Raw genomic sequence first — 276403 nt, forward strand, 5'->3', positions numbered from 1 at the left:
ATCATGTCCTGGATTCAAAGTTCTGATTTCTCCCCCTTCCAAGTATATTTTGGGTGCTTGGCAACATGCCTACATTTATAGCCATTTTTAGGGCCCTGCAGCAGTGGTGGGTTCCGGATCCCATTCCAACCGGTACAGCAGGTGCTGTACGCACCGTGCGCGGAAGTGCCAAAGACTTAAAAGACCGGTGAGCTCAGGGGGGGAGGAGGCTCTGAAACACCGTATCGGAACGGTATTCAGTGCTCTGGGCAGGCTCCGGTACGCCTGTACCGGGGCGTACTGCCTGCAACCCACCACTGCCCTGCAGTCACAATTGCAATTTACAATGGTTTTGCTGCAAACCAGCTTTTACTTCCAATCTCGGGCAAAACTTCAGCAATAATTTTGCTTAATGACCGTTGCAAAAAAGGTTGTAAAATTTGATTGGTTGTATAGTGACCTGCTTTATGACCATTACAACCTTTGACAGAAAATTTGGCTTAATTATGGTCATGTTGGAAGAAATTTCCCCGGTTCATTTCCAGCTGAGACATACCACAGTTGTTGAGAAGAAATGGATGCCGAAGCCAGCTGTCAGAAAGTGAATTTCTTTTAATGTAGGAAGGTAAGAAGCAAAAAGTAACACAGCTGGAGCATTCCTGGCTTGTAAGCAGCTTGGAAATGTGAATCTGAGCCTTTTATGCTTAATTCCCCTTTGAAACTCCTGCAGCTTGATGGGTTTTGATGGGTTTCTGATTGCCCAGGGTTTTGTTTTCTGTTTTACTGGGTTAATCTTGGTCCCAGGTCTTTTGTTTTTCCTGTTCTTGGGGTTTAAATGCTGTCAAAAGGAAGTTTCGGTTTACCTTGGAGAGCTTATTTTTTGCCTGATTCCCCTTATCTTAATGGCTCTACTTAAGTGGTCAGCCTTTGTTACTTTAGTAAAAGCCTTTAGCAGGCTGCTCAGTTTTCCTTTCAGCTGGTGCTTCTTGGTTTTTTTAAAGGGGGAAGAGCTGGCTTGAGTCTCTGGGCATTATCTGAGGTTTCTGGTGATGTGAGATTTCTCCTTTTGGGGTGTACTTCCCACAGTCACATATTGAGGACTACCTATATATACTGTAGTAGGTGCCCATCACAAAGAATGACTTTGGGCAGCATATAAAAGATTACACACGGATCTTACAGAATAACAGAGTTGGAAGGGAAGGGTTGGAAGGGAAGGGTTGGAAGGGAACTTGTAGGTTATCTAGTCCAGCCCCCTGCTCCGGCAGGAGATCCTTTGCCCCATTTTACAATCTTTCTTGTCCCAGTTGTTAAATGAAGCTGTTAAGTTGGTAACACAGTTAAGTAAACCTAGCTTCCCCATTGATTTCAGAAGGATACAAAGGGTGATCACCTGACCTCAGATCACTACAACCATCATAAATATGAGTCAGTTGCAAAGCATCCGAATTTTGATCATGTGACCACAATATCCTGCAATGGTATCTGAAAAATGGTCCTGTGTCACTTTTTTTTCAGCGCTGATGTAACTTCAGTCATTAAACAAATTGTTGTAAACCAAGGTCTACCTGTTCTTGGAACAAAAATCAAGATCCAGTTCCAAGCTAGGAATAAAATGAAGGCTGATTGGAAAGAAAGATTCTGTTTACTGATGAACTGGGGCAGCTGACCAAATGGAGTTGAGAGAGAGTGGGTTTTTATACCTTGTTGATTCCTATGGGGTCACATAGGAGTCATGGCTGGCTCAAAGGCAAAAGGGGAAATGTAAATCCTAGGTGTTTGTCTAAGTTAATCTTGTCTTGTCTAACCTTTGGCTTGCCTAATTGTGTTGCTTATCTGGAGTCTCCTGTCTGACCTAGTCTTTCTGAATGGACTACCAAACCTGCATTTCTAAAAGCTGGCCACCTCAGTTTCTGCTTGGGGCAGGGAAACGGGGGTTGATTTTTCTGCATTTCTCCTCAAGGGGAAATATTCTATCCTGCCTTTTTAATATTCCCCAAAATATTTCATTCTGTAGGAAGGGTGGGTGGGTGCTGAGTTAAACACGAGATAAATAATGAATATTTGGTGAGTCACTATTTAACCAATACCCACTGGAAATGAACTTGCTAGCTGTAAAAAAGTAGCATTTCTGTTTTCTTAATGTCTGTCAAATCATCTAAGATCGCCGACTGCCGTTAAGTTTAATGAGGTAAACCAATTGGCTGGCTTGATCGTATTTAGTTTGCTGCCATTCAGCATGGCTACCACACTCTGAAGTAGTACACAAGGCTATAGACAACTGATTTCGGAATTACTTAGACAACTGGATTTGAAGACCTAAAGCTAATGTCCAAAATATATTTTATTGTCCTTATTACTATAATTACAGTACGCGCCTCCATTCAGCTTCAACAGGCTGAGGAAGAACAGCCAAAAGCTGAGCTTCTTACCGCCCCTTTGAGCATGCTAGCATAGGCATTGGCTAGCAGTTTAGCCAATTATCTTTAAGGAACTGAGGAAGCGACCAATAGGAAATAGAAGGAGCTAAGGCGCGCGCGGGAGCAAATTCGAACGGCGGCAGTCAGTGTCTGAAGTCGATCGGAGTCTTTTCACGGCGGGATATATTTTTTCTCTCCCCTGGCCGCTCTCTCCTGACTGAGGTAATGTACGGAGGGACGATCAAGAGATCGGCTTTTTAGGTATCGGGGAAAGGGAGACGGGGATCGGAACAAACGAAACGGGCAGGGAAGAGAAATGCTGAGAATGACTTCGGAGTATGTGCTTCCTTGTCGATGTGTTTCCATGCGGCTTGCAAGGCGATCGGGGGCTGCAAAAAATCCGGATGATCGCTGGGTGGGAACAAAGAACCGCTCTGCCATTTTGTGGCCGTCCGGATTTTTTTCGCAGCCCTGAAAAATCTCCTTGGAAAAAGTGAGACGAGATCTCGGGAGTTCTCAAGCCCGGTCAGAAACCAGATCGCGGATTTCGTAAAATTTCCTTGCCTTTTCCCTCGTCGCTTTGATTTTGCTTCCTAGAAAAAGTCAGGAAAGGAAATTTCGGTCAAATTTCTCAGTAAGCCAACCTCTCTGCCTTAAAAAAAATGAGGCTGTGAGGTGGGGGGGAGGAGAGAAATGTAGACTGGACAGAGGCATAGGAAAAGTGGTGAATGATCTCTTAGGAAAGTCCTAAATTAGGCCCTAAGCACCTCTCAACTGCAATCTTATTTTCTATTATTAATTCTGCAGCGTGAGATGAATATACACTCAACTCTGATTTTGTTTACTATATAAGTAGTAGGTATGGTGAGTGGGTAGTACCCTGGAAAAAATTAAGATTTTCCAAGGGTTTTCATGAGAATTTTGATTTCTTGGTCCTTCTCACCCAGCAATAGCTTTAGATGTTTTGGATTCCTGCTGCCCCTCTGTCCTCAGCCACAGCTATGACAGCTGGGAAATATAGAGTATTGTTGTCCAAGGTTCAAAATACTTATGGAGTAGTGCCTTCTTACTGGTTCTCGAAACTTACAGACAGATGTCATATTCAAACCTATCTTGAATGTTTAAAGTCAGTGCTCTGCCAAAAAGCTACAGTTGAACATATATTGAATGTCTATAATGTTTGAAGTTTTTTCTTAGGAATCAGATTATTGGTTTATTTAATGATACTGACGTCTCCCTAGACATTTTTCACCATTTGTAGCAATGCCAGAGATTAAAGCTGAAATCTTATGCTTGCAGAGCAGGTGTTTACCACTGAAATTTGTTTTGGCATGCCTATATTTAACCAAGTATATTGAAACCGCTATTAGAAGTGATGAATACACCAAATTAACTGCTACTCTGTAGGTGAAGGCAGTATAAATTGGCATAAGAAAAAGGCAAGCAAGGACAAATGAGAGAATCAGACTCTTGTGCCAGCTTTGTTAATTTTAAATCTCCTAATGAAAAACTGCACTTTCTAAAACATACATTTGTAATTTACAGGCTCTTTACTCAGATTATGGCAGCTGTTACTCCAAGAAAAAGAAAACGCTGTTATAATAGGTGAGTTTTAAAATCCAGTTATAAGAATGCTGTATTTTTACTTATTTTATTTATATCTACTATAATCAATCCTCATCGATTAACACAATATAAATGAAAATAATTTAAAATATCCACAAGAGGCCTAAAAACTAAATAATAAAACAACTCAAAGATAAAATAATTCAAAAATAGAAGCAGACATAACTGAATCTGTTTGTATGCCTTCTGGAACACTTCGGTTTTTCATCTTCCTGAATGCCCACCTGAACAGGAGAAACTAGAAGTTTCCAGAGAAACCCTTGAACTTCTTGTTACTACTGGAAGTATTTTAAATAAACTTTATATATATGTATGTTGATTTATTTTGGAAAGCTACAAATCAGAATTGTATATGAAGTCATCTTCTGTTAAGTACATAAAGCACATTCAACTGTGATAGATTCTTCCTCATATTTAATATTTTAATGTCCAAATTAAGACAAACATTGAGGTAAATTTACACTTCCTGTTTAAAGGAACAATGCTCATACCCAGTGAAGTTTTTAATTCAAATTCAGTTTTAAAAAAAGATTACATTCAATAGAAGTTTTATTTTAATGTCATAGATTCTAAACTTTTTAAGTAACAAGTATTATTTTTAAGCTATAATACAGTATGGTTGCTGAATTAGTTCTGAGATAGGTAAAGAGTAAATGTTTTATTTTTGTAGTTTACAGCTAGTAAATGAGACTCCAGCGAAAAGGTTGAGGATGGAATTCACTGAAGAAGCATCTCCAACAAAAAAACCTCCTAGTTTGCTCGAAAGGTCAACCAGCTTGGAGAACCTTAGTACTTCACCATTGCAGAGAGCAGATGCACCAAAAGTAAAATCAAATGCCTTCCCACACAGAACATCTCCAGTGTCGGGCACTACATATAATTCCACTGTGCCAATCAATTCCTTTTACAGTAAAGTAAATACATTTCAAAGTATATTGGAAAGAAAACAAGCAAAAGAATGTCATATAAATTCCAGAAATGATTATGCAAATTTACCTATTGCTAACAAGACAGAAGTGATACAGGCCAAGATTCAACCTCTTAAAACTTCCAAACGCTCAGCTGTTTCCAAGCAAGCCAAGACCTCATCAAGAAGTACCAAAAAAGCTAAAATACAAATGGCTGTACCTAAGCCTAAGGGGAAGGAGAATAAAAAGGTAGAAAAGAAAATTGAAGGTCCTTCTAAAGTTCTAACCATGAAGTTCAAACCTATGTTAAAACTCCAGATAGGGGCAGCATTTTTTGCCACTGGAAAGAGGGGGAACGGTGACTCTAAGAAGGTGTTTTCTCCACGAAGGTCCCTCCAATTTATTAACAATACCACAGAAAGCAAGAAGCAGGACAATCTTCTCACAAATACCAACATGCGCTTATCTTCTGAAAGCAAAGCAGCTAAAACTGGCAGGGAAGAAAATCAAGCGGACGTATCCCCAAAAGAAAATATTGATATTGTGGATAAGAAGGCCCTGGCATGTAATAAAAATCATATTAAGGACCCTTTGGGCGACGTGAAATCATTGCCAAATCCTAGACTTCTTCAAATTCCTCACTCTGGTTCTTTGGAGTCCCCAGTTCAGAAAGAAACTGATGTTGGGAAAGAGGTATGCATAATTTATGAATATTAGTAATTTGTCTAGTAAGTTTGATTGAAAACAGATTAAATTCCTTAATTCGGTGACTGATTTATAGACCTGCATGTTCTGTCAAATTAGCATAAAGATAGGGTTTGTCTCTTGAAGACCCTTGAAGGTTATAATGTGGATAAACACTGATTTATTTGGAAAGACCTCATAATTTGTAGTTTTAACAAATATCTCATTTTATTAAGAATTTCAGAGTTTTGAAAGATCCCACAGTCCTGCCCAATCTCAGCCCTATCTTTATGCTAATTTGACAGACCATGCAGGACTACAAATCAAAATATTTCATATCTTTATTTTTAACACTATGTGCTTTTAATTTAAGATGCAGCTAAACTCGGTTAACAAAATCAGGAATAATAAAATACAAAAACTATATTACATCTGACTGAAAAACATTCATTTATCTAAGCTATGGAAAATTAATCAGAATATTAAAGTTGAATAGATATCAGTTAGGTTAAACCTGGTATCATCATATGTAAGGTATAGCAAGTTTAGAAATCCTGTGTTCTCTGTGTACAGAATCTATTTTGAGGACATATAAAATATTTCTAAGGACCTTTAAACTGATAATTCACCCTAAAGATATTTTCAAAAGTAATTATCTCACTAAGCCTCGGTGGTGCAGTGGTTAGGGTGCAGTACTGCAGGCTACTTCTGCTGGCTGCCTGCAATTTGGCAGTTCAAATCTCACCAGGCTCAAGGTTGACTCAGCTTTCCATCCTTCTGAAGTGGGTAAAATGAGGAGCCAAATTGTTGAAGGCAATAGGCTGACTCTGTAAACCGCTTAGAGAGGGCTGTAAAACGGTATATAAATCTAAGTGCTATTGCTTGACCTGGACAAGAGCAATATCTAAAACAATGGCTTCACTCATGTTCCTTTCAGCTCTTACATATTGTATCCATCACTATTAAGAATATTTGAACTTGCCCTCTTGTTAAATGAGTTAATTGTTATTTTTTGTTACTAAACAATATTAGCTGGCTTCTCAGAGAAGCTGGAATAAACAGAAGACTGATTACTCTGTAAAATTAGCAGATAGAGATTTTTATTCAGCAACATCCCATTCATGATCAAGCCATGAATTCTTTTCTATTGGAAGCCATGAATACAATTTTAAAAGATGAACTTTTCAAACACACATGACTTTACTTCCTTTCAGCTACCTGACTTTCATGGCTGATTGTTAGATTTTATCAAGATAATAGGAGATTAGGAAAATACTACTTGCCTTAGGTAGGTTTGTCAAGTCCTTTTAAGCATTAAGTAAGTAAGGAAATAATCTTTCTCTGAACATTCTTTGTTCCTCCCTCATAGGAAAAGCCATTAATCAAGCTGGCCACTTTAATCTATTAATTAGTCATAACCTCTAGGTAACCATAATATGGATGTACTTACTTCATGTTTTTCTTTATTAACAATGGATTTTCATTATTAGGATATAAATTTGCACCTATCTATACTCTTATGTTTCTATGGGACTGCTTTATTCTGTGGGATATTATATCTTGTACAATAATAAAAATTTGTCAGGAAGATCTCACACCTGTTGAACTTGAACCGAGATGCTGCTTTCCAGTTGTGAAAAAAATGCAAGAGATGTCTTTATATTATTAAAACTCAGGCTAAGTATCACCAAAGCATATGTCTGAACATATGCAAGTATTTCCCCAGCTCTTGTAACCTCTCTTTGCATCCTCTGATTGACATTTATAAAAAAAAATACATCACTTTAAAGAAAGAAGTAAGCAAGATGAGATCTTCCTGTTCTCATTACATATATACAGTTTATACTTGTGATATGAAAGAAATAGACTAAATCTTGAGACAATGGGAATAATCTGTTATTCGAGTGCTTGTCCCATTATTGAACCCACTCACCACTTACACTATCAGTGATTACCAATTAATCTCTTCCCTTTCTCTATCCAAGAAAGATTTTTAAAAATCTTATTTTCCTGATATTTTATTCCAGAAGTGATCATTTGGTTTTGAGTTATTTTAATTTGCTAAATTCCCCAATAAGCATATAAAAATGGCCATTAATTGTGCAGCAAAGGAGACAGAACAACAAGTATTCCAAATCAGTTGGGTAATTTTCTCTCTCCCGTTTATTTCAAAAGTTGTAAGATATTTTTCATAAATCCAAGCAGCAAAAGCTGCCCAGCTCTGCCCCATAAGATAATCCCCTCCCCCACCCGCCGTTTCTCTTCATCAACCAGAAATCCTTTACAGTATTCCAAAATTAAGCTGTATCTTATAGTAAGTTTTATTCATTTTATTTTATTGTACACTGTCCAGAGTTCCTCTTTGCAGGAGATGGGCAGTTGATAAGTAGACAAATAAGTAAAAAACAAGTTCAATGCTCATCCTGTTTCTCTTGTACAGATGTGTAAAGGGTATATTTTTAGCCATAATCCTATTTTCCTTTGTTGTGCCAAAACATTGTATTGCTACATTTGTATTATTTTTCTGATTTCCTTGCCAAATTCTATCGATGCTTCATTGATGAATCGGTTCTTGAACTACTTGCTTTTCCACTATTCTTTGTACCTACTTTTTGTTTTTCTCCCATTGAATTGAATGGTGTTATATCTTCAGTAAATTAATTCTTTAAAATTTCTGTGTAGCTGCTAATTATAATTATTGAATAAAACATGATCATTTAATGGCCTTTTTGACATTTGCCTCATTAATAATTTAATACATTGTACTGTTTATTAATTATAGTTTAATTTTATACTTCCAGAACATATATTTTCATAATCTGTCGGGCTCAAGGTCCCAATAGAATTGGCACCAAGGGAAGACTTCAATTTGTATAAAAACATTTTGTTTTTTTACAGGTTTTGGAGGAAAACTCAAAGAAACCATCTGACAGTACAAACAAATATAAGGTTACCTCTTCCAGTAAGTTATTTATAGGTGATTATAATCTCATTGTTTACCAGTTGGCTTCCAGATGAATTTCATGGTGCCATTGCCACCTTTAGGGTCTGAAACATATATGAGAGATCATATTCTCCCAATCTGATCAGACAGAAGAAAGCTCTTTCCAGGTCTTGTATATTATCTGGTGTGACCTTGGGAATGGGTACTTTTAGCCATTGCCTTCAGACCTTGATATCTCTTTGGCATGAAGACCTGGTTTCCATCACTCCTAAATTTCAGGAGGGTAGTTGATATCTACGTGCTCCATCTACTGCAGGAGAAGAGCTTGTTATAAGTGATAGTTGAAATCTAACAGGCTTATGACTTGGTGGTCAAGCTATCTTGATCCTCAAAAATAGCTTAAGTTCTTCCGTTTGAGATCTGGAGCGCAGTGTTATGAATAATGCAAATGGGTGGATATAAATTTTATTTTATAATAAAATAAATTATTTTTTTCCCAAATATCATTTTTGGCAGACAATGTCCATTCTTTGTTCAGAACATTTTCCAGCAACAAAAAAAGGTATGTCAGTTCTGTAATATTCTCAGTAATTATATAATGTAGATGAAGAATTTCCTATGGAGGTAAGTCCTTTCAGCAAATGTTTAAAGTTATGACAACGCTGAACAAGTGGTACTTATGTGGTCTTTGAAATTTTGGCTGTTGCAGCATTCCCACAATCACATGACTGGCCCACACTTAGAATGGTTGCAATGTCTTGCAGTAACATGATCGCCATTTGTGACTTTCCTTGCCAGCTTCCCATAAGCAAAGTCCATGGGAAAGCTGGCAGGAAAGCTTCCAAGCCTTGCTGTTGTTTTCTCCTGAGGATCCAGTTATGGAATATGAGATCCCACTTGCAGCAGGTTGCCCTCCTGCATTCTATAGCGCACACCTGCCTGGTCATACTTATACCACACTACAGTATCTTCCCACATTATGTAGCAGCCCCTGCCCTTTGCAGCCTTGCTTGGGCTACATACAGTAGCAGCCACTTGCCTGCCACCAGCTTGCTTGCAAGCCACTTGGGATATGTAACTTCCTGCTGACTTCCCCATTGACTTTGCTTATGGGAAGCCAGCAGGAAATGATCCTTGTTAAATGACCTTAAATACTCACTTGACAATGGCAATGGGGACTGGCAGGATTGCCATCACCAAGTGATGCCATCATGTGACAAGGCACTTACGAACACATTAACAATGAAAATTACCATTAAGTAAGGACTACTTGTATATGAACTGAAGATATTGCCCTAGTATTCAGGTTCACAGTCATTGAATTGAGCAAGTAATCAATCTGTTATTTTCCTGTTACTTTTCCTGTTACATTTGGATATTGATTCTTATTATCCTAGTCAGCATTGGCCAATATCCAGGGGTGAGAATTGTAGTCTAAAATAGTGCAAGGTCTAGTGGGACTGATTTCTTAAATGTAAATGTCCATGTTGCAACATTCAAAATTAACATGGCTTCTGCTGGGAGAAAATGTGTTTACTTCTTGTCCTTATAGCCCTAATATTAGTCTTAAGAAATGAAACATCTATATATTTATGAATCTATTGGTAAGAAGCAAATACTATATCTTTGTTTCAGCCTACAGACTCTTCCAGATGAACAACATGTAGAATTGAGTCCAGTAAGGCAGAATTCTCCCTCCAAACTAAAAATCAGCAAGAAGACAAAAGTACTGGCCAAAGGCTTGAAGGATCAAATGATCATTGTGAGTAGAGTCCTTGCAGCCACAATGTTCACAGACGTGCCACATTTTGTTTCTGAATGTGCATATGAAAGTGCTCAATGCTCTCTCCTAATGTCCTAGAATGGACAGTATGACATGTTAATCCACTCTGTGCCTTTACAGGATGCTGGTCAAAAACATATTGGTGCCACCATCTGCAAATCATGTGGCATGGTTTATTCAGTTGCCAACCCAGAGGATGAAGCACATCATGTCCAGTATCATCAAAGATTTATGGAGGGAATAAAATACACAGTAAGACAGAATTTAGATATACCCTAGAGTCTGTTCTTTTTTAAAAATTTATTCTTAGCTAAATTTATTCATCTAAATCTGTTTTCCATATTCCTTTTGCCCTTTTTTGGTAGAGCTGGAAGAACGAGAAAATAGTTGCAGAATTCTGGGATGGAAAAATTATCTTGATTCTACAAAATGATCCAAAATATGTCATCAAAAAGGTGCCGTGCTAGAGTTTTTCTAACCTTGTTCCTATTTTTTTTTTTTTTTTTGGTCTCAAAGTGATTTATCAGTTTCAGGCTTGTTCCATAATTCTTACATTTTGAGGGGGAAACATATGCATACAGTACTCCCAAATGTTAAATAACTTTCAGCCCAAGTTATTACAAAAATTACAAAAGGAAATATTCCAATTTTCTAATAATTTCTGGAATTATCTTTTATTACTAAATATGTTGCATGGTCTGAATTTTTGAAAAGTGATAAATAAAAGAGCTTGTATTCAGTTTTTAGGAGCAATGTTCCATCCACCTATTTTTGGTGTTAACAAAATATCCAGTGCTTACTGCTTCCCAAAAATCTTGGTGGGCCAAATAGAATTCCAGCAAAAAATGCACTTTTTCTCCTGTGTGCTGCTTGGAGAGTCCAAGCATGGGTTAATTCTGTCTGACTGCCCTGGACTGAATTGAAGATCTTTAGCCATGCCTCTTGCACCGGCACCTCAGATTTTCAATTCAGTCTAAGCCCATGGACGTGTTTCAACGTGGCTCCTATTAATAACCTTGATTGGACTCTCCAAACTAGTTCTTTCGCACCTTTAATATTTTGATCGGTGAGCTTTAAAAAGAACCTTTTCTCTGTCAGTTGCATCGATATGCGAGCCAACGTGTCCTGGGCTTCGCTCGGGCGCGTGCGGCTGTCAGGTAGCTAAGGACAATGGGGAGGGGGTCAGAGTGCCGACGCCTCCCTCGGTTTTGGTGTCTTTGGGGTGCAGTGGCAGTGGTTTAGGGCCCAGCCGCTCGCGTTCTCACCCATCGCATCGGAACCGTGTTCGGAAGCCCTCTGATGAGTTGTCCTTGTTGCAGCGGCCATTTTCCAGCCAACCTAAAGGCGGTGGCCATTTTAAGTTCAGGTTTCCCACCTTTTCAGCATGGTGGCCATTTTGTGGCCATTAATTGCATCGCGTCGGTCAGAGTCGGATACAAATTGCCACTTATATTGTTGCAGTCCGACTGTCCCTGCTTTAGCAGAGAGTTGCGGGGGTCTCTCCATCCGGCAGTCCGGCGGGTTTCCTTCCCCACTACTAGTGAGGCTTGTTCCTCAGAGCGGCAGCAGCAGTTTTGACCACTCCCGGCCATATTTCTGCTTTGCCATCTGGGAAGCGCTGGGAGCAGTTGAGCTCGCGCCTCGTGAATTTGGCCCAACAGCGCACCCTCTCTCCACGCTCCTTCCTCTAGACTGTTTGCAGCTTGGTCTCCAGGTGGTGAGTGCAACGCATCTGCCTAGTCAAGGATCCTCCACAGCTCCTACCATGGCAGAAAGAATCCCCGACGAGGCAGACCATCCAGTTCCCTCAACAAGTAGGGGGGGTCGTTAGACAGGCCAGCAAGGCAGCCTCTGAGGCCCTTAGCAGATACCATCAGGCTGAGGGAAGGAAACAGGCCAGTGCCCAGGACAAGGTGGCCATTAGGCGCCAAAAGGCGCTTGAAAAGCAGTTTGAAAAGGCTCAACGTACAACCACATCAACTGCTGGGCTTCCTATTGGGGATTCACCCCAGGTGCCACCCCCTATTGCCACTGAACAGTCCATTGCAGACAGTGAGGATGAGGAACAACAATTTTCCTCTGATGTTTCCATAGCATCTGCAGGATCCCCCAGGCCTTCGTTGGCAGATAATGCTGACCTATTCCAGGGTTGGCTTGAGGCAGAGGAAGATCTCCCACCAGTATTGCCCCTGGCTCCTCAGTTGCCCTTACCCCAGACCGCTAAAAGAGCTCGCCCGGTAGAGGATCAAGGCCCGGCTTGTCTGCAGAAATGCAAGAGGTGATAACTAAGGCCATTTCCCAGGGCATTGCAGAAGGGCTCAAGCAAAAGTCCAAGCGGGCCCGCAAGACTACCTCCTCTGCTACTCAGTCCTGGGATACCACCCATAGGGCATCTTCCCCGCACTCTTTGCTGGATAGCGAAGATTCTGCCGTAGACGAGGATGCTCTGCCTGAGCAGGAATTCTCTGGGGATGAGGGGTTGGTTCCTGACAAACCTGCCTTTACTGGTTTATTTCACCAAACTTCCTTCAAGACTATCATTAAGAAGGCCAAGATGGCTATCCGCTTAGGGGCTTCTGTACCTGAGCAAGCCACCTCTGAAACAGTCAAGCACAGGGAGGGTCTCTTTGACGAGCCCGTGGTTACTCAGGAAATAGTTCCAGTCCCCAAATTATTTCTGAATGTTGTACAGGGCCAATGGGCCCAGCCTGGCACCCTGGCCTCGCCTAGCAATAGTGACAGGAAACTATACATGGTAGACGCTGCCTTGGAGGACCTTCTAAAACTACCTCAGGTGGATCCATCGGTGGAAGCTCTCACTTCCTCTTCCATCCTGCCACCCAACCTTCTAGAAGGCCTGAAAGCGGAGGACAAGAGGTCAGAAAAAGCATGTCAGGCAGTGGCTTGGGCCATTAAGACGGCCACCTTGTCTAGGGCGTCCTTTCTGTGGCTCCACCGCCTTGCCGCCAAGCTCCCTGCTAGTGACCCTAAGATGAGGCAAGAACTTAACAAACTTATGGCGGCGGCTGAATACACAGCCGATGACACCCTTAACTCCGCTAAATTTGCATCAAGGGCCTTAGCTTCCATTGTGACTATTATGGTTACGTCACTGGAACGCCGATATGAGGTCCAAATGGAAATTGGCCTCAGCTCCCTTTAAGGGGACAAAACTCTTTGGTGAGGCCTTGGACCCGGTTCTCGTTGAGAATAAAGATAAAAAGGTCATGCCCTCTGTTTCCAAAAAGGCGGAGCACAAAGGCTCCAGATACTTTAGGAAACAGTCCTTTCATTCCTCTGAGGCCTCTACCAGTTCCAGACAGTTCAACTGTCCATATGCGCAGGGTCCCGATCGGTCCCAGGACCGCCAGTCATTTCATGATAGGGGCCGCGGTCCCTAATGGAGCAGGAGATTCGGCACCTTCGGGAGATACAGGCCATAGAATTAGTGCCAGCGGGACACGAAGGGTCAGGTTTCTACTCTATCCTGTTCCTGGTCCCAAAGAACTCAGGAGGGTGGAGGGGGATATTAGATCTAAAGAAGTTAAATTACCATCTGGCGTACAAATGCTTCAAGATGCAATCCCTCCAGTCAATTCTGGGTTGCATCAGGCCGGGAGATCTGCTAGCTTCAATAGATCTCCGGGAGGCATACCTCCACATCCCAATCCGAAAGGCCCATCGCAAGTTCTTGAGGCTTTATTACGCAGGCAAGCACTATCAGTACAGGGCACTGCCGTTCGGTCTGTCATCGGCCCCCGGGACATTTACAAAGATTCTGGCAGCGGTAGTTGCGTCCCTGAGATCTGGGCGACTTCAGGCGTACTTAGACAACATTCTCATTCAATCGTCGTCCTCCCAGCAAGCAGTCTGGGACCTCCGGTTGACAATGAGGGTTCTGCAAGATCACGGCTTCTCCGTCAATCTGGACAAGAGTCACCTCACTCCCACTACCAGGTTGCAACATCTCGGCGCAATAATAGACACTGTCAGTTGCCAGGTCGCCTTGTCCCAGGAGTGAATCTCCAGCATCAGGAAACTGGTACTCCAGCTGCAGACTTCATGGTCAGCGTCCATTGTTCAGTTATTGACACTCGGCAAAATGATTTCTTGCCTGTCAATAGTGCCGTGGGCGAGGTTTCACTCCAGACAACTGCAGTGGTGTCTTCTGCTCCACCAAAGGGCCAAGGAAAGCAACTCCCCCATGCCGATTCCAGTTCCACTCAATGTCCAGCAGTCCCTCCAGTGGTGGCTCTCTCCAGCGCTGACCAAGGGCAGTCTCTTCCGCAAACCGGATTGCCTCATCATCACGACGGATGCCAGCCTATTTGGATGGGGGGCCCATCTCGGCAATCAGATCGCACAAGGCAGGGTGTCCGTCAGCGATCTCAAGCACAGCATAAACTGGCTGGAGCTAAAAGCGGGAAGGCTAGCTCTTCTACATTTCCAGGTGACAGTCCAAGGTCACCATGTAATGTTGCTCATGGACAATGTGGCCACCAAGGCACACATAAACCGCCAAGGGGGCACGTGCTCCAAGTTGTTGATGGCGGAAGCGGAACGTCTGGGGAAGTCAGCAGAGAAACATTTGTCATCCCTCTGAGCGGAACACATCTCCAGGGTAAACAATGTCCAGGCAGATTGGCTGAGCAAAGCCACGATCGACCACTCAGAGTGGCGCCTACATCTGGACCTCTTCCGCAAGATCACACAGAGGTTCGGTCTCCCGTCCGTTGACCTCTTTGTCACTCCGGAGAAGTCCCATCTTCCCCGCTTCTTCTACAGGTTCCGGTCCCCAGGGGCAGAAGGAGTCAACGCCCTTCTTTGCCACTGGCCTCCGGGCCTGCTCTATGCATTCCCGCCACTCCCACTCCTTCCCAGCGTGGTCCGCAAGATTCTGGAGGAACAGGCGGAGGTGATCCTAGTGGTTCCATTCTGGCACAGGCGGACTTGGTTCACCGACCTGGTGAGTCTCTCCATTGCCAAACCAGGGAGGATTCCTCCGGAGGAGGTCTCTCTCAACCAGGGGGCTCTATCACACCCGGAGCCCCAGTGGTTGCCACTAGCCGTCTGGCACTTGAGAGCGACCTCCTAGAAAGAGACAGACTTTCCACTAAGGTCATTCAAACTATTCAAGCCTCTCGGCGACCATTGACTACCAAGATCTACGACGCCACATGGGCTGCTTTCGCCAGGTGGTGTACTACAACGACCATTGATCCCACTTCAGCCACCATCCCGCAGATTTTGGACTTTTTGCAGGAGGAGTTGGACCAAGGCCTAGCGGCGAACACGCTCCGACAACAGGTGGCAGCGCTGTCTACGGTCCTGGTCCACAACAACCACTTCTCGTCACCCGAGGGTTCACAGTTTTCTCAAAGGGGCCACCAATTTACGACCTCCTATTGTCCACTGTTATCCCTCTTGGGAGTTGAACGTAGTCCTGAGGGCACTGATCGGTGCTCTGTTCGAGCCCCTTCGATCCTGTGACCTGAAACACCTGACTTTCAAAACAGTTTTTCTGACCGCCATCACCTCGGCGTGAAGGATCTCGGAACTGGCGGCCCTGTCTGTCAGGGAGGACCTTTGTATCATACATCCCAACAGGGTCTTATTATGCCTAGATCCCTCATTCATCCCTAAGGTCAACACCTGGTTCCATCAGAGCCAAGAAGTCATCCTTCCAGACTTTTGCCCGCATCCAAGACACCCTAGTGAACACAGATGGCGCAAGCTAGATGTGCCAGGACAATCCATAAGTACATCAAGCGCACGCCATCGTTCCGATGGTCTGAATCACTCTTTGTATCATTTCAACCTGCCACTATGGGGTGCAAGGTCACCTCTGCTAACATTGGCCAATGGTTGCGTGCCTGCATCGCCATTGCCTACCAGCTCCAATCGACACAGGTGCCGCGTCACATCACTCCCCATTCTTATAAGGAGCACTGCATCTACAGGAGCCTAGGTGATTCAAGCACCCATTGACGTGATCTGCGGGGCGGCAACGTGGGCATTGCCATCCCAATTTGTGTGGAACTATAAGTTGGATAAGTTCGCGTTGGCGGACGCAGCGTTTGGGAGACAAGTTCTTCAGGACATTCATTCGGCTGGAGAGACCGTTAACACAAGCGATCTCAGCCCTAGTGACGTTTAGCTTGGGTATGTCCCATGCTTGGACTCTCCAAGCAGCGCACAGGAGAAGTAGTGTTGGCTTACCTGAACGGTCTTCTCTGTGCGCTGCGGGAGAGTCCAACCCCGCCCTGAGGTCTCTCCCAGCATTTATTGCCTTTGGCTTTCCTCAGTCGACATCTTTTCCTTACGGTGATGTTTCGTGACTTGTGACTAACCATTGACACGATCTTGTAACATACTTATGGAATCACCTTTGAACAGACTATCTGTCCACGCCTTCATCGAAAATCTGAGGTGCCGGTGCAGGAGGCGTGGCTAAAGATCTTCAATTCAGTACAGGGCAGTCAGACAGAATTAACCCGTGCTTGGACTCTCCCGCAGCACACGGAGAAGACCGTTCAGGTAAGCCAACGCTACTTATAATTCTATAACTAATTGTTGCTAGAAATGTTGCCTGTTGACACCAATCTGATGAGCTAACTAAATTACTATGGGTTTCTTTTTTTATATAGGCTGATGACATACGCAAACTTGTAGATAAGGAACTTGGTTTTAAACATGTGGTACAGACAGATCCATCACAGACTAAAACATACTTGTTTGTATCCAATGAAAAAAAGATAGTTGGCTGCTTAATTGCTGAGCCAGTCAAACAGGTAAGCAATTTTACTGTTGAATGAAAAATCTATGGTTGAAAGAAATACATTTGTTCTGAAACCAGGTGGGCAAGCCCAGAATTGTTCATATAGTGTTGACCAAGTTCAGTGGTTTGAATCAGATCCTTTTAACTTTTTTTTATTTAAAACATAACTTAAACCTCATTTAAAATAAAATTTTACAACATGAAATAATAACAATAAGGTGTTAATTATTTCAAATAAGAAACAGTATGCCTTGAATATTTAAGCTTGATTTGTAAAGTGTTTATAAATACAATACACACACACACACACACACACACAATGGAAAGTTAAGGTGATGTATCTACAGTGGCTTTTATAATGTTATGAACAGTAATGATGTATTAAAACATTTGATACTGTTTTCAAGAAATTGAGTATAAGACGCACCTTTTTTCCTCAAAAAAGAGGCTGAAAATCTGGGTGCCTCTTATACACTGAATACATCATTTTTTCCTCCCAAAGCCCCACCCCCTTCAACAAAATGGCCGTGCATACCCTTATGGAGGCTTTCAGAGAGCTCCTGGGGGTGGGGAGGACACAAATGAGCAAAAAATGGGTGGTTTTTTGCCCCCAGCAGCACTATAAGCCTCCATAAGGCTATGCATGCAGTTTTTTTGACAAAAAACGGGCCATTTTTTGCTGCTCCCCCTCCCCCAAACACTCTGCAAGTCCCTGTCCCCCCCAGGCTATTCATGCCTTTTTCCTTTTTGGGGGGGAAAAAAAACCCCAGGCCCGTTTTTGGGAGGTTTGCAGAGTGCAAACACTTTTTTTTTCCTTTTTGGAAAGCTCTTTCATTGATGAGAATTACATTGATCAAGTGCTATGCCAGCAGAAACAAAGTCTTAGGTGCTGCAGATTGTCAGCTATTTCCTTCTCCAGCACATGAATAAATATACCTGGAAACATCTACCTATCTACCTACTCTTTTTCTCTACCTACCTACCTATGGTATTTCTCTCCCTCCATCTACCTACGTACTTATCTAGTCTCTCTCCCTACCTATCTACTGTATTTCTCTCCCTCTCTATTTCTCTCGCTCTCTATCCCTTTATATCTACCTACCTACACTCTCTCTCCCTACCTACCTACTGTATTTCTCTCTTTCTCTTCCTCTCTATCCCTCTATCTACCTACCTAATTTTTTTAAAAAATTGCCTCCTCCAAATCTTTGTGCGTCTTATGCTCCAGTGCATCTTATACTCCGAAAAATACGGTACCAAACATCTGGTAGAGGATGTCTTATTGGGCAAAGTTTTACTGCTTTTAATTTTCGGAATCTAACAATTAGTTCAGGAAGAAATAAAAGACCAACAGAATAGCAGTTAGAAGGGAACCTGGAGGGCTTCTAGTCCAATCCCCTATTAAAGCAGGAAACTCAGTAACATTTCAGACAAATGGTTGTCCAATCTCTTCTTAAAAACCTCCAGTGTTAGGGCACCCACAACTTCTGGAGGCAAGTTCATCTACTGATTAATTGTTCTGTCAGAAAATTTCTCCTTAGTTCTAGGTTGATTCTCTCCTTGATTAGTTTCCATCTATTGCTACTTGTTCTGCCTTCAGATGCTTTGGAAAATAATCATCTCCTTAAGTCCAAAATAATGTTTCTTCTTTCTTTAAGAGATGGCTGCAGTTTTTACAGCAATGTTGCAGCTACTTCTGGGTTGCCCCCATTTCTCTGGGAAATCAGGAGACCTGGGCACCTGATAGAAGGGAATTTGCTGTGATAAACATCTTTGAGTTTTACCTCCTGAATAATAATGGGCAAATAAATCTTTGCAATTTTAGTCCTTCCTTATCCAAGAGTTCTTTGGTAGAGAGGTAGGATTATCTTTCTAGGACAAATGCTCCTTATAGTAACTATCTTGTTGAAGGGGAGGTACATTATATTGCCAAAAGTATTAGCTCACCCATCCACATAATCAGACTCAGTTGTGAGCGAATACTTTTGGCAATATAGTGTAGCATGTACTGATGTACTCTGTTGACCTTAGTAAGAAAGGATGGCATGTTTTTGCAAGAATACAAGATGTCTTATTTTGGATCCTTGCATTACCCTCTGTTCCATACGTAATAGAAAGAAAAAAGTGGTTGCTTAGTATCAAATCCACACCTTGGCCTGAGATTTGGAGGCAACTTATTCTGGGGTGAGCTGCTGCCTCATTGGCAATCACTTCAGCTTCCCTGCAATTTCTGAAGACTGTTTCCCTCTCCCGTCTTGCAAGGAGCATGAAAATCCTAATCCAAATAGTGAGCCTTTTTTTCAATGGATTACTTCCTTTGTCAAACGTGTCATGTGACATCATGATTTTTATCCTCTTTGCTAAAACGGGGGTGGGCGTGACCAGCACGTGACAAATCCGGTCTGCGGACTACAAGTTTGACACCCCTACTTTTAAAAGTCTGCAAGGCACTGGGACATCTCGATGTGCCAGCAAAATCCTCCGCCTGAGCTTCCTTCTCAGGAGCCTTTCACAAAATGATATGTGGACTCAACGTCAAGCAGTGTGTTGGACACCATTGATGAAACAATCAAGAAGCAGGGAATTATCGAAGTTCATGATAGTTCATTTTTACCTAAAATTGTGGCGTTCAGCAGGGTGTGAAGATGTTGTAAAGATAATTTTTGGAAGCTGTGTGTACTGGTGGGTCAATTCGTAAAGAGTTAGGATACTTGAGTAGATGCAGCCCAACATGCGCTGTATCAAATTTGGGAGGCAAATATTTATTTTAAAGCCTGGTAAACCATCCTTTAATATCTATTAGCAGGGACGTGCGGGCAGGGGAGGCAGAGCCTCACCGCTCTCATCATTAAAAGAAAAAAAAAAGGGAAAAGGCACAAGTGGTCCGATTCTCTGCCTTCCTGAGTCAACATGAAGGGGACCGCGGAGCACGCTCCGCTGGCTCGCACTCCACGGTCCCCTTCATGTTGACTCAGGAAGGTGGGGAATGGGACCACATGTGCACACGTCCCATTCCCCGTTCCCGAGTCAACATGAAGGGGACCGCAGAGCGCGAGCTGCGGGATCACGGAGTGGGCTCCGCGGTCCCCTTCATATTGACATAGGAAGGCGGGGAATGGGACGTGTGCAGGAGCGCGCTCTGCGGTCCCACGGCTCAACATGAAGGGGACCGCGGCTCGCGCTCCCCGGTCCCCTTCATGTTGACTAAGGAAGGCGGGGAATGGTACCACGTGTGCAGGAGGCTGAGGCTGCCTCAGCCTCCTGCACACGTGGTACCATTCCCCGCCTTCCTTATGACGTCACCAGCTTCACCAGCCATAAACCTCACCGCACGTCACTGTCTATTAGGTACTGTTTAAATAGATAACCCTTCTTTTGTGCAGGCTTTCCGAGTGCTTTCAGAGCCTGTAACAGAGGAATCCTCTACTAAAAACAGCCTAGAGCATCAGCGTGCCTGGTGTTGCTCAACAAAGCCAGAGAAGGTCTACTGCGGGATTAGCCGAATCTGGGTGTTCAGCCTGATGCGGAGAAAGCACATTGCCAGCCGTTTGGTGGATGCGATGAGGTAAGGAAGTAGTGCTGGGTCCAGTCTGAAGTTTTTGTAACCCAAAAAATAGATACAGTCCTCGAATTGAGCCCAAAATTTCTGTTGCCAAGTGGGACATTTGTTAGGTGAATTTTGTCCCGTTTTATGACATGTCTTGCCCCACTTGTACAGTGAATCACTGCAGTTGTTAAGTGAATCTGGCTTCCCCATTAATTTTGCTTGTCAGAAGGTTGCAAAAGGTCACTGCAACTGTCATAAATATGAACCAGTTGCCATCCAAATTCTGATCACATGACTAGTCATAAAGTGTGAAAAATGATCATGTCACTTTTTCCAGTGCCGTTGTAACTTTGAAAGGTCAGTAAATGAACTGTTGTAACTCGAAGATAACTTTTATTTCTTTTATGAATGTTGTAATACCATTTCACCGAAAATAAGACATTCCCAGATAATAAGCCCAATTGGGCTTTTGAGCGCATGCACTAAAATAAACCCTCCCCGAAAATATTGTAACACAGCAGCAGCTTTGGGGTGACCACCTTCACCACCTCCTGCACCTCAGAAATAATAAGATAAACCTCCCCGAAAATAAGGCCAAGTGCTTATTTGGGGGGTGAAAAGAAAATAAGACCGTGTCTTATTTTCTTTTGAAACACGGTAATTAATTTAAACTTTTATTAAATAAAAATAGTAAACCTAGATAACTACAAAAGGACAATTATATTCTTAATTTGCTTTGATGCGTTTATTTTTTCTTCCAGGCAAACATTTTTATTTGGCTGTTACCTAAGCATCAATGAAATCGCCTTTTCAGATCCAACACCAGATGGAAAGTTATTTGCAGCAAAATATTGCAAAGTACCCAACTTCCTTGTTTATAATTTCATTAGTTAAGATTAATTTATACAACTACAAAGTAGAGTTAATGAACCCATCTCTTTCAGCAAGAGCTATTATATATAAAATGTGGTCAGTGCTGTTATTGCATTGCTTTCTGCTTTAAGGTGTTAATGTAAATTCGAGTTAGTATTTGATATGTACATTGTTTTTAAAAAGTTAATTCTGAAAATCAAATTCTGAAATTTATTGTAACATTTAGAAGGGATGAAAAAAGAATGACGACTTTAGATCTTTATTGGTACAACCTTCGGTATATTCTAGCAAACATACTCAATTTCTTGCAGACTGATGACTGTTTTAGTAAAAAAAAATATCTGTGCTGAAACTGAATAAGCAGAGGTGGAAAATGTGTGTTAAGCTACATGTTCCCAAGCTAATTTCCAGCACTTTTTACCAATGATTATACCACCTATGGCTGTTTAGCAACATCTGGAAGGTTATAATTTTTATGGAGGAAATAAAAGAGGAGGAGGTAATGTAACGCTGCTATGAACTAATATTTTAAAATTATTTTGCACCTGTTCATGGAAGCACATTGCTGAAACTAGCTTTGAAAGTGTTGGAGGCGACTGCAGGGTAGAACTGCAATTCTTGCACTAAACATTGTTGAACCAAGTTTGTTCAAATAAATATTTTTCTCTATTAATCATTCTTTGGTATCTATCTGCAATAGTGAATGTCTGTTTACAAAATTTATATACTGTCCCAATCAATCATCGCTGGCTAAGCATAAAAAGTGGACCTGCTAGTTCCACTTTTGAGTCCTTTATGATCAAATGTGATCTTCATACACATTTGATCATAAAATAACCTGTCTGCTAGCACACAGAAAAGAAATGAAAGAATCGTGGAATCCAAATTTTAACACAGCCTCTTACTTGTAAAAGTAAAATCCTCCCATAAATAGCTGTCCCTTAGTTTATGGCATAATTTATTTGATCCACATAAGCAGCCTGGTTCTATGGGTACTCACGATAACGTTTTATGAGAAATGTCACACTTCAAACTATCATTTCAAATAATTACACATACAGCCCTTCTTTCAAAGCACTGCTCATTAACCAGAGTTTTTGATCTGACATCATTGCAATTCTTTATTAGGCCTTTTCTAGAAAAACTGGGAAGCAAGTTAAAATGAACTGTTTATTAACTGATGCTGTCTGTGTAGAGACAATGCAATTCCCATTAAACCAAGGAAACCTGAGTTCCGGTATATAGCAAATGTTCTTGCAAAGCTACATTTCAGATATAAACATTTCTGAATCTCTGCTGTTACTGCAAAAGGCAACGCCTTCCACTACTCCAAGAATTTATCTCTACCTTAATTTCTCAGGAATTCCAATAAAGTGGTTTTGCCCTTCACACAGAATTTGGATTTATATAAGGAATGACTCAACAATGTATTACGGTATTGTGTGGTTTGCACATGAAAAGAAATGTGTCCTAGGTGCTTTGGTTCATATATAAGAATGAAATGAAGTTTGGTTCTGAATACAGACCAAAACACTGTTCTAGGCATAGGTGACCTGGTGTGGGACGTAAAAAGAGAAAAAATAAGAGCATTGGCAGCTAGGAAAAATCAGGAAAAAGGGAATGAAAGGCACTAGGAGTATATTGTTAGGAGCAGGATACCAGCACTATCTTACTTGCCCTGTGAAATCACTCCTGATTCTTCTGAATTTTGTTTGAGACCTAGATTAGCCAAAGCATTCCAAGTTTTGTTCTGCTGTGCCAGTGAATCTGATGCAATCCAAATAATTGGATTGCAGCCCCTGAAATGCCATGAGAAATGTAGATTAGGCACTCAACAGACCAAAAATACTGCAAATGTTTGGGATCACTTTAAAAAGTTTTCAGTAACCTTGGACAATAGGCAACATCACTCAAAACGCTTATTGTTGAACATTTGGGGGGGGGGGGGACCATTTGACCTTTACATCATGTGTAGCCATTCCCTGAATGAAATGCAAATTCTCATGTTATGAATACTAGGTCTGAGTAACATTCGGTTGATATAACTTACCTAGAACACAACAGAAGTTGGAGGACTTGGTCACTTCCAACCAAATCATTTATATTAATACTGAAATAGTCATCCACATCTACAAGTTCTCACATCAGCTTATCAACAAGAAAAACTAAAGGTACTGTTTGAAATAATTTATCTGACCTAAACAAACATAATCTGGCAATTTTAAATAGTTTAAAAGGGCCACTTAAATACATTTGAACTAGAAACTAAGCATTGAATATTCACACGTAATAACCCTAACTAAAAATTCTGGAAGAGAACAGAGACGTTGCCATATGGTGCAGGAGTCAATGTGGGTTGGCTAATGTATGAACTCTTCCGACTCCAAAACATCCAAAATTTGTGCTGCTGCAGGACGGTTTCTTGGATCTTCCATAGTACACAAGGAGAAAAGCTCAACAGCTCTTTGATATGAAGAGTCCAGCTCTTCCATATTGAGTGGTGGCCGAGTTCCAAGCACTGCATAGTAGGCATCATCATCAAAGTCAGCTTCATCGAAAGAAGCATCTAGAATTACAGGAGAAATGGGTCAAAAGCCATTTTCAAGAAACCATCACAAATTGCTAAGAAAAAATAATTATATTCAACATTCAAACTGTTGCCCAGAAACAGTACTGACCAGGGTTTGAGTCTTCTCTTGATCAGAGCGCTCACCTAAATTAAATTTATATAGTTTCCCATTTCATTAAAGGCAACTCTGGGCAGCACACAATAGATAAAAAAAAACAGTGAATACAAATATATGAAAATGTAATATTCTACCAATTCCAAATTCAGTCAAAGTGGAGGGAAAATTTAAAAATGGCCCCCTCAACAATGGAGCCATCTTGCCAAGTTTCCAGTTCTGTGGAAGCCCCACACCTAATCACATAACCAAGTCTGGAGGGGCTTACAGAATTTCAAAAGGCTCTCCTAGTTATGATAGCCACCTGCTCTCATTAATCTTACAGGATTATTGTGCAAGTAAAATGAAATTCAGATGGATAATTTTGAGCTTTTATTTTTTTAAAAAAAGGAATAAATGCCAATCTGCTGGTTTTAATAGGAATCTTTCCAGGCATTAAGAACAAGGTCCTCTTAAAGATGCTTTCACTTATTAAAGTAGTTGTCATGGACACGGAATTGGGTATTTTCCCATGTTCCTTCCAATTACATTCAGTTTCTAAGAGAACTTTCCTTTTTAGTCAAGTCCCAAAGGTGCTTTTCAAATGGCAACTGGACTTTCTTAGGGTTTTTGAAAATTTCTCATCCAAGAAGTTTCTTTAGTTCTGACTGAATGATGGGGAATAAAAGAATTTGTATTCTTTGCAGGCGTCTGGTCATTATCACTCTGAAGATGGTAGTTAGCTGGGATTAAGGCCACTTGAGGATTTATCTATACCCTCAGGGTCACCTGAATCAGTGCAAATGAATGTGGAACCATCTTGGGACTGCTGAAAGGACTCTTGTTGTAGACAGGAGATGAGTGGTGTCTGTATTCCCCCTCCCCTCTTGAGAAGGCTGTGTTAATAATCCGTAGATGGCCTGTGGCTGTTCAATTTTAACATAACAGTCGATGGCCTGTTTGACCCCTCTTTTAAGCCAGTAGTCTTCTCTGCCCAGAATGTGGACTTTACTGTCTTCAAAAAAGTAACCTTTGTGCTTTCAAATGCAGATGGAGTGCTGATTCTTGTCCCAATGGGACAAGCCATCCATCTGCATTTGAAAGCCCAAAGATCACTTTTTTGAAGACAGCAAAGTCCACATCCTGGACAGAGAGGACCACTGATTTGAAAAGAGGTAAACTGCTGAATCTTGTCCCAATGGGACAAGCAGGCCATCTGCATTTCAAGAGCGATAACAACCTGATTGCAAAAAATATAAATCCTTCTACTCCCCACCACCAGTCAGAGCTGAAGAAGCTTCTCGGATGAGAAGCGAAATGTCTTAAAATTGCCTCTTGGAAAAGGGACAACCACTTCCTGGATGTCTGAGAATCTCTATAGACATTTACACGTTTATCTTTTTATTTTTTTTTTGCTATTATTCTTGATTGTCAAGTTGACAGAAAGGCAGGCTATAAATTGCAGTAAATGAAACTTAAAATATTTTGGAAGACTACAGTATCATTCCACATTTCCTTATATTTTTTTTAAAAAGTCCAATGCTGGATTAAATTTCTAACATATTTGGCCTAAGTCCAATGCCTGAAATCACCCCAAGATCAGATAAGATTTGGTTCAGCAGCTAACGACAGTAAATTCACTGATTGAGGAATTTGTAAGATGCAGATAGCTCTGCTGTCCCATTTCGTTTGCCCCTGAAAGTCGAATTGACCATGTTTATATGGATGTAAAAAGAAGGTTCTTCAACACATTCTGCATCTCACCCATATCTTATTTTAGCCCACCTATTCCAATGATGTCATCACTATGTTAATGCAGACCCGAGACTAAAATAAAAAATAAAATTAAGTTACCCCACCATCCCACCAGCCAAATCAAAAATATTTAGACGCACCATCGTCATCGTCTCCAAGCAGATTCACGTGTGGTATGGAAAGTGTCATCATCTCCCACAAAGTCAGCCCAAATGAAAATATGTCAACTTTGTCAGTGATAATACCATTTTTTTCTAGAGCTTCTTTGGGTTTCCAGGGCTCAGTGCCAATGTACTCAGCTTCTGGATCACTCACTGGACAAAAACAAATTATAGTTACAAACCAAGCGCCAACTTCAGGGTTTAGTGAAATTCTCTCAAGAAGCAAAGGATAAACAGCTGTATAAAGCCAAGGAAAAGAAAGTCAAGAGCAGTTAGTGTCATAGTAACCATTATGAACAGAATTTGAATCCTTTCATTTCTAAAATTCCTTAAAAGCAAGCAACAAGGGCTGCTTGGTAAAATTTTGTTAGCCACAATTGTGACGAGCAAGAGTTTCAATGTATTTATCTAACTAATTTATAAAACTGCCATTGCACAAGAAAGTGATTGGGGGAAATTCTGTAGCATGTACAACTAATCCCAGTACTGTACAGGTTCTCAGATCCATCCAGAATACTTCCAAAGGAATCTTGTATAGCCACATCCTATTGCATTCCTTTTCCACATGACAAGTAAATTAGAACACTAGAATTTCTCTCCCTGCTTCCTATAAAGATCTATGTGCCCCAGCAGTTGGAAGCAGCCAAGAGAAAAGAGATTTTGGCACTGGGAAACAAGAGAAATATTACAATCCCAGTTCCTCAATTTACATAGAACATTTATCTCACATTCCTGTCCTGACAGAACTACGTTCTTTTGAGTCCATTTTTTGCTTTTCTAGTTTAAGAAGTTGAGAAATCTCAGACAATCAATATTCAAAAATATTTCCATATTTCAAACATAATCTCAAGTATTTTGCTTTCCCTTCAGGTATAAGAAAATATGCATGAAATGGGCATAGCATCTCTGGTTTATTTCCAAATGAGGCTGGCCAAATTGTTTATTGTCCATTGTAAAATAGACTACAAAGGCAGCTCTGACTCTAACAACAGATTCCTTTAAGGATTCAGCAGTGGGGCAGGGTTGACTGATGACCACCAGAACAAATTTCTCAATATAGTATACAGAAATAAGAACTGAAGTTGATTTTCAGTGAAAGAAAATAAAGGGACACTAAATATTCAACATACCGGTCATATTTTCATCTAGAGGCAAGGAGACACCCACATCGCAAATCTTTATTGATTCAAAGTCACCTTTAATGACAACATTAGAAGATTTTATGTCACCATGAAGCAATTTCTTATCATTGTGAAGGTACTGAAAATCAAAAGAGAAGGATTTTACTTACAAAGGGTATTGTGAGCTTTACTGTTTTTGTTTTGGCCAGCCCTTGAAAGTTCACACTGAAGTGTCGTATTCAATTTATTCAGCCTACCTTCAAGCCTCTTGCCATGTGCAATGCAACTTTGAGAATGGTGGCAGCTGGAAAAGGTTTCTTGTGTTTTTCATTTCTTTCTTCAATCAAGTCATTCAAGGACTTCTCCCCACCATATTCCATAGCAAGACACATAGTTCCATCCTTGGCTTCAGCAAACGCACGAAACCCTTCAAAACACATACTTAGCATTTGTCAGTGTCCCCAGGGGCAACCTACCATTTATTATATTATTCCCAGGTTAATTCAAAGTTTAAACTGGGCCAGGACACTTTTTATAATTCTCGAAATATTTTTCACTCTAAGTATTTATTTTTAAATAATGCTGAAAGAGCTTCAAGAAAGCTCCCATGGTACCTAAGAAAGACTAATCAGTAGGGCTAGTTGAAGGATCCAATCTGGATTGAACACCGGGACCACTGATTTAGTCTTCCAAGTTTTTGGACTCATGCTGGAACTTCTCTCTGCTGGAACATGTGTTTTGGGCTATTCTATGAGTAGTATTTATGTGGTGCTTGGTTGGGTGTAGCTTCCGAAATCTGAAAGCTTGGAAGACTAAACCCCTAATCCCGATGACTGGCCCAGATAGATCCTGCAACATTATCCTGGGACATGTGTATTTGCCTTCATTTGTAGTAGGACTTGCCATATACATCAGTACAGTTTGCTTATGTCTACTTGAGGACATGTCTCTATATTTAGCCAGATGGAACCATGGAAACATCAACTAAAAAGGCTGCCAAATATGAATAAGTATCTTCCTCTTTCCCCACTTAATCTTACCCACAATGTTTGGGTGCTGAAGGTTTTGTAGAATACTAGCTTCTTCATTCAGTCTCTTTTGATAAATACTTTGCTGTCTGGAATTACATTTGGTATTTATTTTTTTCACAGCCCAGGGAGAGCAAGAGATCCCTCTGGGAGACCTAGACAAAAAGGATTTCAGTTAAAAATGTGGGTCTAGATAAAGTCTAGATAAATTGCTAAGACTACTATATATGACATACCAATACCATTATTTTTGCATCATTTCTCCATCACTACCAAAGCCAATTCTATTATCTGGTTCAATAACAATCAATAATTAATGTATATCTCTGTGTCATAATATCAAAACTCCTCTTAATGAGCTATTTCAGAATAACACAGCGTGTAACAAATAACTAGCAGAAAGCAGGAATAACTCAGATTATCATATCATTTATTTATTTATTAGCGCTTATAGACCGCCCCCTCTCCCAAAAGAGGTGCAGAGCAGACATAAAACAATCTGACGCTTCAAATAAATAAATCCAGATTTACTGTGCTTGTAACAATCAATTAGTAGGGTCAGAGTTAAATCACTCATTTTTTCCAACTTTACTAAGTGACATGAGGTGGTGTTTTAGAAATCCCAATATGTTGGAATATATCAAGATAACATACCGTTTCATAAGATAAACATTGACACCAGTTCCATATCCCAGTTTTCGCATGAAGGGAGAGGCTGGAATAGATAGTGTAGATGAAGGATTTTGTCCTATATTGTAAAAAAAGAAACATGCTGCTTATGGTATAGAACATACATTTTTGTTGTAATTCCAAGAATGGTTTTTCTAATTCAGTAACCAAGACCAGACTTTATCAAATGTTTCTTGCACAATCTGATGAAAACTCTTTGAAGTTTTTGATATGTTGAGATGTCATAGTGCTTTTCTCTCTCTCTTTAGGGATGTGCTGAAGGATCTGTCTTTGTTTTTTAAAATAAACCTATTTCAATTTCAACCATCTATCAGGCAATTTGGAGTCAGCATTATCTCTTCACATTCACTCTCATGGAAGCAGAGCGATTCATAAAATGGTGGCCATGGAAACATGGTCATATACATTAAAAAGTCCCAAATATGAAAGCATTTATACTAATCTTTTGTCTGCTACATTTGAATAAAAAGCATATAAGCGCATTTAGAGAAAATTTACCCATTTATTCCCTCTCCAAATCCATCACACTCATCTTTTAGAATTCATTGCATTCTCTTCTGCCAACAGCAATATGCGTTACTGGTGGGAACTAAGTTACTGCTTTTTTTGCAGACATTTTGTGCCATTAATTTCCTCCCCAGTACAAATCAATCTGAGCACTTCACTTATGCCAGGGGTGTCCAAACTTGGGAACTTTAAGACTTGTGGACTTCAACTCCCAGAATTCCCCAGCCAGCCAGGCTGGCTGGGGAATTCTGGAAGTTGAAGTCCACAAGTCTTAAAGTTCCCAAGTTTGGACACCCCTGACTTATGCAAAGGGGAATATTGTGTGCCAAGAGCTATGTTTACCTTTAAGTCATGTACTGCCATATATTTTGTGTTTCCATCACAAAAGCCTTGCTCTGAATCTAAAATATTTTCCCCAATGTTTTCCCAAACGTTTGAGCGCTTTTAACTATGAATTGATCAATTTTTTAAAAAAGTTAAATTAAACAATGGCTCTCAAGTTTCCCCCCTATCTTCACTAAGAGCAGCCTCACCGGATTTCCTCCTTGTTCCTTCTAGTTTACTGGGAGTCTTGAAAGCAGCTTCGGCAGCCATGGCTATGGATGTTTCTGCAGGAAAAAGTGGCGACAACTTTGCAAATGCAATTTATTTATTTATATTTATTTATTTATTTATTTATTTATTTATTTATTTATTTATTTATTTATTTATTTATTTATTTATTTATTATTTATTTATTTATTTATTTATTATTTGTGCTTCTAGACCGCCCCCTCTCCCAGAAGGGACTCGGGGCGGTGTACAGTCCGTAACAAAATACAACAAATATTTAAAGAATTGGAAGCCCGCTCAATGCACAAATGCGGATTAAAGCTCTGTCCCTCGCCGGCTGAAGTTTGCTTAGGGAGCCCAGAGGTAAAATTAGTTCTATATTAACAGTAAGAAACAGTATAAAACAGATCAAATAACTTAATAACTAGGGTTCTGCAGATTGGGGAAAACAGCGGTTAGGTAAGATGCTCCCCCTTCTTAGACCGTTAAGAGTCTTCCCGAGAGAGGAAGCATCCAATTTCATGGCAGGGCTGGCAGGGTAAGAGACAGATTTTTTTTTAAAAAAAAATCTCCGCGCCATCGTTAACGAGAAGACACTCACCAACACAACACAGTCTCAACCACTGCGGCAGTTTCCGCCACCGTTTGAATCTCTGCTGGCGCTTGCGTAAACAGAACGTTAAGCGGGGGCGGGGCAAAGCGGAACGGACCAATTGGAGGTTCGGGACACGCAGCGGACGAATTCGAGGAGTGGCTAGATTCGCAGAGGTCTTCTTGCTGGGCCACTTTAAGACTTGTGGACTCCCAGAATTCTCCAATCAGCAGAGCTGGGAGTTTGAAGTCCACAAGTCTTAAAGTGGCCACGTTTGGGGACCCCACTGGGCTAGAGATTCTCATGGGCAGCCGGCGCGTTCTCAGAGAAGGCGAATCAGCAGCTGAACGAGAAGCGGGATTTCAGCAGCAGATGGAGTGGACTGATGGGCCAAAAGATTACTGTCCTAGGTTTTTTATTATTATCCTGGGACAGTTACGGGTTGCTAACGGAGACGGATCAAGAAAGCACCAGGAATAGGAAAACAAACCTCATATGATTTCGGGCTCGTTTGCTCACTACAACCGAGCTAAATTGAGTCGCTTTATCGGTGAGAAGGGCGGCATATAAAATAATAAATGGCAGTGTCAATTCGAAAAGGCTAGGGGAAGAAAGACTGGGGTTAATATTTGCATGAAGTCCTCTCCCAATGCCAAGGTCATTAGCTGGAATGGGAAGTTTAAACAAATACGAAAGAAGGGGGCATCAAACACTTCATAATGTCAAAACCACATCCATGAAATCCTCGTGGTGATGGAGAGTCAATGTCATGTATAGCTGTATTGTATGTCCACTGTTGCGGTGGCTAAGACGCTGAGCTTGTCGATCAGAAGTGGTTTGAATCCCTAGCGCCACGTAACGGAGTGAGCTCCCGTTACTTGTCCCAGCTTCTACCAACCTAGCAGTTCGAAAGCACGTAAAAATGCAAGTAGAAAAATAGGAACCACCTTTGGTGGAAAGGGAACAGTGTTCTGTGCTGGCCACATGACCATGGAGACATCTTCAGACAGCACTGGTTCTTCGGCTTTGAAACGGAGATGAGCACCCCCACTAGAGTCAGGAATGACTAGCACATATGTGCGAAGGGATCCTTTACCTTTTACCTTATGTCTACTGTAATGAATGATTTACATTCTTAGTGGGTGGTTTGAATTAGCAAATCATTCCATAGCTCCGGTTAAAGCTGGCAGTCAAAATGTTGGAAAGCATACTATCATAAGTGCATTAATTCTGACCACCTGAAGTAGTAATAGGTTGAATCTGATGTTGTTGAGGTCAGTCTTGCATTTCAACCCCACTGCTTTCAAAGAAGATCATGTACTAACTTTATAAAAAAGGATATAGAAAATAAAATAACAGGGTTGAAAAGGACATTGGCGGTTTCCAGTTCAAACTCCTGCTCAGGCAGGAGACCTATTATACTATTTTGGTCAAACAGCTACCAGCTTCTTGAAAATCTCTAGTGTTGGAGCACCATAACTGTTGCTGCTTTTTAAAAAATTTTTATCTATGTTGTCTGATGTAGCACCTTGGTCCTGGGGAAACGTGGTTTCGTTTCACTGTGTACTGTACTGTATATTGTTGAAATGACAATAAAACTTGACTTGACTTCTGGAAGCAAGTCATTCTACTGATTAATTGTTCTCATTGCCAGAAAATTTCTTCTTAATTCTAGATTGGATTGCTCTTTAATAATTTTTGACATATTATTTCTTGTCCTCCTCTTATGTGCTTTGGAGAATAGGTGACCCCCTCTTCTCTTTGACAGCCCCTCAAGTATTGGAAAACTGCTATCATGTCACCCCAGATACTTCTCTTTTGTTAAGACTAGACATACCTAGTTCCCACAACTATTCATTGTATGGTTTAGCATCCAGATCCCTTATCATCTTTGTTGCTCTTCATTCTTTTTACAGTTTCAACATCTTTTTTGCACCATGGTGACCAGAACTGGACACAGTATTCCAAGTGTGGTCTTACCAGTGCAGCATAAAGCGTGCTATCACTTCACCGATTTTGACACTATTCCTCTATTGATGCAGCCTAGGACTGCGTTGATTTTTTTGGCAGTTGCAGCACAGCGCTGGCTCATATTTTAGTGATTGTCCTTTAGGACACCTAAATCCCTCTCTGTCACTACCATTGAGGCAGCTACTATCTATTCTATACCTGTGCATTTTACTGGGAATGCCCATTTTAAGTGGGAAGAAAGACTCTGGAAATAATGGAGACTGCTTGGAAAGATGGTTTAATGTCGTGGAGCTCCTGGATGAAAAGGGAGGGGGTGTTGAGAATCCCTGGGTTTTATGCCCTCTGTTGGGCCCCATCTTAAGAGTTTCCTGTTCCTGTGTAAGAAATGTATCCTATTGGCTATCAGACTCCCAGGGGGCAGGGGTCTTAGCTACCTTTGTAGGCTGTGTGCTCAGTTTGGTTGAAACTTGGTGTGTGGCAATGAAATGCCTCTGCCCCTTCAGGGAAGATCTTTGTTATGTAGAATAGACTGGCTAGCTCAGGTCTTAATGGCCCATTGACAAAGGTGGGGGGGAGGGGTGAGTTTCTGCCCATGTTTCTACTTTTAATATTTCCTAAAATATTTCATTTTTCTAGGAGAGGGGTGGGTGCTAACTTCCTTCAAGGTCCAGTGTTCAAATCTGTGAAGATGCTTCTGTATCTTGAGCCTATCTTGTGTTGACTATTCCCGCCAGCTTGGCATTGTCTGCAAATTTGATAAGTTCTTCTATCCTTCCACCCCCTCCCCAAATCATTTATTAAGATGTTGGAAGAGTACTGGATCAGTAGAAGCAGCAGAATTAGATTGTTAGGCATTTTCTCTAGCAACGCAAAGATGTTCATTTCTACCCCCAATATTTAGCCCCACCATCTATGAAATGTTGGTCTCAGGTAACAGGATGTACACTGAGTCAACTGATACAACAGCGCATTTTATGAAGTCAACTTGTGCAGTTAACAGTTCATTATAAAATTGTCTTTTCAATAAAAGTTAACTGTAGTGTACATTTCCGCCTCCTGTTAGGATCACGCACACACAAACTCCCACAAACACCATGCAGATACTATCATTTTAATTATAGGAAGTAAAGGATTCCCATTAAAAAACCCTGAAGTGGGTTGAATTACTGTACTGTAGAGCAAAACGCAAAAATTGAGTCCCATGCTCTTATTAGCCTATCAACAAATCCGCCTACAGTAGTGTTCGGTCGATCAATTAGATGTTGTAGGCTAGGGCTGGACAGAACAGGTGGGAAAGACTGAGGCTATCAGGAACTGAACCAGGAAACGGGGGGGGGGTAGAAAAAGAGTCAGGAATGTATTCAGTTGCAAATGAATTCGAGTAATAAAGACAACACTTTGAAGGGGCCTTCCAAACCTATGATATAAGCCGCCCAATAAATACAATTTTCAGATCCCAGCTGTACACCGAAAGCAAGCGGCTTTTCAAAAAGAAGCGCAGAAGGCTGGAAGGGGAATGAATGACCCCTGCCTGAAACTGAGGCAGCGCCACAACCAATCCCAGCTCCTCGGCTTCATCCAAGATGGCGACGCGCCAGAGGGTGGGGAGAGAGGGGGAGAGTGCGGGGGGGGGAGGGAAGAGTTATTCGGTGACGTCACGGATGGGCTGATCTGGAGCTGACACGCGGGAGGAGGAGCAGCCAAGTACGGAAACCGGCGAGGGGTTGGTAGCGGAGTGGGGAGGGGAGTTCCTCCTCTTCTCCTGTTATTCTCGAAGCCGGGCGGGACGAGCGTACAGTGCGTCTCTATGCAGGCGGCGCTCCTGCTCCCTGTGTAGCCTCGCGTGGGAAAGGTAGGCGAGACGGACGGGGCCCCTTTTCTGCATAGCGGATCCATCTGATGTCGCTGTTAACCATGGCCGATTATGACTACGTGAGCGCCGAGCAGCTCGCCGGCTTCGATAAGTACAAGGTGAGATGATGTGGGCTTCCTGGGGCTTTTCCGAAGGGAGGGAAAGAGCTTGCTGGGGTTGCGGGGAAAGGAGACGCCCTGGGCTGCTGGAAGGCGACGGGAGGCATCCCTCAAGGGAGACAACGCGGTGCTTGGACAGCTCAGCCGCCGCGCAGCAGCTTCTTCTACATGCGGGAAGCAGCCGTGCCCAGTCGGTACTTCTCGTTCCTCGACTCGCCGGATGAATTAGCCTACAATTCCCATCGCCGCTAACCCGAATGGTGGGATGAGTGAGGCTGATGGGAATTATAGTCCACCTTGGACCAAGGGACGCTGTTTGCAATAAAGGAGGCCTCTTTCTGGCCGAAAATTTGGGTGGGTGGGGGTCTGATGGCACAAGACGCTATTTGGGGTGTCTCCACCTTCCCATCTCCGTGGATCATTTCAGAGCCGTGACTCAGAGTTAGTAAAGATGCATCTGTGGCATGCATGTATTTAATTTTTTTTATTCTATGTTTTGCCCATTGCTATGCTTGCCAAGGAGCTGTTTTTGAGGCTTTAAGCTTGTGAATAATCCCTTTGCACACACATGTGTTTCACTACGTGGCTATGTAATATTTTCTCCACTATCTTGGAAATTATAAGAATGGAATATGGGCATGACAAAGAATTCTATAATTTCTATGACTCTATGATATCCCTGAATTATGAAAACTCAGTCATCTTCCTAGGATATAGGGACAAAAGGGAGTTAGGATCCAGTAGCTGCCAAGTAATCTCTGCTTCTTGCAACTTCCCAAGATAAACTATGACAGTGGGAATACCTTAACTCTATTGATGACTTTGCTGATTGCTTTTTAGCCATGGCTTGTAGAGTTCAATCACAAAGCTAAGTCTTTTTAATAGATTGTCTTTGACTACTGCCACACAGAGACACAGCAGAAAAATACCAAGTGATTCATTGAGCCTGCCCTTTGAGTTTGTTTTTGTTTTAATTTATTCATTTCTAATTTTTTTTTGTCAGATGATGGATATGTATTTATCACATTTGAGACTTTTAGTGTTGCCTTGCCCTCACTTCTGACAATTGTTATGCCTCCTTTAAGGCACAGAAAAGGATATATACGCACATGTATATTTTCTTTATACAAACCAATCAGGCTGCATAACAAAGTTGAAGTGTTTCAAACACTGCCAGTTAATACTTAAAGTTGGGCATAAAATGTTGGATTAGGAGTGAGAATATCCAGATTCAATCATGGAAAATCAATTTAGGGATTTGGCCAATTGAAATTCCCATGTGTGAGTAGCCTGAAAAGAGCTATACAAAGCATTATAAGAGTAAGAAAATCATCTCAACATTTATTGCTCTTGATATTAATTTACAGTTAAGAGTAAAATGAATGAAAGCCACAAAGTGACAAGAACATTCTTTCATCTACCTGCTGACTCCTTCATTCTTCCTTAAACATATAGGGTAATTGGTTTTGGCCACTATAATGTGTACAAGAAAATGTATACAGCAATTATCCACGTTGTTTCTTTGCAGAGGAGTCTTTTTTCTTTGGTTGTTCATTTTCTTTACGTCTATGGATGAAGAGCTGCACTTCTTTTTACTTTTGCAGATTTTGAGGTTTCCTCAACATATAAAATCCTTTCTTTTCCTTCTCTATAAAGGAACTTCTGCCTACAAACTTAATTGCCCACCTTCCTCAAATTGTATTGAAGGGAAAGATTTGGGAAATTGCTGCTGTGTGTGTCTTATCATCATTCTGTAACTTGCTGGGTTTTCTACTTGGACTGCTAGCCCTCTTAACTACCAGTTGTTTACAGAATAATAAGAGTTGGAAAGAACCTGTAAGGTCATCTAGTCCAACCCTCTGCTCAAGCAGGAGACCCTATACCATTTTTGACAGCTGTCCAGTCTCTTCTTGAAAGCTTCTAGTGATGAAGCACCCATAACTTCTGAAGGCAAGCTGTTCCATTGGTTGATTGTTCTCACTGTCAGAAAATTTTTCCTTATTTCTAAATTGAAGCTCTCTCCTTGATCAGTTTTCATTCATTGTTCCTTGTCTGGCCAGTGGTTGCTTTGGAAAATAGATGTTTAATAACTATTAAGTTTATAAATTTAATAACCATTGAAGTTATGACAGCACCAGAAAAATTACTTACAAATTAGCTTCAGAGTTACCACTACTGCCCACAAACATCACATAATTGCATTTTGGCAGCTTGACAGCTGGCTTTCATTTATGACTGGTTGTAGCATCCCACAGTCACATGACCACAATTTGTGACTTTTGCAGGTTTCTGGCAAAAAATGGGCCATTCAGGAGAATGGATTTGCTCAATGACAGGTGATTCAGTTAATGAGCACATGATTTGTTTAATGACCATGGTGGCTCATTTTATGACTATTCTAAAATGGTTGTGAAATCAAGTCAAATCACCAGGACTGGATGGATTACACCCCAGGGTTCTGAAGGAACTGGCAGGCGAGATCTCAGAACCACTGAACTCTATCTTTCAAAGATCCTGGAGCACCGGGGAACTGCCAGAGGAGTGGGAAAGAGCTGAGGTAGTTCCCATCTTCAAAAAAGGAAGTCAAGTTACATGGTGACTCATTTAATGATTGCAATGACTTCTGATGGAAATCACAGGCTCAATTGCTGTCATTAAATAAGGACTACTTATACTACTGCTCCCTAAAATTCCTGTGGAATATCAGATTTTTTCATTTTAATCTAAACCTTAATCCTGAAGGAGTATGCGGAACAACCCTTTTGCATTAGAATTCTTCTCTTTGGACCATATTTAACCTTTTCTTTATCTTGAATCAGGCATCCTACTGCATGTAAAGTTTAATTACTTTATATGTACATTGTATTGGAACTTTCATTTGTTTAATGTGAGTTTACTAAATAAGCCTTATTGGCAGGGGCAGCACAGCATGATAATTATAAACTGTAATTTAATGACACTGTCTGGGTTCACATTCAAAATACACTGCTAAAACCAGCTAAATGCATGAATTAGTTTGTAAAGCATCGTAATTGATTATTAGAAAGAGTAGAGCTGTGTGTAAGATTTCAAGAAAAACTCCCTTAAAGATTTAATACTGTGTTTCCGTGAAAACAAGCCCTCCATGATTTTCATGCCTGCCCCTAATATAAGCCCTATCCAAAAGCCCTAGTTAAGCCCTGCCCACTGTGTAGTTCTACGAGGTGCGCAGGTGTAAAAATCAAACTAGGATGGGGGTGGGCGGTTGGAAGTGCCCCATGCGCCTGCTTAACTTAGGACTGCCGCAGCCAGGCCTCCCACGCCTTGATACCTGTTGCGCCACTGCCCAACTTCTGCAGCCACTTGTGATACCGCGAGGCACATTGCACTGGTGTAGCCGCTCACGCGTGCAATGGCACAACACCATGTAGCATCATGCCGTGAGCAGATGTACTAGCACGACAAGCTTCACGGTGTCCTGCCGCAAGCAGCTCCAATGGTGCGGCATGCCTCGCAGTGTCCTTCCGAGAGCGGCTCCACTGGCACGACAAGACCCAAGCTCCAGTGTCCAAGCAGCAGCAGGGCCAAAAGGCAGGGAGGGTGGAGGCTGGAGCCTGACCTTGGCCATTGTGGCTGCAGGGACACTGGAGCTTGGGTCTTGTCATGCTGGTTGGACAGAGGGTGGGGCTGGTGGTAGCAGTGCTTCCACTCCGTCTGCCCCCGCACTCACAGTCTCCTGCAAGTCAAAAAATTGAGATGTCCACAAAAATAAGCCTGAGTGCTTATTTCAGCCCTCCCCACCAAATAAGACCACGTCTTATTTTTAGGGAAACAGTACTTCAAGGAGAAATTCAAAAATTTACCCCAAATTTTTAGGGCAAGGGTCCCCAACAAGTGAGCCATGAGCTGTTTGCAATCAAGCTGTAGGAATGGCTTGTCCCCGCTCATGGTTCCCATGGTAGAGTTGCAGGAACCTAAAACGACTAAGAGATGCCTAGATCACCCCTGGCAAAAGACGAAGAACAAAGAGTATGGAACACAAGCTAGAGACACTATTGGAGTCTACTTTTAGGGCAGTAAGAGAACGAAACATAACTATTTCTACACCCTTATTGCGTCTGTGGGTCTGTGGACAATCACCCAGTAGCCCTATTTCAGAGGACCTGGTCAGAGTTTAGGGTTGCTATGAGGAATATCCTGCACATCCAGCAGACAATCCAGTCCAGCAGGTTGGGCATGCTGCAGGGTCTGTCAACCAAGGAATGTCAGATGGCAGGGACCAGGCCATTTCCTTTATCTCCTCTTTTGAACATCCTTCCTTTAGAGATTAGAGTGGCGCTTTTAAAACCTTTTAAAACCTAGCTATGCCAGGGCATCTGTTTTTATATATATATATAAAATGTGTTTTCGTAGATTTTCACGAGTGTAGGTATGCTGGTTTTGTTGTACACACATATATATGTGTGTACAACATATGTGTGTGTGTGTGTGTGTGTGTGTTGTATTTGTGCTGATAAATAAATAAAGGGAGACTAGTATAGATCTATTTCAAGCTATTTAGCTCTCATCATCTATATAAATATAAAAAGGCAACATTAAAAATAAAAATATGGTTTTCTGCCTGGATGGTCCTCTGTAATGAGCCGAAGGACAGAAAGGGGGAGTACTGAGCTCCCTCCCATATTTGGGCATACCAGGGGTTGTAACACAAATACATATACATACATACATACATACATACATACATACATACATACATACATATATTATTTTAATTGCCTTTAGATAAAACACAAGCATCTCTTCATTCACAGTTTAGCAAGTTGTGTGATTCAAGTGGAACAAGTGGAGGGGGGAGGGGGGAGGAGAAGGTTGTGTCTCAGTTCTTTCATTGAATAAGCCAGAAAGCCTGATTTGCTGAATAAGCATTGGACAATATGCTTAGCTATGAATAAGCATTATTGTAATCTTCCACACAACTATAGTATGGCTTACATGATGGATACCTGCAGTCGAAAAGCCTGCTGAAATACGTTTGAAACTTCTTTAATTTTAAATGTTAAATATAAAGAATTTAATCATACCAACTTAAATTTGTTTTGCTGTCAAGTTGGATTTGTTTCCTTATTTTTATGTTTTGTGAAATAGAAAAAGAAACGAAAGTACATGAGTAATGTGTTACAGTAAATAGAAATGAGAAGACTTAAAATTTGAGTAAAAATAGGTTGCGAACAAAAGAGGCATTCCTTTCCAGTTTTTACTGAATTTGGAAGGAAGCCTTCTAATAATTTAACTACCGGTATGCTTATTTTATAGTCTTGGATCTCAAAACAAATGCCATGTTTTGTTTTAATCATAGGAATAGTAATATGAATGCTTAAATGTACTAATGTACTCTATTGGGCAAAACTTTGATCTACATGATAAAACTGAGTAGATGATATGGAGCCTGATATTCTTGAGTAAATTGTGAAATTGCTAATATATCCAGTGATTCTGAAAAGGGTACCTTTCAAGCCAAATGCTGAAAAAACTATGGTCAAATTTTTGAATTGTCTACAATATGTCATACAAATAAGTGACATACACACTATATACTCACTATTCTCAAGAATCAGCAAGAAGTGTTTTATCTAAATCATTCTCCAGGAGTATGTTTCCAGGAGTGGCAATAACACTGCTTAGCCTTACCGCATTTCCTGCTTATTAAAGAAGATTCTTGAAATCAGCCACAGGTTTGAAAATCTTTGAATGACTTTCTGCCCATTTCCAGGAATAATTGAAACCGCTTGGAAAGATTGGATGAGTTCATTCAGGAGGAAAAAATGGGATATGCCAAAATTGGATCTTTTGGTACATAAAGCTTGCATATTTGTGTACTTTGATACACAAAGCCCAACAACTTTCTTAGTTCACTGTATCTTCCTTACTCTGCATAATTGTTTGTCTGTATACTGACATACATTCAAATTTTAAGTTATGACTTTGTAATTGATTGAACAGTAGTCAAGAAAAGATATATTGTCAACAAATGATTGTAAATTGAGGACTCCCTGTAAAGAAAACTACTTTGAAGTAACTTGGTATATTTTTCTTGGGATACCTCTAAGTCAAACTATTAGGACTTCTGCTTCAGTGATCTTTTGCTAGCAACTTCAAACAGGAGTCTTTTGTAGCCTTATAATGCAAAGGAATGAAGTTGAGCCCTTTCTTTAAGCTGATTTCCTTTACAGCCTGAACCAGACAAATAGCTAAAATCCGCTTTGGAGTTATTTTTTGAAAAATATGTGATGTTTAAAAATAAAAACTGTAAAATAGCAGGAGGATGTTAAGAAAATTAATGTACAGAATCAAAGCGGTTGAAACAACAGAGTCCATCATCCAACCAAACATACAACAGTCAGCTCTGTATCTTTGGTCTAGGAAGTTGGCATGTACCATGCATATTTTAGTTGGATGAAGTGATAGGTTATAGGTAAGGTCTTCCCCTCTCAACTATTGGCCTGACGCAATATACTGTATATATAATCAAAGTCTCTGGACCACTTGTCTTTGTCTTTATTCTTTAACTAGCCTCATCTCTATGCATAATCATGAAAACAAAACAAAATTCAATATCCAATTTCCAGGTGTACATTCATTCAATTCAGTGGGTAAATTGTTGGGAATTTGCCAATCTTGCTTTTAGTAGGAAAAAAATGTGGAAAATGGTTATTGGAGGAGGTTGCTCAATAGTATGTTATCTAGGAAATTCTAAGAATGTGGACTATAGATTAGAGAATATCTCCCAGTTGTTTATATCTTTTAAGTAAGAAGTCCAAAAAATGCCAGCAACAGTATGGGATTTTCTTAGGTGACATGGGGTTTATACATACTGAATTTATTTCTGGCTTCTAAAAAATGCTAAATTATTTAGCCTTCTGATTGTTTTTTGAGGTGGTTAATATTGAAGTTATGTTGTATTTGGGTAGCTCCATCAATGTATATTGCACTCTGCATTAGTATTACAAGCAGTTTGTCATGAGACAATGTTTGCAATATTGCTGTGTTTAAAGTCAATCAGTGTATTTTTTTTAGTTAGATGTGGATGACAGCTACAAATCTCCATTACTTCATGATCAGTTCATTATTAAATTGAGATTAATTTGTTTTGATTTTAAATATTTTCTGATTAAGATTCACCCCAATAGCATCTTAAATAGCATATGAGGAGTACAGAGATTAATGAAAAATGGACGCAGAGTTGACGCCTTCTTAAACTTATTTTAAGAAGGCGTCAACTCTGTCCATTTTTCATTTTTGCCCCATGGCAAACTCATAAATAAATAAATGAATGAATAAAATCACCATTTGCCATTTGCACAGCTTGAGCCATAATTTAGCTACCCAGGAAAATTGAAAGGAGGAGAATATACTGTACTTCTGAGAATATACATCATGTATATCATTTCATGTGTTTTTCACTATCTGTGCACTATTTTGAATATTAGTTATAGGTATTGAGAACAATATAGGCACTGCGAGGGATTGGACATTTGATTTGGTGTTTGAGAAAGTGCATTGAATAGCTTCATTTACTAGGGGAATGCTGGAATGTCTAGAGATTGGACGGAGCATAGTATTTCCAATAAGTGTGAAGTCCCAAGAAAGACTTTTCACCCATGGAATCATGTTTTTTTGGAATCAAAAGAAGTCCCATCTCCTCTAGCATCTATAGATAGTTCCTGGCTTACAATCATTTGTTTAGTTACAATGGCATTGAAAAAAGTGACGTATGACCATTTAACAACTGTTTAAGCTTTTTAAGCACTTAACAACTGTGGTAAGAAAGGTCACAAAATGGGACAAAACTCATTTAACGTCTCACTTAGCAATATAATTTTGGGGTTCAAATGTGGTCATAAATCGAGCACTACCTGTATACATAATACATTTTGGGAATATGTAGCTTGGAACATTCAATCCTCAAATCATGGTTTTAAAAGACAGGTTTATTTTTATACTAATTTTCAGATGATGAATTTATAACATACAGTAATGTATCTTCTATGAAAAATGAAATGTAAATTGATTCAGTAGTAAATCAGAATATCCCAAACAGGAACATTACTCAATATGGTTTCAATACAGTCAGTCACAGTTTCACATCTCTGATTTGGGATTTGCAAAAAAATTAAAATGTTTTTGTCAAGGAGCTACTACTGCTTGGATCTGCACTGATCCTTTTTTTGTAGGAAATCTATATCTCACTGAATTAGATTGTTAGCTTCTCTGCAGAGATTCCTCTGTAAAGATTGCATTTATTCAATGCACAGTTGGCTCTTTGCAGAATGCAGGGAAGTGCAGAGCTGTGAATGGCAGTTTCTGGATTTTGCCATTTGGCAGCAAGCTTTTTTCCCCCCTTGCTGACAGGTTAGTAGGTTAAATTGATATACTGCAGATTAAAGAAAAATGCAGGGCTTTGCTCAGCCTGTTCTACTTGCATGCGCCGCCTCCTCTTTTCTCCTTTGGAAAGAAGTCATAAAATCTGTGCTGGGAGGATCTCTACATTTCTGAGTGCTGCTCTCATAGCTTCTAATCCTAGCTTCAAACCATACTATTTCTTCCGGTATTTATGAATGAATTGAAGTCATATTTGATGACCAGGAGCCAAATGTATTAAAATCAGCCAAATGAAAGGGAAAATGTTGCTATGCTGTTTCATGCCATTCAGAGTTCCTTCCAATGTTACAAGTGTGATGTGAGAACACATTTCTCAGTGATGGTCATAGTTCTTACTTCTGGAATTTTAGTAGGCTTGCTCAGAATTATATAATAGACACAAGAGCTATTGTATTGGCAAAAAGATCAGGTTTGAGAGTTTCAGATCTAGCTCAGGCAACATGAAAAAAGAACAGGAGCTTGCTCAAGGAATGAATCAATGTATCTCCTGCAAATAGGCAGGGGATGTAATAGAATTATTGCTTATGGAGGTGTGGGCTTTTGTTTTTGCCTTGCTTTCATTTTCTGATTAATTAAAATAGATATTAATGGTTTTCCTCTGTTGTTGCTTCAAGAATAGATCATTGATCAAGGTGACATGTATGCTATTGTTTGGAGTGACAGTTGAATACAAAAGCAGATTTATATTTCTGTGTCACTTTAAGAAAGTATTAGTTTTTATATTTTATATTTGTCTACCTGATTGGTCAAACAAATTGATATTGCTTGCAGTAAATTCACTTATTGTTCATAAGGATATGTCTTTCCCCATTCCAGTAAAAAGTCTCAGTGGGATTGATTAGTATTTGTTTGTGTGTATTTACACACACAAACATACAAGCACACACATGTATGTGTGTGTATTTATATTATACAATTAATCAGTGGAACAGCTTGCCTCCAGAAGTTGTGACTGCCCCAATACTGGAAGTCTTTAAGAAGATGTTGGATAGCCATTTGTCTGAACCGGTATAAGGCAGCAATGGCGAACCTTTTTTGGCTCGTGTGCCATAAGTGGGGGGAGCGCAGGGGGGTTGTATGCAGGCGTGCCGCACCCATAATGTAATGCCGACCCCCCCCCAGTGCGCATGCGCGCATTACAGGCACGCCCACCCATTTTTGCATGCTTTTTTCGCCCTCCCCAGGCCCCAGAGGCTTTATAGGAGCATGGGGAGGGCGAAAACAGCCTCCCCCGCCCCCCGGGAAGTCACTTCCGGTTTGCTCGGAGGGTTGCTTTAAGCACCCCAAAGGCTTCAGGGACCGTCAAGAGGCTTCCCTGAAGCCTCCGAAGCAGTCAAAACGAACCTCCGTGCAAACAGGAAGTGCGTCCCCAAACTTCCGGTTTGCCCATAGTGCCGTTTTTTTGCGCTCCGGAGGCTTCAGGGAATGAATGGCCTTTAGGAGGCTTATAGAGTGCTCCTGGGGGCAGGGAGGCAAAAATGAGCAAAAAAGTCCCATTTTTTGTCAAAAGAAAGGGCATGCATAGCCTTTAGGAGGCTTATTGAGTGCTCCTGCGGGCTAGTGGGGGCAAAAACAAGTGAAAAACGGTTCATTTTTCACTTGTTTTTGCCCTCTCCAGCCCCCAGGAGCACTCTGAAAGCCTCCTAAAGGCTATGCACAGTCATTTTTGCAAAGGGGGTGGGGTTTTGGGAGGCAAAAATGCTGTATTCAATGTATAAGACGCATCCAGATTTTCACCCTCTTTTTTGAGGGGAAAAGGTGCGACTTATAAAAAATATGGTATGTTGTTATTAAAATGAACACTTAAATAAGTATTATGCATAACAAAAACATTGATTATTGGGAAATAATACTTGTCTTGATTTAGCATTTCTTGGCTTGTCATACCTATATCTAGATAATTTCTTCCCTATTAAAAGAGGTGACGCTACATTTCAAAGAAGTAGGTTTGTGTCCTGCTCCTCTCTCGACTAGAATTGCAAATGTTGCTGCTGTAGAGATTTAAAGACAGAGCCAGCATTTTGAAATAGGGCAGACACTATTGAAAGCATATATTAAATATTACACTACTAACTTTATTATAAATTACCTCCTGCTAAGTGAATCTTGAAACATGTCAGCTGACTCTCTTCTCCTTTTTCCTTGTTGGAACAGGACTTGCGGGTCATTATGGTTAAGCAGTGTTTGATCAATTTGCCCGATATGTCTCTTGCTACCGTAATATTTTTTTTCTGTGCAATTAATATGTCTGCCATAATGCCCAAGGTATATACTCCCAAGATACACTCCCTATGCTTGCATTTCCATTTATAATATTTACATCCGTGTGATGTAAGCCACTGCCCGTATTACAGAAAGAAGTTGAATTGCCCAAGGGAATTTTAGAAGAGGCAAGCCTGAGTCCAGGGTTTCCTAGCCTATGCATTAGCTAAAGTGCTTAGTAAGCTACTTTTCTTTCTTTTCTTAATTTATTAATTCTACAGAGATAAAGCAGCCTGTTAAACAGGAGTGTAAAGCAAACAACTGTCAATGTATATTATAAAATAAATACTTAAACAAACTAATTTTCAAGATGACTTCATAAATCAAAACAGTGCTACTTTTAAGACTTTGAATTCATCCAACTTTAGTTTGCTTACCTTTGGGGACGGGGGAAACTAGTCAGGTTTTTATCTGCTTACTACTTGAAAGGAAAATCACCAGGGAATCCTAACATTTAAGTTGGACTATACGGTCAAAATAAGGGATGCAGTGGCTCAGTGGCTAAGACACTGAGCTTGTCGATCAGAAAGGTCGACAGTTTGATGGTTCGAATCCCTAGCGCCACATAATGGAGTGAGCTCCTGTTATTTGTCCCAGCTTCTGCCAACCTAGCAGTTCGAAAGCATGTAAAAATGCAAGTAGAAAAATAGGAACCACTTTGGTGGGAAGGTAACAGGATTCTGTGTGCCTTCAGCATTTGGTCATGCTGGCCACATGACCACGGATACATCTTCGGACAGCACTGGCTCTTCAGCTGTGAAACTGAGATGAGCACTACCCACCAAAGTCGGGAACAACTAGCACATATGTGCAAGGGGAATCTTTACCTTTATGCAGTCAAAAAATCCTTGCTCAAGGCACTAACAGATCACTTCTCTCTTGTTACTAAGAAAGCTACATAAAGACCTAGGCATGACGGAGTCTTCATCTTTACACTCCTGAAATATGAAATAAATAAGTTCTTTTTTTACAACATCTTTTTCTGAATTAAGAATATATATGCAGTTAGTTCTCACGACGACAGTTGGTATCAGAATTTCTGTTGCTAATGTAGGAAGCCCCCCTCCAACACTAAGAAGGCTGTTACGTGAGTCGTGGCTAATTTTATTATCCTTTGCCACATTAAGTGAATCATGCAATCATTAAGTGAATCCGGCTTCCTTCATTGACTTTACTTATTTGAAGCCAGCTGGGAAGATTGCAAACCAAATAGCAATAGCACTTAGACGTGATACATCACTTCATAGTGCTTTTGTCAGCGTTCCAAATATCATGCAGAATTAAATCAGAATTCAAGGCACAGCTATCCTTAAAGTTCCAATTTAATAAGACAGACACGTTGGCATTGTGCTATGAAATCCCAAATCTGATTTGCTTCCTGGGATTCCACCCAGTTTAAAGTTCATGATCTATCCCCACACCCATAAATCTATCACATGGTCCAATCTTCTTCTTCCACGCTGGCATCTACACCCCTCTGCTTCCGGTCAGGTGTCAAGGTGCAGAGACAAAAGATAACCTTGGCTTCTAGAAAGGAATGACAACAACACATTCCACAATTCTACTCCTTTCTATTCCCCCTCCCAACTACTACACTAATGAAACAGCATAGGAGAATAATAGAAAGTGTGGCAGGCAAAGATCCTAAAAGGAACATAACTACAGGCCTGACAACTTTACAGCCCTCTGGTTTACAGAGTTAACATATTGCCCCCAACAATCTGGCTCCTCATTTTACTGACCTCGGAAGGCTGGAAGGCTGAGTCAACCTTGAGCCAGTCAGAATCAAACTGCTAGCAGTCAGCAGAATTACCCTGCAATACTGCATTCTAACCACTGGGCCACCACGGCTCTTCATGACTGTGGGATATTGCAACTGTCGTAAATACATGCCAGTTGCCAAGTGCCTGAATTTTAATTATATGACCAAGGAGACGCTGTAAGTGCGAGTGACCCAGCGCCATTGTAACAATCATTAAACAAATGGTTTTAAGTCAAGGACTACCTGTATTCCATAGACTGTACTTATACGTTCAATATATGTAATATACAATTATCTTGAAAAAAAATCATGCTGCTATTAGATATGAGCCAGAGGTTTTTTTTAATGTTGGAGTCATAACAGTGGTAATTTATTAGGTACAACACCTGTGTTGGGTTGTTGTTTTTTTTGGCTTGATGACCTTTGAGATTACTTTAATAATGATGTCAAATTTCCAGGATTTTATGATCATTTTATTTTATTTGAGTATTGAAAATTTGAAAGGGTCACATTAAAAGCTAATGATCTACAGCAGTGTTTCTCAAACTTGGCGACTTTAAGTCCTGTGGACTTCAACTCCCAGAATCCCCCAGCCAGCATAGCTGGCTGGGGAATTCTGGGAGTTGAAGTCCACAGGACTTAAAGTCGCCAAGTTTGAGAAACACTGATCTACAGTATCTTAAAGATATTGCTGTATAAATCTATCTTTTTGTACAATAGGTCCACAGTGTTTGCTTTGTAATTTGCATTCAGATAACCTGAGCCCTCCAGTGACATAGAACCAAAGGTGGGCTTCAAAAATTTTAGCAAGGGTTTCTCTGCCCGGTTGCTGGGTGGGCGTTGCCTAGTCGGCCTCCTGCACCACAATGGGGGGACATTTTTGCCCTTCCTGGGTTCCGGAGGGTGAAAACAGCCTCCCCAGGCTCCGGAGCCCTCTGGAGGCTGGAAATGGTACCAGAACGTCTGGTAGGCCCATTTTTTGCCCCCCCTGAGCCTCCATACGCACCCTGCACTTATCTGTATCCAAAACGGGCTGCGTGGGGACTCCTGGGAGGGGTGGGCGGGGCCAGCCAGAAGTGGGATTTGGGGGTTCTCCGAACTGCACAGAATCTTACTTAGAGGTTCTCCCGAACCCCTGCGAACCCCCAGCAGCCCACCTCTGCACAGAACTGGTTATTGTTCAATAAGCAGGATGAACATAAGCCCCGTCATCTGCTGTCAGCCTTACTAGATAGACCACACAGAAACAAGATCAGATAAGTTCCTTTATGTAAAAATATAGTGGTAACACCTTGGAAGTCTGAAACTAGATTCTCTTGCCCTCTCCTTTACAGCCTAAGAAGCTAGGGAGGGTCCCTTCTGAGCCTCTCCTTCTACTCTCTGTCCAGCTGCAGTCGATAATATGCTGTTTCTTATATGACTGTTTCCTAGGCAGCATCGATTTACCCATCTCACAAGGGCTTTCCTCACATTCCATTACGCTCGCTATATATTTGGGGGAGGGAGAGAATTGTTACACAAGACTATTTTTCAAGTATTCCTCCCATGGGATTAAATTAGCATTCAATCTTCTTTATGGTGTGTAGATTATAGTCCACTGTAAATAGTCTTGAATATCTATATTCTAGGCTCAATTTGATTTTCTTCCTCTCTTTTGGCAGTAGAATTTCCTTGAGTAATTTGATTCCCCCTCATGGTTCAGAACTAACTAAACAATTGACAAAGAGAACAGTGCAGCTTGAATTGGGGCTGCCAGGATACCTCAGGAAAGTAACCCGATCACTTATTTGAATTGGTAACTTTCCATTTAAGTAGTCTTTACTACTCATGGGAGCTGTACAGGTTTTTAAGTGAACCAGAACATTTGCAGTTGTGCATTTGTTAAGACATCAAATATTTTGTGCTATGTATGCTTTTTCTCAAAGCCAAGAGTTCTGTGAGCCATAGACATTTGAAATTAAAATCTTTTTAGTTAGTATTGAATAGTGCTGATCACTGAACTACTACAGGAAGAATCCCTTCCGTCTGGTTGGGTTGGTGGCTGCTAATTTTATTTTCCAGAGCAGATTGCAGTAGTAGTCTAGGTTACATACCTCCTTACCTAGCTTGAATATCTGGATGTGATTACATTTACAGGATTTGATCCGATGTTCACGATCATATATTCAGCATGACAGAATTCTTTCTGCTTAGCTCAAACAATTAGGCTGCACTCTCTTGCATCTAAAGAGAGGAATAATGAGATCTAAATAATCTGTTAAATATTCCACACCATTAACTGGAATCATTGTCCCTGAATGTCTTGGATGTTCTGTTTTGAAAGTAATGCGATTGAACAGGCCAAGTGAATGGAATGGCGATAAGTCTCAAACGTTTCTGGAGATGATGCTAATGGCATAGCAAAAAAAATATCCATTTAAAAGATGTTATTTTTAGATGGCCAAAATTACACTCTGGCTAGCAATATGCATCTCTTGCTTGGCTCTGGATTGCAAAACAACAATGTCCGAAAGGCAAAAAAGTGGAATCCCATTCAAAAGAGAGTAATCATTCGTGGTTTTGGAGAAAATTATATTGATAAACCTTCTTTCCCCAAGTGGTTACCGCAAGTAGTTTCACCAGTAAAACTACTGGGGAGTTGGAGACTACTTAGACAAAATTAGCATCAGATTTGGAGGTTTCTATTGGGCAAAAATGGCGTTAGAACACATAGTGTAGTTCTAATAAAACTGTTGTTAACATTCTAAAAATATAATCTGAAAACTGGAGCTAGTATCTGAACACAGCTTCAGAATGTATTCCGCAAGATTACTATTTTGACAGTAATCAACTTTCTTCCATAGACGTTTTTTTGCATTACTATAGAAATATAGTACAGGTAGTCCTTGACTTGTAGCTGGTGGGTTAACAACGGTTCTGATATATGAAGACCCCCCCCCCCCGCCTCCGGTAGTCTCATGGGTGCTTGATAACTGGCCACATTTGCAGGATCCTGCCGGTCACATGACTGCAGTTTACTTTTGTTGTTGTTATAAGCTGCCATATTTGGTTTTGCTTAACGATGCCATGTTTACTTTATGACTACTGCATTTCCTTAAGGGCTGCTGTAAAAAAACGGGTCAGTCATGTGGCTGCTTCAACTTAAGATCGTCAGGACATATGATGGAAATTCTGAGCTCTACTACGGACATAAATTTAGGATTACTTGTATATATGAAGGATCAGGTTCGGAGAAAATCTCTGGCTGCTTAGAGTTGACACCAACATGATGGCATATAATCAGTCCATCAAGAGAACATGTGACAATTTGCTGTGCTTTTTCTCCTACCTGCCTTTCCTTAGATTACAGAGCCCAGACTCCTTTAGTGCCTTTTAATGTGAAAGAAATCAATCAACAAATCACTGGGACTCCCTTGTCATTGGTGCCTCTGTAGCAAGGGAAGTGTGCAGGTAGTCCTCAATTTACGACCACAATTGAGCCCAAAATTTCTGTTGTTAAGTGAGACATTTGTTAAGTGAGTTTTAGCCCATTTTATGACCTTTCTTTCCACAGTTATTAAGAGAATCACTGCAGCTGATGAGTTACCGTGTTTCCCCGAAAATACGACAGGGTCTTATTTTCTTTTTACTTACAAAATATGGCTTGGGCCTTATTATGGGGGGAGGGTTTATTGTTTTGGAGTTGCCGGGCGGCTGCTCTCTTGCAAGCGGGTTCCCATAGAGCCGGGCACAGCCTCATGGGCGAATGGCTGTGTTGTGCTGTCGCAGCAGCGCAACACAACAGCCATGAAGCAACCACGCTCACGAGCAACTGCCCAGCAAACCCCCTTTGCAGCCGGGCACAGCGCCATTCACTGACCTAGGTGTATCGCCAAGCCGTGTGAGCGCCTGTTCAGTCTCTGGACCAATCAAGCTTTGGCAATATCCCACCAGTGACCCCTCCCTCAATTCTACTTCAAACGAACATTCAGGTAAGGAGCAACGTTCTTTCTCTACTCACAGAATTCAAGTTATATTGAGATGCAGGTTAAATTCTTCAGGTCCTATCATGCCTCTATGGTGAAATAACATAATGTTACCATTTTTGTCTCATTTGCCAGAGAACAACAGTGCAGTTTTCTTCAAAAAGGAGCAGCATATTTTGCCAAGCCATAATTAAATATAATTTATTATGCAGCTGACTTGTCAGGGAAAGTTATGGAGCATTCCATCATCTTACCTCTCTCTATGCCTGATTCTACTATGTTGGACTGACACTGAGAATTTGCCCATTAATAAGGCTGGATTGTTCCAACATTGAAATTGATAACTCTCTATACAAGGTTCAACAGTGAGCAAATGGGGCTTATAGACATCATAAACATTATCAGAATTCTAAAAGATCCCCAGCTTTTCCTCAATAGTACCGTGCTTCTCCAAAAATAAGACAGGGTCTTATTTCCTTTTGACACCCGAAATAAGCCCTTGGCCTTATTTTCGGGGAGGACTTATTATGTTTGAGGTGCAGGAGGAGACGAGCGTGGTCACCTCATGGCTGCTGCTGTGTTGCAATATTTCAGGGGAGGGCTTATTTTCAGGGGAGGGCTTATTTTAGCGCATGCGCTCAAAAGCACGTATTATCCGTGGAGGTCTTATTTTCTGGGAAACAGGTATGTGGTGTGCCATTCATATTCAGGGGCTCATAATTGGCATTACAATATATTGTTCTTTATCTTACCTATCAGGGTGGGGTGGTAAAAGACAGTAATCATTTACTATTGCCTTCCCAACCACAGTTTGCAAATGTGTCTTTACTGTTGTCTCTATTGTGATCATGTGCCATCAGCATCCTCTTATACTGTGGCTGCCTAATTTGAGTGCCCACTTGCTTAGTTGGGTGACTCCAGTAGGAGTATAAAGTCTTGGCATAAACTGCCAGATTGCTTCATTCATCCCTTCCAGGAACATACCACCACCCACTATCACTCTGAAATAACATAGCAGAATTATGTGTGTATGCGTATGTGTGTTAAGCTCCATTGTCTACCATCCAGAAAGTGCTTTATGCAAACTCACAACCCAAATGTATTGAACTCATAGATAGTCCCTTGAACCTAATCCTCCTCATTTGTCTGGAAGTAATCCTCATTCATCAGAGAGACAAGCAAATCAAACCAAACAGAATGGTAATTTGGAAGTTTGATTGACAATTTGGAGTGGTTTTAATGTGGGTTAATTATATGGATGCTTAGCCAGATTTAAAATTTTGCTGTAGGACAAGCAGTTACATTAACATTAGCAGGCAGTCACATCTGTTCCCTTTAATACCACTTTATAATGCCTTGGTAAGGCCCCACTTGGAATACTCCATTCAGTTTTGGGCACCACGATGTAGAAAAGATGTAGAAAAGACTCTAGAAAGAGTGCAGAGAAGAGCAACAAAGATGATTAGGGGACTGGAGACCTATGAAGAATGGTTGCAGGAACTGGGTATGTCTAGTTTAATAGAAAGAAGGACTAGGGGAGACATGATAGCAGTGTTCCAATATGTCAGGGGTTGCCACAAAGAAGAGGGAGTCAAACTATTCTCCAAGGCACCTGAGGGTAGAACAAGAAGCAGTGGGTGGAAACTAATCAAGGAGAGAAGCAACTTAGAACTGAGGAGAAATTTCCTGACAGTTAGAACAATTAATCAGTGGAACAGCTTGCCTCCAGAGGTTGTGAATGCCCCAACACTGGAAGTCTTTAAGAAGTTGGATAGCCATCTGTCTGAAACGGTATAGGGTTTCCTGCCTAGGCAGGGGGTTGGACTAGAAGACCTCCAAGGTCCCTTCCAACTCTGCTATTGTATTGTATTGTAATTGTGAAATAATACAATATTCAATACTGAGAAAGACCAACCTAATTATGATCTATAACATGGCCTTTCTCACTATTAATCAATCGGAATAGATTACTGCTGGTACTCAATCTTCCCTGTCGTTGATCTTGTGGAATTGACACAGCCGACATATTACTAGAGGTGTTCTTTCTCCCTCACTCTGAGGTTGTGAAATTAAAAGGTATTTATAAGTAGTTGTGTTCTGAGCTGTACAATGCCGCTATCAAGTTTTATGAAACCTAGCCCTGAAGTGTAGTTGTCAGGTATAAAGAGCATTACGGAATGCCTCTCCAGAAATGATTGTCAGAGAGAATAATGTAGAGCAGGGGTGTCAAACTCAATTTCATTGAGGGCCACATCAGGGCTATGGTTGACCCTGGAGAGGGGGGAGGGCAGGTGTGGCCAACTGGCTGGGCATGGCCAGCTTGATGCCACTTACTGGGCGTGGCTAAGTGGGTGGGCGTGGGCCACCTTGATGCCACTCCCCAAACTGCTAGCATGTTACCTCTTTGCATTGGGTAGACAGGGCCAAAGCCACGCGGGGCAACCCCTTACATTTTCCAGGACGGCCTTGTGAGCCCGATCCGGCCTTGTGTTTGACACCCCTGATGTAGAGGTTTCTGACTTCCATGGAACAACGTGTTGCTTGATTCTGGAGAATTGTGAGATGATACGAATGCAGATGTCCTACTTGTAAGCTTCCAGGAAGAACTTTCTAAAGCTTTCAGCTGATCCTCTTTATTCTCTTGGCTTCCTTTATAGTACAGTGCTGTGGACAACAACCCTATTTCCCTGTATGTCATGCATCCATTTTGGAACACTGTAGTTAAGGTGAGTAAACCTCTTGTCCGCCCTTTTTGAGTGTGCTTTCTATGCTACACTTGGGCTACGTTTAACTCTCTGCAAGTAGAACAAAAATTATGACCCATTTGACATTGATATGACCCCTTCCCTTTTCTCTGTGGCTAATCCAGGAGATTCCCTTCTTCAGAAAACTTGATCATGTACGTGCAAGTCACCTTATGGACTGAATTTTATTTTCTGCTGCTGTAGAACAATAAGGGGGGAAAATGGGTGTCAAATGGATAGTTATTTTCTTCTTGTTTATTTTCTTCTTGTTTATGTATCCTTGATGAAAATTACTGTGTCCATTAATATGAACTTCTGTCTGTGTTTTTACTTGCTTTCTCCTAGATTTTCCCTAAGTGGCTGGCCCCAAATTTGATAACATTTTGTGGTTTCTTGCTACTTGTTTTCAACTTCTTTCTCATGGCATACTTTGACCCTGATTTTTATGCTTCTGGTAAGATTTTGATGTTTCATTCAATTTTTAAATTGTATGTGCTTTTATAATCACAAGAATGATGAAAAATATATTCTTACTATTGATATCTGTTTGATTTTGGCCTTGCTTGATATTCAGACTCCCTCAGTAATACTTAGCTATGGTCAGGCCACACAGATTTACTCAACAAACCATGTGTAAAATAATCTGGTTTAACTTTATGTATGTACTGAGCCCTTATGTTGTTAGAATAGTGCCCATTTAGTCTCGCTAGGGTGCTCTGTTCAATTGCTTGATTTACTTTTTACAGGCTTCTAAAAATATGTATGTTGTCCTTCAAAACAAGTAAATATCTAGCTGCTTGTGGAACACTAAAATCACAATAGTGTGTAGAGATTTTATTAATCTCGAGAGGTGGAGGAAGCGGAGACTTAGGGGTTTTTTAGTTAACTGTTTTTTAAAAACTTTTAGGGGTAGGGGTTCAGGGATTGGGGGGTGGGTGGGTCAGGTCAGGAGCGATGAGAGAGCCAGGTCTTCAGGTGTGGTCGCGAGCAGAAGGAGCGGAAGGGAGGAGGAGGGGGAGGATATCGTTCCTCTACAGGGCTCACTGATTTCAACGGTCGTAGGGAGGGGCAGATACGAGGACAGATTAAGAACTCATAGTCGGTTGGGAGACCGTGGGTGCTGGTTACACCCGGTCGCTCGTACCAACCCCCGCGTTCTAGGTGGTCAGGAGCTGCAGACCCAGGGCCTGAGGCTGTTGCTATGCAATGCGAGGTCCGTCGTTAATAAGGCCCCCCTCATCTACAATCTAATTTTGGAGGGGGAGCCGGACATCGCAGGAATAACGGAGACCTGGCTGGGCCACGAGGGAAGTTTACCCCTCGTGGAAATGTGCCCACCAGGCTACCTAGCATTTCACCAGCCCCAGGCCCAGGGAAGGGGTGGTGGGGTAGCAGCGATTATCCGGGAGGATTTAGAGCCAAGGGAGTCCACTGTGCCACAGACATCCGGGTGTGAATCCCTTGTTGTGAAATGGGGCCCTGGGGGACAGTTGGGCCTGCTGATAGTATACCTAGCTCCTCGCTATACATCAGCGGCCCTGCCCGAACTCCTCGAGCTGATCGCATCGGTGGCAGTTGAGACCCCCAAACTCTTAGTGATGGGGGATTTTAACCTGCCATCGGTGGGAGAAGCATCCGAGGGGGTTCGGGAGTTCATGGCTTCCATGACAGCCATGGACCTGACTCAATTGATTCAGGGCCCGACACACGAGGGAGGACACACCCTGGACCTTGTTTTTGTCTCTGGCCAGTGGTTGAGTGATCTGGGAGGAGGGGACTTAACCATCACTCCCCTGTCATGGTCAGATCACTCACTCCTCCGACTCGACTTCCCTGGTGCTAGCCCCCGCTGCGGGGAGGCGGAACCTGAAAACACTAGATGGTTCCGCCCCAGGCGCCTGATGGAACCAGATAGGTTCCAGACGGAGCTTGGGCCACCTCCTGCAACCCTGACCCGCCCCCGGGTAGAGGACCTGGTGGTCGCGTGGAATAATGCAACTACCGGGGCCTTGAACCGGGTGGCGCCTTTGCGGCCTCTCTGGCGGCAACGATCCACCCTGGCCCCTTGGTTTACCAAGGAGCTAAGGGTGATGAAACGCCGCAAGAGATGCCTAGAGAGTCGTTGGAGATCCTCCCGTTCCGAATTTGACCGGACACAGGTACGAGCCCATTTAAGGACGTACCTTGTGGCATTGAGAGCGGCCAAACATCAATATTGTGCCGCTCTCATTGCATCCGCAGAGAACCGCCCTGCCGCCCTGTTTCTGGTGTCCCGCTCCCTCTTGTTTCAGAGGCCGCGGGAGGCCCCTTTACAGCGTAGGGCAGAGGAGTTTGGGAAATACCTGCAGGATAAAATCGCTCAAATCCGGAAGGATTGGGTCCCTGTCAGTGGTCCTATGGAGACGTCCGTGGCGAGTCTTGAGACATCGATCTGGGAGGAGTTTGACTTGGTTGCCATCGAGGATTTGGACAGAATGCGTGGACGACTGCGACCCACCACATGTTTATTGGACCCGTGCCCCTCCTGGCTTGTACTGGCATCCTGGGAGGTTACACGTGACTGGCTCCTGGGCCTAGTGAACGCTTCGCTGAGTGAGGGGTCTCTCCCGGCCTCTTTGAAAGAGGCGGTGGTGAGACCCTTTCTCAAGAAGCCTTCCCTGGACCCTATGGAGCTGGCCAATTATCGTCCTGTCTCCAACCTTCCCTTCTTGGCGAAGGTTGTAGAGAGTGTGGTGGCTTATCAGTTTCCACGACATCTGGAGGAAGATGATTATCTAGATCCGCGCCAGTCCGGCTTCCGTCCCGGGCACAGCACGGAGACGGCCTTGGTCGCGTTGGTAGATGATCTCTGGAGGGCCAGAGATAGGGGTTGTTCCTCTATCCTGGTCCTATTAGACCTCTCGGCGGCTTTTGATACCATCGACCATGGTATCCTGTTGCGCCGACTGGAGGGGCTGGGGGTCCGGGGCACCATTTTGCGGTGGTTCGGCTCCTACCTTTCCGGTTGGACGCAACGTGTGTTGGCAGGAGAGCAGAGGTCGACCCTAAGCCCCCTTACGTGTGGGGTGCCACAGGGGTCGGTCCTCTCGCCACTCCTGTTCAATACATATATGAAGCCGTTGGGTGAGATCATCCGTGGTTTTGGGGTGGGATATCATCTGTACGCTGATGATACTCAGCTGTACATTTCCACCCCGAACCACCCCAACGAGGCCGTCGAAGTGATGTCCCGGTGTGTGGAAGCCGTACGGGTCTGGATGGATGACAACCGACTCAAACTCAACCCCTCCAAGACGGAGTGGCTGTGGGTACCGGCTCCCCGGTTCAGCCAATTAATTCCATCCTTGGCCATCGGGGGCGTTCAACTTGCTCCCGTGGAGCGGGCGCGCAATTTGGGCGTCCTCCTGGATGCCCGGCTGTCCATGGATGACCATGTGACAGCCGTGGCAAGGGGGGCGTTCCACCTGGTTCGCCTGGTGCGCCAATTGCGCCCCCTACTGGACCGGGACACCTTACGCACAGTCACTCATGCGCTGGTGACGTCTCGCCTGGACTACTGTAACGCTCTCTACATGGGGCTTCCCTTGAAATGCACCCGGAGGCTACAGTTGGTCCAGAACGCAGCCGCGCGGGTAATTATGGGGAGTACTAGGTACTCCCATGTGACACCTTTCCTGCGCCAGCTGCACTGGCTTACTGTGGTCTATCGGGTGCGTTTCAAGGTTTTGATAACTATCTTTAAAGCGCTCCATGGCTCAGGACCTAGTTACTTGCGGGATCGTATTCTGCCCCATACATCCCTGCGACCAATTCGCTCGCACAGAGAGGGACTCCTCCAGGTGCCGTCCACCAGACAGTGTCGAGGGGCGGCGCTTAGGAGTAGAGCCTTCTCTGTGGTGGGCCCAGCCCTGTGGAATGACCTCCCTCCGGATATTAGGACTACGTCTGACCTCCGCTCCTTCCAAGTTAAGCTCAAGACCCACCTATTCCAAGTAGCTGGCCTGGCTCAACCATGATATCGCTCCTGACGGGTTTTTATTAGTGTGATTTAATTGAACTTATTTATTGGGGTTTTTAAATATTGTGATTTTTTGTTTTTTATCTATCAGCCTACCTCCTCCTTGTATACGTCTTATATACGTCTTTGTTATATGTATGTCCTGTCCAGATATGTATTTTGTATGTTTTATTGTACGCCGCCCCGAGTCCTTCGGGAGAGGGTGCGGCTAAGAAATAAATATTCTATTCTATTCTATTCTAAATGAAAACTGAAATATGATAAATCACAATTAAAATGCATTACAAATATAAAACAGTAAGAGCAAACACATCAATTGATTAAAATACCTGAGAGAATGAAAATATAGGTACAGGTAATACTTGACCTATGAACAGTTGCTTAGCAGCAGTTCAAAATTCTGACATACTTTGGGGGGCTTACAACCCAGATTCTATATTCTGACAGTCTCTCTCCCTCTCCCTCCCTCTCTCTCTCTCTCTCACACACACACACACATCCACACACACCGAGGTCACATGATTGCACTTTGGATGTTTGCCAATTGGGCTGCACATACAGCCATTTGCATTGTCCTGCTGACTATATTTTATAACAGCTTTGACGAATACCAGAATATTATAGGAATTTTCTAATATCCTGTGCAATTTGACTCCTGGTGTTTGCTTGGGAGTCCCTGCAGTTTTCTTAGCAAGGTTTTTTTAGAAGTGGCTTGCCATTGCCTCTTTCCTATGGCTAAGAGGAAGTGACTGGCCCAAAGTCACACAGTTAGCTTTGTGCTTAAGGCAGGACTAAAATTCTCTCTCTCTCTCTTTCTCTCTCTCTCTCTCTTTTTCTCTCTCCTCCCCATTCCCTATCCCCCTCCCTCCCTTTCCCTCTCAAAATATTGCCAGTTTTGGGGAAAACCTCACTGACTACAAATCATTGGTTCACTTAACAACTGTGGATGGTCACTAACCATTATTGCCCTGGGAGAATATCCTCTTTCAAGAGGATCTTAAACGAAGATTGAAAATTACAGGAAGAAATATTCCTTCACATATTATGATGCCAAACCATGAAGGACTTTACAGGTTGTCCTTGGTCCTCACTTAATTACTATAATTTTGTGTTGGTTGTTGAGCGAAGCAGTTAAGCAAGATGTCATGTGACTCCCCCTATGACTACTTTGCTCGGTAATCACAATCCTGGCACTCCTGGTTGTGGTTGTTAAGCGAACAGAGTCCCAAGTAAGGGATGCAGGGTGCCTGTTTGGGAACTTGGGAGCCTCCATTCAGAAGCTGAAAATCCCCTCTGCCAAAATTCAAACAGAATTTACAGCTTCTGAATGAAGAGACACTTGCATGCTGCTGCACAGGGCCTCCCAGGCCCTTCCCTACCTACCTGAGTCATTTAACACACCTTATCTTATCTATCTATCTGCTGAAGAGCTGAAAATCCTGCTTGCATTTTGGCTCCCTCTCATCTCTAGGGACTGGCTGAAAGAGCTGCTTGCTGGCTCGCTTCCATTCACGGAAGAGAACTCCTCCCCCGAGTCGGGAAGCAGAGCTTAAATCATCAGGATATGAGTTTCATTTATCTACCCCGCTGAAGGATTTAAGCTCCCCTTCACATGGGAAAGGGAACGCTTTTGACAGGATGCAGGAATAGCTTCAGAATCTGAACTCCATTCCTTAACTCCACTAAAGGAGCTCAGCTCCCTTTGGCAGGCAGCTCTTTCAAGGAAATCCAGCAGAGAAGGTTGCAAATGATGATCACAGGGTGCTTGGCAGCCAGTTGTAAGTGCAGTCTGGTTGTCAGTCACCCAGATTGCAATCACATGACTGCAAGGGTGTTTTGTAACAGCTGGAAGTCCAAGGCCATCATCACAATAAACATTTGTTAAACAGTTGGTTGATAAGCCAATTACCTGTTTATTATCTGATAATGCAGGTGCTTTAACCTGGGTCCACAAATTATTTTATTTTATTTATAAACTGCCCTTCTCACTGTTTGAGGTGACTCTGGGCAGCTGGGAAATGGTTGAGGTTGCATAAATCTGAAGAGTAATATTAATTTATTTATTGAATCTGGCAGCTAATAACACTTATCATCATACAAACCAAACTTACAGTACAACAAACATTCATAATAAAATAATATGTAGAGCACAATTTACTCATGGCTTGACACTCAGTGAAATGTCCATAAATCACCCAAACTCCTTCCAAAATATGAAGCTATTCTCCATAGTGAGTGGGAGGAGTATCCAGAATGGGTTGACCTTGTCCTCTCATTGATTGGACTGAGTCAGATAAGCTCTTTGGGACACACCCTGGTCACCAGGTACCACCCAGTTATTGACTCAGTCCACTCAATGGGCGGTTGACCATTCTGGATCTCCAGCAACCTGGAAATAAATAGAAAGAAAAGAATTGGGTCCGCGAATTTTGCCTCCCTGTACCGCATTACAGCCGCCTCCTTCCTGGAAGGACTGCCACAAGCCCTCTGGGGCAGCACGCAGCCCAGGCCACTGAAAGACTGGAGTCACTCAGTGAGGATCTTTGCCGGGCAAGCAGGAAAACTAGGGCACAAGCCTCCTGGAGGCAAGCCCTGCCACAGAGGCTCTACAAGCGCAGGAGTGCTCCGCTGTTCCCCTCAGGGGTCAAGCGGCGAACCGCTGCTTATCCAAGCGATGCAGAGCCCACGCGCCGCCTCCACATGGCCAGAAGACTGCGGAGAAGCCGGAAGGGAGTCCCCGGCCACAGTGGCATCGGAAGGAGGCAGGAGGCAAGGAAGCCATCGGTAAGGGCGCGCGGCAGCTCCTTGGAGCACAAGCCGCTTGGAAAAAACTTTTAAAAGTCGCGCCCTTTGTTTCTAGCCGCGCGGCGCCATTTTGAAGCCGGGAGGATCCACGTGATCCAAGATGGCGGTGCCCAGCAGCTCCGAGGAAGGAAGAATCCAGGCAGCTGCAACTACGGCCAGCAGCCCCACCGGAGGGGCAGAGGAGCATCCACCCAGGTCAGTGACCATCCCAGAGACTGCACGCGGGGGGGGGGTGAGGCTAAGGCCAAAAGGAAGCACCTCTCCCCCAGGGCAGAGGCAGAGTGGGGGGGGTGTCACAAGCCTTCCAAGCCCTCTTCTAAGTATGAGAAGCGAAGGCATAAGACCTTGGAGCATCTCTGCAAGAAGGCAAGCAGTCATAACAGTACCCTAGGCCCGGGCACAGAGGGGAAGACTCCAGGGACTCCCCCACCCAGTGGAGCCACAAAGGAGAACCCAGCCATGCAAGCGAGTATCCCTATAGACACCTCAGGCCTTTGTGGCTCTGCTCAGGGGTGGCAATTCCCCCCCTCAGCAGTGGGGGCAGCCCTGCCCACTGGACTACCACACTCGGGCGTTCCCCCTGCGCAGAGGGGCATGGGCTCTAGCCAGCTGCCCCCCACAGGGGTATCCAATTTTCAAGACCTGATGATGTAGGCCTTCCAGCACTGCATGGCAGCGGCATTCCAATAGCCACAGCCACAGGGAGCTCCCCCCTCAGGGCTCCTGAATACCTGGAAGTCCAGAAAGCGGATCTTCCCAGTTCCCCAGCCTCATGCCAAGAGGACAGTGACCTGGAAAGCGAGGAGCGTGAGATTAGAGAGGACAAACTGTCTGAAGACGAAGGCATGCCTCCTCCTAAACCGACATTTACTGGGTTATTCCAGCCCTCCTTGTACAAATCACTGCTCTTCAAGGCCAAGACAGCCGCCAAGCTAGGCAACAGAGCAGCAGAAGTGCCGCCTCAACGCCAGGGTTTCTCAGCAAAGACCATCTTCGACGTGCAGGCCATCGAGGCTGACATGGTGCCTACTCCCAGGGCCTTTCTCGACCTGGTCAAGCGCCAATGGGCATCTCCCACCATGGGACCCACGCCCACATCCACGGACCGGTTTTCTTCAACGTGGATCAGGAGATGGCTCAAGTGCTATCGCAACCATCCATCGATGCCCCAGTCATGGCTCTGCATATGCCTACCAACATGCCTGGGGAGCCAGAGGATGCTCTGAAGCTGAAGGACAGGAAGGCGGACCTCACCTTGCAGAGGAGTCATCAAGCGGCTGCTTGGGCAGTGAAAGCAGCCACCACAGCCTCCTTCTTCAATCGGTCCTCCTTGCTGTGGCTGCAGGAGCTACAGCAACACACCCCCATAACTGATGTCAGATCGCACCAGGACATCAACAAACTGGTGGCAGCCATCCAATTTTCATCGGACACCATCCTAGCCGCAGCCAGGTTTGCTTCCAGGGCGATCGCTTCGTCGGTAGCTTCCCACAGGCTGCTGTGGCTACGACATTGGCAGGCGGACATACACCACAAGTGGTGCCTGGCATCGGCTCCCTTCACAGGGGACTCTCTCTTTGGACCAGCTCTGGAGCCCTACCTGATCGAGAACAAGGACAAGAGGAAGGTCCTGCCCACTGCTCCGAAGAGGAGCAGCTTCAGGACGGCTCCGTACCCCAGAAGCTCCTATTCCCGGGGTCAAGACTCTGGGTCCTCCTTTTGGGGTCAGGATTCCTTCAGGGGGTCAGATGCAAGGTACTCAGGGGCCAGGCAGTACCAGGGAGGATTCTCTGCCAGGCAGAGATACCCAGAGAGGCAGACAGCAGAAGCGGCCCTTTCGAGGGGGCAGAGGAGGAGGCAGAGGGCACTCCTTCTGCAAAAACTAGATCTAGACCCAGCTCACCCCCCCCCCCAATTGGGGGGCGCTTGGCGTACTTTGCCGACCGCTGGGACCTCTCCTCCTCTGATAAGTGGGTTCAGAACACCATCAGGTATGGCCTTTCGCTCAAGTTCCTTTCCAACCCCCCGAGTTTCTTCCGAATCTGCCCGGTCTCAAAGAACCCGACCCGGAGGTTGCTGATGCAGGAGACCATCCAACACCTTTTGGATATCAGGGCGATCCAACCAGTGCCACTAGATCAGCAGGGTCAGGGGCACTACCAGACACGGGGGGCAGAGGGGATGGATGCTCTCCAAAGCCCCTGGCCCAGGGGTCTTCTTTATGCCTTCCCGCCATTACCCCTGATTCCCAGGATCATACAAAAAATCATTCGGGAGGGGGCGGAAGTTGTCCTGTTGGCCCCTCACTGGCCCCGGAGGCCGTGGTTCGCAGATCTCCAGTCACTTTCAGTGGACAGGCCCTGGAGAATCCCCCAGGAGAGGATATCCCTTAGGCAGGGGTCGCTGGTGCACCCAGACCCTCAATGGCTCCAGTTGACCACTTGGCGCTTGAGTGGAGTATCCTGAGGAAAGACATCTTCTCCTCCAAGGTTATACAGACCATCCAGGCCGCCCGCAGACCCTCCACGGAGCACATTTACGGCGCTACATGGCGTGTCTTCTCCACATGGTGCAACTCCCAGGGGCACGATCCAATCCAGGTCACGGTTCCAGAAGTTCTGGACTTTCTCCAGGCGGGCCTGGCCAGGGGGTTAGCTCCCAACACAATTAGGAGACAGGTTTCAGCTATCTCATCAGTTCTCCTCTGCGGCAGGAACCAGAGCTTGACTCACCACCCCATGGTCAGGTGATTCCTCAAGGGGGCTTCCAACCTTAAACCGCCCACGGTACACAGGTACCCTTCCTGGGACTTGCACAAGATATTGGACGCTCTGACAGGCACTCCATTTGAACCTTTACGAACAGTTTCACTTAAGTTTTTGACTCTTAAGGTGGCCTTCCTAGTGGCCATCACCTCCGCCAGGCGGATATCCAAGCTGCAAGCGCTGTCCACCAGGGAGGATCTCTGCGTGTTCCACCAAGACAGAGTGGTGCTACGGTTGGACCCATCCTTCATCCCCAAGGTGTGTTCCTGCTTCCATCGCTCGTAGGAGCTGATCATGCCCAACTTCTGTCCAGATCCTTCTCACCCGTTAGAGAAGAAGTGGCACACTCTGGACGTAAGGAGGGCTCTGAGGATCTACCTCAGAAGAACCAGGCCAAACAGGAAATCCGAAGCCCTGTTTGTCTCCTTCCAGCTGGGGTCTCTGGGAAACAAGGTGACTTCCACCACTATAGGCAGGTGGTTGCGAACCTGTATTGCTACTGCCTACCAATCAAAGGGCCTGCCGACACTGAGCCATATCACAGCTCATTCCATTTAAAGCGTGGCCACTTCTATGGCCTGGGCCACGCAGGCCTCATTGGCTGAAATCTGCAGGGCAGCCACATGGGCTTCCCCCTCACCCTTCGTGAGGAACTATAAGTTGGACTCTTTTGCCTCGGCAGAAGCATCATTCGGCCACAGGGTGTTACAGGCTGTTCACAGGCCGGGGGCCACGCCTCACCAGGCATGAGTTTGGGGGCATGTTTGCCTCAGTGGTCACCCTCCCTAGGGACGTTTAGGCTTTGGTATGTCCCATTCTGGATACTCCTCCCCCTCACTATGGCGAAAGGACGTTGGTACTTACCTGATACGCCTCTTCTCATAGTGGGGGAGGAGTATCCAGTCCCTCCCTGACACGGTTATGTAACTAAGTGTTATGTTTGGTTGTTAAACAGTTGTGTTGAAGGTTAAATCAATAAAGGCTTAAAACTGGTATAAGAGTCTGGAGTGAATGGCGCAACGAGTCAGATAGAGTTCTTCGCCAATAACTGAGTGGTACTTGGTAACCAGGGTGTGTCCCAAAGAGCTGATCTGACTCAGTCCAATCAACGAGAGGACAAGGTCAACCCATTCTGGATACTCCTCCCCCACTATGAGAAGAGGCGTATCAGGTAAGTACCAACGACCTATCTAACAACCTTCCAAAATATGAGGCTAATCTAATCTCCATGGGAAGGCTGTTCCAAAATTTTGGGGCTGTCTTCCCAAGAGCTAGTGCTTCCTATATTTGGCCTCCATCATCTCACCAAAATGAGGGACTACCCACAGCTTCTCTTGAGAGGAATGATTCAGATAGATTGAATAGGATTGGGGAAGGCAGTTATGGCTGAGAGTAGACATGAATTTGGGTTTCCCTCATTCTGGATCAACCTTAACAGCTACACTCTCTTTCATAACAACCTAAAACCCTGATTGCGAACCTATGGCACACATGCCAGAGGTGGCATGCAGAGCCCTCTCTGTGGGCCTGCGCACCATCGCCAGCTGCTCTTCGCAGGCACCAGAGGGCTGGAAAATGACCTGAAAACGGCCCGAAAACCGGCCAAAAACAGACCGTTTTCCTGGCCATTCTTCAGCCGTTTTTGGGCTGGTTTTCAGGCCATTTTACGGGCTGTTTTCTGGCTGCTTCCCAGCCATTTTCCAGCAAAAAACAGTCCTGAAAATGCCCAAAAAACAGGCATGTGTGCGCCGGCCCGCTACTCTTCAAGTTTTTGGTGCTCCGGCGTGCGTGAAGACCAGCTGGCCGGCACGCATGCGCATGCTGAAATATGAAGGCCGGCTGGCAGACGTGCACATGCGTGTCAGCCAGCTGATCTTTGGGTTTGCGGCGCTCCAACGTGCGCACGCATGCACACACATTCCGGTTTGGCCACTCGGTGCTGAAAAGGTTCGCCATAACTGACCTAAACCATATTAAGAAATCTAAGTTTTTTGTTTCATCAATCCACGGATTTAGGGCAATTTACAATAGAACAACAATAAGAGAAAAAAGCATTAAAGAAGTAAAAGTTGAAACCATATTAAGAAAACACCTTTTGTGATTCATGCCATAAAAACCAATAAACTCAAATTGAGATACCAATAGTACAGAATTGTTTAACTTACAGAACACTGGATTTTTACTAGATTATACCAATGAACACCCCCCCTCTTTTTTTTAAACTAATAATGTTAGAAATAATTTCAGATGTTGCACTGAATCAAAAGTCATCAGTGTCAAGAACTGCTCTATAATGAAAATGAAAAAAGGATGGAAATGGATGCAGAAAGTTATGTACAGCGTTGCAAAAGTGCACAAGTCTAATTTTCCTCCATTATCCCAGAAGTCCAAAGAAATGAAATGATTAGAGCAGGGCTTGTGGGCGGCGGGCTGGATGCATCTTGTCCAGGCTCTGCCCCCACCCGGTTTAGTGAAGGGGGGGAAGTCCCAAAAAGTCCCCACGACGATGCACAGGGTTTGACAGCCCTAAGGTAGAGGTTCACCAAATACTCCTTTTTATAAGATGGGGCATTCTTCATCACCAGCTATAGAGATAATACCTACCAATTAGAAGTTTCCAAAGCAGATTAGGGAAATGAAGTTCTAATTAGCTACCAAATAGGATACAGTAGGTGTCTTTTGCTTCCAGCTCTTAAATACCAGTTTCTAGTTAATCCTCAGGTTTATTTGATAGACTGCTCAGAAAGTTGGCTGTCAAGGAGAATGGGATACTGATTTAAATAAACTTCCATTGTGCAATCTTGCTTTGAAGACGTTAGAATAAACCAAAATTATATGATTATAGACTACTCTGTACGCAGAGGGACTGAAAATCAGATTGAAGAGGTTTGACTCATAGAAGAGAGCATGAATGGCTGGTTGGAAACTGATTAGGAGCAGTCCATGTTGCAACTTCTTGCTGGAACTCTTTTTTGTCTTATTTAATTGAAATGCTTAATTGGATTTACTACTTGTAGGCTTAGCCACAATCCATTTACTATCCAAGAGTAACATTTAAGTTTTAATTAGGGTTAATCGGCAACATGCCCTAAGTCTGACTCAGTGGAGTATGTTGTTTGATCTCTTTTCCTCTACAACAGGGCTGTCAAATTTAGAGAGTCAAGGCGGCATCACATAACGTATCGGGACCTTTTTCTTCTTCGCTAAACCAGGCGGGGGTGTGACCAGTGCATCACGCATTTGGCCTGTGGGCCAGGAGTTTGACAGCACTGCTCTATAAGGAGGATTATCCTTAGTGAAGTTCTGCAAAGATGCCTCAGTGGTTCTTGTCATCGTATTTTTCAGTGTGTAAGACACATTTCCTCCCCCTTAAGAGAGGGTGAAAATTTGGGTGCGTCTTATATACTGAATGTAGCCCTCACTCCCCCCCCCCTTCAGCCTCTGCGTGTTGTGTTTTAGACCTGTTCCAGGATGTAAGGATTGCCACAGACCATCATCCCCTCCTGGCTTGCATTTTTGGCCTCTGTACCTCCTGTTTTCAGCATCTGAACGCTCCATTTGAGACCCGTTCAAGGCTGTGGCGATCGCTAGAGCACATCGCCACCGATCACCGCCTCCATGCACTCACAAACAGCGAACCTGTTGCTAAAGTTCACCTCTGGGAATAGCTGATTGGTATTCCAGGAGGCTGATCCACCAGCCAATCAGCTGCTCGTGCTGAATAAGCCTAATGTGCTGAAGCTGACCAGGCTGTTTGCTAAGGATGCTAGCCAGATGAATACCAAGGGATGATAGTAGGCAGAGGCAGAATTTTTTCCCCTTATTTTGCTCCCCAAAACCTAAGGTGCGTCTTATACTCCGGAGCATCTTATACTCCGGAGCATCTTATACTCAGAAAAATACAGTATTTTGAAATTGATAATTTTAGTTTTCCCTCACTGTATGTGGGTGAGACATGAAAATAGACATGTTTTAAGATGTTGCTGAAGTTCACCTCTGGGAACAGCTGATTGGGGGTATTCCAGGGGGCTGGTCCACCAGCCAATCCGCTGCTCGTGCTGAATAAGGCTAATGTGCTGAAGCTGACCAGGCTGTTTGCTAAGGATGCTAGCCAGATGAATACCAAGGGATGCTGGTAGGCAGAGGCAGATTTTTTTTTTCTTATTTTGCTCCCCAAAACCTAAGGTGCGTCTTATACTCCGGAGCATCTTATACTCAGAAAAAATATGGTATTTTGAAATTGATAATTTTGGCTTTCCCTCACTGTATGTGGGTAAGACATGTAAATAGACATGTTTTAAGATGTCCATCTCAACAAATAGTATATAGCAGCTGCCCTCTGTGTGTTCGTTTGCAAAAATGATCCTGAGGGCAGACAATTCTCCTCTTGTTTATTTCTTTCACTGCTGTTTGCTGCCCAGCTAATCACCAATATGATAAAAGTTTTTATAATGGTGCTGCTTCCTGGGTGTATTTTTCCTAACTGGAAGGACAAATTCTGTTTAGATTGAGAGCGGAATGTGTATTTTTCTCTCCCTAAAGACATTTTTTTTCTTAAAAAAAAACATGGCCTCACAGATTTTTGACCCAAATGGAATTTAAAATTTATGCAGAGCTAGTTAATAAAGTTTTAATATTATACATAAGCCTGAATGAAATTTGGCAGAAATACAGGTAATGGAAATCAGCTACTGTATGTGAAAGTACAAAGTAAGGTTTTAAATTCTTGCCAAGAGTACATGAGGCTTCATTAATACAGAAACTCTTTGTTTTATTTTGCATTTCACTGGTCACGTTTCCCTCAAGGTTCTGAGTTGGTTAGCAAATAAATTGATTAAATAAAACAAGTCAAGCTAAATTTCCAATCACTACAATGGACATTTTGATGATGTTTGTTGGCAATAAGAGGGGAAATGATTGGCATTGCTTTCTTTTCCTGTGTTTATATTTTTGAACTTTACTATCTAGGCCATGAACCTGGTAAAAAGAATCACCCTATTAACTTATTCAACATCAGTTGCATGTTTTGCTTCTCACTGATATACAATCTATTACCTCAAATTATGTCAAAGTTGTGTTATAACAGGTAATTATATTAGTTATAGTAGAAGTAGCTGTGGTGGTTAGAATGCAGTATTGCAGGCTAATTCTGCCCACTGCCAAGAGTTCAATCGTGACCAGCTCAAGATTGACTCAGCCTTCCATCTTTACGAGGTCAGTAAAATGAGGACCTAGATTTTGGGGGGCAATATGTTGACATTTGTAAACCGCTTAGAGATATATATAAAGCACTATGGAATGGTATGTGCATATACACATGTACATATACACATACATACATACATACATACATACATACATACATACATAAATGCTATTATCTTTGGTCCTTTGTTTTCAATTTTTTCCCGAGAATCAACACTTTCTGAACAAGTGTGTCTCACTTAACAGTGGATATAATTCGATGGAAATGCAGGCTTTGTATTTGTTAGTACTGAAATTCACACCTGTGAGAAAAAGAAAAATTAGAACCATGATACTTTATAGTAGCTGAAATGCTGTTTCGTTTCTTTTAAGTATTGAGAAGGGTTATAACCTTCAGAGCAATAGTATATAACTTGAGTTCTTTGGATTGAATGCAGCCTCCCTTCCCCAAGGTTTGCATGCAGAAATTCACAGAATGTACCATACACCCAAAGTTTAATAACTACATTTAATTAAATGGAAATGAAAATGAAATCTCATTCTTCTTCTGGCCACACCCACGCCTTTCTGAAAGGAAGCTTTGCCTGTCTTTCACACGACAAGGGTTGCCTTATTTATTAATATAAAATGCAGTATAGGATTTTCCAGATGATTTTGATTCCATTTCCCCCGTAGCCCTGTGCCAAAAGGGTGAGGAATTGTCTGGTTTGCAGGCCAAGCATCAGGAGAGTGTGGGAAGGATACGTTTTCTCAAGAAGTTTTGATTTGGCAGAGGCTGGGGACATAAATCATTAAGCCTCACCCACCAGGAAATTTGTATGTCCCATTCTAATACCCCGTTTCCCCGAAAATAAGACCTCCCCAGATAATAAACCCATAATAAATAAGCTTTTGAGTGCATGCGCTAAAATAACCCCTCCCCTGAAAATATTGCAACACAGCAGCAACCATGAGGTGACCACACTTGCCGCCTCCTGCACCTCAAAAATAATAAGTCCTCCCCGAAAATAATATCAAGCGCTTATTTCAGGGTCAACAGAAAATAAGACCTTGTCTTATTTTCAGGGGAACACGGTACTTATATCTCTCTTCAGATCAACTGATCTTGCTGCTGCTGTTTTATCTGCATATTATTTCAACTTGTAATTGTAGTTTGAATTTATTGTAAGCTGCCCAGAGTCAAAAGTAGTGGGTGGTGTAGAAATGTGCTGAACAAATAAATAAATCACTATTTTACACTATAATTATGGCAATAAAAGTGGCATTTCACAATTGAGTGGTATCTGCTAAGAATTCAATGGATTTTTTAAAAACCTCTGATTCTAATTTACAGCACTAGTATTTCCTGGTAGTTTCTCACCCAAGCTTTTTTGAGGTCAGGCAAGACCAATCAACTGCTAACCAGCTGCTGTGACTTATTATTGTCCCGAAACGTTAGAAGAGTTCCAGGTTGGATGAGCCTGTAATAGGATGAGCCTGACCTTAATTGCTAAAATGTACTCTTGTTTGAAAGATGTTTTCCTGGAGAAAATAATGACTCAGAATTACTGTCTTTCCTGCAGCACCAGACCAAAAGCACGTTCCAAACAAAGTGTGGGTCATAGTGGGTCTCCTCAATTTTGCGGCTTATACGCTAGGTAAGATCTGTTCATTTCCTGCGCACTGTATTTATACAATTAGCAACATATTAAATGAGCATTAATGTTATTGAGACCAAATTCCATGATAAGCTGCCTCTTATTACACTTACAAGTCTAGTGCAAAATACACGTGCAATCAGATTTGTACCTTATGCCCCTTAACACCAATGCTTGTGGCTGAAATAGGAGAGGATGTTTTTCCCAAAGGGACAGAGAAGCTGATCCGTTCTCTGTTGCACATTCATATTTCTGAAATAGCGGTTGCTTCTCCATTTCAGTTGTATCGGGGGCAAGAAAGGAAAGCCTGAAAGATGCAGGCGCAAAGCCACAAGCAATTTGTTTTAGTTTTCTTCTGGAAGCAACATATTCTGATCCGCTTTTACACAAGGAAATTAGGGTATCTACTACTAGTAAATTGCAAGTAGAGCGTGCATAGGAAAAAAATGTAGCAAGAATACTTAAAGATGAATGCAGTGATACAAGGCCTTAGGGGTCCTGCAAAAGAGCAATTATGGATCTGTAGCAATTTTAGGAAAATAGTAGGATTTACAGCAAAGAAAGGGGGATGTTTTAGGGGTTCTATTAACCACAATTGAAACCAAATCTTTTCTTCTGCCTCATAAAACCTCCTGCACTTTTCAGTTGTTTTTAACAACAATGGCAGAAGTAAACGGACCTTGGTTTATGAATTGTCGAAGCCTCACCGAGCTTAGTTCCTGAATATTTTTGCTTTGATTTCTTTCCTTAATGTATTTTTCTTCTCATTTTAATCCCAGCCATTCGAATCAGTTAACCTTCTCTTTCTGTGATATCTCTCTCTTCAGATGGTGTGGATGGGAAACAGGCACGTCGCACCCAATCCAGCTCCCCACTTGGGGAACTCTTTGACCATGGCCTGGACAGCTGGGCTTGCATGTTCTTTGTGGTGACCGTATACTCCACTTTTGGCCGAGGGTCCAATGGTGTCAGCGTTTTTATCCTCTACCTGCTCCTTTGGATGGTTCTGTTCTCATTCATCCTTTCCCATTGGGAGAAGTATAATACAGGGATTCTCTTCTTGCCTTGGGGCTACGATATCAGCCAGGTGGTAAGTCAACCAGCCTTTTGCCACACTCATTTCCAATGGTTGCCTTAAGAGAGGGCAGAGATCTGGCTTATTTTGATTCTCTGGGGTTTAGTTTACTTGATTGTCATTGCACGTGGTACAACAAAATTAAACGCCATCTTCAGTGTACATTATAACTATACAAAAAAAAACTTACAAACACACATCCTTCACATTCTATATCTTTGATGGCGAACCTATGGCACGTGTGCCACAGCTGGCACGCAGAGCCCTCTCTGTGGGCCCGCAGGCTGTCACCAGCTGCTCTTCTGGTTTCCAGCACGCACTTGCACACCAGCTAGCTGGTCTTTGCACTTTCCAGAGCACTGGAAAACGGCCTGAAACAGTCCGAAAATGTTTTAGGCTGTTTTGGGGCCATTTTCAGGCCACTTTCCAGCCAAAAACACCCTGAAAGCAGCTTGAAAACGTCCCACAAAACAGTCTGAAAAAAAGCCCCACAAAACAGCCACGAACAGACATGCATGCACCGGCCAGCTGGTCTTCAGTTTTCGCACATGCACATGCGTTCCGGTTTGTGCGCTCAGTGCTGAAAAGGTTCGCCACCACTGTTCTGTATAATTAAAATTGAAAACCCGATATTGTATTAATATTGTGCTATACCATAGAATTCAGTATGGTTACTGCCCTGGAAGAGAAGCTGTTTTTCAGCCTATTTGTCCCTGTTTTGACATTAACACTCTGCTGTGCTGTCCTATCTGCCACTGTGCAATTGGCAAACCTTACACAGATGCAGTAAATTAAAATACTCTCTATGGTGCAGCGGTAGAAGGTCAACAGAAGTTTTGCATTCAGCTGTTGTTTCCTGAGATGTCTCAGGTAGTATCATCTCTGCTGGGCCCTTTTGACCAGTGCTGCAATATGAGATTTGTTTCCCTGGCATATTATTACCACTTTCAGCTAAAATCCCTGCTTATTTTATGTGAGATTTCTTTAGAAATAAGATTTAACCCTGGAGTTTTCAAACCTTTTGGTGCCGTGACCCTCTGAAACAATGCATGAAATTATGTGACACCACAACCCCCCCTCCCCTAATGATTTCACTCAGATTAGAGTTGGGTGAGAAATAAATGCACCACTTTGCGTAATGAAAATTAATTAATTGTGTTTGTATGTGCATAGAATCAACAACAGAGCCCTACAGCTTTATAAAGTAAAATTATATTGGAAATAATCATATTTAAACATTAGTTTAAATGCAAAGTAGAAGCTTGTCCAGTTTTACATAATTCCTGAAATATGGATTTTTATTTTTGAGACAGTCATTCTAATTGTTTGTTCTATATATTTTGGAATGATATTTATTTCCTGAGAGGGCTATGACCTACAGTTTAAGAGCCCTAACTTAATCTAACTACTTGGAGAAAAAAAAGATGAAGAAAATAACACTTTTAACTAGCTTCTAAATTAAGTCCTTAACAAAGCAAGAAGAAGATGCATTTTAAAAATACTTTTAAGGGACAGATGTTTTGGATGAGGCCTTAGCTTTGTACACAAGAGAAAGTGAGTGGAGAGTATGTCTCCTCTAAAGTGATGCCTCTTGTGACATATAATTCTAAGAATCAAAGCATGTGCTTCTCTTCATCTGCATGTTTCAGAGACAAGCACAGCAACATAGTGAATGAAATTGAGTGCATTCATTGGCAGGAGTGAATGTCATAGACCTTGGCAAAAGTAGCTTTGTTTGTTTGAGAAACAGCTACCATTATAGTTGTTTTGGTTGGTGTTAGTTGTCCACTCCTCTCCGAATGCTGGTGGGCAGGCACTTTCCTTCCGCTCTTCTGGGATGCTCCATTGAACATTTTCTGAACAATCACCACGTTGGAACCTTAAAAGAGCCCTTTGCCCTCTTACGTTTGCTGCCTGGAGGTTTTATTGACTTGGACTTAAATACTTGCATGGCTGAGCAGAGGGGACCTTGATTTTTTTTCTTTCCACACTTTCCTTATTCTCCATATACAGTCTCACTTATAAATTTAGGAAATTACATCTGAAACACATTAACAAAAATCCGTAACCTCATAACTGTAAATGGAGAACAATGGATGAAACGTTTTTGCCTGTCGTCCTTTCCGTATGTGATTTCAGGATTCAGCTAAATTGGTCTATGGTGTATATGTCTTTCATGATATTGAACTTAATACATTCATGCTGTTAGCTTATACCAATATTGGTGAACCTTTTCGGCACCAAGTGCCGAAACGAAAGCTCATGCACGTGGTGGAGCACTGGAAACCGGACGATCAGCTCCCGGTGTGCATATTTCCCTTTTAGCAATGGTAAGAAAAGTTAGCTCTGCTCTTTGCACTAATTACTAATACTTGGACATGCAGTTGCAGCAGGCACAGGGTAGGAAGAAAAGACTGTTTTGGAATATTTACACCAATATGTCAGGGTTCCTACGCATGCCCTATTTAACGCATGAGCCTCGAGCCAAATTTCAAAAGAAATCCAGTTATTTATTAGGCTCAACATGTCAGCACTGCCCCAAGTGATTTACAATTTAACTCTGACCCTGTTTCTCCCCTCCTCCCAGAGTGTATCATGAATCACATTGTCCAACAAGGCACTTTTGCGGGCTGTAAAAACCCTGCCTTTCAGCCTGGCTTGGTAATTTGAGATCTGACCTTGAGGAAGGTATGCGTAGAATGTGCTTCTGAACTGCTCCATAAGTTCTCCCTCCTTCCTGCCCATGGCAACTTGAGAGCAGACCATCATTGCTTTGCCAGTTGGCACAACATTGATGTTACATGATATATTTTTTTAAATCTCTAGACAGTTTTGTCAATTGGAAATGCTGGATGGATGATGATTATAAAGATCTGTAATTCTGCCTTCTTTTCCAGACTATTTCATTAGTATACATCGTGACAGCCATCATAGGAGTGGAGGCCTGGTACAGCCCTTTCCTGTTTCATTTTTTATATAAAGACCTGTTCGTTGTCATGATTATTGGTAAGAAGGTGCTTGTAGAAACCTGTATCTTTACAGCTGCTTTATACCAAAACCTAGCATGCCTTTACCAAGAAAATGTTTGTTGTTTATGCTGAATTTCCTTACGGGATGGGGGATGGGAGGAGGTCACACTGAGAAGTTATTTGTTCCAGAATATTTTCATACCAGATGACATTTCTGTTGAAAGCCTAAAACTGTCACCAGGTTTCAGTCTGTCTGCATTGTAGCAAATGAGTTGTATATAGCAAGATAATCAAGTGCATGTAAAAGTAAAGCATTAGAATTGATCATGAAATATCAAAATGGAAGATAGTTTCTGCCTTTTAGGATCAACTATCCTAAAGGTGAAGGAATGAGCGCTCAAAAAATGTGCTGCAGAATAGCACTTGGTTCAGCAGCCATGAAGGCCTTGCAAAAGATATACCTACAAAAGATAAGAATTGTGTAAAGAGTGGTACTTCCTATGACACTCCATGAAAGTGAAACTCTGAAAAAGTAGGATAAGAAGGTGTTGAGACTTTTGAACAGTGTTGGAGAACAGTGTTGCCGCTTTATAATGCCTTGGTGAGGCCACACTTGGAATACTGCATTCAGTTCTGGTCGCCACGATGTAAAAAAGAAAGAGTGCAGAGAAGAGCAACAAAGATGATTAGGGGACTTGAGACTAAAACATATGAGGAACGGTTGCAGGAACTGGGTATGACACCCAGGAGCAGAGCCTTCTCTGTGATGGGCCCAGCCCTATGGAATGACCTCCCCCGTGACATCAGGATGATTTCCGATCTCCGCTCCTTCCGTGTACAGCTGAAGACCCACCTCTTTCAATTATCCGGCCTGGCTCAATCGCAATCGTAATTTTCCCATTCCTCCAAACTGTTTTTTAAATTGTTCTTAAATATTAATTTTATTGGGTTTTTACAATTGGGGTATTTTAAAGCAGATTTTTAACTGTCTATTGATGTAATTTGCTTCCTCCTCCGTGTATGTATGTGTGTTGTGTGTGTATGTACGTTTGGTGTTGTTATATATGTTTCATGTTATATGCTCCATTGTACGCCGCCCCGAGTCCTACTTGGAAAGGGAGCGGCTAATAAATCTAAATTTATTATTATTATTATTATTATGTCTAGTTTAATAGAAAGAAGGACTAGGGGAGACATGATAGCATTGTTCCAATATCTCAGGGGTTGCCACAAAGAAGAGGGAGTCAAACCATTCTCCAAGGCACCTGAGGGTAGAACAAGAAGCAATGGGTGGAAACTAATCAAGGAAAGAAGCAACTTAGAACTGAGGAGAAATTTCCTGACAGTTAGAACAATTAATCAGTGGAACAGCTTGCCTCCAGAAGTTGTAAATGCCCCAACACTGGAAGTCTTTAAGAAGATGTTAGATAGCCATTTGCCTGAAACGGTATAGGGTTTCCTGCCTAGGCAGGGGGTTGGACTAGAAGGCCTCCAAGGTCCCTTCCAACTCTACTATTGCATTGTATTGTATTGTAAGACTCCTGAAAATATTCTGAGAAAATAAACCAGGGAATCATCGAACGAATCAACCCAGAGTTCTTCACTGAGGGCATAAATGACCAGGCTTAAATTATCTAGCTTCAGACACATAAATGTTCTCTGGAGAAGGTTCTATAGCTGGGAAGGGTGAAAGGAAAGAGAAGTCAGGTAACATTATGGTAGTCAGATACATGTGTTGGTATGGTTTTGTTGCTTTGTTGTAAGCTCATAGTGAAATGGGCAGCAAATAAATAAATAAAATAAGAGGATGATCAGCAACAAGGTGAATATACTCAGTCACAGAGGCTATGAATGCACTTTTGGAAAATCGAATTAGAAAGAGATCATCATGGAGAAAACCTATCCATAGTGGTCACTAGGAATCAACACTGACTTCTTGGAACATAACAAAAAGAATTGTCTAAACGCTGACTTTAGGGGAAGTATTTGGAAAATGAACGTGAATAAACTGGAATAAATATGACATATTCGCCACATTCTTAAGAATATATTCTCTGAACCAACATACATCTAAACTAAGGTATTTCCTATTGACCAACTCAATAATTCCGGAAATTTTGAGGCAAGAGAGGAATACAGTTTTTGTTTCAAGTTTTGGTCTCCGCTATTTTTCCCCCCCCATTTTCTTCTGGGCACCAGAATACATACATTAAAGCTTGCACAAATCTATAACCCAATCTATCATATTCCTTGGAGCCCTCTTCTGGCAGACAGCCAAATCGCACCATAGAGCACAAAGTGCACAGAACTTTAGTTAATTATTCCAGTTGTTTCTGAAGTGGTTACTTTCTAGCTAGGGGCTGCTTGGTCGTTCACCTTTATCCCAAAGGTAGTTGTGCTTTTCTAAAAGCTTTCAAAATACCCGCCTGCCTTGGATTTCAAGTTACAGAATTGCAGTTGAAATGTTGCCCCTCACTTCCATCCCGATTTCCCAGTAGTCCATCATGGTAATTTATCATGTAACCTTTAAGGTGCTTTAATTCCTTTAACATCAGCAAAAATATAGATCTCTTTCAACATATTTCACATACTTCAAAACAATATGATCTACCGTATTTTTCAGACTATAAGATGCACCTTTCCCCCCCAAAAAAGAGGGTGAAAATCTGGGTGCGTCTTATACACTGAATACAGCATTTTTTTGCCTCCCGAAACCCCGCCCCCTTTGCAAAAATGGCAGTGCATAGCCTTTAGGAGGCTTCCAGAGTGCTCCTGGGGGCTGGGGAGGGCAGAAATGAGTAAAAAACGGGCAGAAATGAGCAAAAAATGGGCCATTTTTTGCTTGTTTCCCCCCTCCAAGCCCCCAGGAGCACTCTACAAGCCTCCTAAAGGCTAGGCATGCCCTTTTTGGACAAAAAATGGGCCTATTTTCGCGAAAAACAGGCTGTTTTTGAGGTGGTTTGCAGAGTGCAAAACCTTTTTTAATTTGCCTCTTCAAAATCTTGGTGCGTCTTATATTCCGGTGCGTCTTATACTCAGAAAAATATGGTACATGTCTGTGCAGATACATTACATGTCAGTGTGATCTATGTGCCTAGTTTAATTCTAAAATAAATTAAATGAACAAATATCAAAACTATAGAGATTAATTTTCTTGGCAACAATACAGAAGTGGTTTCTGCTTCCTTGTTCTAGAATCCAAATCTATAGATTTGATACCTTCGTTGTTATTGTTGACAATAACCTGAATAACATCAGATTATTGTCTTAAGGTGAGATAAATAGTCCCAAATGCTGCTGCCTGCTAAGATATGAAAATACATGAAAACATATGCAAAATAGTAAAAATATTAAGCCAGGTGTATGAAAAATTATTTTCTTGATCCTCAATTTACAATTAGATACAGATTTCTCCTTGTGTATTATAAAGGTAGTCCTAAAAGCTACTCCTTCTCTCATCGAGTTTTTATAATTCTTTGCCATGTTACATGAGCTAACATAAGACTATTGGATGTTTATTACATCTATTTTATTGCTGTTCCCATTCAGAATCTAAAAATTATATACCATTGTGGATCAGTATGGATTGAATTTCTTTGATGCAGTTTTGGAGGTCTTGGGAAGGGAAGGGAATGGCTTACAGGCTCCAAGTTGCTAATTCCTTGCCTGCTTTTGAAAACTAGCAAACAATCATGTTAATATGTTTGTAAATATTAGGCCTGAGTCTATTAATTGTTGATGCAAATCTGAATTATGTTCCTTTTTAAAAATTTTCTCAAGAGAAAGCATATACAATTATTTGTGATATCTATTGGTTTTTATTTATCCAGTTCAAACATTACATGGAGCATAGGATTTGCTTGATTATGATTTAACAGTGTAAATGCTGCTTTGATCTATAACAGTATGCACGGTTCCCAAAACAGAGAGACAATAATCAGGATAAGATTTGGTTGGGTCTCCTGCTTTTATCTGAAGGAGAAAGACAGATTTGTTGGAAAAGTAAATTGGTTCTTTCTTTTCCTTTTTAGGCTGTGCGCTTACTGTGACCATTCCCATGAGCTTGAACAATTACTACAAGTAAGTGTTTGCATTGTCACGGATAGCATCTGCACATTGCAGAAATAGTGTTGAAAAAGCAAAGTATATTGGGCAAACATCCGCTCTCCCTTGGCTTTTCAAGTTCAGATGGGGCCATGGAGATACCAGACACTCCCTTTCTGGCTGCAGTGCCAGGCTCCCAACTCCCATTTAAATGTTGACTCTCCCCTCTGCCAAATGACCTTGCTTTGGCCCATTCATTCACCAAGCCCTTGTTTGCTACCTTCTGTCCTTCAGAGCCTATGCCAAAGGCACCCTCAAGCACCACTCCTTCTATGAAGCCATGCTGCCTTTCCTCTCGCCAGTCCTTCTTTTCATTTTGTGCACCATTTGGATCTTCCAGTCACCAACAGATATCCTGGAGACCCAGCCGCGCCTCTTCTATTTCATGGTTGGGACGGCCTTCGCAAATATCTCTGTAAGTTTCATCCTTTCTGCTTCAAAGTCAGGCTTCCAAAAGGCTTAGAGGTCAGGAAGTTGCTTTGATTGTTAGTCTATTTGTCTGCCAAACCAGACATCCTTTCAGTCTCGGTCTTTCCTCCCCCTCTCATACACACACGCACCCCTCCCACAATTTCTACAGTAGCTGACATGACTGCGTACACTGCTGGTGATTACAATCCAACACCACTTAACAAGAGAGGAAGCAGGGGGCTGAATAAGCAATAGCACTTAAACTTATATACCGCTTCACAGTGCTTTACAGTCCTCTCTAAGCGGTTTACAGAGTCAGCATATTGTCCCCAGCAATCTGGGTCCTCATTTTACTGACCTCGGAAGGGTGGAAGGGTGAGTCCACCTTGAGCCTGGTGAGATTCGAAATGCCAAATTGCAGGCAGCCGGCAGTCAGCAGAAGTAGCCTGCAGTACTGCATTCTAACCACTGCGCCACCATAACTCTAGGTAGAAATAACCATAATGGGCGGGCAGTTTCCATTGATCTGAGAGCTGTATGTCGTTTACTGCAAGACATTGAGGTTGTTCTGCAGAATTAGGCAGAGCCAAGACCACGTTTTTGGATAGGGATTGAAATGGGTGCCTTAAAAATTAAAAATATCCAAATAGTTGGTGCTTCCCGGTCTGGAGACTTTTAAAGGAATGCTAAGAAACCACCTATAAACCTTGAGATGTACTTCTTGCACACTGATCTAAAAAGATAATGCCCCAAAGACCACAACAGGTTCTGTATTTTATCAGGATAGAGATTATAAAGATTAATGAATTTACAGTGAAGGAAAGCAGATTCTGGTCAAATACTATTAAAAACTGCTTTTAACAGTTAACTACTCTTATCAGCAAGAGTGATGGAATCCAGTATTTAGAAAGCCAGTGGAAAGTGTTGAAGCACAGTCTAGCTCAGAATCTTTCAAACCGGACAACTTTTAAGGTGTGTGGCCTTCAACTCCCCAATTTCCCCTATATAGCCATCAGTGGAGGCAGGGCATGAGTCTGGATGTGAGAGCCTAAAAATGGCCTCTTCCAGATGCCTGATTCTCTTATGTTCCAGAGCAGCGTTTCTCAACCATAGCAACTTTAAGATATGTGAACTTCAACTCCTAGAATTCCTCCAGCCAGTATGGTGGGAAAGATAAAGGGCATGTAAGGAAGCCAAAACCAAACAGTACAGAACCCAGGGTAATTGGAAGTCTCTTTAGCAAGTTACGGATTTTGTTGTGTGCAAAGAGAGCACATTTCACGTTAGAAGGAATCGGGGTATTTGTAACTCCTTATATTTAGATAGCCGTCAAAATGGTGGACAATGCTAAATGGAATTGGCCAAAATGGTCAATCAAGACCGTGTAAATATTCTCAGCATCCTTTACATTTGCCAAATGATGTACTACTGGAGCAGTGGATTACTCTAAGAGGGACACGGGTCGCCTGAAACAGCCAGCCCCATTGCCTGCCTTTCAGGGGCATTCAGATTGTAATTCTCAACTAGCCTAGATTGGGAGGAAAACCAAAGTCAAATTTCCTTCTTCTCCCCTTAACTCCCTTTTGATGTTTTGCCCTTTCTTCCAGTGTCAATTGATCGTCAGTCAAATGAGCAGCACTCGATGTCAGCCAGTGAACTGGCTGCTTCTTCCACTTGCGCTTGTTATCCTTGTAGTGATGTCAGACTTGGTACCAGAACAGGAAACGAATCTCCTCTATTTAATCACCATTGTCATCACGTTGGCACACATTCATTATGGAGTCAATGTGGTAAGCCATTCCGAAGGGTTTGGGGCTCCCTGCATTGTCCATTCAGTGTTGCTCTACTTTCCATGTATGGCAACAGGTGATAGAGATAACTTTGGAAAACATACCAATTGTTGACTTATCTTTCCCACTGAGGTCCCTTCAGTTGTCTCTTTGGTTGATCTATAGGCAATCCTGTACAGGTAGTCCTCAACTTATGACAACAGTTGAGGCCCAAATTTCTACTGTTAAGCAAGACAGTTGAGTAAATTTTAACCCACTTTTTAATCTTTCTTGCCACCGTTGTTAAGTGAATCACTGCAATTGTTAAGTTAGTAACAGTTGTTAAGTGACTCTGGCTTTCCAATGGACTTTGCTTGTCAGAAGGTCACAGGATGTGATCACATGACCTTGGGACATTGTAACCGTCATAAACACATGCTGGTTGCCAATCATTTGAATGTTGACTGACAAAGCAGATGCTGCAAGTGTCATGTGAAAAATGGCCATAAGTAACTTTTTCCAGTGCTACTGTAACTTCAAACAGTCACTAAACAAATAGTTGTAAATCAAGGATTACCTGTACTTTTCACAATTTGTTTTTTGCTATAGAGCAGCCATGGGGAACCTTTTTTGGCTCGCGTGCCACAAGTGGGGGGAGCGCAGGGGGGTTGTGTGCGGGCGTGCCACACCCATAATGCAATGCACGACCCCTCCAGTGCGCATGCGTGCACTACAGGCGCGACCCCCTATTTTTACATGCTTTTTTCGCCCTCCCCAGGCTCCAGATGCTTTATAGGAGCCTGGGAAGGGCAAAAAGAGCCCCGCCGCCCCCCGGAGGCCCTCCAGTGGCTACAGGGACTATCCGGAGGCTTCCCTGAAGGCTCCGGAATGCTTTAAACGACCCTCCGAGCAAACCGGAAGTGACTTCCGGTTTGCTCGGAGGGTCGTTTTGAGCACTCCGAAGGCTTCAGGGACCGTCCGGAGGCTTCCCTGACACCTTCGGAGCACGCAAAACGACCCTCCGAGCAAACCGGAAGTGACTTCCGGTTTGCTCGGAGGGTCATTTTAAGCCTTCCGAATGGTCCCTGAAGCCTCCGGGGGGGCGGGGAAGGCTCTTTTCGCCCTCCCCAGGCTCCTATAAAGCCTCTGTAGCCTGGGGAGGGCAAAAAATGGCTTTAAAAAGGGTGAACTCAGCTGGCCAGTGCGCGCATGCGCGCTGGCCAGCTAACAGGGTACCGCCTCGCGTGCCCTGACAAATGGCTCCGCGTGCCACCTGTGGCATGCGTGCTATAGGTTCGCCACCACTGCTATAGAGAATGGGGTTGGTGTAAGCCAGTATTGGTAACAGGCTAAATGTATTAAAGTTGCCTCAAATGTAAGATCAAAATCTGTTTTTAAAGTAACAGATTTGTGACCAGAGCTTGAATAGGAGTTCCCATTGAGTAATACAAGTTGAATAAATACAAGATTTTCATTCATTCCTGAAAGGAAAAGCCACACTTTCAACTATTTTCTATGCAGTAGTGATGAACGTCCAGGCTAATAGGCTACAGCTTAACTGATCGGCCAGAAGTTCATTACCTTTGGATTGATGCTGGCTGTGAAAACCTGCATGGATATATTTTCTATAGCATATCTCTTGTTGTAATACAATAGTAGAACCAAAGCAATCTCAAACTATTGGGTGATTCTGAGACTTTTGAATGAGTACTGAAGGACTTAAGTCTTGGGAACTAGCCATGTGGGTCCACACGCTAAGGTTTGTGCCCTTTCTTAGACACCAAAGGGGATTTAAGCTGTGGTGCTTCAGGGATTGGCAGGGAATCCGAAACTTTCAATTAGTAGTTAAAAAAGAACCTCAATAGGAGCTTGATATGTTGTCCTTGCTTAGAGATCAATGCTCTAGCCACGTTGAACATCCCACTGCAGCATATCCTTTAGACCTGTTAAAAGTAAGATCACCTGTTTACCTCAAATACTCTTCCCAGTTCTGGTTTGCCTTGAAATAATGCCAATAGGAAATGGATTACCTGGAGGATTGCTACCGTGTTTCCCCGAAAAATAAGACATGGTCTTATTTTCTTTTGACCCCCTAAATAAGCGCTTGGCCTTATGTTCAGGGAGGTCTTATTATTTTTGAGGTGCAGGAGGCCCCTTAACTTTGGCCCGTGGATCAGCTGATCCAGAGAGGGCCGGAAGTTCTGTCTCTGTTTCTGGCATACTCTTACCAGCTCTAGTGTCGCTGGCCCTGCCGCTCTTTTTGCGGCCTCCACTAAGAAGAGGGGTGGGGTAGCTAGGGTTTGTGGGAGCAGCCTCTGCGAGGCCATTCCACATGGATGGCAGGTGCATATGGGGCACATGGGGCATGTTCCCCCATTCCTCTCCCCAGGAAATGGCGGGGACTGGCTGCACATGCATTTAAATATTTTCGGGGAGGGCTTATTTTCAGGGGAGGGCTTATTTTAGCGTATGTACTCAAAAGCCCGATTGGGCTTATTATCTGGGGAGGTCTTATTTTCGGGGAAACAGGGTAGACTGACATAAAGCCATGTACATGTATACATTCCAACTAGACTGTGTTCTTTCTCTATGTCATGTGTAGGTGTGCTGGTCTTGTTGTATTCGGGTCTTTTCCCGTGTAAGATTGAGATTGTCTTGGCAACGTTTCAGTGAGGTTTCACTCACCATCTTCAGGCTGGGTTTTGGGCTTAAAGTGTGATTGGAGCTGCCATCTTTCTATAAATCTTGGTGGGGGTGTGTGGAGTGCTGGCTTTGTTTCAGTAAGTGGAATGATTGGCTGAGGGGTTGTATCATGATTGGTAGATTGGTGCTGATTGGTGCTGATTGGTGCTGGCTGTGTGTACATTGTTGTTTCGTGTTGCAACGGCCTGGGTGGTGGGTGGGGCTCGTTTGTTGATGGGCTGGTTTCCAGATGTTTGGTAGGCGGGAGGTATCGTCACATTTATTCGTGTTGTGGGGGTGTTTCTCTGTTTCGATAGCTTCCATGATTATTCTCTTGTTGAAATGTTCTGTTTTGGAGATTAACCTGGTTCCTTCAAAATTAATTTCATGTCCTGTAGCTTTAAGGTGCTGGAAAAGGGTGGAAGTTTTTTCTTTTTTTCTTAATGCGTTCTTGTGTTCTGTGATGCATGCATTTATTCTCCCATTCTTTTGTCCTATGTATGTTGCAGGGCAGATTTTGCATGTTATTTCGTAGACTCCTTGGTTTTCTAGCTGGATTTTGTTTTTGGGGTTTCTTAAGATGTTGGTTATTTTTTGGTCAGTGTTGAAGGCTGTCTTGATATTGTGTTTGTGGAGAATTTTGCTGATGTTATCTGTGGTGCCTTTGATGTAAGGGAGGAGGGCGATGCCATTGTCTTGTTCTGTGTCTTGGTTTTTGGGGGGAGTCTCCCTTTGGATTAGGTTGGTAATTGTTTTTCTTTGGAATCCGTTGGAGATTAATACGTTTGTGAGAGTGTGTAATTCAGTTTTCAGGTGGTCTTTGTCGGCTAGGCGTTTGGTTTTGGAGATGAGAGTCTTGGCTACAGAGTTGATCTGTGCAGGGTGGTGATGGGATTGTCCGTTTAAGTAGCGCTACTTAAAAGGCCATCATTTGTTTTTGTAGATTTTCACGGGTGTAGGTATGCTGGTCTTGTTGTATTCGGGTCTTTTCCCTTGTAAGATTGAGATTGTCTTGGCAACGAAATTGTCTTGGCAACGAAATGTCATGTCCTTGGCAAGGACATGAAATTAATTTTGAAGGAACCAGGTTAATCTCCAAAACAGAACACTTCAACAAGAGAATAATTATGGAAGCTATCGAAATAGAGAAACACCCCCACAACATGAATAAACGTGACGATATCTCCCGCCTACCAAACATCTGGAAACCAGCCATAGTCAACAAACGAGCCCCACCCACCACCCAGGCCGTTACAACACGAAACAACAATGTACAGACAGCCAGCACCAATCAACACCAATCTACCAATCATGATACAACCACACAACCAATCACTCCACTTACTGAAACAAAACCAGCACTCCATACCCCTCCATCAAGATTTATAGAAAGACGGCAGCTCCGATCACACTTTAAGCCCAAAACCCAGCCTGAAGATGGCGAGTGAGACCACACACACACACACACACACACACACAGACACACGCATATGGGCATATGCATAATTTATTTATTTTTATTTTTTTGTTATGTTTATGTAGTGTATATTGGAGGTGATGACCCCTTGACAGCTGTATGCAACAAAATTTCATTTTAATGTATGCTCATTGGTGTACTTTCAAAGTGACAATAAAGTTATTCTAAGTTCTGCTCCAGACAAAAAATGTGAATGCATAGAAAGGGGTTGGGGAGTTTCTGCATGCCCAGCCTTGTTTTCAGGTTTAACTTCATTTGCTCTCTTCTCTTTCCATTTAGGTGAGGCAGCTTAGTAAACACTTCAACATCCGAACCTTTTCTTTACAAAAGCCCAGCTCTGATTGACTAGGCATGGTAAAGGTATCATCAGAGGAAAACGTCAACCTGCGGTCTTCAGAGGCACTGTAAATTTGGTAGCCTGTGTAAATATACTTCAACCATCACCATGGAACTAGATTTAACCTGCTTTGGATGCTTTGGGGGCAAAGAACATGTAGGATCCAGAAACCAGAGAGGGCTGTTGTTCACGTCTCTTCCCCTGCTGCTTCATGCCACCTTCCAGAAATGTGCAGACAGTAAAACTACATGATCAGGAGAGGACCTCATGGAATCTTCAAAGAAAGATCATCAGGCACAAAGGCATGGACGGTGGCTTCAGAACTCTAAGATTGCCACAGAACTGTCATCATGGCTATGCTGAGAACGAGGGGCCCAGAAATCGACCCTTGGGAACTAAATTACATTTTTGCAAACTCTCCCACATCCTAAAATCAGAGATCCAGTTATACGAGAGGGGCTTAAAAAAGAAAGAAAGAAAGAATTGATTCTTCTAAAGAGCTCGGAGGTCACAACTTCATTAAGCCATGAGTAGTCAGTTACATTTTCCCAAATGCCTTTTTTCATCCTCTCCCTCCAAATTGCGGCTCATGCCTTGCGAAGAGAGAGTGGGGCCACAGCAAATGCTGTTACTTCAAGCATTGGGGAAGACTGAGTAACAGACATTCTCCCTTCTTGTTTATCATAGGAGAAAGTAGAGATTGTGATAAACAACATTACCATCTTATGGGTTAAGGTAGGCTTGCATCAGAATTGTTTATTAGGTGTGGAACATACTCTTTCCGAGTGATACTGCTTTTCTTGGGTGCAATTAATTGAAAAGAAGAAGTGCGAGTGATTTTGATCCCCATGTTCGGTTTTAGAAATGGTTTGTTTCTGTTTATTATCTGGTTGGGAATCTGTTGAACAATTGAGTGATGGTGAAGACCCAGCACTGATTTTTCTCTTCTGTTTGTACTTTATTTGAAGAAGATTTTGTTGTTGTTGTTTATGGATGTGTGCTTAAATGAAGAGTGCAGCCTAAACCCTTTTTTTTTTTTAAGGAAAGGTTGCACCCGGAAGAAAGTGAGCACAGAATTTTGTTTCCCTATGTAATTAATGGCAGAGGCAACTTTATGAATGGTTTGATAAGGAGGTCCACTTGTTTCATTTTCTTTTTGTGGATGGCACATTCCATTCTGTAGAAAACACTGAGTTGTGAAATTATTATTTATCTTTTCTTTTGTAAACATGAAGCATTATGTCAAAAAAAACAAAATGTACGCAGTGTAAAATCCTAGAACTAATTCTTGCCTTCATTCCTACCCCTTCTTTTCTGTAAATAGTTTTATTTTTCTGATTCTCAAGTCTTACCCCAAATGCTATGTCTGGTATGGCAATGAACGAGGAAAGCCCCTAGCAGGAAAAAGAAATTTCTAGGCATGGAGGGCAAACAATTCTGACTTTTGTTTTGTTTCCTTATATTCCATTGCTATGAAGCAAAACTGGAAATGGGGGTAGGGAGGCTTTTTATTCGTATCAAAGCATTGCACATGGAGTAAAACTTGGGTGTAAAGAAGAATTGAACTTGCTTGAATATTTGATGTTGCAATAGTTAGAATAAAATAAATCAGTTGTGAATCATAAGCGACAGTAAGAAACAGGACATGTAGTTATAATCTCTTGGAACCATTTTCTGTTTTTAAGAAGGTGGTCAGTTCATAGAAGGATCTGCCTTTACAGTTAAGTAATGAATCATTGTAGGAACATTTGGTCTTCGGTCTCTCTCTTTGGGATAATAGTGTTTGTCTTGGAAATAAAGGGGTTGTCAGATCAATGGTATAGTTTTGCACAGGCTACTGTGGCATAAGAATCCTTTAGACAGAAAGTGAGGCTATCCACAGGAGCCAATATTCTTGGGAAGCAGGGTTCCTTACATGTATGCAGGCTTAATGTAAGCTAGCAAATGATCCCATTAGATTCTGCCTAGAAGCATGCATATTATATAGGAACATCTACACTTGTGATGATCAAGAATAGTGCCACTGCAGCTTCCAGCTAACATTTGCTTTTGCATGAGCTTGCTGGCATGTTATATGAGGCCGATTTGCCTGTCTGTCTTCACTGGAAAAAAATGTGATTCTTCTTTCCTACCTATCAGGGCTTCTCAATAAGGAATTTGGTGCCTTAAATGACTCTCCTCAAGTTGAGGGAAAAGTCAGCTGTCTTTAAAAAAAACATTCTTTAAGTGTTGTCCAAGTTAAAGGAGTAGCACCTTTAAACAGGAAAATAGGTTTGTGGGTTTTTCTTTATTTTATTATTGATTTAAAACTGTTTGCAAGTTCGGTGAAAGTCAAATGCACCATTGGTGGGGTTTTAAACACCCTGTTTGGGTTCATCTCTACTGTTCTGAAAATAAAGGTACTGAGTATTGAAGTGGCGGACATTTTGTCACTTCAAGAGGTGGGTGTAACCACTGGCTTCAAATTCTCCTTGAACCTAACCTCATCTTGCTTTCTAGATTACCTCAGTGAATGGAAGATGGCATAGAATGGGATGGGGGGCAGCTGTAACCAGTTCTTCAATAGCGTGCCACTCCCTTACATCCTTTTTTTTTTGCCATTTTAAATAATTATTCCATTTTATGTTCCAAAAACAGATGTTTGTTCTGCCTTGGTTGACTGATGTCTAGGTATCTGTGCTTTGGCCCTTGAAGCAAACCTTCATACAGAGGATGATTCCTGGGCAAAGCAACTCTAAGGACCTGATGCCACGTAGCTCTTTTCCAGACCCTCCACAGTCCAGCAAGATTCAGCTTCCTCTAGCAAAGCTGAATCCAAAACGTGGGTTGCATAGAGAAGCAGATATTGTAAGGACTGGGCCCAGAAACCGTTTGTATAGCCCTCATATATTAGAATACAGCAGTTCAGAACTAGGCATGAACAACAAGAAAACCTGTGGAATGCTAACTAGCTAGAACCCTGATGATTTGTGGTTGGTGTAAGTCCAATAAAAATTATGCATTGGGGCTATGTTCATTTTGACTAGCAGTAGTAAATCATTCAGGGATTTAAATCTTATATAGATTGTTGACTGTTCTCCTCCATGATTTTCAGGAAAGAGTATGTTGGCTAAAAATATTTCATAAAGACTAGCATCTACACACAGATTCAATGAAGAATGAGGCCAGAGTGTCCCCCATCCCACCCCTCCCTGTGCCATTGTTGCTTGAAATGTAATCCTAAAATGTACAGCTTAATAGCGATGGTATTCCAGATCTCCCCAATCAATACCCTTTGAACTTGTTTCTCAGTTCAAAAGAGAGCCAGAATAGGTAGGAATCCATTCTCCACATTTAAGTTGACTCTGGAATACAGGCAAGGTAAGTGCCCTTTTCAGAGTAGGTTCTGTCTGGAAGCAAGAATCAACATAAATATTGGACCAATTGGTTTTTGATTAACTCTGTGATTAACCTTTGGTGTTTTTAGAAAGCCACTGGCTGTCAAGTAAAAATATGAAATCTTTCTTTGTAAGATACCATACCTGGGGAAGAAGAGCAGAACGTGGAAGAGAGAGCTTTACTTTCTCCCGCTTTTTTTCTCCAGAAGGGGAAAATGATAACTGGGTCTCTTTTGGGGAAGAGGGTGTGTGCCTTGGTCTTCATAGGTGCTGACTGCCAGGAACCGTTTCCTACCCTTCTTGGGCAAGGCAACTTCTGGCTTGTATTCTTTGAAGCATTCGGTCCAGCAGATTCTGGGCAGCACAAGTTGTGTCAAAGCAAAACTGACTGTACAGATTACTATTGTTGTTAGTGGGGGAAAAAAATACTTTCGATAAGAAACTATATAATGTCATTGTGGGTTGCTCTGCAGTCTGTCACCCTTCATCAAGATTCATGTCTGTCTTAATGTATTGTGGGAGATTGACAGCCTGGCAATGGATTTGAATTCTGATCCATTAAATGCTATTATTACTGATAAATATTTATTGTATTTAAAAAAAACTTCAAAAAGCCTATTATGACATAAAACTTCAATAAATTTTTCCAAGCTTTTTAATATCTCATCTTCATGGGTGCTTGTTTCATTCCGGAAATGAAAGTATTGGAGGGCTGTCATGTATCAAATCTTGAGTTGTGTCTGTTAAAAACAAGTACTAAACACAAGAGTGTCATAACAGAGTCTTCCTGGGCCAGGGCGGACGTAACATACAGATCTAAGAAGTACGATTGCTCTCTCTTTTGTGTTGGCATTAAATGTGCATGATTTTATTTACAAAATATTGGTCTTAAAAACAAAAATCTATCTGCCAATCAATATTTGTATTCAGAGTATCCTAGAAATAAAAGAACACATATCAATGTAACAAATAGCTGTTGTGGCCCGCCAGATTCGGACAGTGAGGAGGTTGGAGAGGAACGTGGGTCAGTCCTGGAATCTGGAGAAGGCTCTGATGAGGGCTCTGTGTTGGAGTCAGAGGGGGGGGGGCAGGGCTGTCTGACAGTTATCAGCTGCCTTCGGAGTCAGAGATCAGTGAAGCAGACAAACAGCTGGAGCCTGTTCCCAGTGTGTGCATGTGTAGAGTTGCCAGGCAAAGGGAACAGCTAAGGAACAAGAGTCAAATTGGGAGTAAGGCCATGGTGGATGGTGAATAACCCCCCCCCCCCAGGGAATAAAAGAGGAGTGAAAGAGGAGTGGAGTTTGCAGGAGACAATTAGTTCGCTTACCATATTTTTCGGAATATAAGATGCACCGGAGTATAAGACACACCAAAGTTTTGAAGACACAAATTTTAAAATAAAGTAGGTAGGTAGGTAGAGGGATAGAGAGGGAGAGAAAGAGAGAGAAATACAGTAGATAGGTAGGGAGAGAAAGAGAGTAGGTAGGTTGGTAGGTAGAGGGATAGAGAGAAATAAGAGGGAGAGAGCGTGTGTCGGTAGGTAGGTAGGGAGAGGGATAGAGAGAAATAGAGATAGAGAGAAATACAGTAGATAGGTAGGGGGAGAGAGAGTAGGTAGGTTGGTAGGTAGAGGGATAGAGAGAAAAATACAGTAGATGAGAGAGAGAGAGAGTGGGTAGGTAGATAAAGGGAGAGAGAAATACAGTAGGTAGGTAGGGAGAGTGTGTAGGTAGGTAGAGGGATAGAGAGAGAAATAGAGTGATAGAGAAATACAGTAGGTAGGTAGGGAGAGAGAGTGTGTGTAGGTAGGTAGGTTGGTAGAGGGATAGAGAAATAGAGAGAGAAATACAGTAGATAGGTAGGTAGGTGTTTCTGCTGGCACAACACTTGATCAATGTAATTCTCATCAATCAGTTAAAAAGCTTTCCAAAAAGAAGGGGGGGGAGTTATTGAACTCTGCAAACCTCACGAAAATGGGCCCATTTTTTCCCCAAAAAAGGCATGAATAGCCTGGGGGGGGGGGGGGCTTGCAGAGTGCTTCCGGGGAGGTGGGAAGGCTAAAAAAGAGCAAAAAAGGCCAGTTTTTCACGAAAACGGGCCCGTTTTTGTCAAATAAATTGCATGCATAGCCTTATGGAGGCTTATATAGAGTGCTGCTGGTGGCTGGGGGGCAAAAAAAGGCCTGTTTTTTACTCATTTCTGTCCTCCCCAGCCCCCAGGAACTCTCCGAAAGCCTCTATAAGGATATGCACGGCCATTTTGGTGAAGTGGGCAGGGCTTTGGGAGACAAAAAATGCTGTATTCTGTGTATAAGATGCACCCAGATTTTCAGCCTCTTTTTTGAGGAAAAAAGGTGCGTCTTACCACTCCGAAAGATACGGTAATCAGTTTGGGACTCTCCAAGTCTCCTTGTTAAGTTTTGAAGCAGCTCTCCTTGCCAAGTTTTGAAGCAGCTCTCCAAGACAGATAAGGTCCATGACTGTAAGTTCACCCTTGAAAGACTTTGCTGGATGTGAATAAGAGGAATTCACAGTAACATAATAAAAAGGGGTTTTTTATCGGGACAAGGAGTCTGATTCGTTGTTTGGGGAACCCTAGGTCAGAAAAGCGAGAGTATTAAAATGTGTGGAAGTTAAAAATAAATGCTGATGCAATACTTTTTCTCCTAATTGGGAAACTCCAGGTTCTTTCCAAAGGTTGTCAGGTGGAAGAGAGGGATTTGGCTTTCGGGAGGCAAGAAACAGAAAGGAATTTCACAGAATCATAGAATCATGTGACTGAAAAGACCTTGGAGATCTTCTAGTCCAGTGATGGCGAACCTATGGCATGTGTGTCACAGGTGGCACGAACCATTTGTCAGGGCACGCGAGGCACTGCCCTGTCAGCATGTGCGTGCTGGCCAGCTGAGTTCACCCTTTTTTAAAGCCATTTTTCGCCCTCCCCAGGCTCCAGAGCCTTTATAGGAGCTTGGGGAGGGCGAAAAGAGCCTCCCCCGCCCCCCCGGAGGTCTTCCGAAGGCTTCATGAGCTTCCCTGACGCCTTCAGAGCGCAAAAAACCAGGCCTACGGGCAAACCAGAAGTTCGGGAATGGACTTCCGGTTTGTTCAGAGGGTCGTTTTAACTGCTCCAGAGGCTTTGGGGAAGCGTCCTGAAGGTCCCTGAAGCCTCCAGAGGGCTTCCGGGGGGGTGGGGGAGGCTGTTTTCACCCTCCCCAGGCTCCTATAAAGCCTCTGGAGCCTGGGGAGGGCAAAAAAAGCATGCAAAAAATGGGGGGGGGGAGCGAGAATCTAGTCCAACCCTCTATTCAAGGCAGGGGTTCTTATATCATCCCAAACAAATGGTTGTCCAATTTATTTGGAGCAGAGAATTTGAACTTGGAGCAGGGAAAAACAATGCCTATCCTGGCAACGATATAAATATTAGTCTGAAAAGAGACAAGGATTAAATATGACGCAAAATACAAATGCTATGGTTGCCTGAATCCAGAGCATTACCATCGTTTGATAAATAGGAAGCCTGGTTCTCTGCAGATGTTTTGGACTTCAGTTTCCATCAGGCCTAGACATGGAACAATCAAGGCATTGGGGAGTTGCCCAAAATATCTAGCAGGCACCAGGTTGTCTGTCTCTGATATTAGATGATGTGAATAGGTTTGTTCTTAAGATGACTGGAAGGGTCATGCTCCAAGGATTTAATTCCCCAATTCATTGATGTAGAATAGCCCAGTGTGGAAGTGCATTTTCAACAGCTCTCAGCAGGTCTTTCCATTTGGGGAAATAATAACAGAAAGGCCTCCTTTTCCAAGTCCATACTTTTCCACAAAAGAACTTGCACTGGACATGAAGAATTGAGTTCCAGTCCCAAATGGCTGGCTTTCATTCTCCAATTCAATGACCCAAAAATGCAACTGGAGGCGCAGCTGACACCAATAACCAATTCTAGAGGATGCTTCAAGATGGCTGCTTTCCAGACAGTTGTGGTTTTAACCTGCTAGATTTCCTGGGTTATTCTGTGTGAGAGAAGGAGAGGTAGAAATGAACAATTAAAGGAGACCAATGCCAGACAGTGGCAACAACTGAAAACAATCTCATAACTGTTTATCTCTGTGTCAAATTCAAGGCCCCCGGACCAGATCCAGCCCACGGGATGCATAGTTTTGGCCAGTGGGGCTGCCCTGGGAACAGCAAAAGACCGGCCTGTGGTGCCTCTGCCAGAGAAAATGGAGATTGGAAGGACCCCACGCAGCTCTCCCAAGCTCACTGGCAAAGCATTGCAAGAGGCCATTACAGCTGAAAATGGAACTCGGGGGCCCATTTTCACTGACAGAGCGCTTGAGCCACACCAGGCATCCCCAACATGAGTGACAAAGAGCTGGCCACACCCATCCTGGCCACGCTGGCCCCCCGAGGTCAAACACAAGCCTGATGCGGCCCTCAAATCGAGTTTGACACCTCTGGTATATCTGAACACATGCTGTTTGCATATGATGATGTAATAAAGCAGCCAAGTTGCTGAAATGGGAATTGGGTTATCCTTGGTTTGACTCTTAACATAGACTCATGCAATGCAATTAAATCTAAGTTTTAGTTAACAAAATGCCTCTGTTTGCCTCCAAATCATGTGATGGCCTGGCTCATAAAACATATCAACACAATAGAGCATTTGTGCAGTAGTTGAATTAAGAATGCAAGTTTTGCTTTGTCAGCTGATGAAAAAGTTGCTGATCCAGCAGCATGAAAAAAAAAAATGAGTTCCCAACCTTGATTACATGGGCCTCATCCTCACTGCAAAACACATTTCTCCAGTTCCATTGCTCCTCTTGGTTGATTATTTAGTGTTTTCAAGATGAAGAAAGCTGTAATTCCGTTGTCGAAACTCTGTTTTGCATGAAGAAAGTCCACGGTTTTATCTTCAATCTTTCCAGGTAGAGGGAAAGACTAGTTGGGAACCTGCTACCAGTTAATATAGACAATACAGATAGTCCTCGGCTTACGGCCACAATTGAGCCCAAAATTTCTGGCGTTAGGTGAGGATTTGTTGAGTTTTGCCCCATTTTATGACATTTCTTGCCAGGGTTAAGTGAACCACTATAGTTGATAAGTTAGTAATCTGGTTGTTAAATGAATTGGCTTCCCCATTGACTTTGCTTACCAGAAGGTTGCAAAAGTTAAGCACATGACCCAAGGATGCTACAACAGCCATAAGTATGAACCAGTTGCCAAGCATCTGAATTTTGATCACATGATCATGGGGATGCTGCAACGGTCATAACTGTGAAAAACAGTCATAAGTCCCTCTTTTCAGTGCTGTGGTAACTTTGAACAGTCACTAAATGAACTGCTGTAAGTCTACAACTACCTGTATGGTGTTAGGTGGCAAGATGAGCAACTTTGCAGAACAGTTGAGACCGCCAAAAATGTTAATGTATTCTTGGAGTTGTTGATTGTATTCCTGACACACACATTTAGGAATGAAGCACCCATGCAAGAAGAATGGGCGAGTGTGTTGTGCATGCTCTATAGCACGGGTGTCAAACTCAAGACCTGCGGCCTGGATGCGGCCTGCGGGGTGCTTAGATCTGGCCCACGGGGCCACCCTAGAAACAGTGAAGGATCATGCCTCTGCCAGCAAAAACGGAGGGCTGCGCACAGCCCTCCTGGGCTCCATTTTCACAGCCCTCTGCAGGATGTTGAGCTGACAATGCCCACCCTGGCCATGCCCATTCAGCCCCCTGAGGGCCCTGATGCGGCCCTCAATGAAATCGAGTTTGACACGCCTGTGTCTATAGAGCAATTACAAATCCTGCCTCTCACCTTCTTTTCTCCCCAAATTCTGATTCTACCCAGGGCCACTACAGCATTTTCTGTAGATAGCTTTAAGCAGATACCATCACTCACCATCTGAAATGTCCAGCAAATCTTCCATTTCTTGCTGGATGCGCAGGAGGAGAATTTCCTGCAATAGCTCCTCCCGCAGGCTCTTTGGCGCGATGCCCATGCGCTCCAGGGTTTCCTCGGAGAGGCGCAAGAGAGCCTTGCCAGAGATGGCATGGCTATTGGCTGCCTCCAGCAGTGGGCTGCCTGGAGTTCCCAAGGTTTTTCCTCTTAGCCAGGCACACACTTCGGCTGCCGTCCACTGTGCCACCGGCCGCCTTGCTTCCTCCTCCTTTGAACCCTGTAAGGAGCCAAGCTGCTATTTTCATTGATTTATTTTACCTTTTGCGCATCACATCAACTCTCAACAGTATACACTGAATGCTCAACTTACAACCAGTGGTGGGTTCCTGCCGAACCGGTAGTGGTTTGGTGGCCTGGGTCACTGGAACTGACAGTGACCCAGGCCTGCCATGCCCCTGAACTGGTTCTCCCTTGTTTTTTGCTTCTGCGCATGCGCAGAGCAATTTTTATTGCACTGCGCATGTACGCAGCGTGCATTAAGCGTGCATGCACGTGTAGCGCTCATCAAGTGTGCATACAGCTCACATCAAGCGTGCATGCGCATGGTGCAGCCATGAGCAAACCGGCAGTAGCGATTGCCAGAACCCACCCATGCATTATTGATAATGATATAAATAATCTGTTACCAGAACATAGTAACTTTGACTAGGTTACTTCTGCCCCCAAACCTTTGGCTAACACCACCCAGAATCACTGAGAAAATATGAGAAAGAAAGAAAGAAATAACTGAATGATGTCATTAAGATGTCTGAAAATGTTGTTTCAGCAAACATTCTCAAGCTGAATACTCTCCTTTGGGGAGTATCACAAGTCAGAACTGGTTGAACAATCATATCTTGATCCAAGTAATTGGAGCACTAAGTGTATTGGAGCACTCAACCACTCAGAGCAGAGGTCTTCAAAGCTGGCTGGCGAATTCTGGGAGTTGAAGTCCACAAGTCTTAAAGTTGCCAAGCTTGGGGACCCCTGGCTTAGTGGTAATATAGAGAGAGGGAGCAGGGAGAAGATGGCATCCAAGCTCACATTTCCCATCCCTACTGTTACTTTCTAAAATGCATTCTTCAGGTCAAGAGAGGAAAACCTTATTGCTCTGGACTCCAATCTCCTAAACTAGTTTGGCTAGTTGCCAAGGTTGATAGCATCAAAGCTGCTCCTGGGAGATCAAAGGAATTCCCACTATCTTTAAACCAAAGTCCTCTATCAGGTTGTTCTCATGTCATAACCGGTTGCAAAGCAAAGCTTGCAATCAATCTAAACTTATTTAATACGGCCTAAGTGTTCAACCACTATCGCCTTCCACCAGTTTTGCTCAAAAAAGGACAAATTTGTGACCAAAGCCATTGTTAAGAAATCTTCTAGATTCAGCAGATTTCACAGTAGTGTGAAATCCTGGACGATAAAGAATACAATCAATATAATGTAAAGTCTAAACCAGTGATGGCAAAACTTTTTCTTATTGCATGCCAAAATTGTGTGTGCACACGCTATCATGCATATGCGCACATGTGCATGCGTGCCCACACCAATTGAATCCTCCCCACCCATATGCGTATGCGCGCATGGCCCCTCCCCAGGCTCCGGAGGCTTTCCTGAAGGCTGGGGAGGGCAAAAACGGCCACAACAAGCCAACTGGGAGTTCGGGAACGAACTTCCAGTTGGCATGTTGAACTTGTTTTTTGCCCTCCCTAGCCTCCGGAGGCTTTATTGAAACCTGGGGAAGGCGAAAATGGCCTCGTCCGGCCCTCCGGAAGGCTGAAAATCAACTGCCGGCCCGCACATGTGCACCGGAACTGTCTTCTGGCATGCCAGCAAATATGGATCCGCGCACCACCTGTGGCACATGTGCCATAGGTTCACCATCACGGGTCTAAACTAACAGAAGTCTCTGGCCAACAGCAGCATATGCCATTCAGTTGTAATATTTCCACAGGTTTTCTTTCTGCCCCTCAAGGGAGAATGGAGTTACAAAAATTATTATTCATTATGAACTAGTAGAAATTATGGAAGAGCTTAGAAGGATTCCATGGTTTAGTAACACAGCATCTGTTCTGTGTATAGAGTGGACCAGATTCAATATGTGTCATTTTCCGACAGAGATATTCAATTGATAAAGAGGGTGGTGAAGATCCTTTTCCATCTGAGTCAATGCAATACAATGCCAGGTGGTTTAGTTTTGCCTGACATGAAGCAGCCTCTTTTCCATAATTGATCTGCGGGCACCTCCATTACTGCTTATTCTGATTAAGGACTTTTGCAGCGCTTTGGATTCATTTTCCGAATGGTGCCTCAGAACATCCAGCAGCAGTTGGTTTGTTGCAAGCAGTGCTATGTTCACACATTCCTGCATTCTTAAAAGCATGTTTTAGAGATTGACTGCAAAGCACTCTACAGCGCCGTACTATGCACAATTTAAGATGGTCTTAGAACTGGATTAATGGATAAGCGCATTTTGGCAAGAATAAATACAATGTAAATGGTTTGCCATTTTTTTGCTCTAGAACAGGGGTGTCAAACACGATTTCATTGAGGGCCGCATCAGGGTTGTGTTTGACTGTGGAGGGGGTGGTGGCTAGGGGGCATCGCCAGCTCAATGTCACTCATGTAGAGGGGCGCCTGTGGCGACCCAAGCGCTCTGCCAGCGAAAACAGACTCCCTAGCTCCATTTTCGGCCACAACGGCCTCCTGCAGCCCTCTGCCAGCAAAAACGGAGGAATCTGGGAGGGACGTGAGCTCCGTTTTTGTCAGCAGAGGCACCGTAGGATGGTTCACTGTTTCCATGGCGACCCCACGGGCCAGATCTAAGCACCCTGTTGGGCGGATCCAGCTTGCAGGCTTTGAGTTCGACACCCCTGCTCAAGAACATAAAAGTGCCAGAATCTGCACTCCGCATAAGGATGAAACATTTATGGCAGATTGCTGGAGCCAGAGGAAGGAAAGGAGCCAAAGTCCAAAGTGCTTAGTTAATATCCAGGAAGGGGGACTGGCTCACCTTCTCTAAGCTTGCAGGCTCTGCTTGTGATTCCTCCATGCCGTTCAAGTCTCCCAATCCCTTCTTAGCATTGCTCTCCATCGGGATCATGAGCTGAAGGAAGCGAGTACACAAGGCCCTAAAGCAGGTGGGCAATATACTGTTGACAAAGCAGAAAAATAATTTTAAGGAAAGGATCCTGGAGTCCTCTGATACACATTACAAGTAGTTTTGGGTTTGGCTCATTGTGCAAAAGGCTGCCAGCCGGTGAGTTAATATAAAGGTTTGTCATCAACAGAGCTCAAAAGTCACTCTTCTTTCCAAAAACCGGAATCCCATAACCAACCCTCCCTTCTGTAAAACAAGATCAACAATCCAACGTAACATATTGACATTAAAATGGGAGAGGTTTAGGACCAGGTTCTGCAGGGTTAAAGCCTCCTCCTGTCTTACACCTTATTCAGCAAGGGCTACGTTCCTCCCTGCCCTTTTGCGTGTTTTACCTCATGTCATGTCAGGTAACATAAGGCCCTGGGGGACCTTTGCACAGGTTCGTTTTGTGCACTATTCGCACCCTTTCCTCAATAAGGAGACCCTTCAGACAATCACTCATGCCCTGGTCACCTCATACCTGGATGATTGCAATGTGTTGTACATGAAGGTGTCCTTGAAGACTATCTAGAAGCTACACCTGGCTTGGAATGCAACAGGTGCAGGCAGTAACAGGCACCTCTCGGTGTGCATATGTATTACCACTATTGTGTAAGCTAAACTGGCTGTCAGTCGGTTTCTGAGAGCCAGTTAAGGTGCTGATTATTGCCTATAAAGCTTGTTATGGCATAAGGCCTGGATATCTGGGAGGCTGCTTATTTCCAATAGTTTCTGCCCAAGCAGTATCTTCCAATAGAGTGGAAGTTTTCCTCTTGTTGTTGTTAGTTGCGAAGTTGTGTCTGACCCATCGTGACCAGAGGAGGGTTCCTACCGGTTCGGACCAGTTTGGCTGAGTAGGTAGTAACTCGGCCTGCCATGCCCCCAAACCGTTTCTATCGGTGGTGCCATAGGCGCCGCCATCTTGTTTTTTGCTTCTGCGCATGTGCAGAAGCTATTTTTTCATATGGTGTAAGCACATAGCGTGCATCAAATGCGCATAGCTGCATCAAATATGTAGTGTGTGCATCAAATGTGCATAGTGTGCATCAAGCGCACGAGCATCAAGTGCACGAGCATCATGTTTCTGAACAACCCGGCAGTAGCAGCAGCTGGAACCCACCTCTGATCGCGACCCCATGGACAACGTTCCTCCAGGCCTTCCTGTCCTCTACCATCCTCTGGAGTCCATTTAATCTCAGACCTACTGCTTCAGTGACTCCATCCAGCCACCTCATTCTCTGTCGTCCCCTTCTTCTTTTGCCCTCAATCTTTCCCAGCATTAGGCTCTTCTCCAGTGAGTCCAGTGAGTTTCCCTCTATTAAACATTATCTTCTCATGGGACCAAGGAAGCACACCTTCTCTGTTGTGGCCTCCAATCTGTGGGACAGCATCCCCTCCAGAGATAAAAATGGTACGTCGCTCCTAGGATTCTGAAAAGCTTTGAAAACCTGGCTTTGATCTCAGGCCTACGACTGATGTTTACGATTTGTTTAAGATGCCATTTTTTGTTTGTCTTTGCTGTTCATAGATAGTTTAGTTTGGGCTGTCTCTGAAATTCAACATTTTTAGTTGTCTTTATGTTTCCCCTAGTTTTGTACACTGCCCAGAGTTCACTGGAATTGGGTGGATAATAAATTGAAATAAATAAACAACATAATTCACACTTGATTTCTGTCTGGTACTTGGAGAAATCTTAGCCATTTTGATAAACATGTACTTCTGAGATTTGTTTGACTAGGAAGGCATTGCGTAGCCTAGCTACACAATGAAAAATATACACAAACTACACAATGAAAAATATACACAAAGCTACACAATGAAAAATATGCCCACTGGACTAGGAAGGCATTGCGTAGCCTAGCTACACAATGAAAAATATACACAAACTACACAATGAAAAATATACACAAAGCTACACAATGAAAAATATGCCCACTGGACTCACACGAAACCAAATCCTCACCTTCCAAAAGGGCACCTTTTTATATAACGTTCACCTTTCTTCAACATCTTGCCTAATTGCTTTGGCAACATCTTACAAAAACTTCCCAGAGAAACTCCTTCAACCAGCCTACCCTATAAGAAAGATGCACCGAAGGCAGAAAGACTGATATAATCATGAGAATCTGTGGTTACTTGCTTGCACACAGCTGGACTGACTGGCTGCTAAATTTCTTTCAAAGTGTGAGATTTAGAGAAATGGAAGCAAAATGACTCAACAGAAAACTTTAGGAATCTCACCATCTGTCAGATGTTCCTTACAAAGTCCTACACACCCACACCCACACAAGCACACCCACACAAAAATATGGGGTAGCCTATTCCCCCAATCTAGTCCTTTCTGATAAATGGGCCACAAACTCCAACATCCCCAACTAGCTTAGTGAATAACCAAGAGCAGCGATGGCGAACCTTTTTTGGCTCGCGTGCCATAAGTGGGGGGAGCTCAGGGGGGGTCGTGTGCAGGCGTGCCACACCCATAATGCAATGCGCGACTCCCCCAGTGCGCATGCGCGCACTACAGGCGTGAACCCCCCCATTTTTGCATGCTTTTTTTCGCTCTCCCCCGGCTCAAGAGGCTTTATAGGAGCATGGGGAGGGCGAAAACAGCCTCCCCCGCCCGCCCGGAAGCCTTCTGGAGGCTTCAGGGACCTTCAGGAGGCTTCCCTGAAGCCTCCGAAGCAGTCAATACGACCCTCCGAGCAAACAGGAAGTCCGGTTTGCTCGGAGGATCGTTTTAAGCACTTCATAGGCTTCAGGTACCTTCAGGAGGCTTCCCTGAAGCCTCCGGAGCAGTCAAAACAACCCTCCGAATGAACAGGAAGTCCATTTCCGAACTTCCGGTTTGCCCATAGGGCAGGTTTTTTGCGCTCCGGAGCCTTCAGGGAAGCTCATGAAGCCTCCGGAGGACCTCCGGGGGACGGGGGAGGCTCTTTTCGCCCTCCCCAGGCTCCTATAAAGCCTCTGGAGCTTGGGGAGGGTGAAAAATGTCTTTAAAAAAGGGTGAACTCAGCGCCTTGCGTGCCCTGACAAATGGCTCCGTGTGCCACCTGTGGCACGTGTGCCATAGGTTCGCCATCACTGACCTAGAGCAATGTTTTTGAAACTTGGCCACTTTAAGATGCGTGGATTTCAACTCCCAGAATTCTTCCTCCTTTCAAGTCCAACTTGTATATTTGTAACAAACACATGATTAAGCCCTGCAAGCCTTTGATGACCTTCTTCCAAAGGAAATAACAAAGTGAAGTCCAGAGAAAGAAGTAAACTCTAGCTAAATATTGCACTTCTGAAATGTCACAGCTAGTTTTGTTTTAGTTTTGTTCTCTTTTGCTTTGATAGCCGGCCAGGATTATTTACCCTTTAGCAATCAAGGTATTGCCTTGTGATATCTTCTACTGCTAAAACATCCCACTTACAGAATGTCAACCCTCGTGAGATGAAACAATCATGCCCAAAGTGATCGTGGACAATTTGGGATAAATATTCATGAGAATCTGTCTGCACCGGAAGTACCTGCCACTCCAGATTGATGCAAGGCCCTCCACGCATCAACACCCAATATACAGCAAATTGCACTCCTGACCCTATTTCCAAAAATTCGGTTTTGCGGCAAAAAGCAAACCCCTTAAACATGACAGTTACAAATTCACTTCCAGGCTGTGGACAGATGGAGAGAACACCATTTCAAGCCCTCCCTGTAGTTCAGAGTTGATAAGGAGCATAAACGCCTGCACGTTCAAGGAGAGAGATGCACTTACCAAAGTTGTGGAAGTGGAATTAAATATTCCTAGGCTCACCGATGTCGTGGGCCCATGCCAGGAATTGAATCTTGTCCACTGGGAAGATCTAGAATGGCCTTGACGACACTCACAGTTTTTGTCCCTCAGCTTCAGCCTGGCTCTGTGGTAGAGTAGTTCCTCGCCTTTGTGCTAATCTCCAAACATACCTGGAGATTTTTCTCAGCTCCTTCCCCTCCCCTTCCCCAGTCTCCTCCTTTTCTGATTTCAAATCCAGGCAGGAGAGCCCTTGTATTTCCTGACTTGCAGCCACACAACCAAACAGGCACGTTCATGTCCAGGTGTCTGCAGGAGCCATCTGGAAAAAAAATTCCCTCCTCTTTGCCTTAGGAATCTAATCTGAAGCACTCTCTTTTCACTCATGTGCAACCTGACATGCATATATACACCCATCCATGTTTGCTTTAACTTCAAGGCAATTTACAATTTGATTGATCCTGCTTCCTGTTTCACGCCAAGAATGGTTCCTATCTATGTGGATCCTGTTTGCAAAACATACTAAACCAGAAGTAGTTATGCCTTGGAGACACCCACGTTCGGGACCATAGATTAAGTTTGTATATCGGGGTAGACCACACATCCAAACCATAACGCTGTGTGATGTCTCAACCTGCCCTAGGGTGAATCAATGGTTCACCTTCTGCTTTGGGATTTGTGTATCTGTCATTGTAAAACGAGATCTGAAGGGAAAAATGAATCTCAATCTTCTTCCCTTCCCCCTCCATCCCCTGGGGGAATGGGGAAGGAGAGTGCAGCTGAACCTCTTCTACGCAACATAAGCATATTAACACCATCTGTCCTACTCAGCAGATTTGCAGGGGAAGAAAGAGACTAAGCAAACCTCATTAAGCCTTATTTATCCCCTTTTGCAGGAGGGCTCGCTTCTCAGATTTACTCCCATGACTGGGCTTTGGAGGTGGCTTGGTACAAAAACAGCCAATTCCATTGGCACAAACATTCTAGAGCCATGATGGCGAACCTATGGCATTTGTGGCACAGGTGGCACGCAGAACCCTCTCCGTGGGCACGCACGCCATCGCCAGCTGGTCTTCGGGCTTGTGGCTTGCACATGCGGGCCGGCCAGCTGATCTTTACAAGCGCTGGAGCACCAGAAAATGGGCAAGAACCAGGCTGTTTTTCAGGCTGTTTTGTGGGCCATTTTTTGGGCTGGGCTGCTTTCAAGAGATTTTCAGGCTGTTTTTCGGGCCAAAAAACAGCCTGAAAAACAGGCAAAAAACAGACATCTGTGTGCCGGTCAGCTGTTCGGGTTTCCGGTGCTGAAGCACACGCATATACATGTGTGTTCCGATTTGGGCATTTGGTGCCAAAAGGTTTGCCATCACTGTCCTAGAGGAAATCAAATTTGGCTGAACAGCAGTTTATGATGTGAACTACAAGTGGTCCTCGACTTACAATGATTTATTTAGTGACTGTTCAAAGTTACAATGGCCCTGAGAAAAAGGGACTTATGACCGGTTTTCTTACACTTATGCCTGTGGTCAAAATCCAAACACTTGGCAACTGGCATGTATTTATGACAGTTGCACTGTCCCAGGGCTGTGTGACCATCTGCAACCTTTCCAACCAGCTTCTGACAAGCAAAGTCAATGGGGGAAGCCAGATTTGCTTCATAAACCAACAATTCGCTTAACAACTGCAGCAAGAAAGGTCCTTAAATGGGGCAAAACTTACCTAACAACTGTCTTGCTTAGCAATGGAAATTTTGGGCTCAATTGTGGTCATAAGTCTACGACTACCTTTATCTTATAGTGGAACAATCTATTTTGAAGGATGGTAGGGTTTTATCCCTGAAAGTATTCACCAAATTTCCTCACTACTAATTTATATTCTTTTATACCAGCTGAACTCCAGGTTTCTTTCTCACCCTTAGGTAAAGGTAAAGGTTCCCCTTGCAAATATGTGCTAGTCATTCCCGACTCTAGGGGGCGGTGCTCATCTCAGTTTCAAAGCCGAAGAGCCAGTGCTATCTGAAGACATCTCTGTGGTCATATGGTCGGCATGACTAAATGCCAAAGGCGCACAGAACACTGTTCCCTTCCCACCAAAGTGGTCCCTATTTTTCTACTTGCATTTTTACGTGCTTTCGAACTGCTAGATTGGCAGAAGCTGGGACAAGTAACGGGAGCTCACTCCGTTACAGGGCACTAAGGATTTGAACCGCCGAACTGCCGACCTTTCTGATCGACAAGCTCAGTGTCTTAGCCACTGAGCCACCACGTCCCATATTCTCACCCTTACATTTTGCAATTCTTTGATAAGAGCCAGGCACCAAATCCTTGGTAAAGGATATAAAATAAATAGAGTTGCTAAGGCTTTTTATGCTTTTCTCAGGGAGGGTATAGAAGTCTTGCTGCCATGCCAGATTGCCTACTCCCTAATTTTTTAATTTTGGGGGTTAATGTTAATCCCTGGATATTTTAATTAATCCTACTTATTGAGCAGACGTACTTATGCAATGGCTGTGGCTGAGTGAGCTTCAAAAGTGGAGTTTTTGAAATACGTTATAAAGTAATAAAGGCAGGATAAAAATCTAATAATTTTTTTTTAAAAAATTGCTGGCTGGGAAGAATCAAATGCAAATACTTCTACACTATGGACACCAGGAGTCGCTGCAGATGCCTTTTAGATGAGGGAACTCTACAGAAACATTTATGCAGTTTATCTATATCTGGAAGGGTACAGATCAGGCAATTAAAAGCCTCTTCGTATCATGTTGCTAAAACAACTCTACAGGCCCTATGCCCGTTATGGCGAACCTATGGCATGAATGCCGGAAGTGGCACGCAGAGCCATCTTTCTGGGCATGCCAGCCGTTGCCCATTGCTCTTTTAGGTTACAGTGCCCACATGCACGCTGGCAGCTGGTCTTCCCAAAGACCATGTGATCACGCGTGCCAGGGAACTGTTCTTCCAGCGCTCTCATGTGCACATCTCCACTTTCAGCACTCGGTGCTGAAAAGTTTCGACAACACTGCACTATGCCAGCTATTCAAACCTAGCTGAGCTAAATCGTCCACTTGGAAGATATCTCAGCGCTTCCCTGTTCTTATAAATTTTCCATCCCATGTAATCAGCATGTATAAACCCATAGTTTGAATCTCCTAAGCCAGTGTTCCCAACCTTAGCAACTTCATATGAAGATATGTGGACTTCAACTCCCAGAATTCTCCAATCAGCTATATTGGGAGATGAAGTCCACTAGCTTACCCCTTGTTTTCTTTGCCATTTCAGGGAAGGCTACCGTATTTTTCAAAGTATAAGATGCACCTTTTCCCCATCTAAAAGAGCATGGAAATGTTGGTGCATCTTATACATCCATTTTTGGCCTCCTAAATCCCTACCCCCACATCCCATTTTTGCAAAAAACGGGCTGTTTTTCACAAAAACTGAGACTTTTTTGCCTTCCCTCAGCCCCAACAGCATTTTGCAGGCTTCAGCAGGGCTGGGGGAAGGCAAAAACGCTGTTTTTGCCTTGCCTCAGCCCTGCTGAAGCATACCGAGTGCTGCTAGGGGCTGAGGGAAGGCAAAATCTTTTTTTTCTTACTTACCTCTTCGAAATCTTGGTGCGTCTTATACACTGGTGCGTCTTATAGTCCGAAAAATACGGTATAGGCTTCTTTTTCTCATAACTGCTGGTGCAGAGTGAAAGGAAGTTTCTGATGTTCACTGAGTCCCATGTGGAAAGCAAACTTTGGAACTTAGTAGGGAATTTCCTTTCCATTTCTCGTTCCTGACTCTATAGGCTTCTGAACAGGTGAGAAACCAGTCCTTCCTCTTCTTGTTATCCTTGCATCTCAGTTTTGTGTTCACAGAGCAAGCATGATACTTCGGATTTGGGGCACAGCAATCGAGATCGGCAGTCTGCACAGATTAGCAAGCCCTGATACTAGTATGGGCACTTCTAGTTTGGTTAGCTGGGATTCCAAATAATCACCGGCAAAAGCATTGGGAAAGCCAGTTGACAACTGAGATGCCACAACTTTCATCAGAGGTGGGTTGCTCCTGGTTCAGGAGAACCAATAGTGGTAATTGTATGTGGGTCGCTGAACCGGTAGTGACAGCTGGCTGGCCACGCCCCTGAACCGGCTCGCTCCTATGTTTGCCCTGCCTGGCCTTCGCCATGTACATCCACAAAACTGCCTCCTCCTGCCTACACACAGGTAAGCATTTTTGCTAACCTAGCCCCCCATCCCCACCAGCCAGCATTTCCTGAAGCCACCGGCACTGCAACCCCTCTTCCCTTGGAGCTCCAAGCGGTGGGCGGGGCGGTAAGGTCTCAACAATTTTTCCCCTGGCGGTAAAAAATGCTGAGAGGGATTTCTTGCGGGTGTGTAGGGACTTTGACTTATGACATGTTGGGCCCTTCTCTCAAGCTCAGCCTGGTCATCTCCTACAATAATTTCTTTTTTTAGGACTATTGGAACAAGACATTCAAGACTAGGAGTGAGATGTGTGTGTGTGTGTGGAAGAGCATATTTAATCCTTCCTAAATCTGTGTAACACTGCTTTAATCAGACATTCTGACATGCAACAGTACTTTCATACATCATGCTAAGCCACTGACCTCATTTTCATCCAGCATGGTATAATTCCATCTAATACTTAACTCTGGATATTGGGTTGAAGCTGACCACAGTACTGGTTTTACAGGGACAGGTTACATATATGATAAAATGCAGGTCAGTTTGATTTTCCAGCACCACAGCTACTAACATTTTCCACGCACACACCCCATACTTCCCTGAATGAAGTCTGATAGCTTTTGAAATTGGGAATGGAGGCTGGGTGGGAAGAATTGGTATTAAAATGAAACCTCTTCAAACATTTGAATTGAACAAGATGGTTAAGCAGGCTTGAGCTGTCATTAAAGCAGCAGAAGGGAAAAGCACCAGAAAGCAGATAGCTGAGAAAGTCCAGCTTTTCTGTATCCTAAAACTGGGACAATCTGATAAAAAACAACAACAGTGACACATGTGTTCCAGTCTTCTTTCTCATTTATTAAGGCTGATGTCAGATAAATACTGTTTAGAACATTTAGATTATTTTCCCTTAACAAGAGGTTTTCCTTTTAAAGAAACCTCAAAGCCTTGTTGTCCACTTGAAAACTTAAGAACGATGCTCTTTGCATAGCAAATTTTGCTTTATCGCTCATTACCAGACAACTTTACAGAACGCAGCGTGCCAACTTACAATATTATTCTCATGGTAGGAAAAAGTAGTTAGCTATTGATAAGTGGCAGGAAACCTACATCAACGTAAATATCCAGATAAAACATATGTGGCTTTCTCCATTTACTGTGAAATAATTTTTTTGAAGGCACTAGAAAATATTAACAAAAGCCACCGAGAGTCCTTTGTAGGAAAGTCCAGAGATATATTTTGGAGCATTATTACTACATTCGTTGTCTTGCAGATAACAGGCAAATCCCCTCGTGCCAATTTTCATCTCCTTACTGCGGATAATTCTCAATAACCATTGCATGGCCCTGCAGCAAGAGAAGAAGTGAAATTACTCAACAAGAGAGAAACAAAATTCCCATCCCAAGAAAGAAGAAAGAAAAATGAACATTGGAAAAATAGGATTGCAAAAGGAAACCTTGTCAAGCACAGGGCAACTATGGCTATGCGACATTGAGTGTAGAACCAATTTGTTCTGATGGTTAAAGGACTAGGTTAGAAACCAGGAGACAGTGAATTCTAGTCTTGCCTTAGGCATAAAACCCAGCTGGGTGACTCTCTCTCAGCCCAATACACTGAGTTATTTGTTGTGGGCAAAATAGGAGAAAGGAGTATAGGTAGTCCCCGACTTACAATGATTCATTTAGGGACCGTTCAGCACTGAAAGAAAAAGTGACTTATGTCCAGTTTTCATACTTACGGCCATTGAAGCCATCCCATGGTCATGTGATCAAAATTCGGACATTTGGCAACTGGCATTTCTTAATGACAGTTGCACTGTTCCAGGTCATATGATCACCATTTGTAACTTTTCCAACTGGTTTCTGACAAGCAAAGTCACTTGGGAGGGGGTGGTGGAAGAGCCAGATTCGTTTCACGACCGCATGATTCATTTAACAACTGCAGTGATTCACTTAACAATTGGTAAAAAAAGGTTGTAAAATGGAGCAAAACTCAGGTAACAATTGACTTGCTCAGCAACAGAAGTTTAGGGCTCAATCATGATTGTAAGTTCAGGACAGACCTGTATTAGGTATATTTGCCGCCTTGAGTTATTTATAAAAACAGTAAAGGTGGAATATAAATAAATAAGTAAAAATATAAACAAACAAACAAACATGGGTTGCTCATCGTAGGGTTCCTACCTGTCCTCCGGCAGCACATGCTGCCACTAAGGCATATTGTCCCCCTTCCTTCTTCAACCTGTGGGCAGCTGTGATTACTAAACGGCAGCCGGTAGCACCAAAAGGATGTCCTAAGGACAGGGATCCACCCCAGTTATTAAATTTGTCCAGAGGAGGAGATCCAACCTGTAAGTAGGAAAGCAGTAAATGAGACTTAGGCTCTGAAATATATCATCCAATTTCACCTATGAAAGGAAGAACGTTACAAAACGTAAGCTTGAAAGACCATCAGAGTAGGTAACATATCAACTCAGCTGATGTTTGCCAGATGACTGCTTCAGCCACTGAAACATATTGGAGAAGGAGTAAGCCTGCTCACATGTGGCAAACACTGGACTTCAGGAAGGACAACTATAAACAGGATGTCTCTAAACTTCCACCATGCCCTCTATGAAGTTTCTGGGAGAGGTTAGCCTTACCTTTGACTTTCTGCCCATGTAGTTCTGGGCAAACCAATCTGAATCCATGGCTTTGAGATTTGCTAAAATTTGTCCCTATAATGCAAAGGAAGGGAAAGAGAAGATTCCATTGCAGCAATAATATAGTCAAAATACACATAATCTCCACAATAGAAACATTTATTGTAACTCCAGGAGAATTAACACAAATCAACTAGCTGATAGGGTACTTGAGGTTTTACACATTTCCAAATTAGTATTGCCAAACTTTAATTACAACTGCTGTTTAAAAGTGTTATGTACTTTACTGGTTTCATTCTCACGACCATGTAGAATACCACACTGCAAAAGTAAGCAATCTTGTGACCCATAAGACATTTCCAAAATAGGTGACAATGGACTATGGGGCAAAACAACTGAAATAAACAAAATCACCTATCAAAGTTGTAATAAATGATAAATATGCCAATTTCCAGAGTGGACTCTGTCAACAGATGTCAACAAGGATATTCAATGGATTTGTAGTGTAGCAATTTGAACCCAATGGGAAATGCTACAAGCCCGAATCACTAAGTGAAGACTTCTTGTTAAAACTATCCAGAGTAATTGGACGACAGTATGAATTTACTGGCTTGGCCTGGCCTGTGTGTAAATATCAGAGTGTGACGACCTTGCCCCAAATTTATTTTTAAAAAGTAGACAAAGAAATAGAGGAATCGAGACAGACTTGATGCAATTAACATGCATATAAGAACTGGAGCTTCTATATATGTTGTTTCTTGAGTACTGGAATTAAGAACACGGCCCTACAGTATCCTCACGTCTTTTATTTTATTGTTCTTTCATTCAATTTGAATGAAAAATCTCTTAATGATCTGAATTATGATTTCAGTGATGCTGAAAACTCTAAAGCGTGAGGATTGGGGGGGGGGTATTTAATGTTAGTGTATGCATTGCTTTAACAGGAGTGATTCAAAATTTTGTTGCCTATATAGGCTTTTTTATGCTTAAGATTCTTTCGAAATCTAAATATGGGGCAAATTAACCAATCTGGCTTTCATTTTGGGCGACAGTGGTCCCTGCATGAAGATCTCAGAAGTGATGCCCCTAACTATAAATGGGCCATTGTCTGGTGAAGTCTGAACTGATGAAACATAATTCCATTCTACAGATGGGGGTGAGCAGAAAGAGGCAGCCTGGTTGCCTCTCATGCCTTCATTATATTCACGCCATAAGCTTTACATGGATTAAGCCTGAAGAACCATCTGTCTTGTTGCTAACATTTATAGGAGAGACGTTTCTAAGGATGCTTCCATTCACAGAACTTTGTATGTTAGATGAAAAGCCTTTTCCTGTGTTGTGGAATAGTCTCCCGTAAGATCAGATCCCACACTTATAACTTTTTTAAAAGCTGAAAAGATATTTCTTTTAATTCAGTCTTTTTAGCTGCTTGGAGTAGTGTATTATGCATTTAAGTGACTTTTTAAAACTATTTTTACTTAAATTGTTGAATAGCCACCTTAATTGCAGAAAGGGAGCATTTCAGTTCCCTCTATAACTAATAACTAATCAACCCAAGATTGAAAACTATAATTACTGGTGAAGTAAACAATATAATGAAATGTTTGAACAAAGCTATCTGTGTTGCACATGACTTTAGAAATACTTACTGCAAACGCTTCATGAAATTCAAACACGTCAATGTCTGCCACTGTTAGGCCAGCTTTTTCCAAAACTTTGGGAGTAGCATATGTTGGCCTAAGAGACAAAGAAGCCAAGAGTTGCATTCAGATTCTTCTTCTGGATAGGGGAAAACCTACTGGCTGAGAAAGGCTGCAGCTGCTCAGAAGAACACACCTGCCTGTATCACCATGGTAAGAACACATCCTTTCTTTTTATTTGGCAGAAATAAACAAAACACCTCTCTCTTCCAACTAGCTTGAAGAATTTTCATCCTCCCCTTCTCTGATCTAAAAACTGAATAGAATAAAAACACAATACTTCTATAGTAACTAACGTTTTCTCTCTTGCTGGTGATATAAAAAGCTGTGCAGCGAAGATATGGAAACAGAATGCTTGCTATAAATTCGATATGCTAAAGAGATGAGTGAAAAGCATAAGGACCTACATAAACAAAACAATTTCAGAATTCAGGAGGATTTTACACTATTTCTTACAAGCTGTGGAGACTTGAATTCATGGCTCAGCCATTCAAGTATCAGTTACAAAATGTAAGAATCCAAACTGAGCATGGGTGTTGGTATGTCTGGCCAGTATCCAGCAGCTCAGTATTTATCTACTCCAGGACAGTCAATTCTTTTGACAGGGAAGCATACCCCCTATGCTAAGGTTAGGGGAGAATATGTGGGAGAAGGTAGGCGAGGATTGAGTTCAGCTAGAGAATCTTAGCTGAATGGAACTGATCACAGAAATATGCTGCTACAACTGTCAAATGTCAAGTGATAGATACACTGTGGAAGAGGAGGCACACACACCCTCCCCCATGAAATATTAATGCAGTTGCCAGTCTTGCCAAGAGAAGCTGCCAGTAAATTTTATGTGACAAAAAGAGGGAAATAATTATATTCAAAGGGAATAATACTGTTATGTAATTAGTTGGGAGTCAGGAGTCATATACATATTTGTAGCAAAGGTAGATGTCTAGTGATGTCCAATTTTAGGTGCTCATCTCTGTTTTGGAGCTGAGGAAGCAAGCGTTGTCCAAAGACACTTCCATAGTCATGTGGCCAGTATGACTACACAAGGAGGCACATAAATACTGTCACCTTCCCATCAAAGTGGGATATTTATTTACTCGCATATGCGTGCTTTCAAACTGCTACGTGGGCAGGAGCTGGGACAAGTAACGGGAGCACGGCACTCAGATCTCAAACCCAGGATGACAAATTACCGGCTGAAAGCCCAGCATCTTAAAAGCTGGGCCACCCCACCCCCCACCCCCATTTTTTCAGTACTAAAATAACTCAAATGTTCAGTCAATTTCAGCTCTATGTATTTTTTTAGAATGTGATGCCTAACACACTGCTTTAAGGATCAAATGTGAGCCTCCATCTGAAAAATGCCGCACCTCCCTGCAACAGCTGGGACAGTTGCCTAGGACTAAGAAAGAAGGAATAAAAGTTTTTATAAATAAAATGATTTGGAAAATTGACACATTTCCATTTTCATGGTAAAAGGATTCTAAATTTACAACTTACCCAAGCAGAAGCTGATCTTTTGGGTCTTGGGATACATATACAAAATCCCTAAATTGTATTAAAAAAGAGAGAGAGAGGAGAGATTGGTTACATAGTTATATAGTTAAGAAAATGCCCATGGTCTTATGACTGATGGTGAGAGAAGGGAGGGGAGAGCTTCCATTCACCTGAGGTAGGCCTTTGGTTTGTATCCCATTGCCAAAGCCTTTTCTTCAGACATCAAGAGCATTGCTGATGCTCCATCAGTCTGTGGAAACAATATAAAAATGCCATCAGAATCCAAAAGAAGAATTAAGGTTCACCTCTCTGTCTCTTAATTCAGTTCGCACATTACTGCAGTTATTTAAAAAAAAAAAACTCTCAAAACTGAGCCTAATGCAAAATAAGCCCCCCCCCCCCCCCCCAAAAAAAAGGCAAACCTGAATTTTAAAACTGGTAGCCATGAAAAAGTCTGGAATTAAGATAACCGAAAGGAAAAGAACCAGTTGGGCCCAAGTAAAGCCACGGTGGTGCTGTGGTTAGAGTGCCGTACTGCAGGCTACTTCTGCTGACTGCTGGCTGCCTGCAATTTGGCAGTTCAAATCTCACCAGGCTCAAGGTGGACTCTGCCTTCTATCCTTCCAAGGTCAGTAAAATGAGGAGCCAGATTGGGGGCAACATGCTGACTCTGTAAACCACTTAGAGAGGACTATAAAGCACTGACATATACTGCAGTATATAAGTCTAAGTGCTACTGCTATTGCTAAAGAGTGAGAAGAAAATATAATGGTGAGGGAGGGGAGGAAGGGAGAGGGGAGGAGTTTTGGGGCGCAAAATTTAAAGACCCAAATAATTTAAAAGGTGTTGAACATCCCATATAATGATTGGGTAACAACTGTGGAGTCTTTGATCAGGTCAAGTAAGGAAACATTTGCGAACAGCCAAGATCAGAGAGCACCAAGGACTCCACAGCTCAACTGTGAGCTACATATATTGTCTGGTATTGTATAACGACGTTACACTGGTTTGGAAAATGAGCCATGTGACACTATTTTGGATTTTAGGAAAACAATCTTATTCCTCCCAACATTACTAGGATCATAAATCACCATCAAACCCTGGATAAGTAACAGATACTCATATGCAAGTTTTAGAAGCAACCATAAGCTCTAAAAACAGCCAAAGGTCCTTCGTGAACCAGATTTAAATCAATTTCGCGGTTCATTCTGATTAAAAGCAAATGCCAATCTAAGGTTCCAGCATCTGTGATTATGTTGTATAAGGAGGAAGCTTCAGAATGTATTTTTCAAAGGAAAATGTACAAAGGTGTTACCAGGAAAGAGGAGTTGGCAGCTGTTACAGTCCCATATGGCTTGACAAAAGCAGCTTTCAGTCGACCCATCTGCTCCAATGAAGATGGCCGGATGCCGTTATCCTTCACTACAGTGTCCTTCCCTGAAAGAGTCAAACATGTGAAGAGGCTTAAGGTTCAAGGCATCTGCTGTGTTGAACGTCTACCTGTGAAATTCAACCACCTTCATTTCTGCAATTCATGACTGGGGCCTCTGCTGCTCAGACTCTTAAACACACACAGGTTTTTTCCCACATTCCCTTCCAATGGACCATTTTTTCTCATGTTATTTACTTTCTCTTCTCCTTCTACCTTCAAGATTTCCTAAGATCATTTCTTACTTTGCCTCTCTCTAGGAAACCTTTCCCAACTAGATAGGTCTTCACACATACTAGATTTTAACATCCATAATCCTTAAACAGCACAGCCTCTGGCTGGGATTTGTGGCAATTTAAGTCTAACGCTTGAATGCAGATAGATTGGAGAAAGCTCCCTTTAGATCACTTGGAAATATCACAACCAGAGACTCTTAAGAATACAGCAGCTCATCCAGTGGTAAGATTTATGGTCAAAGTCATGCACCTAGCTGAGGACTTTGTGTCAGCCAATTATAGCTGGTGGTGGCATCATTAATATCAATTCCTGTAGTATATTACATTATGGGTATAATCCATAATCATTTTGCAGGATGACAACCTGTCTTAGGAAAACGAATTTGCATTATTATAAAAAACAGAAAAAGAAGACTAGTTGTACCATGTTACAATCTAACACTAGGAAGGACTTTGGCCAAATACTCTTGAGAACATGAAAGAGTTCTGGATATTTGAGGCCCATCTGACCGACTGACTTACTACTACCATTTTAATGGGAGGCATTCAGTCAATATTTTGATCAGAGATAATGGATGCTTGTTTTTTAAATTTGTTATTAAATCTGATGAAGCTTACATATCTTAACAAACATTTGCTATTATCTAAACACAAAACGCACTTTGCTACTTCTAAATACGTACTTTTAAGGAGAATACTTAAAATTATCCCAAATAAAATAAGGTATCAGCAAGTTTTCACTTTCCTTGTTTGCTATATGGATGTGGCTGAACATATGCAAGAATTAGGCACAGGTAAGGCATATGTTTCGATCTTAACTCATCCACTGAAGAAATCTATGAACTAGGAAGAACGGAAGAATAAGACAGAAGGAGAGAAAAAACTAGTATCTGTAAAAACACGTTTTTGTCTCCTCTCTCTTATCATTAAGAGCTCTCTTTCTTTATTCAGCATCTAATCCCAAAGCCATACCAAGAGAAAAATATTTCCACATCCCTCTGGTGTGTGGAACCATTTCCACAGATTCCTCTCAACAGGCATTTTACCTGGCACTTTGAATGCTACCACATCTGTGAGAAGGGATTCATCTTGTGCTTTCTTGGCTAGAGTGTGTGAGCGGAGAGCAAATTCATCTTGCTCCAAACGTGATATAGCAAATGCAGCTGCCAGGCGATCTGCTGAATGACCCATGGTCTCACTGGTGGAAAATTCTGCCACTGCAGGGAGCTATAATTATTGAAAAAATATCATGTGAAGATTAGTTTCCCTCAACTCAGTGCAGACAGCTCCATAATCTAACAGCTGAAAGTAAATCTACAGGATTTAGCAGTGTAAAATATGTACTGTAACACTGGTGTGCAGTGGCTCACCTTTTGCCATCTCTTGTTTAATCTAGTCCTCCTAAGCTGCTTTACCTACAAACTTGGTCATGACTTTTTCCTCCCTCAACCTACTTTTTCTTTCAGCAAAGGAATCAGCCTCATTTTGCTCTATTATGTAATGAGTTTCTCAAGCCTTAGAAAAAGAATGACAGCTTGCAAAGAATGAAAAGAACATCTGCACATTTTTTCTTTACTAGGTAGCCAACTCTCCAGTAAGTTAGCGAATGTTCAGCAAAAGATCAATAAAGTTAGAAATAAATTAAATGCTAAACTAAATATAGCAAGTCTCCATGTTTTTTGTAACAAATCTCTTTCACTTTCCAATAAATCTGGTTAAAGAAGCCTATACAAGGATCTTGGGGAAGATTCGTGAACAACTGCTAAGGGCTTGATATAATACATCTTTTCTAACATGCAGGTATTATTCTACTCTCAGAATTCTCATACTGGCTGACATGATATTGACTACTTGAACCCTTGACAACTTCTTGGAAGCCGTACGGGTCTGGATGGATGACAACCGACTCAAACTCAACCCCTCCAAGACGGAGTGGCTGTGGCTTCCGCCCCCCCCGGTTCAACCAGTTGCTTCCATCTCTGGCCATCGGGGGCGAGCAACTGGCCCCCATGGAACGGGCGCGCAATTTGGGCGGCCTCCTGGATGCCCGGCTGTCCATGGATGACCATGTAACAGCCGTGGCAAGGGGGGCGTTCCACCAGGTCCGCCTGGTGCGTCAATTGCGCCCCTTATTGGACCGGGATGCCTTGCGCACAGTCACCCATGCGCTGGTGACGTCTCGCCTGGACTACTGCAATGCTCTCTACATGGGGCTTCCCTTGAGATGCACTCGGAGACTACAGTTGGTCCAGAATGCGGCCGCGCGGGTGATTATGGGGAGGACTAGGCACTCCCATGTAACACCTCTCCTGCGCGAGCTGCACTGGCTTCCTGTGGTCTATCGGGTGCGTTTCAAGGTTTTGATTACGATCTTTAAAGCGCTCCATGGCTCAGGACCTAGTTACTTGCGGGATCGCATCCTGCCCCATACATCCCTACGACCAATCCGCTCACACAGAGAGGGACTTCTCCGGGTGCCGTCCGCTAAACAGTGTCGGGGGGCGACACCCAGGAGCAGGGCCTTCTCTGTGATGGGCCCAGCCCTGTGGAATGACCTCCCCCTTGACATCAGGATTACTTCCGATCTCCGCTCCTTCCGTGTAAAGCTCAAGACCCACCTCTTTCAATTATCTGGCCTGGCTCAACCGTAGTTTATCCTATTCCTCCTGACAGTCCTTTTTAAATTGTATTATTATTAGGTATTTTTAATGGCTAATTTTTTATTATTATTAATGTGATGTATATTTAATTATTACCTCCTCCTTGTATGTATATGTATGTATGTGTGTGTATCTGTATGTTTATATGTATGTATGTATATTTTTATTGTACGCCGCCCCGAGTCCCTTGCGGAGAGGGAGCGGCTAACAAATTAAATTATTATTATTATTATTATTCTTTTATAATTGCTTTCTAGACCAAAGTTAATGGAAGTTGAAGATGTAGCACCTAGGGAACAGACAGAGTCAGCAACCATTTTTGGCTACAATGTGTCTCTAGCTCATTATTCTATTTATCCTTGCTCATTTTCTGAATTGGTATCTTAGGCAGGCAGTGAAATGAAATCTATTTACTGCTTTACCTCAGGGGCAAAGTAATCAGGACGGATTCTGGAGATCAGAGATAACTTCTGGCCCAATCCTTTTGCTCTTGAAAATCCAAGCAAAGTCTTCCTCATCTTCCGACTATGTCTGATAGGAACATCGGACATCAATTCAACACCACCAGCAACTACCACATCCATCTGGCCACTTGCGATGAGGCTATATGCTATAAAAATCAGAAGGCACATACATGACCGTTTCTATATGACTGATCAGTTTCCTGACTGAAAAAAATCCCTTCAATTACTTTTTTATGTTCTTCAGAATTGGCCATTTCTCACCCTTGTACTTCATGCATATCATGGAACTTTTCAAGCAGATGATGAGGGACAATTAATACAGTCAAAGAGATAAGGATTCAATAGATAACAATTCTTTCCTAAAGTATTTTTTTAAAGTCACTTTAAAAGCTCAACTTTACAAATCCAATTGGCTTTCCACTTTATATGACTCTAGATATACATTTACATTTTTAAATCTTGGTGTCTTCATGTGCTCTGTTTATTTGCATACTATCTTTTGCCTATCTACCAAATTTAAATATTTATCCAGTTTATAAAGGGGCTGGGTAAAATCTGTTATACATCTTATTAGAATTAGGCATGTGAAAATTAAAACACAAATCAAGAATGAAATTCTCTGAAGCAATTTACATTATTTTATTCTGGACTGTAACCTCCATGTTCTTAGCATTTTAAAAGTAGAAATAGATTTATTTTTCAAGAGATAGCCTCTGTTGAATAAAACAGATGACAATCAGCTGCCACGTGGCAGATTACTGAGGACATTTCAGGCTTCATTCTTTATTCTTTGCCCTCCTGATAAAATTTGGTGCAAAACTCCAGGAATTTGTAACCAAAACTAATACTTTATTTTTTACTGTAAAACCAAGCAGATCACTTGCTAATATACCATAAAATATCCAAACACCTTCCAGAGGGTAAATTCTACTTTTCTTTCATCTCTGAGTTAGAATATTTATCTATTTATTATTAAACTTCGATGCCACCCATCTTGCCGAGACAAATCTGGACAGCCTAGAGTCATACAATTAAAATACCACATAAAACATTAAAACGATAAATAAGAACCAAACATTTAAAACTCAGATAAAACTCAATTAACCAAGTATACATGGGGAGGAGGTGGGGTCTGACTAATATATTAATCACCTCCAAGTTGCCCCTTTCCCATTGGGGTCCCAGGCCAGTTGGCAGAGCCTGGTTCTCAAGCTTTTTCAGAAGGCCAGAAAGGTGGGTACAGATATCACTGGAGGCTGGGGGGGGGGGGAGCACTAGATGTTCCAGAGGGCGGGCATCAGGGCAGAAAAGGCTCTTCTCCTGGATCCCGCCAGCTGAAATTCTCTGACTGACAGGGTCCATGTGCCTCTTTTGCTGGCATGGATGGGGCAGGCTAATCCCATCAGCATGAGCAGGTTCCTCAGATAATCTGGATCTATGCCACGAAGGACTTTTTAGGTGATAACCAACACCTTAAATTGGACCTGGAAGCAAACTGGCAACCAGTGCAGCTCGCAGAACAGTGAACAGTGATGTAACATGGGCTGCCCTAGGGGCCACAATAACTGCTCATCCAACTGGTTCTACACCACCCGAAACTTCCCGAGACTCGTGAAGGGTGGCCAAATGTAGAGCATGTTGCAACAGTCCAATATTAAGAGGCAATAAATTCTACTGGAGAAATACATTTTCCTGCATGTTCACAGCCTATTTATATATGGTCCTTACTTAAACAAGTAAGGATAACATACCAGTTGTCATTGCCTGGTTGGAAGATATGCAAGCCATGGTGACAGTGTGAGCAGGAGTTTTGTCAGAGAAGCCAGCTCCCAAAGCAGCCTACATAAAAGTCAGAAAGCAAATCAGAATATTGAGAGATGTCTAATTTCTACAATTCTTACAATACAATACATTGCAGTCCAGAATTCCAGCGTAGCAGGTTTTGTAAGAAACTTGCAGAGAAACTCAGGTCAAGAGATTTTATCTTATTGGTGTAGTCAATGACTGGATAAAGATAGCAATAGCACTTAGACTTATATGCTGCTTTATAGCTTTCTTTAAGTGGTTTACCAGGTCAGCATATTGCCCCCAAAAATCTGGGTCCTCATTTTACTGACCTCGGAAGGATGGAAGGCTGAGTCAAACTTGAGCCCATCAGGATTGAACTCCTGGCTGTGGGCAGAAAATGCAGAGCAAGACTGCATTCTAACTACTGCACTACGAGGGCGCTAGTAGAAGCCTTTTGCTCGTCAAACTTTTTATAGTCAACAACTAATTCAATAAGGTTTGTTTCTGTTCAACCAATATTAAATAAACATTTTTTGTTTGATCAGTATTAAAGAGCATTTTAAAAGGATATAACCAGGGCCCCTGCTTGTCAATTATAATCACTCTTTGCATTGCAATTTTCAGTTTATTGAAAACAGAATGGTTCGTTCACATCTCACACTAAGTCATAATTTGTGATTTTGCCTTAGCCTCTTTGGCAAACCCAGCTAATTTACTCAAACCAGGGTTAAACCCAAAATGGCATATAAAACGTGTGAATCCAAATCACCAAATGTAACAAACAAGCTCAGCCTACAGCAACCACAGGTTAAGAAATTCATTTATTTGCAACAGCCATGTAGTCAATTCCACAAATCAGAGTCAAAAGTTCTTGGCTAGCTGTCTGCCTCTGCTTACAAATATATGCATAAAATTGCTCGGGAGGCTTTGGGCCTAACTGCAAAGGCACCATATCTAAGAGACACTTTACACATTTTAACTAGCATGGTAGTAATCCTAGAGTTGCCAGGAAAAGTACTGAAAACTAGCCTTCCAATGAGATCACTGGGACTTGCAAGCAGTGAATATTTTCCTATTTATATATTTCTGCCTCAATAACACCAGGGAAAAGGCTGTCCCAGGTCGTCACCTAATTGTACAGTGGCCAGAATGCCAAGGTAATTTTTATCTGGAAAATGTAACCTGAATCTTATTTTTTCCACACATGAGATAAAGTTCTCTCAGAGACATTGTACTTATTCTGGGAACTATGAAGAGAGAATGCATCACAAATGCCTCTCTGCTCTCAGTTAAACGGTGAGGGGGGGGGGGTGCTGCTGAATGGAAAATATGGCAAGGCATAGCAAAGACAGATAGCTCAGTCGAGGGAGCAAAAGCTTCGTCCCAGGCCCGCCTCTGCTTAAGACGCTCTTAGGAAGCAGGACTTCAAATGGCCAGGATCAGTATGAAAACTTGAAAAACAGGGAATAGACGAATATTCAGAGGTAGAATGTTCTAGAAAGACTAATGCAATGCTCCAATTTAATCAATCTTGGTTTCTATGATTCAGCAGTAAGACGTCTAAATAAGGTATCCTTGGTTACACAATATCACACAACATTGCTTCACTGACACAAAGCCAACTGGGGTAAAGTTCAGCATGAACGTTAAAATGAAGGTACTTGCTCAGGCGGAGAATCAGACAAGCCAAAACTGGTGACAGGTGACGCAACACAGAGGGGAAATGAAAGCAGTAACCTGTTACTATGATGTCTAACTGCTAAAAATGGCCACTTTGGGGCTCTTAATATTAAAACGTCATTCAGCTGCCTGCTTAGTTTTTGAAAAGCAAACATGAATACTCTTGCAGTTGTCAGAAATGGGAGATGATTGACATGCTTAAGGTTTATGAGCAGAACAAATAATAAATAAAGGCTTGCCAACAAGTTAAAGGGCAAGTCCAGCATTCAAAGCCACGAAAGCCGGCAGCAAAACTAGGTAAAATCAAACTGTAGAAAAAAGGTTGATATCTGTGAGTGTGCATACATAAGAAATTACTTAATCCTAAAGAATTGGACTTCGTCCTTTTCAGGTAGCGAGTTAATAATCAACAAACCTTACACTCTCAACTTCACTTCATTTGGGCTCTCAGTGGTTTTTTGCACATAGGAGCTGCAGACAAGCAAATGTGCTTTCAGTAATTATTTGGGGGGGGGGGGCTGGGAGTGCCTTTGAATTAATATTGACTCCTGACTAATCCTTACAATTTTCTTGGCCAGATTTTTGGGGAACTGATTTGCTATTGTCTTCTTCCTAGAGCTAGGTATGATTGGCCCAAAGCATAAAATGATATATCTTCATGAGCATTGCCAAGTCTATGTTTGTAATTACAATGACGAAGTAATACTTTGCAATTCAAAGCTGAGTATGCCTTGAAAACAATATTTTACTTCTGTAAGCTGACCAGAATTGCCATCAGTGAGTTTGGGCAGCCATGTAAATTTTCTTAATAAATATTTAAAAAGTGCTTCAGACTTGCCCAACTCTGTCCTTTAAATTGGCCTGTCATTTTCATGCTTCTAAATACCAAAAACAAACAAACAAGCACAGCTCTGCCTGCCTGCCTTAAGGGTTACATTGACTGTAATAAGTGGATTTCTTACAGGAGTCACCTCCTTTTTTTAGGTGACTAGGAAGATCAGCAGCAGGAAAGCACTGGAAAAAATAGGATGAGAGTCCTATAGGAAAATGGCAAAGGTGGGGAAATGATAGGTGGTCCATGGTAAGTGGGACAGCAAGAAGTTTGGTGGCAGCAGTTAGAAAGTACCATGTATTAGGCTTCTAGCATAGAAAGTGACAGAAGGCAGAGGGGGCTCTGGTCTGGGGCAGATGGTGAGAGAAACTGGCAGATACAGCATCAAGCCTTGCAGGTTTTAAAAAACAGGAAGCAGAAAGAGACATTCCTTCATGTGCATCAAGTCTATAAAATGACAGGCAGGCTTTTTAATGCATGCCCAAAACGTGGAAGTATGTTTTAATGTTTAGAATGACTTGATACTTAGAAAGTAAATCAGATATAAAATTCCATTTGGAAACCATTTATAGGCTACAATTTTAAACATGGAAATGCACCACATTCAAAATTATGATTTCAGAGGTTATATTCTAACTTAATATATAATCTATCATTTTTACTGGTTGATATATTTTTTATAGTTTTCTGTAGTTTTTCTATCTTTTTTAAATTTTTGAGTGTTAGCCAAAGACTTAAAACCAAATCTAATCATAGATGTTTTGATTAGAAAATGGATATGAAATGTTTTATTGTGTTATAAGTTTTAAATAAGGCATTACAGCATATTTGTGATATATGTTACACTTTATTCAGCCTTCTTTTATTGTTTATATTTATCTATATCATCTATTTTTACAATCTTTTAAACACATACTCATGTTTTTTTCTAATTTAACAAACTGCAGTTTAACAGATACCCATTTCCCCAAATGGCACCATTCAATGAAAATTCTATTGCAGGATCCAATCTGGGTCAGTCACTGAGACAAGAGCTTTAGTTTTCCAAGCTTTCTTGGGCTCCAGCATGAGTCTGAAAGAAGACTAAGCCTCTGGCTCGGGTGACAACCCAGTTTGGATCCTGCAACATTATCCTAGGACAGGCATATTTGCCTTCATTCGCAAAGGTTTTATTGTATTTCAAGATTGCAGAAAGAGGTACATCTCCATTTTTAAGTCATAGAAGCCAGATTCCATTCATCTCTATTCATATCCCCCCAACCAAAGGTGGGATTCACTTACTGTTACTACTGGTTCGCCCAGCACCGTAAATGTGAGCGTGTATGCGTGCATGCATGCATGCACCATCACGCACCATCCGTGCGGCATCACAAAACACAGCAATATAAGACGGGATTGCTCCCGGGCGGATGGGCAGGCCCACCCGCAGGTCACCACTACCGGTTCACCCAAACCGGTCCTAACCGGCTGAATACCACCTCTGCCCCTATCCCATGTCTTGTGATTTTTCTATTGTTTAACATACCTCTCTGGCGACATTACTTGTTTTCACTTCTTGGATAACAGTGCCTAACATAATATACTCAATAGCTTCCTTAGGCACATCAGTCCGATACAGCAGGCCTCTGAGGGAACAAATCAGAGAAAGAGGGCACTTCAATGTCAAATCAAGAGTGTTTTTATAAATCATAACAGAGATGACAAGAGGGGATTGAATACATGCCTTAAGACAGTGCTTCTCAATTATTTTCTGTCATGCCTCCCTAGGAAGAAGAAAACATTTCGCGCCCCCCGCGCGACTGTAAATAGTATCATTTGTCTATAAAATTGTTATAAGTACACCTCTGCATAACACTGTATCCTTATTAACGTATAAGAGAATAAAAAAAGAAAGAAATGTGGATCAATTTACAACAAAGAATAGCTTTATTAACTGTAGCAGAAAAGATTTAAAGGAGCACAGCTAGAACATATACATACATATATTTATATATAGAGTATCACAGAAGTGAGTACACCCCTTAACATTTTGTAAATATTTAAGTATACTTAAATATTTACAAAATGTTAAGGGGTGTACTCACTTCTGTGATAACACTGAAGAAATGACACTTGTATGTGCATGTATACACACACAAACACACACATATATATCCTGCACGCAGTGATTTCTAGAAACAACACCTGCTGTCTCAGTGGGAAAGACCCACGCATCCCAGATGTGAAGACTGTCCAAGTGGTCCTTAAGATGACCGCCGACTTAGGGAGGGAGGGAGCCACAGAGGCGGGGCTCAAAGGGAAGGAGAGCGGGATAAAACACCGGAGCACTCTAAGCTTTGGAAACTCTCGCCTTTCCTTACCACGGAGCCTTGGAAACTCTCCAAACAGAGACGCATCCGGTCGGAAGAAGGAGAAAGAGAAGGGGCGGCTGAGGGAAGAGAGACGCGGGCGGGCTCAGCGATCCTGACGGACAATCCCTGCCGCCAGGGCGGAATAAAAGGGGGCAGAGGAGACGCACCAGAGCGCCCGCTCCGATCCTGACCCGGCTTCGAGCCCCCATTACGGAGCCTCGCGCCCCCCCTGGGGGGCGCGCCCCACAATTTGAGAAGCACTGCCTTAAGAGGACAGAATGAAGCAATTTGATTATTCAGTCTGAAGAAAAGAAGGTTATAGTTTGGCAAGATTCTGTCCATTAAGCAGACATTTTAATCACTTCTGGTTTTCAACCTTCTAAATGCCGCGACCCTTTAATACAGTTCTTCATGTTGTGGTGACCCCCAACCATCAAATTGGTGTCTTGGTTCCTAAGACCATCGAAAATATATGTTTTCCGATGGTCTTAGGCGACCCCTGTGAGAAGGTCATTCGACCCCCCTATGGGGTCCCGATCCACAGGTTGAGAACCGCTGATCTATAGTATGAGAGTCACTCTGATGTTGTGGTTAAGGCAGGCTAGAAACGAAGAGATTGCACATGAAGCCAGTTGGATGACCTTGGGCCAGTCATTCCCTCACACCCTAGGAAGAAGGCAATGGTAAACTACTTCTAAAAAACCTTACCAAGAAAACTGCAGGGACATAGCCAGGCAGTCTCTGAGAATCAGATAGCAAATTGGCTCTCCAAACATTTCCAAAACTCCTGACCCAAATTTTGTTATATGCTAATGGAAGTAATCTGCTGAATCTAGATAGTCAACAGAAATCGCGACAGGATTCTTGTTATTGCTCTTTTGTGTGTAAGTGATTAAATTATCTTGGGTACTATTTAATTCTGGAAATTATCAAAGAACAGGCAGATTTCAAAATACTCTTCCCTCATTAAATGCTTCCCAGATTGAGCCAAGAGGTTATCTTGGAAATAGATAGAGTCATACTTTGCTACAGCCTGTGCAGCTCATAGTCCACCTTGCTTTGTATTTAAGCAAAGTATAAACATAGCCCTTGAATTAAAATATGATTCTACATGGCATTACAACTATAAATCCTATGTTTTATTACTGGGAAAAGAGTCATTTTCATTCTATGAGCTAAGTCACAAGGTGATTTCTAGGGCAATGCTTTAGATCTGATTGGGGGAAAATGGTTCAGAATGCAAGAAAAGGTGAATGCAGTAAATTCCTGCAATTCATTGGAGAAGCTACCTCTATTCTAAGGACTTGGTGGCAGTTTCAGTTCATTCAACTTTAATGAATCCAGGGAGAAGCTGTATTCCTGCTCTTGGGAAAAGTACTTCTTCCCAATTGAATCCAAAGTATTGCAAAACCCCAAAACATTTAGGACATTTCTATCTCAGATTCTTCTTTAAATTCACATGCAAGTGTTTTACTTAAGATAAAGACAAATCTAAAGAAAAACATAGAAAAGAAAAAAAAGGTGCAAGGTAAGAAAAAACCCCAAAAGGTATACAATATAGTGAACTCTGAACTTATCTTTAACAGATAATTACAATCTTATAGTTTTCTTTCCCTTATAATCTTCTTCCTCTTTTTCAAACAAATCCCTTTAGCCCTTCATATTATTTTTCTTCTTTCAGCAAAAGCTCCATATAAGATAACAGACCACCTGGAGACTGGGAATTCTAGTCCCACCTTAAGCACAAAAGCAGCTGGATAACTTTAGACCAGTCACTCACTCAGCCCAACCCACTTCACAGGGCTGTTGTGAGGAAAAGAGGAAGTACTGTTAGACATGCTCGCTACCTTGACTTATTTATAAAAACAATAAAGGTGGGATATAAAAAAAGATGAAAGAATTCAAAGTACATTAGGAAGACAACAGGGTGAATTATTCTCATCTATATTTATTGGGAGTAAGAATGGCAACATTCTACTGATTGCAAAAGAAGAGTAGTTTGATAAAACAAGAAAGAAGAAAAGACACTTCAGGCACAAAAAACAAAGGAGAACAACATCCCTAAACAACTCTCTGTGAACTAAATCACAACCAAACTGCCCCACTTCTATTTATTTACTACTTACGTCAGTGCTGCCCTGGCCAAGTCATGTGGCATTAAATCCGCATACCTGAAGATTAGAAGAGAAAGAAAAAAATACCTCCTCATTAATTCCTGAACAATATACTTTTGTTTTACTAACTGCACTTTAAGCTGAAAAAGAAATTACACTATCTTTAAATTTGGCCGTTTCTCTGTTAACGTTATTTATATCTCTTCTTCCCCAAAGTGCCCAAGAGATTTTATAAATTATTTTTATAAAAGGAAGATTTAATACTCACGAGGTCCCAGACTGCAAAAATGGAATGCGAACACCATCCACCACTACAATATTCTTCATCCCATTTTTACCTAAGGTTTTCTTACTTTTGGGCTGAACTGCAGTAATAATAATAATAATAATAATAATAATAATAATAATAATAATAATAATAATAATAATAATAATAATAATAATAATAATAATAATAATAATAATTGTTACTAGAAAAACTAGTAGAACTAGAACAAGAATTATCACAAAATCTTTGAAAACCAAAGCATTTCTTTATTTGTTGCTATTGTTTAGAAAAGAGATTAAAATAATTTTTACACTAGGATGAGATCAGTAGAGTTTATGAGGTTTGTCTAAAAACATCCAAAGCTCACAATTTATTTTTTCTATTTAATAATGTTAAGATATTTATTGTTTGATTTTTCCTTCTGTAGTTTTCAATGAAGTATGAATAAACATCAAAACTAGAACCACAGAACTTCAACACTTTTAAAAATATATTTGCGTGTGTAATACACACAGGCACATAAGAAGAGTCATACTAGCAGAATATGTTTCCTATAGATTATAGTACTTTCATAACAAGTTTTGGATTTAATTTATGTAACCTCAGATATTTTATATCCTATTTTATGAGACAGCATAGGAGTGCAAGTACAATAGAGATGTGCAGTCAGATTATTCATATTTTTTCTGTACCTGTTGCGAATAACTGGGATGAACAGCTGAAAGATCTCAAAGCTGAAATGTTAAGAAAATCAAAATATAACAACATAGGTAAAATAGACAACAATGTTATTCAGACATAAAAATGAAGCAAATTTCTCATAACCTTCTAACTAATAATGAGCCAAGAGGATCAGAGAGAATGTACTGTGACATTGAGAACACAAAAGCAAAAAATGAATAATATGATAGGGTTATGGCAGGGGTGTCCAAACTTGGCAACTTTAAGACTTGTGGACTTCAACTCCCAGAATTCAACTCCTAAGACTTGTGGACTTCAACTCCCAGCAGAGCTGGCTGGGGAATTCTGGGAGTTGAAGTCCACAAGTCTTAAAGTTCCCAAGTTTGGACACCCCTGGGTTATGGTATCTTAATATGATAGTCGCTGCATCAGAAATAGAGCAATGAAACTCACAAAAAGACAATGAACTACTTTAACTAAAACGAACCTTTATGTAACATGCCAGCATATAAATCCAGTAACTAATCATACATTGGGTATTTTGATTATCTAAAGGAAAAAAACTTACAGGATTTGGTTGCCCGTGGAATGATGGTAGGAAGAATTTTCATGCCACAAGTCAACAAGGATGCCATTTTGAAGCCTGAAACCGGAAGAAGAGATTGCTGTCATTTGTCTTAGTTAGCTTGTTCTTCTTCTTATTGTTGTGTCATATCCATCACTGGATGTTGGCGATCATGTTGGCGATCCTAGTTAGCTTGTTAACAGTAACTATTGTGGGCATAGGGCCCAGTTCACAGGTTTATTCAAAGTAGCTAAACTCATGCTTCCTCATCTAGTTTCCAAAAAACACTGGGAAGTTTTCAAGCAGCAAGGCATAAGCAGAAACCATAATTTTATTTTATTAATAACAGATAATACAAAGTAGATAAATTACTTATTTTATTCTGGAACTTTGTTAACTTTGGTTAACCAAATTTGCAATCTGGTAAGTATAATTCTTGCTTTAATGCTTCCATAAAGGTTTTGCTAGACTTTGAAAAGATATTCTTTCAAATGCTTTGTACTACCGTATCTTATCATCTATCTTCTCTTACATTTCCCAGTTTATATATGTCCAGCTCATTTGATTAAATATTACTGTAATATTATGGTTTTGGAGATGAGCTCCAAAAAGGAGAATCAGCATAGTGTAGCAATTCAGATGCTGAACTGGAATCAGAAAGAATGAGATTTAAATTCACATTCAGCTGTTATGTAATTTCATTGTGTGACTTTCCACTTAGAGATACAAGAACAACTGATTCAACCTGCTGCATGAAATGAAATTGGAAAAAAAGTTTTGAAGAACTATTATGTACAAATACTTTGTATCTGGAAGAATGCAGGATATATACAGGATCAATCACATAATATCAAAAGTCAACCACTGAGTCTCTTTTCTACTATGAACTGCAATTATGATATGGAAAATCAAAATACCCTATTATATATGATATTTTAATTATCTTTGTCATTACAGTTTAATAATATAAAGGTAAAGGTTCCCCTCGCGCATATGTGCTAGTCAAAAACAAAAATACAAAATCAGTACAAAAAAGTATAACAAACAAAAGTATAAAACAAACTATAAACAAAAGGGGGGAAAGGAAAATGATAAACAATAAGCAAAAAAGAGAGAGATTTGATATATCAAACATTAAACAATATATGAAGACTTCAAATTTAAAAGAGAATAAACCTTTGTAGTAAAATGTAATGATATTTGCCTGCTTTAGAAAAATGTAAATATTATATTATAACAGTGTTTCCTAAGTACAATGGGCAATTTAATTATCTAAATACATATCTTAAGCATGCCATATTGCTATTATGCTTGCACAGTATTGGGACATTTCTTCCTTAAGAAACTTTGCATCGTATGTACTTTCAGGTCATACACAAGCTACTTTTGCTCATGAGGATTACCCTGCCTCAACTTTCTCTTATTAATCCCATTACATGCAAAAAGCAGGATGTGCAATATAAGGCAGCTATATAAAACTAGATAGATCGGTAACTGGGCATATCGATGCATCATCCTTAATGTTTCCGTCCATTGCCCCTATCGCGTCTCTTCCCTCCACGAAGAACACACGCAGGAAAGCAAATCCTCCCACCGCCTAATCCCCCCCTCTCGCCCTTCCTTCAACCCGCTTGGGAATTAGAATCGCCCACCTTGGGGGACCGCGAAAAACAAGGCAGATTAGCTCACCGCCGGCAACAACCCTCCACCACAGGCTGGAAACAATCAGCCCCGCCCCCTTACCCGCCCAAGGGCGCCAGTACACGTGAAGGCCCTCCCTTGTCGACATTAACCGGCGTTTGCCGTAGCCGCCTAACACCCACCCACCCCGTTCCAACATTTTTCTTTCCACAAAACAAATATTGAAGAAGTGTTTTACAAAACAGAGAATGTGAGAGAAACGTGCCCTTCGGAATCACCGCGGGAGCATCTGCCGCGTCATATTTGTGAACAGGCAAATCAGGGGACGGCTTACTTTAAGTAAATGAGGGCGACGGAGGGGAAGGGAAAGCCCCCATCGGCTTTTCCACGCCCCTGTCGCCTTCCTTCGCTTCTTTCAATCTTCGCTTGCTTGACCGACCTCCCCGCTGGGATAAGATGGCGGCCGCTGTCAGGGCTATCGGGAGCTTGACGCGCTTCACGGCCGCTGCCAAGTATTGCTCGAGGCGGAGCAGCCTCTTAGGTGAGAAAGGCTGGAAGGGAAAGGTTCATGCTCTCGGTTAATTGAGATGGGAATAGGAGGAAGAGCACAGACGTTTCATTTTGTAGGGTAAGGGAGGAAGGAAGGAAGGAAGGGGGCGTTACTAGGTTTACTCATGGTTTAAGCTGGCACCAGATTATGCTCTTCCTTTATGCTTGCTTCTCTCCATTTAATGGGAAGTGGTCAAAGAGATCATTTAGACTACTTCACTCCAGCGTGCCTTTTATCTCGATCTTCTAAGTCAGCCCGTTGAGCCTGGAGGCATCTTTGAAATATTTTTCAGGCCTCGGGGAACTCCTTGCATATTTAGGCTCAAATATAAGCAGAACTTACAAAATTATTATAGTCGTTTCATGCACTTCGTTCTCTAAATCCAGTTTCTCCTTTCTTGCTGCTCCTCTGTTTCCACCTCCTCTCCCAAGGACCCTTTTGCAAAACTAGAGGGGGGTTGAGGCCTTGCAACATCAAATACCCCCTCCCCTTAATATTTAGACTCCTCTCGACCTCTCCTGAATTCTTGGCACTTGATGCCCAATCCTCCAGCATCACCACAGCTTTTCTTCCCCCCACCCTCTTTATGGGTGGTTCCTGCTTCCCCAGATGCACAGCAGATGTTGCCAGTTGGGCTTTTTTCCTGCCCATTTGGACTTGATTTTGGAGATCAGTTGCAGGGAAATTGTGGCATTTGTGGGTTGCATTTTTGAAGCTATTTGGGGCTAGTTTTAAAGTGGCGTACAATTTGGGGATTATATATCAAGCTGTCATATTTGGAGAATGCAGCTCAGGGACACAGATGACATTGGCTCACTGAGTTGGACCCGTCAGGCTAGCCATCTCCTGCTGCACCACCAGCCCTGCAAATCCAGCTTCTCCTTTATCTAACCCCCCCTTCCCCTTTCCATCTCCTTTCCCAAGGATCCTTCTGCAGAACTAGAGAGGGATTCACACCTTGCAGCCTTCCCTAAATAGTTGGACTCCTCAACTTCCTGAACTTTTGACACCCTGATGCTAAATACTACGCACACATACACACACACATGCGCACACACACACACACACCCTTTTCCTATTACCCTGTTCCCCCCACTTTGTGGGTGTTTCCTTTTGTCGCTGCTGTCCGGGCCAGTCCAGCCCCAGATCTCCTGCACCCACTCTGAGATGGAGCTTCCTGGGCTGATGCACTTGCAAAAAGAGAGGTGTATTCCAATAAAGAAGAGTTGCAGGTGAGGTGTTGCAGGGGGGAGGGGGGAGCAACATGTCTTATCTCTCTCCAAATTCCCCGCTTCAGTTCATGATTTGCCTGCCTCCTTTCTGGCCCGTGTGCACACAATCCTTGCCCCACCCAGGTTTCACATAAGCTCTGGTATGACTAACAATCTAAATGGAAGTTGTCCAGTACAGAACAGTGAAAGCTTAAACAATAGAGTAATAAATTTACTTCCATAAGTGAGGGTGAATCTGAATCTAGGTCTCCCTTTTCCAAGTCTAGCATCTTAAGCTCTGTGATAGTGGAGAATATGTGCAATTCAGGATGGGGAAATAAGGATGTATCACTTAAGTGGTTAATGCAGCACCTATACATTTGGGTTTCTTTCTGAAGTGTTGTAAACCATGAGTCCCATTGCACAAGTAGTTATAGTGTTATGCTGGCAGTTGAACCAGAATTTCCATCACTAAACAATGCGATCATAAAGCACAATGCCACATGACTGAATCCTACATCAACAGCAGTCCTGGTTGTCACTGTAATCCCACTGTAATATGGTTGTTGTGGGAAGAGGTGTCAGTCTCAGGCAAGAAGAATGGTGAGGCAGGCAGGCCACTAATTGCCAAATGTCTAAATCATGATCATGTGACCGTGTGATGGCTGGAACGTTGAGGATCAATCGTAAGTACCACTCATTCAGTGTTATAAATCATGATCATGTGACCGTGTGATGGCTGGAACGTTGAGGATCAATCGTAAGTACCACTCATTCAGTGTTAGAAGTTGAACAAATGTTTATATCCTGAGAACTACCTATACTTCATGCAGATTCTTTATTTAACAGTTTGTAATTAATGAAAAATAACTAGAATAAGAAAAGTGCATAAATTATTTTATGTTTTTAAAGATTTTAGAAAAGGATTGTCAGGATGACAATCTGGTTCCCAAATTTCAAAGAACTTCATGGTCGTATTTTCTAATCTGTTGCAGCTCTGACTTTGCAATAAAGATCATTTTGGTGAACAAAAATACAATAGTTAAAAGGAAGATATAAAAAAAGCCCAGCTCCTATGCTCGACTTTTGATTGGCTCCTATAGATAATGGAGAATTGCATCATGATTGACTTTGAAAAATTAGGTTACAAATATGGAGCCAGAGCAGCGATGGCGAACCTTTTTTGGCTCACGTGCCATAAGTGGGGGGAGCGTAGGGGGGTTGTGTACGGGCGTGCCGCACCCATAATGCAATGTGCGACCCTCCAGTGCGTATGCGCGCACTACAGGCACTTCCCCCCATTTTTATATGCTTTTTTCACCCTCCCCAGGCTCCAGAGGCTTTATAGGAGCCTGGGGAGGGCGAAAACAGCCTCCCCCGCCCCCCCAGACACCCTCCAGAGGCGTCAGGGAAGGCTCTGGACGGTCCCTGAAGCCTTCGGAGCGCTCAAAACGATCCTCTGAGCAAACCGGAAGTCACTTCCTGTTTGCTCGGAGGATCGTTTTGAGCGCTCCGAAAGCTTCAGGGGTTGTTTTGAGCGTTCCGAAGGCGTCATGGAAGCTCATGAAGCCTCCGGAGGGCCTGCGGGGGGGGGGGGGGGGGCAGGGAGGCTCTTTTCGCCCTCCTCAGGCTCCTATAAAGCCTCTGGAGCCTGGGGAGGGCGAAAAATGGCTTTAAAAAAGGGTGAACTCAGCTGGCCAGTGTGCGCATGCGTGCTGGCCAACTGACAGGGCAGGGCCTCGCATGCTCTGACAAATGGCTCTGCGTGCTACCTGTGGCACGCGTGCCATAGGTTCGCCATCACTGAGCTAGAGTGTGCCAGGTGGTGTTGATGCTGTTCCATTCTATCTCCATGACCATCCATAAGCTATTTCTAGGTGCTGTTAACCCCATTCCAGAATTGGATTTATTGTTCACACTGCTGTTCTATTGCAGCAGTAATCAACAACGGAGCTCACTTTTTATTGATTGCTTCTTCACATTTTGTCCTCCATCCCTCTTTTAGGCCTGCAACCCATCAACCAAGCTATTTTTGCACAGGGGTTTAGGTTTTTTTCAGAGGGGTACTAGATCTGTGTTCATAAATAGCCTTATTAAGAAGTCACGAGCATGTGGTATTTTACTCCTGTGACATATTAGTTGGACAGCTTGATAGATAGTTAAACAAGCTGTTCCATGTATCACCTTCATCCAACCCAACTCCTGTTAAGGAGAACAGTTAATTGTTGATATCAAGCTTGGTGGGATGGGAAATACAGATGGGAGGAACACTTCATGTTTCTAAACTACCCTTCGTTTAAAAAAGGCAGCAACTATTGGTCAGCCTTCTTAGGGCTCAGGCAGCATAGGACTCAGCAGTTTGAAGTAAATGATTTTCCGCTACCTTAAAAACTGATAGGTAGAATTTTAATGCAGCTGTTTGATTATTGCCAGAAAATTGTGGCTTGCACCAAGTTTATGTCTCCAGTCCTCTCTCTTCATCCCTTCAGTCTTCTCAGAAAATCACGTGAGGTCTCAAGTAAGCAAAAGGTTGTCCACTCCTCTGCTAATGCAGCAGTTTATAATAGCTTGCCATCACTGGCTTTGTTAGTTAAGAGTCTGGTAAATAAAACAAATCTTAATATAATATTGAAGATCCGAAAATAGGCCTAAGGAAAGAACTTTTTAGATGTTCCTTTCTCCAGGCACCACATCATAAGAGCATTTAAATATGCTTTTTCAATAAATAGGCAAGATTCTGTTGTTCTGGTACAATCAGTTGTACGTTATATTGTATTGTTACTCAATTTAATTGGTTTTTAATTCATAATAAATTTGCCTGATCTCATTTGACTTTAAAATTTGTATTGGATTTTTTGCTGTTAAAAGTTGTTTATTTATTTGTTCTCTTTGATTGTGATTCAAGTGTGGAGGCACATTACAAGTTGTCAGTAGATAAAATCTTGTATTTTCCTCAGAGAGAAACTACCTCTGAAGAACCAATCTTGTACATTTTGTTACTCCAGAGCATATAATTTAAAATCATTACTCTACTGAATTTCCTTTAAATAGCCATGGAAGAAACGTGTGGTATAATGGTTTGGGTTATATTCTAAACAAGGAAAGGTATGGAAAGAAAAAAGGGAGAAAGACTTGTTACCTAAAGATATCTAATGCTGTGTCATCACATTAGATTTCATGGCTGAAATATCATCACCTATAAGATAGTTATCAGTTCGTTATCATCTGATATAATAGATTACAAGACTATAGTTTAGGAAAGCAATTGCTGCCAATGTCAAAGGCTACTTTTAAAGTGATAAAAGGTTATTGTACAATGTACATACTTTCTTAATGCTATAGTATTATATGCTTGGACATATATAATTGTCAATATTGGTTTTAAAAGATGTCAAACTACAGGACTCTGCTATTTTAGAATAAGTAAACTAGCAAACAGATTTAATTTGGTGAAATGCTCTCAAAAAACTGGGTAGGAGAGAAATCTTTTTGCCCCAGGAATTGTGGACAAAAATCAATCCCAACTTTACAACATGAGCATATTTAGGTTGCAGTATATTAACGATTTCCCCCTAAAGAATATTTCGTAAATTGTGGAAACTGTTGAAAACAAAGGAACTGGGAGTGCAGTTTCTGGTAAATACATTTATTATTTAACCATGTACTGTGCTACCACAATAAAAAATGACTCTTGACTAATTATGGAGAAAAGATACAGATTAAAATATATGTGGTAAAAATAAAGATGGTGAGACTGACAATGGGAAATGTGTATATGTATGTGCTTATATAAACACAAATATATATACACTCATGCAAGTGTGTCAAATGCATACATTTATATGTGGTGGGGTGAGTTTTCCTGGCTTGGTTTCAGTGGGACCCGGCAACGCTAAGTGGACAATGTAGCAAAGCTAGGCATTATGTTGAATTTTAATCTGTGTTCCTAGTTCATTTTCTATCTGTTCCATTTTGTGGGGAGCAGTTCTCTTTAAGTACATCCTCCTTTTGGGTAAATATTGCATGCTTATCTCGCTGAGCTTACTGTGATAGAGAAGACAAACGTGGATAGACTTGTTAGGAAGATAGTAGTGGGGACAAGCATATGACCCCAGCGCTTCATTGCCTGCATTTCTGGACAAGATGGAATGTAGGTGAAAGGTCTTTCCTTTCTGTTTGCTTCTATTGAAAAGTAAGCAGGAAGGCAGGGCACTCTGCCAGTTTTGAGCTGAGATCATGTGATTGACTTACAAAGCATAGCATGTTTCAGTATGGACGTGTAGGTTTTTTAAATTAAGCATTGCGTTTTTGTTTAGGACTTGCACATCTTCCCTGCCCATTTTGAGTACGCTTTTTCATATCATTTTTGCTCAGTGTATAATAGGTAAAGTAATTAGTCTCTTGTTATTAATTTGTTTCAGGTTGAATATGCTTTGAAAGCCATACTTCAAAAATAGATAGATAGGTGATAGAATGTTAAAAGTGCTGTTTTTTAGAAAACAGGTCATTGCTTTTTGCATTCCAGACAGTTTTTGCATACTCTCTTATTGCTATTTTTTCATTTAACCAGATTCCATGGATGTAAGGTTTTTCCATGTTTTCAGTTTAAAGTCACACAAAAAGCCAAAAGCCACCCAGAATTTGTTCAATATAATATTAAATTAAATGCCCCGAAGACAAATTCCTTGTGTGTCCAATCACACTGGGCCAATAAAGAATTCTATTCTATAAAATTATATTGAGCAAAATACCATTCAGTCTTTATGTCCCTGAAGAGCTCAGAACTGCACCAGGAGCTTTTTTGGTAGCCCATAAAAGGCCATTGATCTAAGACAGGATATACTGATTTAACCTGAGAAGACAGCACATAATGCATATTCGTCTCCAAGTAGGATGGATTACAACTCCCATCATCCCCATTCAGCAGTTATTGGGCATAATAAGTAAAGAGGATCCAATTTTTCACTCCCAGGTGCCAAAAGCACATAAAACTCAGGATGTCTGAGGTCATAGTAACAATGTACATCAGGGGTGTCCAAACTTGGCAACTTTAAGACTTGTGGACTTCAACTCCCAGAATTCCCCAGCCAGCTCTGCTGGCTGGGGAATACTGGGAGTTGAAGTCTACAAGTCTTAAAGTTGCCAAGTTTGGACACCCCTGATGTACAGGGAGTCCCCGACTTACAGCCATTCGTTTAGTGACTGTTTGCAGTTACAGCAGTACTGACAAAAGTGACTTATGACCATCTTTCCCATTTACGACCCTTGCTGCATCCCTGTGGTTGTGTGATCAAAATTCGGATGCTTGGCAACTGGCTCATATTTGTGATGGTTGCAATGCCCTGGAGTCATGCGATCGCCTTTTGTGACTTCCTGACAAGCGAAGTCAATGGGAAAACCAGATTCCCTTTATAACCATGTTACCAACTGAACAACTGCAGTGATTCATTTAACAACTGTGGCAAAAAAAAAGTCATAAAATGGGAGACCACCTGACCATTAAAGCAGCCATGGGCTCCCCTCCCCTTGTTTGATCGTTTCCTAGGCAGCATCTCTTCCCATCATCTCTCCAGATCATTCGCATAGATCATTACAAATAATGAAAGAGGGAGGGGGGAGAGAGGGGGGAGTGCAAAGATTGTAAATAAGGGCATTGGTCTCAGAGTTACTTTTTCATCACTGTCATAGCTGTGAATGGTTGTTGTCCAAGGCAGTTAGCAAAGAAGGCCTACAGGTCGCCCTTGATTTACAACAGGTCATTTAAGGTTACAATAGTTTCCAAAATGGAGCTTTGTGGCCCTTAAAACACCTCCTGTCATCATATAATGTCATGCTATCCCCATCAAATACATGAACCGTTGCAAACGGTTTGCACTTATGACTTGTTGCCAAGCACCCCACAATCATGTCATCGTTTGCAATCTTCTCTGTCAGCTTTCCCAGAAAGTCCATGAGGGAAGCCAGCAGGAAAGATTTCGAGCTGCTGCCATCTGCCAAGAGGACTTCCTCTTATCTCTGGGAGCTTGGCTGAAAGAGCTGCTTGCCCAATAGAACTCAATCCCTCCAATGATTGCAGAAATGGGCTTAGATCCTGAAGATCTGAGCCCTCTTTCTGCAACGCAGCAGAGGTGTTCTCTTCCACACACAGAGGAGAGCTCAGCCCCTCCACTAGGCTGCAGTAACCGGTCTCAGACCCTGAAGATCCAAGCAGTGTTTCTGGAGCCTGGCACAGGTGCTGTCTCCTGTGCATGGAAGGACACAGGAAAGCTAGTGAACACCATCATTCTGAGGCCTAAAATACTTTTAGCCTTCAGAGTGATCATGCTTGCTAGCTTTCTATTCGGGAAAGCTAACAAATGCAGTCATTCTCATAATAATTTGGAAGGTCCTTTTTCCAAATTGCACCATTTTGAGAAAGAGCTTTCCAATGATCGTGAGAATGGGGCCTGCTTGCAGAAAAAGACAAAGGTAAGTGGGCCTGTGCATGGTGGAGTAAGGGGAAGGTCTGGGCCTCCTGGGCCTGGTAGGGACTGAGAGATCGCCTGGGCCTCCTGGATGTGGTAGAGCACGAAGAGGGTTATGGTCTTCTTGGCACAGTGCAGCAGGGAAAGGTGATCTGTTTAACAACCCATGCAGTTACTTAACAACTGCAACTGGGGGACCTAGCTTGTGGTCATGTGCCATCCCAGTGAGATCTTCACTCAGTGAGATTTCTGTCCCAATTGTGGTCATAGGTCAAGGACTGTCTGCACTTGTATCTATTTTTCAGGAGGCATGCAATGATTTTTTTTAAAGTGATGCTTCTTTGGAATGCCCAGATGTTTAAATATTTGCTCATGAGGATTTAAAATAACTTTTTCGGCCCTGTGTAACTCCTGAAATCTCTTCCAGATTATGCTTGCCGAAACCTCAGCATTTCCCCTGCTGTTAAATGTAAGTGTAGATAATTCCTTGGTGGGGATTGATGGGTGTAAACTGGAATTTTGACTGATGGAATGAAATTACATAGAGGTGACTCTTGGTCAGTTTTTTGCACATTGTTTTAATCTGTTCAGAAGTTTTTGGTGCGTGTAACAATTAAAAAATAATGAGAAGGAAACTGGAAAGCAAACACGTGGGGTAAATAAAGATGTAGACAACATCCCACTTACTGGGAGAAGCGGGGGTGTGGGAACTTTCATTTCACATTAGAAAGAATTTGTTTTTTATCGAACATGTTTCTTTTTGCATTATAAATGCTGGAGGCCAAAGATTGGGTTCTTTCATAAGCAGCTATGCATAGGAAGCACTTGCAAAAACAAGAATGAAACTTGCAACAGCAGCAGTAATTAAGACACATATCGGCTAATCACTTAGCTCTGCTTCCCAGGTGTGTTGGGTGATAACTATTGAAAAGGATGGGAATTATAGCTACACATCTGGAATGGAGGAATATTGCCTCACCATATGGAAAAGTGAAAGTGATGAGAATGACTAATATAGGCCCAAGGGGTTTGAAATATCTGCATAGCATAGGGCAGTGATGGCGAACCTTTTTTGGCTCGCGTGCCACAAGTGGGGGGAGCGCAGGGGGGTCGAGTGTGGGCGTGCCGCACCCATAATGCAACGCGCGACCCCCCCCCCAGTGTGCATGCGCGCACAACGCGCGACCCCCCCATTTTTACATGTTTTTTTGCCCTCCCCAGGCTCCAGGGGCTTTATAGGAGCCTGGGGAGGGCAAAAAGAGCCTCCCCCGACCCCCCGGAGGCCCTCCGGAGGCTTCAGGGACTGTCCGGAGCCTCCCTGAAGCCTCCGGAGCGCTTAAAACCACCCTCCGAGCAAACCGGAAGTGACTTCCGGGTTGCTCGGAGGATCGTTTTAAGCGCTCCGAAGGCATCAGGGAAGCCTTGGACGGTCCCTGAAGCCTTCGGAGCGCTTAAAACCACCCTCCGAGCAAACCGGAAGTGACTTCCGGTTTGCTCGGAGGGTGGTTTTAAGCGTTCCGAAGGCTTCAGGGACGGTCCCTGAAGCCTCCGGGGGGGGGGCGGGGGAGGCTCTTTTCACCCTCCCCAGGCTCCTATAAAGCCTCTGGAGCCTGGGGAAGGCGAAAAATAGCTTTTAAAAAGGTGAACTCAGCTGCCCAGCGTGCGCATGCGCGCTGGCCAGCTAACAGGGCAGCGCCTCGCGTGCCCTGACAAATGGCTCCGCGTGCCACTTGTGGCACGCGTGCCATAGGTTCGCCATCATGGGCATAGGGTATCTCAGTAAGACCTTTTGTTCATCACATTATATTGAACAATTGCTCTCCTGTCAATGAGAGCTGATATCTTTGTTTCCCATAGGATCTGAAATATTTGCTTATTTTTGCTAACTATTAATGACATTATATACCGTATTTTTTGGGAATATAAGACGCACCAAGGTTTTGAAGAGGCAAATAGAAAAAAAAGTTTTTGCACTCTACAAACCTCCCAAAAACGGCCCGTTATGCGTGAAAACGGGCCAGTTTTTCCCCCCCAAAAGGCATGAGTAGCCTTTAGGGGGCTTGCAGAGTGCTCCAAGGGGGGGGCAAAAACTAGTAAAAAATGGCCCATTTTTTGTGAAACCGGCCCATTTTTCATTTTAAAAAAAGGACATGGATAGCCTTTAGGAAGCTTATAGAGTGCTCCTGGGGACTGGTTTTTTTTTTAATTGAGCAAAAAATGGGCTGTTTTTCTCTCATTTCTGCCCTCCCCAGTCCCCAGGAGCTCTCTAAAAGCTTCCTAGAGGCTATGCACTGCCATTTGGGTGAAGGGGTGGGGTTTCGGGAGGCAAAAAATGCTGTATTCAGTGTATAAGACGTAGCCAGATTTTCAGCCTCTTTTTTGAGGGAAAAAGGTGTGTCTTATACTCCGAAAAATATGGTAATTTTGAACTTGGTTTTTTTCCTCTTCTGTTGAATTCTAGGGTACAGAATAATACATGCATTTCTTGCCTCTTTTCTATCTTAGCTAGAACCCATGTTAATTATGACATCAAAGAAGATGTTGCTGTCGTTCGTTTTAACTCCCCTAATTCCAAGGTAAGGTTTCCAATTGCTTTTCACTTGGTGAACGTTATCTACAATAATAATACAGATATTTAGAATGCAATGAAGAAAGGATGATGAAGGAAGATCTTGTACAGAAAACTTGAAAGTGGAGGTTGGAGTCTTGGAGAGCTAAACAAGGGGTAGGAACTTTCCCGAAATGGAAAAAAAATAAGGTGGCAGGCTCTAATATAGTAATGACAGTAAGAACCATTATAAAATAAAGATTAGTTGTAAGGGTTGGATGTGGTTTCTGCATAGAGTCTAGTTTCAGCATCAGTTACTGGCCTCCACAGCAGAACTACATTTTTGTGGGTGGCATGGTGAACTCGGTATATCTGATCTAAGTGATCCTTTTGCAATCGGTATATCTGATCTAAGTGATCTTCAGAAGCTACTGCTGGTTCAGCTCCGATGGCACAAGCCATAAATGGGCACTTGTTAATCTCAAGTGTCATTTGTGCTGCCTGAGTTGCATTGGATGTCAACTGGCTTCTGAGTGTAGTTCAACATGCTGGTTGTTATCTACCAACCTCAACATGGCACAGGGCCTGGTTACTGGAGGGACCACCTATCTCCAACTGTTTCTGCCCATCCAGTGCCTTTGGACAGAGTGGGTACGCTCAAGTAATAACAGATTAACTGAGTTGGAAGGGACCTTGGAGGTCTTCTAGTCCAACCCCCTGCTCAAGCAGGAAATCCTATACCATTTCAGAGAAATGGCTGCCCAATCTCTTCTTAAAAACCTCTAGTGATGGGGCATCCATAACCTCTGGAGGCAAAGCCATTCCACCGATTAATTGTTCTCATTGACAGAAAGTTTATCCTTAGTTCTAGGTTGGATCTCTTCTTGATATGTTTCCATCCATTACTTCTTATAACATGGAAACTTATAAAAATGATTTTCATAAGCTAGACGATTATCACAGGATGATCCTCTAGCATCATTCACAACGATTCAATGGAAGCAGCATCATTTCACAAAAACACTCAAGCCAAATTGGGGAAGAGAATATATAACTTCTGAATTTTGACAAGAACATGAAGTGGCCTTGTGTTCCTCCCAGAAGCTGCTGCCAGGCATTTTGTACTTTTCAAAGCAGAAAAGACCTCTATCCAAAATTGACCAACTTACAAAGGTCTCATCAATTTATCTTACAGGATTGAGAAAGTGTCGTTGTCTTCTTCTTCTTTTTTTACTGCTTCAGCTCTCTGAGCTTAATTTGTTGCAGCTTTTCTTATTGCAGTCAACCATTGCAAGCATCCCATGTTAGCTATGACAAAATCATACCATAACAAAATCATATCGTAGATAATGGAGTTCAGTTCTTCAGGATTTTGTTCCTGCATTTTAAATGTATGGTAATCATTACTTTTTAAAAGTACCTTGAAAAGCACATAACAGTTGTGTTTGATTGTTTAATTGTGCTTAATTCTTAAACGTCGTAGCCTCTGTGAGCATTGGCTCTTTTGGGGAGATTGCCACTTTCAGGTGGGAAGAAAGGCAAAGGATGTCTCCATCTAATACTGAACTTTGGTTTTAACTTACGGTACCTATTTCTTGTTATAGGTAAACACGTTGTCCAAGGAAATGCAAGCTGAGTTCGTAGATGTAATGAAAGAAATATGGAGCAACGATGCTGTCAGAAGTGCGGTGCTTATCTCAGGAAAGCCTGGTTGTTTTATTGCAGGGGCAGACATCAAGTAAGTTCTGTGGAAGGGAACCCCTGCTAGATAACATATTTCTTTTGTTTTAAAAAAATGATGAGTAAATGGTCACCCCTATTGGGTTATTTTAACATTCTTAATATTCTTATATATTTTGCCTGAGAGATTATAGCAAAAAGATTTATTGCTTCTTCCCTGAGCATGCTGTACAGCAAACTAGAAATCAGTTTGCTTTGCAATTTATCTACAAACATCAGAGGACAACAAAGCAGGTAGTGTGCTTAAAATCCTCTGCCCCCTACTGGAAACAAATTGGAATAACACAGGTAGCAGATCGTAAGGATGGCTCCTTCCCGGTTGTAGATGGTTGGTGACTTCTAAGTTCAGTGAAAGAAAATGAAGGCATTAACATGTGTTTTATTGCAAAATAAAATTCCCGTCCTTTAGTAAAAGTGCATAAAACTCAGAAATTCAGGGATGTACTTTCTGGAGAAACAAACCCCCCCCCCCCCAAATGTACCAATCCAATCCATTTTGGGAATTGAGAAGTAAAGTTTCCAATATAAGAAACGTGAAATTACCAAATCAGTAATTTGATGGTAGCTGAATTGACACTTTCCAGAAGAAAATCAAGGTGGTAGGAAACTGTTTTCTTGCTTACTAGGGAAACATTTTTCCCCCTAAGTAAATACTAGCACTCAGCAAGAATGAAATGAATCTCATTAGAGCATTAGATGAAGTCGAGAAAGATTTTAACTCACATTAACTTAAAGCAGTATTCACAAAGAAAACATAAGGCAACTCTGGGTCACTTGGAAAAAAAAAACCTTTGAATTGCTTTTTCATAGATGTGAAATAAATATTATTCTCTTCATGATCCACCATTCAACTGGCTTTCTCCACTGCTTTCACATTGTAGCATGATTGAGATTTGTGGGTCCAGCCAAGAAATAACGGAACTATCTCAGGAAGGACAGAAGATGCTCCACAGCCTTGAAAAGTCACCCAAACCCATTGTGGCTGCAATCAGTGGTTCCTGCCTTGGTGGAGGGCTAGAGGTATGAAGAAAGGCTTCCATAAGAGAAGTCAAAAAGGACCTAGATACAATAAAAACAGATTAATAAAAATTCCAGCTCGCTAATTCTGCCAAACATTTGACTAGAAAAATCTATGCAGCAACTTCAAGAAGAGTTATTAATGTAGGATTGTTTCAGAAAATGGAGATTCCAGCATAAAGAGAAGTAGGTTCAGTGGTGGGTTGCAGGTGGTATACCCCGGTACAGACGTACTGGATCCTGCCCGCAGCACCTTTTACCGTTCTGGTAAGGTGCTCCGGAAGGCCCACCCGCCCACCTGCGCTCCTTACCTGTGCTTTAAGCTTTTGGTGCTTCCATGCATGCGCATGGCGCGTATGGCACCTGTGCAACGCTCCCCCAAGCAGCTGGAGCATCGCAGAGGCTTGCGGAAGCGTCGCAGGCAAGTATGACGCATGCGTCCACGTGGGTGATGCTGGGGCCGTTCCAACCAGTACGGAATCCGGAACCCACCACTGAGTAGGTTGGTCTAGTGGTTAAGGCATTAAGCTAAAAACCAGGTAACTCTGAGTTCTAGTCCTATCTTAGACATGCAAAACTATTTGGGTGATTTGGGGCTAATCGTTCTCTCTCAGCCCAACCCACCTCACAGAGTTGTTATTGTGAGGAAAATAAATAATAGAGAGTAAAGTTCATACAAAACAATTGCTGGACCCTGGAATGTGTTTAGGGGGAAGTGAGTTGTAATGGTGCTTTCTGGCTTTTCAGGTTGCCATCGCTTGCCAATATAGAATAGCCACTAAGGATAAAAAGACAGTCCTGGGGACTCCTGAGATGCTGCTGGGGTTGCTTCCAGGGGCAGGAGGCACACAGAGATTACCAAAGATGGTGAGATTATCTCTTCGATAAACACCCGGTTTTCTTTCCTGTGCCCCTTTTTTGGATATATGAATTCCCTAATTCTGTATTTCAGGTAGGAATTCCTGCCGCCTTTGACATGATGTTGACTGGAAGAAATATTCGTGCTGACAAAGCAAAAAAAATGGGACTAGTAGACCAGCTGGTGGATCCACTAGGTTAGATTGTGATCTTTCCAACCAAACTTTTTGCCTCAAAATCACCTTGGAGAAGAGAATATTATGAGAAGATAATATTATTACAATGAAGGGAGGGAAATACAGCTCTAGGACTGGGATGTAAAGAATGGAGGCAAGTTGTACATTTGTAGGATGTTCTACAATGTGGGGACAAGGAAGCTTATTGAGCCAAGGGGAAAATGAAGGAAGAGTGGGCCACCTTTGCTTGAAATAATTATTTTGTTTATTTAACATTTATATAGATTCCCATCTTCTAACCCACTCTGGGAAGCTCCCAATCAAAAGCCCATCATTCCATCAGTAACAATTCATCCCTGCTTATGGGCTTACAATGTAATAGAAATTAGTGGAGCAACATATGGATTTTGGAGGAGGAGTAAGAATGGTAGCTTCAACAGCTGTGGATACTCCAACGCTGGAAGTTTTTAAGAAGAGATAGACAACCATTTGTCTGAAGTGGTCTAGGGTTTCCTGTCTAAGCAGGGGGTTGGACTAGAAGACCTCCAAGGTCTCTTCCAACTCTGTTATTTTGTTAACAGGATTCTTGTGATACTGGAGGTTGTCTTTTCTGTTATCAAGCTCGGCAGGCTATTAATTTTCTTGCACTTGCAGGTCCAGGTATCAAGAGCCCTGAGGAACGGACCATGGAATATCTGGAAGAGGTGGCCATTACATTTGCCCAAGGACTAGCCAACAAAACAATTACTCGGAAGGTTGACAAAGGGCTGATTCAGAGTGAGTGGGCACAACACTACCAGCTAAAGTAGTTTTGTTTTGATTCTTGGAAAAGGTGCTCTGGCTTTGCTCTTCTGGAAATTTTGGGGTTCCTTTGGTCCACAGGCCAAATTAGCCCAGAGTAGTTTGTCATTGAACTGCTTTGTCTTACAGAAGTGACGGATTTTGCCTTCACAATTCCATTTATAAGGCAACAAGTATACAAAACAGTAGAAAAAAAAGTGCAGAAGCAAACCAAAGGACTTTATCCTGCACCCTTGAGCATCATTGAGGTAATTCAGGTTTCTTCAGTGGCTTTTGGGGTTCCACCCAGGCTTGCAAGTTAGGGAGTGTGTGTTTCTGTGTATATATGTAGATTCTGCTCATTTGTTTTCAGCTTTGAATGCTACCAACTTTAGAATAAGATTTGTGGCATATTTGATCTTGTTTTGGGACAGGGGCTGGCCAAGATGACTTGGAACACAACTTTGGTTCAAGGAAGCTATTTATAAATACATCATTTAGTTACCTGAAAGCCAAACTCTATGCAGTTTATGTGTCATAGTTCTTCAGTACTTAACAAACATTCTAAACCACAGTATAGGAGACCTCTACCTGGAGGAGCAAAATATTTTCATTTTAGAAGGGTTGGCTAAAGGATTTTTAGCTTTTGCAGAACAGTCATGCTATTTTGGCATCTGTGAGATTGTCCTTCACAACCGTCTTCACTTATTCCATAAACATTAGTAAGTATAAACTGAAAGACCATATCAGCATACTCACTGACTGAATTTGTAAAACTGCTCTTTGATGGAAGGTGCTACTTCAAAGAATGCAGCTCATGTTTCTCTTGGAGTCGGTGGCTCTATAAGAAAAGAGACCTTTTGATGTGGCTTACCTGTTACCTAGAAATATAGTTTCTGCAAAAAAGATAAAAATCTTTTTATTTTAATGGGTATTTAAAACATTGTTTTAGACTTCGAATTGTATTTGCTGCTTGCTTTGCTTTGTTTAATATTCTTCATTTTCTTTTCTCATTCCTAGTTTTACTGGGTACTATTTGTTGCTATTTATTATATTTATGCATTGAATTGATATGAATACATTATTTATTAAATTCCTTTGCTGCCCTTTTCACTAATACAGTGGCTTTAGGTGGCTTGCAAGTTAATTAAAAATTAAAACGCGTTAAAAAGAATTAAAAGAATTGAATGGAGAAGTTAAAGATTAAAAATGGAGATGACGGATGACTTGGGGAGTGAGTTACGTTCTCTAGCCTGCCAGCTACCCCCCAACATGGCAGGCCCTGTTGGGACCCCAGTCCAAGCAGCAAAGCCACATTTTTAGATTCTTCCAGAAGGCCAGGTGCATGGAAGCAAACCTCCCCTCCAAAAAGAGAATTACCAGAATGTGGGCTCTTCTCCAGGACCCCCCTAGCCGAAATTCTTTGGCCAATGGGATCCAAAGTAGTTTTTTTCCACTGGAACAATTGGGGCTGGTTAATTCCATAGAGTGAGACAGTTCCTCAAATACCCTTTATCCATGCCCTAAAAGCTTTAAAGTTGACAACCATCACCTTGAATTGGGCCCAGAAGCAAAACGGCAGCGAATGCAGCTCGTGCAACAGTTGTGTCACATGTTTCACCTGAGGGTCCCCCAGAATTGTCTACATCGTCGCGCTCTGTACCTGTTTCCCGCTTCCAAGGTACAGAGGTCATCTCCTGGTTGGATTATACATTGTAGTAATCCAACCAGGAGATGACCAGGCCAGGAGTGACCCATGTGCAGGGCCTCACAATCCAGGAAAGGGCGTGACTGGCATACAGCATGAAATTATGCAAAAGCTGTTCTAGGCACAACTGCTGCTTCCATGGTATGGAGATAATAAGCACTAATAAGACCAAGGAGCTTATAATGGACTATAGAAGGAATAAATCAGACATCCAGCCCTTGGTTATCAATGGAGACCAAGTGGAGCAAGTGGCCAGTTTTAAATTTCTGGGTGTTATCATAAAAGAGGACCTGATCTGGGGCACTCACATTGCAGCACTGGTCAAAACTGCTGGTATTGCAAAATAAAACCTGGATGCATTGCTTCACTGAGTTGTTAACTGGTTTCAGAAACATAAGATTTCTTTGCATTCTCCAAAGTTCCTATCTTCTGTGCTAGAATCTTTTCTGCCAAGGTGGTAAAAAAAACCAATTCAGTTGTAAGATCTGGGGAGAGCCAGAAGGATAGGCAACACATTCTCCAATACTTGAAAAGTGAAATGGCTTTTGATGTGTTCTTTTTCTCTTAACTGTTTTTAATGCTGTGTTTAATGTCTTAGCTGTTATTGTCAACAATATGAGCTAACTATACTTTGGGGGAAAAAACTTTTTTGTTGGTTTAGGTAGTGAAGACTGGCCTAGAACAAGGCAATGAAGCTGGCTACCTTCTGGAATCCCAGGTAAAGAATCTTTGATCCACTTTTAAAAAGTTTCATGTGATGCTGTCAGAGATCAAACAGCAAGAGACAGATGCTGTAGCAGTGGAAATATTTAGACTAAATAAACATGACAAAAGGAGTTACAAGATACCAGAGGAGAAGCAGGACAGATACACAAAAAAGCTAATAAGAGTTGAAATTTTAAAAAGGGCAAGAGATGATGGATAAACATAGAATATTTTTTAATACAGTGGTTATTTTAATAAGTGTTAGGAAAAAAGTAGAAAGTAGAAATTGGGAAAACAATATTCTGTAAACTGAAATATAATATAATATGATTACTATTATACACAAATGTTAAAAGTTGAAAAAGTATGACTATGTATACTTAAATGGTAATATCACTATCAGAATTGTATGCAAAATATATTGACCCAGATAATACACTATCTACTAAACACCTATGGATGTTAAAGAAAAAAATATATAAATAAAATTATATATTTAAAAAAAGTTTCATGTGATGCGTAAAAGATGATTGGCTTAAAAAGATGACAGACTGGTAGTGGCTTTTGCCTTGATGCCATTTCATGTCTTAGTACTACTAGATGAACAGTTGGCACATCTTCCAAAATTTGATCTTCAGAACTTGTCATTTTCGTTACAATTATCTACTCATTACCTGGATAGTCTCTGCAGCTTGATTCTCATGCCTCTAGTTTACAACTACTCAGTCAAGACATGTCAAAAGCCCTTAATTTCCCACCCCCTCAACATTCTTTATGCTAAGAGAGAAAAGGATATCATTGTATAAAACTATTCGGGATGTGCGAGAATCTTTCTTATTGGAGCAATAGTGTTCTCAATATATTTTTCAGAGATAATTTATCAGCAGCTCTCTAAAGCAAAGCTGGCTGAGGAACTCTGGAAGTTGAAGTCCACAAGTTTTTAAGTTGCCAACGTTGGAGACCCCCGCTCTAAAGTCTTTATCTTGAAGCCTTAGCAATATCCTCCTTGAGTTTTCAGTGCTGTTTTCTTGCAGGTTTTCTCCTATAGTCAGGGGCATTGAGTGATCAGTTGCTCTCTATCTTTATTTCAAAAAAGAAACTAGCTTTCAGCCCTACAAGCCAGAATGAGATAGAATGTGTGATCCATTATTTTATTTTGTAAGAAAAATCTGTTTTCAGCAGATCACTGAACAAAATCGTAACAATAACATAAGGAACACCTAGATAAGGGACTACAAAAAACCTTTGATGCAAAGTGTCTGCTGTCTTATTTTTAAAAAAATTACAGTTCAGTTTTTTTGGGTGTAACACTGATTATGTTTCATTTCTTCAGTTGCTTTCAAACCATCATCAGCTATTGTGATGACCCAGTTTTTGTAACATTAAGCTGTGGTCCATAGATAGAAATCATATTTGTAATATTTCTAACAGGGTGATTTTTTAAAAATAGTGACTTTTAAACCTGTATAATGGTATAATAGTTTAAACCCTGGATTATAATGGCATTTTCTTTCATGGATTATGACACAAAACAAAGAAAGCACCTAGCAAGTAAAATAGGTATATATTTCTCTTGGTACACTGTACACAGCAAAATTAAAATCACATCTGTATTTAAGCTTTTGTCTGGAAAGCTTGCTAAAAATGCCTATATTGTTGATTAAAGATGCATGTATTGCTACATTATTGCTCTTTATATGGTCTTAACACCAAAAGTATGTTAAACACGATCATCGCCAGTTAGAAGCAGTGTAATTTCTAAGCTAAACCAGATGAAAAATCAGCAGGTTTAGTGGGAAATGCCATGCACATGAATACTATAGCAGTTTTCTTTAACACTGACCCTTTTAAATACCTTTTGTGGTCACAGACTCAAGATTTAATTCATAACATTTTTTCAAGCCTTCATGGACCCCCTGTGACAATATTGTGACCCCCACCAATGTTAATTTGTAGCTGGTCCTCTGATGTGCCCTTCTATAGAGTGCTTGTTTACTCTTTGCTGTTACTTCAGGATGGTATTATGATTCTGTGGCAGTTCCTCTGAATGTTTCTTTTTCATTTTCTCTCCACTTCTTCCATCCCCATCTCTTGCAGAAATTTGGGGAACTTGGGATGACTCCTGAATGCAAGGCCTTAATGGGGCTCTATCATGGTCAGGTACAGTGCAAGAAGAACAAATTTGGGGAGCCCAAGCAACCAGTCAAGTAAGTTCAACTATTTGAACAGCCTTCAGGCTGTGCTGGCTAGAACAGTTCTGTCTGTTTGTATGTAAAAGATTAGATAGTTTGCATTAATAACATGCAGGCCAGTTCAAAGGGCAGGAATGTCACTTAGCCAATTCAATCTAGTTTGAGAGGACTGGCTCTGAAATTGTTGAATGCATTCTAACTGAGCCAAAACCCATTTTCCCTGCTTGTCCTGGTAGGGCAGAAAGTTAGTCGTTCTGCTTTGCTTTAGATTGGGCTTTGCATGCACAGGCAAAGTCAGAATCCTGGCAGGACCATGCTCAAAGCTTTCTACACAGCCAGCTTGTCCACTGCAAAGCAGGAAAAATGGACGTTTATATCCTAACTGCATTGAAAATGCTGACATTCAGACAACTAATAAAGATCTTAGTTTCTGTTGATTCTTTTTAAATGTAACTTGAAATGCATTATTGGGGTTTATAGATAAACATTTCTCCCAAGTGTTTATATAAATATACACTTGTTAAATTAAGTAGGATTCTGGGTTCAAAAAATTACATTGACCTAGCTTGAAGCAGAAGTGACCAGTAAGCTGGGGGGGGGGGGGGATTTAATGCTTTTTAACTAGTAAATTATTCAAACTTGTTTTAATTATTTGCTTACTTTCCCAGCATTATTAAAAAGGAGGAATTTTAAATGTGAATTGTTTATTTATTATGTAAATTATATTGAATTTGTTATTTTCTTTTATCTTGTGAATTTCTTTTTCTTGATTCCCTCTTTGTGCAGGAATCTTGCTATTCTGGGAGCAGGTTTGATGGGTGCAGGAATTGCTCAGGTTTCTATGGAAAAGGGCCTTAACATCATAATGAAAGACACTACTCTGGATGGCTTGAGCAGGGGACAGCAACAGGTCTTTAAAGGGTATGTCCACTTAGTATCTAACTTCTGGTGTATTTGCAGTCTGGAGAGATTGGAATCCTGCAGTAACATAAGCCCTGAATTGTCAGTATTTGTCATTTTTGAAGCAGTAATATGCAAAAAAAATTATCTTTTTGCTCTTCAAAAGCTCTTCATGTCATAAATGTACAGGCTGAAGAAACTTATTAGAGTAGCAAGTGTGACTCCAACAATGTCCTTTCCTTCCAGCATTTCTTATGCTGGAATTCAGTATCTTTGTGCCTAACTCTTTTCTAATAAAATAAGGACTAGGGGAGACATGATAGCAGTGTTCCAATATCTCAGGGTCTGCCACAAAGAAGAAGGAGTCAAGCTATTCTCCAAAGCACCTGAGGGCAGGACAGGAAGCAATGGGTGGAAACTAATCAATGACACAAGCAACCTAGAACTAAGGAGAAATTTTCTGACAGAAGAATTAATCAGTGGAACAACTTGCCTCCAGAAGTTGTAACTGCTCCAGCACTGGAGGTTTTGAAGAAGAGATTGGGCAGCTATTTGTATGAAATAGAAAAAGGTTTCCTGCCTAAGCAGGGGGTTGAACTAGAAGACCTCCAAGGTCCCTTCCAACTCTATTATTCTGATTCAGTAATCTTACTGTGTCTTAATTAGTCACTGTGACTAATTTGGGCATTCATATAAATTTTCTAAATAAATACATTTAAAAAAATAATGAATCTTTAGAAGCTGCTGGCATTACTGAAGAGCTATTATAGTTTCTCAATTACTTAGAGAATCATCTCTTTTTCTAGATTTGTTTAGGCCTGGGGAGATCTACTCTGTTTGGTAATAAATTATTTGTTGACAAAATTTTTTGAAAACAATGACACATTCTTGTCATATGCTACAGTTGACATTTGCAAGCTTTTTTAAAAAAATCACTGTAGTATCTCTCCCAGATTCCATTTTACTTAAATATATTTATTTTGACAAGTATCTTATTATTATTATTCTTCCTCTCCCTTTTAGGAGGGTATCCAGGATCAGTATTTGCATTTGGCAAACTGTTTGGAAACGATGCTATTTATAAGTGCACGATTAGCCTTCAAAGTCTGTGTTGTGTAGCTTTGCTTTTTGTTTTGTTGTGTGTTGATCAGTATATGTATTTCCAGGTTGGCTACGAGAAATCTACAGTAAAGGAATAGATTTCAGAAATAAAACAAAAAACTAAAACAATATTTTAGAAGGGCTTAAAAATAAGTTTAAAAGCCATCTGCTTCTAAAATAGTAGTTTTTACTTAGCTTTTGAAAGATTCTTCAAAGCTTAATTTAATTTAATTTATTTAATTTATAGACCGCCCCCTCTCCCCAAAGGGACTCGGCTTCAGCTTCAAAACTGAAGTCAAGCTCTCTTCAGTATAAAAAAATATATGAATGTAAACAGCTTCTTCACAACTATACTTTACTCAACAGCTTATTTTCAATACTTTCCACTGTCCCCACCCTAATAATTTTTTCAGCTTGAATGATAAAGTGAAAAAGAAGAGTCTGACATCATTTGAGAGGGATACGCTCCTAAGTGAGCTCAAGGGACAGCTGGATTACAAGGACTTTAAGAAAACTGACATGATCATTGAAGCTGTCTTTGAAGATCTTAACATCAAACACAAAGTGCTGAAGGAGGTGGAAGCAGTAAGTAGGAGTTCGAGGCCAAAAGGGCCTGATGGGTCTGTGATATGCATTTGGATATATTTGGGGGCACCTCCCACTTTCCTAATTTCCCATATAAAATTTGCCACCTCATTCCTTTGCAAAAGCGGAAGAAATTGGAATATTATGTTAATCTTGGAGCACAGTTATATTAGGCACCAGTCACCGGTACGGTGTCTCGTTTGGCCCACCTGCCTGCCCGTGTTGCATGGCCGTTTCATAATGCGATCGGCCCGTTGCGCATGCGTGCACAGTGTGCGGTGACCTCCACTGCCCAGCTGGGTGTCTCACAGTGGTGGTGTGCATGTGTGCATAGCGCATGTGCCCGTGTATGACGCCCAGCCCTGTGCTGTGCCGGGGTCCGGAGCCCACCACTGCTAGGCATGTTTATCTCTGGTGAGTAATCTGGTCCTATGACTGCCCCTGGAAGTATCTCCATTCAGTCCAACTAGATTCCACCAATTAGAACTGTAGCAGTCAAAGGAAGGAATATTACTATAAGGATGTCAGTCCTCATCCTGTTGCTTGCATCCTACTAAGTACAAGCCAGTTCTGTCAAGGCACCAAGCGCATGGCTACATCAGGGCTTTTATGAGATGTTTCATCCCAGGCCTGAAAAACTGGCAGTCCACGGACTGGATGCATCATGCGCAGGCCATGCCCACCCTGGCTCCACAAAGGCAAAAAAGTCATGTCACAATCCGTCACGTGACGCAATCAAGTTTGACACCTGTGCTCTGTTGCAGATTACATACTACAGTGGGAAAAAGTGGTTTCGTCTCCATATAACATCACTGTAGCCATAGCGATGCACTTTCTCTCTCCTACATGTAACACTTGCTTTGTCTTCCCAGATTATCCCTCCTCACTGTATCTTTGCCAGCAACACATCTGCTCTTCCCATCAATCAGATAGCTGTAGCCAGCAAAAGGCCAGAAAAGGTGAGTTTGGTGTGTTTTTGTAGAATATACCGAAAATTAAGTAAGGCCTCTCCATCTGTGGTTTCCCCACAGCATAGCTTAGTCTTGTTGGAAAAACCAGCATTTTACTCTGATCCCGAGCTTTGACCTCTCTCATAAAGTACAGATATTTATTGGCCCTATTTATTGCCTTGCGCTCGCTAGATTTCTGCTAACGTTTTGTGATGCAGACTCCAGCAAATGGGTTTAAAGCAGGGGTGTCAAACTGGCGGCCCACAGGCCAGATGCGTCATGCACAGACAACGTCCACTCCAGCTCCGCAAAGGGTAAACCATCACGATACGTCACGTGATGGCAGCGTGACGGCGCAAGTTTGATACCCATGTTTTAAAGAAAACATTAGTCCTTGGCTTCCATTTGTTCTAGCATCACTTCAACAAGTACAGCAGCTGGAACAGTTTAAAGGAGTGAAAACCTTACACACCAAATGAGGCTTAGCTTTCATTAGGCTTGGTTATCCCTGTGTAAAGGATTTGACTCTTTCTGCTTTGCAGCCTATCGCGAGAGCCCACTTGTATGTTGAGGGTCTTCATTCTTTTCCATTTTACCTTCTTGAATGCTTCAGGTGATTGGGATGCACTACTTCTCTCCTGTGGATAAGATGCAGCTGCTAGAGATCATCACTACTGACAAGACCTCCCCAGAAACAGCAGCTTCTGCTGTGGCTATTGGTCTCAAGCAAGGAAAAGTCATCATTGTGGTTAAGGTGATTGTGATTTTTATGAAAAATACAGAAGGCTCCCAGTGGAATTCTCACTTTGAGACAGAATGGCCAGGATTAAACTTTCTTTTTTTTCTAAATTGCCGCATGAGCAGGCTGCGACAAGACACAGTATCAGCCGTATTCTTCACCGGAAACTTACTGCAGATGCACAGGACTTTCACAAGAGCCAAAAAAAAAAAAAAAAGCTAATTTTCCTAGAAATTACAACAATAAAAATTAATACAAGCTAAAAAAAATTAGAAAGAATAAAGAATAGAAGCTGCAGAAAAGAAAAAATAGAAAAATGAAAAATAAGAATATGATAAAAAAATAAATATATAAAAAATAAATATATAAAGAAATAATTTCCCCTTTCATCAAAACAAGTATGAACAAGTTTAGTAGCTTATCACTTTCTCTTAAAATACAACTTTTTTTTCAGTTCTGTTGTAATTTTGAACAGTCATTAACTGAATGGTTGTAAGTCGAGGGTTACGTGTATGCAAACCAGGTGTCTTTTTAAAGATGCCAACAGTGGTTTGAGCAAGATAGCTTTTCCTTTGTTTCCCAGAACTCTAAATCTGTTGTCTTGTGGTCTCCTTGTAAGTAGCAACACTCAGTAACACTTATGGGTGATCTTAAGCTTTCTTCTTATTTGGAGAGGAAGTATTGAGATTTTCTACTCATCAGCTCTTAATTCCACTGTGCCATTCTTCCAGAGTCTTCCATTTCTTCCCTGGAAGGCGCAAAAAAGCCCATATTTGTGTTTTTTTTCTTGGTGGTACAAAATAATTTTTATACACTAATTATTTGTCTGCTTAACAACTTATGAGCTCTTGGAGAACTCACAAAGGTCAATCTGAAGTCAAAGCTTAACCCTTTTATATTTAGATGTAGAATAAAAATTACGTGCATAAAAACAAATTATATTAATAAATACGACATCCGTATTAGTTGGGATCTCAGACTAAATTCCTGTTCAGCGCATACCGCTGAAAAGTTGGTCTAAACAAAGTGTCTTTGCCACATGTATAGCCTCTAAATAGGAAAATACCCCGTAAATTAGAAATACCCTATAAATAAGAAGCCAACTTCCATTAAAGTGAATTGGTGAGGGAAAGCTAGTTAGATTATTTGCTGCCTCATCTTCCTTAGCAAACTGTTGTGGCCCAGCAGGAGCCATTGGAGCTGCCACCAGACTCCTGTGGACAGCGAGGGTCCCTATGAGTCGGCTCTGGAGGATGTGGAGGACCCTGGACAGGGTTCCGACTCCGAGCAGGGATCAGAGAGGCTGGTTGGCCACCAGGAGGCGCCTGAGGCATGGAGCAGTGGTGAAAGCCAAAGGGAGTGTGCTCCTGATGTCATGCCTTGGAGCAGTGGGGAGGAGACAAGGGACAGTAAGTCAGACGTCAGCAGTGAGTTGTTGTTGGATGCTCGTCACCGAAGGGCTAATAGGCGTCAGGAACAGTTGCGCAGTTACAGGAGGTAATTGCACTCAGCTGATGGTAATTAGACTCCTCTCCAGACTATAAAAGGACTGCTTGTGCACATGCCCTTTTGCAGAAGTCAACGCATGAACTAATGTGGGAGTACAGTCTTGTGAGCGTGGCAGGCTGGATTGCTGCTAATGCTTATCAGTCCGGGTTGTTATTAAGGCTTATCTGTGTTGGTTTACTGCCAAGGACCTGTCTGTCTGTCAATAAATCTTGTAAAGTATCTTTGGCTCGGAGTGTTTTGGTGTGGACGAAAGGGGAGGGGGGTTCAGAACAGCAAACCTATTTCATATTTTTATTTCCTCCTCCACAGGATGGTCCAGGATTCTATACAACTAGGTGCCTTGCTCCCATGTTGGCTGAAATTGTCCGTATCCTTCAGGTTAGTGTCCCTTGCAAACAGCCTGGGGTTCACGAGAGTCTTTTATGGATTTAAATGGGATGATACAGCTCCCCCCATTTCAAGTCCTACCGATAACATAAACAGTGTTTAAATTAACAAATAACATCAAATTTATTTTGAGTCAGAAATTGAATTTTAAGGCTATGTGGATTTCTTATGTTTCGTGATAATTATCGAATTCCATAAAAGGAACTTATATCAGTTATCAAATATGTAAATGGTACTTTGGAATTGCTTTGCCACCTACATTAGAGTGGATGAACAGATTCAGTTTTTTCAAAATGGTCAAGTCAGAATTCAAATCTAAGTTCTTGAAACAAGTAGTTCATGCTAGAAAAATCCTCAAGTATCAGCTAAAACAGTTCACCATGGAGGAAAGGCTCAATATTCCTACCCACTAGTATGTAGGAGTAATAATCAGTAATAAGAAGTATTTGGTTGCAATTGCTCAAATTTCCAGGAGTACAACTAGTTAGTATAAGAGGTGATTTACCTTTTCAAACTACCAAATCGTAAAATGATTGTTTATATATAAATGACACCAACATCAAAATTTGGTGTATAGTGTTTGTTCATTCAGACTACCACAGGAAATTGACAAGGTTCAGTAGAAAAATATAGTCCAAAAAAAGACCAAAAACGTTTACACAGAAGTGCACATAATTAGAAGGATACGCTCGGGTTCATTGGTTTTACTATTGTGGCTTTTAAATATACCCACCAAGTGAAACTGGGACAAAATAGGGCAACGCTAACCATTTATAGTCTTCCCATAAGTTATACACCTGGTTCATCCAGTGAGAAATCAGTAATTAGGGACACTATATTTACTCACTATAATTTGAGAGGGAGGAGGCAAACAGTCTTGCTCATATTGTTAATTAGTTGAGACAGGAAATTGCTGACTATTGCAAATTATCGAGCAGTCTAATCACCAGAATTTGATCTACCATCACCCTATTTCTTTCACCCAAAGCATTTTCTTTTTCAATGTGTCTTTTGCAGGAAGGTGTTGATCCTAAGAAAGTGGATTCTCTTTCCACTAGCTTTGGCTTCCCTGTTGGAGCTGCTACTTTGATTGATGAAGTTGGGGTCGATGTCGCCACTCACGTAGCTGAAGATCTTGGCAAAGCTTTTGGTGAACGATTCAAAGGAGGGGATGTGGAGCTAATGAAAGCCATGGTAGACAAGGGCTTTTTAGGTATGAGTTGCATGCTGGGGAAGTTCAATCTTATGTACTATCTTCTTCACTTGTTCTTCACATGTTCTTTGCTTCCAACTACCTCATGCCAGTGGCATGTCTGTGGATGGTTGTCCATGGGATGGCTTGTTCCCTTTAAGCCACTTCTCAAATCCAGCTACCACTCATTCTGCTCCTGTATATTGTATTTTTTCATGAAAAATAATTGTAACCTGTGTTTTGAGCCAGTCATACATAGCACAGATAGTCCTCAGTTTACAATTTGGTTCGGTTAGTGATCGTTCGAAGTTACAGTGGCACTGAAAAATGTGACTTATGACCATTCTTCACACAACCATTCCTTCACCCCCATAGTCACACGATCAAAATTCAGATTGTCAGCAACTGGCTCATATTTGTGAGGGTTGCAGTGCCCCAGGGCCATGCGATCGCCCTTTGTGACATTCTAACAAGCAAAGTCAATGGGGAAGCCAGATTCACTTAATTAGTGTTCTTAACCTAATGCAGCGGTTCCCTTAACAACTGTGGCAAGGAAGGTTGTAAAATGAGGCAAAACCCAATTAACAACCGTCTCATTTAGCAATGGAGATTTTGGGCTCAATGGTGGTTGTAAGTTGAGGACTACCTGTAAAGAATGGTATGACAGGACATTGTCACTTTTCCCCTATTACTTCCTTCTGCATGAAGAAATTGCTGGATCTCAGCTTTCTGAAATCAGTTTGAAAACAAAGATATGAGCCCCTGGAAAGATCCAATCTTTTCCCCCATTTAAGCCCTGTTTCCTTAGAAATCTGGGAGTTGAAGTCCATCCATCCTAAAATTGCCAAGGTGGAAAAATATTATTCTAAAAGTAATTTGGGCTATGGCTGAGTTAAACAGGTTTCCAATGACTTGGTCATGCCATGTACAGTAGAACCTCTGATCACGAAAGCTTCTGACCATAACCAAACCGACCAAAACTTTCCCCCATTTCCCCCAATTTTTTTTCCAGCAGCCAATTTCCCCTTTTGTGCCATTTTTTTGTAAGTGCCAAATTTCCTAAATTTGGTTTGGGTCATGACCAAATCGGTTTGCGACCAAAGTTATGGAATGAATTATGGTCGTGATCAGAGGTTCTACTCTATTCTGCTTTTGTTATTGTTAGGACAGTTACTACTATAGAGACCAGTGCATGAGTTAAGTCACTTATTCAACTTGTCAGAGCTGAAAGTCTTCATGGACTTCAATTCCCGTAGACACAATGTGGTAGAATTACTGTCGGCTACTACTGTTGGTCACAACAGTTTTTCCTACTTATTGTAAATTTGAGCAATTGCTAAACGAGGCAGTCAGTCAAGCAGACACTTGACTACCTCCCATTTCCCCCCCTCCCTTTGAAGTTACCATCTTGTTACCATCTAGACATTATTTACCATCTATTTACCACCTATTGCCTACCATCTTCCTCTGAAGTTACCATCCAGACTTTACTTACTATGATTGACTTACTATGATTTACCATCTAGACTTTAAGACTCTGGTCCTTTATTGAGACCCTAGCCCTGCCGGCTATGACCTATCAACTTTGTTTTATCAGTACCTTACCCTATTGGGACTTTTAATAACGTATTCGAGGTTAGACTTGCTCCGCCTGCGGGAAGCCCCTCTCTCGCAGGCTTGGCCCTTGGCTCTTTCAAGGGCCCGCCTCGAGGACGGGTTCGTGGACCCCGAGAGGTGCAGGAATCGGAAGCTAAGGGGATTTTTAGTAAAATGTTTTTTATCTTTTTTAGGGGGTCCCAGGGTGGGGGGGAGGGTTAATCAGACCGGGAGGAGGACCAGAGCCGGACAGACAGGTGAGTCCAGGAAGGACGGGGATGCGGTGGAGGGGGGGAATATAAAGGTCACGAAAGCAGAGGGTTGTCCTATTACAACGGTCGCGGGGAGGAGGGGATGCGAGGACAGGATAAGATCCCAAGGTCGGTTGGGAGACCGTGGCTGCTGGTTACGCCCGGTCGCTTGTACCAACCCCTGCAGTCTAGGTGGACAGGTGCTACAGAGCCAGGGCCTGCGGCTGATGCTTTGCAATGCAAGGTCTGTCACCAACAAGGCCCCCCTCATTAATGAGTTGATCTCAGAGGGGGAGCTAGACCTTGCAGGGATAACGGAGACCTGGTTGGGCCACGAGGGTGGTTTACCCCTCGTGGAAATGTGCCCACCGGGTTTTCGAGCATTCCATCAGCCTCGGGCCCTGGGTAAGGGTGGTGGGGTGGCGGTGGTTATGCGGGAATGTTTAGAGCCGAGGGAGTTCACTGTTCCTCAGATACCCGGGTGTGAGTCCCTTGGTGTGAGCTGGGGCCCAGGGAGGCAGTGGGGCTTGCTGATTGTATACTTGGCTCCTCGCTATGCATCAGCAGCCCTGCCCGAGCTCCTCGAGCTAATCTCAGCGACGGCAGTTGAGACTCCCAGACTTTTGGTCATGGGGGACTTCAACTTGCCGTCAACGGGAGCGGCTTCCGAGGTGGCTCGGGAGTTCATGGCTTCCATGACGGCCATGGACCTGACCCAATTAGTGCAGGGCCCCACTCACGAAGGGGGCCACACACTGGACCTCATTTTTGTATCTGAACAGTGGACGAGTGATCTGGGAATAGGGGATTTAGTTATCACGCCCCTGTCATGGTCAGACCACTCATCCCTCCGGCTGGACTTCCCTGGCGCTATCCCCCACCGCGAGGAGGCGGAACCAGACTCTATAAACTGGTACCGCCCCAGGCACCTGATGGAATCTGATAGATTCCTGACGGAGCTTGGGCCAATACCTGTAGCCTTGTCCCGCTCCCGTTCCGAGGACCTAGTGACTGCCTGGAATAGGGCGACGACTGGGGCCTTGGACCGGGTTGCGCCTTTGCGACCTCTCCTGCGGCATCGACCCACCCGGGCTCCTTGGTTTACTGAGGAGCTCAGGGTGATGAAGCGCCACAGGAGACGTCTAGAGAGCAGGTGGAGATCCTCGCGCTCCGAATCTGACCGAACACAGGTAAGAGCCTATTTGCGGACTTACCTTGTGGCAATAAGAGCGGCCAAACGTAGACATTGCGCTGCTCTTATTGCGTCCGCGGATAACCGCCCTGCCGCCCTGTTTAGGGTGACTCGCTCCCTTTTATCGCAGGGGGCGCGGGAGACACCCTTACAGGGTAGAGCAGAGGAGTTTGGGGAATATCTTCAGGACAAAATCGATCAGATCCGGAGCGGGTGGACCTCCGTCAGTGGACCAGACGAGCCGCCAACAGCGAGTCTTGAGAGACCATTCTGGGAGGAGTTTGACTCTGTTGCCCTCGAGGATTTGGACAGGCTGCGTGGACGGCTGCGACCCACCACTTGTTTAACGGACCCGTGCCCCTCCTGGCTGGTACTGGCAGCCTGGGAGATGACACGAGGCTGGCTCCTGGGCCTGGTGAGCACCTCACTGAGTGAGGGATACTTACCAACCGCCTTGAAAGAGGCGGTGGTGAGACCCTTGCTCAAGAGGCCTGCGCTCGACCCAATGGAGCTAGCTAACTATCGTCCAGTCTCCAACCTCCCCTTCTTGGCGAAGGTTGTCGAGAATGTGGTGGCGCAGCAGCTCCCACGACACCTAGACGAATCCGACTATCTAGACCCACGCCAGTCCGGCTTCCGACCCGGGCACAGCACCGAGACAGCCTTGGTCGCGTTGGTTGATGATCTCTGGAGGGCCAGAGATAGGGGTTGCTCCTCTATCCTGGTCCTATTAGACCTCTCGGCGGCTTTTGATACCATCGACCATGGTATCCTATTGCGCCGGTTGGAGGGGATGGGAGTCGGAGGCACCGTTTTGCGGTGGTTCGGCTCCTACCTCTCCGACCGGAAGCAATGTGTGTTGACAGGGGGGCAGAGATCGTCCCTGAGGCCACTCACTTGTGGGGTGCCACAGGGGTCGGTTCTCTCGCCTCTCCTGTTCAACGCATATGTGAAGCCGCTGGGTGAGATCATCCGTGGTTTTGGGGTTGAGTACCATCTTTACGCTGATGATACTCAGCTGTATATTTCAACCCCAAACCACCCCAACGAGGCTGTCGAAGTGATGTCCCGGTGTTTGGAAGCCGTCGGGGTCTGGATGGGGGACAACAGACTCAAACTCAACCCCTCCAAGACCGAGTGGCTGTGGTTACCGGCACCTCGGTTCAGCCAGCTGACTCCATCGCTGGCCATAGGGGGCGAACAATTGTCCCCTGTGGAGCGGGCGCGCAATTTGGGCGTCCTCCTTGATGCCCGGCTGTCAATGGAGGACCATGTGGCAGCCGTGGCAAGGGGGGCGTTCCACCAGGTTCGCCTGGTGCGCCAATTGCGCCCCCTACTGGACCGGGATGCCCTACGCACGGTCACTCATGCGCTGGTGACGTCTCGCCTGGACTACTGCAATGCCCTCTACATGGGGCTTCCCTTGGGACGCATCCGGAGACTGCAGCTAGTTCAGAACGCAGCCGCGCGGGTTATTATGGGAAGTACACGTTACTCCCACGTAACACCTCTCCTGCGCGAGCTGCACTGGCTACCTGTGGCCTTTCGGGTGCGTTTCAAGGTATTGATCACCATCTTTAAAGCGCTCCATGGCAGAGGACCTAGTTACCTGCAGGATCGCATCCTACCACACACGTCCCTGCGACCTATCCGCTCACACAGAGAGGGGCTCCTCCTGGTGCCGTCTGCTAGTCAATGCCAGCGGGCGACACCTAGGAGTAGATCCTTCTCTGTGATGGGCCCAACCCTCTGGAATGACCTCCCCCCAGACATTCGAACTACCACCGACCTCCGTTCCTTCCGGCAAAAGTTAAAGACTCACCTGTTTCAATCAGCTGGCCTGGCACTTTCTTAGTTTTACCTCCCGGGGATTTATTTTATTTTAGGGTTTGGGGTTTTAATTGTGATGTTTTAAGATTAGAATTATTTATTTCTTAGTACAGCCTATTTCCCCCTCCAAATGTATCTTAAATGTAGTTTAAATGTATTTAATTATTATGAATGATTTTATTATATTGACTGTACACCGCCCCGAGTCCCTTTTTGGGAGAGGGGCGGTCTAAAAATCTAAGAAATAAATAAATAAAAATAAATAAATAAAATAAAATGATGACTACCTCTAGATTTTTTAGAGAAAAATGGTGACTGAATTTTAGGATAGAAGGATATTTTCCCCACTCCCTACCCCGTTCTTCTTTCCAAAAGGTAGAGCATCTTTTTGAGCTTTCTTGTATTTATCTTTTCTGGTCAATGTTTGCCATTTTTTTATATTAAGCGCATCCTCACTACCTTCTTATCTTTCATTTGACAGGCCGCAAATCAGGAAAAGGCTTTTATCTTTACAAGCAAGGCGTAAAGAATCGGGATCTCAACAATGGAATGAATGAAATTCTAGAGAAATTCAAAATAGTTGCCAAGCCAGAGGTGTAAGTGGGATGATAAGAGAGGTTTCCTAAATAGATACAGCATTCCAGAATAAGGCCTGATCATTGGCTTTCATTATCCCCTGTATGCATATAAATTCATAACAGTTGCCGTATGGACTTAGAACATTGTCCGTTTAGCATAGGGGTACCAAACATGCTCGCTTCCTCACAGTGTCGTCATGTGATGTATCGTGGTTTTCTTCCCCTCGCTAAACTGGGCATGGACATGGCCAGTGCTTGACGCATCCAGCCCGCGAGTTTGACCGCCCTGATTTAGCACAATTTATTTTACTCTAACTGGCAATATTTCAGATAGATGGAGCTTTTCACAAAATTTGCTGTCAGAAATCTTTACACATTTTGCATGCAGAACATCTCAGAATTGCGCTGGGATCATCTGCATTGAAAAGCATTGAAAGCCTAGTCCATTAGTTTATATGGTTCCCAATAGAGTAGTACCAAATGCGGGAGAAGTGGAATTGTCTCTGGTGTGAATGGACGACCCCAAAGGCATCATCATTTGAGCATACATTCAGAGAAAAAATTACTAGGTCCAAAATTAGATGAATATTCCTTTGATGTATAAATCCATATCCATGTTGGTTTTCTCCTAAGTACTGCAAAATTATATTTTCAATTGGATCCTAGTCTGCTTTCAACCTGTGTCGTCCCCCCCCCCCTTTCTGCAAAATACAAAAAATAGGCTTTTGCCATCATCTGTTCTCTAAAATCCAGTTAAAATGAAGATTGCTGAGAATTAGCAGCCCTGCCACTGGATATTAGTCCCCACCCTTCTATGCCTCTCTGTTTCAGCTGCTGTGTTTCTGATCTAGCTGTGAGGATGGTTAATGAATTACTGCTTCCCTTCCCAGGTCCACAGAGAAGGATATCCAAATGCGTTTGGTGACTAGGTTTGTGAATGAAGCCATTCTGACCTTACAAGAGGGCATCCTCAGCAATCCTGTGGAGGGGGACATTGGAGCTGTATTTGGACTAGGCTTTCCACCGTGCCTGGGAGGTGAGTTTTGTCATTCAGCAAGGAATTAATCAACGTCTTTTCTATAGCTGAAGGGTTCGAAACAATAATGTAAAAAAATATTACAAGCACCTTTGGAAGGGGTAATAATTTGGGCTGCATTTTTTTTCCAATTGGTAATGTAGAATTGGTAGGAGGATTGCCTCGTTCCACAGTATAACTCCTTCCATAAAGAAATACTTCTTGAGCACTTGCAAATAGGCATTAAAATATTCAAACTACGGAAATCTTTCTTAGCAGCAACAATGCAATTTTGGCAACCTTGCAGTGTTCTTGGGGATTACCAGAAACTGGCAATAGCTGAACTATGGTTCCTATGCTTACTCTCCAGAGAGAAGTACAGGCATCCTGGTGTCCTCTGAATATGCTGAACTGCATTTCCCACCATTTCATGCCATTCATTTTGCTGTGTAAAGTTCTCTGTAGCTCCAGAGTTTGTAAGATCCAGCGCCCAGTTACATAGCGAATGTATCCATTCGTTATTCGCCTTCCAAATGATTTTTTATCAAAGACCTGCAGAGACATTAATGCTTGTAACCAAGGTATAATGGCAGTTGAAGCCAGCATTATGAAGTACTTTTGGCATAAAGACCCCATTGTTTAGGAAGTCTTACCTTCTCCTTTTCCTCCCTCACTTCTGTGAATGTTGTTGCAGGCCCCTTCCAATATGCAGACCACTTTGGGGCCCAGCAGCTCGTAGACTACATGAAGAAGTACGAAGATGTCTATGGGAGTCAGTTCACACCATGTCAGTTGCTGCTTGACCACGCCAAGGACTCCAGCAAGAAGTTTCACAAGAGAACTGCCTGAATTGGCATCTGCTAACCAAAAAAAAAGGGGAAGACCCACAAGACATCTTCGTATCGGAGGGCTGTGGGTTTTAACTCTTTTAAGTGCCTTAGTTATTTAGGCACTACTACTTCCTGGCCCACCCCTCATCAGGCTGAATGTTGATTTTCCCATTATCACGAGAAAGAATGGGGAAGTTTCTGCTCAAAGTATGGTACTTTTCAGGCCCATTGCAAGGAACTACTCATCGGAAAACAGATGTAGCTTGCAGAAAATTCATAAGAATAAATTCTAGTGTATTATTCTGTACATAATTTTGTCATTCATTCAGGGTTAGAACTGCTGCTGAAGTGTTACGTGGCTAAAACAAGGTTCAGTTGAGGCGGAAACTTCTGAGGAATTCTATGCTCTAATACGATTAGTTTATCAAAGATCATTTGAAGATCTCCAGAGCAATCTGGAGAGCCCACCACTTAAGTTTAAGTCTCCAATAAATCGGGATTTTGCTAGTACTACTAGAGTTCATGAAGTTTTACATACAATTTTTGTGCTATATCCAGGACAAAACACAAATTATGAAAGATTTGCACAAAATATACACATGCATCAAAGCAAAAACACGATGTGTATAAATGAGTGAACAAGCAAAATCTATTCAGTGGGCATGCATTAGCTCACAAAATAATATCTATCTGTTCATCACATTCCTCTAGGACTCATGTTTTTTCTTTTTCTTATGCATAAACACAAGGTTTAACATTCTATTTTTATTTTTTCAGAAATGCATTGTAATGTAGAGCTAACCTTGACAATATAGTGTTGGAGGCAATATAATTAAATTCATTGGGGAGAGCTTGTAGCTTGAGGGCATCAATAGGCAGCTGGAGTGTATTGGCAAATCATGTTGAAGACATTTAAGTTAAATGAATGGAAGTTGCCCAAGGATCTTTACTGAGACTGGAACAAAAACAATATGGGTTGGAGCTGAGGAAGCACACGATACAGCATTATTGAAGAACATTTTTTTAAGGGGGGGGGGGTGTGTTTGCTAAGAACTCCAAAAGCATCCAAATTAGGACAATCAGCATTACAATCCAAAAGTAATTCCATGTATGGAAATAAACACTTGTCAAAATACTGAAGCAGATGAAGGCATCTTTCTCCAGCCAGATGCTTTAAATAAAACAAATCAGCCTTCAAGCGATGGGGATCCAGCAGACTTTGCCTTATTTTGTATGTTGTCGGGGTGGGGGAGGGGAGGGGAAGCCTATCTTTTCAGTGCCAGTTGCTGGGGAACATAAGCAGGAGTGCAGTTGTGTGTTAACCTTACTTGAAAGCATCTTTGAGGTTATCTCATTGTGCGAAGACACTTGGACAAGAGAGGCTCTTAATCTGATGTAGCATGATTGCTTTGGTTCGTTCTCTTCCCATTTTTTGTTGAAACCAGCTGATACTCTAGTAGTAGCTGTTGTTCAACAGCAACTAGAGCAGGGGTGTCCAAACTTGGGAACTTTAAGACTTGTGGACTTCAACTCCCAGAATTCCCCAGCCAACCATGCTGGCTGGGGAATTCTGGGAGTTGAAGTCCACAAGTCTTAAAGTTCCCAAGTTTGGACACCCCTGAACTAGAGTCTCCAGCCTCCTCCGGTCTGCAGCACACTACCAGGTCTTGAGCCATTCAGAATTGCTGCAGAAATGGCCGAGCATGTGCGCATCCCTACTTGTGCAAATAGCAGCCAAGCGCATGCATTCTCCATTTGCACCAGCAGGTGCTCGCCGCTCACATGAAACCATCCCCTCTCCCACCCAGGCCAGAAAGGTTGGGAAACTCTGCTATAACAGATATTCAGTTTCTTTCTGAACAACATATTCTAGGCACACGTTTTTAAATAAATGTTTATTTGATTATTGCAGTACTAAAAGTAGAAATGAATACATTGAACTCCTAGGCTTAAACCATTTAGCCCCATTTTCAGCTAAAAACAATTGTGAAAGTTGTGGTCGTCTTAGGAAACAGGCAGTTGCTGCTGAAATGTAGAAAACTCGAAAATAGTAGGCAGGCAATAACACAATGAAATTGCCAGGAGAAAGGAGGAAGATTAGTAAAATATTCCTAGAGATTTACAGGGGGAGTTGTTTTTTTTTAAAAAAGCCCACCAACTGCCTATACATTATACTAAGGTGCAGTAAATAACTGCCATTCCCCCCCCCTCCCCCCCAAAAAATCACACACACCTGGTTAGGTATAGTAGGAGCAAATTACATGAAACTGTCACTGGGTGTTAGGGAATTTCTGCATAGGCAAAACTAGGCTGCCCAAATATTCCATAATTTTAGTGCAGAAACATGAAATTTAAGCCGCACACAGTTGTTACGGTTTTAGCCCTTTCCGCAGTGCAAAGGTGCTTTTAAAGTTCAAGTGTTTAGGAAGGTGGCCTTAGGCAGTGTCAGCGTTCTGTGTAAAAAGAGCAGAATCATCAAGCTTTTACACCCCTGCAGCCCTTTGAATTGCAGGTGGGTGGACACCACTGTCAGCATTACAAACTGATTTTGCAGAATTAGCACTTCTAGGTTACTCTAAAATCCTTCTTTTAAGCCCATTCATTTTCTACATGCAGGATGCTTACTCCACGGGGCAACATTGAAATTCGCCTGCACGTGAGAATAGGGCTCTAAGCAACGTTGTAAAATACAAATTTGACACACAGACATTTTAATCTAGACCCCCAGATTAAGGATCAGGGTTTCTAGGGCAGAGATTGCCAGGTTGAGTTCTATCCAAACCTCTCTCAGCTATAAAGTTGCCTACATCTCATGCCAAAGGCTTAAGTATAAAACCTTGTGAGGACATTTGGGGAAAAGAAATGCAGATATACTTGCTCTGTGTGTGTGTGTGTGTGATAAGTCACTGCTGTTACTTCCTTCTATATCAAGAGTCCCCCTCAAATTGTTTGCCCCCAAACAATCATAAGGATACATATTCATTATCTTACTAAAACAAACCCACCTCCAAGCTAATATTATGTGAAACAATCAGAAGATGAATAGGAATGTTATCATAGGAAAAGTAGGCAGCTTGGCTCTGGTGATTCTGAGACTTGGCCAGAAAGGGAACATGTAACCCTCTTCCCCCAAATTGGCTATGCTGCTTTCCTCCTCTTCCACACTATCAATGCAAGAAATTACGTAAGGCAATAACTCTCCTTGCTAATCTTGGCACAATGGGAACTCATCATTCACATGCAACTGTTGAGGCTTCTGTTTTGCTCTGGTTTCTAATTTGCCCATTTCCATAAAAGGAAATGTGCACCTTCTTGCCAATTTCTTGTGTTGGTTTGTGGTTAAAACACAAAATCCTGCGTTGCTCTTGGGTTCACATCCTGCGATCATTTTTGAGATAACGATAGCTGCTTTGGCCTCTCTCCTAGTTTTATACTTGGGGGACAGCCTGAATCTAACTCCTGCAATCCACAAAGAAACTTTCCTTCACCTGTCTAGATCTTGGGCCTCCAGCCCTTGATGAACTGCATTATTTTTTTCACTTGAAGTTTGGTAAGATGAAAATCCTCAGACAGGATCTCCTCAGTGAGTTGTACAAAGATACTACCATCGATGCGTTCCCGAGCAAAGAAGCTGACCACATCCTCAGAGAGGCCGATGAAGCGCAAGGACCTAGATACCTCCTCAAGTGACAGTGCGGATAAGTCACCGGGAGGCTGCCAGGGTGAGCCATCTCCATTCAGACGGGCAGGAGGTGCCTCAATGACCCCCTGAGCCAGATAAAGGTGGGTGATGCCACCTTCGGAGCCATGAACAATGGTGGATGACAAAGGGGCTACTGACGTCCGAATGACAATATTTTCAGCCGTGTCAAAGGGTTTCGATGAGCGAGGTGGTGGTGCAGGACTACAGTGCCCCTCCGGGGAGGACGTGCCTTCAAAGAGGTCAAAAGTGTCTATGGAAGAGGCAGTTGTCTTCTGCCAATCAAGAGATTCCAACCAATCGGAGGAGCCAGAGGAAGCTGGACTGGAAGAATATGCTGGATTGGAGAAGGGGTTAAGAGCACCAAAGGGAGCAAAGCGTTTCTGTGGAGGGGGAGGCTTCAGGCGAGGGCAGCTATGGTAGCTCTTGATGGCGTTGGCATCAGTGCTCCCCAGCAGAGGAGTGGATCTCCCAGTGGCCACGCTTGAGCTTGGGTCGTTACATGGCCAAGGGTCAGACCAGGAAGGCATCTGAGCAGGTGGGGCCTGAGATGGCAACTGTGCTTGAGGGCTGGCCAACTGCCGACTTGTGGATTCCCCAACTTTGCAGTCACTCCATGTGCAGGGATAGCAATACAAGGAGTAGGAGTCCGGAGACGGGGAGCAGCTGCCGCTTCGTGGCCTTGAACTGGCAGGCAAAGAAAACAAACGGCATCAGAGTTAGCTCAAGTGAAATGGGATTTGCAGCTCTCTGATCATAAATCTGGAGCAGATCAGTGTCTTAAAACCACAGAGGACAAACCCAGCAACATCTAAATATGTGCACCCCACCTCCAGAGTTTTGCCAATGCATTGTTCCAACTTCCTTAATTTGAAAAACCTTGTGCTCACTACTCCAAAGACATCCTTGCTTGACGACAAAGAAGGCTAAGAGACATTCCATGCACACTGAATATGCAGTTTCCATAGATTTAAGCATATACAAATCTCTTAAAAAGTGAAAAAGTACCATAATCCATCCAATATTGCTTGTTATTATCATTTTCATTCAACCTCTTCTAACTCTGGAAGTTTTTTCCCAATCGAGTATATTGTTAGGTAAAATTTAAATGTTGTTGTTAGTTGTGAAGTCGTGTCCGACCCATCGCAACACCATGGACAACGTTCCTCCAGGCCTTCCGTCCTCTACCATCCCCTGGAGTCCATTTAAGCTCATGCCTACTCATGTGACTCCATCCAGCCACCTCATTCTCTGTCACCCCTTTCTTCTTTTGCCCTCAAAATATAGATGCCAGGGGTCAAATGGAAAACAAACTGTACTGCCCCTTTTCATTTGTTTTTTTTCTGAGACCCACAGAAAGTTCAAAAGCGCCACAGCCCATGATGCTAGAAAATTTAGCCTTCTGTTAAAGTTTTATGCAAAAAAAGAGAAAGAAAACACATTTCCATATTTACCAGGAAATAATAAGATTTTTAATCCTGAGAGTTAATTATACAATATAAATAATACTTTTCCTTCAGGTTTGGCTGTTTGCTGAATCTGTTGTTTCCTAAGCAAATGTTCTAAAACAGGGGTGTCCAAACTTGGGAACTTTAAGACTTGTGGACTTCAACTCCCAGAATTCCCCAGCTGGCTAGGGAATTCTGGGAGTTGAAGTCCACAAGTCTTAAAGTTCCCAAGTTTGGACACCCCTGTTCTAAAATGTACAATATTATGGAAAACTTAATTATATGTAACAGTATCAGGCGCATAAAGTATCTTTCCATTGAAGAAAAGCATGGCTTTGATAAAAGGAGCTATGCCTCCCCATCATTGTGGACTATGTGTTTGGATTCTCCAAAAATCTTCGTAAAAAACATTGACCTTTTATTCCCACGGCTCACGGTAGGAAGATTCTATGCTTCCTTTCTGACTCCTGAGAGTGCCTGTGTAAAAGGTCAACCAACAAGAAAAGTTCTACTCATATGTTATTTCTTGCTGTTGCACACAGCATGCCTGCGCATCTCCTGAATCTAGCAATAGCAAGTGCACAGCTGACTCATGCAGCCAGTTCAGTGATAAGGAAGATCGTTCAAGGCCTCTGGATCCCAGCCCAGAAGTCTATACTTTAAGACTTCATTCATAATAATATTGTGTCTTACAGTACACCAAGACGATAAAGCAAATGCCTTTAAGCATATGTGGTACTTTGTTCTCCCCATTCTCATCTTCCCAACTGAGTTCCAACAAGGAAGGCTATATCTCACAACTCCCTCTATAGAAGCCATCCCAATTCCATCACTCACATGTCATGAAGTCCAGATGAGTAGTATGAGAGGTTGGCACTGGGTGATACTGCCGCTTGGAGCTTGGGGAAGCGCAGAGGCATTGGAGGGCTGGAGGTGGCCGATGTGTGGGCACCACGTGGTGGCACAGGGGGAGCAACAAGCAGACGACATTCCTCTCTCACCTATGAAAAGATTGGGGGTAAGATGGTTATTTGTTGGGGTGATGGACCAAATACAATCCAAGCTATTTTCTGAAGTAGATTCATATGTGCATATATACCTACAGACTTAAAACGGCATTTTCCAAGACTTCAAGCAGAGCTATACAACACTTTAGGAATTGGATGTTTCCAAGCCTGTTTTTTCCAAGGTTACATGAAAAGATCTAGAGGTGATTCAACTTCCTGCCAATTACCCCTTGCTTTTTTCCTCCCTTGGATTTACTTCTAATCTTCACAAAATAGAATGGAATGAAAATTATGGGACATAATTTAACCAAGGTATATGAAGTTACATACTTAGCTGACCAGAGTTGTTTCATAGTGAGAGGGTACCATCGAAATTTAATAAATAAATAATTAGGGGGAAAACGGGGGGAAAGAATGAGAAAATGGATTTTGGAAGATCGGAAGACTGCATTGTGGTCCTTTCATGCCATATACTAGGTCAATGTGGCGGATAACATTGCCTGTCAAACTCATGTCTGGACTGTCTTTAAGATCCAATCTGTAATGTTTAACAAATTCTACCAGATCAAACTATGTGTCTATCCTACAGAGAGCTAGAAGATTGGTTTTTTTAAAATAAAGGCTGTTAATGTAGAAAGTGCCCATGTAGAAAGTCTTCAAATAGATGTTGATGGAGAGGGATTGGCAAAGTGATAACACAAGGTAGCAGTTTCATTAATCCAACATGCAAAATGCTGAGAAGAAACTAGATAAGAAATTATGATGACATAAGAGAGATGGCAGGCTCCCTTTCACTGGTTGTGTTGAAGCAGAGGATATGTAGTTTTGGATATTTTAATTTATATATCTACACTGAGCAAAAGATTGGGTTCAGTGATCTAAATTTCCTTTTGTAAGGCTTTGTACATCCAGGGAATGGTGTGGATGTTTCAAATATGGGAAGGGAAGTAGAAAACACGGGGAGCACGAAGATTCGTTAAAAGGGAAATCAGACATTGTACATTACTGAAACACAGGAATAGGAGATCAAGCTATAAAACTATATCTTCAATATAAAATTATAGATGCATAGGGCTTTTCCAAATAGTGCACAATTTTACAGTAATCAGTCAGGTTCTAAATTTACACTGAGAGAACCATCAAAGAGTCTATAAATAAATAAAGGTCTACGTTTGCAAGAAATGCTTGGATATTAACTTTGAAAATACTATTAGCAGAGATTACAGAATTTGCTAGTCCTTTAAGGAAGATATTTCACTGCAGGTAAAAAAAGAACTGAGTACCCATTATTTTAAGCAGGACCACACTACATCCAAATTCCATTCTTAAAAAATAAATAAAGATAAAACTTTTGGAGGTTATAGCATTTGCAGGAAATTATCTGAAGTGTACAGGTAGATGAGTCAGAACCTAAACAAGAAACGCTCAGCTGCTTTCTGGTCAAATGGATGATCTCTATAGCACCGAAGTCTCTATAGCACAAAGTTGCAAGATTTTTTAAAAAAAAGGATTAGACTCCACCATATTTATTTATACAATGGGGAATAGTGATATTGTTGAATGAGACCTGTACAACAGGTAAGGAAAAGCTCTGTGAGCCTTGAAAACTGAAAAAAAACCACCTGACAGTTCATATAGTAAGATTTATCAGCTAAAATCTACCAGCTTTGAACAATTTATATCATAAATCCCATCTTCTTCAGAGGCATCAATGATGATGGTTTAAAACAGAAATGACAGAGAATTTCCACTAGAGTGAATGTCATGCTCTTAGAGTCTGTTCCAGAACTAAAGACAGTGAAGAGCCAGTTATGCATGGGACTCATCTATAGTCCAACAAATACAGTACAAGCAGTGAGGTTGAACATTTATGGATAGAGTCTTAACTTATTAAGATAAGAAGCCAACATTATACAGAAGACTTGAGAGAGACCCAGGGAAGATTTGTCTGTTGGCCATCAATCTAGGATTCTATGCTGTACTGCATACCCCATGACTAAGAATCTCTTGTCTTATTGTGGTAGACTTCCATGCTAAAGATAAGAAAGACAAGAGATGAAAGAAAGATCATCATGGAATTGAGTTATTAAAAGATGAACTTGGACCACAAAAAGAAACAAAAAAAGAAAGCAAAGTATTACTAATTCGAAAGTTTTATTATTAGCAGCAATTTATTTTTTACAGTTACTCAAGACTTTGTCAGATTCTTTTCTACTTGCTTATAATACTGTCCACATGTATATTTCATCTGTCTGTAGCAGTATCTGTCTTTTTTGCTTTTGTGTCTCCAAGTCCGGTCACTTTGGACATCAATTTGATATATGCATCTCATCCAATGACAGAGACAATAGATAGTCCAGTAGCTCAAGGTACAGTGGTTGCACATGTACTTGGATGGTCTCAGAAAGCTGGATCACCATCAGCAAATAAATTGAGACAGGGAATAAACAATACCCTAATCAAGCAACCACTGAGGAAGAAGCTACCTGACCATTAATTGGCAGGGCATGCTATTATATACAAACAGCCAGCAAACCCCACTCTCCCTCATACTGATGTAAACAAGTGTGGAAATGAAAGAAGGAAACAAGCTCAGTGTGTTCTGTATTTTCTAGAACCAGAATGTCCTTAAAAACTAGCAACCGACAGATTGATCAGTACATCACATTCTCCTCTCTCTCTCTCTCTCTCTCCCCTCCCTCTCCCTCTCCCTCTCCCTCTTTCTCTCACACTCAAAGATCCTCATATTATGTCATAATAGAATAGAATAGAATATGGACAATAAGTTAGAGTTCAATAGCTCTTCCAAACACACTTCCACACAAAAAAAGAGCACAGTAATTCAAATGTTAGTTAACTCAATAAATATATGAACAAAATTTCCTTATACTAAATGGAGGGCTGAACCAGATGGACACTTTTAAGTCAAAGTTGCATGTTATTTAAAAACAAAACAAAAACATTGAGCTGCCAATGAACAGGAAGTTCCATAACAAAGGTCTAATCATTTGAAAAGAAGCTGCACTTTGGAAAAACTGAATTATTACCATAGCAACCAACCAATTTGTGTGTGTGTACACGCGCGTGTATATCTATGCCTATATCTCTATCGCTATATATCTCTATCATAAATATTCATATAAAATGCATTTTACACATTTAATAACTCATTTATGTATCCAAAGGATTACCCTCTGCATACATCAATAAGATATAGCAGTCATGGGGAAAACCATAAGAATTAAAGTTTATAATGAACCAAGGAAAAATAAATTAAAGCCAAAGCAATACTGATGCCGAAGCAGCTTCAGTAGCTATGGAATGCTAATTAATTACAAGAGAAGACGGGGAGTTGATCAATATGAGGGAACTCAATGAAATGAGGTGTCCCCCTAAAAATGCAGTCCTTCTTTTCATTAAACTAGACATACCCAGTTTCTGCAACCGTTCTTCATATGTTTTAGCCTCCAGTCCCCTCATCCTCTTTCTTGCTCTTCTCTGCACTCTTTCTAGAATCTCAACTTGTGTAAAGATTGTCTTTACACAACCAAAATTTATGTTGCTAAGTGAGAAATTTGTTAAGTGAATTTTGCCCCATTTTACCACTTTTCTTGCCACATTTCTTAATTAAATCACTACATTGGTTAAGTTAGTAACACAGTTGTTAAGTGAATCTGGTTTCCCATTGAATTTCCTTTTCAGAAGTTTGCAAAAAGTGATCACATCACACAGGGACACTGCAACCGTCATAAATGAGAGTCAGTTGTCAAGCATCCGAATATAAATCACGTGACCTTGGGGATGCTACAATGGTCATAAGAGTGAAAAATGGTCATAAGTTATTTTTTTCAGTGCCGTTGTAACTTCAAACAGTCACTAAATAAATTTACTAGATATGCCACTGAAGAAAGCCAAGTTATAGATCAGGGGTGTCCAAACTTGGGAACGTTAAGACTTGTGGACTTCAACTCCCAGAATTCCCCAGCCAGCTGGGGAATTCTGGGAGTTGAAGTCTACAAGTCTTAACGTTCCCAAGTTTGGACACCCCTGTTATAGATCTAACAAATAGCTACCGTAATTTTACAGTTAAACTATGCAAGACAGTAAACAGTATAAGAAATACTGTTCAATAGCAATAGGATGTAGGCTTTATATACTGCTTCATACTGCTTTTACAGCCCTCTCTAAGGGGTTTACAGAGTCAGCCTCTTGCCCCCAACAATCTGGCTCCTCAGTTTATCGACCTCGGAAGGATGGAAGGCTAAGTCAACCTTGAGCCTGGTGAGATTCAAACTGCCAAATTGCAGGCAGCCAGGAGTCAACAGAAGTAGCCTCCAGTACTTCATTCTAACCACTGTGCCACTCAATCAATTTCCACACTTCAGCTCTACCAAATGACCTCAAGGTTCTAGTTTTATGGCAGAGTGGCAAAAACATTTCCCAGTCTTTCCTTTTCATATCTGTATGCACCATTCTCTACCTTAAAATACACTTATTATAGTATGCTTTCTTTATAAAGGAAGTGCTCAAACTTTCAAATGTGTGCAGTGACAAAAACTGTTAGCAACATTCCAAATGTGGTTAGATTACGGATTTTTATAAAGGATTTATAGTAATATATTTTAATTCATTTTCTAATAATCTTCAGGATGGAAGGTTTATCCATCTACATCTCTACATGCAGAATTTGTCTAAAGAAGCAACGTGCACTTTTAAGTGTGTTTCCCTTCCCTGGATGACAACAACTTTCTTTGACAGTTAATTCAAATTAAACAATAAAACACACATTCATTTATGAGTGAGTTGCCCTGGCGGCAGTTTCTATTTTCCATCAAACTGTCCACTACCTGAATCTCTTACCGCTTCAGATTTAGGTGGGACTGGGGGAGGAGCATCTGTGTTAAGGTCTTCCTGCGGCAGGCCTCGATGGCAAGGTGAGCCCCCGAAAGAGATAAGATCCCGCTGGCCCTTGCTGGCATTCTCCAGTCCAGGAACAGTGCTGCTGGATTCAGAATGCGTCTCCGGGTTTTGATTAGTCCACAATTCTTCATACGGGAGCTCTTGAGTCCGGAATGTGGGTTCCACCCAATCAGGTGTCATGTATTCACGCTCAGAATCCAACGGATCAGAAATAAGGCTGGAAGGCTCTCGGTGAGAGGGGAGAAGCAATCGTTGGGTCCTCCCTCCTTGAGAAGGATCCTGGCAACTGCTTTCAGAGGCGGCATACAAGCAAAGGGAGAGGCGCTGAAAGGATTGGGCCAATTCATCATGGCTGTAGCCCTGCAGGCAGAGTCGTACATGGCGGGGGCTGGCACACTCTTCTGAGAAGTCTGGCTTGGCCTCCCGCACAGCCTTGGAATATTCATTGGGATTGAAGCATTCCTGGCAGAGGGCAGCAGTTTCTCGTAACAACTTCTCCAGTTGGGGGTCTCCGCCTACGCGCAACATCCCCTCCGGCAGCAGAAAACGGGGCATGTCTGTGAGCAGGAGGAAGTGGAAGGGAGCCACTTCGTCCTTGCGGAGAATGCAGCACAGCACCACTGTCTTAGAGACAATGCTCACCAGCTTGTAACAGTGGCCCTCCCGGATGGCGTGCAGGTCGTAGGGGTTTCGAGGCGGCCGGCTGGGCACAATCACATTGACAGGAAGTCGCACCTTCTCGATGATACTGCGAATGGTATGCTCCCCCTCCTGCATCTGCAGCTCCAGCGGTGAGCGAGTGCTGAAGCGCCCTTTGCACTGGAAAGGCAAGCTGAGGCTTTCGTTGGTCCGATGGTTCATGCAGATCAAGCAAGGCATCTTGCCCTTCAACTGTTTGCCGCTGCCCCCACCAGGGTTGTTGCTGCCACCGCTGTTACCACTGCCGCCGTTCCCACCGCCAGTGCCGGGGACGCCTGCTTTGCCCAACTTCCGCAGCAACGTGTTCAAACGCGACTTTTCCTTGGCGGCTTTTGCGCACAGAATCTCTGCCTGGCCCATAAGTGTTAGTTCATCTCCTGCATGCAGCGTGAAATTGTATACTTCACTGTCTTCACTGAACTCGCCTGACACAACCTGGGAGGAGCCAATTGGGGGGGGGAAATAGGTAGATAAGAGGCTTAACAAGGAGAATTCTACAACACGGAGGGTGAGGAAAGAGGGTTTCTGTGATACAAAAGCTACTGCTGTGCTCTGCCATAACATGAGCCATGGAGAAAAAGCTAAAAGGTGGATTTCTGACATTGTGTGTGCTGTATATGAAAGAAAGAAGTCCAGGTAGTCCTCGACTTACGATCACAATTGTGAGCCCAAAATTTATGTTGCTTAGCGAAAAATTTCTTAAGTGAATTTTGCCCCATTTTACGACTTTCCCTGCCACTGTTGTTAAGTAAATCATTGCAACTGTTATGTGAATCTGGTTTCCCCACTGACTTTGTTTGTCAGATGGTTGCAAATGTAATTGTCATAAATAGGAACCAGTTGCCAAGCAACTGAATTTTGATCTTGTGACAATGGGGATGCTGCAACAATCACAACTGCGAAAAACGGTCATAAGTCCCTTTGAACGGTCACTAAATGAACTGTTGTAAGTAGAGGACTACTTGTACCATGGGCCATCATTTGGGGATGACAGACTTCATCCCACTCAGGGGTTCTTGAATTGTATCTATTTGATCAAAAAGGGGCAACAGAATAGGAGCCTCTTTGACACAAAAGATTAGAGAAAAGTTTAAGAGATGGACACCTGAATGGCCAATGAAGCGAGATGCCAGAATGCGTGGGTTTGGGGTGAGAGAAGTCAAATTCCAATAAATTATCTAATTTGGGTTACTTAAAAGACATTGTTGTTGGTTTTCACAAAATAGATAATTGAATTGGCTTTAACATCAAAGCCATCACCACTTGAAAAGAAAAGAAAAACTCCTGTGTTTCTCTTTATTTACAGAGTACAGAAACTGTTTTTCATTTCATCGGGCAAATGAAGTGCTAAGATGCTACTTTTCTAGATTCAGTGCAATGCTCTCTCTCTCTCTATGGCAGGGGTGTCCAAACTTGGGAACTTTAAGACTTGTGGACTTCAACTCCCAGAATTCCCCAGCCAGCATGGCTGGCTGGGGAATTCTGGAAGTTGAAGTCCACAAGTCTTAAAGTTCCCAAGTTTGGACACCCCTGCTCTATGGTTTCCCAGAAGAAAATCCCACTCTGTTCAATGGGAAATATACCCCTATTTGTGATTAGGATTGTAGTCCTAGAGGAAATGACGTTTTTGAAATGTTCTGCTTTGTGCATACTTACTTAAGTTTCCATCCTTCGCTTTTTTTGGAAAACCAAACCCTGTCTAAACTTAGAAGCACATTAGTTATTATTGTTGTGGTTTTCAGCAAAGCGCATTACATCTTCCCAGAGTGGGTTTAGCTTTGTGGTAGGAAAAGTGTTTCTATTTATTCCTAGAGACAATTTACAATCTTACAACTGGAGAGGCAGAGATCCAAATTGAACTAGAAACACTGAATCAGTGAATGAATGCAAATGCTTTACTGTACGCCCTGATTTTCCAAATCTTATCTCCACCTCAGGTTTAAAATGCAATTGAAAACACTTGAGAAGACATATTAATATTTCTAATCATACAGAGCAGATCCCTAAATTCATAACAAAAAGACCATTTTCAAAAATACAAAAATAGCCTGTTGGATCAGATTAAAAGAGAACCAGTTCAATAATCCAATCCATCTCTCTCCCCCAGTGGTTAATCAGAAGCCCAAAAGTTAAAGCATCCTTCTGAACTTTTGAGACCAATTTATAGTAGAAAGTGAGGCTATATTCTGCTTTTAACTCCTTAAATCTCAGCTATCTAATTTCTTATTTTAGCAATGGTTATTGCATCAAAAAACCTGATCCTTCAAAAATGTTATGCAGCCTATCAGGTATGAAATAGTCAACTAAACTGCAAATCACATGTTTGGTTAAGTAGATGGGATCAAATCTGAGCTTGCAAGAATTCTTTTAATTTGCTTTGCTGTAGCTTAGCTCTTCATTAACCAAGCAAAATTACTGTCAAGAAACCAGAACAGAAGGATTGAGTGGAAACAGCATTCCTACCCGATTTCCCATCTATTCTTTAGACCACAGCTCTCCAACCTTGGCAACTTTAAGATTTGTGGACTTCAACTCCCAGAGCTCTGGGAGCTGAAGTCCACAAGTCTTAAAGTTGCCAAGGTTGGAGACCCCTGCTTTTAGACAACTGACATATGCTAAAGTACTGTAGGAAGTTAGCACCCACCCCTCTCCTAGGACAATGAAATATTTTAGGAAATATTAAAAGGGCAGAATATTTCCCCCTAAAAGGGAGGCAGAAACTCAGCCCCTCCGCCTTTGTCAATGGGCCATTAAGGTCTGAGTCAGTCTATTCTACATAACAAAGATCTACCTCCTTCAGGCAAAGCCATAATAGGAATTCCAAAGCCCTTTCGTTACATCATCACCCAGCAAAGGCTCAACCAAGCCTGGGAGACAGGCAGCCTATAAAGTTAGCTAAGACCCCCGCCTCCTGGGAGTCTGACCACCAATCAGAATTCATTTCTTACACAGAAACAGGAAGCTCTAAGGTGGGGCCCAGAGAGGGCATAAAACCAGGCTACTCTCAGCATCTCTTCCCTTTTCCCCCAGGACCTCAAACCACGTGGTCCTGTCCACCATTAAAAACCATCTTTCCAAACAGCCGCCATGTTTCCAGTGTCTTTCTTCCCACTTGGAGCTGCACCCAGAAAGATATTTCTTCCAACAGTACAACCCACCTTTACGCTGAAGGTGATGGCCTCCATGACGAACACCCGATCTGGAAAGATGCTCGCCACCTCCTCCACACTGTTGAAGTACTGCACAGGCTCCCGGACATCCCTGTCCTGATCTAGCAGCTTAAATTTCCCTGCAGGATTGGAACCCAAAACATGCTAGTTTAGTTAGGAGATGGGTTTGTTGAGAGATTGCTGAAGCCAGATAGGCAGCTGAATCAAGAGGCTGGCAGGGAATGAGAGAAGGGAATGGAAGACCCACTGCTATGCCTCCTGGGCATCACCTAGCTAACCAATTAATATCTCCAATAGTGGCCAACGAGAAACAGTAGGAAAGCTTATAAACAGGGTTTAATGAATTTTTTTCCCCTCCAACATCTTATTATCAGAGGTAATTTTGTGCTTAATGCAGAGCCTGTTTTAACATGTTATGGCTAGCAATCATTGGGATATTTGTTCCCATACAGTTCTTGGCTTTTCTTTCTTTTTTAAATGCAGAAGATAAAAATGTTGGAGTTAGACACAAAATGAAAAAATAATAAAATAAAATAATATGAAATAATATGATATGATATAATAATAATATAATATAATATAATATAATATAATATAATATAATATAATATAATATAATATAATATAATATAATATAATATAATATAATATAATATAATATAATATAATATAATATAATAAATATAATAATATAATAATATAATATAATATAATATAATAAATATAATATAGTATAGTATAGTATAGTAATGTAATATAATATAATGTAATATAATACAATAATAAAATAAAATAAAATAATAAAATAATATGAAATAATATGATATATGATATAATAATAATATAATATAATATAATATAATATAATATAATAATATAATATAATATAATATAATATAATATAATATAATATAATATAATATAGTATAGTAATGTAATGTAATATAATGTAATATAATACAATATAATACAATACAATAATAAAATAAAATAATAAAATAATAAAAAATAATAAAAAATAAAATAAAAAAATAAAATAAAAAAATAAAAAACCAAACCAAGCCAATAAAGGAGCCTTGAGTGGCTGGATCTGACAAAGGGTCTATTTAGATAGCAACCTACAGTATTTCCAGGCACAGTTAACCAGATAGCTTTAGGAGACCACAAATAAGCATCAAAATAATCAATAGATTTCTCCCACTTTGCTCTCTGTCAATCAGAATATAAGGAGCAGAGTAATCCCGAACTTAGAATTCCATATAGCCACCATCCCAAAGAGTAAATTATTTACTTTTCTTTCACGAACCTAACCAATTCCCTTTTAGAGCCCTCTTTGTTCTTGGCCACTATTTAGATCCCATTACTGTACATTCCATACATTAGCAGGACTGTGTAAAAAAAAAGAACTTTTCTTCCTTGTCTCAAATCTATATTCTAGCATAAATAAGAAAAGATGAGGAAAATATCGTATTGATGTATTGTGCACTCATAATTTTATAAACCTCTGATCATTTTCTCCCCATCGTATTTGTTACACTTCCATGCTATCATGGACATTGAAGTCTGTCCAGAGGCAGGCACATTCTCCATTCAGAAAAAAGGCCAACCTGGAAAAATATCTATGTACCAAAAGTAAAATTATATCTAAATATACATGGAATGCATTTCTTCCTTTTCCAAGTCATAGGCTAATCACAACCTAGAATTGGGAATGAAACTTTCCTATTTATAGATCAATGTGCATTCTTGCCAGAAAATGTGCATTCTTTACCAGAAAATGCGGTGTAGAATTAATGAATATTGGCATCCAGAGTTGCGGCAATGTGAATCCAATGGGATGAAGATATGCAAGCCCTTGTGGTAGCAAGAATCTGGGACTGGATGGAGCACTGGCTTGTCTTCAGAACATCAAATCTCTGCTGGCTGCAATTCTCTAATAAAAGGAATCTCCCTAGCAGGGCCATCTTAGCAGCTTTATGGGCCCCTGGCAAAGCAGTTTCACAGGAATAAAAATGTAAATGGTTGATAAAGTTAAACATATATTTATTTTATTGGCATGTTAATGCCCATATTAATTAAAAATGCAGTAAAATGTAATAAATGTTGTTGTATTTATATGATACAAGGTGCATTGAAGGGTTGACATACAGAGATTAGTATGGGGCCTCTATGCTTGTCCATGGGTTAAGACAGCCCTGCTCCTTAGTCTGTTATGCCTTTTGCTGAAAGTCTTGTCCTTAATCTGGGTTACCCTCTGCAATGCCCATTTTATTATATTGTGTTACATCCCTATTCTTTCTGAAGGAGCTCAGAGCTGCCTGTAACTGCCTTGGTTACTTTTCAGTAGCAAGAGATCCCTTGAAATGCAAATGGCATTGCTCTCTTTAATTTCTGCCTGGGAGTTCAGTTGCCATAGTTCGCCCAGCAACTTCTCTGTACCCAGCAAACAGGGGAGCCAAACAGATGGAGACATCAAATTGGAGTAGAAGTTAATGACAGGAGCCGCAAGTGAGAAAGAGGCAGGGTGTCAGGGATGTCCCCAGCTCTGTTATCAGCCGTGGGCCCCTTTCTTTTTTCCCCAAGGAAAAGGCAATAGGGCAACAAGCAATTGTGGGATGGGACGGGGGCATCAATGCACCAGCTGGAAGAGTAACAAAGGCATACAATGGATAGGGATGAGTATCCATGGCATCTCTGCCTCTTTACACTCTTGCTATCTGGGCTACAGGCATAACAGCATAACAATATAACCTTTTAATGAAGTTTAAAGTGTGTGTGTGTGTGTGTGTGTGTTTGTGTGTGTGTGTGTGTGTGTTGACTATTATTGGCCCAGATGGAGATGACTTCTTGATGTCTTTTACCAGAACCAATTTCTAGCAAGATAGGAGGTTAGAACATTTTACCAGAAAATGCGGTGTAGAATTAATGCTGCCAAGTTCTTTTTAATAGGGGTCATTTAAAAATACATACACACATTGCAGATTTCAACCTCAGGGAATACATTGGTCTTTTCTAGAGCATTATTCTGTATTATTCCAGTTATACCGAAAAAGAAAAAGGAGCCACACATGCTCAGGCCTGCTCCTATTTTAGCTGTTTGAAAGGAAGAATTTGGAAGAGGGAAATCTGCTTTATTCATTGAATATGGTTTTTCTGATTTTCAAGCTCTGATTGCATATAGTTCAAAATTACGGAGAAGCTCCCCTTTTCAAAGTGTCTTCCTCAATGCATAAATAGCAAAAGGCACAGATGCAGGTGAAGAAAAAATGCCTAAATGGGAATTTTGTGGTAATTCTTAATTGAGTTGCGTCTCAAAACTAAATGGTTATGAGCAATTTAGCAGTTTATGATGGAGTGAATGGACATGGAAACATGACTGTTTTACTAGGCCTAATTGATTAGCTCAATGCTAATCAACTCTATTAAATAAGAAACAGCATTCTTATTTGGTCTGGTGCATTTTACTGAAGCCTCAACTTTTTCTCTGAAATCCACACATCGATGGCTGAACCAGAATGAGTTAAGACCTCATGACTATTATGAGCTTCACTGGCACCCTGGTGCAATGAGCCCACATACCTAGTGGTATCTGCAGCAAATCATAATGATGATAAACATCATATCATCATCACCACACAGATGCCATCATTTTGTACTTGCATCACCAGTATATAATTTGTATGATCACATACCTTTCATAATATGCTCTCCCTTGACTTCCCTGAAGACACCCATGTACTTACCTCACCTTGCATTAATGAGACAGTACAAAATATATCACATGTTTCTCTTATAAGATACAACGATGAAAATAATGTGTGTGAAGCGTTTGGACATTCACAGAAATTCCAGAAGTTATTGCCTTTATCGTGTTTTCTTTCTGAAAGGCCTCAGGCTTCACACATTTATTTCACATCACCTGGAATGACAATGTTGGGAGTTTATGTTCAGGCCATTGTGTCCAAACTTTTGCTCTTTACAAGAACCCAGCCTCTTTGTTTGTCCTCTCTAGATACTGTAGTTTGCTCACGATCAAAAGACCCTCACTATTAGGAAATGTTTCCAAATATTCCACCATAATCTGTCATCCTATAATTTAAATCCATTACTATGTGTCCCACCTTTTGAGATAACAGAATAACAGAGTTGGAAGGGACCTTGGAGGTCTTCTAGTCCAACCCCCTGCCTAGGTAGGAAACCCTACACCACTTCAGACGAAGGGTTGTCCAATATCTTCTTAAAAACTTCCAGTGTTGGAGCATTCACAACTTCTAGAGGCAAGTTGTTCCACTGGTTAATTGTTGTAACTGGCAGGAAATTTCTAGGTTGCTTCTCTCCTTGATTAGTTTCCACCCTTTGCTTCTTGTCCTGCCTTCAGGTGCTTAACAGATGAGAAACAGATGTTGGTCTTTTGCTGATGGCACTGTTTTCAGACACTCAGGGAACTTAAGTCTCTAGTGTCAGGATTCCAAGTAATAAATCCATAGCAAGCAAAATTCTGAGGCAGTCAAATTCCTCAAAGGATAGCTTTATTGGAAAAATCATATTGGCACATACCTGGTGAAAAGCGACCCTAAAGGTCTCCACGGTTTTCACCAAGTTAAAAAAGAAAGTTTTTCCCAAACCCCAAACAATCAGTTACCTGGTCCAATCAAAATGGTGTCTGGTTGTCTGGAGACCTCCCTCCTTCTTCCACGGTCCAGATTCTCAAGAGAAAGTATTTTATTATGACTACACAAACCCCTCTATCTCTAAAACCCCCCTCCCTGTCTCAATCTAGCTTAACTCTCTTACTTAATCTGAAATATTCCTATTCTTTTCCCTTCATGCCCCAATTTAAAATCTTTGGTTATATGGGAATCTAAGTTCACTCGTCAGTATATAATAAATGATTGCAGAGGACATTTTGTCAGTACAATTTAAATATTCTGGTTTCAAACCCAATAGAATTGGTTTAAGTGAGATCAGAATGGTATTAGATTAGACTCCAAGGATACCTGGGGTCAAATCCAGTGGTGAAATTCAATTTTTTTTACTACCGGTTCTGTGGGCGTGGCTTGGTGGGCATGGCAGGGGAAGGATACTGCAAAATCCCCATTCCCTTCCCACTCCTGGGGGAAGGATATTGCAAAATCTCCATTCCCACACCACTCTGGGACCAGCCAGTGGTGGTATTTGCCTGTTCTCCAAACTACTCAAAATGTCTGCTACCGGTTCTCCAGAACCTGTCAAAACCTGCTGAATTTCACCCCTGGTCAAATCCCAATCCAGCCATGAAGCTCACTATGTGACCTTTAGCCATTTATCCTGTGCTATCCTAAATTAAGCCACAGGCTTGTTGAGCAAATAAAGATAGAGGCAGAAATTATATTTCCCACCCATAAATTATCAGGAAAAGAGCACAATTTAAAAATTCAGTTTTTAGCACATTCAAAAGCCAATAAATGCTTTCAGAGGTGTTTTGCTGTTGCCAAAAGCAGACACAGACCCCAGTGTGCTTAATCATACTAACTGAAACTTCGTGTGATATTTAAACCCATTTTGAGCAAAAATAACTCTGAGATATCCTAATTCATTTCAGTGGAGATGAAATGAGTTGATTTTCCAAGGCAGCCCAAGAAGAAGGTTTAGATACACACACTGTTGCCTAGACACAATACAATCTATCATATGAAAAGTCTTAGTGGTGTCTCCTTTCTCCTAAATAGCACAGGCTAGGTACATCATGTCTCCATCACCGCAAGGAATGACATTTTTAAGCAACTCCTGTTCATTTCAACAAGACTTGAATTTCTCAAGTCAATTCTCGGCAAGCCTGCTCAGTCGGACCTTTCTCATTTCTACCATTCTTAACAGCAACCAACAATTGTGGCAAGCTAATGTTTTCCCTGCATGCAGTTGTCCACTTATCAAAAACAACGGTTTCACAATGAAGTGTGCATTTTGCTTTGCTTGCAAGCTGAAACTGGAACCATCTGCTCTGGTTTTTTTATGAATGGGGCCAACAAAACAGGTTAACACACTTACTCTTCTTTTCCTGTCCCATCTGTCTCCCCAAGGAGCAGCAATTAACTGCTCCTGTCCGCTTGCCTCTCATTATTTATTCATACTTGCACATCATTACCAAAGATGGGAGGCACTTAAGAGTCTCATTAAAGGCCAGAGATGATGTCAGTTCTGTTAATTCACGACTCCAGTCACTCCTTCCTACTGTACCATCTGTTCAGCACTTCCCAATACTCTTGCATGGTGCCAGCAACTCCCTTTCCCTCTCTGATCTTCTACATTAGGCACCAACCTCCTGCAAACCATGTCCTGTCTTCCTTTAGTGTTCACCTTCATCCTATTTTCTGAGCCAGGTCACTGCTACTCTCTTTCCATATCTCTAGAACTTGGACAAGATGGAGTAAGCATTAGCAAGCCCAGGATCACAGCGCCCAGGAATGTTTGCAACTAAACCTAGACCAGTGATGGCGAACCTATGGCACACATGCCGGAAGTGGCACACAGAGCCATCTCTCCGGGCACACCAGCCGTCGCCTGCTGCTCTTCCAGTTTCCAGCACATGCATGCGGCGCACCAGAAACCAGCTGGTCTTCACATATGCATGCGTGCCAGAAACTGGAAGACTAGGTAACCAGCGCCCATGCCAGTAACTGGAAGCTCAGCCGGGGAACTGCTCTTCTAGTTTACAGTGTTCCCGCCCATGTGCGCCGGGGAGCTGCTCTTCCAGTTTACGGCACTCACCCACACTCATGCGCTCCCATTTCAGCACTAAATCAAAACTGACAGAAGGCAAACCAGGCCCACTAAAGCCTTTTGAGGGTGGGAAACAGATTTTCCAAATGAAGCTGGGAGATTCCCTTCTCTTTCTGAATAAAAGGGGAGGCAACAGGATGGATTGGTGCATTTAGGAGCTCTCAGTCTAATGGCAAAAACCTAGTATATGCAATATAGATCTCCATTCTCATTACAATTTTTATAGGAAACCTAAAATTAGCATTCACCCACCTACCCACTAGATTCTAGAACAATAGCTCTTGTTGCAGCAAAATTAATATCTAGGGTTTTTTTTTCCTTTGAGCTGGCTAATTACAAGTCCTGATTCTCACTGATCTATTTCTTATGAAAAGTCTAGCCTGAGATATGGTTGATTCCACATAGCTGATCCTCGTCCATTTGTTTTACAAACTGCATTTGCTTCTTTCACTCTCTGATATCAGAAAATTATTTCATCTCTTGAAAGCCTATCAGGAAGTACTGATAGACGTAGACAATGTGGAGCTTACTAAGCCACTCTGCTTCAGCCAATACACGTGCAGCTCCTTTGCCAACAATGACTCACGCTGGGTGTAAATTTACCCCAAAGACCTCACCCCAAACACAAACAGGAAAGGAGATCTTGTTATTTTCTAGTAGAAGGAGATCTTATGAATCTGCCGATTATCTTTCCCCATTAGAAGAAAGATTAAAAAAACACTGAAGTTATTACCTAGCTAGGTAACCAAATATATGCAAGAAAACAACCAGGTTCAGAGACCATCAAGGATTCCACAGATTAAAAACCATAGCACTTGGAATGGGAACCTCATGAGATCCTGATGAAACATCTATATGCAACAAAACTTTTGAGAGGAATTGTGATGTGTAGGAAAAAAGAAAAAAGGATCTCTTGCTTTGAACATAACACTCATCATTATAAGCACAACTAAAGCACAACTAAAAAAGCATTCCAACTTCCTCATATATTTATCAAAATAAGATAATATAGTTCATCATGCCATTTTGCCTTGGAGGGCAAACGATAAGCAATCCCTCTAATTTGAAGATAATATAGACCAGCGATGGCGAACCATGCCGTAAGCGGGGGGAGCGCAGGGGGGTCTTGCGCAGGCGTGCCGCACCCATAATACAATGTATGACACCCCCCCAGTGTGCATGCATGCATGACAGGCGCAACCCCCCATTTTTTGCATGCTTTTTTCTCCCTCCCCAGGCTCCAGAGGCTTTTTAAGAGCCTGGGGAGGATGAAAACAGCCTTCCCCGCCCCTCCGGAGGTCCTCCGGAGTCTTCAGGGACCTTCCGGAAGTTTCCCTGAAGGCTCGGGAGGACCCTATGAACAAACCGGAAGTGACTTCCAGTTTCCCCCGAACATAACTGGAAGTGACTTCCAGTTTGTCCGTTGGGTCGTTTTTCGTCCTCCGGAACCTTCAGGAAAGCCTCCTGAAGGCCCCTGGAGGCTCCGGAGGGCTTAAACCGGCCCTACGAACAAACCGGAAGTCCGTCCCCAAATTTCCGGTTTGCCCGTAGGGCCGGGTTTTTGCACTCTGGAGGCTTCAGGGAAGCTCCTGAAGTCTCCGGAGGGCCTCTGGGGGGGGAGGCTGTTTTTGCCCTCCCCAGGCTCCTATAAAGCCTCTGGAGCCTGGAGAAAAATGGCTTTAAAAAAAGCTGAACTCAGCTGACCAGCGCGCACATGCACGCTGGCCAGCTGACAGAGCAACACCTCACATGCCCTGACAAATGGCTCTGCGTGCCACCTGTGACACGCGTGCCTTAGGTTCCCCATCCCAGATATAGAGCCACTGGATTGTTTGTTTGTTTGTTTTGTTTTGTTTTATTGGATTTATATGCCGCCCTTCTCCCAAAGGACTCAGCATTAAAAAACACATATTACAAAACTTAAAAGAAAATTAGAAACAATCTAAGAAACAAACCGAATTAATATAACACTAACATTTTAAAAATTAGATAAAATTAACAGGCCAGGCCGGCTTGCTGGAAAAGACAACTTTTTAGGGCGCGTCGGAAGGACCGGAGGGATTATGCGAAGCTCCGGGGGCAGCTCATTCCAGAGGGAAGGCGCTCCCACAGAGAAGGCTCTCCCCCTGGGGGTCGCTAGCCGACACTGTCTGGCCGACGGCACACTGAGGAGGCCAACTCTGTGGGATCGCACTGGACGGTGGGAGGCTACTGGTGGCAGTAGGTGATTTCGCAGGTACCTGGGGCCTAAACCATGGAGCGCTTTAAAGGTCATAATTAGTACCTTGAATCGTACCTGGAAAACAACCGGCAACCAGTGCAGGCCGCCTAAAAGCCATGAACACCCAAGCTGACTCGGATGTCTCGCCAATGGAAGGCAGATTGAAATCCCCCAGGATCATAAGCCTGGGGAAATCAACCGCCAATCCAGCTAACACATCTAGCAGCTTCAGCAGGGCCGATGAAACGTAGCAGGGAGACAGGTACGTAACAAAAAGGCCCACCTGAGCTCCAAGGCCCCATTTCACAAAAAGGGACTCACACCCGCCTATCTGAGGCACAGTGACCTCCTGAGGTCTGAGACTTTCCCTAATAACCACCACCACCACCCCGCCCCTGCCCCGGGCTCTTGGCTGGTGAAACGCCCCATGGCCCAACCAGGTCTCCGTAATGCACGCCAGGTCCGCTCTACCCTCTTGTATGATGTCGTAAATGAGGGGAGTCTTATGCACCACGGACCTGGCGTTAAGCGACACCAGCCGGAGACCAGGGTCCTGTAAACCCGAGCACCCGGGGGTGCGAGAAGGGCGATGAGGGCTGGAATGTGCGATCACTCTTAAACAGCGAACCCGCGTCCCCCGAACATAATTTGGCCCTCGGCCCCCACCATATCTGCCTATCCCACAAACAGTAAACCCCCCAATGGAATGGCATAATGTCTCCCTCGGAATCCCAACCCTTCCCAGCACTCCCGACCTGCACCCATTAGTTAGCTCTGGCCTGTGCCCTGGCAGACTCCCCCCCAAGCCTGACTGAGCCATCCAAATCAACCCCCCTGCCCCTCCCTTAAAATTTGATTAAAAACCCCCTGTAAAAAACCCCTAAGAAATCTCTTCTTCGCATGCCACCTCTCAGGATCCCAAGATCCATCATTAAGGAAGCGTCTTGATAGGCAAGAGGGCCATCCCCGGGAAAGGGGGAGTTCCCGGAGGGAGTAAAGTTCTGTCGCAGTATAACATAGAGGAGAATGTGGCATCAACCAAACGGGATGACATCATGGGGACATGGAACGAGGAGATGACATGTCCATGGGGGGGTGGGCAGCCAACAGTGTTCAAGGGGGTAGCAGGAAGCTTGTGTCCATCATAGAAATGGTCGGTGTTAAGGACAGTATGTAAGAGTAACGGCCAGCTATCAAAATTGCAGCAGATGATAGATTGCGAGGTGGTGAAGCGGCCAGTGATGGTGGCGGTGAGGACAGCGGCGGCAGCGGTGGCTGCTCCAACTTCAACGACTCCAACAGCCAAACTCCATCCATGCCAGCCGCGCTCATATCCATCGCCAGGGCCGCACTCCATTGACCCAGTCCATAGTGACACAGGAGGAGGGGCCAAATGGCCCAGTAGGGTGGCCCAGGCAACGGCGGTGATACCGGAGGGAGCCACAACGAAGCCCCCCCCACTCCAACCGTGCCCACGCCAACTACCGAAGCCATCTTCCGCTGGTGTCAATATCCATGCCAGCTGCCTCAGCCACCCCCCGCTGATCCAATCTATCATGTCCATAAGCGAGGTGGAGTGGGAGGAGCAACTGGGATAACACCACTCCTGGATTGATCAGGAGTGTTCCCATATTTTTTTAAAACTTTCCTGGCTGATGTTTTGCTAATTCAACAGTGCAGAAATTTCTGTTAATCTATAACAGTGATGGCAAAACTAGGGCACTCATGCCGGAAGTGGCACGCAGAGCCATCTCTATTGCTCTTTCTGTTTCTGGCGCATGCGCACCCTCTAGATAATCTTCGCATGCGCGGGAGCACCGAAAACCAGAAGAGCAGTTCCCTGGCGCACATGTGCACACCAGGAAGCTGAGCTTCACACGCTCATGTGTGCCAGAAACTGGAAGCTCAGCTTCCCAGCATGCACATGTGTGCCGGGAAGCTGCTCTTCCAGTTTACAGCACTCACCTGCACCTGCGTGCTTCCATTTCGGCACTCAGTGCCAAAAAGGTTCGCCAACACTGCTCTATAACCTAACACTCTATGTCAGCCCTTAGGCTGCCATCCAGGGGGACCCTGTCCATCACCAGAGAGGCCAGAGAGACTGTTAGTATATCAGTTTAAGACCAGCTTGGTGTGTATCGAGGCCTATAACCCGGCCTGTGGTCCTAGTATCAAGCCGCTACAGAACTAGAAGCAGAGTTGAGGGATCTCTATTTCTTTTAGGCCCAGATCCGTAAACAGCAGTCCAGCTCTTCTCTTATCCATTTCTCCCAACTTCATTTTATAAGTTTGTGAGGCAGGGATCTCTCTTTTTCACTTTATAGTTTATTACCTAGGTCAATGTGATTGATGCATCAAGGTTCAGAAAAGGTACGTCACTGCTGATCAGAAATAAAAGAAAAGAAACTAACCTAACCAGAGACATTCAAGAAGTTAGGAGAGCTATCAGAGTATCTGTAGAAAAATCCCAGTGTTTGCTGTCTAACCTTCTCCCATTACTTCCCTTCAAATAATGTGCTTCACTGAATTCTCACCGTTCTGTTACCTGGATATTGGAGGGGGATGTCAATCTTGGGGCCAATGACATAATGTCCTTCCTCCAAGCTGTGGGCCGTCACTGTAGTCCACTGACGACAGGAGTGGATGAGAAGCACATCTTGGTCACTGACCCCCTCTACATACTCCCCTGTGACAGAAACGAGAAGAGGTGTGAGATTGCTATGCATTCACCCAAACTATCTTTTAGATGTGCACCAACCCAGCATTATTGTGATGACAATAAAGGAGAGAAGACTCTAGTCAGATTACTTCAATCAGAATTCTGGGAGCTGTCCTGGAAGCTGCTGCAAGATGAAAAACGCCATCAAGAGTTCAACTAAAATGAAAGCCACCCCCTCATATTCTCACATCAATGGGGTAAATCCCCAGTTGGGTACTCTTACTTTCCAAAAGTTAGACACAGAGCCCTTCTGCATAAAAGTCCCATTATGATATGACCGGTAGGCACCTGGCTACTCAAATCAGTCAACTTCTCCATGCTGCCAATATCTGCAAAGCCTTCTTCGAATCATTAATGGCAATGTAGCAAGGCAATAGAGAGTTTTTAGAGTCATCGTCTGTAAACCCTGAGCAATGCATACTCCAATGTTGGCAGGACTTTTAAGCGTAAGTCAATCTCTCTAAGTCCCTTCTTCCCCAACCTGATGTTTTCCAGAAAGCTTGGGCCTCATTGGCTGAAAATAAAGCACCAAGGTACAGTACAGAATGCATCAGATTAACATAGACATCTCATTGAACGTGGCACTCTGTCTCTTGAAATGTCACCCCAGGAATTACACTGAGAATGAGAGAAACTGGAAGACTTTACTACAGCTCTTCCCCCAGGCCCAGAACACCCCTGAGATGCCAGCTCCAAGAGCGGAGCTCATCCCTCTCCACTTCCCCCAGCCAAATGCAACAGAAGAGAGGGGCCTATGCTGCCAAGAGATAGGTTGTCCCAGAAACAGCCCTTTGTGCTCAATGGCGAGAGCTGCAGACCCAAATCCCTGCTTGGAACAATCCTTTGTACTGATGCTAAATCTGGGCCTGCAATGGAGAATTCACTCCTTCTCCTCCTCCTCCTCTCCCCCCACTCTGCCGTTGGGGTGCACATAGCATAGGCATTTCAAATCCACAAAATAACCCAGGACAAAATGTATATCCTATACAGCATGTTATATCTAACATCCAAATACACAGGGAAGTTATATAGAAATACACAAGGATAGAATTCCATCTTAGCCATGCACGATGTATTAAAGGTATAAAACAAGACTATGAGATATTTTTTTAAAAAAACCAGTACATTACAGTGACCATATGTCCTTTCTAATAAAAGACACTCCTTTATTTCAGAAAGCCATCCTTTAGATTTCTATTTTTTTCAAAAACTCACTTTTGCCGTTTACTTTAGTCGATTGATTTTTTACCATACCAAAAATACCATCTAATGCTCAGTGTTCCACATTCAGGTAAAAAAAAAATATGAAAATTGAATATTTTTAGTAAAATAAATTTGCATGCTGTGTATCAGTTGATTTTGGATATTTTTTATTACAATAGCCATTTTTGTAAGTGTTTGTTTAAAATTTTGCTCTTGACTTTTCTTTTATGAAATGAAGTTATAAACATAAACAATTTCCCCCTATGAATCCTTTTCAGATCTGCCTTTTTTCATATCTTTTATTTTTTCCAAGAAAATATGCTCACTGTACTATAAATAATAAAGTAGTAAAGCACAAATAAGCAAGCCAACACAAGCTCCGCCCTTCTTGTTCAAAAGGGGCGGTGCTCCCACAAAATGGTTGCTTCCGTTCTTTTGATAATAGGCGGACATCAGCGGACACTTCTCAAGCGGATTGGTTTCCATCTCCCCGAGTCTCTTCAGTGGCCCATTCAACAGCTTGAACTTATGCACTTCTTCAGCTTTGACAGTTTACATAATATTTACCCCCAAAAAATGAAATAAGGATTGTATCATTAAAGGGAAGCAGAATTTGAATATAGTCATTGAGACGGAACACTGGGAATTCAAATGGAAGAGCCTCAGATTGACTTGGCATATTATTGTTAGAGAAAATTGGCATAAGATGTGTTACTGTTGCTATGTTACTCCACTCTTGATCACGAAAGTAAATAATTCTCTTTCCTAAAACTGTAAAAAATGCAAGTATAAGGTAACAGATTTTTCCCCCCCACATGTGGTGGCGATATTATAAAGCTCAACAATTCTGAGAAATGTTTCATAGTAGAATGGAGCGCATTATGATGGCTATAACTCCATTGCAACCAATATATTCTTAATAAGTTTTTCTAAACCACATATCCCTTCAAAATACATTGAACTGTATATACGAATGGCTGCATAAATTCTATATTTTTACTGGGAAAAAATGCTTTAATTCATTCTTCAGAAGAATAACTAAATCATGAGATGCTACTAACATGTCTAAAACAACATTCTACTGTGAAGTAAATTGATGTAGAATTAAATTCTAATGAGAAACCATTCTTGCATTGTGTTGTATATGGATTTCTGCTACATCAACAATTTGGGTTTTCTTATCTATGGAATTATATCTAAATCTGATCTATAACTTCTAGTACTAATTGGATGCATTGGTTATCATTTATCGCTTTGTCAAGTGACTTACATTTTGTTGATCAAGTATGTTTATCTTAAATCCAATAAGTATAGAGAAAGGATTATATGGATCTTTTTCATTTGGGATTTGGACTGGGGTAAAGTACTGAGAAGGCACTGATCCAAGGGTGGGCTGCTGGGGGTTTGCAGGGGTTTAGGAGAACCTCTAGCTAAGATTATGTGCAGTTCGGAGAACCCCCAAATCCCACTCCTGGCTGGCTCCGGCCACCCCTCCCTGCCCCTCCCAGGAGTCCCCACGCGGCCTGTTTTGGATGCAGGAAAGTGCAGGGTGTGGGCGGAGGCTCAGGGAGGGCAAAATACAGGTCTACCAGAAGTTCGGGAACGCCAGAAATGGGCCTATTTCTGGCCTTCACAGGATTCCAGAGCCTGGGGAGGTCGTTTTCGTCCTCCCAGAGGCTCACGGAAAGCCTCCGGAGCTTGGGGAGGGCAAAAACAACCCCCCCCCACCGTGGTGCAAGAGGCCGACTAGGCCATGCTCACCATGGCCACACCCACCCAACAACTGGGCAGAGAACCCCTTGCTAATTTTTTTGAAGCCCACCTCTGTATTGATCTTGTTCATGGATAACCTCTGGGATCCTCTGACCACAGGATCAAATCAGCTGATCTAGTAGGAGCTGCCCAGGAGAACCTGCAAGTCATAGACCTGCTCCATTAGAGGGAGCACAACCCCATCCACAGACAGTGTAGTGGCCAGCCACAAAGTGGTGGTTTCTGGATGAGCAAAACTCCATCTGTCTGGAATTGACTTTCAACCTGAGTCATCCTAATCATTTCTAATTTATATCTCCTGCCTGGTCCAAGCAGAGATATATTCAACGGGATATCAGCAGCATATTCATGATAACTTACCATAAACAGATAAATATTTTCCCTCTGAGTTTCATATAGATGTTAAGCAACATTGGAAAAGAAGGGTGTTTTGTGTCACCTTAAAAATCGAGCACAAATAATAGCATAGGTTTCTACCTATAATGCCCTTTTTTATCAGGTGCACAAAATAATCCCATGTTGCCCGTCTTAAGGATGGTACCTGCTGTCCCTATGGGATAGGTCTCTCTCCACCTTACCTATCTACACTATGCTTCCAACCATTGTTTTCAAATTCTACTGCTCCATCGCCATATGCTGCATTTCATTCCCATAATCCCTAAATAGCATATACCAAACTTTTTGTAACAGGGAGCACAGATTTTCCTTCTCCTTTTCTTTCTATATCTCTTGTCACTTAGAAGGAACACGTAATCCACAGAAAGAGGTCCTTTGCACTCATTATATAGGTTAATAAGGTAAAAAGAAGAGGGAAAGAGATTTGTGTCATAGAATGGAATAGAATAACAGAGTTGGAAGGGACCCAAGAGGTCATCTAGTCCAACCCCCTGCTTAGACAGGAAACCCTACACCACTACAGACAAATGGTTATCCAACATCTTCTTAAAAACTTCCAGTGTTGGAGCATTCACAACTTCTGGAGGCAAGTTGTTCCACTGATTAATTGTTCTAACTGTCAGAAAATGTCTCCTCAGTTCTAAGTTGCTTCTCTCCTTGATTAGTTTCCACCCACTGCTTCTTGTTCTACCTTCAGGTCCTTTGGAGAATAGCTTGACTCTCTCTTCTTTGTGGCCACCCCTGAGATATTGGATCACTGCTATCAAGTCTCCCCTAGTCCTCCTTTTCATCAAACTAGACATACGCAGTTCCTGCAATCGTTCTTCATATGTTTTAGCCTCCGGTCCCTTAATAATCTTTGTTGCTCTTCTCTGCACTCTTTCTAGAGTTTCAACATCTTTTTTACATTGTGGCGACCAAAACTGGACATTGTATTCCAAGTGTGGCCTTACCAAGGCCTTATAAAGTGGTATTAACACTTCACCTGGTCTTAATTCTATTTTCTATCTGTAATCTTAATTTTACACATTCTATTTTACACATTCTGGTTAACTAACCATATATACCTGACGATAAAGAACTCTTCATTATTCTGGTAAAAGATTTTGTGTCAGATATTTATTTACCGTAGGTTGGGGTTGTTGTTGTTTTTTCAGGTGCTTAGGATGCTTAAAAAGGATCCTGTTCTGCAATCTCCTTCCCTCCTTGGCCCACTTGAATTTTGGCACCAGTTTCTCCCAACAGATTTACACTCATTCTTTCTTCACATTGGACAAAGCTGGAGCTCAGAGCCAGCAATAGGCGGGTGGTGGGGTGGGAGAGAGATGGAATGGAATGACAAAGCTCTCAGACAAAAGGCACCTTAGCCAGTCTTTAGATGCAAATCACACAAGGATAGGGCCTGAAAATCTGGCAGCTGGACAAGGGAAGGGAGGCTATTAGACAGAAAGGTTTCCCCTAACAAACTTGGAGCTGAGCTACTCCACCCCTCCACCCCCAAAATGCACATAACCAAAAAGAGCCAATATACAGTAAACACATCATTCTTGAGATTCTAAAGTAACCCCAGAGGAAGTCTTGCAAACCTTTCCCAACCAACAAATTTTATTAAAAGGAGTAAGCTTTCACCAGCTGCTCCTCGCTTCATCAGATTGCATTTATTTATTTGAAACATTTATATAGCTGCCCATCTCATAGTAAACTCTGGGCAAACTCCCAAACAAAAATTACAATCAAACATAAAAAACCCATATTAAAACTAAATGCATGAAAACAAAACCCTGGTGCCAAAGGAAGCTTCCGACATACAGTCACCTCATCTTATCCCAGCAATTGGGGGGGAAAGCCAGGTCTTCAGTATTTTACTAGGCGTTAGGAAGGGAAAAGTTGCTGATCTTCAAGGGGAAGACTGTTCCGTAGGCCAAGAGCTGCAACAGAAAAGGCATACTTCCAAAATTGCAATGTTTAAAGGAAGGGACTAGGAGCATGTCCATGCTATCTAACCTGGTAGGACAGGTAGATGTCCTTAGGGAAAGGGGGGCTCTCAGATAACCTAGCACTATGCCACAGAGGGTTTTAAAGGTGAGGACCAGCACCTTGAAAGAAACTGGAAACCAGTGCAGCTCATGCAACAAAGGTGTTACATGAGCAAACCTAGGGCCTTGCAACACAGTGTGCCTTGATGAGTTCTGGGTCACTTGAGGTTTCTTGGAAGTCTTGGAGGACAGACGCACACAGAGTACACTGCTGTAATCCAAAGGAGAGGTAATCAAGGCATGACTGACTGTGAGCAAGGCCTCCGGGTTCCAGAAAAGGGGCAATTAGCATACTAGACAAATCTGACAAGCCTCCCCCCCCCCAATAGCCAAAGCTGCATACCAGCTCACTCTGGGGAAGTGTCACCCCATCCAGAGTCAAAGATGAAATACAATCTGGATGTAAGGGGTCAAAAGCTCAAAGCCTTGCATGCAGTGACTTTACTAATGTAGGATTTAAAAATATTTCTGATATTTTGGTGGCTCAGTGGCTAAGACGCTGAGCTTGTCAATCAGAAAGGTCGGCAGTTTGAATCTCTAGCGCTGCGTAATGGAGTGAGCTCCCGTTACTTGTCTCAGCTTCTGCCAACCTAGCAGTTCAAAAGCATGCAAAAAATGCAACTAGAAAAATAGGGACCATCTTTGGTGGGAAGGTAACAGTGTTCTGTGCACCTTTGGCATTTAGTCATGCCAGTCACATGACCACAGAGACGTCTTCGGATAGCGCTGGCTCTTCGGCTTTGGAACGTAGATGAGCACCATCCCCTAGAGTCAGGAACGACTAGCACATATGTGCAAGGGGAACCTTTATTTTTACCTTTTATGATCTATATAATCAGATCTACATAGTCAACCTGTCTTCCTTTCCCACTTGTCATCCCAATATAAATCCGACATCAATCTAGCCACTCAACACATCTGATGAAATAGCATGCATCTTCCTACAAAACATATGCCTAATACAATTTGTTAATTGGAAAAGGTGATACTAGATTCTTTCTTGTGTTTTGCCACCATAGACTAGCACTTTTCTTACCGTAAGTATCAAAACAGTATAGTAGGAGTACGAAACTTGTCCTAAAGCTATTCTGGGATTACATCTCCGAGAATCCTTTGTCATTACTCATGCTAGGCTGGGGTTGATGGAAATTGAAGTAAAAACCAGCAAGATAATATCGGGTGTCCATTAAACATACTATTCCCCAGAGCTGTTTCTCCATCACCTTTGTACATCTAACTTGAAAGAGGCCCATTAAAAAGTTGCTTTGAAGCTAAATACACCAGCTCCAGGAGTATTTAGCCATGTCACCTGAAGTTTCCCTGCCAGGTAATGAAAAAATATATATCCAGCCCTGGGCATTCTTTTTTCACACATTCTCAATGTGCATCAAGTCCTAAAAGGGAATGTGAGAAACTTCCTGACTTGTATAAATCTTTACCTTTAAAGGAGCTAACCAGCCTCTAGAAAAGAGGTCTACTATACAGCATCTCTGAATAACTTCTTCTGGTGGGGTGCTCCAATCACAGAGTTTGTATATTTCCTTCTGCTTTATCAAACATTTTAAGGTGGAACAACTATCTCAAAGTAGAGAAATCATTTTCCAGCCTTCTTCAAAGGACCTTTTCTGCTGGGTTCTTACAAGGTGATTATTTAGATCCCTGTCCGGATGCGCGCAATACTCCTGAATCAAACAGCACACCAAACAGCAAACTAGGAAAACACAGCCTAACCAAGATCAAAGCTAGTCAAGTTCCGCGTATTGGTCTTCAGTTGATCTCCTTAATCAGGTTCCGTCAATCCCAAGCTATTGGGTTTCATTAAGTATGGCCAAGCCTGTCTTCAGCTTTCACCTTACACTGCAGGCTCATCATAAATGGAAGCGCTTTCCTGGCTCAGGCAAAGGGCCCATCTGTCTTAACGCTTGGTGGCTACAGCGGGTTAATCCAATGCATTTGGTTGTATTCCCTGAGCAAGAATGGCAAAACCTCCAGGAACAGACCAGCCGGCTTTCCAATTCCTCTTGGTTTTTGGGAAAGGGGAAGGTTTGTTGGTTTGTTTTTTTTACAAATCAGGACAGCTTCCTTAGGGCTTTTCAGACAACCGAGGAGTTTGAAATGGGGTAATACAGATAACCGAGTCATGCGGGGAGGGGGTTATTATATACGTATCCCTGCCCTCCCACCCCAATCCATTCACAAGAAAAATGGGGGGGGGAGCGGGGGCGGAAGCAAGCTTCCCTTCTCATTAGTATTCAAAACATCGTTCAAAGCCAAACTCCCTATTCTTCTCACGCTGTACAAAACCCGAAGCCGGGCAGCTTGCCACCCCCTACCCTTCCCTCCCTCCCACCCCAGGGATCTGCAAGCTATCCCTCCCCGTAATCAGAGGGAACAAAAGTGGGGCAAGGGAGAGGGCAAACCTTGGGAAAGAGAAATGAACGGAACGGGCAAAATTGCCATAAAAACCATCCCGCAGCGCATTTTTTTTGCATCTGTACCAGAGACCAACCACGAACCCTACGGGAAGGAGGGGGGGGGGGGAGAGAACCGGCCGCTAAAACAAAACAAAACAAAAACCAAAAAAGTCCAGCCAGAAGCAAATGAACCGCTCAGCGGTTTCCAGGGACCAGGCTTCCTCCCCCACACCCGCCCCGCGCCGCCCCCGCGCACCAGATCGGCACGCCAAATTTTCCGTGCAAAGCCTGCTTCACCTGCAAGAGGAATCCCTGACAGGAATGCCGGGACTCCCCTTTCGGGAGGGAGGAACCCTGACTGGGCTCGCAACGCCTGGACGAGAGAGAAGAGGCGGGATGCCGTCGAAATGCTGTACACGAGATCAGCACAAGAGCCGTCCATTCATTTCTATGGCGCCGGAGAATCCGCCTTGAGATCGCGCTGCCACCTGCATCAGCTTCACAGGGATAAAGAACCTAAAGCAACTCGGGGAAGTTTTGGTTCAGCACCCCTCCGCCACACCCCGCTTTGGCTCAGGCACTTGCTTCCCCGGTTCCCTCCCGGTTTTACCCACAGCGCCTCTCGCCCTCCGCCTCGCTGACAAACACAAGTAATCCGGGGAGGCCCGGAAATCTCCCTCCAGCCACGGCAACGATCCCCAACCGAAAGAAGCAGCCCCCTCCGCCTGCCCACCCGCACCGCCAGCGGGAGACCCACCCGGGCCGAGGCGCACGAGGGCGGGCAAGCGGCATTTGGCCACGATAAGGTCGAGCGGCAGCGGCGGGCCGGAGCTCCACGCCAGGCGGCCCAGAGCTGCCGCCAATCGCTCCATGCTGGCCGTCCGCCCCGTCGCCGCCGCAGGAGCATCGCCCTCCACCTCCTCGCTCGCTCGCGCCGTTCAGAAGCAGCAGCAGCCGCAACAAGCGAAGCCCGGGCGCTGCTCCTCCTCCTCTTCCGACGACCGCTGCGACGCGCCGGGCAAGAGCAGAGCCGCCCGCCCCGTCTAGCAGGGCCTGCTGTTCCCGGCCGGGCAGGGAACCTCGGCCAGCGGGGGACCAGGTGGCGCTCGCTCCGGCGGCTACATACCTCTCTCGGCTTGCCGGCTCGCTCGCTCGCCTGGAGGCCGGCCAGACCCGCCCACTGGAGGGCCCGCCGTGGACGCGCTCGCACCCCCCCCCCCTCGCAGGCGCCCCTTGAATGGCCGAAGCGGCTGAGCCTCCGTTCTTTCTCTCCTCGACGCTTCTCTGGTTTCCCCGCGGCAGTGGCCTCGCTTCGACCTCGGAGCGGGCGGCTAAAGCCGGAACTCGCGAGGGCTCCCAGAGGCAACCCGGCCAGAATAAATCAACCCATCACCTCTGCGGTGGTTGAGGAGGAGGCTTTCCTCCCGCCAGCCAGTCTCTTAGGGCAGCCTATTTCGGAGTAGGCCTAACTGAATTGTGTGGGGCTTCCTGGCCATCTGCAAGATGTCTCCTGCACACACAGGCAGGCTGGAGGTTGCCCCGAGCCTGTTATTTACTACCATCGAAGGTAGATCTGTTTCTGCTTCCAAACATGGCCTGACATTTCCCTTCCTCATCACCTTGACTGGAGTCAGGAGACCAGTCAAGTCAACCCATTGACCAGTTACTTTGGTTTCTAGCTTCTGGGGGGCTTCCAGCTGCTCCAGGAAAGCAGTGCCAACCTTTCCTCACAGTGGAAATAAAGATGAAAGAAAGGGCGAGAAAAATGGAGGAAAGGTATAGGTGGAAAGTACCTTCATCAAAACACCTGGTGACATTCTGTAGCCAGCTTCTTCGTTTTAACAAACCTTAGGGCAGGACAATTACCTGCATTTCAGCAGGTTGCCCTGTTCAGTCTCTGCCTCACAGGAGTCTGAAGGCCATAGTAAAAAAAAAAAGTCAAGATTGGTGGCCCACCCATTTTTTTTTATAAGGGTTGTACCATTATGGCCAACATCTTGACTTTTTTGACCACCAATTGGTCCAAATAAGGTGGAACCTCCACCTTATTTGACCATCCAAATAAGTCTGCTTCTCTGGTATTTGGTGGTACACAGAACAGTGAGCTGCTAAAACATAGTTTGGGATAAGATAAAGCCAACATCATGTAGACAGTAAATAGGAGGTTGCCGGTCCAATCTGGTATCTCTAGAAAGGATTAATGATATGTGGAGGTTCTGTGATCAAGCAAGATTTTCATAAAAGCAAGCTGAAGATATATGCTGATCATATAATGTGTTTGTTTTTTTTGTAATGGTCAATATTCTTAACCAGAATGTATGGGTATAATGCAACTATTTGCTAAGTAATAATCAATTAATTTGAGATTCAGTTAGAATGTTCAATATATTTTCAGTAGGATGTAAATGTTATGGAATTTGCAATATAATATTTATATTCATAGTTATTTTTTAATTACAGAAGCAAATATTTTAAAATATTTCAGATTACAATCAGATTAGAAATTATCAGAATTTAATGAAGAACAAGTGTTTTAAAACATTCAAGATTGACATACACATGCATCAATGTGTAGAGAGGCTGCTCAACTGTAAACAGTAGATGCCTTATACTTTAAAATAATAATAATAAAAATTAAAAAACAGATCATAGAAATCCAGAAGCAAGAAAAAACAGAAGCAATTTTTAAACTCACCTGGATCACATTGTTCAATTAAGAGGATCTGGAACACACCCACTTTACTTAAGTTTGCCAGGACAAAAACAATGCAAGATACTTCATCCTTCAAACAACCAGGCATTGTGCTATGAAAGGTTTTATAGATGATAACCAGCACCTCAAATAATACTCAGGTTATGACTTCATCATAGAATCATAGGGCTGGAAGGAACCTTAGGTCTTCCAGTCTAACTTCCTAGGGCAGGGGTGTCCAAACTTGGGAACTTTAAGACTTGTGGACTTCAACTCCCAGAATTCCCCAGCCAGCATGGCTGGCTGGGGAATTCTGGGAGTTGAAGTCCACAAATCTTAAAGTTCCCAAGTTTGGACACCCCTGTCCTAGGGCAAGAGCCTTATACTAGCCTTGTCCAACCTTTTCTTTAAAACTTCCAGTGATGGCACATCCACAACTCCAGGAGGCAAGCAGTTCCATTAATCATTCTCACTGGCAAGAAATTCCTAATTTCCAGCTCATCTCCCACTGATGAGCTTCCACCCATTGCATCTTGTCTTCTTTTCTCATCTTGTCATGTGCTGTCCAGCTCATCTTGAGGGGGCTTCTTATCCTTCCTTCAGGTGCTATGGAGAATAAATCAATGGCATCTTCCCTTTGACAGCCCTTCAAATATTGGAAGGCTGCTATCATGTCTTGTAGAGCCTTGTTCCCCAAACCCCGGGCCGCGGACCGGTGCCGGTCTGTGGATCAATCGGCACCGGGCCGCACGGCCGCGCACGTGCCTAGAGTACGCCGCGCACTAATTTCTAACTGCCGCGCAGCGCCAGCGTCGCATATTTGATGTGGACACGCACACGCGGTCTCCAGCCAGCTCCAGCTAAACGCAGTTCATTGCCGCCTGACTTGTGTGACTTCAGGATTCTCCTTAATCAGTGTAGGTCAAAAATAAAAAAGGGAAAGGGGCACTTCAAAACAAGCGCCCCTTTCCCTTTTTTCTTTTCGACCCACAATGATTAGGGAGGATCCTGAAGTCGGGCGGGGCTGAGAAGCGAGGAGGGAGAAAAAGAGACGGAGGCCAAGGAGCTTCCCCCCGCCCCCTCCCAGCAAAAATCTAACTGGGGAGCCGGACGGGCAGTAGCAAATAAGCCGATCACACCGCGTGATCGGTTAATTTGCTACTGCCCACACGGCGTGACCGGCTAATTTGCTACTGCCCCCCCGGCTCCCCGGTTAGATTTTTGCTGGGAGGGGGTGGGGGGGGAAAGCTCCTTGGCCTCCGTCTCTTTTTCTCCCTCCTCGCTTCTAGGGGCTGTTTTAAGACTGGTGGACTTCAATTCTCAGAATTCTGGGAGTTGAAGTCCGCCAGTCTTAAGAGCCAATTTTGCCCAGGGATCTGCAAAATTGGCTCTTAAGACTGGTGGACTTCAACTCCCAGAATTCTGAGAATTGAAGTCCACCAAGGGCATCAATCACTCTCAGAATTCTGGGAGTTGAAGTCCACAAGTCTTCAAGCTGTCAGGTTTGAAGACCCTGGTTTTTTTTTTTCCTAAAGGGTTAGGGGTGCAAAGGGTCTTGCAACTTGACAGCTTTAAGACTTGCACACTTCAATGCCAGAGTTCCTGAGCAAACATTTTGGTTGCTAAGCAGGAGCGTTGTTAAGTGATAGTGACATTATATAACACTGGAACCATCTTGTTGCAAAGAAACAAGCTCAGGGTTCTCATTGATTTGGCATTCTAGTGAGTTAAATAAAATAAATCACTTTATATTCATTTTTTGGTGTAGCTGTATTTTATTTTGAAGGCATGTTTAAATACAATTAAATTAAAATTATTAAATCAAAACAAGCGGGCCACGGAAAAATTATCAAACATTTACCGGTCCGCGGCGATAAAAAGGTTGGGGAGCACTGTTGTAGAGTACTGCTATCATATGAGCATTCCATGGCATGCCCATCACTGGTCATATTGCACTGTAAACCAGTTGTAGCTTCAAAGTGATCTTCAAAGATAACCCTGTGTATAGTGCAATGCAATAGCCCAGCCATGTGATGACTAGCATGGGTCGCCATCTGAAGTCCCTCTCAATTTAGAAACAGAGACAACTGGCACTTCAGATTATACTCTGCAAAAGTCCTCTTGACCACTTGGACGACCTTTTCTTTGAGCCAGAGCTGTGAGCCCATTGTGCACCAGTCATGAATGGGGAAGGGCAATGCCATGCTAGACTAAAGACTTGGACGCAATACTAAAGTTTCTTAAAGTCAGTGGGCCCGAATATTCACAGGAATTTGATTTTGTCAAGATTGAATCTGAGCCTGTTCTTCCCAGCCTTGACATTCTCTGAATTCAGCTGAATTTTCCATCAGAATGTTCAGGTAAATCAGGAAAAATTCCAGGTTTTCCCTGGAATCTCATAGGGTTTATAAGTCACTTGAGGTTGACCAATCAAATAGATCTATCTCCCTAAAGGATGGGGTGATATGGAGCAAGTAGAAACCCAATAGATAGTGATCTGTTTTCTCTGTGAACCTGTTATACTTCAAAGCCAGATCATGTTGCAACTGTTCTTGGAGAAATATCAGATCCAAAATACGACACTGGTGTTTTGGGTATTTAATAATTTAGAAAAGGTCCATGGTTGCCATTCTTAAAGGAATCCCACATCAAATAGCTTAGATTTTCATTATTTAAATATTAGGTTTTTTAAGATGATGAAAGTTTAATATTCCTAATTCCAACTTCATCATTTGGCGTACATGTTTTGACATCTACTTTAAATGTGACTAATTTCAAAAGCAATTATGAGTGAAAGTTCTTATTCAACCTTTTGATATCTGTAGGAAATTTCTATTATCTCCCCATCATTAATAAGGTTTGTGGCTGGAAGTTTAATTTTTTTTATTTTCATGAAATATTGAGACATTGGAATAAGGTGGAGGGGGCAGGATGGCTCAGTGGTTAAAGACACTGAGCTTGTCTGCTTCAAAACTGACAGCCCAGATTCAAGACCCTGTAAGACGCGGTGAATTCCCATTACTTCCCCAGCTCCTGCCAATTTAGCAGTTTCAAAGTATGCAAATGTGAGTAGACAAATAGGCACCACTTTGGTGGGAATGTAATTTTCTGTGTGCCTCAATCATGCTGGTCACATAATCACAGAAATGTCTTCAGACAACGCTGACTCTCTCAGCTAATAAACAGATGAAAACCGTTTCTTTAAGTAGGAAACAATTGGACAGAGGAAACCTTTATCTGGAATTAGGTGAGATTGACAATTGCAGTATTTTTCTCCAGAATTGTTGGACAATATGTGATATATCTTAAATCATATTTATTACAAGAATTTAGACTAATTAAGTAGATAAACAGAAATACATTCAATAAAAACAGCTTTTAACATAGTTAGAACTTGGCACATTGTTTGAAATTCCTAAATTGTGATTATTGGAAAATATTTTATGTTATTCTAAATCTACAGGTCTTTTTAGTCACTTTTACAGAATTATTAAATTAGGTATCAGTAAACAATTATAGAGCAAAGGATTGGAATGTCCCACTAATCATACTAATAATTGAAAATAAGGGAAAAGAAGTAAATTATTCTGGACCCATCCCCATGTTCTTCTAGCTGATGCATAATTATATTTTACTAACTCATTTTAAGGGACATGACCCCATAATGCCTCTTCTTATCCCTGGCCAATTATGGAACTAAGCTTGTATTGTCTGTTGTGTAAAATGGTGTAAAATTCCAGGTGACTATCCAGATGGGTGTCTTGAGGAGCACAGGAAGAAGCTAAAGGGGATATTGAGCAGTCATATTTTCTTAGCAGCAATTGGGTGGTTATTTTTTTCCCTTTGGTAGGCGAAGCCAGACTGGAGGGGAAAGGAAGCTAGGAATCCCTTAAATCACTGTCCTGTATCACAGCTTCCAAGCACAGCAGCATTGACCGATCATGCTGCCAAGATGCAGTAAAGCTCAGCTGTGGGATAGTGCAATTTATTTTGACAAACTTTTCTGCTGACTCAAAAACCTGATCATGAAGAGCTCTTACTCACATTCTGAGAACCCAGGTACAAGTTCCTTTTTAGAATTAACTTATGTCTCGGTAAATCAAGCAGCTTGACTTATTAATGCATTTGACAGTTTGGGAATCCTTGTTATAAAACATTTTATTCTGTACATTTTGCACTTTTTTTAAAAAAAATAGGGCTTTTAACAGTCAACTCTATTTACACTGGAAAGCCCCCTTAAGTGTTGACTGCTCAGGGGAAATAGAAAACTACACTAGCCATTCTGCACAGCACCATTATCTGGCTCCATTTAAAATACAATGTGATCTTAGAAAAATAAAACCACTTTAAATGTCCTTGACGTTGAAGACATGATGGATTGACAGACAGACAGAAGGAGCAAGAGAGAAAAGGAGAGGGAAAGAGTTCCAATCTTGCAGGAATATGCCTCTGAGAGGAGCTCCTCTAACTTCTAAAATACCATTGCAGGATGGAACAAAGATATGGCTTCGGGAATCCTCGCTAAATTTCTCACAGTAGATCCACTTTGGGTTACCTAAGTAGAGGGAGGAGGGCTTATGGAGCAATCAGCAAATCCCAAGCCACTGAAAAACTGCCTGATTTCTAAAGTTGCCCTGGGTGAATTTCAGTAATCATTTTCTCAACAGCCTTCAGTGACATCCGTTTCTTTTTTGTCAGCTTCCCCCCCACCCCATGCTATATTTGGTCCCATTTGGTTCTTTTCTGAACAGTGTCTTTAATTCCTTTATGCAATTTGTTTCCAACATTCCACTGGATTGCGAAGAATAAAAATGGAGAAAGATCACAAATGAGAATGTGAAGACCAATCTGGCCTAGGCAAAGAGCCCCACAACTAATGTCCACAAATTGCATTAAGCTCTTACGTGGTTTATTTGATCTGATGGTATTATTACAGCAGCCCCCAATCTTTTCGGCACCAGTGACTGCTTCCGTGTAGAGAGGTTTTTCTGTGGACCGGAGGGGATGTAGTTTCGTGTGCTGCCTGCATCCTATGGATGCGGCTCCACTTGTGTGTGTGGCCTGGTTTCTGCATGCCAAGGACCAGTGCCAGTTCATGGATCTGGGAGTGGGGACCCCTGATGTAGTATATGAACCCCACATGGTTGTAACATGATTTATAGCTTAGCTTTGTATGTAATCCAGTTTTATAGGATTAAACTAACAATAGTTAAAAGAAATCTGATATAGTGCAATCTAAAAATTGAACCAGTACAAGATAAATTAAAACTAATCTCTCCATAAACTCTGCAAGACTGGCAGGTTTGCAGAGCTTGTTATGTTCAGTCTCTTTTGAAATGATGGTCTTCAATTAGAGTGTGTACAAGCAAACTACATTGAAGTTTGTATGCCAGCTAGCAAATTAAGCAACTGCAAGAACTGGAATTTATACAGCAGAATAGTAGCTTTATGTCAACCATGTTATTTTAAATTGTTTCCTCCTCCTTCAGCCCTTCTTTGAATTTTGGAAGGGTTGTACAATGTCGTTAAAATAAACTGCATTTCTTGGAATAAACTGCTAAAAAGGGGTATTTAGTATCGTCTTCTGTCTATAAGCAAATAGGGAATCAAATTACAAAATTCTCATACCAAATCTGTAAATAGTCTTAATCAGGAGAGTAATATATAAGTGCAGAGCATATGGCCTTGAGGCTGGATCCAAACCTTAGGAACAGCAGCCCTATCAGCTTTAAGCAAAATGGGACTCTTGGTCTCTTCTCAAATGGAAGAGCAGCACCCTCTGCTGTTAAAGTGAATTCTGCTAAGTTTAAGAATATCCCACAGTAATTCTGCTTGAGGCCAAGCTAGTTGCTTCCAAGCAAATATGCCTGAGTACATGTGTTACAGAGAATGAACCTAGAGACACTGTCACAAAAGGGAAAAACGAGGAGAAAAACCACCAAGTAGCAGAAAAAAGCTACTATTCTGCACACAGAAAACCTCAACTGTTGCAATTTCCCAAGTAAATTATTGAGGGAGATCATGGGAAAAATCAGAACTGAGGTTCATAAATATTTGTACAATAAACAGATATAAGGCAAGAAAGATGAGTTAAGCTGTAGATTGAAGCAACAGAAATGAAAGTGAAGGTCTATTCAAAATCTTGATAGAAGGCAGCTATCCGGTGCTTGCTGGAAGAGAGATACTATCCTGTTTCCCTGAAAGTAAGACCTCCCCGGATAATAAGCCCAATCGGACTTTTGAGTGCATGCACTAAAATAAGCCATCCCCTGAAAATAAGTCCTCCTCGTAAAATATTCCAACAGAGCAGCAGCCATGAGGTAGCCACACTCACCTCATCCTGCACCTCAAAAATATTAAGACAAGTAATAAGGCCAAGTGCTTATTTCAGGGTTCAAAAGAAAATAAGACCCTGTCTTATTTTCGGGGAAACACGGTAGCATTTTTAAAATTGCTACTGCTTAGTATGAAGACTATCTGTGGAAGTACTAGAAATAGAAAGATTGTGCTTAGAGCCGGGTGTGAAATCTCCAAGTAGGTACTACAAGATAAGTGTGGAGATATCAAAAGGTTTAATGTATGTTTCCTTGGCCATTGTGTTTACTTTATTCAGAACTTTATTCAGACTTCAATCTTGTTTTCCCTGTTATCCATACCCCTTGCATCCATTATCAACCTTTCCAGGTTTTGTTCAATCCATTCCCATGGATTGAATACCTTGTTGCATACCTTGTTCTCATTACATGCTTTGCAATGGCTGGTATCACTCTTAACACCAGCTGACAGAGCAAATTGAGGGGAATTTTGTATTTATCACTGATAAAATTGAGAAAGCTAACCAGCCAGTTATCCCACTGTACATAATAGAAAATCAGGAGCAGAACAAACGTATTTGCTCCAGTCTTTCCATTTATACTGGAAAATCACCTTAGAAAAGCTAGGAGGATTAACTTTCAATTATCACACCCAACCAAGTTGCCACAACACAAGAGATCAAAGTTAAGATAGTTTATTTAGTTACCAATTGTCCTTAAGATGCTCTTCTATACCACATTTAGACTCAAACTCTGGGAAGAGCATATTATTTTCATGCTCTTGCCAAGAAAACTTCATGTACATATTCAGTTAACTGTCTCAAGTCAAATGTGACTCAAGGAAGTCTTTCTGACATGAGTAAACAAAAGGAGAACTAGACTTCGTATTTTTAGCAATGAGATTTAAAACAAACCCTTTTCTGATATTGTATAGTAGTTTTTCCCCTAGTCTTTAGCCCCTCCAGCAAGAAAAAGGCACACCCAGAAATGACTTTATTTTGCCTACTATTATATAAATGATGGGACTTAGAAAATAAAAACCAAATCACATTTTCAATATTAACAGAAATAGACCAGCTAGAAATATTTCAGTTTATTTAACTTGTTAAGTAGAGTATGATTTTTCATCTTGTAGTACCAGAGAGTGGACTGTTTTGATTAACTACCTGGTGCTTAATGAACACAGCTTTTACAAAGGTTCTTAAAGAGACTCATACAGGAGGGCCAAGCCCAAGGAAGCAAATAAAAAGCACACATTTTAAACAAAGATTATACAAAAAATTATGCACACTCTATATTCCCTTTTTGATAATGTTAGAAAGTGCAGATCTGAAAAAGGTAACAATTTCTATTTACAACACTAATCAATACATCAATATGTGAGGAACAGAACTGCATTGATTTGTCCCCTCAAGTCCCTGGTTTCTGCCTTTAACTGCCACTCACCTGGGATTGATTAACAAACAGGATAGGAATCAATTCCCAAACATAAGGGAAAGGAGACAGGAAAATTATTAGGAAACCAGATCAAGGCTAGAGTTCCAACACTTCCATTTTATTAAAATTAGTCAGCCTCATCAGCCGATTTAATTAGTAGAGGAAATTTTCTAAAAACAAGTGCAAAAAGGTTGTCTCAAGCTTGTCTCTGAGACTAGCTGGGGTGGGGTGGGGTGGGGAGTTTGCCAGGAAATCCTTTTACAGACAGGCCAAGTGGTGAAAAGAATGACTCAGCAAGGCACCCAAATTTAACATGAGCCTCAAAAGATACAAGCCCTTGACCCCCGTTCCCAGTATTTTCAAAACTGAACACCTCCTCTCTGTTGTTTAAATATAGGTGTCTAAATGACATTTCTAGCAGATCTAGAATGAGAGGCAAATCAGGAAACCAGAAAAGCAAGGCCCGTTCCCGTGGGACCCCCAAAAGCAGAGAATACTTGCTTCCTTAAGTAGAAAATTTAAAGTGATATTTATGCTTAATATTCTTCAGTATTAGTTGAAAGAAGTTACAATTGCCCAGGGTTGTAAACAAGGGATTTTTTATTGTGAAGAACTTAACACAGAAGGAAAACATTCTAGGGGTGTGATCATTCAAACTTACTTGCCCTCTTTCTCCCCCCCTCCCCCACATTTTAAATATTGACTAGGCTACTGAGTCACCTGCCTGGAGCAGCAAAGAAAACCAAATTCTTTATGAATGGCTGTAGATTTGGGAACCACATGGTATAGTCATACACAAAGATTGAAGACAGCCACATCATCCTCCATAGAAAACTAGTGCATGCAATTAACTCTTCCATATCATAAACCCCAACAACTATGCAGGAAGGAAGGGAGAAATAGTAATTGGTCTGACAGCTGCTAGACAAAGGTTAGTAAATACTTCACGTTTTACCTCAGAAAGCTAGATTTGTGATCTGTACTTCGAATTAAATTTGGCAATCATACTGTATTGCCATCTCTTAACACTTCACGCTATATATAAAAAAAATAAAACCGGCATGCAGGCAAAAAAAAGGGGGGGAGGGAGGGGGACTGCTAAAGAGGAAAAAAATGGCAGCAGGAACTGGTCAGAATTTAAACCAACAGGAAAAGAGACATCAAGCAGATTGGAATAGCTTGCTCTAACCCCTTTGTCCTCAATCCTCTACATCAATCATAGTAAAGTCACCACAGTAGAATTTGATCTTCTGTCTTGCTTCCACCAGAACAGAAAAAAAGTGGGGAGGGGAAGAACTTAAGTTCCTTTCCATATAAGGCACAGGACAAAATAAACCCCATTTACATACTCAAGGCGAATGAGTTTTTTGCTGATGCAAATATGGTGACTTAAGCACAGTGTTCATAATAAAACCCCACTGTTGTACAAAATAAACTGTTAATGCTAGGTTTTATTCTTGTACAGTTTGCAGACTGGAGCTGAAATGGTCGCTCTACATTTTAATGTTAAGACTGGGCTATAATACAACCAGAGTGTGGCATTGAGTTCAGCTGGTACATTAAAAATAACGTCAGACATGATTTTAATACAGTTTGTTTCAAGAAAATTATAGTCAGTGAGCGCTCCCTAACAGAAGAACAAAAGAAAGGTGGAGCCATGTTAAGATGAGGAGAAAAATATTTAAGGTTAAAAATGGGCCAAGTGGTTTATTCCACAGCAAGAAGAGGAGGGGTGATGGGTGGTGCTTGGCGAGAGGAACGCATTCAGCAGCACTTGGTCTTCCAGCCTGTCACACCACCTCCACTGCTGATATCTACATTTTCACTGTTGGGCTCTTTTACAGGGGTCTGCAATAAAGAAGCAATATAAGAGTTAAGCCACATTTCACAATCATAGGAGCCATACCCGTTGTTCAGCAGAGCAACAAAGTTGAACCCACAATAGTGCAGGTAGTCCTTGACTTACATCAGTCCATTTAAAGTTATAATGGCACTGAAAAAAGTGACTTATGACCATTTTTCACAGTTACCACCTTTGTAGCATCCCCATGATCAAGTGATCAAAATTCAGATGCTTGGCAACTGGTTCATACTTATGACCATTGCTCTGTCCCAAGGTCATGTGATCACCTTTTGATAAACAAAGTCAATGGGGAAACCCGATTGACTTAACTGGATGTCACTTAACAACAGAAAAATCGGGCTCAATTTTGGTCATAAGTCAAGGACTACCTATAGTAGTCAAGAATTTTTTTTAACAGAAATGCAACTTTTTAGGTACATAAAATAAGACATAGATAACTACTGAAATAATTACTATTCAGCTACAGTCTAATTTTTATGGGACTTAGGAAAATGCCATTACTTTGTATTATCACCCCAATTTTGAAGTTAGTCTATATTGGTGGAATGATACAATACAATACAATATAATACAATACAATACAATGATGTCTCCCATTTATTTATTTATGTAAATTATACCAGATTATTTGAGGAATTGTCTCTTCCCAATTACATGAATTTATTTCAATGGGGTATGCTATGGGTGCTGTCTAGTAGAGAGCTCCATCACACATGTGACTTTTACGCTGTCACTCCTGCCCTTTAGAACCTGCTGGCTGGGGAATTATAGGAGTTGGAGTCCGGACATCTTCAAGTGGCCAAGGTTGAGAAACACTGTTTTAGAGTAATGGGCTCAAACTCTTCCCAGAATGCAGGCATGATTTCCCTTGCTCTTCATGTTTTACCAATGACATTCTAGTGCATGGTAGCTACGGGCAAGACTGATACTACTATTAAGTCAGGATCTCAAACCATATTCAGTATTTTAATGTTCCTGCCACCCCATTTTCTGCTAAAGATTGCAGTTACCTTTCGAAGAATGTCTTCTGCTAACGTGAGGAATGCCTTCTCAATGTTTGTATTTGCTTTTGCACTAGTTTCGAAAAACCTAATACCATGCTCCCTTGCAATCTAAGCCAAAAAGGGGGGGAAAAAAACATTAGGTTTGTTACAAATTCTTTCCGGAAAATGATACACATCAGCAAATGTGAACTTGCTCAGACATATTGTCAAAAGCACACTTTAAAAAAAATCCTAATCCAAACACATTAAAAGATGATTTGCAAAAGTAGCAGAACAACTTCTAAGTCTGTCCCAAAGTATATATAACAAAATAACACATTTTAAAAACATTTTAGCAAAGCATAATTAATATATGTACAATTTAAAATGCTAGTTAAATAATAGATTGTGCTCTCACAGGAATATAAAGATCGCATAGACTCTGAGAAAATACTTTTCCTCAGTCAATTGTAAAAGAACACATCTCAGAACTTTAAAAAATAAAAATCAAACCAACATTCCAAATTGGGGAGAACCCTCCAGCAATAAATTTCTAACACCAGGACTGTAAAGTATTCCACATTGTGACATTTTTATCAATTAGAAGTTTTAAAACTTTCAGTCCATTGCTTGCTAAAAATTAAAGCAGTTTCTTATAAAGCAAGAAATACATAAAATGGTAATGTTAACTTTAAGATAAACACATTACAATTAACCCTATTCCCAGCCCTATCAAAACATATAATATGATCACATTAACCTAGCAGGATTCAGCCTCACTAAACACACCAATAATATCTTTTAGCCACCAAAATAATGACAACCATTGGCCTAAGGGAAACTTAAGACTTACTTTACTCTATTATCTGCACTACCAATGCAGAAAATTGCTGGTGTGGTACTTACCTGTTCACCTTTTGCTTTAGGTACCACTCTTTTGTCATCCATATCACATTTGTTTCCTAAAAGCATTCTCTCCACATCTTCGTTAGCATGCTGGGGTGCAATCAGAGAATGACATTTTATATTTCTGTACAGCATTCTATTAACCACCCTATGAAAGTTACGCTCAGAGGGCGTGAATGAAATTTACAACCCCTTCCATTTCATTTTTTGGGCTTGGGTGTTTGTTATTTAAGTAAAATAGGTAACTAAATGTACAAAAGATCAAAATCAGAAAATAATGGTACTCAATTATAAAGAATATAATAATATACACTAAAGCTATATAGACACTTTGCCAAGATGGATATGCTTCAGATTATATTCTTTTATTGGGTACAATTTTACTGTGATCCTGAATGGTCTAAACAAGTCTAGAATTGGTGAAATCTATAATATAATAAATTAATATGAACTGGGAAACAGTATGACTTGGAGGTGATTGGATAGGATATTGTATCTTAACTGCATCTGCATCAGGCTAAAAGATGTACTATATTTTGGCTGGATAGTTCACAGTTTAAAATCAAGTTTATCCTGCCAAAACACAGTTCTAAAAAATAGTCCTATCAGCCAACTCCTTAATAGTTCCAAGCTATTAATCGTTATTACTAAGTCTTAGCAAAATCATCCCTCATTTATCCCCCCATTGCTTTGAGACAATAATTGCTCACGTCTTGGCCATCATTTTTGATTTATGATGCAAAATCTCTGAAAGTCCAAGCCACAAATTTAAATATGAAGATTACGAGTATGTAATACGTAATACTAGCTATGAGGAAAATGGTTAGGTTATTCACTCCAAAAAGCAAGATTGCCTCAAAGGATACTATTATGCCTAATATATTTTAAGAACCAAGATTGGTCTGTGATAGATTTTAAAAGATTATTTTCTTTACCTTCCCATACCTGACTCTGTGGCAACATCCCCTTATTCCCATTCTCTTGATTTTACTGTTTTAGTATCTTAAAGTTAATTATCTTGAGAACTAAAATGGCATATAAATGCATTAAGTACTGTACATGATATAATTAATTCTTACATATCTAAAGTCTGTAAAAAGCAACAACAAAAGAATGCTGACACATTCAGTATAAATGTTCAAATTTTAGGCAGATGGCATTTAAATCCCCTGGGATCATGTATAGTGTCAAACTCTTTCCAATTCTTCAGTAATAAACAGGCATCCTTCTGAACACACCAGGACCACATTTTCCCCCCAAAAGATGAAAAGTCAGGAATGAAAAGGTATTTAGTTAATCTCTTTGCAAGCACTAGTTTTGCACCAACCTGCACTAAACTGCTTACCTCATCTATGTTTCTAAGCCATTTGCTGATGTTTTCAAAGCTTTTGGCATTGGTGATATCATACACTAGCATGATTCCCATGGCACCTCTATAGTAAGAGGTGGTAATGGTATGGAATCGCTCTTGTCCTGCTGTGTCCCTGTAAAGAAAAGCAATGAAACATTGAAGAGTCTAACAAAATGGTGAAAAATATTGGTAGGGGAGAAAATGGGTAAGCAAAATCAGTTGTAACACCTAGATAATTTTTAGTTTTGACACGCTTCTGTAGAAATATCTCTTACAATGTGTTTATTTATTTATTTATCCAACTTTTATGGCTGCTCATGTTGCAAAAAGCCACTCTCGGAGGCATACAACCATCAAGTAAAGCAACAAATATATATAAAAATAATTATAAAAATATAAAAAATTAATTATTAAAAATGTAAATTCTATGAGAACTACAAAGTGAATGTATCAACAACAGTGGAGCCATCTAAAAATGTATCTGGTTCCCTGGGACCTCCAGGCCTGGTGATGTAACTAGGTCTTGAGGGACTTCTGGAACATTAATAGGGATGGAACTATCTGACTTCAGGGGTAGGTGGAGGTGGGGAGAATTCCTGTAAAGCCTTCATCAGTTTTTGAGTTCTCAGACAAATACATGTAGTCCTTGACTTGCAACCATTCATTTAGTGACCATTCAAACTTACAATGGCCCTGAAAAAAGTGACATGACCATTTTTCACATTTACGACATCCCCATGGTTCAGATGCTTGACAACTGGCATGTATTTATGACAATTGCAGTGTCCCAGGGGCATGGGATACATTTTGAGAAGCAAAGTTAACGAGGAAGCCAAATTCACCTAACTCTCCACAGCAATCAAATAAAATGGAGTCAAATTCAATCAATCAAACAAATGTTTTACTAACTTCACAGTTACAACGATTCAGTTAACAACTGTGCAAGAAAGCTCACAAAATGGGGCAAAGCCTACTTAATAATTATCTTGCTTAGCAATGGAAATTTTGAGCTCAATTGTGTTACCTGTACTTTGTACAACTGATGAAGTAACTGCTGCAATAACAATTTTCCCCACTTACCATAATATATTCCAATCGCCTAATTTTAAAAAAAAATAGTTTACAACTTTGGAAAGTGTTTTATGAGCTATACCTCTTCATAGAAATACAGATTTTTACTAGTCTATTCCTTAATGCAATGTATAGAGCTCCTTGAATTGTAATCTAGATTATATGATTTGTAAAACTGCAGAATATCCGGGGCTCCTAGACAGGAGGGATTACTTTTTTCAACTTCGTTTCAGTTGGAATTGTGATGGATTTGATTTTGCCTTTCTTGCTATAATGTGGTTCACAATTCATTTTGTTCAGGACTAAGAGAGATCTAGATTTCAATTAAGATGGTACAATCACATAAAGCAATTACTTTGTCAAGTTTTACAATAAATTTCATGATTCATTATGAAAACAAAAGAAAGTTGGAAGAAATTACTTGTTTTCATAATGAATCATGAAGTGTATTGTTGGCTGGAAAAATGGGAAAATATGAGACACTGTACTCACATTTTTTCTAAATAAGATGCGTGACCTATGGATAGCTTAGAGGCTCAAGTCCTTGAAATTTTAAGATAACCAACAGATTCATATAATTATTGAATATTGGAATTGTATGAATAAAACAACAAAGATAGAAACAAAGGCAAAATAGCAGACAAACTTAAGCTTGAGTATATCATGATACCCCGGAGAATGATTTTACAGGGGAGGTAATTTTATAAATGCAACAGACTTAAATTGATAGCAATAAGATAGTATAAATGCAAAAAATGATTGCTATTCTCTGAAATACAAAATAGTCTTTCTTGCACAGAAGCAAACTATCTTGAAAACTATCTAGTTTGTGTCTACAATTCCAATAAATGTTTTCCCTTTTAAAAAAGAATGAAGCGACATTAAATTAGTTTACATTCTCTACTTAGTTTAGATGTCACAAATCGTTGTGGCCACTAATTTTAATAAAGAAAGAGCAAGATGAATAATTTACAATCATGAGTTTTCCAGAATTACTGGAAGCATGTCTTCACAAAAGTATTTAAAAATAAATGTCAGTGCTCTGATAACATTTTGTTCCATATGTCAAATTTGATGTTTCTTTTGTAAGTATTGGCTCCAGGTAAGATGGAGAGCAAATAAACAAACAGGTAAGTAAGTGCAATTCATTGGAATTACAGTTAGTAATTCACAAGAAAACCAATGCAGTACCATGGAAACTTACCCAATTAGTTTGGGCTAGTCTCAGCTCAATCATTTTTCAGAAATAGATTGCTGTGGGAGGAAAATTATGAAGAAAACTTGGAGGATGAAGTATGTTATAGATTGCCTTAAGCTTCAAGGAGAAGGATAGAATACAGGTCTAACAAAAACAAATCTAAATGCCAGTCCCAATTACTGTTATTAAGCAAGGGACTACCTATAAATTTAACTAATAGACCTTTATGCAAATAGTGTATATTTTCCTAAAAAACTTTTGTCAAGCATTCCTTCTGTCACATACTTTCTTACTTTGTATGTTAAAAATTTAAAGAGAAATAAAATACAATTAAATTTAAAGAAAAGCAAGATCCTTGAATAAGTAACATCAGCTGGAATAAGCATGCAGTGGGAGCTTTTTCACCTCTGCACATACTGCTCTAAAGTCAAAGAAAGTTCACTCTAAGCAATTAACCATTGTTTAATGGCTCATTAGCTGAATTTATGCAACACTCTAAGACAGTGGTTCCCAAACTTTTTCAGTCCACCGCCCCCTTGGTGCTACAAACTGCTACTCAATGCCCCCCACCCAGTGGTGGAATTCAATTTTTTTTACTACCGGTTCTGTGGGCGTGGCTTGGTGGGCGTGGCTGGGGGGGTGTCATGTGATTGGGCGGTTTGCACGACGGAAGGAAGATAGTACCAGTAAAATTCAAAACTGCAACAATTAATTGCACATTTATTCAAAATCCAATTTAAAAACCTTTTTAGTTAATGTTAATTCAACAAAATTTTTGAACATGATCCAGTGATACCAGGTTTTCAAAGTCTGATAGTCATTTATCAAGAACCTTAGTAACTAGTAACTTAGTAAACTCAGTAAAATTTAGTAACTCCTTCACTGTTCAGTAAATTCTTAATGTGATGGATGGGCTTGACGAAGTGATACCAGTTTCCCAAGGTCTGGTTTTAAGTCACTTAGCAGGAGTCTTAAATCACCATGTTCGGTAAACTGGAGTCGATTTCTTTGCTTGGAGAGAAGTTGAATGACCACACTGAAGCCACGTTCCACCAAATATGATGTTGGAAATGCAACAAGGAGCTTCTTAACCACTGTCCATAGTGCAGGATAGCGATCAGAAATTTCTTTCTGTAACCAAAACTCTTGGTACAATTTCTTAAACTTTGGCTTCAGCTCAATGTCATTTTGCAGCTCTATGAGTTGTTCCTCCACTACCCCATCTTCCTCAGTATCTGAAAATGGATTTATCACCCAATCTGGAATTTCCATCAAAAGAAGATCCTGATATCACTCAAGACATCTAAGTCTTAGAATGTCAGAGAAACAACTTTAGCTGGTAGTCACATCCCTGCAATAACATCATTGTAATTTCCACAATATCAACACTAGCTTTGCTACTAACCCCTTCAAAACCATCTGCATAGTCTTTAAGATTTGGTGGTCTAAATATCAAAAATGGTTGACTCACATCACACATCTAAGCAAAACTGAAGTACAATCTTATTTTTCCTTTTTTTTAAAAAAAATCTCAATTTTAAGATTTGTATTACTGTTTTCATCAGTCCCCATCCAAAAATGGCAAGAAACTCTGGTGTCATTTTTTTTAAGCAACCATGGACAGATAGCTGCTCATACTTGCCTTAATATTATTGGCCAAGTTTCTTATTGGCTATGCTAACCAAGAGGTGCTCTGGTCATTGTTAATCCTGCTGCAAAATTTATGTGTGCACATATCCACACATACAAAGGCATACAATATAATCTTATCTCCTTCAGATTGATAATTATTTTGCACGACACATTAAATGCTTATGTGGTTTCAATGGCTAAACTTCTGCTCGCTGAACCAACTATTCAAAACCAGTAATTCCACACAGAGAGAGGATGGGAATGGGGATATTTCAAAAACTAAACACATATCCTAAAAGAAAATCCACCCGTGACCAGCATTGAGTGGAGCTTTTATAAACTTTAGAATAAATGAGCTGGAAGGGACCTTGGAGGTCTTCTGGTCCAGCCCCCTGCTCAAGCAGGAGAACCTATACCAGAGGTCTTCAAACTTGGCAACTTTAAGACTTGTGGACTTCAACTCCCAGAATTCTCCAGACAGCTATGGACTTCAACTCCCAGCTATGCTGGCTGGAGAATTGTGGGAGTTGAAGTCCACAAGTCTTAAAGTTGCCAAGTTTGGAGACTCCTGACCTATACTATAGTAGTATATACATATAGTATACTATACCTATATCAAAGAAAGCTCCAGTGAGTTTAACAACACCCGTATTTCCAAGGCTAGAAACGGAAGATTGCAATGCGAGTTCCCTCCTGCTGGTAATCCAAACCTCCCTAACCAAAATCCACACCACCAAAAGGGAGCGACTGCACTTCCGCTCATCACCACCTCCCCTCCCCGTTACTTTTACCCAGCAGCGTCTCCATGCAAAGGAAAAGGATGGCACGAAATATGTGACCATTTTTTAAACCAGTGGCAAAGAGCTCTCTCGTAAGCTCAACTAGAATTCGATTGGTGGGGGTTTTTCCCCATTTAACAACACCGTGCACGATCTCCCCACCCACCGACCATTTAAAAAAAAAAAACCTTTTCACAAGCCAAACCGGTCGGTTAACACGCCGGTGGTGTTGGGGGGGCGGGCGATTGAAGCGGCGTGCGCCCCTCTCCTGGGAGGAAGGCAGTGATTGGAGGGGAGGGTGGTGACGTTGCTTAAAGGGAAACCCGCAGCTATTTCCAGGTTTGTGTGGGTAATTTTGTCCTTCTGCCCGCGCCGATGGGCTTTAAACAGTCCATCTTCTGCTCGGCAGGTTTCTCATTTCCATCTAAGAATTAGCTAAGGGGAAGCTACCAACCTAGGGGCGATGCCCTCTGCAGCCAACACAATACATGATCTTTTTTTCCTCACCCTCATAACGCCCTCCTGCTGCCCCCCTTTCCTCTTAGCGCCCCCCTGGCCTCTTAGCGCCCCCCTAAGTCATCCCACCGCCCCCGAGGGCGGTACCACCCACTTTGGGAACCACTGCTCTAGAATGACTACCTTGCTTCCCCCAAAATAAGACAGCGTCTTATTTTCTTTTGACCCCCGAAATAAGCACTTAGCCTTATTTTTGGGGAGGTCATATTATTTTTGAGGTGCAGGAGGCGGCGAGAGTGGTCACCTCATGGCTGCTGCTATGTTGCAATATTTTCGGTGAGGGCTTATTTTAGTGCATGTACTCAAAAGCCCGATTGGGCTTATTATCCAGGGAGGTCTTATTTTCAGGGAACAGGGTAGCTGCAAAATATATAGGTTGTAGCATTGCTTATGTTCCTTTTATATACGGTTGTGGGAGAAAAGGACTTTTGAGATATTCAGGTTTTTCTTGATCTCTATAGTTGCCATCATTTTTTATATTAACGACTAAACCAATTCTTTTATTTTTTTAAAGATTAGAGGATCTTAAATCAGGGATTTTAAATTTATTTCTTTATATTTATGTAGCTGCCCATCTCACAAAATGGTAACTCTGGATGGTGTACAAAAAAATTGAAGAGATCATAAACAATATTAAAAACTTTCTAAAATTAAAATGTTATCAATGTTATTATTAAAAGACTAGGAGAGAAGATTCAGTGTTATAGGCAATGTAGTCACTTTATTAGTACATATGATATAGGTAGTCCTCAAATTACGACCATAATTGGAATTGCAGTCAAAGTCATGTTGGTTGTTGTCATCATGTGACTGATCTGATTTTATGACTTTTTTTGCTGTAATCATTAGCTATAGTGAATCATCATGGTTAAATAATGATGTATCTTGATTAGATAGATATTAACCAGACAAGCCAAATGTAGCTAATAAAAATCACAGAAAGTATTTTGAATGTCAAACAGTTAGTCACTTACCATATCTGTAGCTTTATCTTCTTTCCTTGCAATTCAACTGTTTTGATCTTGAAATCTATCCCTACAAAGTAAAATAAAACAAGTAAATCAACAAAGCAGCATGAAAACATTCACAAAAAGAACACACACAAATGCACTACATCTGAGAAGTATAAACATAAATATTCCATCAAATAACCTTATAGAAAAGATTATTTTGATTTTTTTCCCTGCCACAGGAAGACTTGGCTGCTCCTTTGTGCATTTCATTATAGTTACTTTTTTGTTATTCATGTTTTTAATACCAAGAGTGCAGTCAGATTTATAAGCTTCTGACAGTCAGTTGTAATTAGGGCATCATATAAGCTAGGAAAATAAAATAAAAATTAAAAAGCATCCGATTATATTTACCTACTTGTACTACTTTAGATACCAAGACATTCCAACTTCAACTTTGTAAGAAATTACATGTAATACTTGTTCTATACCAGTGATGGCGAACCTTTTTCGCCTCGGGTGCCAAAAGCACATACGTGCGCACTATCACACGAACTCGAGTGCCCACCCACATAACTTAATATCCCCCCTCACCTGTGTGGACCGTGCATTTTTGCGCAAGGCTTCCTCGCCACTCCCTGCTCTGGCTGCTTCACCCAGTGAGGGGAGAAGTTGCTCTGCCACTAACGGGCAGAGATTGGGGTGGGGGTGGGGGGATGCTCAAGTGTGCTCCTGTGTCAAAAAACCTTCCCTTATCATTCTCCTGTGTAAAGATTGGGCCCTTTTTACAATGGCAGGTGTGAGTCCAGTTGCTAAATTCTCCCCTTCTATTAAAGAGGATCCTGGGCACTACAGTCAATAGACAAATGAGGAAGGGAGCTGCTGGCACAGGGGAAAGAAAAGCAGCAAGGAAATAAGGAAAAGCAGCTTTTTTCCCTCAAGGTGGCTGCTCTGTTTCCCCCCCTCCCCGGTGCTAGCACAGAGGATCCTGCCTGGTCCCTGCAATCCAAAGGGAAATGAGGAAGAGAGCAATCTGCATGAGGGAAAGACAAGCAACAAGGAAAGAAGAAAAAGCAGCTTTTTTTCCCTCAAGGTGGCTGCTCTGGTGCCCTTTTCTCCATTTCAGCACCACTCCATGGAGCCTGCCCCACCACCCATCGCCCAGGTCCTCGCTTCTCCCAAGCATTTCTTTGCCTATTTAATTTCCCCTCCGTAGCATTTTCCCATCGTGTTTCTTGCCGTTTTGGACAGGAAAAACAAAGTTTGTGGGACTAAAAAAAACTCCTTTCAATCAATCAATTCCAACTTTGCGAGATCTCTCCCCCCCCCCCAAAGTTGTAATTGATTGAAGTTTTGTTTTAGTCCCACAAACCTTGTTTCTCTGCACACGATGGCAAGAAACGTGATGGAGGTGGAAATCAGGTAGGCAAAGAAATGTTTGGGAGAAGCGAGGACCTGGGCGATAGTGGGTGGGGCAACCTCGATGCCATATCACTGAAATGGAGAAAAGGGCAACAGAGCAGCCAGCACGAGTGAAAGAAGCCTCTTTCCTTGCCGCTTGTCTTCTCCCCCTCCCCCCTGCTGGCAACTCTCCCCATTTCCCTGTGGATTCAAGCGATGGGGCAGGATCCTTTTTAGTAGCAGGGGAGGAGGGGGGAACAGAGCGAGTGAAAGAAACCTCTTTCCTTGCCGCTTGTCTTCTCCCCCTCCCCCCTGCTGGCAACTCTCCCCATTTCCCTGTGGATTCAAGCGATCGGGCAGGATCCTTTTTAGTAGCAGGGGAGGGAGGGGGGAACAGAGCAGCCAGCACGAGTGAAAGAAGCCTCTTGCCGCTTGTCTTTCCCCCGTTCCCCGTTCCGGCAGCTCTCTCCTCATTTCTGGTTTGCATTCGGCTGTTTTTCGCCCTTTGGAGGCTTCAGGGAATCCTCCGGAGATTTAAAAAAAAAACTATCAAAAATCAGCTGGCCAGCGGGCGCATGCGTACTGGAGCTGACAGGGCAATGCCTCGCGTGCCCTCAGAAATGGCTCTGTGTGCCATAGGTTCGCCATCACGGTTCTATACTGTCCCCCAAAACCAGAAATAAGTATTTCCAAAGGCTAGTTTAAGGTTTTCAGGACAATACATGTAACTAGTTATGCAAAGGAGATGAGCACCGTGCCCTAGATTAGGACACGACTAACAGGGAGACCTTTATCTTTTTAGTGTGATTGTAGTATTATTATTTATCCTTATCTTCTTTATTCCCTTTTACTGGTATTATTATCATTGTTGTTGTTGCTGCTTCTGCTATTTTTTATTATTATTATTATTATTATTATTATTATTATTATTATTATTATTATTATTATTATTATTATTATTATTATATACTTTATTCATTAAACACGAAACTCAGTCAACTGGACATTTAAAAATGCATCACAAATATCACTGACTGGTGCTGATGGTTGATACGGGTTGCTGTCAGCATCCAATGTATCAACTAAATATCTTCTTAAAATGTACAATGTTCTGAGTAGTCCAGGTTTTTTTGCAGTTCTGCTGGTGTTATTGCAGAAAGCTACAATTTCTTGATGTATTTTGTAAAATTCTTGGGACAGTACCAAGTGATATCTCTTACAAATCTTCCAGTGCACCATTGCTGCAATTTTGTCATGCTGCTGCTTATAGTCAGTCTGTGCAATCTTCTTGCAGCAGCTTAATAGGTAAGTCCACTGTTTCCTCAGCTTCTTTGCATAGGCAGCATTTACTGTCTGTTGCTGTCTTCTCAATTTTGGCTTTGTATACATTTGTCCTTAAGGCTTGGTCTTGTGCAGCCAGAATTAATCCTCGGTCTCTTTCTTCAACTTTCCTTCTCTTAGCCATTGCCACGTCTTGTTATTATCTGCTTTCCCTGCTATTTTTTTAATGTACTGGCCATGTAGTGCTTTGTCTTCCCATGCCTCCATTCTGTTCTTCGTTTGGTCTTTCTTGTAGGCCAGTTTGGTCTTTTTAGTAGTCAGTAAGCCTTCCTGATATACTAACTTCAATATATCTTCATCATATTCTCCCAAAGCCATTTTTCTTCTTCAATCATTTGATGTACTTGCAACATTCCACACATCATCATCATCATTTCTTTTATTCATTAAACATGAAACTTAGTCAACTGAACATTTAACGATGTGTCACAAATATGACTGGTGCTAATGGTTGATACAGGTTGCTGCCAGCGTCTTAGGTATCAACCAAATATCTTCTTAAAATATATGATGTTCCTAGTAGCACAGTTTTTTGCAGTTCCGCTGGTGTTATTGCAGGAAGCTGCAATTTCTTTATGTGTTTTGTAAAATTCTTGGACATGGTATCAAGTGCCCTGATGACAATGGGTATCACTGTTACATGTTTCATCCATAGCCTTATAATTTTGATGGCCAGGTTGCGATATTTTGTGATTTTTTCCCCAGTTCTTTTTCTTCGACTCTGGCATCTCCTGGAACAGCGATATCAATAAACTGTACGCTTCAGCCCTCTACAACTGTGATATCTGGTATGTTGTGTTCCTACTATTTAATAATAATAATAATAATAATAATAATAATAATAATAATAATAATAATAATAGTAATAGTAATAATAATAATAATAATAATAATTTGCTTTCCATGTATACTGAATGATTCTGTACCAGACAAATTCCTTGTATGTTGAATCACACTTTGCCAAATTCAATTCACTTCTTCTGAATGATACCAATATCCAACAAGCTTTTAACCTTAGTTTTAGCACTAACAATACGAAGCAGTATGTTGGGTGACAGGATGCCTCAAACCTACACCAACTGAGAAAATATACCCTCTCACTGGCATTGCTCCACCTAAGATCAGGAGAGAAGCAGCAGCGAAGAGAACTCAGCAAGAAAATGATCCTCAACATTCTCTGAATGGACATATGCCCCAAGCTTTGCTGATTCAGATGTAGAAAAAGCTTTATGGCTATAACAAACATTCTTGCGAGTACGCAAGAGTAAATCAGAATTAAAAAATGGAGGAAGGAAACCAGTGAGCAAGGAATAACAGTAAAGAAGGATATAACTAAAAGATCTGACCTCCTTTATATTACTTGGAGGATCCTGAATATGCTGAGGGTTGGCGTGTCAGATCAATATGCTCAAGTAGAGACTATTAGCGGATAACACATTGTGTGAATGTGGAGAGTCACACAGCCTGGTCCATCCGCTGGGGTGTCAGTTATTACCAGAAACATGGAGCAACAATAACTTATTTTGGAAAAACAACAAAGTCAGGAAGGTGAAGGAGGTGGAGGTGGGAGAGGGAGGAGGAGAAGGAGGAGGAGAACAACAACAACAACAACAACAACAAAGCAATGAGGTACTGGGGAAGGGGTGTGAGTCTTTGATGTCTGTTTCTTTTTTGTTTAAATGCTGGCTGGTTATACATCAAACACGAAGCATTAATGTTATAGTGCCACGCTCTGTTTTAATGTTATTCCACCATGTTTTCAGGCCCAAACCAAGAATGACACATGGGGATTCTTTCAAATTGAGTTTTTTTATTGTTTAACACTTATTGACAAAAAATTGCCTGATTGAGGACCCTACTATCTACATTTGTAATATACTCTGTGAACTATTAGGGAAAGACTGTCTTCACCCTTTTCTCTCACAGGAAATATTGAGACAAAATTGTATCTTACTTCTTTGGAATGCACCCCCTTCCTATGACATTCCATTATAACTGTTCTTATTCTAAACTGCATTATATTTTTAAAACAAAATGTGGAGTAGGGAGGAGGGAATGAAAAGTGATCAAGTAATTTTAACTGATGTTTATATTATTGTCTAATATTTTTTTCTACAGAACTGATTTTCCCTGGGCTAAAAATGCCTCTTAAGAATTTCCCATATATTTCATCAACATATTCTTTTACTATGTAGCAGAAACTAAATATCACAAATGTCTCTGGATTTGAAAAAAACATAACTTACACTGATTGAACCCGGCTCCAATAAAATTATGTCCATGGTAATTTGCAATCATTGATAAAATTACTTGAATGCATGTAAAAATATAAATGGTTATATTCCACTAGAGGAAAAATAATTCATCTGCTACATACTGTATATCTCATGGCCAAATTGTGAGATTCTGGATTGTTTGAGGGGCTGGGAATGATTAAGTATTGAAACCAGGCCACTTTTTTCTCCTCAATGTCTGCTGCATGCTATTTTGTAACAATAATAAAAATTGCAATAAAACAGGCCATTTCACTACTAAATTTTAATGGTATGATTTAAGGTGCAAGCTAGGCCAAATGCAGTTCGGGAACTGCCCATTTATGACATATTAATATGAGATTCTTAGTTAGCTTAGGCTAAGCCAAACTGTTAAAACCAAAATAGTTTTGCTATTTTGGAAGATCATGATATATTTATAAGTGTTATATTATAAGAAAGTTTATTTATGAATTATTTTCAAATTGAAACTGAAAGTCTGATCTGACAGCATTAGGAAAAAACCTGAAAATGTGAAGCATCAACTAGCATTAGGACAACTTAAATGCCTGTGCCATCTTTATTTGGGAGAGTATTAAATTTAGGCTTGATACAAAACTAGTTCAAAACAATGGAACACATTTTGACTGGAAATTAACTTTGAGATTAATATGCAACACCTCTTTGTAATATCCAGGATGATATTTCAGAGTCATGAATCAACAAATGTGATTTCCAGTCAAAAACTATACAATTCAGGTTTTACAAAAGTTTTTAACATTTTGTTCCACCGAGTTCAAGTTTTGCTCTCTCACCAAAATGTAGGATGTATAGGACATACGCAAGCCATAAGCTTATGAAACTCAAATCAATGCCAGAATTTAGTCACCAAGTCCAAAGTTCATATGTATATCAGTCACCTTCAACTTTTTGCATGATCTAAGAAATGATTTAAAGCTGAGTAATTAAAAATTATTTCTTGCAGTTTTGTTTTTTGTAATTGATATATATATATATCTGACAAAAGTACTATACAATAATTTTCAGTTTACATTACAACACATCAGGAATAAGTCTGGGAAAGTAAGTAATAAGGTATTTTAAATTTCTAAAACTATATCAACATTAAATCAAATTATCAATTACTTGGAATTTATTCCTAACGCTTATTAACACTGAAAATTTCCCTGACAATATTCTAGAAATCCAATGCATTGGATTAAAACTATATTGGTAAGATGTACTAGATATTAAATGCTGATTAAATGCAATTAATAGTTTTGTTTTGAGAATTTAAGATCTGTGATTCTCACTAATAAGAACGCTTTTCAATTGTGGTTGTCTCAAATATACATTTTTCTTCTTTTTTATGGAAAAAAATATCAAATTCATAAGCTGATAAGTTATGTTTGGAACTGCCCTTTATAGATACACACAAACTAACTCTCAGGATTAAACAAAAAGTTATACTGAAGCATGCAACCAATTATACAGAATGTAATATTGTAGATGCTTCAGAGCTGGCCTATGCAAGAAATTCAGATATCTTCATTTCAATCAACAAACATTCATTTCAAAATAAAATAAAATGAATTATAGATATAATTGCCTAGAATTCTGACTATTTTGCAAAGTAACATGATGTGACAATTATCAAGAGTCATCAAGTAAAATAAGGAAAAAGAGTGGGGAAGTACAAAATGGGAGAAAATCAAATGTTAATTTTAGGTTTCATTTTGCCTAAGGACTTTGAAAGATTCTCCACTATTTCTAATAAGCAGACTTTATATTTATATCTGATGGAAAAAATAGCAGCAATATGAAATTCAGAGTTAATATAATTAATTAGGGTATATAACTCAATTGCACCAATATAGTCAGAATAAATAGAAAAAGGCATAGTAGCTATTCATTTTTGAAGGAGGAATACAAAACCTACACCTGATTAAACACCAAACAGCATCCTGAGATGGGAATTAACAAGAAACATTCTTTAATAGTGAGTTTAGTTAAAAGATTGAGTATGAGCTGACAGAGTTTAAACAGACAAATGTATAGATAAATGTATACTTGTTGCACTGTGATTTTAACTGTGATTTTGCCTCTTAAAATACGTTTCCTCATTAATGCTTACAGCTTGGAAATCGTAAATCAAAAATTAAATGGCTACATCAAGATGTTGCAACAAGCCAAGGTAATCTTCATCTCTAGGCAGAAAATTACCATCATATGAAGTTTGCTGACTAACTCAATAAATTTGGATTGAGCAATAAAATACTGTCACTCAACGGAGCAAAGTTAACAGCTATAATATGGTTTGTTTTTGGTTTCTGTTATGTCACACAGTAGACATAACCATAATAGCCTAGCATCAGACATAACATTGAGAATGGATTGTGTAGCCCACTTTGGATCTTAGATATCAATATGCAACGTTAGTAAAGCAGCTAACATTTCACAGACTGTAAATTTACATTCTAGTCAAGGGTGGATTTCAAATTTTTTTACTACCGGTTTGGTGGGCGTGGCTAGATGGGGGACATGTGACTGAGTGACCATGGCCAACTTGACGTCACTCACACACTCAGTCACATGACCCCCCCCCCCCAAGCCATGCCCACCGAAACAGTGGCGAAAAGTTTTGAGGTGGAGATGCACCAGGCCGGGGCTCTTCGCTGTCTCTTTTGGGGGGGGGGATCCCCAGAGCACCTTTATTTTGTTTCATGGACTCCCTCAAAGGCAGCTTCTCTTTCTGGCCCACAAGCAGAGAACCAGATTGCCACCTGGCACCCCCCTTCCCTCATCGATGCCCGCCGCCAACTCCGCGTAGCTCGAGGAGCCGCGGCAGAGTGGGCTGCGGAGGGTACCATAAGCCAGGATGATCAGGATGGAATGCTATTCCGAGAAGCCGCGCTCGACCGGCTCCCACCTGGGGTCAGCAGATGAAGCGGTCCAGGTGCAGCAAGCGCTGAAGGGCCAGGAAGTGCTGCTAGAGCCAGGACAGATCCAGGGAGAAGCCGCGCGGGCAGCCCAGCACCACGAAGAGGTCTGCACAGGGGTCCGGCAGCTGCAAAGTCCAGCATGAGGGACAGAAGCTCTTGAACCTAGCGGGGCCCCACAGCACCAACAGCAGCAGCGCTTGGCTGCCTGGGATCGGGCCTGCTGTGGGGTCCTCATGCGAAATACCTACCACTATATCCACTCCGGCAGCCGGGCACCCTGTCCCTCTCCACGCAGCAGGGGCTCTTCACTTTCCTGCTCGGGAGACGGAGCCCAGGGAGAAAAGAAACGGCGGTTCAGGCAGTCCTGCCCTGAGTCCCCACCAACTGGAGACCGGCCTGGGAGCCCGTCGGAGGCAATGGACCCAACAGAGGCAAGCACTCCTCTCAGTGGGGCAGCCATGTTCACACGCTCCTGGACTGAAGCCTCATCACCCCCCTCCCCCCGCTCAGCCAAGCACACCTCACCTGTGCTGGGAGGCACCTGGCGCCGCTGTTGTGTCTCCATGGCGGTTGGTTGCAGCAGTGCTTTCTCCAGCCCGGGTGGGTGCCTTTGAGCCGAGGCCTCAGGTCTTCCAGAGCAGTCCATGTGGGGAGGGTGCTCGACTCGCTCCGGCCGTGCCCGGGCTGGAGGAGCCATCGCTCCAGATCATGTGGCTTTTTCAAGGTTTTCTTTTAAAAAACCGAGCTCTCCAGATGAGTTTCAAAACTTCCGAAATTGCTTCTGGAGGGGGCAGACGGGCAGCATTCCCCCCCTTCCCCGGGCACTTGCAGCCTCGGAGCCTGCAGCAACTCCCAGCCCTTGCACAGTAAAGAAAAACTTATCTTGAGTGCGAGGCGAGAAGTTTTTCTCTACTGTTCAAGGGTCAGGAGTTGCTCCAAGGCTGCAGGCTCTGAGTCTCTGAGGCTGCAGGGGCCCAGGGAGGAGGGGAAAGCACTGCCCCCTCCCAAAACAACCTCAGAGGTTTTCAAGCTCGTTTGGAGGTGTTTTTTTTTAAGAAAAAACTGAAAAACCCGCAAGACCCGGAGCTGCCAGTCTTTGCTAAGATGCACATCTCTAGGCCTACCATGCCCCATCCTCTGCCCCACCTGATACCCCCAAATTGAGCCCCGCTGCAAGCATCTCTCAGCTGGTGTGTGCAGGGAAAAACCTTGCACAGTAAAGAAAAACTTCCCATGAGTGCAAGAAGTTAATTGCCTCACACTCACAAGAAGTTTTTCTTTATTGTGCAAGGTTTTTCTCTGCACCCACAAGCTGAGAGATGCTCGCAGTGGGGTGCAATTTGGGCCCACCCCCACCCCAAGACAAGGCCCATCAAGCACGTTTAGACTCAACAAGCCAGGGGTTGCTCCCTCAACCAGCTCCACCGAAGATCCCCTTCATCCTCTTTGAGTTGGTCTGCTTTGCCGCCCAGGGAACAACTGAGTCAAACCGCTCCTGCCCAGCAGCGCCCCCGACTCCCAGCATCAGACCGTTAAGCCAACCGATGGTGCGCAACCAGAGCTGACTGGGGGCAAAGCTGGGGTGATAACGAGCCTCCGAGGTCGCCCTCCTGCCTGCTTACCCAGCGTTTGCTCAGCCAGGCCCTCTGATCCCCCAGCTGGATGCAGCGACTAACCACCGACTGGAAAGTGAGGTTTTTGGGGGCCCAGCTTGCCGGGCTGCCCCTTGTCCGCAGCGGAGGAGGGGGCGAAGTCTGGGAGAGATCCTAGCTGCAGTTTATTGGTGAGCAACATTGGCCGGGAGAGGCAGGGAGGAAGGCCAATGGTGCTCACGAGTAAACTGAGACTCCTAAGTGGGATCGAGTCTCCCATCTCCCATCTTCACTTGAGGGCAACACTGGCAGCCACTTCCTGCTGAAGTCCATGCACTTACTGCTGCTGCTTGGCCTCCTCAATGCGCAGAGACAGGATGTGGCGGTTTTGTTCGTTGTCTGTGGTGGTGGGGGGGAGCAGCCGAGCAAGCAAGCAAGCAAGCAAGCCAGAATCTGCCGGCTGCCTCTAATCTGCAGTTTACTCGTGAACACATTTACCAGTGAGCATGGTGCTTACAAGTAAACTGCAGATTAGAGGCAGCCAGTATGGGTGCTACACCTGAAGGTTAGGCAGCCTTGGGCAAAGGTGTTGCCAACTCTGCTCTGCAGAGTACAGTACCAGTACAGAACCAGTGCAGACTCAGGCTGGCATATCACTACTGGTTCGGCCGAACTGGTCCGAACCGGTAGGAACCCACTTCTGATTCTAGTAGACACAACAGAATGAAGTGCCAGAATCAATTCCTAAGGCATTACTAGTGGAAGACTTGGAGTGTGTCTGATCAAACATGAGTACAAGCCCACATAGGTAATCTTCAGGTTACAGTTACCCCTTCAGCGATTGGATGGTACTGAATGAGGGATGACTGGTCCTCAAAGTTGCATCCATTGCAGCATTTCTGCAATCACATAGTCAATTTGGTTGCTTGGTAACCAACTTGTATTTTATGATGGTTGCAATACAACGTGTGATTCCCAATGTTCCCTGCCAGCTTCCCACAATCAAAGTAAATGGGGAAACTGGCAGATGGGTGCAAATTGTACCCAACACCTTTTTCATTCACCCATCTGCCCTGTACTCCACAGTGCCTACCTATGACACTTGCCTGCAGCTCTCCCCCACTGGCTTGTTTGCCAGGGACTTCCACCTTTTCCCATATGAATTCATGTAAGATCCTTGCTTAATGGATGCAGTGATGTGGTCCTAAGGTTATAACGGCATATATCAAATAGAACATAATTGGTAACATCCTATTTATGGAATTTCCTCCCCAGAGAAGTGTGATGGGTGCTCACTTTAATTTTATTTTGGCATCAGGTGAAAACCTTCCATTTTCCCATTTTTTAAAACTGGTTTCTAATTTTTTTTAAGGTATTGAGTGACTACCTTGCTGATGTTTACTCTGTATGGTGTTTTCTTTCTACATTTGATTTGATATTATTTATATGGTTTTATTTAAATTGAATCAATTTCTCTCATTATAAACTGCCCAGAAAGCTTCAGTGAATGGGTAGCTTAAAATTTTTAACATATACTTGTTCACGTACACTGTCACAAACTAATACAATCCATAATACCTTTTGCTACAAGAATGCTTTAACTTTTGTTAAACATCTTTGATGTAGATTTTTTTTTTTTTTTGCATTTCAAGGCTCCATCCAGGCAGAGGATGATTTTTTTCTTTGCTCATTCTACCAAGTATAAATCAGTAATATTTTGGCAGACAGCCTAGATGGAAAATCTGCAGATGAACCTGGGAAGAGGGGGGAGTGTTCCTGTTTCTAGTGGTCTGCAAAATCATATTTAGGCTTATTCAATAAAATTTTGAAGGTTGATTTTAAAACTTTTTAAAAGTAACTCATTAATGGACTGGCAAATTAATATTTTCTGCTAGGATCTCCTCCTGCTCTGCTCTGGTGAAGGTCATCAATTGAAATGGTTGTGTCTTATATGAGACACAAAAGTCCAAATCCCTTTCAATCAGAATTCCCTAGGACAAATGGTAGTTCTAACTGCAAAGAATGTTATGGCAAAGGCTATTCAAGTTGGGTTGGAAAAACCTGGATGATTACTAGATGACAAAAAAATATGCATTTTCAGTAGCTCTTTACTGTCATCTAGTGTATAGCAATAGCGATTAGCAATTACACTTACACTTATATACCTTTACAGCACACTCTGGGCAACTTACAATGTCAGCCAGCATATTGCCCCCAACAATCTGGGTCCTCATTTTACCGACCTCAGAGCATGGAAGGCTGAGTCAACCTTGAGCCCCATCAGGATCGAATTCCTGTTAGCCTGAAATACTGCATTTTAACCACTGTGACACTGGGGTTCCTGTACTGGAGGATTGTAACCATTGCGCTACCAGGGCTCCTCTACCGGTTTTGAATTTTACTGTTTTTTTTACATCTGGGGCATATGAAGTCATTTCAGATCCTATGAATCCAATTCTATATTGCCCAAGCCATAGTCAACCCAGAATAGGAACATACACATTTTGTTTCTTGTTCCCACTATTGATTATCCAACTTAAAAATGTTGGGACTAATCTGCCTTCATTTTGCACTTGTAAGTGTCAAGTAGGAAGAACAGAAGTCCTCTAATGTGCTCAAATTTAAATGAATAAAAATACCCTTACTCCACAAATAACAGACCTCCTACTAGAATTAACAGAAAGATAGACTTAAGAGTTCACACTAAATCACAAATGGTCAGTTTCAGCAACACACTAAATCAAAGACAAACCAAATTATGACTAAATGTGTTGTGTGAACAGATAAAAATTTAGTAAGATCTTGGAGCTATCCCATAGGTGCTTTTTCAAGAGGCAACTGGACAGGGCGTTGGTACTTACCTGAAACGCCTCTTCTCATAGTGGGGAAGGAGTATCTAGAATGGGTTGATCTTGTCCTCTCTTGATTGGACTGAGTTAGATAAGCTCTTTTAGCCACGCCTTGGTCACCAGGCTCTACCCAGTTATCGGCCAAGAACTCTATCAGACTTGCTGTGTCATACATTCTAGACTTTATTTTAGTTTCAAACCTTTATTACTTCAACAGAACAGTTCAACAAACAATATAACAATTTCACAACATACCCATATCAGGGAGGGGCTGGATACTCCTCCCCCACTATGAGAAGAGGCGTATCAGGTAAGTACCAACGCCCTTTCTCCATAGTGAGGGGAGGAGTATCCAGGATGGGACGTACCAAAGCCTACACGTCCCTAGGGAGGGTTACACATTTGAGTATATGCCCAAATTTATGCCTGGTGAGACCTCTCCCCCGCCTTGTGAACAGCCTGCAACACCCTATGTCCGAATGAGGCTTCCGCAGAAGCAAAGGAGTCCAACTTGTGATACCTCACGAATGGTGAGGGGTAAGACCCCATGGCTGCCATACCGATCTCTGATAGTGAGGCCTGCGTGGCCCAGGCCACCAAAGTGGCTGCGCTTTGTGTAGAATGCGCTGTGATAGAGCTCAGTGTTTGCACACCCCGTGCCTGATATGCAGAAGCAATACAGGTTCTTAAACCACCTGCCTATTGTGGTGGAAGTCACCTTGTTCCCCAGGGACCCCGTCTGGAAGGAAACAAATGGGACTTCCGACTTCCTGTTCGGCCTGGTTCTTCTGTGGTAAATCCTCAGAGCCCTCCTCACGTCCAAGATGTGCCACTTCCTCTCTAATGGGTGAGAAGGGTCCGGGCAGAAATTGGGCAATATCAGCTCCTGCGAGCGATGGAAGCAAGAGCACACCTTGGGTATGAAGGAGGGGTTCAACCTTAGCACTACCCTGTCCTGGTGGAACACGCAGAGATCTTCCCTGGTAGACAGAGCCTGCAGTTCGGATATCCTCCTAGCAGAGGTGATGGCCACCAAAAAGGCCATCTTAAGTGTCAGGAACTTCAGAGAGACAATATATAATGGATCGAACGGAGAGCCTGTCAGAGCATCCAACACCTTGTGTAAGTCCCAGGAAGGGTACCTGTGCACCGTGGGCGGTTTAAGATTGGGGCCCCCTTTGAGGAACCGCCTGACCATCGGATGGTGAGTCAGTGCCTGAGATCTACCGCACAGGAGTACCGATGAAATGGCTGAGACCTGTCTCCTAATTGTGTTGGGAGCAAATCCTCTGTCCAGCCCCGCCTGAAGGAAGTCCAGAACTTGTGCAACAGTGGCCTGGACCAGATCATGGCCCCTAGAGATGCACCATATTGAAAAAGCCCGCAATGTAGCACCGTAAATGCACTCCACGGAAGGTCTATGAGCTGCCTGGATAGTCTGTATAACCCTGGGGGAGAAGTGATCTTCCCCCAGGATGCTCCGCTCAAGCGCCAAGCGGTCAACTGGAGCCACTGAGGGTCCGGGTGTTCCAGCGACCCCTGACTGAGGGAGATCCTCTCCTGGGGGATCCTCCAGGGCCTGTCCACCGAGAGGGATTGGAGATCGGCAAGCCAAGGCCTTCGGGGCCAGTTTGGGGCAATCAGTACCACCTCCGTCCCCTCCCGCAATATTTTTTTCTATGACCCTGGGGATCAGGGGTAAGGGTGGATAGGCATAGAGGAGCACCCCGGGCCAAGGGCAGCGGAGAGCATCTACCCCCTCTGCCCCCCGTGTCCGATACCTGGAGTAAAACCTTGGGAGCTGGGTGTTGAGAGGGGTGGCGAATAGGTCGACCTCTGAGGAACCTCTCCTTAGCCTTTCCTCCCCCCCCCTCCCTGGGCAGCTCTAGCGGTGGTGATTACCTCTGGCTGTTCCTCAGGGCTTCTGGCAGGGCTGCTGTCCATTGCTGCAGGTGCTGGACTCCTGCCGGATTCTTCCTGGCTGCAGGGCGCCGCCATCTTGGAACACGTGGTCCCAGCCGGCTTCAAAATGGCGCCCGCCAGCAGTAGAAAGGGCGCGCTTTTTTAAAGGTTTTCCTCTGCCTGCGGCTTGTGCTTCTAGGAGCTGCCACGCGCCTCCCACGCTGTTTTCTCGCTCCCCTCTGCCTCTCTCTGGCGCTGGGGGAGCTAGGCTCTGTTCGTGGCTCCCTCCGGTGAGGTGAGCCACATGGATGCAGGCACGGGTGCTCTGCGGCGTTGGGGAAGCCGCGGTTCGCTGCTCAACCCAGTGGGGAGCAGCGGAGCGCTCCGGCGCCTCACAGAGCTTCCAGCGGCGGGCTCACCTTCTGGGTGGGATCCTGCGCTGTCCTTCCAGACGATTGCGCTCCTTTTCCTCTGGATTCAGCGCAGCAGGGCTTGCCTATGGAAGGCTTGTGCCCTGTTTGGTGGCTTGCCCGGCAGAGTCGATCCCTGAGTGATCCTTGTCTCACTCAGACGCTTGGGCAGCTTGCCGCCCCCCTAAGGGGGCTTTTGGCAAATATTTCCTGCCGCTTTGGGAGCTTTCCAGCTCAATTGCGGCTGCTTGCTGATTTCTTCTTCTTTTCTTCTTAAAGTTGCTCTTGGAGATGCAGGATGGCAATCCGTCCAGTTGAGGACTGAGTCAAATAATGGAGAGAGCCTGGTGGGCAAGGGGCGTGTCCCAAGAGCTTATCTGACTCAGTCCAATCAGCTGGAAGATAAGGTCAACCCCATCCTGGATACTCCTCCCCCCTCACTATGGAGAATGGATAGCTATTTTAGGAGGCTAATGAAAAAACAATCTCAATGTGCAGCAATATAATCAAAAAAGGCAAGGATTGAACAAGTATTTTACTACCTGTAAAGAGGTCAACACATTTTCAAGTTAATCCTTTCCCCCCTCCATAGCTGCAATCTCAAGTGGAGAATAGTACTACTTCAAATCCATTCTGAGTTGAAGAATCTAGATAAAATAACTTAAACCATCATAGTGAAATTATATTCCTGAACAAATGCTTGTTAAATGACCTTAATTGGGACCGGAATTTCTATTGCTAAGCAAAGCAGTCATTAGGGAAAACAGTTAACAGAATAGCAGACCTGGAAGGGACTTTGGAGATCTTCTAATCCAACACCCCCTGCTCACACCACTTAGCAATGTCAGTTCCAGCTGCTGTGGTTAGATGGTGACCTCCTGCTTCTCCTGCCCTGCTGCTATTGCCTCTGCTTCAACTCCCCCTCAATCTCTGCTCTTTTGGCTGCTTTGCATTCTACTGCCATTTACCTGAGATGCCTCCAGTTGAACACCCCTGCTTTTTTCCTGCTACCACTGACAAAGTGTTCCAGCTCAGATAGCTGCTAGCCCTTCGTAAGGCCAAAAGGGCAGAGACTGCAAGGGGTGGGGGCTGCGGGAAGGGAGAGAAGATAGGAGAATAAGGGAGTTGAAGCACAAGCTATGGTCATAAATTTGGGTGGGTTGCCAATCACCCAAATTTTGATTATGTGACTGCAGGTGTATTACAATAGACGTAACCTCGAGAACTGGCCATAACTACCATTTGTTTAGTGTCGTCATGAACTGAATAAATGATTTTTAAGCAAAGACTACTTATATATGATTGTTCTTTTGTCTCACCTTCTTGCTAGATTCGCAAATCTTGCTAAATTCAAGTAGACAACATTTTTTCCTTTGGGGATGCTCTTTTAACTTTGAGGGAAGAATGAGATGTAGCTGATGATATGGTACTTCCAGAGGGGGTAGCCATCTACCATATTTATTAATAATAAAATTAAAAAGCAAATAGTACCTCATTGTCAAATTGTTATCTTGCCATTAAATTCTAGCAGAATAATCTGGGCTTAGCAGCCGTCACAGTAAACAATGATATCATCACGCATACACCATGAATATGTACTCTCGTCTCAACAACAGTGGGTGCAAGTATGTAACTTGTGGCGTTTATGTGATGACATTACATAAATCCTTCATCATTGTCCTCCACCCAGACAGCAATGTCTAGGCATGCTCTACAGATTGCAAATGTGGGGCATGAGCTCTATAAACTGCTTGTCCCTGTTGTAACATATAGTGTTGTTTGTTTGATTTTACTTACCACACGATATATGGACCCAACCAGTATGCTTTATTTGATAAATTATGATCAGAACGCTTTGTGAACTCAGTTATTGAACTGCTATACCTGAAAGGGTTTGTATCAGATGATTTTCTTTATTTGACTTTAACCAAGACCATATTTTATCCAAAAATAAAACAAAACTTGAAAGATTGTGGTTATCAAGCATATTCGTCCAGGAAGACACTAACAAAGGTGATTCAGAATTCCAGCATACAGTATTCCAGATCTACATATTGCCTATTAAGTGCAATACTTAATAGTATTTGTAAAGGGTTACGTATATACAAAATCTAAAATAAAGCTCCAGTCAAATACACCAACTACACTGTATTAGTAATGAGAAAAATCCCAGGTAGCTAAACCCAACAAGCCAGTTTATATCATAATTAAAATAACTGTTGAATAGCAGTCCATTTACATTATTAAAAAATAACACAACTCTTATTGTCATTAAAAAGCATTAAGTAAATGATGCTTAGGGCATGTAATACCCAAATCTTCCAGAGGTGTACTTATGACACTTCCTTTTAGTAACTGCCCGGTAAACCATGACCAATGCCTTAACAGTAACAGATCAAAACCCAAGATACATGGGTTGACAATAATTTCTCTGGACTCCAACATAAAATGTGTTATTTGATAATATAGTACAATATGGGGAATCCTTGATTATGTTCAATTTTGCTTTTGAAGTCCAACTTTCCGCTCTATAAGGGAACCTATGATGATTTGGATATTTTAGCACTGGAAGATATTTATAGCAATCTTAGCTGGGATACAGAAACCATCTCCTTCCTCTCAGCATTTACTTTTCAATGAGGAGTAGGACCACAACTAAAAATAACACTGTCCCAAATCATTGGCAAGCTAAATGATGTGCCAGAAACGTAATTTTGTAGATCCAATGTCACCCTGAAGTAAAGTGTCAACCAATATATCAATTTAATACATCTGAAAGATGTATTGAGAACTACAGCACTCCTAAAATTTCCCCAATCAAAACATTAGGAGACGGTTAAAACTTGCTAAAGGGCTTTCAAACATAGTAAAGTCTGAAAGTATCTGGATATAAGAACAAAAAAGTATACTAATTAACATCAGAATGAAAGATGATAAATGCTGATAAAGGGTTATGATTTAATATGCAGGCCCAGCTAGAGCTGGTGCAGAATGCAGCAATGTGCAGTTTTGGGGGTCCCTAGGATGACACATATAACAATGTCATTGCTTCCAAGTCCAATTCAAGGTGCTGCATATTACCTTTAAAGTTCTATATGACATGGCTCCAGGGTATCTGAAGAGCTGAGTCACCTCAAATGGACTAACCCACTTGTGCCAGTGGAAAAGGCCTACTATGAAACCCAAGAATTCCGGTGGGTGGAGTCAAGGCGGCCTTTTCTGCTTTGGCACCAACCCTGTGGAACACTTGACCAACGGAGGTGAAAAGTGCACCCACCCTTTTGGCCTTCAGAAAGGGCATTAAAACTTGGCATTGTTGCTTTGCTTGAGGCCCCAAAGGGGTGCTCATTGCTGGAGGTGGTTGAATCCTCATCTTTGTAACATCCACCCCTTGCTTTTTTATAGTTTTAACCATTTTAATTTGCATAGTTTTAAATGTTTAACTGTTTTTCTATTTATCTTTTTATGATCTGTAAGCCACCTGGGTTTGCCTTTACTGGGGAGATAATAATGTATAAATTTAATAAATAAATAAATAAAATAAATAAATAAATGAACTGATAAATACCCCAAAACTAGACTGGACCTTTTACTAAATGATGTTTAACAAGACAGTAAAGGCAGGTGGGAGATTCTCTGTGTTAAAAATAAGAGTTCCTATTTATTTATTAAATATATGAGTGTTCAATTCAATAGCTTTGGACAAAGTACAATAATACAAATATTATTAAAAAAGATACCGGTAAAAAAGCTATACATTCTGAAGAAGCAAAAAATATTCTAAAACATCACTGCACACAGGATCTGCCAGTCAATCCAACATAAGGCCTGTGGAGAAAGCCAAGTTTCAAGGGCCCTTTTAAACACAGGTAGAGGTAAGACCAGGGTTACCCAAACTGGTCAGTATCAATATCCCCAGGTCGATGGGTCTATCCACAAAATCAATAGATGTCTGCAGATCAATAAGTGGTTGATAAATAATAGATGGTTAATAGGGTTCAATTAATCTTTTAGGTCTCTGTAAAGCTGCACACCAGTTCCTAGTCCTGAAGATGAGGTGATTAGAAGCAACACAGTTTTGATTGGTCAGTCAGTAGTGCAAGCAGCCTTGAGTTGTCCCTGTTATGATGTTTTGAGGTTGATGAACAATTGGTAACTTTATTGAGGAGTTAATGAGCTGAAGAATTTGGGGACGCCTGTGCTAGACAAAGGAAATACTAAAGAGCAGGGGATGTTATAAAGAACACACATTACAGATCCTTAGCATGACACTACAAGTAGTCCTCAAGTTATAATGGCAATTTGGGACTGGAATTTCCATCCCTAAGTGATGTAGTCGCAAAGCACGTTAGGTGACTGTATCACTTAGTGACAGCAATTCCTGCAGTACATTTTGCCATTGTTAAAGAGAAGATGATGGGTTGTTAAGTAAACACCTTGCAACATACTGCTGGCTTCTAACAACCAAAGTCAGTGGGAACATTGGCAGGAAGTGTTAAGTCCCAGATGGCTCACAAGCAAGCCTGAAGGCAGGTAAGTGGATGCTGCCAGGTGGGAAAGGATGCACAAGTATCAGGAAAGACGTGGCATAAGTATGGCAGGACTTGAGATAATTGCTACCAGATGAGAGAGGAACTTTTAGGGTGCTTGAGTGTTGGGGAGACACAGTGCGAGTACAGTGGGGTTTGGGGTGGCAGCTGCCATGTGGGGGAGGATGCCCAAATGGCCAAGGAGGTCTGACGCAAGCACAGTGAGGCCTGAGGAGCGTGCAGACAGGGGAGATGTAACTGAGCACTTTGTGACCTTCCCTGCTAACTTCTCTATTGACTTTGCTTGTATGAAGCCAGCAAGGAAGGTTGCAAATCATGATCCTGTGTTCACAGGACACTACAATGTTGCAAGTACAAGCTGGTTGGCAAGCATCAAGATCAGGAACACAAGAACTTTGCCACAGATGGAAGTTTGAGAACCAGCTGCAGTCACCACTCTTTCAGTGCCAGCATACTGAATGAGTGGTCATTAATTGAGGACTATCTGTATCATGCTGCAAAAGTCAGAGATGGAAAGTTTTTAAACAACTATTCCAATCTTAATAAACGTGATATATTAACCTTTATGCCAGGGATTTCAAACTTAATTTCATTGAGGGCCGCATCAGGGTTGTGTTTGACCTCCCAAGTGCCGTATTCCCCTGCGACAACCTCCTGCAACCCTTTGCCGGTGAAAACAGTTCGGGAGGGCCACACATGGCCCTCCCGAGCTATGTTTTTGTTGGCAGAGGCACTGTGGGCCAGTCCTTCGCTGTTTCCAGGGCAACCCTATGGGCCAGATCTAAGCACTACGTGGGCCACATCCAGACTGCAGCCCTTGAATTTGACACCCCAGCTTTATGCCAGCAAAAGAAAAGGCTTTCTAAAACATCTGTTTTTAAGTGAGCATGACAGAATGCTATGCAACTGATAACCACATACAGATAGATCTTGACTTATGACTATAATTGAGCCCTTACAATGGATTGTTGTCCCAGTCATTAGCTGGATCACTATGTGACCATGCCTGTATTTGCTACCTTTTTTGTGGCAGTCACAATAAACCCATTTTAGGCAAAGAGCGTGTTTTGCTTGAAACTGGAAGTAAACCCATTTCCAGCAATAAATGAATTAAAACATAAATTGCAGTCATGTGATCCTGGGATGCTGCAAATACTTGGAAATGTGGATTGATTGCCAAGTGCCCAAAATGCGATCATGTCACTGCTGGAGAGTGTATGTGTGGCTTCAGAGATTTGAACCCAGATCGTATGTAGTAATGGGGAGGTCTGTCTAACTTTGAATGCTAAGATAGTTCTCAACTTATGGCTGGTTGTTCATTCAAAGTTACGACAGCCTTGGAAAAGGTGCATTACAGCCTATAAAGCCCTTCTGTGACTCCTAAAACATTGTTTCCCCCATGATCATATTGCCACATTTTTTGGATACTTGGCAATCAGCTTGCATTTTATGAATCACTGCAGCATCCTGTAGTCACATGACTGTAATTTGTGACTTTTTGCCAGTTTCCAGCAAACAAAATGAATTTGCTTAATGACTAATTCACTATAAAAATGGTAAAAAAATAAATCAGGTGCTTGACTTACAATGGCAATAACGATTGAAATTCCAGTCCCAATTGTGGTTTTAAGTCAAGGACTACCAATAAGTACTAAATTTAAATTTTAAACTAGGCAAAGCTAGAAAGATAAATATTAGAGGCCATATTTAATGTCTAAAACAATAAATTTATCTGTATAGCAGCAATCAGTTGTAAAAAGAATCTAGGTTACCTCTAAAAAACAAACTGCCAACTTTTATGCATCTTATTAAGGGAATTTTTTTCAGTGAAAACTTCTGATAATAAATCTATTAGATCAAAAGCCACTACATATTACATTATTTAAATTTTCATCTAAATTAACAGGAACGTGCATGTTATAATCAAGATGCAATTACCTTCAGTAGTTTTACAGATCAGTGTACATAATACGTGGATCAACTCTAAGATGGCTTCTCCTTAGAACTTTTAAAAACATCCTAAATCTATAGATTTTCTTATGGAAGAAACAAATGCATTCACTATATGCAAACCTGAGGAAATGAACATTAACTGCTGCCACTAATAAAAATAAAGTCTTTCCTTAGTCAGACCTTTTAGAAAAAAAATCTATCTCAATGAAAATTATCTATGATTCACCAATAAATATGGTTATTTGGCAGTCCACATACTGTTCTTTAACGTTAATGTGTAGCTGTGTATTTAAGTGAGGAAAATAGCTAAGATGATGCTCAAGGAGTATTTCTATTAAAAATTCTATGCATAAAGCAATTTTTGACTGAGTCTATATAAATGTCCTACAGTAAGGTTATATGATACTTTGGATTCAAAAGCAAAAAAATCCTTAAGAGCATGCATGGGCACAAACATAGGGTAGCACAGTGTGTGTGCTATGTAACTTTGTGAACCAAAGATGTCTTTTCTTTAGTCTATGGAACAACTGCAGGGGACAACGATATAATCATAAGAAAAGGCCCAGCTATTTTAAGGAGATACAGGTAGGTGCTATATTTATGCTCTAAACAAACCCAGAAGCCCCTTTTTGCCTTTGAACTGGAAGTGCTGCACAATCCGACAATGTTTACTTTCATATTCAGCTGAAAATCCCCAGCACTAAGATAAACTGCAGCAGTTACTAGCAAATTATACTACCAACCTATACTTGTAATTTGAGATCTTTGGAATATTTTGATAAACTAAAGTATGCAAAGCAAAACTCAATGAATAATTTTAATAGGTTTGATTCAATTGAATTCCTTTTAGGAATCTGAAGTATCTATATAGAAGTTTCTGCACCCTCAGCATTCATAGGGGTATGTAGTAAAGGTGGAGAATACAACTTTCATTCAAAACTCATGATTTAATCTTACAGAATGGTTAGAGAAATGGTCTAAGTCACAATATTTTTAAAAAATTGAGGTTTTCATAAACCAATAACCTATTTCCAGCCATGAAAACTTTTAGAACTCTCAAAGTACCAGCATTGAAGTCCAGCACTGAAATAAAACAAAAACTGTTTCACACATTTCTAGAATTCCAGAAATCACTACCACTTCTTTCATAGAGAAATTTCTTTCCTCCAAACATCAGTAACTGACAGTAGGGCCACAGCCATAAATCTGTATACATGGATCAACTACTAGATGTTCATTTGGGACATAGAGTAGCAGTTAAATGTATATAACAAATATGAACAAAGAAATCAGGCACAAAGGATGATATATATTTAAGAAAACTAGTATGAACAAGCAGTGTCAACACTAGGGGGTGTGGTAGAAATAGAAAACCTTGGATGATGTTGAGGTCACTCCCAGGAATGTATGTGGCATTGGTTAGGTATAGTGGTATAAAGCCATACTCCACTAACAACATGAAAGAAATGGAGTATGCAGTACTGATATTAGCAGAAGGACCAAAGGGTGTTACAGATCACTGTGCTACAGTTAGCATAATGAATTAAAAACATTTTTTCTTTCCTTTTCAAAAGGCTAGGGCTATTTAAATAAGCACAGCCCACTGTGCAGCTGGAATGACAGCTAATCCTTTTCTTTTTTCTTATGGAAGGCAGAGATTGCAAAATATCAAGCCAATATAAAAGTAAAAAGAAAATTCATCAAGTCAGCAGCTACATTACCAAGAAACATAGATTATTTCAGATCGTACTCTGAAAAATATTAGGTAAAAAATATTAGGTGAAAGGATTATCCTACATTTAAAACTGAAAAGTATGAGACAGAGAACAGGAACAAAGGACGCCAAGACAAGATATTTGGGGTGGGGTTACCTCATAAAATAAACTTCCTCAACCCAACAACCCCAACTCGTATCATCTTTTGCTGTTATCGGCACTGGAAGAATAATTTCTCGGGGGAGCGGGGGTGGGGGGAAGGAGAATGGAACCGACATTTCTACAGGAGGATAGGAAAAAGAAAAAAAAACCGAAAGAGAAAAAGCCGAGATGGAGGAGAAAATACAAATATTACATAGGACGGGCACAAAAGAGGCTCTCTGGAGGAAAGACGGAGCATTAAATAAAAGAAAAAAGAAAAAAAAGCCGCGGGCGCAATACTTGGCACTCCCAACTCTCGCTCACCGATGGTGGAGATGAACGTGGTGTTAAAAGCATCATCGGAGAACCGGAAAAGCACGCAGGTCTTGCCAACGCCCGAGTCGCCGATCAGCAGCAGCTTGAAGAGCAGGTCGTAGGTTTTCTTCGCCATGGGGGCCCCCCCGCGCCGCGCGCCACTTCCTCGCCAGGCTCTGCCTCAGCAGGCGCCGCCGCCGCCGCCGCCTCCCTGGGCCCTCCGAGACCCCTCCGTACTACAACGCACAAGGCCGGGCTCCGCGGCGCTGGCGAAGGAGGCAGCGGCGGCAAGCTGAGGGAGGGAAGGGGAGGCACAAAATGGCTGCCTTGGTGACAGCGGCCGGGCCGGGCAGAGCAGGCAGCAGCTGTAGGGACTTCGGCTCCCGGGCACAACTACCTCACGGGTGAACAGCGACGGCGACGCTCGACTTCATGCCCCTCGGTTCCCCTCCTCAGGCGACCGCTCCTCTCGATTCCCTTAGTCAGTCACGCTCCGGACCGGAGCAGGCCGTACGCACGCACAGCCGGGCCGAGGGACTCAGGGGACGGGTGGGGCGGGGTTACGCTCACGCAAAGGATGAGGAAGGGCGCGGGGACGCGCACGCTGATTTGGCGGCCGCTCCCTTTCTTACAGACGAGAAGTTGCTCCCTGACGTCAAAGGATGTGAATGGACCGAGGGCCAACCCTTACGCATGCGCAGCTGGATCGACGAGTTGCTACACACGCTAGGAGGCCGTTTCTACGCCTGCGCGAGTCGGAACGCTTGCTCCACGCACGAAGCTGCGACGTCTCCAATCGTCGTAGAGCGACGTGACGCAAAAGCCCAGGGAGCTTAGAAAAAAAGGAAGAGGTTTATTTTTTTGTCTTTGTTGTTGTTTCGCTCCTAAAATGAAGGTTTCGAGGAAGGCGGGATTTGGGCTCTTGCAACTCTTCCCTCGTCCATGATTGTTGGAAGAGTCCATCGTTGAATGGGAGCGGTTCGGTATGGAGTATGCGCAGAGAGCAGAATTGTGACATGTGCGATCCATGCCCTGCCCTTCCCCTCCCTCCCCCACTTCTTTGGCTCGGGTAGTGCTTAGAATCTGAGAAGACTCTTAACCTGACCTGAGTTTAAGGAATGACTTGCATTTTCCCTCAGTAGGTTTCCACTTTAGTCTGCCTGGGCTTGCCCCTCCTGCCAAGGCACAAGGCACACGCTGTTCAAGTTTACTTTTTTCGTGTTTATATTGACCACCCCAAACTATATGCACCCTGAAGCATACAATACTTCAAGGTGTAAAAGTCTGTAGAGATTCTCACTCATCCAGGTCATGGTAGTCCCAAAGGTGCTTTTTCAGGAGGCAACTGGACTTTCTTGTTTTTCTTTTGAAGATCTTTAACTTCTCATCCAAGAAACTTCTTCAGCTCTGACAGGATAGTGGCAGTGGTGGGATTCAGCCAGTTTGCACCACTTTGGGAGAACCGGTTGTTAACTTTCTGAGCAGTTTGGTGAACTAGTTGTTGGAAGAAATCATTAGGGCAGAGAACCGGTTGTTAAATTATTTGAACCCCACCACCACTGGATAGTGGGGAATGGAAGGATTTATAAAGGATGCAAAGGTCCAGCTGTCTGCGAGGAATATAAATCCTTCCATTCCCCACTATCCTGTCAGACCTGAAGAAACTTCTTGGATGAATTAATTTAATAATAATTTATTAAATTTCTAGACCGCCCCCTCTCCCCGGGGGGACTCGGGGCGGTGTACAGGAATAAATTTAAAAACATACAAACAATCATATACATAATTAAAAATCATATTAAACAACCCCTGTACGAATTATAAAAATTAAAAACATTAAAAACAGACCCTAAACAATTTAGAAATAAAACAGGTGGGAAGATGGAATTAGGCCAAGCCGGCTAGCTGGAATAGGTGGGTTTTAAGTTTCTGACGGAAGGAGCGGAGATCCGTAGTCATTCTAATGTGGGGGGGGGGGAGGTCATTCCAGAGGGTCGGGCCCATCACAGAGAAGGATGAGAAGCGAGATGTCTTCAAAAGAAAAAACAAGAAAGTCAAGGTGCCTCCTGAAAAAGCACCTTTGGGACTTCAAAGTGTAATAGGTTAAAGCAGTGTTTCTCAAACCTTGAGAACTTTAAGGTATGTGGACTTCAACTCCCAGAATTCCCCAGTCAGCCATGACTGGCTAGAGAATTCTGGGAGTTGAAGTCCACATGCCTTAAAATTCCAAAGGTTGAGAAACACTGGGTTAAAGCAACTGAAAAAGTAGTTCTCAGCAATTATAGACTTCCAACAAAGATACAAGTCAGAGTATTCTTGAAATAGTATTACTTTCACTTCCTTCTTGAAACCCAAAAACTTTGGAGCCTCCCATATTTCCTGGTAATGTTGCATGAGGTAGGGGCCATTGCACAGAAAGTCTGTAGCTTGATTCACATTCCATGAACTTCACAAGGAGGAGGGGGGAACTAACATGCTCTCCTTTGATAGGGTAAACAGATTGGATTTTGGTAAAGCAATCTGGGTTATCAGTAATTTTGCCCTTGTATTCTATACAATGACAGTTTCTGGGTCATCTTCCAAGGCATCCTCTTATGCAGCATGTAAGTACATTCTAATCTGATGGTGATCAAGGCTTTAATAACTTGCTAGGTCATTCTGGTCAAATTATTGTAGGAAGTTAGCACCCACTCCTCAACTAGGAAAAAGATATTTTAGGAAATATTAAAAGGGCAGAATATTTCCATTAAAAGGGAGGCAGAACCTCATTCCCCTCCCCCCCCCCTTGTCAATGGGCCATTAAGGCCTGGGGCAGTCTATTCTACATTACAAAGATCTACCTCCTTCAGGCAGAGCCATAGGAGGAATTGCCCAAAGCCCCGTAATTCTTCATCACCCAGCAAGGCTCAACCAAGCCTGAGACACAAACACAACCTACAAAATTACCCTTGCATGGCCCCATGGGAGTCTGACAACCAATTAGAATAGAAGCTCAAATTCAAAAGCCCAGAGAGGGCATAAAACCCAGGCACTCTCAGCATCTCTACCCTTTTTGACCTGGACCTCAAAGCATGTGATTCTGTCCACCATTAAACCATCTTTCCAAGCAGTCTCCATTTTCCAGGGTCTCCCCCCCCTTGGAACTGAACCCCGATGGACATTTCTTCCAACAATATGATAGTAATTGATTCACTGGATGTAGCTGGACAATGCCCATCCACTCACTTGTCTGCAGCTTTCATCTGATTTCCTGGAAAAACCAAGAGTCCAGGAGGGCCTCAGGTTACAAACCATCTCTTTCATTGAAGAATGAGCCCAGTCCACAATATCACTGGGTCAGTTATTAAATTGCTGAATTGTTTACTGACAAAAAGTAGCTTCCTTGGAAGGATTTAATCTGAGATTGTTTTGCCCCACTCAAAGCCTTACAGCCTCCAAATACTGGTTCAGAACCTGCATGGCATGACTGGTTCAGTTGGAGTAGTGATGTACTATTGATATCATACACCTCTTGCCCTGAATCAACAGATGACCTTCCCAGGGGTTTCAGGTGGATGTTAGATAAGGTTAATGATCAGGTACTCCTAAGAGTAAGACAAGATCATTTCAATGTGGTTGTACAGTAATTTGTCTAGTAGTCCCACTATGGGAACCGACCTGTTGTAAAGGTAAAGGTTTCTTTCCCCTGTCCAGTTATGTCCTAAGGGGCAGTGCTCATCTTTTCTTAGCTGAGGGAGTCAGCATTGTCCGAAGGCATTTCCGTGGTCACGTGGCCAGCATAACTATATGTGGAGGCAAACAGACTGCTGATAACTTCCCACCAAAGCGGTACCTATTTATCTACTCACATTTGCGTGCTTTTGAACTGCTAGGTGGGCAGGAGTTGGGGCAAGGAAAGGAAATCACCCTGTCATGCAATGCTTGGGTCTTGAACCCGGGCTGTCAGCTTTCCAGCTGGCAAGCTCAGTGTGTTTAACCGCTGAGCCATTGCGCTTCCTGACATAGTGAAAGCTTACTTAGCTGCATGGTATGCTGAGGACATACATTGAAGGTCTATCTAATCTGGCTATTCGGTTTAAAGGGCTTTCTGTGGGGTGTGATCTGTCTTTGATTTATCCACTGCCTCAGTAACAATACATAAAATAATAATACAATTGCATTAATCACAAATATCAAAAATTGATGCTACTGGCTCCATAGTCAATCTCCAAAGGCTTTCCAGAAGAATCAGATTTTTATAAGCTATTTGAAGACTATAAGAGCAGGGTCCATCCTCTCATCAGGGGGCAGCCAAGATGGCACAGAGAATAACCATCACAGAGTCCCCTCTTGATGAGTGAGAATGATGGGAGCAGGAGAGGGGGCTTCTTCGCTTAAGTCTTTTAAGTAAGTAAACTTTTGATTAATATTTCTAGTTCTTTGAAGTAACAAGCAAATTCCCCAAGTGGAATGTGGATTCTGATAAGAACCGGTTCAGACCGGCCAAAGATGAGAATTGCCCAAATATTTGAACTTCAGTAATCCGAAAACTAATTCTATTGTGAGAACCACACCTACTGAACATACAACTGGGCATTGACAAGATCAGCCTAAGAATGTTAAGAGATGCCATGAAATGTTAGACGTTACATAGGCTACATCACAGATGAGTCAAATGATGCTGACCAATGAAAGAACACGTTCCAAACCCAATATGTTTGAACTATATATAAAGTGACTGCCAACCTTTCCATGGGCCTCTCACCTTGTATCTGGGGGAGACCTTTCCTTGTTTATGCACAAGCAAGAGATATTAATCTCTCCTATTTTGGGTAAAGGAACACTGAGCTAAGAACCTTGCCATCATTTACAGCTAACAGGGATCCTAACCAAGCATTCTCTTTTAGATGGGCATTTATTTTTGTTTCTCCAGCAGCTCATCAGGTGCCTCCTCACAATTTATTTTTGTTGAATTTATTTGCCGCCCATCTTGTAACAAATGACTCTGAGTGGCAAGAAGGGAGGGGACATTGTTAGAATATTCATGACTGGGAGTGACATGGTAACAAGGTCAGCCAATGAATAGGCATAGCAACTAAGTCAGCCAATGGGAGCTTAACAGAACTGAGTCTGTGCAAAGAATTGAAACTGAAACAAGGCTGATCTCTGTCTGCTCTGAACTCTGAAATAAAACTGCTCTCTCCTGCTTGTGCTCTGCTTGTAACTTCTACCACGTTGAAAGAATCTACTATTGGTATTGTACATTTATTCATCTGTTATTATGTATATAAAGAAGTTAATGAATCCAGCTGAATCAGATATTTGTGTGTGCTTTCTGGGTTTGATTTTTCTGCAACAAACACTGACAGGCATATTATCCTGTTAATTCAATAATAGTATTGGGAGACATGCTGCCAAGTCCAGAGATAACATTGAAACTTCAAGAGTTTCAACCCTGATGGTCTCCATCGCTGCAGGTTTTCAAAAAAAGACTGAACAACTATTTGTCTGAGATGTTATGAAGACTCCTGCCTTAGGCAGAGGGTTAGTCTAGAACAGTGGTTCCCAAACTTTTTCAGTCCACCGCCCCCTTGGTGCTACAAACTGATCCTCAGTGCCCCCCACCCAGTGGTGGAATTCAATTTTTTTTACGACCGGTTCTGTGGGCGTGGCTTGATGGGCTTGGCTGGGGGAGTCATGTGACTGGGCGGTTTGCATGAAGGAATAAAGATAGTAACAGTAAAATTCAAAACTGTAACAATTAATTGCACATTTATTCAAAATCCAATTAAAAAACCTTTGTAGTTAGTAATTCAACAAAATTGTTGAACATGATCCAGTGATACCAGGTTTTCAAAGTCTGATAGTCATTTATCAAGAACCTTAATAACTAGTAACTTAGTAAACTTAGTAAAATTTAGTAACTACTTCACTGTTCAGTAAATTCTTAATGTGATGGATGGGCTTGATGAAGTGATACCAGTTTCCCAATGTCTGGTTTTAAATCACTTAGCAGGAGTCTTAAATCACCACATTCAGTAATCTGGAGTCATTTTCTTTGCTTGGAGAGAAGTTGAATGACCACACTGAAGCCATGTTCCACCAAATATGATGTTGGAAATGCAACAAGGAGCTTCTTAACCACTGTCCATAGTGCAGGATAGCAATCAGAAATTTCTTTCTATAACCAAAACTCTTGGTACCATTTCTTGAACTTTGGCTTCAGCTCAATGTCACCAACATTTGCTTGAATTATTTGATGAGATTATTGCATGGTACCTAGGGATTCCCAATATGGAAAGTGATAATGGGAACATTTTAACAGATCTATATGTTCTTGGGTTATAATTTTCACTAAAGAGCCATGGGGATGGAAAGGGAAATATAGACAATGGAGTCCAATCCTCTTCCTCAACAGTTTGGAAACAAAGAATAACTCTAGCAAAATGTAGCCTTTTACCTCTTTGGGGAATCATTATTTATTATTATTATTATTATTTTATTATTATTTATTTATTTATTTATTTTTCCCAATACAACTCATGCAAAGGGTCATCCACAACTACATTACATTTTCCACACTCATATTTGTGATTCCTTATAACTTCTTTAAACTAAACATTTTTAGAATAAATCAACGCATTGACATATATATCACTAATGCAGTTTCCTATCTCTTCCATTGACATAATTAACACCTTATGTATTGAATACAAGTATATCAAGTATAGGTTAAACATGAATTGAAAAACATCTAATTCAAATGTATAAGCTGTGAATTTATTATATAATCACAGGCAAACATTGCACTTATGCCTAAATCCTCTACCCACGCACATTATAAGACAGATAAAACTATCTTAGCTGGCTGTTGTAAATATTACTCTGCTAATTCAACAAGAAATGCTACTGCATGAATCCTTAATGCAGAACATAGCTGAAAGTGATTTTAGCAATTTTTTTCCCAAGTTAATTCAAAATGTATATCCAAATGTTCCTCTTATTTTTTCCCCAAGCACTAGGAAGGATTATATTCAAAACCAGACACTTTTGCTGTGTGTGTGTGTTTGCTTGCTTCTGGTCTCCAGAGTCAGAAGGGCCGGTTGGTACCCCCAGAGGTCATCTAGTCCCACCCCAGACAGCGCCCACCCCCACATTCCCCAGCCCCACCTCCTCTGGGAAGGCTCGGGTGGGGGGGAATGCGGAGCCTCCACCCCTTCTGCTGCTCTCCCCCACGCTTCACTCTTACTCCCTCCCTCTCTTCGCAGGCTGGGCGGCTGCAGCGCTACTGGGACGGTGAGCATGGATGGGCCATCGCCTCGGGGAGGGGAGGTCTGCCCGCCAGCAAAGGGCTTCTGCCGAGGCACCCCATGCAGGCAAAATAGCGAGCGAGCGAAGGAGGTTCAGGCAGGGCACCGAGGCCCCTTCGCCTCCCACTTTGTCTTCATGAGGTCGCTGCAGCTTCCGGGCGCGAACGGACGAAGGTAGCCAGAGCAGCCTGGGCGGGCGAGTGGGCGAGCGATGGAGGATCAGGCAGCTCTCTCGCTCGCTCGCCTGCCCCCCCAGGCTTCCCCGCCGCTCTGGCTACCTCCGTCCGTCCGCGCCTGCAGCTGCAGCGACCTCATCAAGACAAAGTGGGAGCGAAGAGAGGCGAAGTGGCCTCCCTTTGATCACTCGCTCCCCCCACCTGTCCGCACTATGCTAGCCCTGGGCTCAATGATTGGCTGGCTCACCAATCGTCCCGCCCACCTCTAAGAGCCATATCTATAGAAAGCCAAGCAGAAAAAAAGATAACTGGGTTTAGATAGGGCTCTTAGAGGTGGGCGGGGCGATTGGTGAGCCAGCCAATCAGTGATTGAGCAGGGCTAGCTTAGTGCAGATGGGCGGGGGAGCGAGCGATCGAGCAGCTTCTGGATGGGCGGGGGTGAGTGAGCAAACTGGTTCTGAATGGCTCGCTAGAGGAGGCAACCTCCAGCGCTCCTTTGATGCCCCCCTTGCCTCTTACCGCCCCCCTAAGCTATCTCACCGCCCCCCGGAGGTGGTACCGCCCACTTTGGGAACCACTGGTCTAGAAGATCTCCACATTCTCTTCAACCCTATGCTGCTACTTTCGTGTTGAGCATCGAGGCACTTCTGGGTTGAGAGGATTAGCCGGTGACATCAGTGTAGTCCAGGAGATGACTAAGTGGAGGCTCCTTTCATATCCCCATTAATGTGCCCACTGAAGTGGTACCTATCTTTCTACTTGTGATTACTCACTTTTGGACTGCTCGGTCATCCAGAGCTGGGATGACAAGACCTTACCCCGTCATGCAGCAGCACTCGGGTTACCGAACACGGGCTTGCTGATTATCAACCTAGAGTCCTAACCACGTGACTCACTGTGTTCCTCCTCAACTCTATGATTCTATGATTCAATGCTTCTATGACATTCCTCCAAGAATTTTTCTTTTAAAAAAACCTCTAAAAAGTCATAATAATTAGTGACCGTTGCCACGTTTTGTCCAAGGATTAATTGTATAGCCTTTAAAATAAATTATTTTGTCAGTTCCAAATCTCCTAATTAGCTTAATTGAATTACCTTTGTTTCTAATATTTTGAGAGGAGAAATAAAATCCTTTTTGATTTTTGCTTGTTCTATTATACCTTGCTTATGTTTGCTGAAATTGCCTTTTTCTAAGGTTATAGGTTAGAAAGTCCCCAACATTATGATCTTTTCTGGCGAAGTAATTCTTTTGGCTGCCTTATTCTGTACTGTTTCTAGTTCTGCTCCATCCTTTTTAAAAAGTGACTACCAAAGCTATACAGTGGGACCTCGGGTCACAAAGAGTTCTGACCGCGACCAAATCAGGTGCCGACCAAAATATCCGCTAGATGTTTCACTCTGTTCATGAATATATTCTCGGGTGGCGACCAAACCCAGCCACAGCGATTTCCTCTTCCACACCTTTTGTCTCTGTGTGTGTGCGCACGCATGTGCAGTCAGTCTTGCTTCCAGTCATGACCAAATTGGGTGCCGACCGAAGTCCTGGAACGGATTACTGTTGTGACCCGAGGTCCCACTGTATACAGCACTCTAGATGCGGATTAGATTTGAGTTAAGGCTTTATAATTTTGGTAGTCTTTCCAAATATTCTTTGGTATGTCCTTTGCCCTTTTACAGCTACTGCACATTTACTCAGCTGTGTACCATGACCTGTATAAAAATATACACCCCAGCCAGAGGGAGAAAGAGAGAGAATGACCAAATTCTAATAAAGCACATCAAAAGTTTTTATTTTCATGTGTTTGTTTATTTATTAACTTTATATACTGTCCAATTCCCAATCACTCTAAATAGTTCACAAATTAAAAATTAAAAATATTTTGTTTATGATAAATGATTTCAGCAACATTGACTTTATATGCTGCTTAAGGTGATAGTATATGTTTTTATGAAGGAGCACAAAAAATCTGCTAGATTTTCAGGGTGCTGATTCCTTCCACTATATACTCATAAAGACTAGTTTCACCCAATGAAAAATAAAACAAACCAGTATTGGCCTCTTGTTGGTGATATGCACTGATACTAGAAGAAATAGTCATCCACAAGGCCTTTAGATGTTGGCTAGTGGCCACATTAATCAAACCTGGGTTTCATCCAATGGCTTCAATTACTTTCACCCAGCTTTTTTTCTGTTGCTCTTGAACAGAAAATTGCAAAGTAGAACGTTTCCAGGAAATTAATACATTTGGTTCTTTAATGAGTCTGTTGCCAAAAAGCCAGTGTTTGAGAAGCTCCTGGATTTTGTTCTGTCTTCTTGATTTTGAGCACGAACTCCGTATAAACAGATTAACATTTTTGCTTGAGTAAATTAAAAAGTTGAAATGCCTTTTGACAGCAAATGCAATTTTAAAAGGGGCGAATTTACATTCCTCTATTTTAGAGTCGCATTTAATCTGTTTTATGCTTTCAATGGTATTTATGAATGTTTTCTAGCCATTTTAGAACCCACATTAGAGCATAAGCGCAGGGCAAAATTTACATAAATAAAATAAAGCAATATGTACCGTAATAGCACTCTATTCTTCCTGGGTAGTAGTTTCTTACCCATTTTTTAAATTACAAGAAAGCTGTTTTTAAAAACACTGAAAATAGGCATTCTTACCTTGACTTATGTATCTTCTTCTAATTTTCTTTGAGAGACTCCTTGTTTCCATCTTTGTGGTATGGATGGATGCATATGCTGTTTCAGTTACAACAACACTTGTATCTTGTAGATTGCCGCATTCCGTAGAAGTGCTAAGTGTTTATGTTTTGTATTTTTCAATCATTACATCACATCAATGTCTAAATGAATGTCATTTTGACTTCTTCAGAATTATATTTTTTACTCAAAGAAGGAAAAATAATATATGAAACTACAAACAAAGAGTCCAGTTGTCAATGAGCTGGCAGTAGGTATCTCCTGCCTTTTTTTTACAGTCATTCAAGGGTGGGAACTAGAGTGCTTTCTATAAACCAGTTGAGTATTAGTCTCCAATAGAAACTAGGCAGTCACTTCTATTGATGTAAAATGTTGGTTTTTTTTCCTTTTCCCCTTTCCTTTGGATAGTACTCATGATGAAGAAACATTAATCCCAAATAACCTATTCTTCCCCAGTTTGCAAATGGTTCTTTTGGGCTCTTTTGTCATGTGGATAATAGGCTGCTCAAATCTTCCTTCTCCTTTATTTCTTTAGTGTATTTTTTATATCTATTTTAAAACTGGAACTTTCAGGAGTCACCTCAGCTATCTGATTTGGAAAGAATGATATGCATTTGGCCAAAAACAATGAGTACATTAATTGCACATATGGGAAAGGGTGAGTTTATCTTTAGTGCCACGAACGAGTTGTATGAGGTCACAAGCTATTTCCATCTACCAGAATCGTGGCCAAGTGAAGACTGATAATATTGCTGTGTAAAGGTATCATATTTTTTGGAGTATAAGATGCACCAGAGTATAAGATACACCAAGGTTTTGAAGAGGCAATTTTTTAAAAAAAGTAGGTAGGTAGATAGAGGGATAGAGAGGGAAAGAAAGAGAGAGAAATACGGTAGGTAGGTAGGTAGAGAGAGAGTAGTTAGGTAGCTAGATAAAAGGAGAGAGAGAGATACAGTAGGTAGGGCGAGAGAGAGAGGGTGTAGGTAGGTAGGTAGGTAGAGGAATAGAGAAATAGAAATAGAAAGAGATAGACAAATACAGTAGATAAGTAGGGAGAGAGAGAGAGAAATACAGTAGATAGGGAGAGAGAGAGGGAGTAGGTAAGTAGGTAGATAGAGGGAGAGAGAGAGAAATACAGTAGGTAGGTAGGGAGAGAGTAGGTAGATAGGTAGATGTTTGCAGGTGTATTTATCCATGTGCTGGACAAAGAAATCACTGACAATCTGCAGCACCTAAGACTTTGTTTCTGCTGACACAGCACTTGATCAATCTAATTGTCATCAATCACTTTAACTAAAGAGATTTCCGAAAGGGGGAAAAAAAGGTTTTGCACTCTGCAAACCTCCCCAAAACAGCCTGTTTTTTTTCCAAAAAAGAGGCATGAATAGCCTTGGGGGGGGGGGGGGCAAAATGAGCAAAAGAATGGTCTGTTTTTCACAAAAACGGGCCCTTTTTTGTCAAAAAAAATGCATGCATCGCCTTATGGAGGCTTATAGAGTGCTGCTGTGGGCTGGGGGGGGGGAGAAACAGCCCATTTTGTGCTCATTTCTGCCTCCCCAGCCCCCAGGAGCTCTCTGAAAGCCTCCATAAGGCTATGCACAGCCATTTTGGTGAAGGGGGGGGGGCTTCAGGAGGCAAAAAATGCTGTATTTGATGTATAAGACGCACCCAGATTTTCAGCCTCTTTTTTGAGGAAAAAAGGTGCGTCTTATACTCTGAAAAATATGGTAAATGATCCTTTTTCCAACAGGCCTTTCTCTTGTGTTATCATGCATTGGACTGCATCTTTCAACAGTGATTCTGCTATCCTGTTTCCCTGAAAATAAGCCCTATCCTGAAAATAAGCCATAGCATGTTTTACATGTGTGCCTAATATAAGTCCTACTCCAAAAATAAGTCCTACTTAAGGGCCTGCTCAGCTGGCTGCCCGCCCATTCCATCTGGTTGCTCGTGATGTCACAGCAATGAGGCGGGGGGTGGAGCTGCCTCACATGCCCCGCACCGGCTTACCTCAGGGCTCCCACAGCCAGGCCATTCGTGTCCCAACATCTGTTTCTCAGCAGCAGCAGCAGTAGCAGCAGCAGCAGCAGCAGCAGCAGCAGCAGCAGCAGCAGCAGCAGCAGCAGCCATGTGCAGCAGGAACCACATGGTCACCAGCCCTCTTCTGCTTCCTCGCAGCCACAGCAGAGCAAAAAGCTGAGTGGTGTGTTGGTGCCATGTCCACAAGGCAGGTGTCGGAGCATACGGGCCTGGCAGTGGGGGGGCTGAGGTAAGCTGGTGCAGGGCCCATGGGGCAGCTCCAACCCTTGCCTCGCAGTGGCAGTGGCAGAGGTATGTTGTGAGGCCTCCTGTCCCACTGTGAGCAAGCAGAAGAAGTGGGACTCCCGTACATGGGAAAAAACAAGACACTCCCCAAAAATAGGTCCTAGTGCTTATTTTGAGGCTCAAAAGAAAATAAGACTGTCAGGGGAACTGACAGGCATGCCTCCTTCAATAACCAAGACAGAAAACTACTAACTCCATTGTTCGTGGAATTAAAATACTTTTACTGGTTATGAAAAGATAGCAGTGAAAGTAAAGCAAGATCTGAGCCAGAAAGGCGTGAACAAATACATATCAAATGATAACCCAGCCCCCTCCCTCTGACGACCCCACCCCAGTGTCCAATATGCAACTCCCTTAGGTATCATGTGGGGTGCATCTCCAAAAGGCATCATCAGGTTGGTATGCAGGATGATTGGCCTTGACCAAGTCCAAACACCGGCCACCAGCATACGCAGAAGATGATGAGAAGAAAACTCCCTTTTCCATTCACTCCTGTATCATTTATTCCCATCCCAAACACCATGCCCTCACCTTCCCTGTTTCTTATGGCAGCCGATAGTAAGTAAGCGAAGCAGAGACTGACAGAAACATGGGTAGCTGTGAATTTAGGTTCCTGGCTTTACACTGTGGGCTCCTCTTTTGGATCACTGGTCATTTGTCTATCACATTAAGTTTATACAAATATGCCAATAAACGGTACTTTCCTTCACCTGCGGAACTGTCATATCGCAAATATGGAGTGATGTCATTCTATCTCTACATCAAGCTGGCTGGAATTCTACTGTAGACCCAACAAATCTGGAGCAAATCAAGTAAGGGAACACTGGATCAGAATACTGGAAAAGGATGAGATGCAACAGGGAGAACTTTAGCTATGAGATTCATTTCCTTGTAGATTGTTTTCAGGTGGGCTAAGGACAAGCAAAATTTTATGGCCAAGAGCTGCTCTTAACATGAGCAGTCAATGATGCAGAGTGGGGCTGCATTACGTATGCGGGAAGGATGGTTACTGCATTTGGGTTCAGGGAGGTGGGGGATTTTCCTTACATTTTTAAAACAATTTTACAGCTCGTATATGTTCTGTGTCAAAATGACAAGACGCTGCAACTGGTTGTTGGCAATCTTGGAGCTGAAATTTGGTACCATATTTATGTGGGGCCTACACGGAAGGAGATGGGTCAGAATCATATCCTTCCCTAGTATAGTAGGTTGTCTGCCCTTAATATAAGCCGGTATTCTGGCCTCCCTCACTTCTTATCTACCGTATTTTTCAGAGTATAAGACACACTTTTTCCCCCTCCTAAAAGAAGCTGAAAATTTGGGTGCGTCTTATACTCCAAATGTAGCCCCGCCCACCCACCAGCCTCCACGTGTTTTCTTCCTGGCTGCAGAGATTGCCACCGACAATGGCTTGTGTTTTTGGACTCCGCGCATTGCATTTTCAGCCTCTAAATGCTCAATGCACGGTGCCCAAAATGGCTACCCGGAACAGCCGCTGCCTTCTCTTACCCCTTCCCTGCTTTGACTGCTTTAGTCACTGGAGCTCCCTCCAAGGATCAGCTATGCTTTTGAAGCACAGCCCCTACCACCCCCAACCTCAAAACCAGCAAGCGAACTAATGTGCTGAAGCTGGCCAGGCTAAGGACTAGCCAGATGAATACCTGGCAGGCAGAATTCCCCCCCCCCTATTTTCCGCTCCAAAAACTAAGGTGCGTCTTATACTCCAAAAATACGGTAAGTAGGAGGCCCAGATGATCTTTCCAGCCATCCTTTGTTGCAGTACTTCAAATATCTGCTAAAATTCCAAAACTAAGACAAGCCATAATAAATTACTATGGCTAGGTTAATTGTATAATTTTACTTGGAATTTTTAAATTTGTGTTGCCCTCTTTTGTTTTTCCAAGATTCCTTTTTCCAAAACCATTATGGTGTTTAGAGATTTGGCTTAGTTTGTTGATTCAATGAAATGTTTTGTCAATTATTTGATTGCTATTAATGGTGCCATGAATCTTCTCTTGATGCCCCTTGACTAATGGCTCTGGCTGGGTGTGAAAAAACTCGCAGGAAAGGGGAAGGGAAATGGATCCATCAGGCCACAGACTGTTGCACACAAAGGTGTGCCGTCCCAGGGAGCTGCTGAATGGTTTTATAATTATGGGATTGAATGAAGTTGCTATGCAAATTGCGTGTTATGCTGTAAAAGAGTTAAATACCCCAAGTGGCATCCATCCATTAAGCAAAATGTCTCCTGGAGCTATCCAGTTAGGCTCTGAAAATCGCTCTCTTCTGTTATTCTTTTCTTTGTAGGCAGCCTACATTCTCATCATTCTCTTCTCATCATTGCTTTCCTACCCCTTGCTGTATGCCTGTGTAGTTACGGCTGCTCTTTTAATTTCTTCTCCCTTAACTTTCTCCCAGGGAGGAGAATGATGACGTGAAAGGAGCCTTTGTATGTAGGAAAGCAAATATGGTTCCATTGTTTCTCCTCTCTGTAGCTACTATTATCCATCCACAAAGAGGATGAAGTATCAGCTGCTTGGATGAAATGTCAGCACCACTCATCTATCACCAGGGGTGATTTATCACCCACAGATTCACAGCATTGCTCCTGGATGAGAGCTGGCATAGGTGCTTAAGACATAAACAAAGCATTGGAGGCTTCAGTGAAGGAAAAAAGCAGTCACAGGAGAGACAAAACTGTTGTAGCATCCAAAATCCTTTTTTGTAGTGCCCAGAAAGCGTAGACCACAGCAGCTGAAGTGTGGTTTTCAGCTATTTTGCAATCGGATATAAAACTTCAATAGACATTCTTTCCTTTTTAAAAAAAATCTTCAAAAATTCAAGAAAAAGCCCCCCAAATTCTAGTTCTCCCCACTTTACACCATCACATTGGCCACTGAAGCAGAATTACAGCATTGGAAGGTACTTTGGAGGAGAAATAGTTGTCCAATCTCTTCTTTAAAATCTTCAATGTTCACCTCCAAACCTTCAACCCCACCTCAAATTTGAAAAGCATCAAAATTGCCCATCACAGATGTAAAATCCCATAATAATAATATTATCATATATAGCAGTGATGGGTTGCACATTTTATTACCACTGGTTTGTCCTGCATGCCTCTTCTTGCTTTGGGGGCGCATGCACTCCTTTTGCGCATGCACCTGGCCTTCCGTGCATGCACTTTCTTGCACTCCCCTTTTGCGCATGCACACAACCTCAAAAACGTGCCTAAATAGGATGGCATAGAGCTGGGGGGGGGGCTGATTTCCATTACCGGTTCGCATGAACTGGTCCAAACCGTCTGAATACCACCTCTGATAAATAGCAATTTTGATAAGGACTGGAAAAGAAATCTCAGGATTGCAGATAGTTTTGGCAAATAGGGTTGAGTGAGTAGTGAGTAACAAGAGTAGTCAGTGCAGTTTTCCATGGTGCTGAGACCTCCCTTCCGACTGTCCCAAAGATGCTTTTTTCAAGAGGCAACTGGACTTTCTTGTTTTTCTTTAAAGACATTTAGCTTCTCATCCAAGAAGCTTCTTCAGCTCTGACTGGATGGTGGGGAATGGAAGGATTTATACTCCTTGCAGACAGCTGTTCATTTGCATTCTTATAGCGGGTGAAACAGAGTTCTCTGTTTCACACATACATCCTTCCCATTCATCAGAGGGAAGGGAACCTTTTCCTGTATCCCTCAATAACTCTGCTGTCGGTTATTAATTTATAGATTGCTCTGAGGTGTGGTTTGAGTAAGCCACAATTCGTTGGGATCACAAATTATTTTAAGTCATGAATCAAAGTTTACAAATTACAGTGGTGGGTTTTGCAAAGCACATCATATTAAAACCGAACACACCATAACCTAGCGTAATAAGACCTCTGAACCGAATGAATCCTTAATAAGAAACTGGAAAATTAGTTTACAGTATTTGACAGACATTCTGCAAAAATATTTCTCTGATTATGTGACACCTCATTAGCATTTATTTCTTAATGATTGTTCCCAGGAATCCCTGTGTAGTTGACTTCCCAAATGCAGGTTCTTACCCTGACCCAAGCACCGCCATAAAGAAGGCCACTCACATCTTACTCTGACATTACAATTGTGTCCACTATGAAGATGGATTCTGTTTGTATAACATTGGGTGTGTTCAGCAGTCTCTCCATGACTCAGCCTCTGCTCTGTCTCTGATTCCTTCATTAAACAGAAGAGTCAGCAGCCCCGGATAATTTCCTCACCCTTGAATGACTTTTAGCAACTGCTCATGGGAAGACCCAGCCCAGTGGAAATATTCTGCAAAGGAACACAAATATGTACATCTGCCATCTCTGAGCCACAAACTCAACCTTCATTTGGCCCCAAGACTTGGGACCATGTGTCTTCAGTTCAGTTTCTGTTATAAAACATTTGAAAATCTGCAAAGCTGACTAGAGCCACAGAAATGTTGATGTTCTCTTTTCTGGCAGATGACTAATCCTGGGAAATTGTGCTGAGCAGGCAAAGTATAATCACTAGTGAGCCAATTCCAATTGCGATAAAAAACACACCAGATCATATTTCAAAGAATTCTCTCTCATGAAAAGTCCCATGCCTTTCAGAAAGTGCTATTTAAAGGGAATCTTTATAAATGCTTCAATCTTGCTTGCACATTTTGGCCAAAGAGACAAAGTTCCCCCAAGAGCACAGTTTTCTGACTTTGTACCAGCTGCCTAGATTGCCTGGCTTTTAATACTGTAATGTTTCAAGGAAGGATTCAATTGGTGCCTCTTTACTGGATAAAATGTTGTCAAAATAGTCTATAGCAGAGTGCTTTTAAACCTGGGTAAATTATACAAAATTGGGTAAAAGAGGTTTTCTTTTGGGTAACAGGAACCCATTACCCAATCGTGACAGGGACTTTTTACCCACATTGGGTAAAAAGACGTTATGATCAGGAGTTTTGTATAATGCCTTGGTAAGGCCACACTTGGAAGACTGCATTCAGTTTTGGTTGCCACGATGTAAAAAAGATGTGGAGATTCTAGAAAGAGTGCAGGGAAGAGCAACAAAGATGATTAGGGAACTGGAGGCAAAAACATATGAAGAGCGGTTGCAGGAACTGGATATGTCTAGTTTGATGAAAAGAAGGACTAGGGGAGACATGATAGCAGTGTTCCAATATCTCACAGGTTGCCACAAAGAAGAGGGAGTCAAACTATTCCCCAAGGCACCTGAGGGTAGAACAAGAAGCAATGGGTGGAAACTAATCAAGGAGAGAAGCAACTTGGAACTGAGGAGAAATTTCCTGACAGTTAGAACAATTAATGGAACAGCTTGCCTCCAGAAGTTGTGAATGCCCCAACACTGGAAGTTTTAAAGAAGATATTGGACAAACATTTGTCTGTGGTGTAGGGTTTCCTGCCTAAGCAGGGGGTTGGACTAGAAGACCTCCAAGGTCCCTTCCAACTCTGTTATTCTGTTTTCTCTTTAATGAAGAAAAGAGTTTATGAAGCACTGCTCTACCATCTGCAACTGCTCATTGTTTGCCTTGAATCCAACCAATTCAAGCAAAAGGATATAAGAGGTAACGTTTTTAGTCTCTCATATAAGACTGCCTGAAGAAACAAAATTGAGGAATTCCCTTCTCTCTAGCTTCAGTTCTTATGTCAGTCATGTATGCTTCCAGTATGCTGTGTGTATGTACTTGAAGTGGTACAGTCCAAGAAAGCCTTTACCATCATATTGCACTAATTATGTACTCTGCCCTTCTAGCTGATGGTACCACCGGCCCTTTTCCATTCTCTGGGGTGGGTGCACCCTGTACATACTCTTATCCTGGCCCCTTTCCAGTGTTTGCTGTGCCAGCTTCCCATCAAAGAAAAGCACCCATTGTCTCTCACAGCTGCCCATTCATATTCATCCTTCTTCCTCTATCAATGGGCTATTAGAGGAACTTGCCCTTCAGGAAGCAGCGTAACCCTTCAAACCCCAGTATGTGTCCCCTACCAGTGTGGATAAAGCCTCTTTTGACGCATAGAGGGTCTTGCTTAAGGGAATCATAGATCTTTTGTGAAAAAGATGACTGCAGAAAATTTGGAATAGTAGCTGCAAAATGGTTACACTTCCTCTGAAGATCTTGAAAGCAACAGGGAGATCAATGAGCATTAGTCTAATCAAAACAGAATAGCAAGAATAGTAGCAACAGCTCTTAGACCTATATGCTGCTTCATAGGGCTTTACGCATGTACAGAGTCAACCTATTGCCCTCAACAATCTGGGTCTCATTTTACCGACCTTGGAAAGCTGAGTTAATCTTGAGCCAGTCAGGATTGAACTCCTGGCAGAGGGAATGCACAGTTAGCCTGCAATGCTGAATTCTAACCACTGCACCACCATGGCAGATGTAAAATCCTTGCTCCAACTTTAAACTGGATCAAGAACAAGAAGGTGCCTGGATTCACACACCATACTCAGCTAAAAATATAGGATAATGGAAATGATTTTGGACGTCATCTAGTCTAACCCCTTGCACAATGCAGAATCTGCTAAATAACATTGAACAGATGGCTATCCAGCATCTGTTTGAAAATCTCTAGTGAGGGAAGTTGTAATAGGAGTGGCTTATAAACCCAGTGAAATAAATATACTTCATGAGAGTAACCTATTCTTCCAGTTGACAGGTCTTAATTTTTCCGGAGGCATATAACTTGTTTCTCTCTTTATTGTTTTATTTTTATTATGTAAAGTGCCCAGAGTCAGTTGAAGTCAGGCATTATTTAAATCTATGTAATAAACAAACAAACCAGAATCTTTTCCTTTAACCCAAAGGTGTCAAACCCGTATCGTCACAGTGTCATCATGTGACATATCACAACTTCCCCCGCCCTTTGCTAAACCAGATGTGGGCGTGGCCAGCGCATGACCCAGAGGTGGTTTCCTACCGGTTCGGACCGGTTCGGCCGAGTAGGTAGTAAGTCAGCTGGCCACGCCTGCAAATCAGTTCTATCGGCAGTGCCCTAGGCATCGGCATCTTGTTTTTTTGCTTTGGCGCATGCACATAAGCATTTTTAACCTGCTGTGCATAGTGCGCATCAAGCGCACGCCCAAAGCACGTCCCTGAGTGAACTGGCAGTAGAAGCTGGAACCCACCCCTGGTGTGACCCATCTGGACCACGGGCCTCGAGTTTGACAACCCTGCTCTAACCTGTTGACTCTGTTCCTACCTCTGGGCTCCAGAGAGGAAGTCTACTTCTACCTTTCCTACAAAACTCTTTATAAAGTTGAAAACTGCTTTTATAACTCCCTGCGGTCATTGTCGTCTTCTTTTCTTTTTTGCAGGTTAGACATATATAGATTTGGTTTCCAGACCCTTCAACCTCTGGGTAGACTTGGTCCTTTTCCACAACTCAGTTTGTTGAGTCCCTTTAAGACTGTGCTGCCTAAAACCGGACCCTGCATTCTAAGAAGGTCCTGACTGAGATGGTATAGAACATGGCTGAGTCCTCCTGCAGCAACCAGGGCTGGAAATGAACTTCAAAGGAACACATTTCTTTTGGCTCTGCTGTGACAATTGCTGGAGAGAACAACTAAAAAGACTAGACAAGAATTCCCACTACTTTTGCCTTCAAAGGAGAACTCTGCACACATTTAACGAAGCCGTAAACTTCTTATTTTCCCCCCCTATTCTTTGATGTAGAAGAGGGGAAAAAAGACTTTTCTGAGAAAGCAGACCAGATTGCAGCTGGGCATTGTTTACATGGTGGCTACCAGCCTGTTGCTTAGTATGAGAAACTGGTGTCAAAGTGAGACTTCTGTGATCTGGAGTTTATACTCATGTTAATACAGCTGTGCAGAAATGAATGAATAAATGAATAAATATGCAGCTGTTTACAGATTCAGAATAAGAAAACAGTAAATGTGGAAGGTGGACACTTCCTTTGACAGAAATAAGATCTTCCAAACATTTCCCTATAGCTGGCTGGGTATGTTTTCATTTTATTTATTTGTTGATTTGTTTATATTCTGCCCTTACTTTTACTCTGCCTTTTGGAATAAAAAAATGTACTCCCCACTCTTTCTTGCAGAAATGTTCTAATTCTGAAATACTCTCTTTTTGCATGCTCAACATGTTTCGTATTTTCAAGACTATTCAAATTTGGAGATTGTGATGGCCATTCTAAACCAGTGTCTTTTTTCCTGTAAGAAAAGTCACTTGGAAGAATGCTTAAAACTTTAAATTACTGAAATATCAAAACTCTTTTCTGCAATTTTGACAAAAATAAACAGAATTCTAATCAAAAGGAGAAAAGGTGCTAATGACCCAATTTGGAAAATGAAGTGCAATTTCTGCTGGAAATTGTGCAGTCAAGATTTTGCTTTCCAGGAGATCAATCTGAAATGCATAGTTTGTTGATATAGAGAAAGCATATGATAAAGCAAATAGGCTTAATTTATGAATTTTTTTTTGTCTAAGTGTGAAACAGAAGATTGGCTGCTAAATGTGAGGAGTACGGTATATGATGGAAGTAAAACATATAAGAATAAATAGAATTTTTAGTAAATGGTTCAACATTGAGTAAGGAGTAAGATAAGCACATATGTTATCCTCCTTTATTAAAAAGTGTATAAGGAATGCTTATGATAATAGTAGATTGGCTAGGCATGTGTGATGAATGTCCAACTGTAGAATACTAAGAGGAAAATAATGTTTCAGCAGTCAAAGTTAATTGTGCTTGATAGGTAAATAACATGACCAGTTGTAAGTTGTATGTGAATATTGAAAAACTAGAGCAAGTAGATTAATGTACACTGGATATAATATTTGCTAAAGATGGAAAGATAGAAAAGTGGATGGAGAAACTTCAAAGTGCTGAAGTACTGTGGTCTATTGTGAGGAATAAATGTTTGTCAGAGGAAGCAAAAATGTCTATCCTTAAGAGAATTCTTCTGTCCCCTCCATTATATGGAAGAGAGAATTTGGGATGTTGAAAGAAACATAAAAGCAAAGTGAAAAAAATCTGAATAGGATATTTAAAAAGCGTGTGGCGTAAAACAGGAAGATATAAGGTCAGGAATGAATGGGTGCAGCATGATCTCATCTAAAAGAGAGTATTCATCCTCTCTGAACTGTCTTTCAATTTACTGAGCTTTTCTTTTAGACTATGTTCACATGTCATACTTATTACACATGGTCAGCTGAACATGCTTTTAACCCAGGTCAACTGAATTGGGTCCTTATGCTAGAAACGAAATGGTCCTATAAACTAACCCAAAGCCAATGTAATTATTTTTATACTGCCAATGTTATATCCCCTGGGTGGCTGTTAGGAAAATATTGTGAACTCAGAATATTATTATCTGAAAACTTGAAAGCTAGATTTCCTGTTCATCTTGTGAGCAAGAAAAAGAAGGAAACTTTGCCTTTCCAAAGTCAGATAAATTGGATCCCAGAAACAAAAGGAGCCAGTTGTCTAAATTGTAACTTAATCCCTTTCCTTTGTAATAAAACGTAATTAGAAAAACTCCATGAAAACCTTGGATTCGGCTACCAAGTGTGTGACAGCAGATGAGGAACTGAGAAATATTATCTTGCTGATGCTACAGTGTTAAGATAGGCTGTCTTGTATATAACTAGTACAGAGTCTCCTTAGCTTTCAAGGCCAAACAAATCTTTACTTTTTTATAATTGTATTATTAAGATTTCTATGCCACTCCATTCCACGTGGGGTCTGAGTGTCTTAGCTCAAGAAGGTAAGGAGCAGAGGAACTGAATTAAATCTGGATGAAAGACTGCCATTAAAGAGCAAGGCTGTAGCCTTGCTGGGGAAGCCCAAAAACATTGCTTGAATGAAAGCACTGGGGGAACTATTTTCAAAGTGCGTACTGTCAAGGCTATGGTTTTCCAGCTGCAATGTATGGCTGTGAAAGTTGGACCATAAGAAAGGCTGAGCGCCGAAGAATTGAGGTCTTTGAACTATGGTGCTGGAGAAGACTCCTGCGAGTCCCTTGGACTACAAGGCAATCCAACTGGTCAGTCCTAGAGAAGATCAACCCTGATTGCTCTTTAGAAGGCCAGATCCTGAAGATACTTTGGCCACCTAATGAGAAGGAAGGACTCACTGGAGAGGAGCGTAATGCTGGGAAAAATTGAGGGCAAAAGAAAAACGGGATGACAGAGAATGAGGTGGCTGGATGGAGTCACTGAAAGAGTAGACGTGAGCTTAAATGGACTTCAGAGGATGGTAGAAGACAGGAAAGCCTGGAGGAATGTTGTCTATGGAGTCGTGATGGGTCAGACATGACTTTGCAACTAACAACAAAAAGAAATACTATGACAGTGTTTGTGAAGCCACTGGGAACAGTGCTCAGCTTGAAGACTGCAGTCTAAAGCAGTGGCTCCCAAACTTTTGAGTGTCATGGACTAGTTCCATGGAGAAAGGTTTTTCCATGGACTGGAGGGGGCGTGGTTTTCCAGTGGAAGAGACGGAGTGGTCACGTGTGGGTATTCTCAAAGCCTGATTGGTCCAAAGACTGAGAGCAAACTTCTTAAATACTCCTGCCTTCCATTCCTGCCCAGTTTTCCTCTCAGTCTCTTGGTCCAAGCACTGAGATTGGGTTTTAGGTAGGAAAGTGTATTTTTTTCTTTTTCGTTTCAATTGGATTGTTAATTTGGCTCAATTGGTGACTTTAAATTTAAACAAATTCCAAATTGCAGCTGCAACCCAAAGGGACAGTCCTTTCTGCCTCAGGCAGTTTGGGGAGGGCCCCATGGGGCGTTCTACCTCCTCTCCGCGGGCCAGGAGTCTTTGCCTGATCCTTGGGACTGCGGGGGTGCCATACTCCTAGGGGCGGCTGGTGAGTGAGTCAGCGCCTCCCAGCTGCGGCTGAGGAGAGCCGGACCTTTGAAAGCGCACGAGGAGCATGCGAGGTGCCCGTTCCTCGTGTGGCTTGGGGGGAGTGCGCGCTGGTGCGCAGGGCCCCCAGAGTTCCTTACAAGGCCGCCGTTTCAATCCAGAGCTCCTGGCGGGGTGGCAAGGCCTTCCGTGGCGCCCAGTGTTTCGCCGCCAGCATGCTGCCTGATCCGGCAGCCATTTTGGTTGGTGCCACGTCCGCAGAGCTAGGCCTCAAGCCATGTGGCCATTTTGAACAGGCCTAAGCTGGCAGGCCCTGGTCTACCAGGCACATTCAAGGCCCAGGTTCCGGCGGGACTGACAGAGGCCTACTTTCCATCGCCCCAGGCTTCAGGACACGTAAGTGGGGCAATGGAGGAGGGCTCGGAAATCCCTCAGGGTCAGGCGGAGGGCCCTTTGACGGAGAGCAGAGGGCTTGGGCAGGTATCTGGGCCCAGGGAGACCCAGCCAAGCCCTTGGCCTCTCATTGCCCCTCGAGGTCCACTATGAGGGAGGAGGCCAGGAGGCACAAGGCCTTAGAAAAGACCTTTGCCAGGGCTGAGTCAGCTGGGCCTATTTCCACCAGCAGATCCAGGTCACCACTCAGGCAGGCTTCGGCTCGTTCCTCCACCAGGGGGTTCAGTCCTTCTTCTCCCTTGGCCTCTCCAGCCAGATCCCGTAGCTGTTCTAGATGGAGAGGGCATGCTTCTCCCTCTCTTTCGGTTTCCCAGGCTCAGGGAGGGATAGCTCTGAGGACCCTTTAGAGGATACCTCTGGGGCTCATCATTCAACCCGTAGGTTGGCACCATGAGGTCCTAGCTCTCATGATAAGGACATAGGTGACTTGGAGAACCTCCCGAAGGGATCAAAAGACTTATTGCGACAGCTATCTCATGGGGCATTGCCCAACTGGAGAAGGGCTCCCACTCCTCCAGATCTCAGGGCGGATCAGGCCGTTTCCAATATAGGACATCCCCTCCATCCGTGGTTAGCGAGGGGAGGAGAACCTCCAGGATATGGGGTTTTCGGAGGACGAAGTTGTAGCTCCTCCTGATCCACCTTCTTCCTTGGGCCTTTTTCCTCCAGCCATGTTCAAGATACTCCTGAACAAGGCAAGGAAGACCACCAAAATTGGGACTGGGGATCCCATGGTACACCCCCCCCAGGGACCCAGATATGGCCATGTTTTCAAACACAGCCACAAATAAGGAGGAGATTCTAGCCCCTCCCTTGTTTATGGAGGTCCTCACCAACCAGTGGGCCCGGCCCTCAAATTTCTCTAATCCAGGGAGTAATGACCACCGCTTCTACAATGTGGAGCAGACCTTTGCCCAGGTCATTCATTTGCCCAATATTGACACCCCGGTAGCTACTCTAGTCTCTTCTTCCCCAGTGGTGTCTGGCAACACGGCGGATAAGTTAAAACCTGAGGATAAGTGCGCAGAGCTTACCTTGCGGAAGAATTTCAATGCCACCACCTGGGCCATAAAGTCTGCGGCGGCAGCATCATACTTCAACTGCACTATGGTCATGTGGCTTCGCCAACTCCAGGATCGCATCCCGATCCAGGATGAGCGGCTCCACCAAGATCTTACTAAAATTATTGCTGCCTCGCAATTTTCCATGGATGCAACTGGACACGGTTAAGTTTGTGTCCAGTGCCCTGGCCACCTCTGTTACTTCCCGTCACCTATTATAGCTCCGTAACTGGCAGATGGATAACAAGGCCAAGTGGAATCTGGCGGCCCTCCCCTTCAAGGCCCCCAACCTCTTTGGGGAGGCTCTCGATCCTATTTTAGTCAAGAACAAGGACAAAAAGAAAGTCCCGCAGTCCAATTCTAAGAAAGCCGAGGCTCGGGCTCACCCTTATCGTAGGCAATCTTATAGAGGTTCTTTGACCATCATCAGCGTTTCTCCTCTTTCAGGTCAGACAGGCAGTTTTCTCGGTCGTCCTACCAAGCCCGGAACAGATACCAACATCAGTCTCGGCGGCCCTTTCGAGGAGGCAGAGGTCGCCCCTTCTGCAGAGGGAAGTGACTCGAAACCGAGTCATCCCATAGGTGGCTGCCTATCCCACTATGCAGATCAATGGGACGAGATCACGTCAGACCCCTGGGTCAGGTCCACGGTTCCTCAAGGCCTCAGGTTAGAATTTCTCTCCATCCTCCCGGATCTCTTCAGGTCGTTCCCTCCGTCGTGGAGTTTGGAGTGCCACCATCTAATGGATCAGGCTCGACATTCGGGCGGTGGAGGCCGTTCCCCAGGTGGAACGGGGTCAGGGTCACTACTCCAACCTGTTTGTGGTTCCGAAGAGCTCGGGGGGCTGGAGGGCCATTCTGGACCTCAAGCGACTGAACTGCTATCTGGTGTACAGACACTTCAAGATGTCCTCCCTCAAGTCTGTCCTTCAGGGCATCCGGAGGGGGGATTTCTTAGCATTGGTAGACCTAACAGAGGCCTACCTACATATTCCTATTCTCCCGGCTCACCGCAAGTTTCTGAGATTCTCGCACGGGGACTGCCACTACCAGTCCAGGGCCCTATTCTTTGGGTTAGCTTCAGCCCCTCGGACATTTATGAAGATGCTGGCAGCATTGGCGACTCACCTGCAAGCCATCCCAGTGAGACTCCAATGCTACCTGCACGATGTCCTGGTCCAGCAGTCTCGGACCTGCGTCTAACTATTTGGAGTCTTCAATCTCTGGGGTTCTCGATGAACTTCCCCAAGAGCCACCTCTCATCTTCCACATGCATACTTCACCTGGGGACGGTCATAGACTCCGTGTCGGGGGTGGTCCAGCTCTCCCAGGACCGCCAAACAAGTCTGTGGCAGCTGGCAGGAAAGGTACACAAAAGTTGGTTAGTTTCTGTCCTCACGTTATCTCAGTTACTCGGCAAGATGGTGTCCTGTATAGGGATTGTCCCATGGGCCAGACTCCATCTTCAACCACTTCAGTGGGAGCTCATCCCCTTCCAGAGGGGGAGGCTGAGCAACTCTCTTCGGACCCTGAGACCTACGGCGGGGGTCAGGGCCTCCCTAAGGTGGTGGATCTCCCCGGCGATTCAAAGGGGTTGCTCCTTCTGGGAGCCGGAAAGGGTGATGGTGACCACGGATGCGAGTCTATTCGGTTGGGGGGTCCTGGTGGGCTCTAGGTTGGCCCAGGGCAGGTGGACGCCATCAGATCTCTGACACAATATAAATTGGTTGGAACTGAAGGCACCTAACCCTAACCCTAGCCCTGCAATATTTCTGGACCTCCGTGGAGGGCCATCATGTACTCCTCTTGACAGACAACGTGGCCACCAAGGCCCACATAAACCGTCAGTGGGGGACTCACTCTCGAGCTCTATGATTGGAGGCTCTGAGACTCAGCACCTGGGCGGAAAATCACCTGGTGTTCCTGGTGTCAGAGTACATCTCTGGCCTGGCAAATCACCAGGTGGACTGGTTGAGTCGGGCGACCCTGAACAATGGCGAGTGGCAACTTCATCTGTCCTTGTTTCAGGGGATCTGCCGGAGGTTTGGCACTCCTCTGGTGGATCTATACGCCACCCTGGCAAATTCATAGCTGCCGTGTTTCTTCACCTGGTTTCAGTCCCTGTCCACGGAGGGCACGGACACCCTCTGGAGCAGGTGGCCTACGGGCCTTCTCTATGCCTTCCCTCCCATCCCCCTGATTCTGGGGACTCTCAGGAAGGTGGTAGTGGAGAAGGCACTAGTCATCGTGGTGGCTCCTTATTGGCCCAGGAGGCCCTGGTTTGCGGATCTAGTCCAGCTATCTGTGGCCCCACCATGGCAGATTCCGCAGGAGGAGGTAGTCCTGGGGCAGGGGGTCCTACTTCACCCGGAGCCCCAGTGGCTCCATCTGGCCTTCGGGCTCTTGAACGGCGACTCCTGAGGGCGGCCAGCCTGTCCTCCGGTGTCATACGCACCATCGAGGCCTCCAGGTGTCCGTCAACGACCAGGATTTACAACTCCACCTGGTCAGCTTTTGTCAAGTGGTGCACTCCACTCAGTATTTCCCCTGAAGTGGCGACTATTCCAAACGTCCTGGACTTTCTGCAGAAAGGTCTGGATGAGGGTTTGGCTGTAAACACCCTGCACAGGCAAGTGGTGACCCTGTCTTTGGTCTTGGGGGTGGGGGGGTCTTTCTCTCTCTCTCAAGTTCCACTGATCAAGCGTTTTCTAAAAGGGGCGGCTAATCTCAGACCTACCCCCATTCATAGGTTCCCTACATGGGATTTGCCCCTGGTACTCCGGGCCTTGACGGGTTCACCATTTGAACCTCTCCGGTCTGTTCATCTGAGACTTTTTTCCCTTAAAGTGGTTTTTCTCGCGGCGATTACCTCGGCCAGGCGTATTTCAGAACTAGGCGCCCTTTCATCCAAAGATGACCTTTGCCGTTTTCACCAGGATAGGGTGGTTCTTCATCTTGACCCTACTTTTCTCCCAAAGGTGAACACCCCTTTTCACAGGGCGCAGGAGGTCATCCTGCCTGACTTTTGTCCAGGCCCGTCTTGTGATAGGGAGAGGCTCTGGCACCATTTGGACGTGCGTCGCGCCCTGCACATTTATCTCCGGTGGACCGTGGGGATTCGCAAGTCAGAGGTGTTATTTGTCTCCTTCCAACCTGGAACATTGGGAAACAGGGTGTCGTCGGCAACCATTGGCCGTTGGCTGCGACAGGCCATTGTGGAGGCCTAAGGGGCGGCGGGTCATCCCTTTCCCTTGGTGATAACAGCCCACTCCACTAGGAGTGCCGCGACCACGACTAGGGCTCCCTTTGAGGACATTTGTCAGGCAGCTACTTGGGCGTCTCCGACTCCCTTCATCCAGCATTACCAGCTGGATTCATTTGCCTCGGCAGAGGCATCATTTGGTCGGAGGGTCCTGCAGAGGGTGGTGGCGGATCCTCCCCTTGGGCCGTAATTATTGTTGATTTCCCTCCCTGGGACCGAGCTTGGGTATGTCCCACATGTGACCACTCCCTCTCTTCCACTGGAAAAAGAATGTTGGTCTTACCTGAACGTGTCTTTTCAGGGGAAGAGAGGGAGTGGTCACGACCCACCCTGTTGACATGGGGTGGGCCCAAGGGCAGGCCGGGTTTTTTTTTCCTCCCGGGATTGTGTTGTGTTGTTTCAGTTCTGTAGTTCGCCTTCGAGGAAACTGGGCAGGAATGGAAGGCAGGAGTATTTAAGAAGTTTGCTCTCAGTCTTTGGATCAATCAGTCTTTGAGAATACCCACATGTGACCACTCCCTCTCTTCCCCTGAAAAGACACGTTCAGGTAAGACCAACATTCTTTTTGCATGCTACCTGCATCCCATGGATGTGGCTTTGCTTGTTTGTGCAGCCTGGTTGCTGGCATGCCTCAAACCAGTGCCAATATACACACCAAGGGTTGGGGATCCCTGGTCTAAAGGATGCAAAATAGAGGAGCAATTAGACTAGAAGACATTCAAGGTCCCTTCCAACTCTGTTATTCTGTGTCATGGAGACAGGAATGCTCTTTTTTTTTGCATAGGAGCTGAAGATAAGGAGACTACTGTCCCACAACAGCAGATGTGGCAGGCCAAACATGTGTTCAGTGTGAGGGCTTGGGGGTTTTGTGCCTTTGAGTACATCTTTCTTTTGCCAGCTATAACAAATGAGTTAATACAGTTTTCCTGGCAGTGTTTTCGGAAGTGGTTTGCCCTTGCCTTCTTCCTAGAGCTGAGAATGCTGACTCAAGGTCAGCCTGCTAGCTTTGTGGAAGTGAAGTTTCTACACTAGTCCAGTGCCCTGGCAATAAACCAAACCAGCCATAACTCAATAATTGGCTCTCAAATGCTGAATCATAAAACACTGCAAACCACAAGGGATGCATTCATAAGACCTCCTAAACCACAATCAGATATGTTTGTAACCTACTTTGTGGCATAAACACAGGCAGGCAAGAAATACCTGGAGCCAACATGTATCTGATTTAGTCTATGATCAGGTTCTCATCTCTCCCTCACTGCAGCCCCCCATCCTGGGGCTTTAACATGCATCCCCCTCCTGTTGGGCTTCAGTGCCATCTGCTGTTGCCCACAGTCATCTTTTTTTGAACTAGAGGTCCTCCCCTCCAAGAGCTGATTCACAGCTGGTCCACACGTACATTTGTAAGTTCATTTATCTCTGGGTATAATGTAACGGGCAGAAAGAAGTCTTCCTCTTCCAAAAATTATATTTACTGTAACATCAGAGCTGCTTCTTGCTGCTGGGGAAGATAGAATGACATTTTAACCCAAGGTGTCAAACTTGGCAACTTTAAGACTTGTGGACTTCACCTCCCAGAATTCCAGAACCAGCATGGCTGCCTGGGAAATTCTGGAACTGCAGTCTACAAGTCTTAATATTGCTAAGAATGGACATCTCTGCTTTAGCCAATCTGATCCTATTCTAACTTTTCCTGCCTTAGTCAGTCTAGCAAATCTTGTTTACCTTTAGCACAAATTTTATGAATGGTCTCTAAAGCAGGACCATCACTAGCCAGATCTTAGCTTATGAAATGATTAAATCTTCTGTCATGTAAATAAAGGGAAAAAAAGTACTTTCCAAACATTTAAAAATGGTGTTTTTTTCTCTTAGTCACACATAGGTTTTGTTTCTACAACAGCCTAAATCAACATTTGTTTTGCTTTTGGGGGGGTCTTAATATGTTAAGTGACTCAACATTGTGCGGTTGGTTGATTGAGTGCATTTATGAAGTAGTGTGTTGCATGAACCCTTCAAATTATAAACCATTGTTAAATAAATCATGGCTTAAAATATTGTATAAACAGGGCCACACATTTCTCCATGTCCTGCTGTGCTGCCTCATTGTGGCGAGGGTGTGTGTGTGTTTCTGGGAGGGATAAGTGAGAGCATCTTTATTTTGTTAATTTGTGGTTCATTAACTAAAATGAGTTCAGCTTACAAATAAAGTAAGCCACGAATCATTCTTTCCAGAACACATTGGCTGCACTTATATTGGAAGAATGTCCATCTGAGTTCAGTTCCAAGTGGGGGAAAAGACACTGGATTCATGGAAGTTGCTTGGAAAGAAGGTTTAATGGTGGACAGCAGGACCACACGGTTTGAGGTACTGGGGGGAAAAGAAGGATCACATGCCTTGAAGATCTTGAAGGGAAAAAAAGGGAAGAGATGCTGAGAGAGCCTGAGTTTTATGCCCTCTCTTGGGCCCTGCTTTGGAGCTTCCTGTTCCTGTGTAAGAAATGTATTCTGATTGGTGGTCAGACTCGCGGGGCGGGGGGGAGGTCTTAGCTAACTTTGTAGGCTGTCTGTCTCCCAGGCTTGGTTGAGCTGTTGCTGGGTGATGATGTAATGAAGGGCTTTGGGGCAATTCCTTCTATGGCTCTGCCTAAAGGAGGGAGATCTTTGTTATGTGGAATAGACTGATTTAAGCCTTAATGGCCCATTGACAAAGGTGGGGGGCTGAGTTTCTGCCTCTCTTTTAGGGGGAAATATTCTGCCCTTTTAATATTTCCTAAAATATCTCATTTTTCTAGGAGAGGGGTAGGTGTTGACTTCCAACACTTAAGGTCTAAGCCAGTGCTTCTCAAATAGTGGGGCGGGCCCCCCAGGGGGGGTGCGAGGCTCCTTAAAGGGGGGCTCAGCTCAAATTATTTTATATATTTTTGTTTTGCAGGTTAAAGTTTTTTTTAATATTGTGTTCCTTTAAATCCTGTGCTCCTTTAAATCTTTTCTGCTACAGTTAATAAAGCTATTCTTTGTTGTAAATTGATCCACATTTCTTTCTTTTTTTATTCTCTTATACGTTAATAAGGATACAGTGTTATGCAGAGGTGTACTTATAACAATTTTATAGACAAATGATACTATTTACAGTTGTGCGGGGGGCGTGAAATGTTTTCTTCTTCCTAGGGGGGGCATGACAGAAAATAATTGAGAAGCACTGGTCTAAGCTAACACGACACATTATAGCTTAATGCAGTTCATACACACTGTTATGGGAAGCTGTTTCAAATATAAAATTAATATCCCATATCTAAAGGCACTTGATTCAAAATATTTTCCAGAAATAAATCTCACTCATAAAACTCTGCAGCTTCTCTGCCGCATTGTTTTCAAACCAGTGGCATGTATTTTAGAGAAATCGGTGGCATGTATTTTAGGGAATTTGATTAGAAGCTGCCTCAGGAGGCTGGTGCCATTCAAGGCTGACATAGCAGTGTTTTCCTTTTCACCGGGGAATGAGTTTACGTATCACTTTCAGCCAAAATGCGGTTTGCTTGGCTGGTGTGAACCCAAAGGAAGTGTGGCTTGTAAACTAGACTTATGGTTCTATGTGTTTGTAAACCCTGATAACTGATTAAGCAAACAGAGCTCAACGTTTTGGGTGAGAAGATGTTTACCCCTTTCTCTCTGTGTAGTTTTCCTGTCCTAACTTGCACTGTGGGTTATGTTGAGAAACGTTATGGAACGGAAGGGTTGGGTCTAATCCTTTTTCCCTGATCCAGTTAGCAGATATTTCCTCCGACTGCAGCAATTTAATGGATGTAGCAGCAAGTTACCTCACAGGCTGCTGTATAAACTTCTCCCCCCCTTTTTTCCCCCCACTGCTTGACCCCACATTCACATGCTGAGAATTTCCTTCTCATCACAGTCCCTTCTAAATCAATTACATGCTCCAATTAAGCAGGACCCGGGGTAGTCTGGTTTTCCCTTCTAACACCTTCCGCTGTACATAGCTTTTCATTTCTTCTTAATAATCTCCTCCTCCTATCTTTTCTGGAAGTGCAACGTTCGGACACTGTTTTAGATCTCTTTCCTTCTCTGAGCTCTGATGCTTACAGTATGTTCAGATTTAATATTTCCTTCCATCATTATGAAACGGGTGGGTGGGAGAGATTTTTTTTCCTTTCTGTTGACTCTACCAAAGCTTTAAAGTGGGCTCTTTTCAGGCCTAGTCATATTGATTATTATAGTACTCTATTTTCTGGTCGCCATTGTAACCTTTCTCTCTCTGCCTGTAATGGTTTTGTGCACTTAATTCTTTCTTCCCTTGCACGACAGCCTGGCCATGTTGTTTCCATTGTTTTCTTGGTGTAGAATACCGAGGCTCTTCACCCAACATGGGTTAGATGGAAGCTGAAGCATCCCCCTTCTATTGAAAACGTACCTTGAATCTTTCTGCCTTTCGTTTGCCTATTCAGCTGTCCTCCTTTCTTCACACTTACCTGTAGGCTACATTCACACAATATGTTAAGTTTGATTACTGAGTCAACTGAATCAACCCTTTGATGATACTGTTCTGACCTAGGCTTCCCAAGAGCATGAAGCAAACTCCTGATCCTGACAAAAAACCCTTTTATTAATTTACTGTGAATTCTTCTCATTCACATCCAAAGTCTTTCAAGGGAGGATTTACAGTCACAGACCTTATCTGGCTTGGAGAGCTGACAAGCCGATATCTGCAAAACTTGGCAAGGAGTCTCTGAGAGTCACGAACCAATTAAGTGAACCAATTGTCTCCTGCAAACTCCACTCTCCTTTCGCTCCTCTTTTATTTCCTCTGGGAGGGGCCATTCATTGTCCACCTGCAGCCTTACTCCCAAATCAACCTTTAGCTGTTCTTTATCTGTTCCCAGTGGTGGGATTCAGCCAGATTTGCACCACTTCGGAAGAAGCAGTTGTTAACTTTCTGAGCAGTTTGGTAAACTGGTTGTTGGAAGAAATCATTAGGGAAGAGAACCAGTTGTTAAATTATTTGAATCCCACCACTGCCTGTTCCCTCTGTCTAGCAACTCTGTGCATGTGCACATTGGGAACAGGCTCCAGCTGTTGGTCTGCCTCACTGATGTCTGACTCTGAAGGCAGCTGATAGCTGGCATACGGCCCTGGTCCCCTTTCTGCCTCCGACACAGAGCCCTCATCAGAGCCTTCCCCAGACTCCAGGACTGGCCCATGTTCCTCCCCAACCTCCTCACTGCCCAAATATGCTGCCAGCTCCACTGGCCGCTGGCGGGCCACAACAGATACAATATATGGAATGATAAACTGAGCAACCAGGCTGGGCTTGTGCTGTTTATTAATCCACAAAAATACTAGCCAAGAGGTAACACAAGACAAATTTCATTTTGCAAAGGCAGTCATTAGGTTTATAACTAACCTTGTGCACAAGTGTAAACACAATCTTTTCTTTCAGTGTCAACCACTTCTGTTCTTGCCTGCTTGCTAGATCCTCTGTTTCATATATTTTCTTCATGTCTTTTCTCCATGTTTCTCTGCTTCCCTTTTTCTGAGGATCTTATTTTTAATTTTGTTCTAGCATCTGATGAATTGACTTTTCTTTTTCTTCCTTTCATGATCTTGAGCAAAATACCAAAGTAGACCTCCCTAGCCTTTTACCCGGTAGAAAAGTTGGCTATTTCCCCATCTCCAGCTTTAAAAATATTAAACATATCTATTTTTAGACCTAGCTAATGACAGCATTGGATGTGCCTGATCTCAAAAAAGGCTTGGATAGTGCTTGTATTGGAGAGTACCGGGAACTCCCAAGGTGTAAACAAATCTGAGAAGGTGGAAGAACATCCTGGGGGGAAAAAAAAACCATTTCCTTAGTTGACATACAAACAGCATGGATGTATCCATAAGACCATCGGGAATTAAATTTTATTCAAGGAGATCTGCAGTTTTTATTAAGTTCTTAATGTGAAGTTTTATTCCTCCCATGTTGAAAATTGTATCTGCTCCTCTTCTGGTGGACAGAGAGACAGCACTTTAAGTTCCTTTTCTTTTTATTCCTTTTCTGTTTCATGCAAGTGCTTAATGAGCTGCCACATGCCCAAGGGATTACCTGAGAGTGAAAAATATAGTAGCTTTGCTTTGTGGCTATTCTTGCATCCTGTCACCATTTCCGAGGTGACTAATGTTTGCTAAACATAGCTAGCAATAAGTCCAGGTTTGTACAACTCATGGAGCTATGCTGGACTATATAAATCAAGAACAAGAGGTGGCTAC

The 276403-nt window shown here is 42.5% G+C and overlaps 8 protein-coding genes and 1 long non-coding RNA gene across 17 annotated transcripts; 4 read left to right on the forward strand and 5 right to left on the reverse strand.

Annotated features, from left to right (window-relative positions):
* The first annotated feature begins 493 nt into the window (after positions 1–493).
* On the forward strand, positions 494–22220 carry ESCO2 (establishment of sister chromatid cohesion N-acetyltransferase 2). Of its 4 annotated transcripts, XM_081942373.1 has the most exons (12): positions 586–604; positions 1498–1664; positions 3945–4004; positions 4696–5626; positions 8516–8579; positions 9078–9123; positions 10197–10323; positions 10465–10596; positions 10710–10799; positions 16992–17135; positions 20506–20687; positions 21431–22220. In XM_081942373.1, exons 3-12 carry the CDS (start codon positions 3961–3963, stop codon positions 21561–21563), a joined length of 1893 nt encoding a protein of 630 aa, XP_081798499.1. In that variant the 5' UTR covers positions 586–604; positions 1498–1664; positions 3945–3960; the 3' UTR covers positions 21564–22220. The 4 variants fall into 4 exon arrangements, with proteins under 4 accessions (XP_081798500.1, XP_081798499.1, XP_081798498.1 ...); XM_081942374.1 differs by lacking the exon at positions 1498–1664 and having other exon boundaries at positions 494–604; XM_081942372.1 differs by lacking the exon at positions 586–604 and having other exon boundaries at positions 1422–1664.
* Positions 22221–22636: 416 nt separating this feature from the next.
* On the reverse strand, positions 22637–30732 carry PBK (PDZ binding kinase). The gene is made up of 8 exons (XM_081942375.1): positions 30621–30732; positions 30001–30075; positions 28925–29018; positions 28283–28425; positions 27500–27669; positions 27252–27381; positions 26101–26274; positions 22637–24108 (listed from the first exon to the last, which is right to left on the reverse strand). The coding sequence occupies exons 2-8, from the start codon at positions 30059–30061 to the stop codon at positions 23903–23905; spliced, it is 978 nt and encodes a 325-aa protein (XP_081798501.1). The 5' UTR covers positions 30062–30075; positions 30621–30732; the 3' UTR covers positions 22637–23902.
* A 3540-nt stretch (positions 30733–34272) lies between these two features.
* SELENOI (selenoprotein I) lies at positions 34273–89004 on the forward strand. Its single transcript, XM_081943718.1, has 10 exons — positions 34273–34553; positions 53621–53689; positions 54053–54161; positions 70063–70137; positions 70965–71227; positions 74110–74218; positions 78213–78261; positions 78520–78700; positions 80304–80486; positions 84904–89004. Exons 1-10 carry the CDS (start codon positions 34482–34484, stop codon positions 85030–85032), a joined length of 1239 nt encoding a protein of 412 aa, XP_081799844.1. The 5' UTR covers positions 34273–34481; the 3' UTR covers positions 85033–89004.
* A 2568-nt stretch (positions 89005–91572) lies between these two features.
* LOC309386698 (sterile alpha motif domain-containing protein 12-like) lies at positions 91573–101329 on the reverse strand. The gene is made up of 4 exons (XM_081942377.1): positions 101172–101329; positions 97285–97423; positions 94236–94512; positions 91573–92347 (listed from the first exon to the last, which is right to left on the reverse strand). The coding sequence occupies exons 2-4, from the start codon at positions 97372–97374 to the stop codon at positions 92343–92345; spliced, it is 372 nt and encodes a 123-aa protein (XP_081798503.1). The 5' UTR covers positions 97375–97423; positions 101172–101329; the 3' UTR covers positions 91573–92342.
* Positions 101330–106206: 4877 nt separating this feature from the next.
* On the reverse strand, positions 106207–128039 carry HADHB (hydroxyacyl-CoA dehydrogenase trifunctional multienzyme complex subunit beta). Of its 2 annotated transcripts, none has more exons than XM_081943719.1 (16): positions 127926–128039; positions 126277–126351; positions 125720–125761; positions 125028–125124; positions 124772–124816; positions 121820–121919; positions 117746–117833; positions 115953–116140; positions 113917–114097; positions 112521–112642; positions 111376–111455; positions 111209–111256; positions 109661–109748; positions 108012–108086; positions 107554–107718; positions 106207–106716 (listed from the first exon to the last, which is right to left on the reverse strand). In XM_081943719.1, exons 2-16 carry the CDS (start codon positions 126341–126343, stop codon positions 106681–106683), a joined length of 1422 nt encoding a protein of 473 aa, XP_081799845.1. In that variant the 5' UTR covers positions 126344–126351; positions 127926–128039; the 3' UTR covers positions 106207–106680. The 2 variants fall into 2 exon arrangements, with proteins under 2 accessions (XP_081799845.1, XP_081799846.1); XM_081943720.1 differs by having other exon boundaries at positions 127963–128032.
* A 257-nt stretch (positions 128040–128296) lies between these two features.
* Positions 128297–162830, forward strand: HADHA (hydroxyacyl-CoA dehydrogenase trifunctional multienzyme complex subunit alpha). The gene is made up of 20 exons (XM_081945926.1): positions 128297–128455; positions 136567–136608; positions 138645–138715; positions 140292–140425; positions 141309–141447; positions 142192–142311; positions 142397–142499; positions 143133–143255; positions 143409–143527; positions 145628–145684; positions 147769–147878; positions 148650–148784; positions 150278–150449; positions 151322–151408; positions 152013–152153; positions 153957–154025; positions 155052–155247; positions 160577–160691; positions 161564–161709; positions 162383–162830. Exons 1-20 carry the CDS (start codon positions 128371–128373, stop codon positions 162535–162537), a joined length of 2319 nt encoding a protein of 772 aa, XP_081802052.1. The 5' UTR covers positions 128297–128370; the 3' UTR covers positions 162538–162830.
* A 1570-nt stretch (positions 162831–164400) lies between these two features.
* On the reverse strand, positions 164401–198867 carry GAREM2 (GRB2 associated regulator of MAPK1 subtype 2). 5 transcript variants are annotated; one of them, XM_081940354.1, is made up of 6 exons: positions 198850–198867; positions 188988–189128; positions 177451–177581; positions 173534–174727; positions 168504–168667; positions 164401–166905 (listed from the first exon to the last, which is right to left on the reverse strand). In XM_081940354.1, the coding sequence occupies exons 3-6, from the start codon at positions 177475–177477 to the stop codon at positions 166011–166013; spliced, it is 2280 nt and encodes a 759-aa protein (XP_081796480.1). In that variant the 5' UTR covers positions 177478–177581; positions 188988–189128; positions 198850–198867; the 3' UTR covers positions 164401–166010. The 5 variants fall into 5 exon arrangements, with proteins under 5 accessions (XP_081796480.1, XP_081796481.1, XP_081796478.1 ...); XM_081940355.1 differs by having other exon boundaries at positions 188977–189128; positions 198850–198865; XM_081940352.1 differs by lacking the exon at positions 198850–198867 and adding an exon at positions 197741–197979.
* Positions 198868–207067: 8200 nt separating this feature from the next.
* RAB10 (RAB10, member RAS oncogene family) lies at positions 207068–242596 on the reverse strand. Its single transcript, XM_081942376.1, has 6 exons — positions 242049–242596; positions 218701–218761; positions 212525–212663; positions 211180–211269; positions 210301–210402; positions 207068–209274 (listed from the first exon to the last, which is right to left on the reverse strand). Exons 1-6 carry the CDS (start codon positions 242173–242175, stop codon positions 209191–209193), a joined length of 603 nt encoding a protein of 200 aa, XP_081798502.1. The 5' UTR covers positions 242176–242596; the 3' UTR covers positions 207068–209190.
* Positions 242597–255229: 12633 nt separating this feature from the next.
* LOC309386699 lies at positions 255230–263407 on the forward strand. The gene is made up of 3 exons (XR_014174474.1): positions 255230–255342; positions 260004–260091; positions 261846–263407. It is a non-coding gene; the product is annotated as an uncharacterized lncRNA (long non-coding RNA).
* Positions 263408–276403: the final 12996 nt, after the last annotated feature.

Source organism: Natrix helvetica (assembly GCF_964273705.1).
Source record: "Natrix helvetica genome assembly, chromosome: 2".
Taxonomy (NCBI): Eukaryota; Metazoa; Chordata; class Lepidosauria; order Squamata; family Natricidae; genus Natrix; species Natrix helvetica.

What these genes read in the sequence shown, in the direction of transcription:
- GAREM2 (XM_081940351.1), bottom strand. Translation starts at nt 197,425, where the DNA reads ATGGACGGCTCTTGTGCTGATCTCGTGTACAGCATTTCGACGGCATCC. An exon ending in GTCAGGGATTCCTCTTGCAG is followed by an intron (nt 189,129 to 197,280) that starts GTGAAGCAGGCT and finishes TTTCTGTCACAG; the next exon opens with GGGAGTATGTAGAGGGGGTC. An exon ending in TCATCTGGACTTCATGACAT is followed by an intron (nt 166,906 to 168,503) that starts GTGAGTGATGGA and finishes TTTGCCTGCCAG; the next exon opens with TTCAAGGCCACGAAGCGGCA.
- HADHB (XM_081943719.1), bottom strand. Translation starts at nt 126,343, where the DNA reads ATGGCATCCTTGTTGACTTGTGGCATGAAAATTCTTCCTACCATCATT. An exon ending in CAACCAGGCAATGACAACTG is followed by an intron (nt 116,141 to 117,745) that starts GTATGTTATCCT and finishes TGATTTTTATAG; the next exon opens with CATATAGCCTCATCGCAAGT. An exon ending in AAAGATCAGCTTCTGCTTGG is followed by an intron (nt 109,749 to 111,208) that starts GTAAGTTGTAAA and finishes TTTGTCTCTTAG; the next exon opens with GCCAACATATGCTACTCCCA.
- LOC309386698 (XM_081942377.1), bottom strand. Translation starts at nt 97,374, where the DNA reads ATGATCCCGATGGAGAGCAATGCTAAGAAGGGATTGGGAGACTTGAAC. An exon ending in AGCCTGCAAGCTTAGAGAAG is followed by an intron (nt 94,513 to 97,284) that starts GTGAGCCAGTCC and finishes GGCTCCTTACAG; the next exon opens with GGTTCAAAGGAGGAGGAAGC.
- HADHA (XM_081945926.1), top strand. Translation starts at nt 128,371, where the DNA reads ATGGCGGCCGCTGTCAGGGCTATCGGGAGCTTGACGCGCTTCACGGCC. An exon ending in AAGTCATCATTGTGGTTAAG is followed by an intron (nt 152,154 to 153,956) that starts GTGATTGTGATT and finishes CCTCCTCCACAG; the next exon opens with GATGGTCCAGGATTCTATAC. An exon ending in GGTAGACAAGGGCTTTTTAG is followed by an intron (nt 155,248 to 160,576) that starts GTATGAGTTGCA and finishes TTCATTTGACAG; the next exon opens with GCCGCAAATCAGGAAAAGGC.
- RAB10 (XM_081942376.1), bottom strand. Translation starts at nt 242,175, where the DNA reads ATGGCGAAGAAAACCTACGACCTGCTCTTCAAGCTGCTGCTGATCGGC. An exon ending in GGCTTAGAAACATAGATGAG is followed by an intron (nt 211,270 to 212,524) that starts GTAAGCAGTTTA and finishes ATTGCACCCCAG; the next exon opens with CATGCTAACGAAGATGTGGA. An exon ending in CAGAAGACATTCTTCGAAAG is followed by an intron (nt 209,275 to 210,300) that starts GTAACTGCAATC and finishes TCTTTATTGCAG; the next exon opens with ACCCCTGTAAAAGAGCCCAA.
- ESCO2 (XM_081942374.1), top strand. Translation starts at nt 3,961, where the DNA reads ATGGCAGCTGTTACTCCAAGAAAAAGAAAACGCTGTTATAATAG. An exon ending in AGAAAACGCTGTTATAATAG is followed by an intron (nt 4,005 to 4,695) that starts GTGAGTTTTAAA and finishes TTATTTTTGTAG; the next exon opens with TTTACAGCTAGTAAATGAGA. An exon ending in TTTTCCAGCAACAAAAAAAG is followed by an intron (nt 9,124 to 10,196) that starts GTATGTCAGTTC and finishes TCTTTGTTTCAG; the next exon opens with CCTACAGACTCTTCCAGATG.
- PBK (XM_081942375.1), bottom strand. Translation starts at nt 30,061, where the DNA reads ATGGCTGCCGAAGCTGCTTTCAAGACTCCCAGTAAACTAGAAGGAACA. An exon ending in AGGAACAAGGAGGAAATCCG is followed by an intron (nt 29,019 to 30,000) that starts GTGAGGCTGCTC and finishes TTTACAATATAG; the next exon opens with GACAAAATCCTTCATCTACA. An exon ending in TCTAGATGAAAATATGACCG is followed by an intron (nt 26,275 to 27,251) that starts GTATGTTGAATA and finishes GTTTTTGTCCAG; the next exon opens with TGAGTGATCCAGAAGCTGAG.